This window comes from Muntiacus reevesi, chromosome 17, assembly GCF_963930625.1.
Source record: "Muntiacus reevesi chromosome 17, mMunRee1.1, whole genome shotgun sequence".
NCBI lineage: Eukaryota > Metazoa > Chordata > Mammalia > Artiodactyla > Cervidae > Muntiacus > Muntiacus reevesi.
Window position 1 is genome coordinate 57,071,933 of NC_089265.1, and position 288,358 is coordinate 57,360,290.

A 288,358-nucleotide genomic window follows, 5' to 3' on the forward strand; every position below is an offset into this window, starting at 1 on the left:
GTATAAAAAAGAGCCGAAAGCGCCCCAGTGTAAACTAAGTTCAGCTTCAACTTAGACATGGAAGGGGCTTGCCTAAGTTCACTTAGCTCAAGAGAGAAGGATCTAGAAGCCAGGCGCTCTCAAAGAGGCTTTTCCCTCGCTGGGGTTCCCCGGATCCGTCAGTCAAGCCTCCCGCTGTACCAGCCCTCGTCCAGTACCTGGCTCTCGGCTGCGCTCCCGCGCCACGTGGCACAAGGAGGGAGTCCCCCGAGATCTGGGAGAAGGCGGAGCCTGGGCTAAACCTCGCCCTGGAGCATCATGGGAGATGTAGTGTTTACCTCCAGCACGGAACGCGCTAACGCTCCTCGGGTTGGCTCGGTAAGTAGCATATCACCTGTGCAGGTCATTCAAACATGCTATTCCCCAGCGCAGATTCAGCCTAGATACTTGTGAACGAAGCCGTGGAGAAGGAGAAGCAGAGCAAGAAAGGCAAACAAATAAAAGGCTCTATGCGGGGAAGGCAAAGGGTTAATCGTTGTCACGCACGTCGACTGGAGGCGAGGAGTGGGCGGGGACAGAAGGCGACTTCCAGGCGCTGTTTTCACCGGAAGTGCCTTCCGTCCTCGTGGGTCCGCGCGGACGCCGTTTCCTTACCTCATTTGTCTTCGCCCCTCCCCGTCCCTCTACGCGTTTTGGTTCCTGGTTGGTGCTTCCTGGTCGCAGCCGCGGCAGTGAGTATGTGTGGCGGACCCCAAGGTGTCCACGGCCGGGGTGCCCCCTGCCCGCCCTCCGCCTCCCCGCTAGGCTGTGGAACCAGCGCGTGTCTCTCCGCCGGCCTCCGTGTCCCCGTTTTCCCCTCACTCGTAGCGGGGCTCGTCGCGTGGCCTCTCAGTCGAGCTCTGCCCCACGCGACTCCGCGGACCCGCTGTGGTGTCCGCTGCTCTCTGCCGCTCCGAGGCCTGAGGCCGCGGTTCAGAAATGGCTGAGCGCCCATGGCCTTGGTGGGGAGTGGCGCTTCTGCCTACTTCACCTCCACAACCCCCAGAGATTCCTCTTTTAGGAAAGCCGGTCTGTCAGTTAAACGCGAAGAGAGGTCGGCTTTTGAGAACTGAACAGTCTTGGACCAAGTCCAACCTCAGCTGTCAGAAGCAGCAGCTGCAGCTGTTGGGACAGAAAAATTTCAAGGATTGGGCCCCTTCCCGCGTGTGAGACGAGGAGACCTGCGCTGTGTTCGCTGGTGCCTTCCTTTTATCTTTCACATCCTGGGAGCCGACAGTTAACTTAAACTTTAGGAGCTGCAGGTGTTGTGGGAAAACTGGCTGAGTGAGAGGCAGTAGGCCTGACTTCCAGGGGCGGCTCCACCACCAGCTCGGCGCTGGTGACTCTCAAAATCTTAGAAATCTTTTCTAGCGTGTATTTACCTTTATTTCCGATTACAGGAATGAATTAGGAGATCTTTTAGGCTCAGTGAATATATAAGCTTCTCAGAGCCAGTTTCTCTGTGTATAAAATGAGAGCGTTCAATTTAATGACTTTCAGGTCTCTTCTAAAACTCTTTGTGTTTTAAGTATTTAGGCTGTGTGTATTTCAGACAGTATTGTGCTTTAAGGACAGTTCACTATGGCTGCTTTCAAGAGAATCTGAGAGTGGGGAATTAACCAAGGAAGACATGGAAGTGAGGGTTGTAACATAGCTTCAACGATTAAGATGCTGTGTAGCAAAAGAAAAAAGACTGAGGGTGAAGGAAGTGTTGTGATAAAATTAGCTATCCTATAAAGACTTTATGTCAGGAACAGCTGGACTTGTCTGAATAAATTAAGCATTATTTTCTCCTACCAACATCTTGTATTCTGATTTTTTTGTGACCATTGTTTCCCACATTTGGATTCTTTATCCCAGTTTGATTTACTTCCTAATGAAAGTCTTTTTTGAAGAGTGGAAAGAAAATTTTACACAAAAGTCAGTAGTGTTTCAAATCTGTGACTATCAAGATAGCTCACCAAGAGTAAGTCAGAAATTTTAAGTTGAAATTAAACTATTAATCATGTTCTAATGAAAGCTAGGCTTAAAATCAAGATGTGAATTTCATTTAAATTTCCTTGAGATGGATAACTGTCTCATCAAAAAGAAACATAGGCTAAAAGTTCTTTGAAAAGAAATAACACCGACTGAAGTGACCAGTTAGTAGACTGTAAGAGTAGAAATGTTGGTTTTAAAGATTGTATAGTAAAATCTGGAAGCTTAAATAAGCTTTAAGTTGTCTAGTTTAAAAAATTTCAGTGAATGAATACTGCTCCTACTTTTGAATGGTGAGAGGCTTTGCAGTTATTCTCTTATGTAAGAGCCATCTTTTTTGGTTGTGGCATTGCTCTTTATTGTCTTTGAATACCAACTTGGGATGTTCTTGGATAGTAAACTGACGATGTTTGCTTTTCTTTCCAGTTAAAATGCCTCTTTTGTAGTTTTTAAACTCTACTGGGAAATAAAGTGGATACTTGTGAGATAAATTTAGGTGTTAAAACCAATGCATATATAGCTTTGAAGGAATTTTTTAAAAATCTTTATTTGAAGTTGTTAATTTTTTAATGTTAGTGAACATTTGGTTGAGAATCAGGGAAATGTGTTTCTTAACCAGGTAAATAACTTTGGATAGGCCTCTTTATTTCTCTGGACCTAAGTTTCCTTATATATAAATTGAGAAGATTGTATGAGATACTCTGAAAGGTCTCTTCCAGATTTAAAATTTTGTGACTCTCATAGGGACTTTGTTATCTAGTTAAGTGTGCTTGAGAATTGTGTACAATAATCAAAAAGCCAAGAAGTCCTTCTAAATTAAAACAGAGACATGTATATTTTTTCATATTTGTCCTCTGAGTATACATAAAAAAAGAAAATTAATGCATTTGAGTGTAATTAAGGTAGTAACATAAACCAACACAGCCTCAGGCAAATCTTTACTCTGGCAAATATAAGCTACATAAATAGAAGAGCAGGTTATGCTGAGCACAGTTTTCAGTACAGAAGGTACAAAATCCTCTTAAAGGCCATAGGGGCTAAATTGTTAAATTCATTTTTCTACATTTCAGGGAAAGAGATAAACCCTTAGACCCAAGGAAGTCTGTTTTTATTTTATTTCTGTAGTTTATTTTTGGCATACATTCACAGGTGTGCCTATGGCTCTATTCTTAATCTTTCCTTTGGGATGGCTCCAGAGTAGTACGAATTTGCAACTCTGTAATTTAGCTCTTTAATTTTTTCGGTGCTGCACTGGAATTATGTTTTATCTTAAGTCCACACTGGATCCTCAGGATGGATCCAGTGAGGATTTTGAAGGAAGCATAATTCCTTTGACTTCTTTTAGAATTAATTTACCTATTAAATAAAAAGGAAAGGATTCATCTTTTATTTGAATTCCTCTGAGGCTAACATTTCAATATAAACTGATAAATGCTATGAGCATTATCATTCAGACAGCCACATTCAACTTGTATGACAACAACAGCATAGCAACCTGAAGGACAGTGCAAGAAGGGAACAAATATATTGTATCTTTTAGAAGGAAAAGAAAAAGACGTAAAGAGTTGGGTTCCCCCCAACTTTACTGAGATAAATTGACAAATAACATCATGAATGTTTTAAAGTGTACAACATAGTGATTTAATGTATGTATATATTGTGAAATGATTACTGCATTAAGGTTGGTTAACAAACACATCCATCACCTAACATATTTGCCTTTTTTGTGTGTGATTAGAATGTGTAAGATTTACACTCTGATGAGACTTTAGATAAGCTGTATAGCATTGTTGACTCAGATCTTTTGATCACCTCCCCACCCCCCAGCTTTACTGAGATATAATTGATACACAACATTGTAAAGGTTTAAGGTGTACAGCAAAAGTTTGTTTCTGTAAAACAAGAAACTCCAGCATGGGTATAGTACATTTTTGCCTCTTGTTCATTTGACTCCTGGAATCAGCAGGTTGTATCACCAAAAGTACCCTGACATTTTGGGCAGAGAGCTAAGAAAACAACTAGTCTTTCTAAATACTTTGTAACTAAAAGCAGAGTAGAAAGAATAAATTATCATTGTTAATTGTTCTCTAGACTGTCCATGATTTTTTAACAAAAAGGGTTTTTTCCCAGCACTTTCATTTTGATCAGTGTTCCATTAGTACCTAATCAAAACATCTGTGTAGATTTTTGGTTGATAATACGAGAATCTTTGGAATAGTTGGAAACAACTACAAAATTCATCTCACCATAATGTTCATACTTTAGACACATATTCAGGGCTTCCCAGGTGACTCAGTGGTAAACAATCTGCCTGCCAGTGCAGGAGAACCAGGTTTGATCCCTGGGTTGGGAAGGTCCCCTGCAGGAGGGCATGGCAACCCGCTCCAGTATACTTGCCTGGAAAATCCTGTGGACAGAGGAGCCTGGCGCGCTACAGCCCATGGGGCTGCGGAGAGTCTGACTTGCCTGAGCGAGTGAGCACCAGCACCAGGCACATGCTGGATTTATTAGAGCTTTAAGACAGATTCCTGATAGTATTCATGCGTTCATTCACTCGTCAACAGCCCTTGATAGAAACCTTGATAAATGCCAGTTACCCTGTGTGGCTTTGGGGGTCCGTTATTTAATAAAGTGCATATAGTTCCTGCCCTCCTGGGGGGTGTGCTCTGTGCTCGTGGGAAATTCACCTTGTATTAGTAATTAGAAACGGAGAAGGCAGTGGCACCCCACTCCAGTGCTCTTGCCTGGAGAATCCCATGGACGGAGGAGCCTGGTGGGCTGCAGTCCATGGGGTCGCGAAAGTTGGACATGACTGAGCGACTTCACTTTCTCTTTTCACTTTTATGCATTGAAGAAGGAAATGGCAACCCACTGCAGTGTTCTTGCCTGGAGAATCCCAGGGATGGGGTCGCACAGAGTCGGACACGACTGAAGTGACTTAGCAGTAGCAGTAATTAGAAATGTGAATGTTTTGAAATGATGTGGAAACCTTTAAAACCTTTAAAAGCGAGGCTATTTAGCCTGGTGGGTCAAGGAAAGCTTCTCTGAGGAAGTATTAATAATATTTAAATTGAATTGAGATATGAGCAGGATTTAACATACTTAAAGCTGAGTTTTACCTCAATTTTAGGTCTTTGGTTAGTTTGTATTTCATGCATATCTTTATAGGTAGCACAGAGACAAACTAGGTTTATCATATTTAAAAAATTTTTATTTTTAGCTGCACCGTGTGGCTTGTAGGGGGTCTTAGTTCCCCCACCAGGGATTGAACCTGAGCCTACAGTAGTGAAAGAGCTAAATTCTAACCACTGGATCGCCAGGGAACTCCCTATTAGATATTTTTATGTATTATTTTGGTCAAAGATCAGGAAGTCATAGGATTAATTTTTTAATTGAGAATAAAAATATATACCAAGGCAGTAAATAAAATAATTATGTCCTTTGTAGATTTCAGTTATAATTGAAGTAATATTCCTGTGTGAGAATGTATACCTGAAAAGATGGATACAGAACCAGGGAAAAGATGATGAATGGATGGAATAGTAGTGAGAATGACCTAAAATATTTTTGTGATTTTTGGCATTTTGGAAAAAAAAATGATGGGTGTCTGAAACAGTGGATCTCAGGCTTTTTTTTCTTTCTAACATACTTGTGAAATACAACATTTCCATTAATATTATGTAATTTAACTCAGTTGTTAGTAGTAATTTTCATTTGGGAGGAATGGGCATTATTAGAGTGGGTCATAACAGAATTTAGAAAGCTTTGAAAAATGGTACTACCCTAAGAGAAAAATCTTTTTTAATATGTCATTGAGAAAACTGATGACCTTCACAAAAGTTAGGTCTAAGAGGTGTATCGTTATGCAGTAAACAGGCATGATCTGATCTGTTAAAATATATTCTTTGTGTGACTTTCTTTTTTACAGCATCAAGGTTTACTGACTTTCCATGATGTTTGGTGGTTATGAGACCATAGAAGCGTATGAAGATGAGCTTTATCGTGAAGAGTCATCTAGTGAACTGAGTGTTGATAGTGAGGTGGAATTTCAGCTCTACAGCCAAGTTCATTATGCCCAAGATCTTGATAATGTCATCAGGGAGGAAGAACATGAAGAGAGGAACTCTGGGAATTCTGAATCATTCAGTAGTAAACCAAATCAAAAGAATTTAATTGTCCTTTCAGATAGTGAGGTCATCCAGCTGTCAGATGGGTCAGAGGTCATCACACTGTCTGATGAAGATAGTATTTATAGATGTGAAAGAAAGAATTTTAGAGTCCATGCAAAAGAAAAGACCCAAGGTTCTCCTGCTTCTGTTCATTCTAGTGATTTAGCAGATAAGAAGTGCAAGAGGGATATTGAGAAGTCTAAACCTGGAGAGAGATCAGGTACAATCCAGGAGGTCATGATTATAGAAGTCAGTTCAAGTGAAGAGGAAGAGAGCACCGTCTCAGAAAGTGATAATGTGGAAAGCTGGATGCTGCTGGGATGTGAAGTTGATGATAAAGATGACGATATCCTTCTCAATCTTGTGGGATGTGAAAAGTCTGTTAATGAAGGTTAGTATCATATTGGCCATTTGAAAAGTAGTATCATCTTTAATAAGGAAGACTGCTTTTCCTAGACAAAAGACCATTAGGGTCTGTTCCATTTAATTCCGCACCTTTTTGTCTTGTTTTTGGCTTGTTTCTCATGAGACTTTCTTACCAATGGCTACTTTAATGGTGGTCTGTCTGAACGTCAGAAAGAGTCTGTCAGGATATCAAAGACACTCTGCTTCTGCTGTAAGCAAATTCATAACTGTTTCTTCCTGTTTGGCTAGAGCCAGTTCTGGACGTGCAGTCTTAGTTCCTCTCTCTCTCTGCTTGGTACCGCAGGTGAGTACTCCACCCACCTCTGACATTGGCCCTATGCCCTCATTGGCCAACCCTGGTGGTTCTGCCTTTTCCTAAATGATTTGCTTTCTCAGGAGATAGGCATATAGCAAGCATGTGGAATGCCTGGTACATAGAAGACACAGAATTAGCATTAAGATTTTTAGGAACTCTACAATCAGTAATGTAGGAAACTATGAAGAGCTGTAAGTCTACAGTAGACTGGAAGAGGATGTAGATTCTGAGAGCCGCATCATGGAGGATTGAAGTCTTGGTGTTGGTTTTGTCTCCTCTGTCACATGTAGTAAGCTGGTAGTGATGCTATCCTGTGAAAAAGTCCCTTTCATTTTCTCCCTTTATGTCTAATGCGCAGTCTCTTGCACTGTTTTCTTAAATGACCTTTTACGTCCTCTCGGGACACTGTTAAATCGGTAGTCTTCAAATGCCCTTTGCTCAGTATTAAAGTACTAAGTGTTACCTTTACTGGCACTCACTTGTTCTCAGAGGAAGATGATGGTATTGAATATAACTGATGCTTTGAAGCCCCAGAGATTAACAGACTCTTTTTTCAAAGAGCCAGATGGGAAATATTTTAGGTTTCCAATCCATAGGAAACCTACTCCCTAACTACTTAACTTTGCCATTGTTTAAGAGAGCAGCCATGGTACCTGAAGAAATGAGATGGCTATTTCAACAGAACCTTACAAAACAGGTGTCAAGCTCAGGCTTTAGGAGGCCAGCTTCGAGAATTTGATAGCAAAAGGAAGAAGAGATAGACTAGTAGGTAGAACATAGAGCAGAATCAGGTAAAGTTTTATCAGAAAAAGAGAAGTTTGATAATGTTTTTAGGTAGAAGGGGAAATCTCTTGAAGAAGGAGAGATTAAATCTATTTTGTGGATTGGAATAGGGGAGGTAAGTCAGAGAAGGGATCAGGTATATATGTCTGAATTAGTCTTAGAAAGCTATTGCGAAATTATCAAATATTCATAGAAGTGGAGAAGAAAGAATAAATTCAGATGGATTGAGATGAGGGAATATATGAAGATGTATTTGATTTTCTTGGGAAAGTGAAAGTGAGTTGGGGTACTTAGAGGCTTAGAGTGTGGGAAGGATGTTTAGGTGCAATGGGGAGTACTCTCAGGCAGTGGATCCTAATATTTTGAAGATGACAACTTCAGAACAAATTTGTTGACCCCCCCACATGACTATAGTTATATTTTTAATACTTGTTAATTGAGAAAATGCTGATTAGCAAAAAGCTATTCAGTACACTCATAGATGACTTTGTATTTTATTAACCACAACATTGTCTACACATTTGAAAAATAGTTCATAAGGCCCGTTTCCCACATATGTGGCCTTATATAATGCATGCGTCTGGCTACCTGTTGTGATAACTAATTCTACAGCTCCCCAGGAGTCTAAAGCCCATAGGTTGGAAGTCACTGCACTAACAATTCAGTAAGAGAATAAAAGGATTGCTTAGAAGTAGTATTCAATCAAAATTAAAACAATATGAGCTTGTAATGAACTCATTTTGAAGGATTTCATAACTTTTCCCAATAATATCTAGGGAATGATCCAGGGTTAGGCAAAACTTTGCAGAACATCAGAACAAGCATTTATTTAGCCTATCCTTTCTCTAAATTGCTTTCCCCTAAGGTGACAGCTAGTTTCATCAAATACTAATGTGTTCATGATGATCTGCCACTTTTCTTGAATTCAAGTTCTCTGTGTCCACCACGCTGAATATTTCCATTTGGGTATCTTATTGTTATGTCACGTTTACATACTGAAAAGTTTGATGAATTGGAAAGGGAGTTGGTCTTTCCACGGAAAGAGGAGCAGGGTAGCTGGGTGGTGTTTCGTGCTGGGACTAGAATTTCTCAGGGCAGAATGACGGGGATTGATATGGGTGGTGGGGACAGGGTTAAGAGCAGCTGAACCACAGGGAGACAAGGATTCTAGAGGAAAGGGAATGATGAATTTGTCAGGTTTGGCTTTTAGGAAAGAAGTTGGTAATTAGATATGTAGAGACATCTCTGGAAAACAATTTTAGTATTTTATGTTATAAGTAGACAATAAGAAGCATGTCTGTCTGTATTTTGGAGAGGGGCTATTTGTATTGCATTTGTTTATTTTTATTGAGGTGAAATTAGCATAAAATTAACCATTTTAAAGGTTCAATTTGGAGGCATTTAGTACATTCACAGTGTTGTAGAACCATTACCTGTATCTAGTTCCAAAACATTTTTACCACATCCAAGGGAAACCCCCAAATGTTGTCACCAGATCCAAAGGAAACCCAGCACCCATCGAACAGTCTCACCTTATAGCCTCCTGCCTCAGACCCTGATAAGCACAAACCTGCTTTCTGTCTTTATGGATTTACCTGTTCTGGATATTTCATGTAAATAGAATCATCCAGTATGTGACCTTTTGTGTCTGGCATCTTTCACTTAGCATAATGTTTTGGAGGCTTATGCATATTGTAGTATGTGTCAATACTTCATTTCTCTTTTAAGGCCAAATAATATTCCATTGTATGTATATACCTACATTTTGTTTATCCATTTATCTGTTGATGGACATTTGTGTTTCTCTCTGTTGGCTGTAGTGGATAGTGCCACTGTGAACATTCATGTACAAGTATTTACTTGAATACTTGTTTTGGGTATTCTTTTGGGTATAAACTAGGAATAGAATTACTGATGTTTCTGTTTCAGTTTTTGAGGAACCGCCAAACTTTTCCGCAGTGGCTGCACCATTGTATGTCCTCACCAGTAATATATGAGGGTTCCAATTAACTGCAGTGGTTTTTACAATGACTTGTCACGTTGCACATTTCTGTTTGATTTACTGGCAGACTCTTTATTATTTCTTAGCTTTTTTTCCCTAGTCTTAGTTTTTTATAGTTATTACTTACATTGGCTTATGTTTTTCTAGAATGGTGTTTTTCAAATAAAATTTTCCTTATGTTTTCATCCATTTACAGTTTGTAAAGAAATTGATTCATCTTAAAGGTATCCATTCTTAATGTATGTGTAGTATATAAATTTATGTCACTTTTTTCCTGCAACTTTGGTAAAAATATTTGATTGGAGACCTAAGTAATTCCAAGTAATTCTTGATTCCAGACATTCCGTCTATGTTCCTACCATCCATATTGAAATTTACCCCTACCCTTTGTTCCTAGGATTTTTTTTTTTTTTTTTTGTTCTAATCAAATGGAAACAAATTTTGCTAGTGTATAAGTTAATTTGTTTCACTCTTATATAGATTCTTAATAAAATATTTATATATCCCCTATTTTATTTCCTTGATCTACAAATGCTATAATCCAGTTTTTCCAGTTTATAGGCAATATATTCAGTACTGAGGCCTTTTTGAATGTGCTTTCCTTTCTGATCATTATTAGCCCATTCAAAAATAGAGAAAATATTTTTTTATATTGTTGAAAGTTTTTGGAAATTCTGGCATGCTTTTGAAATGATGATGGTCGTTAAACAACAAGAGTAATGTTGTGTACTATTCCCCGTCTTCCCCAAACTGGCATATTTAAAATATCAATATGGTAGAAGAGATTAACAACTCCTTGAGGATAAGTCTTTGCGTCAGAAGCCTTCTTGTAATATTTAGAATAATTTTTTTGCCATATATATTACTTTGTTTTCCATTAATTGTTCAAATATTGATTGAGTGGTGTTGGTGTTTCATTGAAGAGACAAAATATAATAAGCTTAAGTTATTCACAGAAGTTTCTTCTTAAGCATAGGAGTTAAGTCTTTCCAAATCCTGGGGATAGATATGGTTGAAAACTTGAAAAACTTTTTAAAAAGTAAGATTGGTGAATTTGAGGTAGTCCATGAAGGTCTGAGAATCCATATTTTTCATTAACTATTGCTAGGTTTATGGTAACCAGTGCAGCCCTGCTCTTGCTCTGTGGAAACCTGAGGCTCTTTCCCGGTACTTCAGTTTCATTGAGGTGTGTAAAATGTTTGTTTTGCTTTAAGACACAGTTAGAATACATAAGAAGGCAAGTAATGTACAACCAGGAGACATTTGCTTCCCTTTTATTCTCCCTCTGAATGTTTAGTACTTTTCTGATCTGAAGTTGTTGATCAGCTTCCTTGGGTCCGGGAGCCCTGAGGATGCAGCACTTGGGGCGTGTGCTCCGGCTGGCCCTCCCCTGTGCGTGCAGCTTTATGGTGGGCTCTGCTTATGGTAAACCCATGCCGAAACATACGTGCTCCGTGTGGCTGTCAGCTGTTTCTACTGAGGGATATAGGAGTTTATTTCTAAGGTCTAGAAGTAAACTTCACTTCCTTTACTTTCTTTACTCTTTCCTAGGTTTTCTTTATGTAAATGATACCTGCTCTGTCATTTGTCTTCCTTTTAAAATTCTCACCCTTTACTTTCATTTATTATTCCCAATGGGAGTAACCTGTGATTTACGCCTTTACTAGAAAGACAGGTTTCTTGGTTTAAGAAAAGATGCACCAAAGGAAATAAGCATGTTTTTTAATTTGTGAGGGGAATCTCTATTTTGGGAAGCATTATTGTATAAGACAGCTGAATGATGGTAATAAGTGCTATAGGAGTTATACATGAATAGTCACCAGCTTATTTTCGTTCATAGGAAAGGGACTTTATTAGCTCTAGGAGTGGTTGTTAAATTATTTTTTTTTAACTATAGAAATTTTAAGGTATACAGAAATAGAATGTTGTAATGGCTTCAGTGTTCCATAAACCAGCTTCAACAGTTATCAACTTATGACCAATTTTTTTCATATATATTTCCATGTCCCTATATTACTTTGAAGCAAATCACAGTCATTATATCATATCATTCATTTATGTGCATATCCATCCATACATATATTTTAATTTGTATTTCTGAAAGAAAATTACTCTTTTTAAGAAATAATCATTATTATCAGACATAAACAAATTACCAATAATTCTTTTATCATTAAATAACCATTCAGCCTTCAGATTTCCCTGATGGACTCTCAATTTTTTTCCCTGTGGTTTATTTGAATCAGATCTATTTATTGTAATTGGGTGATAACTTTTGTCCTTTAATCCATAGGTCATCCTTTGTCTCTTTCTTCTATGTGTTTTTTTCCCTTCCTTATAACTTAGTTGTTGTACTGACTGGGTTGTTTATCTCCTAGAATTTCCTGAGTCTGAATTTTGTGACAGTGTTTAACTTGCTCCACTGTCACCTGATTTCCTGTGAATTAGTAGTTATCGACAAGTTTAAATTCAGGTGTCTCCCTGTCACTGTGTCAGCAGCTCGACATATAGATAGGTTCGTTTGTTTCATTTTGCTTTTCATACGTTATTGTTCAGTATTACCTTTTAAAAATTCAATTTGTTGGATAATTATGTACAATAATATAAGGTTCTAAATTCAAATCAACAAGACCAGGTAAAAATTATTCAGAGAAGTCTGCTTTCTGTCCATTCTTCATCCTGTTCCCACTCTTCCTCTTAGGGGTAATTGTTAAGAGGGAATTGATGATTTGTCTTTACATTAAAAAAAATATAAGCAAGTATTCAAATATCTTCATATCCTCCCTACCCCTTATATAAATAAGCGGTAGCATATGATCCACACTTTGATCTACCTTGCTTTTATTCTCTTAACAGTATATTCTGACCATCAGTCCATAATAGTATCTAAAGATATTTTTCATTTCTAGGCTAGGACTGTGGGCTATTTTTGTATCTTCTACACTGATCTGAGCTGGACATGTAGGCATATAATGAATACTTTCTGGAAGTGAATGAGTAGTAACTTTAAATAATTGGTGAATAACATATACTTGTTACAGTTTTTAAATGTATTTTAAATGTATGATAGTCTAAGTCCACTTTCAGAATCATGCTTAACATTTTTACTGTTTCTTTCTCATTTAATAATTTTGAAAAATTTAGTGAAAATTTTAAATAGGTTCAGATTTTAAAAAGAAGATATCTTTTAAAGAATGAAGAATATAGCGTTTTTAAAAGTTGAATAAACCTATTTAGCTCCAGTGTATGTGATTGTTATGGTATAGAATTTTACATTGAGGTAGAACTTCAGTATGTACAGTTTGGCACATAACTCTAGTCCATCAGCATTTGGCACGTAGTGTATATGTGGCACACTGCGGGTGAATTTAGTTACATAGAGTAGTGAATGAATCCAGTTATTACTTATTGAATGTTTACAGTGTTCTTTACATAGTACTACTGAGGTTGAAGTGGAATTACGACTTTAGTAAAAAGTCATGACTTTCGAAATTGAAGTAAAATTATGGCTTTTTAACTTTTTGTGTTAAGTTCCTTTTACCCTTAAAAAATACACATATAAAAGTTGTGGATATAATTTCAGAAGTTGAAGAACTTATCTAGAGGCAATTGCTGGCATTTATTAGGCACTCAACTAAGACTTGATAAGTAATTAAAATATGAGTCTAGGGGTTTACCTACTTGAATTTCAGTTTTTCAAATATGTCACATTTTATTTGATCTGGGTCTTTATATGAGCCTGGATCAGTTTCTACCTTGCCTGGTTGATACCTGTTCATCCCTCAAGTCTTAGTTTAAGGTTTACTTCTGAAATGAGGTGATGGACATAGGCTTTCAGTTGGTGAAGGTTACTAGGTCTGTTACAGCTCCACAGTTGACTAGCTGTGACTTTGGGTAATGGGATTCCTTTATTGGTAAAATAATAAATTTTATTTCGTTAAGGTTGTAAGCTAAAATGCAACAATGGATAGACTAACCATGTAGTAGGAAAATATTTTGATAAAAACTCATGTAACAACAAGATAAGTTCACTATTACCATAGCAAGCGTGGGCATTTAGCTTCCACTTGGTTTTTTTAAATTAAAAGTTCTCAGATTTTTTTGTGAACCCAAATTGCTTTTGAACAACATGTCGCTAGTATAGCACTTTATTTTAATAAATTTTTTTAATTTGGTGACATTTTATTATCTATTAGTTAAAACCTAAATCTGAAGTCTTAAAATGAATCCAGTTGTTACTTATTGAATGTTCACAGTGTACAGGCACTATACTGTTAAGTTCTTGGGATTCAAGAATTGCTGTGTAGTCCCTGCCTTTAGAAACCTTAAACCGCATGACAATACGGGAAGTTCACTGTATTTCCAAAGTTAAATACGTTTCTGCAATACAAGAGATGCCCCAATACACAACCATTTCCAGATGAACGTTGGAGACTTTTTAAAAAAGATAGACTAAGTACAAGACTGAATTGAAAAGTAACCCTTTGAACTCAGTCTTGAAGAATGGATAGGATTTAATGTTCAGGTGAAATGCAAGGAAGAAGAACAAAGCTGAGAGCCCTAAAACTGTATTGATGCCATCCATGTTTAATGAATGGTTTACCATGTGGCCGAGTATGATTAAGTATTTTAATAACATACCCTTTTAGAGGCTGCTTCAATTCTGTGTGTGCTGTTGGAAGATTTCTTGGTTATTATTTTGTTCAAGTATTTTTTTTGTTTCTTGCTTGTGTGTTTTTTTCTTTTCCTTTTAAAAATTGGGTATTTTATGCAATTTAATGGCAGATAGAAAAATTTTCTCAGATGGACCAGATGCCATAGGTTAGTCAAAGGACATGACCAGCTGCTTAAAGTGTGTGTTTCGTGCAGGGCTGTTGAAAGTGGAGCACGTGTTGAAATATAACTTCGGCTCCTCATAGCTTGTGTTCTTCTTTACCATCTTTTAACATGGAAAAGGAACACATTCAGTTAGTTTGGAAATGAAAATAAATTAAACTTTCCTTTCAGTACTCCTCAATTTTTTAAGCTGGTATTTCCCCCCTTTCTGTGTTGGTCAGCTAACCAGTCAGTCATAGTTTCTAGAGAGATCATAGTTTCTAGGCTTAAAGTTCATAAGAGTGGGTTGCTGTTTGACATACTTTTTATTGATGTATAGTTTAATTTCTGCCTTATAATTGGAAATGGCCACATGTTAGAGTTCTGGTGACTGAGAGCGCCACAGAACTCCCTCCCTGATGGTTTCAGCTTTTGTAAGCCTGCGCTACACAATTCCTAAAGCTGCTGTTGAACTGTGTATCTAGTTGTAGCATGTCTCCTTACACTTAACCTTTGTGAGGGCATCTTTTTATTTAATTTCTAATTAGCATAATGACTTAAACTGTGTTATTCACTGTTCCATGGTGAAGTTGTCCTAAGGAGAGAAGAAATAAAAATGTTCAATTTCAACTTTACTTGTGAATGGAATGAAGTTTGAAAGCCTTTTATGGCCATTGTTCAGCAGACTGAAAATCTCATTTGAAATCCCAGAAATGTTAAGGCAGCTTTAGGTTGGATTTTAGTAACATTTTGGAATGTATGTGGCTAATTTCTGTGATTTCATTGTTGATCAGCAACTTAGGTATGCGTTCTTCCAAAGTCAACCTATGACTTAGTCTAAATTCACTTCCAGTAGCTTTTCAACAGTGATAAGTACCTAGGGAGATAATGAAGTTTTACTTTTTTTTTTTTACATTTATGATAGAAACTGATTTGATTTTAATGTAAGACATACTGAATTTGTTGAGAATTACTTAAAAAAAAACAGCATGTTTACTTGCCATAAAATACTAATCATTTACAGGTCTGTGTTTTTTTTGTTGTTGTTTGTTTATTTTGGAATGCAGAAGCATAAAATTAGATGGCAAGATTTTCATTCTTAACTAATTGTCATATGAAATTGAATCCTGATGTCTGGGTAAAGAGTGCTTAAGTATAAAATTCTTAGAGCTGTTTGCTCTAAAACTAATCTATTGCTTATAGAGATGACTTATCTACGAAGATAAGTTTAGTTTATAGATAGTATGGTCAGAAGGTAAAATTTGATATGAACCACATATGATTACTGTCAAACATTTTTCAAAAGAGGTACAGAAATGGAGAATGTTTACTTTTTTCCCCCCTCATAAGAGTGAAGGCTACTCAGATAATTCATATCTCTTAAGTAGATCTTGTTTATAAGACTTTACTAACTTTGTATTTAGTTTCAGGTTAATTTACTAATCTCTTGTTAACTTCCTCTTGGTTATTAACACTTAATGAAGTAAAAATGTTGACTTATTGGAAGCTTTTTAATGAAAAGTTTTAAAATCTTTTAGTCATTGTTTGTTATAAATTAAAGGTATTTTCATGGTTAAGTTTTTAGCATTTTGAGTTACTTGCCAGATTGTTGTTGATTCTGCTGATAAAAAGGAATATTTTAATTGAGCATCAAGCATGTGCAAGGTCACATTTTCTTTTTAAATTATATAGATGTGCTTAAAATATACAAGAATAGATTTGACTTGTTTTGTAGTTTTTCAGTCTTGATCTAATATCAGTAGATCTGGATAGAGATATAAACTCTGGGGGTAAAATTATTTTTGTGATTAATGTTTGGATTCAAATATAAGGGCAGTCTAATAATGGATTATTTAAAATTGAATCTTGTCTGGTAAATGTGTGTACTTTTTATTTCCATGGCAGTTTTACCTTAGAATTTCAACTTTTGTTGTACTTTTGAAAATTAGTACACAGTGGACTTGAGACCATCTGCTCTTATCCCCATCTCTTGCACATACATTTTAAGTGAAGATAGTATAACTCTATAATGAGAAAATAATTTGTGCTCTTTCCTTCTGCTTTTGCCTAAATATATGTCAATTTATAATTATCTCAGATGAAAGAATAGCTGTTTAGAGCTGCTGATTGAGAGCAAATGTTTTATTGGCAGTACCTTGAAGTGCATAGGTCACTTGATTTTGCTTTGTAACTAGCACCTGAATTACCTACTGTAGGGAAAGAAAGCCCTAATTTCTAGAAAGCTTTCCAATACTCTTTCTGTATTTTTAGTTAATGAGAAACTCTAAGGATGTAGAAAACAGGCTGGTTATGATTGATCCATAAGGTTTATAAAGTAATTAAAAAATTAAGCTTTGAAAAAAGTCAGGTGAGAGCAATTCCAGATATAAATTCACAAATTTAGCTGAAGAAAGATTTTATATAAAGAAAAGGTGTACAACCATGTTAATCTTGAAACTTCTTATATTGTACTAACCATTTTTTATTGTTAGTCTGATATTTTAAAACAATGAACTTTATCTGTGGCTTTATTTAGAAATAGCATTACTTTCCACTTTTAAGGAGGATTTTAATCTTCAATAAAATTTCACTTTTGAAAAATCACCTCACTCCCGTATAATTAGTATTTTGGTCTGCACTCAGTACCCTGTATCTACTCTACCTTTTGGTTGACTTTAAAAATTACATATATTTGTGGGAGAATAAATATAACTTAAGTATTTCTATAAGCGTATTCTTATTTGAATCTAGTGTGACTGGCTTTTATGTGTAGGAAATACTTCCCCTAAAAACATTCATAATATTGAACCTAAATGTTCTAGATAGGTGAGTTACTGGTTAAAAAAAAAAATCCATCAGTTCTTAAGTTGTGGAATATTTGTATTGGTTCTTAATACCGTGACTGCTTTGGTTGTTGTAAGTCGATTTATTCTTCTGTTTGAAATGCTCTAGTTTGGGAAATTTCCTTTATTACCTGATTTAGCAGATGAAATGTAATGATTGTACCACAGATCATCTTAATTTTCAAGTTTTTGTTAGTTAAACTATCTTTGGTGTATAATTCTTTATGGGTAGTCCAAGAAGGAGTTGTGTTCATCTATGATTGTGCCACCACTTAAGTTAACATCAGCAGCGAAGGGTCCCCTCTCTAACTTTTCTTCCCTTCATTAGATTTTTAAACTGCTTTAACATTATTTAAGTATAGGAGGAGATGGAGTTGTAAAACAAATTTCTGATTTGCTGATTCTCAATAGTAAGCAGTGGGGATCCTTTTTCTTCCTTTAGCTATATCCCATACATACGTATATTTTGATTTAAGGGGAAAAACTTAATTTTCTTTATGTATAGTGTAGATATGGTTTTTATTATTTTTTTTAATTAATAAAACTAATAAAGTTTGTTTGGAAACCTCAAAAGCTGTTTAGTAGTATACCTGCAACCTTAGCAGTCCCTTTTTATCTATACAGATTTCCCTGCCTATTGTGGTCGTTTGCTCTAATTTAAATTTCCCATGGCTTTGGGTTGCAGACTTGCTTTTCTGCAAGAGTGCCCATGCTTACACGGTCATATATTCTCGGTGACTTTTCCACTTTTTCTTTTTTGTTGTTTTGTTGATTGCTAAAGGGAAAGAGGATTTTTTTTTTTTTAAACTTGTTTCTTTGTTTTGATCTTTCTTCCTTAGCCCATCTATTTGTGCGTTGTTTTGTTGTGTTTTGGAGATTGGGAAGAATTATTGTGTGGACTTAGATCCATGGGGACTAGAAGTGAAAAACTAATTTTGTTCTTGGTTTTGTTTTCTTAATGGCAGTAGCAATTTAATTTTTGCTCAAAAAGATTGAGAAGCTCAAAAGATACGTTAGCTCTCTGCATGAAATTGATAGAAAATTATTAATCCCAAAATTTTCTTTTCATAGTCACCTTACTATTGGAATAAAAATGTTATGTTATAGTTGAACTAAGTAAATTCTAGAAATACTAATTAGCAGTGTACAGTATTGTTATAAATTCTTAATTTAGATATTATTGTGTATTCAGAAGTTATTCACAGGGAATCAGTTGTAATCTGATATGCATTTTTTTTTTTTAGCATTTGTTGTCCATGGTGTGGATATATTCAGATAGACATATGAATATACATTTGACTAGGGACTTACATTTTTAACTTGACCACATTTAACTAGATATAAAAGTTTGCTTATTCCTGCAAAACATGCTTATTTTTCAAATATGAAGAATTTTGTTTTATGAAACAGCTTTATGCTGCTGAAATTTAAATCCTTGGAGAAGTGCTGTGGCAATTTAAATATTGGATAGTTCATTACTATTGTAAGGGAAAAGTAGAGTCCTCTAGCCCTAAGATCTCCCCTAAATACTTTTTCATTAATATCTGAAGACTTTAAAATCAAATTAATATGATCAAAGCTACTTCTATTTTACGTTTGTTTTGTGAGGTGCCATCACACAGCATTATTTAACTGGATTTTATATTTATTATGTTTATATACAATAATAAAAAGATCCTTTTAGCATTTAAAATTGTAATAATTTCCTAATATGCCATAAAATATGATGTACAATTAACTAACAGGCTAAGAAAACTTTCTAATGTTGATAAAAAGGATTAATTTTGATATGGATAATTTTAGGTGTGTTTGTTTAATTGATTATATACCATGACAGTGAAGTATCTGAAATTCTCTTTCTTGCTCTCTGTTAAGTACTTTGGGAATTGGGGTAAGGGCATGTTCTTTGTGTCTGATAATTGTAGTTTTTTGTGAATTTTAGAGCTCCTAGAGTATGAGACTGATTTACGGAATTTACTATTACCAGGAAAAGAGAGCATTATTGAAATTTTATTTTCTTTATTATTTTCTAGTTACTGTATCTTGCGTTTTGATTTCTACCAAATGATTCCTCAAGAGGCAATTTCTTTTAAAGTACAGTGAGTTTCAAACTAAGAAGAAAATGTTTACTGATAGTCTAATTAGTCTTTACTTGATGTACATATGTATGTACTGAGAAACACAAATCACCTCTAAAATGTATTTGTTTCTGGCATTTTCATCAAATCAGGGTATAATCTGTGAGATGAAAAGTGATCCAGTTGTGAAAGTATGCAGTTTTTAAAATAACACAAAATTCTTCTGTTAGCACATTTTACTAGCAAATGTTTATTAGTTCTTAAAGCTCATGCATAGATTTATTGTGTGTGGCTTTCATAGGAGAGCACTAGAAAGCCGAACTTGAAATTTATTAAGGAAAGAACAAACTGGTGAAGTGCTTTCATGCTATTAAAAACTTCACAGACAATCGTCAGACGACTTTTTTTTTTAAAGGTCATGATTGCCTGGTGCCTTTTCCAGTCTTTATTTGAAACTCTCGTTTTGTAGGATTTCTTTTTTGTTCTCCCTCTTTCTTTTTTCTTTTGGCAGTGGGTGGAAGATTCTTTTAAAACTGAATGGCTGAACATGTATAGTAACTACTAAAGTATAATGGAAATACTTTTATTCTTGATATTTTTTTTAGGTCAGAAAATGCTGAGAAGGTAAGCCAATGAGGGTAAAATTACATTGTGCAGTGTGGAACTGTTCAGTTTTCTGTTTAGAAAAGTGGATTCTGACTTAGGGCTTTAAATAAAGGCGGTCTGTGAAATATTTTGCAGTTCTCTTATAGCTTGGTGAGTTTGAGGTTTTAATGTTTTAGTGCTCTAGTTGATAGTTGGTGTTTCCGGAAAAGTAATGTTCTATATATGGGAGAAGATAGGGAGTGAGACCAGAACAAGAACTGGGTGGGGGGAAGAAAACCTCCTTCGCAAAATATTGCCTTCTGACAGGTAGAGATTTATATGCTATTATAGATTTTCAAAACAGTGCTTAAACTCTCTTTTTCTAATAGTTCACTTAAACTTTGACATATTTCACGAAGTTTGATTGTGATAAGTATTAACAGTTTTCACTCTGGTCTTTATCCTAAATTGATTTAAGGCTTACAGGATTAATAAAAAATGCCTTAACGTTCAGTTAAGTTATTGTGTTCAATTAAGTAACAGTTCTTTGACTGTAGTATTTGATTTTATTAATGTGATAAGCTAAGATTATAAAAGGTCTTTAATAAAAGTCCAGAAGCTGAATTAATGAAATTAACCTTTATATTTTGCCATAGAGACAAAATACATCTTGGTGTGTAATAGTTTTTTTCTTAGTACTATATGAACATCTATTGGTTTTCAGCATATAGAAATCCTTATAATACTAAGGAAAAAATTATTACACACCAAGACATATTTTGTTTTAATTTTAAATATTGACACAATCATACTTTTTTTAAATTGCAAAAACTTGAGGCAAATGTGTAAAATATGCTAATGGTTGGTTTATTTAGATTTAAGTGATTAGACATCGTGAAATAGGTATAAAGCCTGGGATCTTATTTCATCTAAGAAAATTAATTTAGCACTAGATAAATCTTTTCAAATATGGTAAATCCATATACATAATTATTTTAAATCCCTAATTAGAGATGCCGATATCTTTTTTGGACGTCATAAACTATTTAAGAGTGTGAAAGGGGAAGAGTAAATTTCTTTTAGGCAGATTTGTATCATTTTAGCACTGGATGTTATTTGTGAATTCATGTCACAAAAATGTACAAAACAGGTATATTTTAATTCAGTAGGCTGCTGAAGACTGTTGTGATAAAGTTAGAAAATTTATAAATTAATTTTTTCTTTTTTAAAATTTAGTAGTTCATCTTGGTACTTTGTCTCAATTTCAGTCTGCTTAATTTAGACATACTGTGATTATTTGTTTAAAAATTTTATTTCCAGTCAAGTGTTATTGCTTGGATACATTTCACTGTTTCTATTAAATTTGATCCATCTATGACACTATCAGCCAACTGTTACTATTTCAGTGTTCTTTTTGTGGTGGTGTTGTAAGGTACAGACTTCAGATCTGAGTAAGAGCTAGTGTATATTACAGTGTATATGACCATTTCTAATTTGACCTGTTACTGTAAAGAAGGCTAACAAGTGTGTATGACTGGCCCACCCCTTTTGGAACTGTTGAAAACAGGCCTCAGAAGACTCAAAGGAATTCTTTTAACTCCTAGCAGGGCCACGGGGTCAATGTCAGATTTAGTCATGCTGTTATTTTAGCCCAGTGGTCCAGAGAGATGGCTGAAAAGTGAGTCTTTGATTTCTTTTTCTGTGTGGTTATTAACAGGATTAAATGTAAGCCATTGTGTACTTAGCACCAATTAGTTTCTCATCTGAGAGGTTCATTATGATTTTTTGTCAGCCTTCGTCTTGTAATATTTGTTTCATTGTTTGACTAGTTAAGGGGCTGAATGGACTAAAGAAAAGTTTTATAGTGGTGCTTTTAAATTCATTGAGACTTTTAATAGGTAGTCAACTTTTCAGATATGTAGACTTTGATTAAAAAATGGACCACTTTGAAAATTGACATGAAAGATGGTGAAGTTAAATAACTTGTTAAAAATTTTTCTTTTCCTGTTGTACTTTAATTTTTAAATGAGGCTCTCTTTATTATATCAAATAATACTTTTGTATTTTTAGAAATTTGCTTTGGTTCTTACACATATGTCTAAAAATAGGTTCAGTTTGCTGTGAATATGTAATTATTGTTTGGGAGGCACACACACTCAAAAAAAAGAGAAAAGCATACCTTCAAATTTAAAAAACCTTTAAAATTTTTAAATGGGAAACATAAACTGACCCATTAAAAACAAAACATAAGAATTCTGAACATAATAAAGATAATTGTCAGATGTAAACAAGCGTTGATTTTAAAGGAAGCAGCCTGGAAATTGATTCTTTATGCTGTTATAAATAAGTAAAAATGCGAAGTTGTAAGAGTTCAGAAAAGAGGAGCATACTTAACTTTTTAAATTGCTTATCAATTGGTGATTTTTTAAAAATCCTTGACTTTAAAAATTCTATTAAGATAAATTTTTCATGGAATAACATCCCTCATTTAAAATATAATATTTCAGTAAAATTTTGGACGAAAATTGTTCTTATAAGTTTGATTGGAGATGCAGATTTCAATTAGAAGCAAGGAATATAACCCAGAATTAACATAGAAGCGTTGTTTTGTTCATAGGTAATTACCTGGGACAGTAGGTTTTGTACCCCATTGTTTAAGTATGTAACACACTTTTTCACATGAATTCACCTTTGAATGGAAATGCTTGGAGTCTGGTTCAGGTTTGACATTGAGTTCGTTTTTCACACGTTAAAAATGATCAATATTTAAATAAGAGCAATTACTATTTTAACTTAACTCTTTATAGATGAGTTGCTTGATTTTTCTCACATTGTTTGATATACTGTATTTAGATATTATACCCTTGTACTGACTTCTTTGCTTATTGCCAAAGTTTTTTGGTACCTAAATTACTTTATTATGATTTTGGTTATTTAAGATTTGATGATCTAGATAATTATGAAGTATATGCATCCTGACATTCAGGGTTTTTTCCTCAGAATGATTTTAGGCACAGTGAGTTTACAACCTTTGCTTTCTAGTACTTGTGTGTCCAGTTTTCTTAGATACAGGCACATTTCTATTAAGTCTATATATGGATGTTATTTTTCTTTTCTCTTTAGTTGTAATTTGGGAAGGATTTAGATTCTACCAATGAAAAACCTTACTTCTGACCATATGACTATATGCCTCTATTACCAAATTACACCTGTTTTATCATTGTGTAGTAGTCTCTCTTAATTCTCCCTACCCTATTTTCAAAACTAAAAATGTGTGATAACTGTATTAAGTTGCCAGAGATTTTTAATTAACAGGAAGTAAATCAGTAGTAACTTCCTCTGGTGATTTGTTGTTCATTATATAGGAAAGTAGTTTCTTTTGAGAGGGAAGTGCAATTTGAGAGGGAAAACAAATGCAAAAAAAAATAATGCATTTTTGCTATTCAACATTCCCACAAGATACTTGGAAAATAAGAGAGAAATCTTTAGTGTAATGGGCTTGTAATATGAAAAGGGCAGATTTTAGAATAAAAGTTAATCTCTTCTTTTTATTACTTTGTATTTGACTTCAGAGGAGGCTAATAAGTTGAAAATCTGACTCAGTAGCAAGTGCTCTAATAGTCATAAAATTTAGATAATTTTAAATTAGTGAAAACTTTTACTGATTGACCTAGTATTTGAAAAACATAGCTAATAACATCAACTAACTTAACGACTCTCTTAGTATCATATACCTAACGTTAGTTGAACTAACCTTAGGTATATGATAGAGTAGGTCCAGAAATTAGCATTCAGATAACTGTAGACAGTACAAGGTAGACAGTCTGTCTTAAAGATGATTTGTTAGGACTTCTATTTCTTTTAGCATCTTTAGTAAATCCACTACAGAATATTATTTTTTTTTTTTTTTTTTTTTTTTTTTAATATTATTTTATTAGTTGGAGGCCAATCACTTTACAACATTTCAGTGGGTTTTGTCATACATTGACATGAATCAGCCATATAGTTACATGTATTCCCCATCCCGATCCCCCCTCCCAGAATATTATTTTGTTATTAAAAAATGTTTTAGAGATAACAGACTTTGTAATGTAATTGAAAAATGTTGTGTCCCATGAAAACTACTTTTAATCATACTTTGTATTTCTACCTAGAGGAAGCCTAGCAAGTATTGAAAACAAAATGAAAAACTTTTTTGACAGTCTGGTGTTGCATAATGTAGAGATTAGTTGTGTGGTCTTATTTATTCCATGAAATTAAAATGCAAAGTTAGAAGGAATAAAAATACAACCTTCCAAGTGTCTAAATCCCAAGATCATAAATGGAAGTTGAGGAGTGAAGAGACTAGAGATCTAATTTTTAAGTCAGCTAGCTAAATTTTATATACAAAGCATTAATCTTTCAGGCTGTTAAATTTTCTACAATGCAAATGACCTTTTTTTTTTTCTGTAAAAGGCATGACAATCATGATAGAATTAAAAGTAATAGCTTATGCAGTGCTTTTTATCAGCAACCAAGGAACCATCCATATTTGACTGTTTTGTAACTTAGAATTACTTTTCAATGGATTTTGAATGTAAAGCAGACATTTGTGACTTTTGAAAGAAAAGAGGCCTTGTTTTCACTTCTTGTATCTGATGAGTTTTATTTCGTTTTGCGCAAAGGGTACTATAGGCTCTTACCCACAAGTGTCGTCTTGTGCACAGTGTTGTTATCAGTTCAGCCAGGCCCATTGACCACTTAAAACATTTAGGTTTTAAAGTTGCTACTATTTGTCACCTAATTTTTGACACATTTTAGCATATGAGAGTTTGATTATAAAGGGATTTCATAAAGGTGCTCTATGAGAACATTGATGGTAATGATATTTGTATCTGTATCTTTTACTGACTTTTACCTGGTATTGTAAACTGTCAGGAATTGTTTCTTCATATGGGCTTACCTGGTGGCTCAGATGATAAAAAATCTGCCTGCAATGCAGGAGGCCTGGGTTTGATCCCTGGGTCAGGAACATCCCCTGGAGAAGGGAATGGCTACCCACTCCAATATTCTTGCCTGGAGAATCCCATGAACAGAGGAGTCTGGAGGGCTACAGTCCATGGAGTTGCAAAGAGTCAGACACGACTGAGCGACTAATGCTTGATCACTTGATTGAGGAAATAAGGCTGCACTTGCATCTGTTGTGACTTGTTTTTTTAATCTTATGAGTATGTTGTAGGAGTTGAAAGCCTGTAAACTTTTGGTTATCTCTGATACTTATTGGTAATAAAGACGTAAGTAATCTGAGATAGCAAATAATAGTCAAAGAAATAGATTTTATATCCGTTCATTCAGCCAACAAATAGGGCGTTTGTGACTGTGTAAGGTGAGCTGATCCATACAGAGATGAATCAGGCACAGACCCTGACCTCAAAGATCCTACAGTTTAAGAGAAGAAACTAAGAGATGAGTTGTTTAAGAGAGCAGTTGGGTTGCAGAAGACGAAAGATATTGTTTTGGTGAGGTGGAGGTATGTGTGGGGAGACAGGATATGTCATGATTAGGTGGGCAGCAGATTCTTATTTCTGTTTTGGCTTTGTTTCTCAGAATGGGTTCCTTCTACTCCTAGAGTTCATTTTGAGGGAATGGATTTTGATCTCTTTAAGAATTGTTGAGATTTGTATTTTTATTTTGATGCTTAAGAAAGGAATTATACAAGTCATAAAGATAACCCTTTTTACTGATAATTCACAATTGAAAGATGTTTTTTTGTAGAATCAGACTTTAGTCTCTTGAATGAGTGTTTCTCAATTTGGAATTTGTGGGCCAATTTGATGTTCAAGAGAACCTTTCTTTTTTAAAGGAGTTCGTATTTCTTAAGTTTGAAAAACAAAGGCTTAGGCTATTATTTTGTACTCTCTGGTCCACATTCAAATTGATAGCAGAAAGTGGCTGGCTTAATGTGAGTAGCCAGGGGAGCCATTTTGGGGTTAATTTTTTTTTTCTTTTTCTGGAGACAAGGCAATTCAGAAAGGTACCTGAGAGTTCACTGTAAGTCCCCAAATTCTCTTGAGTTTTTCTGAGTCACCACCATTTAGGATTTGAATTGAATTCATCAGCACAGCTGATGAATGGGCACAGCTTGTGTGATTTCAAACAATAATGAACTATAAATTTATTAAACAGAGGGTAAAATATTCTGAACATAAATTAGTCCTGTTAAAATGGTGTCTCTTGTAAGGCTTTTACTCTAATTCTAAATAGCATCCTATACAGTAAAGTTTTTGTGTAATTGATTACATTTGGAGTCACATTTTACTTTCTGCTTATAATTTTATAATAAATCAGCAGTTTAATTTCATTAAAGTGAGTTAAACCTAGATTATTTGATAGAGTATGGTATATGATTTTGTTTCATAAATTGGGGTGAACTCATAAGAAATAAACAAGTACTATATAATTTGTTGCCACTAGATATATTTGGGTTTCAAATTGGACAAATAGAACATAGTAAGTTTAAGAGCATCTGTACCAGATATTTCTAACATTATAGAATTTGGGGGGAAAACACTGAAGAAATTCTTTGCTATTTTACTCCTTCTTCCCTTCTTAAATATGTTAGGGGCTAAAAACTACTTCCCCTCTCCACAACAAATAAGCAAAACTGATCAGAGCAAGAATTTTAGGTGATAGCTTTCATTCCCTACTTTTTTTCTGAAATCAGTCTAGGCTTTTATAATAGGATGGGGAATTTCCTAGGAACTACTGCTTTTACCTGGGAAAAAGACTATTTTAATAAGGGAGAGGAAGCTAGGGTGACATTATTTGTTCACATTATTCATAGAATAATTTTGGTTCATCTGTAGCTTATTATTTTCCTATAGTGTTTTGCATGTAATATATGCTACTTTGAGGGTATTTTATTACTGTTGGAGGTTCTTAATAGTTCATGTGTCAGCTTGCCTTTGTGTGAAAGTATATTTAAATTGCTTTGACAGATACTTTAAATAGCAAATGGGAAACACATAAATTCAGCATTGCCATGTTCTCTTTTGTTTCGCCATTCTTATTTTTTTTTTTTTAATTCTCAAGCATTTGTAAGCATTTCTCATAATTTCCTGTGCATAGAAATTCTCCGAAACATTAAGAAGCTGCTAAAAGACTCAAGCTCTGAAAGTCCCAAAGATACATCACTGCTTGACTGCAGACATTTTTAAGAAGTCACTGATTATAATGAACACAGCCTTTCATGGCAGTTTTTCCTCTCCTTTCCGTGAGAATGTGACAGAGTGGCATTAAGGTTTTAGAAATGAGGAAAGGAGGAGAGGAGAAAGGAGAAAGGAGGAAAGGAGGATCGCTACGACTACAGTGATGCCCAGCAGGTGGCCGTGGGACTCTCGGTCGGGCTCTTTTTAGGTTTTTAATCAGGTTGGAGAAGGGGGCTGGAGAGGAAGCCAATGGGAATAGACAGGAGCTTGGGGACACCTGTACACCCGGGCCCTTTACTTTCTCATTGATCCCTGTAAATGTTGAATTTGTAGAGTCTAATGTGGAAAGGTAAGCCAAATTGTGAATGTTTTGATGGCTGATAAACAAAATCAGCCCTGTTACAGTTTGAAGCAGATAATTCTCTTTTTGCATGTAACTTAAACTCTTTGAATATATTAAATCTGAAATTCCATTTAAATTGCAATTCCACTTCTGCTCTGAGGATATTGTTTTAACCCATTGTTCTTTTGTATGGTGACAGTGATTGCCCTGTATGTATTCTGCAGGGCAGTCAGGTTGTATCATGGAAGAGGGCAAATAATAAATGTGTGCATGGAGCAGCTGTGTCTCAGGACTGAAGTAGAAAGGCATATTTTTACATCAGACATTGGCATGACATCCAGAAGGCATCACGTCTTATATGTGTACAGAGGTTTTAGTGGAGTTTAGGGTGGAAAGAGAAGTTATTTTTAAGTATGCAACCATAATTTCTCCCTTTGCGTTTCTTAACACTTGAAACCTTATGTTTAATGCATCCTAACATTTAACATCTGTGAATTTGTGTGATGGTTCTTTAACATTACAGTGTGTGTCCTGGGCTTGAGAAGTTATTTTTCTGTTCAGTAAGTCTTAACATAGTGTTTCAAACAGCTTTTTTTCCTTTCTTGTGAATCAGTGTAGCATTGGAATTTATAAAGACCTGATTATTTATCTATTTCTTTTCAGCTGGAATCAGAAGGAAATTTCTAGAATACTGCAAGTCTATTTTTCAATGAGAATAAGCCTTTTTTTTTTTTTTTTTTTAGCTAAAATGATTCTTCTGTACTTCATTTTACTTGGGATTTTTTGACATTAAAGCTGACATTGGGAAGGTAGCTTTCATTTTACTTTTTTACATAGGTACTTATGTTTTATGAAAAATTATAAAATAACCTTCATATGTTAAAGCTTTAAAAAAATTCCTTTTCCTTTGACTCTAGGGTAATGTTGGGGCTCTTTTCAGCTCTGAATATAAATTTAGCTACTGTGGGTTGTGTCTTGATAGGTTTTCTGGTAGCTCGTTGCTACATCAGCAATTCTTTATTTTGACAGTGTATAGCCCCAAATAAAATACAAACCCTCATGAACTCCCTCATCCCCCTTTTTAAGTGAAGAATAGAGACCAGCAGTTCTAATCTGTCCTTGGAAACCTAGATTTAAATTAGAGTAAACAAACGGTGATGGTAGCATATCTTGGGAAAGGTTGGAAATTTTCCTTCCCTTGAGTCTTAAAGATTTCCAGTTATCTACATAAGATTTAATAGCCTTCATTATTTAATTATGTAGAAAATACATAGGAAAAGAGAGAGACCTGAACTTCCCGCTTTCTCTCTTTTTTGTCCTGTTTGCCTTTACTTAAATAAACTTTTGATTTTAGAATGGTTTTAGGTTTATGGAAAAATTCCAAAGATAGTGCAGAAACTTCTCATGTGTTCTACACCCAGTCTCTCTTATCAGTAACTCCTTACACTAGTGTGATACATTTGTCAAAATTGATGAACAAATATTGGTACCTTGTTATTAACATAAGTCTGTACTTTATTCTAATTTCTTTAGCTTTTGCCTGATTTTTTGTTGCTGTGTGATTCTGTTTAGAATACCATGTTACATTTAGTTATCACGTCCCCTCGGCTCCTCTCTCCTGTGACATTTTCTCACATTTCTGTTTGATGACCTTGTCAACTTGAAGAAATACTCGTTGGGTGTTTCGTAGACTGTTCCCAAATGGGGATTTGTCTGATATTTTTCTTTCAATTAGCCTAGGTTTATGGGTTTTTTTGGAGAAAGATCACAAAGGTGAAGCACTGTTCTCATCACTTCAAGTGTAAATACTGTCCACATGACTTATGATGATGTGAGCCTTGTTTACCTGGTGAGGGTTGTGTTTATCTCATTTCTCCACTGTAAAGTTACTCCTCCCTCGCTTTTTTCATACTTTACTTTTTGGGAGGGAGTCACTATGCACGGCTCATACTTAAGGAGTAGTGAGTTAATGCCCTACCTCCTTGAGGGTGGAGTACATGCATAAACTCTTGGAAATTCTTCTCTCTGGGATATTTGTCTGTTCTTCCTCATTCATTCATTCATTCATTCATCCATATCAGTGTGGACTCGTAGATATTTATTTTGTACTTTGATCCAGTATTGTTTTGTTGTTTCACTTGTTCCAGCTTTGGCCTTTGGGAGCTCTCTCAGAGGTTGGCTCCTGTGTCCCTTTGACGTCATCTTATCATCATCATTAGTATTTGTTAAGTGCGTTCTTACTTTCCAGCGCCATAAGATGCTACAGGCTCATCTTACATGTTTCTTTCGCTAGACCTAGAATCAGCTATTTCTCAAAGAAATGCTTGTTCCTTTTATTAGAGAATGTATTAGAAATCAGGATTTGAGTTCTCAAGTGTTTGTCTTTACATTTAACACAGTTTTAACATAATAGATTGACTGAAATCAGACATATTTGAATATCTGATCCTTGATGATAATACATAAAATTCAGTAACTGATTCAGACTGTAGCCGTGTCCCCAGTGGTTCATAAGACAGACTGGGTTTACTTGGAGGTTGATCTGGATATTTATATCGCCCGTTTAAGACTCAATGTAAGACTTTGTTTATTTTGTTGTCTTGTCTTGGTTCTTCTTAAAAGTCTTTCAAACTTTTTACATTTGCTTCTGAGGAAACATTGTCTAAGTTTATTAAAAAGTCTTTTGTATCTTCATAAAACTCATCCTCATGTTTGACCATAAGCCCTTTTTAAAGTTACCACTTCTCCGAACTTGAGATGTGTGTTTTTCCCCCTTTGAGAATGTTTGGACTCAGGGTGGTTTTTAATTGGACAAGTTACCCAAACCTTTGGTATAGTTCATCCCTTGAGTATGGCAAGGTTTTTAAGCATAGTTTAGGCTATATGCATTGCGTGCTAAGATTATATGCAGCATATTAACGGATTTTATTTAAGTTAGCTTTTTAGAGAAACTGCCATAAAAAGGAAAGTTACTACTTAAACCCTTTTAGGGTATGGTGGTGATTTGTCATAAGAGTCTTTGGAGATCTTGATTACTCCTGAGAGTGCTAGGAGCAGAATGGGAAGCAACCTTCTTTCCTTTAATACTAGTCTCAGTTTTTCCCTTTCCTCTCAGGATTTTTTTTACTATTTTATGACTAAATAGAATTTCTCTTTCTCTTCCCTTCCCCAGCCAATCACAATGGCAGAGCAGTTTGGTAGGCAGTGAATGGGTAGCTGATTAAGAGCATAAGCTTTGAAATTGAGACCTAGGTTTGATTTTGCCACTTACTATCTATCTCATTTTGAGCAAATTCCTTAAATTTTCAAGTCTCCTTTTTCCTCATCTGTAGTGAAGATAATGGTGTCTACCTTTGGGGTTTCTTGTGAAGATTAAGTGCAATAATGCATGTGGAACACTTAACCACAGCCCTTGGAACATTGTAAGAGCTAAATAATCTTAATAACTATAGGGACTAGCTCTAATCCACTTTTAGAGATGAACTGTTTGAAATGTTGGGGTGTTATCATAGGCAAGAATATAGTATAAATAAAATATTGTTTAGAATTATATATCTTTAATTGCATGGTATGTAACAGTTAACTAGAGATTATTAATCTTAGTTTGATGTTTTTAAAAAGTTAAAATGGATGATTATAGCATTTTGCATAATAATCTTAGTAAGTTTTGCATTTTATTTATTCAGATTTATTAAAGTATAGAGAATTTATAATCTATAAGTCAGTATAGTATATTATTTGACTTTTGGGAAAAAATGGAATTTATTTAATTTTAAGATGTAATCAGAGGATATTTAATATTCTATGGATGCACATTTGTGAGCATTCTAACTACACTGAGTATTGGAAGATTATAAAAGATGGCTGTTAAGATGACATTTATATAGTTCACTTATCAGTAACTAAGTCAACCATATTAATTTAATTTTATTAGTATGTAATAGCAATATTTTTATAGTTTTATTGACTTTAGTAGTCATGATTTATTATTAAATGTATTCTAGTAAATTCTCCCTTTAAAATATTTTCTGTGTGAATACTATTATGAACTAAGTTCAGTGATTGAATATCTCATGCTTTCAGTTAAGAGCATTCAGTTCTTTGAATGCTCTTTGGTATACTAAGAAGTTGGATATTAAAGAGTGCCTTAATTTTTTAAAGTCCTCATTCTCAGAGAGCAGCTCAGTAAATTTAACCAGATTTCAGATTCCTATCTATTGATACTTGCCTACTTAAAATATACTGTCTTTGTTCTCTTAAGTTCTTCCAAATATCTTATCAACTGGTAATGGTTAAGGATGTGAGTACAAAGAATATTTCATTTTGGGACTGGTTATCATGCAGTGTAGATACCCCGTCAGCTCACAGATATTTATTAATTGCTTTCTTTGTTAAGCACTAGAGGTACCTATGAGGCTGGGTGAGACTAGAGTTCCTGATCTGTCAGAAACATCACCGTGTGGTCTCCCGTCCCTCCAGAGGGACCCCAGCTTTGTATGAAGGCTCTGTTGGCAGTTGGAACATGTCAGTTCGTGGTATTAGCTGTTGTTTTGTTTTTGTTTTATTTTGATGGGAGATGTGTTAAAATTCTTACGTAGCTAAACGTTGGAATCAGATAGTCTTCATCCTCTTGTCTCTCGATGGATATTTTTGTTTTAAGCTATATGATTTGCTTTTCTTGTTTCTTTTCCAGTTCCATTCTTCCCTCCTTAGTAAAGCTGATTTTTTCTGAATATTTACTTGAATTGAATTTTCTTTTGATTTAAGCCATCTTTCATGAATTTCCTCCAGATACATTAATATTAGATATCTAATTTCTTTTTTTTAAATGGCCATTGTGTGGAGAAGGAAATGGCAGCCCACTCCAGTATTCTTGCCCAGAGAACCCCATGGACAAAAGGGCCTGGGGGTCTATGATCCATGGGGTCACAACTTAGTGACTACACCACAACAACCGTAACAACAAACACGCAATCAGGCAGATTATGATTCAGGGAAATACCTTTTCATGAAAATGTGGCATAAAATGGAGAATGAAGAGACCTAGCAATGTGGAATGTAGAGTTTTGTAAGAAATTAAAATGTGAGTATAGAATAATAGCTATTAGTATTCAAACAATAAAGTCCATGGCTAAAGGAAAAAAAAAAAAAATGGCCATTGTGGTTCAGTATATTTTGGCTATAAAAAGGCTATTTATTTTAGCTTTTCTTGAACTTCTCTCCTAACCTATGTGTTGGTTCCAAAGGGAGAGATCACATTTTATCCCTTCCTGCATACCCTAGAGCATACAACAGAGTACCTTGTATTTGGCAGATCTTTAGTAAATGTTGAATAGATTCTCTGGAGTAAAATTTTTTTGAAATTCTTTTTTTATGGAATGAACAATCCAAATGACCATAAACAGGTTAAAAATACCTTGCATAAATATTTTTGACTTTTGCTTAGGCTATTAAATTCCTTACAAAGTGGGTGGGTCACTGTTAAAAAGATGGCTCTAGTTAGGCTATAAGCTGAGCTGTTACTCTAGGAACTGAAAGTTTATGAGCTTTTTATAGTAAATGGATTTCCTGCCCTAAGGAGTTTTAATGGGAATGTTTAAATAGTTATGCTTTCATTGCCATTTTTTCCCCTCTGCATTTGTTAAAATGGTAATACGGTCACTTTATTCACCCTCCAAATTATCTGGTATTTATTTACTTATGTTACCAATGTTCTTTCATTAATACATTTACTCCTCTCTCCCTCCCTTCCCTCCTCTTTCCCTCCTATTCTTTCCCCTCTTTCCTCTTTCCTTACACATCTACAGCCTTGTTGTGACAAAGGCATTGTGAAAGTTAATGAATTTCCTGGTCCAGGGAGTTTGTAACCTAGCACAGTGTTTCTCAAAATGTGGACTGTTGGACCCTTGTGGTTCTTGCAAGATTAAAACTATTATTTCTGTCATAATAAGATACTATTTTCCTTTTTCATTGTGTTGATGACTTGCTCTGATAGTACAGAAGCGACTGGGTAGGACTGCTGCTGCCTCAGTGCGAATCATGCTGTGGCACCAAACTCTACTAGTAATTATATTCTTCACCACCACAAACTCAGTTAAAAAAAACAACAACAAAGCAGGTTTTGCTCAGTGTCCTCGATGAAGCACAAAAATTTGTTTTATGACATTTCTACCCTTCTTGCTTTCCTCCATTATTCTGTGTTATCAAATGAGTACTATAAAGCCACTTGTGTTGTATCCTGAAGTGTGTTTATTGACTGAAGGAGGAGCATTTGTTCAGTTTTATGAGCTGAACTAGCCTCTCTTTGCGTGAAACATTTTTACTTCAAGAGTAACTGACAAGCTGCCACTATACAGAATTGGGTATTTTATAGATTTTTTTTTCAAAATGAAACAAGTAAGCATGCCACATCATGGAAAGTAAATGCCAACATTTGTTGCCAATGATAAAAATTTGAGCATTCAAGCAAAAATTAGGATTTTGGAAGATAACACTGTGAGTTGGACAAAACTTTCCTGTTTTTAAAGACTTCTGATGAGATCAGTTGTGATGTTAACAAATGTGATATTTTTTTTATTATTATGTAATGAAATGTGTTAACATTTGGGAAATCTTCATAACTTAATGAAGCAGTATATTTTCCACATGACCCATAGATGATGTTACAAAATTGTTGTGTGTGTTAAAAGATCCTTTCAAGGTACAAGACAGACAGACTAAAACATTTTAATGTTAACAGAGTACATAAAAGTTCATTGATACAGTTTTATCTTCTCCTGCAGCTAAGTTTTGTTACTATGTCAAAGAAGGATGGTCACAGTTATTTGAATAGGCTACCCCCTTTTCAACTACATATCTATCAGACTTGATTTTCTTTGTAATATTTCAGCCAGAGTAACAAACCACAACAGATTGAAGTCAGAGGCAACTATGAGAATCCAGCTGCATTTTATTAGGCCAGTCATTAAAGAGTTTGTTAAAACACAGCCACTCTTCCTACTAAACTTTTTTTTGAAAATGAAGTTATTTTTTACAAGAATGTTAAGTATATTCACATGATGAATTTATTATGTTAAGTGAATTGATGCTTGTTTTCAAAGTTGCTCAGCTTTAGTTTCTAACATGGTAAATATTGATAAATGACCCATATTTAAAAAAGACTTTTGGAGTGCTTAGTAATTTTTAAGAGTATGAAAGAGTCTTGAAACCAAAAAGTTTGAAATCCAGTCATCTAGTATAAGCATATAGGACAGATACTTAAAGGATGTTTGAATATAATGATAATTTGAATATGATAACTGTGATAACTGTGAATGATATAAAATTCTTTGTGTTCAGGGAAGAGAGGGAATTTATCTCTTTCTGACCAGGAAACCAAGAACACTTCATTAAGGAGGTAAGTATTAAACTACGTCTTGAAAGAGAATGTGTAGTTTTTTCTGGAGGTAGAGGAGGATGTAAAATGTAGGGAGAATCAAATGAATCCTGTTCTTTAAAAAAAATTTAAATGTATCTATATAGATGACAGATACAGTATTACTTCTTCCTCATCAAGAATTGGTGACTTGATTTGTAGAGATTGACCATTTCTAGAGAGTCAGCTTCTTTGTAATTATTTCTTCTTCATTGCCTGTCATTTCTCCATGCGAATCAGGCTTGGTAAACCTTTGGCTAAATGCAGAGTTAATGTTTCTGTTACATCAAACATCTGTGATGGCAAATATATGATGTGAACAATTGTGTTCATTGGCTGGATCCTAAGGAATCTCACAATGGAGTTTTCTTTTATGGAAATGCTTATATGTTTCTCTACTGTGTACATTTAAGTTCTTCTGTCTCCTTCCCCCCCCTACTTTTTCATTCTGGTTGTATATTTCTTTCTAGTTCGCTTTTGACATGGCTGACTTGTGCCTATAGTTGATTCTCTGATTCCCGCCACTTTTTCTCATTTTTCTTGTTTTCTGTTCTTTCATTATTGAACTAGAATAGATCAGTATACTTACTCTTTATATAGTAAATGGGTTTTCTTTTCCTTTTTCTTGACATAAAAATCAGAGTAGTAATGTATTTTACATTTATATTCCCAGAAAAAAAAATTCTCATCAACAGCAGACCTTGAAATGTATGTATGTGTGTGCATATATATATGCACACTTTTTTCTTTAGAACTAGAAGCTTGAGATTTTTCTCATAACCTACAGTGCTTTTTGAGGGAGTCCATTAAGGTTCCTTAATAATTATTTTCTATATTAAGATCTCCTTTGAGGATTGAGGTACTGAAAATTAAATGTGATACTTGCATTTACTAAGAAAATATGGATACTTCTTTGTTGATTAGAGTAGAAAGCTCTTTGTCTAGTAGTATCAGAATCTGTAGTCATTTACCTGATGAAAATGAAGAATCATGAAAAATTGTACATATGAACATTGTACATACTATTTCAACTTAAAACATGTTTTAAGCTAACGCTCATTTGCCTGTCTTTTGGTAGGTCAGAACCTTTTCTCCTGAGTATCACTGTCACTCTGCTAATTAAAGTTTTTCATCATATTTCTCTCATAAACTAATGTTTTGGAACAGCATACATGCCCAATCCACCCCCACCCTGTATTAGTCTTTTTGTTGGCTTGCTTGCTCCTAGGTTGACATTAACTTTGAGCAACTCATTTAAACCACAACCTTTTCTTTTTAATCATTTCATTTGATTTACATAGCACTTACCTACAATATATATCACAGTGAGAAGTGCAACTGGCAAAATTAGCTTTGGAAGAAATAGAGAATATACTTCAAGTGGTTAAAGCAGAAGTGAGGAGGTGAAATTAAGAGTGAACTACTTACTCATGAGCTAGTATTCTATAGCATCAATATATTTTACAAAATAAATTGAGAGCATTTTAGTTATTGGGTTAAGTAAAGATTTGTTGAGAGCATTTATTGTAATGTTTTGAGTCTAAGCATGTTCCTGGACAGAAACTAAATTAAAATGCTCCAAGGAGTAAAAAAAAAAAAATAATGTGTATTCTATTTCTCCCTTTCTATTTCCCAAATGTTTAGTTGTGCTAGATTCCCAAAGAAGTTGTTTGATTTTAAGCACTTAGGCTCACATCAAACAAGAATATGTAAGCAGGACAAATTTGATGAGTAATGCAAAAGGGAAGAAACAAATACCAAAAAAAATTTTTATTATGAGTGGTGGTGGTCAATGAGAAGAGGATGTAGAAATGTGAGTGTCTAGTGGGACTACAGAACAGAGTAAGTTTGTCTAACAGGTTTATATGTTTATATGACATTTTCCCCTTGAGACTTAGACATTTTATGATGAATTTTATAGTAATGGACATAATAAATGCATATATTTTTAGCTAATATGGAAACAAAGATTTCTCTGGAGTGACTTGACTAATGTGCTGTTTATTACAAAGATAGTTAAATTATAAAGTTACTCTGGTAGCTTTCTCATCTTATAATTCTTCTTAGGCTCTATGATTTGAAGAATGATTTTGTACAGAATGTGTAAAAGATCAAGGAATATGGAGCAGCTTACAGTTTTTTATAACTTGGTTTGCAAGTGGCAACAAAATATATTAGTTTGTGTGCTGAATAAAATTAAGCTTATTTTTCTTCCTGCAGCGTATTAATTGTATTATAGTATGCCACGGCCACTTTGAATGCAATCCTCCTAGTCTTGGAACAGCAGCCAATTCCAGGAATTAAGAGAATTAGGTTACTTTGCCTAGTGGCACAAAACCTACCCGAGGTATTAAATCATTGGCTTGTCTGGGGCACAAACAGAAATAAAGTTTAGAGATAAAAGTTGATTTGCATGCTGTTCACATTTACACAGCTTTAACAGGTATATTTTTCTGTTTCTGTCTGATTCATATAATCTTTTTTGAAACAGATTTTCAGTTGTAGTTATGTCTAGAGGTGTAGAACTTTAATAAAATTTTAGGATAAATACTAAATTTAGAATTCACCTACAGTAACTTGATGCTGTTGTTGACTATGATAATAGTTTAGTCTACCTTTAGAATACTTAAGAAAATATTAAAATATGTGGTTACCTAACATGGCTGTTATTTAAAATTTTTGAATCACCTATTAACCTGTTGTATCACTTAATGTAAGAAATCAGTTTGGTAAAAGGAGAAATGATAGCTTTATTTGAACTTCAGTATTTCCAAAAAATGATGTTATTTTTGTACTGGAAGCAGTAGAATCAGGGATGAGGTGATAATATGAGAACCTTTTGATTTTGTTAATTTTGTTAGGGTAGAATTTAGCCAGCTTTTATAACTGGTATTGTATCTCTATTTAATTTTATAAGATTTGGGGGAAATTGTTTTTAACTTTTCACTCTTCAACTCTGAAGATCTTACAGAAATTTTTGCCTTTCTGTACCTGTAACTGTTGCTATTCCATCTTGAAGCTATAAGCATGTGGGACAATGTCTTTTTGGTTCTCTGAATAAACTCTCTGATCTCCACTCTGCTCTAAAATATCTTGAGAATAAGAAAGAGAGAATTGCTTTGGAATAACTAATCAGTCCTTAGGGGTCTTTGGCAAGTCTGCAAAGGAGTAAAGATAATGCAGTGATTAATTAGAAATAGCCTATTTATAATGTGGATCAGGCTTGACACAGATCCTCAAAAAATTTAAACATTTCTTCCAAATCAGAATTTCGGGGAGTTCCCTTAAACATTAAACATGAAGGCCTTCTGTATTCAGATGCCACTGTTACCCTTAATGGCTGCCAGACCTCCACTCTTACGGCAGTGTTTGAAAATACTGCTCAAAGAATGTTGCAGCTGGAAGGACCTGAAAGGTAAGAATTTCCCAAATCCTGTTTTATGCCAGAATTTAAGAATATGTCCTCAGGTTCTACCCCAAACCTATTGAATTAGAAGCTATGTGGGTGAGACCCAGGATTCTGTATTTTAACAAGTCCCCCAGTGTTGGGCTGGCCGGATTGATTGGTAATCACTGCTTCAAGGCCAGTGCTTTCATTTTCTAGATGAAAAATCTCAGGCTCAGAGGAGATAAGTGACATGTCAATCTATATTCAGTTTGGTCCTCTTCTCTGCATCACAGCCATAAAATACACAATCATTTGAGGTCAAATCATGATAGCTACAGAAATCCTTTAGTTGGTAGACCATACTCAAATGCCTCTTAAGAGCTAGGACTTCTTCATGTGACGCTTCAAGATCCTGTCATGGCAGACAACATTTCTTTTGCCATGGGAAGTGGACATCAAATCTTTGGCAGGAGAATGATCCAAGGATCTCGTCCTTCATATTAGTATACTAGAATGAGCACAGTTAGATACTTCGGAAAGTTGTGGAGATGTTTCAAGAAAAAAAATCTCTTAATAAAAATCCACAAATGAAGTGTCCTTAAGATGACTTAGCAAAGCGATACTTTTGTTTAGAAAAAAACCAAAATTTTGTTAAGGTATAATTGACATACTTCAAACATTTAAAATACACAGTTGAATACATTTTGTTATATGTGTACGCACAAGAAGCCAACATCATTCAAAATAGCAGACATATCCAAAACTTTCAGAAGTTTCATCATGTTCCTTTGTAATTCCTTGTCTCTTGCCTCTCTATGCCTTTCTTCACCCCCAAGGAACTACTGCTTTCTGTAATGGTAGATGAGTTTTGTATTTTCTAAAATTTTATATATGTGGAATTACAGAGTAGGAGCTCATTTTTTGGGAGTGAAAGGGTTGGCTTGTTTTGATCAGCATAATTATTTTGATATTCATCCATAATGCTGCAGTCTTGATACTTATTAGTTATTGCTTTGTGTCTATTATATGGATATACCATAGTTTATCCATTCCTCTGTTGATGGACGTTTGAATTGCTTCTAGACCTGCTTATTACAAAAAAAAAAAAAAAAAAAAAAAACCTGCTAAGAACATTTGTGTGAAAACCTTTATACAGACATGCTGTTATCTTGAGTAAATACCTGAAAGTGGAATGGTTGAATCATGTGGGTAGGTATGTTGATCTTGATTCATTACTAAAAGCTACTTAATAGTTTGAGAAGTTCTGGGCTATTTTCTGTTTGATTTTCTATGTTGTTGAACATGTCATCTGTGAATACAGTTAGACTTTTGTTTCCAGTTTGGATGACTTTTATTTTTCTTGCCTTATTGCTCTGAATTAGGATGTCTAGTACAATGCTGAGTAGAAGTGGTCAGAGTGAACATCATTGTCTTGTTCCTGATTTTGGGGCGAAGTTGTAGTCTTTAACCATTATGTATAATGTTAATTATAGGTTTTTTTGTAGATACCTTTTATTGATTTGAGGAAGCTTGCTTCTGTAGTTTACTGAGCATTTCTATAAGGGATGGATATTGAATTTTATGAAATGCTCTTTATATGTTTTATTGAAATCATGTAGTTTTTGTTAATATGAATTACATTAATTGATTTTTTTGAGTATTAAAGCATCCTGTGTTCCTGGATTAAGCCATACTTAGTCATGATACATTAAATCAATCTGCTGATGTCTAGAATTTTTGCATATATATTAATGAGGGATATTTGTAGTTTTCTTTGGTTTTGGTTTGAGAAATACTGACCTCGTTGAATGAGCTAGGAAATATTCTGTTTTCTGAAAGAGTTTGTGTAGGATTGGTATAATGTCTTCCTTAAATATTTGGTAGAATTAACTAGTGAAACCATCCGGGTCTTGAGTTTTCTCTTTGTGAAGTTTTTAAACTGCAAGTTCTTTAGGAGACCTAGAGCTGCTTGTGCGTAGTCACTCCATCGTGTCTGACTCTTGTGACACCATGACTGTCGCCCACAAGGCTCCTCTGTCCCTGGGATTCTCCTGCCAAGAATACTGGAGTAGGTTGTCATGTCCTCCTCCAGGGGGTCTTCCCAACCCAGGGATCGAACCCAGCTCTCCCGCATTGCAGGCAGATTCTTTACTGCCTGAACCACCAGGGAAGAGCTACTTATACTTAAGTTATTTCTTCAGTAAGTTTTAGAGGTTCATGTTTTTCAAGGATTTAAAAAATTTCATCTGAGCTGTTGAATTTATTGGCCCTGTGTTGATCATAATATTTCCTGATTGTAATATGTTTAGAAGAATGATGCGCTGTAGTGATATCATCTTTCTCTGTTGTTTTTTTCCCCTTGATTTGTCTAGATTGTGATTAGTCAATTTTGTTGATTTTCTCAAAGAAGTTACTTTTGATTTCTAGTTTTTTGCTTTTAACTTTGATTTTTTTTTCTTTACGGTGGATGTTATTTGCTCTTATTTTTGGAGTTTTTTAAGGTGTACACTAAGGTTATTGATGTGAGACCATTTCTTTCGTGCTATACACATTTCCTCCTAAATACTATTTTAGCAGCATTCTACAAATTTTGATATGTTGTGTCTTCATTTTCTCTCTGTTCAAAATATGTTCTGATATCTTTTGTGATTTCTTCTTTGATCCATGGGACTTTTATTCCGAAGTCTGTTATTTAGTTTCCTTATATATTTTTGGATTCTTCAGAGAGTTGGTATTAATTTTTTATTTAGCTTGTATACTAAATAACAGTATACATACTTTGTATGACTTGAATCCTTTTAAGTTTATAAAACTTATATTACAGCCTGGAATATGATCTCTCTTGGTAAATGATCTAAAAAAGAATGCCATTTAGGTCAAAATTGGGAAGATTTCAGCAATTAATCAGTGTTTTTTTCCTGTCTCCCCACTTTGGGTATTTCAGTTATGTGTGTGTTAGCTTACTTGAAATTATCTCATAGCTCACTGCTGCTATTTTCATTATTTTTAAATCTTATTATTTTTTTCTCTGTGTGTTTTGTTTTAGATAGGTCTTATTGCTGTGTCTTAAGGTTCACTAATTTTTTTCTTCTGCAGTGCCTAATCTGCCAGTAATTCCACCCAATCTAGTATTTTTAATCTGAGACAGTATAGCTCTCATCTGTAGAAGTTTGATTTGTATCCTTTTAAAATATCATCCATGTCTATGCTTAATTTTTGTACATGAGGGATGCAGTTATTACAAGTGTTTTAATGTTTTTGTCTCCTAATTTTAACATCTGGGTTAAACCTAGGTTGGTACATTGATTTTTCTCTTCACTGTGAATCATATTTTCCTGCTTTTTTGCATGCCTTCCAATCTTTGATTAGATGCCAGACACTATTTGGTACTGATTACTTTTATATTTCTATAAATATTCTTGACCTTTCTTCTGAGATGCAATTAAATTACTTTGTAATTATTTGATCCTTTTGGGTCTTACTTTTAAGACTATTAGGTGGGAACAGGACAGTATTTAGTCTTGGGCTAATTAATGCCCCACTACTGAGGCAAGACCCTTTTGGGTGCTCTACAGAGCATCCAGTGAACTGTGGGATTTTGCAGCCTCACTGGTGAAAACAGGTACTATTTGCATCCCCCTGTGGGTGTGTGGATCTGTCTTATCTTATACGATTCTTTCCCTAGACGCAGATGGTTGTCATACACACGTGCTGAATACTCAACTAGATGCTCAGTGGGGACCCTGTGGGGACCTGTGTGGTTGTTTCGCTCCCCTTTATTGCTGTCTTTTGAACCTAACCTGCCTTGGTCTTCTAGGTTCTTGGCTTTTCTCTCAAACTCTTAGTATTTGTCAGGGTTTGCCTGGGTTCCCACTCCCTGTCGTGTGGCTTGGAAACTCTCAAGGCAATAAGCTATAGTAAAGGTAGGGTTTACCTACCTGTCTCTCAGTGATTTTATTGTCCTTTATTGCCTGATATCCAGTGTCTTAACATCATTGTTTCATGTGTTTTGTCTGCTTTTAAAATTTGTTTTAGTGGCTTCAGGTGGGCTGGCAAATTAGATCCTTACTACTTTGTCTTAGTTGGAGGCAAAGGTTTGGTACTTACTCTTGATTTGATATAATTTCTTGAGGTTTGACTCTGTGCTATAGAGCATTTCATCTGTTTCCCTAATGGTTTAATATATTTGGATGCCAGAACGCTTAGTTCGAAATCTGCTTATTGGGAGAAAGGCAGTTCACTTTACGTTTGCTATCTCCTTGTATTTTTGGCATATTCTAGCATATTCATTATTCCTAATGCCTGGTAAAATGAATTACATAAAGTACTGAATATGGATTTATGGACTTAATAAATTAACTTTTAAAAGGCCAGGAGGACCCTTCCTGTATTCTGAGACGTCATTCTAATTCTATGTAGTTTGTGTAGCAATTCTTTGAACTGTTGAAAGATTTTCTAACAAGTTCCTGTTATTGTTGCTGTGTTAAGCAATAATTTTGGTCTTGATGGTCAATGAACTGGAAAGCCTAACTGTAAGTTCCGCTCTTTATCAGGAAACAAAATACAAAGGTTATATAGTCAGGACCCTGCCTATAGTAGACTTTAAAATATCTTGTTCTGCTAGTATTATATCATCTTTCTTATCTTTTTCCTGTTTTTTTTTGTTTTTTTTTTTGAGATTTGGTATCAAGTCAGGGGAACCATTCCATTGATGTCAGGAAGGCAGTTATTTGTTGACTAAAATTCTGTTACTCTGGGATAAGTTCTTTCTGAAAAGACACAAATATTTTGTTATGAGAATGGAGCCTATTATTTCACTAGAGACCCACCTACTAGGGGTGAGTTGTCATCCTGAGAAATGCTTGGAAGACTTAAGAGACTCGTAACCTGTTTTGCAAGCCACATGTCTGCCAGTTCCTCTGACCCTAGATTGAGCTCCAGTGGGAATTTCACTTACGGTTGCTTAATCTTGACTCTAATTCCCCTGGTAATCAGCATTGTTGGTTTGTAATTAAAAGTCTTCAGAAATTCTTTAAGATATATTTGCTTTCTTAAAATCACTGTGTAATGGTTTCTGTAATGTGGGGTTATTGTTTCCAAAGAATAAGTTTTTTATTGTATATATGTACTACCATTCCTTTAAATACAAAGTGGACTGTAAAGAAAATTTCTAAATTCTGGATCTCACTTCTCATTAAATTATTGCTGTATTCTTTTTGAAAAAATTTTGAGGCAGTGGAGTATGGAGCAGAAGTCGCTGGGGTCCTGATCCTGTCAGTTGTCTTGCTCTGCCTTCTTGGGGCCCTGTGAAGTTTACCTTTCTTACCGAGTTTAGTGAGCTTATTAATGGTAGCAGCTTCTCCTTTGGTGTTCCTGTGTCAGCCTAGGATGTAAATTTGTAACACTGAGCAGTTGGTAAACTAAGAAATTTAATGTGTCTACTATCCATATGAAAAAGCCCATAAATTAAAAACTTTATTTCAAATTACATTAAATGTGCCAGTGTCTTTGCCAGTTCTGTTCAGTTAGGATTTCTTTTTGCTCAAAGTGAGAAGTTTAATCTGGCCAGTCACTTTTGCAAAGAGCCAGGCATGTGTTTTCCACCAGTTGTCTTATAAATGTGTCTTTGATAGAGGTATTGCTGCTAAGCCTTTAAAAAAATTAACTAAAAAAAATTAATGCTGAGGTACCTACCACATGTTTTTCTAAAGCAAAAATAACATATTTGAGAGGATGAAGGGATACTTAATTCTAAAATTTAGGAATGTAAGTGTTATCCAGTGTGTCTTACAAGTTTGATTTTTTTTAATGGATATGTTTATTAAAAATGAATTTTTGAAATTACAGAATCTCAAGGGTGAAAAAAATTTGGAAATTATCTAATTCTACTTAATGATATTAAAAGTAGATTTGATGTTACTGCTATTGTTATTTAGGAAGCAGTCCTTATTTTTAATGTGCATTTTTGATGGCTCAGCATTAAAGAATCTTCCTACAATGTAGAGACACAGGAGACGTGGGTTTGATCCCTGGGCTGGGAAGATCCCCTGGAGGAGGCAAATGGCAACCCACTCCAATATTCTTGCCTGAAAAATTCCATGGACAGAAGAGCCTAGCAGGCTACAGTCCGTGGGGTCACAGGAAGACACAGCTGAGCGACTAAGCACATGTATGCTAAAATAGTTTGAAATGGAGTTTAGGTACATTTTTGGTACTGGTGAGGATTAGGTGGTAGAATGCCAACTCAGACATTTTATTCCTGCTGAACTGTTAGCATATTTGTAAATACTGCATTTAAGTGTTGTGAATTTCTATAATAGACAAAATTAGTACAGGTTAATTAAAGTCTTTATTTGGCATCTTCTTGAGAGACCTCTTCTTTGGGGACTCTCTTTTGCTGCTGATGTTGCCTCAACCAGAGGATCTTGAGTTCTGCAGAACTAGTCACTAAAAAGTCGTAAATGTATTAACTTATAATGGTTTAAGAGGTTACCTTTTTCAATGTAATTTATATTTGATTCACAGCAATGATTTTTTTCAGGTGGAAAAAATTATTTTTGGTTAGATATATTACTAGTATCTCTTAAATCATACTGATAAATTATCATTTACTCTGTGGATGATGCTGACCTGGTCGATTACCAACTTCATTAAGTAAAAGACATTTGTATATTCAGTTGTTTAATGATGTATGATAGCTGTGTTTTATAAGCCTCATGCCTTTTAAAGTTAAAACATGCCTTTCTATGTCTATCAGATTATCAGTTTAAGAACAAAATGAAGAGTAGAGGCAGTGTATGGGCTTCCCTGGTGACTCAGATGGTAAAGAATCTGCCTGCGATGCGGAAGACCCAGGTTCGATCCCTGGGCCAGGGAAGATCCCCTGGAGAAGGGAATGGCAACCCATTTCGATATTCTTGCCTGGAGAATTCCATAGACAGGAGGAGCCTGGTGGGCTACAGTCCATGGGGTTGCAAAGACTCAGACCTGACTGAGCGACTAACACTTTCCCTTTCACTTCAGATAGTAAACGAGATTGTGTACCTGTTACTTTTACTCATTTGTTTTTTTCCTTCTTTTTAAAGAAATTTTTAATCGAAGGATAATTGCTTTGCAGAATTGTTTTTTTCCTTCTTATTCCCACTCTTGTAGGTATCATCTGCCAATGACTCCAAAGTCTGAGATACACTCATACCCTCCAGTCATTCCTTTACGATCTCCCCATTTGAGTGTCTTAGAATTGTCACAAATTCAGCTTAACTCATCTCTATTTTTAAACTAATCTTATAGTGTCTTAAATGTGTCAGTGGTATCATCATTCCTTAGTCACCCAGGAAAACCATTAACTGTTGTAATACACATTCATGACAATGTTTTAATAGTATTTGTTAATATTTATTAGTTCAGTAAACATTTTTTGAACTCTCACTTACATTCAAGGAACTGGAGCTACACAGATAAAGATTTCTTCTGTTCTCTCTAGCAATTTGTAGTCACATTGGGTAGAGACAAGTGATAAATTGTGCAGCAGATTACTAAGCACTCTGGTTAGGCACAACATGCTTAGGATGCTGTGGGGACAAAGAGGGGGCACACATCATCCTTAGGCACATTCCTAAGGATGCAGCTCAGGGAGGAAGGGAGGGGAGCCTGAGTGACGTTTTGGAAGCCCACATAACAGGAAAACAATACATTTGGGAGAAATGTTGAAAGGCATGACTTTTTAGGAAATACTTTGGCATTATCTGAGGCTTTAAAGAGTGATTGATTCTTTTGATGCATCATCCTAAGGAAATTATCTGAAATAGAAAAAAATTCTTTATATATAAGTGATTTGTTTTTGTAAATATTTTTATTTATGAATAATCAATGGGCAGGTAACCGTTGTTTTGTAATCACTGTGAATGGAGCATGACTCTTGAAAGTTGTGAATTGATATGTTGTACCACCTGGAACTTATATGGTATACATCAGCTGTACTTCAGTTAAAAATAAAGAACACCTGATTCTGTGATTCACTGGATCTAGTTAGAATACCTCATGCAGTCTGTTTTTCTTGTCATCTCACCTTGAGAATACATGTTTCCTTACTCTTTACTGTAACTTATATGGTATACGTCAGCTGTACTTCAATTAAAAATAAAGAGCACCAGATTCTGTGATTCACTGGATCTAGTTAGGATACCTTACCCAGTCTGTTTTTCTTGTCATCTCACCTTGAGAATATGTTTCCTTACTCTTTAAAGTTCTTTTCTTTTCTCCTTAAGTATGTATGTGTGAACCTTGTGTAAACCTTCTCTGACTTGCAGCTGCAACTCTGAACTAAGGACTCTGGTTCATTGTTCTACAGCTCTGGCTTTCATTTCCTGGGATTCCAAACTTCGGCTCTGTCTCTGCTAGTTTGGTCTCACTCCTCAGAGTTCATCTCTCCATTTTATAGCCTGTGTCTCCGTCTCCCAGAAAACTGTTTTGTTCCTTTCATTATGAATAAACAGAATTGTCTGTCTTACAGACCGTATGACCTGGCCAGCCTTTTCGCCAAGTGTTAATATTTAATATTAAATTAAGAAGTAATTTCTTAGTTCTGTTTAAATACTATTGTTGTAATCACTGTTTTTCTGTCTTCTATTGAAAATGTAAAGTATTAGGTTGAATTATGTGAAATTGATATAATGGCTGAATGTGGCAGTTTCACATTCTTCAGATGAACATTTTTTAGCCTTTAGGGTTAAATACACTTTTATTAAGTTAGCCTGAGAACTCTGTCACCCCATAGATTGTTGCTTCAGTACAAAAAGCAGCATCAAGTTTTAAATGATAGTCTATCACTGTGCTTTGGGAAATACAGGTTTTTATGCTGGTGGCTTAGTATATCCACCTTTTGTAGTCTTCACCTTGGAATATGCATCTTTCTCATCAACAGTGCTTCTCAGGTCAGTCACTGCCTTCTGCCTCTGACTGTTTAATCTATCGCCATTTAAACATTATAATGTTCCTGAGTTGTAGAGGTCTTTTGAAGCCAAAGCTATTTACAGGAAGAACTGAAAAGACATAAGAAATGTAAACCTCAAACGGTGGTAGCATAACTGTGAATGCTGTACTTGGGAAGACACATCAGTTTGGGCTGCCACAGTTTATGCAGAGCTGAGGCCTTGGACCAGTGGTTCTCCCTGCTGTTAGGATAATCTGGAGAGTTTAAGAAAAAAAACCTGCTGTTGCCCAGGAGTTCTGATTAACTAGGACCTGGGCAGCAGCATAGAAAAAGCTCCAATATGTTTGAGTCTAATGGTTAGTTCAAATTGAGAACCTCTGTTTTTGACCAACTTTAAAATCAGAGTCAAGTAAGAAATATGTACAGACTTGAACAAATCACTGTAGGATTCAAAGACTAATATTTGTGCAGTATGAGAAGCACTGAGTCTTAGTTGAGACACACAGATCTTCCATCTTTTGTTGTGTCGTGACAGGGTATGGACATGCCAGTCCAAATCCATTACTCATAATGGAAAGATAAAACCAAAAGAAGGAAAGAGGGAAAAAAACAGAAGAGGAAGAAAGGGAAGCGAATGATGGTGGCATGTGAGCCTCTAAACAGCCAGCTGTCCAGTCCACTGTTGGTTGGATATGTGGAAGCCGAATGCATGGATACAGAGGACTGACTACAGTACTGTGTTGTTTTATATACAGGACTTGAGTATTCATGAATACAGAGGGCTGACTGTGCTATGTTATTCTATATATGGGACTTGAGTATCCATGGATTTTGATGTCCTTCAAGGATCCTGGAACCAATCTCCTGTGGATAGGAGGGCCAGCTGTATTTCAAAGGTTATGAGGATGAAACTAAATTATAAGTAAGGTGTAACTTGGTATGTGCTGTTGGAATAATTCACAGTAAATGTTACAAGTTCAGCTGTTGTAGCAACAGTATTTGAATTTACAAATATAAGCATAGAAGTAAATTTTAGGTTTCAGTGGATAGAAACAACTGAGATAGACATTAGATTTTTTTTTGGATGTTAGTATTTCAGTTGTATAGGGAACTGCAACTGCCTAAACTGGACTGGAGGTGGATGAAATTGGAGCCTATTATACAGAGTGAAGTAAGCCAGAAAGAAAAACACCAGTACAGTATACTAACGCATATATATGGAATTTAGAAACATGGTAACAATAACCCTATATGCGAGACAGCAAAAAGAGACACAGATGTATAGAACAGTCTTTTGGACTCTGTGGGAGAGGGCGAGGGTGGGATGATTTGGGAGAATGACATTGAAACATGTATATTATCATATGTGAAACAGATCGCCAGTCCAGGTTCGATGCATGAGGCAGGGTGCTCGGGGCTGGTGCATTGGGATGACCCAGAGGGATGGGATGGGGAGGGAGGTGGGAGGGGGGCTCAGGATGGGGGACACATGTACACCCGTGGCAGATTCATGTCATTGTATGGCAAAACCACTACAATATTGTAAAGTAAGTAGCCTCCAATTAAAATAAAAAAAAATTTATATTAAAAAAAATAAACTGGACTGGGCTTAAATTGACAGTATTTTAAAATGTGGTGTTTTTGTTGTATATAAATTTAATGATCTTTACTAAGTGATGTCATAGTCATTTTACAAAGCAATGTAATGTTGCTTGTTTTATATACTTCTTGATAAAGTGTTTTATTTCCCCTTCTTGTTTGACCACATAATATCAGGGGTATGCCTGTCATTGATTTTTGCCTTTTACTGTAATGTAATGTTTGATTTTTTCCCTTAGCCTGGGATGTATCTTGATTTTCAAAATAACCAGCCATGCTATTTACATGAAACATATGCATACCCATGTAAATCTTCATTGATTTCCTGAGAGGAACTGTGCTTTTTCCTTTTTCTTTTAAAAAACATTTATTTATTTATTTATTTTGTTGACAGCCTTAATAATGTTTTCACAAAATATGATGGATTTATAAGTCTGTTTAACATGCCTTTCCCTTTTTGTCTTAGCGCTTTGCTTCTAAGTTGCAGATGCAGTGGCTGAACAATACGCTGTGTGGTGTGACAGGTAAATTTCCCAATTTACCTGCCGTAATATTGTGCTGTGTAATGCCATTCAATCATCTCTGAATTTTACTTGCCTGATTAGTTGAGTGAAGCAGATTTTCAATTTAAATGTAACTTCATCTGCTTGATTAAAAATGTAACAGAACATTATCTGCTGCAAATAAATTTCAGTGGAAGAGATGATTTTCCCTGTTTAAAAATAACATCTGTTTATATTGGCTGGAAGCAGACGATTAATACTTCTCTAATTTCGAGGTTTACCAGTCCAGCTCACCTGTCTCTTTGCATGGATAGTTGAAATTGATGGCTGTCGAGTATAAACATTTACCTGTTGATGTTCAGTTGATGGATTTCTTTTTTAAGGATAATACAGAATCCCATCATTGGGCATTCATTTATTTGCTGCTCATCAAGATGATTGACAGTTTTGCCAACAACATGGCAAAAGGATCTTCCTTCATGATGCATACGAGAAAAATTTTACCCCTCAGTGATGAGTGCCCTACAGGAAACAGATTCTTGTGAATTCTTCCTCATAGTTAGTATTTATTTGAATTCTGAGTTCAGAGTCCCTGAGAATAATTTAAGTCAAGTGTGTAGTAAATGAGGGTGGGTAGTGCTCTCCTGCTGGCATCTTTCATCAAGTGATTATATGTGTAGGCCAGACAGACAAGGAGGGAGAAAGATAGGAAAAACCAGAATGGTTATTTTTTCTCAGTGCTTAGCATGACGTTAGGCATGTAGTAGACCACTCAGTAAATATCTTTTGGCTTCGAATTAAGTATTAGGCACATGGTATATTTGATATTCTACACATGAAACAAACTGGATCTAATTGGTTTAAATACGTAGTTAAAGTTACAGAAAAAGAAATTGTAGAATGCTAGTTTGTCTCTCGCTCATTTTTTAAATGAAACTTCCCCATGGGCGCTTATTAGAAGTAGATTTTCAAATGCACACTTCTATAAATATACTCTAAAATTTTACCAAGTAAAATTCATTAAAAAAATATTTATTTGGCTCTGTTGGGTCTTAATTTGGGCACATGGGGGTCTTAGTTCCCGGACCAGGGATCAAACTCACATCCTCTGCATTGAAAGATGAACTCCTAACCACTGGACTACCAGGGAAGTCCCAAGTAAAATTCATTTTAAAAAATAGGTATATAAAAAAATTCTAATACCTAGTAAAACAGCAGTACAATTCAATGATTTTTAGTATATTTAGCATAGAGTAAAAACTATTTTTAAGAAACTGATACAGTTCCGTAATCTCAAAAAAGATTTTTTTTTTAATGCTTTGAATTTATTTTGATAGAGTGTTCTGAACCTGTCACTTACTTGTAGAGAACTAATTTTGTGGTGTTTTGATACCATTTTTGTTGTCTTTGTCATAAAGCAAATGAAAATGTTATTGGCGTAAAAGTTACTGAATTGATGTATTGGAAACTCTGGTTACAGCTGTAATATTAGGGGTTCTTGGCCACATTATGTATAATTTAAATAAACATCCTATAGTTTATATTTTCAAGTAGATATTTGAGATTCATATCAAAATATTTTAAATCAGATAATCAAGACAGTTAATCAGTCTTTGCTTCCAAACAAATGGGGTAAATTTTAACCTTCAGTCAGTTTTTCGACATCTTAGATGATTTGGTTGTTTTATTTGCAAAAATAAATATTTGGAGGTCGAATCTTTTCAAATTCATCAGAATAATTCTGGATATTAGTAGAAGTTTTTGCTATAGTGCTTTAGGAGAACATCTCAAAGCATAAAAATGTAGATAGTTAAGCATATATATATTTGGTATATTCTTAAATTTGTAATTCTATCATTGTAACAAATTACTTTAATCTTACTTAAATATATAAGTGAAATGTGAGACATGTAGGTTTCTTTTAAAAAAAAAAGCTAGATAAAGTCAACATAAGAAACTTAGAATATTTTATGTTGTAGATTTCTTTGTACTTTGTATCTATTTGCAAAAGGTAAATGAGGTTTTCTGTATTTCACTTGATTGGATGATATTTATTGAAAAAGAATAAACTCAGAAGAGCAGAGTCTATCTAAAGAGAATATACTGTTACTTGAAATTGTATCAAGGTCTTCAGAGTCTTCAAAGACTTGTGCTAGTATCTCTGTGATTTGTTTTAAACTTCAAAACTTTGTCATGCAGCTGTATCTTAAAATGGGGTGAAGTAACAACATTCATAGCAGCTTTTTTTCATAATAACCAAAACATGGAAATAATGCAAATGTCCATCAGTTGATGAATGGATAAATTGCAGTATATTCTTAGACTGGAATGTTATTCAGCCATAAAAAGGCATGAAGTACTGAGGAATACTGCAGCATGTATAAACCTCTAAAACATGCTGAGTACAAGAAAGTAGATAGAAGGCTATCTGTTCTATGATTTTATTTATGAGATGTCCGAAATAGGCAAATTAATAGAGATAGAAAGCAGGTTAATAGTTGCCAGGGGTTGGGAGGAGATGGGAGTGGGGAGTGACTTTAATGGATGTGATATTTATGGAAGATGTTCTGGAATTAAGTCAAGGTTGAACACCTTGGTGATCATATTAAAACACAAAATTTTATACTCTGAAAGGGTGATTTTTACAGTGTGTGACTTACATCTCAAAAAAGGGTTATGGAAATATATAAATTTCTGGTGTATAGAGAAATTATTACCAGAAGAGTTTGTCATTATTCATTTTTCTTTCATAGGTAAGTTCTTAATCTGATGCTGAGAAGAATGAGAAGTAGAAGTTTAAGGCTGGCCTTTTTCTGAGATTTAAAAAATATTGTAAAATTATAATTATCAGTCTTTTATAAAACCTTAAGCATAATTTTAATTTCTATTAATCATGGAAGTATACTTTAACTCTAAGCTGTACTTTATATTAGTATTATTTTTACTTATATGCTTTTATATATCATTTAAAGATCCATAGTTGCGTTATAGAAATTTAAAAGATGAACAAAGACAGGCATGTGGAAGACAGGCTATCTTGAAGTTGTGCTATCATTTTTTGAGGTTTCAGTGTACTTGTTTCAGTTTGAGGGTGGACAGCCTGTAAGGTGCACTCTGTAGAAAGTGTGTTAAATTGCAGCAACACCCTGTTGGAAATATTTAGGAAGGTAAGAGCAGCTTCCTACTCAGACCGCCGCAGATGTTTGTGAGACACAAGTGTATTCTCACAATACATTCGCTTGATTTGAAATGTCTCCTGGCCATTTTTGCATTAACAATCTTATAAACTAGCATTAGCTTTGTAAAATGTTCATGTTGCCAAAATTAGGGATTTTAAAAATTCATTAAATAATAGCACCACGTGTACCTTTGAAATTGTGAGAGCATTCCTTTTGTGACTCAGAGGAGAGAAACTAGATACTTGAACATAAAATATTAGTTCAGTTTTCGAAATCAATCCACTGTGAAATATAGGTTGTCTTAGAGGTCAGTCATACAGAATTGTCTCCTTTATTATTTGAAACATGGTTTGTTTTCAACATGCTGCAGAAGTCCTTTACCCTCAGTTATATTTTGGAGCTGCTGAGTACACTGCTGGGTTGACTCTAGCTGTTAGCCCTTGGGTCCCATTGGCGTTCTTTCTTTTTAAACTGAAGTATAGTTGATTTATGGTGACGTGCCAATCTCTGCTGTACTGCAGACTGACTCAGTTGTGTACATGTGTACACTCCTTCTTTAACATGTTCTTCTCCGCTGCGATTTACCCCAGGAGACTATGTGGTTCCCTGTGCTAAGAGTCGGGCCTTGTTGTGTACCCCCTCTAGTGTGACAGCTTGCATCTACCCACCCCAGACGCCCCGTCTGTCCCTCTCCCTACCCTGCCCCCATGGTAGCCACAAGTCTCATCTCTGTCTGTGGATCTCTTTCTCTTTTTCGTCCACTGGCATTCTTAGCAACTTAATTTAGTAGCTCGCTCTTTTATATTCAGTTGAATCATTAAAAAATGGTATAAATTCAAAGTGTTTTGATCTACAAAAATAGCTTTATATGGTTCAACTCAGCATCCATTCTTGCTTCAGGTTACTAGGCAAGTATGAGTACAATTTCAGAGTTAATAATAAATATTTATTGTACTTTTCTGAGCACTTTGTATTCATTTCATCCTCACAACCCAGTGAGGGTTTCATTTATAGTTGAGGAAATAGGTATAAAGAGGTAAAGTGATGTCCCTAAGTAAGTGTGAGTCTCAGGATTTCAACCCAAGCAGTCTTGCTCCGAGGCCCACACACTTAACAACAGTGCTGTGTTCCACTCTTAACACTACCCCCACCCTCCTCTTCACCCTTTGGCAGTTTTGTAAACTCAAACCTGGTTTGTTCTCTTGCCTTGAGCCTCTCCTTTCCCTGCCCACTGTTAGTTAGATACTGGACTTTTATTATCTTATTCCAGATGTGTTTTATAACTGCAGGAATAGATATTCAATGGAGTCTTTTAGGAGAATTCATTATAACTGTATTGTGCATGTTATTTTGTAAATTTCTGAAGCCTTCTATCTTCATGTCAGTTCAGCTAACACTTGTTGAGTGCTTTTGTGTCAGATCTTATTATGTAGCAACTTAATGTGTAATAATGTTGTTAACTGAATTGATAAATCTAGGAATCAGTCTGTGACATCTAAAGATTCAGTGTTTTGGATCACTGGTAAGTTGTTTCCTGTTTTATTCAGTAGTTTTCCAGATTCCCATTGTTGACTTCCATCAATGGGTCAAACGTTTAAAAAAAAATAATGCCAGAGCTGGGAGAGCTTCAAGAAGTGTTCCATTTTTTACTGGTAGAGCTTGGCAGGATTTTGTTTCTGCTCTCCTGGTCACGTACTCATCCTGAATCCCCTGACACCTCTTTCTGGAATTCTTTCCTTTTGTAGTTGGGATTAGAAGGGAAATAGTATCAATACTCTTACCAGGGCAGTTCAGTTCATTTCAGTCACTCAGTTGTGTCCGCCTCTTTGCGTCCCCATGGACTGCAGCATGCCAGGCTTCTTTGTCCATCACCAGGTCCTGGAGCTTGCTCAAATTCATGTCCATCGAGTCAGTGATGCCATCCAACCATCTCATCCTCTGTCATCCCCTTCTCCTCCTGCCTTCAATCTTTCCCAGCATCAGGGTCTATTCCAGTGAGTCAGTTCTTTGCATCAGGTGACCAAAATATTGGAGCTTCAGCTTCAGCATCAGTCCATCCAATTCAGGACTGATTTCCTTTAGGATTGACTGGATTGATCTTGCAGTCCAAGGAAGTCTCAAGAGTCTTCTTCAACACCGCAGTTCAAAAGCATCAGTTCTTCAGTGCTCAGCTTTTCTTATGGTCCAACTCTCACATCCGTACATGAATACTGGAAAACCCATCCTATATGGACTTTTGTTGGTAATGTCTCTGCCTTTTAATATGCTGTCTAGGTTTGTTATAGCTTTTCTTCCAAGGAGCAAGCGTCTTTTAATTTCATGGCTGCAGTCACCATCACTGGGGCAGTTAGATTTAACATAATGTTTAAGTCAACATGATATATCCAGACTTATTTAAAATTCTAGTCCATTGCAGTGACTTATGTATCTGATTTGCTAAAGGGGTAGCTTGTAAATACTGCATTTACAAACATCTGATTCTGGGGCTGATAACTCTCTCGGGTTGTTTTGTGGGTTTCTTAAATTAAATGGAATGACCTTGGACAGTAGACCTGTTGGGCCTAGGGAAACTGAAAGTCTACCTTAACGAAATAAGCCTAAGATTCATTTCAAAATAGGAAAAAGTGAGGCCAAGTTGAACAGTTTTTTATGAATGAAATTATTCTTTATTGAATTGCTATTAAAATGACTCATTTGCATGTAGGACTATCAGATCCAGTGTTAGATTATCAGTAGTTACTAATATCATTACAGTAGTAGTAGATGGGGAGGGGAGTTCTCATGCTAATTTTGGTGTTCCAGAGCATAAGGAAGCAGCCGTCTTATATTTAAGTTATTGCTGATTTTAATATTGTTTGCTGTTGCTGTGCGTGTGTGCTAAGTCACCTCAGTCGTGTCCAACTCTTTGCGACCACATGGAGCCTGTCGCGCCTCTGTCCATTGGATGTTAAATAAGTAAATCTTTGACTTAAAAATTGAAGCAGTGATTAATTATGAATAAATTTATTTAGGCAAAAATTTCCATCATGAGTTACTTAAGTAATAGAAGGGGATAAACTTGGTGAAAATTGAGATAAAGTGATCTATACATCAGATGTCTTAAACTGGTTAATTAAATTGGGTATGTTATTTAGGTTAGGCCTGGCAGCCCACTCCAGTACTGTTGCCTGTAATCCCATGGGCAGTGGAACCTGGCGGGATACATTCCATAGGGTCACACAGAGTCGGACACGACTGAAGCAACTTAGCAGACACACGGGCAATTTTTTATAGATACTTTATAAAATTTAAAATAGTATAATAGAGTATCAGTTTATGGTGGCAGTAATATTGTGTTCCCAGTAACTTCTACTTTGTTAGATCCTCTGGTCCATTCTCATTCCTGTTTTTGGATTAATCATCAGAGGTTGACATTTTTCCCTTGGCTTTAAGATTTCCTTCTGTCTTGGTTCCTCTACCCGCCCTGGCCAAACCAAGGATTCAGTATTCGGTTTATCCTTTCTGCAGGACATGTCGTATGGGTAATGCTTACGAGTACTGTGCTGTGCTTAGTCGCTCAGTCGAGTCCGACTCTGCGACCCCATGGACTGCAGCCCACCAGGCTCCTCTGTCCTTGGGGAATCTCCAGCAAGAACACTGGAATGGGTTGCCATGGCCTCCTCCAGGGGGTCTTCCCAACCTCGGGACGGAACCCAGGTCTCCCACACTGCAGGGGGATTCCTTACTGACTGAGCCGCCAGGGAAGCCCGATGCGCAAGAGTAGGGTATAAAATTAATTTGTCTTTATAAATCTTGGTTCTGCTGATTGTGTAGGCCTTAGGCAAGTCACCCCACCCTGTTGTGCTTCAGTTTCCTGCCTTACACAATCGAGGCTTGTTATGAGGATTGAATGACTTTATACATGTACCAGAGCTTTGAGAACAGTACTTGGTGCATAGTGTCATGTGTTAGCTAGTGTTACATGTTTCTGATCTTTAAACTTTGTTGGCCAGAGGACTTGGCCTTCAGGCTTCTCTTCGGTAGTCATTTTCTACAAAATTTCATAAATTTCTGTGACTCTCCTGAGAAATTAGACTATTTGCTCTGGCTTCCCCATTCCACCCCATCTTTACTGAGATGTAATTGACAGTCTTCCATATTTAATAGACGTCCTAAGAAATCAGATCTGAAGTCTGGATTTGGCTTCCCTAGTCTCTCCTCAGTCCCTGTACTTTTTCACCTCAGCAAATAGAAGCTCCATTTTTCCAGTTGCAAAAAACCACTAAAATAATCTCTGACTTCTTTCTCTCACACGCAGTGCATCAGTAAAAACAGTTAGCTTTGGGGTATATCTAGAATCTGATCTCTCATCATTTCTGTAATAGTCCTAGTTGAATATGATTGTTTGATGGATTATTGCATAACCTTTCAACTGTTCTTTCCACTGATATGCTTGCCCTCTTAAATTCTACTCTCCATGAAGCATATTTTCAAATAAGGTCTCATACACAGGTGGTCAGTTAGGTTGCTCAGTCGTGTCCGACTCTTTGTGACCCATGGACTGCTGCATGCCAGGCCTCCCTGTCCATCAACAACTCCAGGAGTCTACTCAGACTCATATCTGTTGAGTTGGTGATGCCATCCAATCATCTCATCCTCTCGTCCCCTGCTCCTCCCACCTTCAATCTTTCCCAGCATCAGGGTCTTTTCAAATGAGTCAGCTCTTCGCATCATGTGGCCAAAAAGTATTGGAGCTTCAGCATCAGTCCTTATTCAGGACTGATTTCCTTTAGGATGGACTGGTTGGATCTCCTTGCAGTCCATGGGACTCTTAAGAGTCTTCTCCAACACCACAGTTCAAAAGCATCAATTTTTCGGCACTCAGATTTCTTTATAGTCCAACTCTCACATCCATACATGAAAAACCATAGCTTTGACTAGACGGACCTTTGTTGGCAAAGTAATGTCTCTGCTTTTTAATATGCTGTCTAGGTTGGTCATAATTTTTCTTCCAAGGAGCAAACATCTTTTAATTTCATGGCTGCAGTGACCATCTGCAGTGATTTTGGAGCCCCCCAAAATAAAGTCTGTCACTGTTTCCCCATCTATTTGTCATAAAGTGATGGAACCAGATGCCATGATCGTATTTTCTGAATGTTGAGCTTTAAACCAACTTTTTTACTCTCCTCTTTCACTTTCATCAAGAGGCTCGTTAATTCTTTGCTTTCTGCCATAAGTGTGGTGCCATCTGTATATCTGAGGTTATTGATATTTCTCACTGCAGTCTTGATTCCAGCTTGTGCTTCATCCAGCCCAGAGTTTCTCATGATGTACCCTGCATATAAGATAAATAAGCAGGGTGAGAATATACAGCCTTGACGTACTCCTTTTCCTATTTGGAACCAGTCTGTTGTTCCATGTCCAGTTCTAACTGTTGCTTCCTAACCTGAACACAGATTTCTCAGGAGGCAGGTCAGGTGGTCTGGTATTCCCATCTCTTGAAGAATATTCCACAGTTTGTGGTGATCCACACAGTCAAAGGCTTTGGCATAGTCAATAAAGCAGAAGTAGATGTTTTTCTGGAACTTTCTGGCTTTTTTGATGATCCAGCGGAAGTTGGCAATTTGATCTCTGGTTCCTCTGCCTTTTCTAAATCCAGCTTGAACATCTGCAAGTTCATGGTTCACGTACTGTTGAAGCCTGGCTTGGAGAAATTTGGGCATAACTTTGCTAATGTGTGAGATGAGTACAGTTGTGCGGTAGTTAGAGCATTCTTTCGCATCGCCTTTCTTTGGGATGAGAATGAAAACTGACCTTTTCCAGTCCTGTGGCCACTGCTGAGTTTTTTGCTGGTGTATTGAGTGCAGCACTTTCACAGCATCATCTTTTAGGATTTGAAATAGCTCAACCGAAATTCCATCACCTCCACTAGTTTTGTTTGTAGTGATGCTTCCTAAGGCCCACTTGACTTCGCATTCCAGGATGTCTGGCTCTAAGTGAGTGATCACACTATTGTGGTTATGTGAGTCTTGAAGATGTTTTTTGTATAAAGTGTATTCTGCTTCCATAGTGGCTCAGAGGGTAAAGCATCTGTCTGCAATGTGGGAGACTTGTGTTCGATCCCTGGGTCAGGAAGATCCTCTGGAGAAGGAAATGGTAACCCACTCCAGTATCCTTGCCTGGAAAAATCCCATGGACTGGCGAGCCCGGTAAGCTACAGTCTATGGGGTCGCAAAGAGTCAGACACGACTGAGCAACTTCACTTTCACTTTTCACCTTTTTGTGTATTCTTGCCACCTCTTCTATTATCTTCTGCTTCTGTTAAGTCCATACCATTTCTGTCCTTTATTGAGCCCATCTTTGCATGAAAGTTTCCTTGGTATCTCTGATTTTCTTGAAGAGATCTCTAGTCTTTCCTAGTCTATTGTTTTCCTCTATTTCCTTGCAGTGATCGCTGAGGGAGGCTTTCTTATCACTCCTTGCTGTTCTTTGGAACTCTGCTTTCAAATGGGTGTAGCTTTACTTTTCTTCTTTGCCTTTGGCTTTTCTTCTTTGCACAGCTATTTGTAAGGCCTCTTCAGACAACCATTTTACCTTTTTGCATTTCTTTTCCTTGGGGATGATCTTGATCCCTGCCTCCTGTACAATGTCACAAACCTCCATCCATAGTTCTTCAGGCACTCTGTCTGTCAGATCTAATCCCTTGAATCTATCTATCACTTCCACTGTATAATCATAAGGGATTTGATTTAGGTCTTACCTGAATGGCCGAGTGGTTTACATACTTGCTTCAATTTAAGTCTGAGTTTGGCAATAAGGAGTTCATGACCTGAGCCACAGTCAGCTCCTGGTCTTGTTTTTGCTGACTGTATAGAGACCTTCTCCATCTTCGGCGGCAAAGAATATAATGAGTCTGATTTTGGTATTGAACGTCTGGTGATGTCATGTGTAGAGTCTCCTCTTGTGTTGTTAGAACAGGGTGTTTGCTACGACCATTGCGTTCTCTTGGCAAAACTCTGTTAGCCTTTGCCCTGGTTCGTTTTGTATTCCAAGGCCAAGTTTACCTGTTGCTCCAGGTATCTCTTGACTTGCAACTTTCGCATTCCAGTCCCCTGTAATGAAAAGGACATCTTTTTTGGGTGTTAGTTCTAGAAAGGCTTGTAGGTCTTCATAGAACCATTCAGCTTCTTCAGCATTGTTGGTTGGGGCGTAGACTTGGATTACTGTGTATTGAATGGAATTTGCCTTGGAAACAAAGATCATTCTGTCATTTTTGAAATTGCATCCAAGTACTGCATTTCTGACTCATCTGAGTTGAATTCACCCATTCCAGTCCATTTTAGTCACTGATTCCTAAAATGTTGATGTTCACTCTTGCCATCTCCTGTTTGAGCACTTCCAGTTTGCCTTGATTCATGTACCTAACATTCCAGGTTCCTATGTAGTATTGCTCTTTACAGCATTGGACTTTACTTCCATCATCTGTCACAGGTACTGGGGGGTTAGGATTTGGACATATCTTTTTTGAGAGGAACACTATTCAATGTACTTCAGAGAATAGGAGTTTGTATTCCTTGTATTTAATTTTCAGAATTTCAATTTGCTTAACATCTTGTATTATGCAGTAAATCTGTTGCATGTTTATTTCTGACATTTGGGAGGTTGTATTATTTCTCATCCTTGTTGCTCAGAAAAATGAGCTCTTGCCCTTTTGTGGTGGAATTTTTGAGTGGGAAGGAATCTTTTTTGTTAACCTTTTACCTTTCATTTTTTTCACGGTATTAAAAGTGTGTTGTAAACATACTGCGAATACATGTTTAGTCTAATATTTTTTATTTTTAGATGTTTCTTTAGTTTTATTTTCTTTGCCACCTCTTATGGATAGTTCATGACTAAATCTTAAATTCGGGGCAGGAGAACCGGGAGATGCTGATCCACTTCCAAGACTGACATCATTTTCAAAGTGACTGATTGCAGAGATAAGCAGAATATATTTTATTTAAAAGCTATGAGAGATGAATTTTGATAAACTTTCATCCAAAGGAACTAGATTCGCACATTCAGTATGAAAGGGTGTCATGAAAATGTAAAGTTCATTAGTATGCAGTATATTTTTATCCCTTTGAATGTAATTTAGAGATTATATGTTATAATAGGATTTATGTATGACATTATACTGTTTAATCTTTAGGGTGTTACATCAAGGACAGTTGGCAGTAACTGAAGTTTGCCTGCATTTTAAGAATGTATTAGTATTATGGAATATCATGAATTTTACTTAAAAGTAAACAAAATTCATACTCTTAGAATATTAACAAAGTCACTTTTTTCTGCAGGCCAAGAATAAAATCTTTAAGAACTAACAAGATGAATTAAAGACGAAATGATTTGTTTCTAAGATTAGGCTTTAATTAATTTATGGGGGATGATTTTGGCATTTCTTCAAAGTGTTTGTTTTTGTGTATCTGAAATTGCACCTCGTCAGTAACCTAGCTGGAATTTATAAAATAGTCTCTCCTCTCCAGTTTCGAACTCAAAAGGAGCTCTGACTTCCAAAAGGTAAGCATATTTTTCTATCAGGAATAGCTTGGCATTCTAAAATAAGACAAACAAAAATAATGGCCCAGGGAATCTTCTTGAGGTTTTTTGTTTTTATGAAATAAATACACTGTTATTTTACTGGCATAAAATGTGTATTTTGTTTGACCTCATTTTAAAGAATTTGTTTTAATCTCATTATATATAGTTTCTTTTATGTTGGGTTTGAATAGTTTGTCAGCTCCTAAAAGGGGAAAGAAACTCTTTCAGCTTATGGTCTTGACAGTATAAGGCACAAATAGATACTTACAAGCTCTTTGATGTCATTGTTTCTACTTCGGGAGAGGAGAGGATCAATGAAAATGAGGAAAATGTGGAAAATGTGCAGTTAAAGATCTATGGAAATCAGATTTTTTTACACAGTTGCTCTTCTTAAAAGATGCAAGCAGCAAAATAGCTGTCTTTTTGCCCTGTTTTGAGTTGAGGTTGTTTGATATAGTTTTTGTGTTCTGTTTGGGTTTCTGTTTTCTAAAATATTTTAAAGATCTCGAGGAGAATGACTATTACCATTTCCATTGCTCATCTCATTCCTAATGTTCCAGTTTCGTTCTGGTGTCCTATTGCTTCTCTCTGAAGAATTTTCCGTAGCTGTTCTTTCAGAGCAGATCTGTTGGTAATGAATTCTCTTAGTTTTTCTTCACCAGAGAACATCTTTTTTTCTCCTGCATTCCTGAAAGCATGTTTTCCCTGAATATAGAGTTTTGGGTTTACAGTTCGTTTCTACCAGCACTTAAAAATGTCATTCGATTTCCTTCTAACCTCTGTAGTTTCTGATGAGAAATTCTCACAGTCATTCCAGTTTTATTCTTCTCTAAGTAATAAAAGTAAAGATGAAAATTTGATTTTTCAGCCATTGTTGTTGTGGTGTCTCTAAGTTGTGTCCGACTCTTTTGTGTCCCTGTGGACTCCTGCCCGCCAGACTGCTCTGTCCGTGGGATTTCCCAGGTAAGAATACAGGAGTGGGTTGTCATTTCCTTCGCTAGGGATCTTCCCGACCCAGGGATAAACTCATGCCTCCCATATTGCAGCAGATTCTTTACTACTGAGCCACCTGGGAAGCCCTTCTCAGGCATTATTTCCTCAAAATTTTAATTTCCAAACATAGATCTCTAGTTCATGCCACATAATTCACTGAAGTTTTTGGCCTTCTAATATTTTGTCTCCCTGTTCTGAATGGATATTCTCTGTTACTCTGTCTTCAGGGTCACTAGCTATTTCCTCTGTCATATTTATTCAGCTCTTAAGCCTATCTGAAGGGATTTTCATATTTGTTATTGTATTTAGTTTTTAAGTTTTCCTTTTGTATCTTTATATCTTTTATTTCTTTGAAAGAGCTTTACCATCTTCCCACTCATTTTAAGAGTGTTTGCTTGTATTTTCATAGTAACTTCTTTTTAAAGTTTTTATAAATTATAAATTTTTTAATAAATTTATAAATTCATTTATATCAGATAAATTTATCATTTGTGTTATGTTGACATCTGTTAGTTATCTTTTCTCAAAATGAGATATTCTTGTCTCTTTATGTGTCATGTTATTTTGGATCATATCCTTGACAATTTAAGTATTACATTATGAGACTGTGGTACATTAAATGGGCAGATTTAGAAAAACATTTCAGACACTGGAATCCTTTGCAATTTTTGCTCTGCAGATAAGTATGATAACTAAATCTTTTCCTGTGTAAAATAATACTACTTATTTTCATGTCTTTCTAATTTGTCATAAGTAGGAGTCCAGTTCAAACATCTAACATGTTTTCCACAAGCTTCTTTTTTGTTTGTTGTACTTACTGGAAGTGCATTAACATAGGTGTGCTTCTATAGGAGTTTAAACTCTGGGAAAATGTCTGTGCCCACGCAGCCGCCGCCCCCGCCCCATGCTGTCTGCCTCTGCTCCATCCTTGGCCAATTAGAATTCCAGAGGGCATTAATAACCATTTAAATTAATCGGATTATACCTGCAGTTGCCAAAGGTAAGGTTCAACCCCCTGTTGATGAACCCTAACACCAATCAAAACTGGATAGGAATTCAACATTTTATTTTCATTTCTGTCCTAAGGAAGAAAACCTGAAAACTCCATGACATAAAGCTTACACAGACTGTTCAACCTATCCACTTGCAGCAGTCTAGTAATGCAAGGAAGTCCTTCCATTAATTCAGCCTTCATTAGAAGACCAGAGCTAAATAGTTTGATCTTGTGAAAATACATTTGAAATAGTGAAAGCCCTTTGGGGCAGAGCTGTGGAAAGCCACCTAATAGTAAATAATCCTTTAGTGTCATAAAGAGCTAAAAATTATCTTAGCAACTGATGTTGCAGCAATAATTTGACAACAGAAATCTCCCAAGAGACATTAAGCAGGTGGAAAAACAGCTATAATTTCACAGCTGTGGATAAAAAGGAGTGGAAACTGAATGACCAGTCTTAAGAGTCAGAAGAAACGCTACCATAAGAGAAGAAACTACAGGTTGTCCAGTCTAAGCTCCCTCATACAGTTATTCTTTCTTCCCCCAGCACGGTGGGCACGGCCACCTAGTCCTGTGCAAACATCTCAGCAGCAACATAATAAAATGGCAGCCCATCCCATTACCAGCTGATTTGTCATTGTCAGAGAATCCTGGTCTGAAATTAATGCCTGTTAATTCATAGAGCATTATTCAAATACAGCTGCATGTTGGACTATCTCCCCCACAGTCCATTCCCTGACTCCACCACTAGATCAGGTGTATGTTTTTGATATTTAAAAATATGTTGGAGAATAAAATGTTCAATAAGCATGACTGTAAGAGAGCACTCTTCATACATGGTTGAAGTTGAAAATTTTTAAACAAGAAAAGGAATCAGATGCAATGTGTGTCTCTTTCCATGTAACAGACTGTTTTCAAAGAATTATTCTTTTTACTGCTAATCTGTGTATCAACAATGGAAAAGCCTTCATTCAGGAACTAAGTAAGAAAAATTAGTTGGTTTGAGAAAAAGACATCTACTGGAATCTGCACAACCCTACTTCAACAAAGATATCTGCTAGTCAATAGATGTCATCCCCTACACCTGTCTAAAATGACTGATTTCTTTTCCTGATTACCACTTATGGATTTTTCTCTTCTTCAAAAAACTTTACACAAAATGTAAACTTCATACATTGGGATTATTCTTTGGTCTGGATCTTTTCTTTGAATGAAATAAGCTTTGGGATGCTTATTTAGGTGTTCAATGGAACAGTGTGGAGAACAGTAATTGTGTTTGGGCTAAAGAATTAATCCATTTAGTCATGGGAAGCATTAGCTTTTCCTTAGCAGCTGAATTGTGGTGAAACTTCGGGGCTGTTTTAGGAGTTTAGTCTCAAATAGAAACTTGGAAATGAAAGTTTATTTGTATAGATGAACATATGCTTTTGAATAATGAGCTATTGAATTGATTTCAATGAAAGTGAAATTGTTTTTCAATTCTCAGTTCTTATTTTATCTTTGACCATGAACTGAAAGCTACATCTTTGTATTGCCCAAATTAAAAAAAAATTTTTTTTAATTTAGAAAATTACATTCTAACAGAGAAAGTGGTTTGACAAGTATTAAGTCGTATGGCTTCAGAAAGCACTTGTAACTTCAAAAATTTCTGATGGTTACTATTACATTTTTGTACTGTGTTAATCATGCATTGTAATAGAACTACTTTTATGAACTAATTAGTCTTTTAAAATAGAAAAGTTTTCTGCATTTTGATACTTCACAGGCAAAAAAGAAAAAAAAAAGAGTATTGGGAAAGTCATATTTTCATCTCAGAAGGATAATTATCCCAGAGTATTCAGATGCTCAGTTGTGTCTGACTCTTTGCAACCTCATAGACTGTAGCTGGCCAGGCTCCTCTGTCCATTGGATTCTCCCAACAAGAATACTGGAGTGGGTTGCCATTTCCTCCTCCAGAGGATCTTCCACACTCAGGGATCAAACCTGAGTCTCTTCCATCTTCTGCATGTCAGGTGAATGTAAAGGTAAATTCTTTACCACTAGTGTCACCTGGAAAGCCCAGTTATTCCATATATTTGATGAAATATTTATTTATTTATTTTTTCTTTCTTTTTTTCTGAAAAAATTTTTTAATAGTAGTTTAAAGGATTCGGTGAGAGGGAACCTCTTGAATGATATGAGCTACCTGCATATAGACACCTCTACTGTAGTCTGCTGAGATATGTATGTTGAGGTTTTTTTTTTAAAAAAACCTTTGTGCTTTATTGTAGCCTCTCTATTCATGCTGTTGGATTTTCCCCTTTGTTTCATATAACATTTTATATGTACTACCATTTATGGAGTATTCACTATGGTAATAGTACAGAGTTGAACTGTACTGAGATGGATGGATAAATACTGAAAAAAACAAACCAGTTCTAGTTTCAGTCCAGACTTTCAGAGCAGTAAGTTAAAGCTGTTTAGTTTACCTCCAAACCTCTTTATAAGCTTCCCTCAAAGAATTAGCCCTATGTGTGTGTATATGTATGTGTGGGGAGTAGTCCTGTACATTTTTACTCTCTCAGTAGAGTTTTTTTAAATAACAGATTTACTGAGATATAATTCATCCATTTATAGTTATAATTCAGTGGTTTTTAGCCTATTCACAGAATTGTGCAACCTTCACCATAATTACTAAATAACAACATAACATAACAGCGTAATAACTAAGCAACAACAAGCCATCTTTGGGGTTTCTGTGGTGGCTCCAGTATGGAATCCGCCTGCCAAGCAGGAGACATAGGTTCAGTCCCTGGATCGGGAAGATCCCCTGGGGAAGGAAATGACAGCACACTCCAGTATTCTTGCCTGAAAAATCCCATGGACAGAGGAGCCTGGCAGGCTGTAGTCGGTGGGGTCCATAAGGAATCAGACATGACTTAGCGACTAAACACCATCACCACACTGTAATTAATATGAAAGCATTTTATCACTCCAAAAAGGAATCCCCATTGGCATCACTCCACCAGTATCCCCAAAACTCTCAGCTCAAGGCAACCACTAATGGACATTTCATATAGATTTATTTGATAGGTGGTTCTTTGTGTCTGGCTTCTTTGACTTACCATGTTTTCAAGGTTCATCCATGTTGCAGTAGCATATTTCAGAACTTAATGCCTTTTTATGACTGAATAATACTTTATTGTATGGGTGTACCACATTTTGTTTAACCATTCATCAGTTGATGGGTATTTGGGTTTTTACTTTTTGGCTACTAGGAATAATCCTGCTTTGAGCATTTGTGTACAAGTTTTCCACCGACTTCTTAGTTCTCTTGAGTATATACCTAGAAATGGAATTACTGGCTCCTACTCATTTTCTCTTTTTTAGAAAGCATAATTTACTGTAAGTTGAGTATCTATTTTTTCCTTCCAATCTCATTGTGTCTCTCCAAATAAGGCCCTGGTTAATTAATTCTCTGACTCTCCCAGGTCTCTGCCTGAGGAAATTGTTTTTATCTTTCAAGGCATGGCTCAAATGTGTCTCCTTTATGAGATCATTTCCAGTCTTACCCACCAAATAATTATTTATTGTATTAGTCTTTAGCACTTGATGAATATTGCTGTTGTATTAAAGTTTTATGATGGTTACATAATGTGGTTATATATATTAGTCTCACTAGACTTTGAATTTTTGAATATAGTGATTGCCATAAATCTTTGTTTCTTTGGTATATGTGTAACAGAATGCCTGGCACACAGCACTTAGTAAGGATTATTGGGTTAACTTTTTAGTCTTCTGGTTCACTTTTTCCATGATATAAATCCGTCTCACAGACTACGGATTTTTCTATTCCTTACGCTTGCATTCAAGACTTATTGTTTCCACCTCATCAACCAAAGTACCCGTTTCCCCAGAATTTCTTGTTTTCCAGCTTCATCGCTTCATCCTGCTTTTACCCCTGTGCAGAATTTTATTTTCTCTTCTGTCTCAACCTTTTAGTAGCCTGCTTACCTTTCAAGCCATTTGTCAGACATATTCCTAAATCACATTTAAGGATGTTCATCTATATTCCTAGGGTTAGCCTAAACTTTAGAATCTACATTATGCATTTATCTTGTTCTCTTAGGTACAGACCAAGGGACAGAATGTGTATTTAGTCAGTCTCTAGTTTTCAAAACCTGTTTTACAAATAACTGGTACCAATAAAAGACCACCAACATCTTCTAGCCACCCAAAATAATTTTTCCTCTCCTTCCTACTGCCCACTTCTGATTTTCTTTCTTACTCTTGTTGTTAAGGTGCCCTTTTTTCCCTTGATAGGTATACTCACAGTTTTTATGATAAAGTAGAAGATAATTACATCATTTTTGCCGAGAATGGGCCTATGAATGAATGAGCTGTTTCATAAGACGCACTCATCTGAGTAACTGTATGTTTGCCAGAGAGGTACCTAGGTAACTCAGTGCCTAAGGATGCCACCACATGTTTCCTATGAATGTTGTATTGGATTTCTCATTTTCTGGAGGGCATTTATTTGTTTATGACAGTTTAAGGATACATTTTGAGGCTCCCAGGTGGCTCAGTAGTAAAGAATCTGCCTGTCAATACAGGAGATACAAGTTCAATCCCTGAGTCAGGAAGATCCTCTGGAGAAGGAAATGGTAACCCACTCTAGTATTCTTGCCAGGATAATCCCATGGATAGAGAGGACGCTGGTGGGCTGTAATCTATGGGGTTGCAGACGGTTGTTCATGACAGAGTGACTGAGCACAAGGGTACATTTTAGTTTGCATTGATAGAAGCAATATTAGCTAGGTAGTCTGATTCAGTAAATGGGTGACAGTGTGATGATAAAGCCAATCAAGATCAAAGAGATGCTGAAGAGTTGTCTTAAAAAAAGAGGTGTAGAAATATACTCTGGCAGAAAGACTGTCGTAGGTAGATAGACTCTGGATTCAGATAGATTGATTAGAGGTTTTTCTTTCGTTTTGGACACTGTTAGCCTCAGTTTCTCTCCTATATAAAGTGGGGATTATAGTACAAAGATTATTAATTAGGAGTGAATGAGAACCTGTGAAATGTACTTAGCACAGTACCTGCACATGGGTACTGCTACATATAGATATTAATTCTTTCTTCCCTAGAATGTTTATTAAGTCAGACTGTTTCCATTGTTTTACTTTTCTCTGCTCTCAGGAATTTCCTTCTCTCCCTTCTTAGTCAGTCCAAATCTATCACCTTACCTGAAATCTCATATTCTCCACTGTAGCTTTTCCTGTGTGACCTTTGTGACCTTATTTTCCTCATCTTCAAATTGAAAGATTGAATTGAAGGCTTAGCTCTTTTCTGCTCTTCATTATGATTCTCAGAGTCCTACTTAGGCATTGATACTACTCTTTGAACTCCTCTGGCACTTTGCTTGCCTATACCACACAATTAAGCACTCTGATTGATCTTGTAGTTAGTGTTACATTTTCATATGAGTATGGATATATTGAGAACATGCTATAAAAATTGGACCAGTGCTACTTTATCAGTATTTATCATTTGCACCATAGTGACATTTGAATATAGAGGAGAATACTGCTCTTGTTGGATCATTATTTTTAATAGAAAATTGAATGATAGTTAGAACCCAGATTGAAATACTAGGTTCTACCTTGATTGAGGAGACAGTACAGAGGTCGATGAGAGGCTTTAAGAGTCTGCCTAGTAAGACAGTAAGGTAGAGTAGAGTTAAACAGAAAGAGCCTTGATAACTCAGGAAGCTTCAGTCATGCAGGCAGAGAAGCGTGCAGGGTGAAAGCTGGGGATTTGGTATAGAGAATTGAACTACTTGGAGTAATGGTATTCCAGAAACACATCTGAAAAAGTAATAGTGTGTGGGGTTAGATTAGTACAGATTCTAGAGGATGGAGAAGATTGGGGTTTGCACAGAGGAACTTGGGTTTGCACAGACATTATGCTTAAAGTTTAAATGATATATTTATTTTCTTCATGTATTCTTTTCAAAGGGAAGATTTATTTTGGATGTTGTCCTGGTTAACTTCAGGAAGGCTTCTATGTGAAATTATGCTGGAATTGGTTTTAAGAATGTAAATCCCATAAATCCACAGCTTCAGTAACGAATTGAATCTCTAAGAAATACAAAGAATTTAAGAGAAAAATCCCACTTAGAATACCTAATATTATATTACAAGCAGTTATTATATATATAGATTCTGTATCCAAAGGATATCTTCATATGTGATTGGATTTTTGTCCCTGCCTACTCTCACTTAGGTATTGCAGAACTAGATCTTGAATTTCTTGGATTCTGGCATATTTAATAAAGGCAAAGCCCTCTTAAAGCACACTGCATTACACCCCTAAGTGTCTGCAAGGCTTTGTTGAAAAATTCAGTGAACAAGTATTTATTATTTTATAAGCCACTATAGGCATTGCAGAAAAACATACAATATAGTTCTTTTGTTTAGTCTCTTCCCACCTTCAGTTCAGTTCAGTTGCTCAGTCATGTCCGACTCTTGGCGACCCCATGAACCTCAGCACTCCAGGCCTCCCTGTCCATTACCAACTCCTGGAGTTCACCCAATCTCATGTCTATTGAGTCAGTGGTGCCATCCAACCATTTCATCCTCTGTCATCCCCTTCTGCCCTCAATCTTTTGCAGCATCAGGGTCTTTTCAAATGAGTCAGCTCTTTGTATCAGGTGGCCAAAATATTGGAGTTTCAGCTTCAGCATCAGTCCTTCCAATGAACACCCAGGACTTATCTCCTTTAGTATGGACTGGTTGGATCTCCTTGCAGTCCATGGGACTCTCAAGAGTGTTCTCCAACACCACAGTTCAAAAGCATCAATTCTTCAGCACTCAGGTTTATTTATAGTCCAACTCTCACATCCGTACATGACTACTGGAAAAACCATAGCCTTGACTAGACGGACCTTTGTTGACAAAGTAATAGCTCTGTTTTTTAATATGCTGTCTAGGTTGGTCATAACTTTCCTTCCAAGGAGTAACCGTCTTTTAATTTCATGGCTGCAGTCACCATCTGCAGTGATTTTGGAGCCCCCCAAAATAAAGTCAGCCACTGTTTCCACTGTTTCCCCATCTTTGTCATGAAGTACATGAAAAATACCACCAAGAATTAATATTTGTGATGTGATCTTGCAAACCAGTGTATTTTGTGCCTAATGTAATAGTTTGGCAAGTGGGAAGATGACTTTGTTATGGGGTAAATATGGAATTTGCATGGAGAAAGATACAGCTGAGTTGAATTCTGGAGAATCTGGTATAGAGAGGCTTTGACTATGTGAAGGAAAAGGAATGGCATTTTAAATAAGGAGAAGTGGCACCGGGCTCTGTGGCGCAATGGATAGCGCATTGGACTTCTATGGGAGGGGGGATCGGGATGGGGAATACGTGTAACTCTATGGCTGATTCATGTCAGTGTATGACAAAACCCACTGAAATGTTGTAAAGTGATTGGCCTCCAACTAATAAAATAATATTTAAAAATAAATAAATAAATAAATAAGGAGAAGTGGTGGTGATGTGTTTGTGAATTAGATAGGAGAGATACTACTTGCAAAAACATTAGTTCAGTCCTAAATGTGAGGGGAAACTTATACTAGGTTGGCGAAAGCAGTACTGAAAATAACAGATTGCCAAAATAGTTTTGAAATAAGAGCCAGTAGGGCTTGATGGCTTGACAGAAGGATTGATGAAGAGAGGACTGAAAGAGAATTTTGAGTTTTTAAGTGTAGGTGATTTTTTAAGATGATTCTGCCACCAGTAGAAATAGAGAATTTGGGAGGAAAAGCCAATTTAGACATAAGGTTGTGAGTTTAGTCTTAGATGTGTTGAATTTGAGTTACTGTTGATTTAAGTGAAGAAATGATCAAGGTACTTCATGAAATAGGACTAGAATGAGCCAGGCTTAGAGATGTAAGAATATGTAGACTTGTGGAAGATATCTCAGAAATCTTGTAATCTACAATTTTATGATTTTGCTTCACTCAAACCTGCCTTTTGTATCCCTGGGTCATGCTGTCCACTATAAAATAGGTTTGTTGTGTATTTTGAATGAACAGTGAAAGAATAATTCTTTTTTACAAAGCTACTTATAAGAGTGGAGTTATATCTACACATGCAGCCACTTTGCCAGATCTCTGCTAGAACTAACAGTAATATTGTCTGTCTAACTTGAGAAATCCTTTGCCAAAGAATCGTCAAATTAACAAATGTAACTTATGATTCTGTAGCAGATAAGAGTATTTGATTGAAAGGGGACTTAATTTTAAGAAATGGGTATATTTTTAGTGGTGCAATGATTTTGAGATTTATGAGAAGAGAACTCTTAGAAAATATGTTGTTTTACATTTCCTATTACGTTTTTGTTTGATGTCTAGCTCTGTTTCATTAAAACCGGCTTTAGCACTATAAAAGTTAAAATATGTTAATCAGTTTTAGTATGTTACTATTTAAAACTGAGTGTTTAAAATTAACTTTTTCCCCTAGTGTGTTCATTTATGAGCTCCTTATTTTATTAATAGATAAATATTTGATTTATATGTATTTAGCTTCTGTGTAGTATAGTATTATGATTATTTTAATGCCATTTAACTACATTAAAAATTGTCCCAAAATAATTTGGGATATTGTTAAATAGTTAAAATCTAAGCTTTTTGTCTTAAGTAGAAATTTAAACATTTATAATATGCACTTTCTTTGAAGGAGTAAGCTCTGGTTAATGATGTTAGGTAATTGTTGGGTAATTATTAAAATGATTGGATAATTATTAAAATTCATGTTAAATAGTGTAACATGTTAAGAAAATTTAAGTGCATGATGTACTTGTCAGTTGAGTATTTAATACTGTTATAAATTGCTTGTATTTTGTTAAGAAGTCACTTTGTTTTGTTTTATTCTTATAAGGGAGGAGAACAACAATTCAGACAAGGGTCAAAGCAGTGTAAAGCAGGTTCTTAAACACCTCAGAATCGCACTTTTTTTTTTGGGTCCCTTCTAGTGTGATACTCTGAAGGCAGCTGGTACAGATAAACTCTAGAGCCCCAGATGGTGGTTGCCTAATCCTCATGAGAATTCATGTCCTGAAAGCAGCTCTTATCGCTCCAGACCTGACATTGTCTGTGAGCTTTCGCTAAGGAGAGAATAATATAAACATACTATGCATGAGTTTCACTTCTTGAATATGTCAAAGACACAGGAAGTTATAGGAAAGTATAACAAGAACAGAGTTCACATTATTGAAAGTGTTATTTAAAGCACTTGATGCTCACTTGTGATGAGTGATGGAATATGGTTTGGGAAGAAAGATACAGTGGATGTTTTCATGAAACAAAAACACTGTCTTCCCAGTGTCATGAATTCAGATGTATAACTGTCGTTAAGTGTGCAGAACCCAAAAGAATACACTGTTACGTGACTTGCTGTAACAATTTAAAACAATTCTTTGCATAAATGAATGGCTCTGTTTCCCACCCAGTAGTCTTCTGTTTGGAAAGTCAGAGTAACAGTCCCACTATTCTGAATTTGCCATTTTGTTCAAAAGATTTCCAGGAATCTTATCTGCATGATCTGGATTCTTGACAAATGGAACTGTTTTTCTCTTTGGCATAGCAGTGAAATCTTTGGAAGTAGGGTTGTGTAGACTTCATCTACTCTAGGCAGTGTCTCATTGAATATGTGAACAGAAATAATTGTTGAATCACCCATCACTTGATTTTATGACTCTGTAGGCAATATGGGGGCTTTTTCTCCCTGAAAATTATAAAATGTGTAATCAAATAAGAAACTATAGTGTCCCTCATAATATAACTTTAGCTTCTCTTTCAAGTCTTTATATCTCTTTTCTATGAATACTCTGTTCTCTCGACACTCTGGACTTCTCATTAGTCCCAGAATCTGTTATGCCTTTTTATGTTATCATACTGTGTCTCATTTAATTTCATGTTCCTGAAGAGCCTTTCCTTGAAGGAGCTTCTACTCATCCTGTGAGACCCAGCTCAGATACCGTTTATTCGGTGAGTCTTCCACAGGCTGAGTCATTCCCTTTCCTTTTCTCTGGTGGTGGTACAGCAAGACTGGTCTGTCTAAGGGCCTCCCTGGTGGCTCAGCGTAAAGATTCTGCCCGCAGAGGGGAGGCACGGGAGACGCAGGTTTGATCCCTGGGTTGGGAAGATCGCCTGGAGGAGGGCTTGGCACCCCACTCCAGTACTCGAGCCTGGAGAATCCCATGGACAGAGGAGCCTGGCGGGCTGTGCTCCATGGGGTCGCAAAGAGTTGGGCATGACTGAAGCGACTGAGCATGAGCTTTCTAAGGGGCAAATTTGAATGTCTCAAGAAAGTTTTAAGTGTGATTGCTTTTTATGTCAAACCCAGCAGTGTATCAGCCTGGTGGCTTCCGCCTTCACTTTCCTGCTCCACACCTCAGCTGGCCTCTGGCTAGTGCCGTCACAGTCCGCTTGCTGTTCCTTTCCCTCAGCCTCATCCGTGTTCCTTTCTCTCCTTCTCCTTCTGCAGTAGCGTGCCTCCGTGTCTGTTCGTTTCAGTCCTTCTCGTCGTTTAAGGTCTTGCCCAGTATCGTCTTCTCCGAGGTCCCCACACTCCAAATTAGAAGTCACAGCGCTATTGAACCGACATTATGTGTAAGACATTGTGTTAGATTTGGTTGAGGACAAAAACTAGTCAGAAAAGAGAAATTCTCCTCCTTAAAGAGTTTATAGTTTAAAAGGGATGGCTGTTGTGCAAGTCAGAGAGAGATAGGAGCCATGAGAGGAGCATTCAGGTGCGGAACAATTCCAGTCGTCCTTGGTATTGGCAGAGAGCGGTTCCAGAGCCCATCTCGAGCACCAAGATCTGTGGATGCTCGAGTTTCATAGTTGGCCCTCCCTGTCTGCAGATGCGGAACCCACAGATATGGGGGGGCCAAGTGTACTTTCAGTTGGGCTGCTCACAGAGTCATATTTTAGTAATTCGTGTTTATCCAACTCCCCTGTTTAATTGGGAGCTCCTGATGCAGATCCATCTCAAACTTGACTGTGTAATGTCTAACACAGTATCTCAGGGGGTAGGGAGAAAGAAAATACATTTGAAAGGTAAGATAGAATTGAGTAAAACCCAAACATGGGTTATTAGATGGGACCAGGTGATTGGGTGAAGCAAGAGGCATCAGAGACCCATGATCAAGGCTTTTTTTTTTTTTAACATTGAATGAATTAATAACTTCCCCTTGGTGGGTTTGCCATGTTCTCCTTGCTTTATGACATTTTTTTTTTTTTTGCCTACCATGTGCTTAGTCTGAAACTTCCTCCTCACCACCTGTATCCTAGAGCTGTCTGCGCACTGGGCTCATTTTCTGTTGCTTCCTGTTGCTGTCACGTTGGCCTCCCTCCCCTCCCCTCCCACATTCTTTCTGGGGGTCTGTTTCCTGCAGTACATTAAGAGGCCGATGAAAACATGCCCCAGATGGTGCTGTTCTTTATCATGATCTCTCGACACTTTGTGTTCCTATTTGAAAGAACAAACAAAAAGCAAAACAAAAAGACCCATGCTGCTGGTTTGTCGCCCAGCTGGCTCTGATTTCTCCTGCTCTTGTCTGTTCTGTTCCCTCTCCTTCTTGGTTTCTGCTCTTTTTCTGTTTCTTCCTTTGCTGTGCTCCCAGTTCTGCTCTCATGTTTGTATGCCACCATTGTAAAATCCTTTATATTCTCTCACTGACTGGATTGTACATTCTCTTATTCTTGCTTCCTGTTCTAAATTCTTTTCCTTTTTTTCTGTTCTGTTTTTTTAAATTCAGTTTCTATCATCTTTTCTCTCTGTTTTCTTCTTCATTTTTGTTTCTGTCTTTTTTATCCTTAACTCTCCTTTTTCCATTCTTCATTGTATATTGTTATAAACAAGTAAAGCAAAAGAAACACCCCCCCCCCCACAAACAGGTAACTTCTCAGCTGTATCAAGGCCTCATTTTCTACTTCATTTCCATATTCCCTGTTGATTTCGTAAGAGCTAACACCTTGCTTCTCCCTTCATTTATTACTTTTCATTCTTTTCCCCATATTCCTTCCCCATAATAAATCTTAAACAGTAATACTGGCTCTTCTCCATCATTTTAATTTACCATTCCATATGCTTCCTCTTTCCATTATTCTTCTGTCTCTGTGTGTGAAGGCCCTAAAATGAGGAAGGTCTAGCTAATGTGCAGCTGCAATACTGAGTCCTGCAATACTGGCTATTTTACCTCTTAGATGGTTTAGTGGTGAAGATAGAAGCAGAAACCACATCAAATGGAAGAACATTAAAAGATTAAAAATTGCAGAGTGTTTATACTTGCTTCTGTTAATTATGCTTTTTGGAAAATGGAAATGTAATCGAGGAACAGCAGAGTAGCATGAGGAGACCAAAAGTGAACCATGGGGTCACTCTCTGTCCAAAGATACTTATTGCCCCCCATGCCCACCCTGACTGTACCATCCACTAGGTTCTGTTCATTAGAAGTGCATGTGGCTTAACTGATCTTTTAAAAAATGCAAGTGTTCTATAATACTAAGTCTCATTTAGACCTTGTGTGAGTTACTTTTAATCAGATTATGAATAAGAATTTTAATTTTATTTGAATATGTGGGAAGGCTGGTGGAGGGAAGGCAGGCTCTAATGGGTATAAAAAGGAGCTGTGGAGAACATGAGTATCGTTGCATTCTTCTGTAACTTTTGTTTTGAATTCATTGCATTTTTTTAACTGAAGGAGGTATTAGTAATATTCTAACTTAATTTCTTTATTTCATAGGTAAAAATAAGAGATGTTGACTTGTTTAGGTCTTCTAGCTTCTTAGTGAAAGAAAAGGGACATTTCTACCCATTGTCCTCCTTACATCGTCATGTTATTTTTATACTACAGTGGATTCCTAACCATTCTCTGACTTTAAATGAGGGGAACAGGATCAAAAAGGGACAGAAGGTAATATGTGTATGTGCCTTACCACCTCCTTCCCCCCTTAATCATTAGCATATTATAACATTCTGGATATGACTGACTGAGGATCTGTTGTATTACCTATTGAATAAAATAAAAATGTTAAACGTCTATTAAAGAGGAAAGCTAATAGATATATTTAAAAGTCTTTATCTGCTCTTTTACTTACATTCATCAGAAACACAACTTCTGAGATATAAGATTGCTTTTTGTCTAGAAATTCTGAATGAGTGGGAGGGAAGCCAAAACTGACTAGAGAATCAAGTGGTCCAGCATTACTTGAAAAGTTGAATGTGTTTAAATCAGCAGGTCCCAATGACATGCATCGCAGGACACTTAAAGATTTGGCAGATATCATTGCAGAGGCGCTAGCAAATTACCATGCGCGGGATGGGAAAGGGGCAGAGTAGTGGTAGTGCTTCTAAGTCACCACTTTTGTTAGTCTAGTGCTCTTCACCGCCTCCCCCCAAAGCTATAGAAACAAAGAAGCTATACAAAACTCACATTATTTGCATTGCATTGCCCCTTGAAAACACCATTTACTCAGCCATACCCCATTTTCATTTGTCATTTTCCCAACTTAAGCATTCTAAATTATAAATCCAGCATGGGCTTTAAGAACTTGTAATGTCTATGGAAAATAGAGGTTAAAAATAGCACTTCAGTTCATTAAGTGTTTGTGGAATTCCAGTTTGCAGAGTACATTTAACAGACTGGTTCATTTTATCTGCCAACCAACTCAGAATGTTTTTGATAAAGATAAAAGATTTACACTCATTGGATTCAATTTGTATTATTAATGCAAATCTCCTTTACTTGTTTATTTATATCTTCTGCCTGCTCCCACGAAAGGATTTGAGATAGATTGAAATAGGATGTGCCTACAATGGGACAGTTAAATATAAAGTCATAGAATAAAAGATTAGATAAATTTCTTCTGAGAACCTGAGGTGAAGTTATTACTTAAGCTTTAACTTTAGCTCTCGCTTTGGGAGCCAAAGAAAAGGAAAATATGAGGTGTGTGTGTATGTATGTATGTATATGTTTGTTTGTTTAATTAAAGAGGAGCATAAAAAAATAAAGAGAAGCATATTAGTCTTTAGCTTATTTCATGGTTATTTATACACAGTGTATTATGTCTGTTAACTTGTTTAGAGTACCAACCACATGGATCACCGTTTCTAGTCATGACAGTAATTATCATGAGTGATCAAGTGATTAAATATGCTTTCTTAAGAAACAGTGATATAAGTTATAGACAACTATTTAAGCCCAGATTTTGTAAAGGCTGCAAAATAGTTCTTTATATAAGCTTTGCTTTTATTGACACCCCTCCCCCTGCCAGAACACAGAGTATAGCTAAGCTAGGGAGGGCAGGTGGTGTTTTGAACAAATCATCCATTTCAGAGTCAGATGAGCCCAGGTCTAGTCCCAGATCTATGTTATTTTGGACCCTTGGACAAGCTGTGTAACCTCACTGAGCTTTAGTTTCCTGATGTGTAAGATAGTGCTATAATATTGATACTTTTCTCAGAGGAGTTTTGGGGTGTCTAAATGAAGTAATCCAAGCAGTTACTCAGCAGTTTCTTTTTAGGGAAAATAGTAAATATCCTGTACTGAGCATGGCTTTGTCAGCTGTATAGTTCTGTTTATTCCTTCCTTCTCATTAGTCCCTTATGCTGTAGTTGTCATATACAGTACATGTGTTTTCACTAAAAACCCACAACAAAACGTTGTGATTTTTCTTTAACCATAGGTATTTTTTAAAACTTAGGAGGAGAAAATTACCTCACCTGTTTACTTGCAGTATCTAGTGTTCTTCATTGCTTCCTGAAAATCTGAAGTAATACCTACTTGGTATTATTTCCCTTCAGCCTAAAGCACTTCTTTTATCTTTCTTGAAGTGCAGATCTGCTGGTGATGAGTTCTCCTAGTTATCATTTATCTGAAAAGGTCTTTTTGGTTTGTTTTTAATTATTTTATTCATTTTAATTGGAGGATAATTACTTCACAATGTTGTGATAGTTTTTGCCTTACATCCACATTGAAAAGGTCTTTATCCTGCCTTTTTATTTTCCCCTTTGGGTGTGTTTGTTGAAGTGCAGTTTAAATACTGTGGAATTCACTTTATAAGTAAGCAGTTCGATGAGTTTTGACAAATGTATGTGGTTTTTATAGCCACCACTAGATTTAAGATGAAGAGAATTTAAAATACCCCAAAACTTGTCCTCATGCCCTTTATAGTCCGTCCCCTCCATACTCCTGTTTCCTGGCAGCTGCTAATCTGATTTCTGCCCTGATAGTTTTGCTTTTTGCAGAATCTCATGTAGAGAACTAGACAGTTTGTAGCCTTTGGTCTGACTTGTTTCACTTAACATAGTGCTTTTGAGATTCAGTCATGTTTCTGGATATTATTCTGGAGTATTCCATTGATTAGTTATACCATAGTTTATCTGCTTACCAGTTGATGGACATTTGAAGTTATTTACAATTCTTGGCTATTATGCATAAAGTTATTTTAAACATTTGTGTACAAGTCTTTAAGTGATAGATATTTTTATATCTCTTGGGTTAATACATAGGACTGCTTTGCTTGCTCATACTTTAAGTATACATCTAACTATTGAAAATAGCTACAATGTTTTCCAAACTAGCTCTATCATTGTACATTTCCAGAACAAGGTAATGAGGATTGCAGTTGCTTCACAGCCTTCTCTGTGCTTGGTATTACCATATTTTAAAATTTTAGCTGTAGTAGTGGTTTGTAGTGCTATCTCATTGTGATTTCAGTTTGGATTTTGCCAGTGATTATTGATGTTGAACTTTTTATTAATGTGTGTGTTTGACATGTGTGTATTTTTGGTGAATTGTCTGTTTAGATCTTTTATCCATTTTTAAATTGGGCTGTTTGTCATCTTATCGAATAGTAGATATCCTTTACAGATCTGGATAAAACCACTCTATCAGATCGTTTGCAGTTCTTTTCTCCCGGCCTGTAGCTTGTCTTTTCCTTCTCTTAACTGTGTCTTTCTCAAGACAAAGGTTTTACATTTTGATAACTACTCAGTTTTTCCCTTTATGACATATCCTTTCTGTGTCCCATTTTAAAAAACAAAAAACCAAAAAACCTAACCTAAGATCATAAAGATTTTCTTCTAGAGTTTTATAGCATTTGATTTTACATTTGGGTTTATAATTCATTTTGCATTAACTTTTGTATGTACTGTAAAGACAAAGAAGTTGATTTATTTGAATATTTTTCTATTTGTCCTAGGACCATTTTTTGAAAAGAGAATCCATCCTCCTTTGAATTACCTTGGCACGTTTGTCAAAATCTGCTGACAGTATAAATTGGGCTCTCTTTCTGTGTTTCTACTGTGTGAAATTGATCTGCATGTCTGTGCATAACACAGTTTCACATTGTCTTGATCATTATAACTATACTGAATCTTGCAATTGTGTAGAATACATCTTCTAATTTGGTCTTTTTATCCTGTTTTGATATGTCTTTCCATTTCTATTTTCAGATAATCTAGTTAATTTTTTAAAACTGCTGGGATTTTTATTTTTTGTCATATATCTGCATTTGGGGAAGAACTAATATCTTAATGATGATCTCCTGATTAGTGCACATGCTACAGCTCTCCATTTAGTGGGATTTTTACTTTTTCTTAAATCATATTTTTTGAAGCTTTCAGTCTATCTTTCTTAAGCATTGAATGGTAAATTTATCTTTTAAGTATTTGTGTTTTGATTGTAAATGGTACTTTTTAATCCAGTTTACAATTTTTAGGTGATAATATAGACTTAAAATGGAATTTTGTCTGTCTTTTATCCTGCAACTTTGCTGAACTCAGCTCAGTTATTTGCATTTCTTTAAGATTTTCTACATAAATTATCATGTCTTATGTACATAAAGACAATTTTACTTTTTTTATGTTTTGCTTTATTATACTGAATCAAGACCTCCCCAAGATATTGAACAGAAGTGGGAGAGCATGTATTCTTGTTTTCTCCCTTGTCTTGGAGTGAGGAGATTCTCTTTTACCAATACTTGTGGGCTTAGCTGTAGAGTTTTCTTAGATGCCCTTTATCAGGTTGAAGTGTAGTTCCTTTCTGTTCTTAGTTTGTTGAAGATTCTTATTAGCAATGGCCATTGGGGTTTTTTACATTCTTTTTTTGTGATCACATAGTGTTCTTTTTAAAGATTTTTGTAAACATCTTTTGGTGGTGGTGGTTTAGTCGCTAAGTCATGTCCAACTCTTGTGACCCCATGGACTATAGCCTGCCAGGCTCCTCTGCCCATGGGATTCTCCAGGAAAGAATACTGGAGTGGGTTTCCAGTTCCTTCTCCAGGGGATCTTCTGGACCCAAGGATTGAACCCGGGTCTCTTACATTGCTGGCAGATTCTTTACCAACTGAGCTATGAGGGAAGACATCATTTAGGTCATGGTTAAAATGATGAAATACATTATTAAACCACTTGTGAATTTCTGTGAGCTAAAGTGTATTTGTTCATGATATACACTTTATATATTTCTGGAATCTATTAAATTTTAAAGAGTTTTTGCATTTGTGTTCATGAAGGATATTGGCTGTAACGTTCTTTTCATCTAACATGTTTGTCTGGATTGCATTAGGAAAGTGCTGACCTGATAAAATGAGTTGGGAATGTTCCTGTCTCTTGAGTTTTCAGAAGCATTTTTGTAGAATTCTGTGTAATTCTTTTTTTTTTTTCTCTCTCTTTTTTTTTTTCCTTTTTCTTTTTTTTTCTTTTTTCTGTGTAATTCTTAAGTAATATGTGTAGAATTTTGTAGAATTCACAAGTGAAGTCATCTGAACCTGGAGTTTGCTTTGTAGGGAAGTTTTAAACCATGAATTCAATTTCTTTAATTGATGTAGGGACAGTTGACTTAATCTCTGTTCTTGATTAAATTTTGGTTGTTTGTCTTTCAACAGATTTGCCCGTTTGGTTCTCAGGTTTTTTGGTCATAAATTTGTTTCTAGCATCCACTTAATGTTAAAATAGCTTTTAATGTATGTAAGGTCTATAGTAATGTCTCCTCTTTCATCACTAACAGTGGTAATTTGCATCTCAGTCTTTTCCAGTTCTTTTTAGCTACTTCTCATTTTATTGAACTTTCTCAGAGAAGCAGCTTTTGATTTAATTTGTCCTTTTCCTAAGACGAAAGTTCCTATCATGATTTGAGGCCTTTTTTTTCTTTCATTGTTAATATTTAATGCTTTAAATTTCCTTCTAAGAACTGTTTTAACTTCACCCTCTTAGTTTTCATAGGTTACCTTTTCATTTTTATTCAATTCAAAATAAATATATTCTAATTTTTCTTGTACTCTTTGTTTCTCTAGATAATGAGTTATATATTCTATATATATATATTATGTATATAGAATATATATATAATAAGTTAGATTTACAGATATTTGGGGATTTCCTTTTACTGTAGTAGAGACAACCTCTGTATGAGTTAAATGCTTTTCAAATGTATTGAGACTTGCTTTGGTCCGGAATAAAGGTCCGTCTTATGGGTTATCATGTCCTCCTCCAGGGGATGTTTCTGACCCAAGGATCAAACCCAAGTCTCCTCAGTCTCTTGCATTGCAGGCAGATTCTTTACCCACTGAGCCATCTAGAAAGCCCCTTGATGACCCATGCACATTCAAGTCCTTACTAAAGGATTCTGCTTTTGGTGACCCTTTAGATTCATACAAGTTAATATATCTAAGTTGCTTGATAGTGTTCAAGTCTTCTGAATCTTTACTGATTTTTTTTTAAGTTTTTTATTAGTTATTAAGAGAGGAGTATTGAAATCTTGCTTTAACTGTTGTTGATTTATTGATTTTTTCCCCCCTTTCAGTCTTCTTAGTTTTCAATTTATGTTTTTAATTCCTATTCTTAGGATTATTACATTTTAGTGAATTGACCCCTTTGTCATTATTAAAGGGAATCTGTCTATTCCTGGCAATGTTCTTTGTTCTGCAGTCTACTTTTTCTAATATTAATATAACCAGCCCCTCCAGCTTTCATTTGATTAATATTTAGAATGCCATCTTGTTTACAGTCTTAATTTTTAGCCAGTATGTGTCTTATATTCAAAGGGTTTTTCTAAAAAATAATAATAAAGTATTTTTCTTGTGAATAGCACATAATTGGGTTTTTTCCCTGGCGTGGATAGTTTTCCCATATATAGTCAAATTAGTGTTTACCTAGAAACTTGATGAAGCCATTCTGCAGAGATGGGGAACTCTCGTTGGGGGCAGCCCCTTCCTCTCTGGTATTTTATTCTGGTTATTCTAGCCAGTTTGACTTGCTGAAACTCTGTGGTCTGTCTTTTCAACTCAGTGGTTCAGATAGGCTTTGGTTTAGCTACCCCTCCCTAAATTTTGACCTAGAAACTCCCAACGCGGTAAGCCTAGCCTACTTTAAGATTTGCCTGGTTTGTTTTCCCTCTCTAGGATCACTGTTCTGCTCTTCCTGTTATTCTGTGTCTGAATGATTTTCATGTGTTGTGTGGGATGGTATATATACATAGTCCTTGTTACTCCATAATAGCTGGAAATACAAGATTGCTTTGATTCTTAAAAGATATATTTGGTGCATATAGTTTCTCATATAGCAGCTTTATTTCTTTTAGTGTTTTATTTCTACTGTGTTTTGTTCTTTTGATGGTAAGTCAGTGGTCATTTATATTGTTTTCTATATGTTGTGTTGCTTTCCTGTAGCTTCTTTCAAGATTTTCTCTTTATTTTTATTTTCTAGGAGTTTGACTCTGTGATGTGCCTAGTTATGGTTTTCTTTGTATTTGTCCTGGTTCAGTTCAGCCAGGTCAGTTGCTCAGTCGTGTCCGACTCTTTGCGACCCCATGAACCACACACAGCATGCCAGGCCTCCCTGTCCATCACCAAATCCCAGAGTTTACTCAGACTCATGTCCATCGAGTTGGTTATGCCATCCAGCATCTCATCCTCTGTCATCCCCTTCTCCTCCTGCCCCCAATCCCTCCCAGCATCAGGGTCTTTTCCAATGAGTCAACTTTTCGTATCAGGTGACCAAAGTACTAGAGTTTCAGCTTCAGCATCAGTCCTTCCAATGAACACCCAGGACTGATCTCCTTTAGGATGGACTGGTTGGAAGTCCTTGCAGTCCAAGGGACTCTCAAGAGTCTTCTCCAACACCACAGTTCAAAAGCATCAATTTTTCGGCGCTCAGCTTTCTTCACGGTTCAACTCTCACATCCATACATGACGACTGGAAAAACCATGGCCTTGATCAGACGGACCTTTGTTGGCAAAGTAATGTCTCTGCTTTTTAATATGATGTCTAGGTTGGTCATAACTTTCCTTCCAAGGAGTAAGCGTCTTTTAATTTCATGGCTGCAGTCACTATCTGCAGTGATTTTGGAGCCCAAAAAAATAAAGTCTGACACTGTTTCCATTGTCTCCCCATCTATTTGCCATGAAGTGATGGGGCCAGATGCCATGATCTTAGTCTTCTGAATGCTGAGCTTGAAGCCAACTTTTTCACTCTTCTTTCACTTTCATCAAGAGACTCTTTAGTTCTTCTTTACTTTCTGCCCTAAGGGTGGTATCATCTGCATATCTGAAGTTATTGATATTTCTCCCGGCAATCTTGATTCCAGCTTGTGCTTCTTCCAGCCCAGCGTTTCTTATCATGTACTCTGCATATAAGTTAAATAAGCAGGGTGACCATATACAGCCTTGACATACTCCTTTTCCTATTTGGAACCAGTCTGTTGTTCCATGTCCAGTTCTAACTGTTATCCTGGTTAGAGGTCACTGAGATTTGTTAAATTTTGAAAGTTTTGCTCATTATCTTTTTTTATGGTTTATTTTATGGCAGGTAGTTTCCAATTACATATATATTAAACCTCTTGCTATGTTCCACAGGTTATGTTGCTCTGTTATCTTAAAATCTTTTTTCTTTTTGTCAGGTTGAATAATTTCTATTGATCTTTCTTCATGGCCACTGACTTTTTTTTCTCATTACCTCCAAATTGCTGTTAAGCCTTTTAGGTGATTTTGTTTAAAAAATCATGTGTCTTTCAGTTCTAAAGTTCCTCTTTTTTCTTTGTGATTTTTGTTTTTGTGCTGTGATTTCCTATTTAATTATTTCAAGTATTTAAAAAAGTAACAAGCTTTATTTTTAAAACAACTTTAGGTTCACAGTACGATTGAGTAGGAAATACTGAATTTATACTCCCCTTGCCTCCCACCCCCTCCACATATTCATACTCGTAACCTCCCATACTTTCAACATCTGATACATTTATCTGGTACATTTATTACCATCAGTGAACTTACACTGATATATTGTTATCATCCACAGAAAACCCCATAGTTGACATTAGGATTTACTCTTGGTATTACTCATTCTGTGTACAAATGTGTAATGATACATATCCACTATTGTGGTATCATACAGAGAAGTTTCACTCCTCTACCAGATTGCTGTGCCGTCTTGCGTTCCCACCAACAGTGAAGGAGAGTTCCTGCTGCTCCACGTTCTCGTCAGCATCTGATGCTGCTAGTGTTCCGGACATTGGCTGTTTCAGGACGTGTGTGGTGGTATCTTTTTGTAATTTCAGATTTCCCCGTGGGTGTGTTGAACATCTTTTCATGTGCTTATTTGCCACCTTTATATCTTCTTTGGTGGTATAGCTGTTAAGACCTTTTTCTCATTTTAAAATTGGGTTATTTGTTTTCATATAGTTGAGTTTCAAGAGTTCTTTGCATATTTTGGATAATATCCTTTATCAGATGTGTCTTTTGTAAATGTTTTTTCTAATCTCTGACTTGTCTTCTCATTCTTTTGACATTGTCTTTTATAGAGCAGGAATTTTTAATTTTAATGAAGTTCAGCTAGTCAGCTGTTTCTTTCATGGATTTTGCCTTTAGTGTTTTATCTAAAATTTCATTGTTATACCCAAGTTCATCTAGGTTTTTTCCCATGTTCTAGGAGTTTTATAGCTTTGCATTTTATATTTAGGTCTGTGATCCATTTTGAGTTATTTATTTTTGTGAAGGGTGTTAAAGAAAAAAAAAAACCACTCAGTGAAAGGTCTGTGTCTTGATTCAGTTTTAGCATGTAGATGTTCAGTATTTCCAGTCACCTTTTTTTGAAAAGACTATCTTTGCTCCATTGTATTAACTTTGCCCCTTTGTCCCAGCCTGTGTATTTTATACCTTATGTAGTTATTCCACAGTTCTTGGACATTTTGTTCTGTTTGACTTTTTTCCCCTCATTTTTATTTCTCTTAGCTTTTCAGTTTTGCAGGTTTATGCTGAGACCTCCTCAAGCTCAGAGGTTCTTTCTTTAGTGTGTCCAGTTTGTTAAGAACTCCCATCAAAGGAATTCTTTGCTTCTTTTACCATATTTCTTATTGTTAGCATTTCTTGTACTTCTTTCTTAGCATTGTCATCTCTCAGCTTATATTATTCATCTTTTTCTTGCCTGTTATCTAATTTTTCCGTTAATGTCCCCTAGCATATTCATCATAGTTTAAAATTTTTTCTAGTCTGATCTGATATTTCCAACATTTGTGCCATGTCTGACTCTGTTTTTTGATGCTTATTCTGTCTGTGTTTTTTTCCTTTTAAAGTGTATTGTTTTGAGGTCTTCATTGACAGTCCAGTGTTTCATACTTGACGCTTTTACTGCCAGGGCCTGGGTTTAATTCCTGGTCGGGGAATTAAGATCCCATGTGATATAGTAAAAAAAAATTTTTTTAATAAAATAAAATTTTAAAACGGTTCTCCCTTCACAGAGGTGATGTACTGGATTAAAGGAACTGTGGTAAGTAGGCCTTGAGAAGCGGTGAAGTATTGTGTAGGCCTCTGGTTAAGTCTCAGTCTGGGTGAGATTGTCTCCCTGGATGGTGAACTTCCCTAGTGCTCCTTTGGGTTTTTTAACCCTCTTAGGTGGAACAGGATGACTAGAGGGGCTTGGAGTTGGCTGTTTCTCTTCCCCCATGTGAAAGACTACAAGAAGCTGAACTTGGTTATTTCCCTCCAGGTAATTTAGGCTAAGAAAACTCCAGTAGGTCCGGCTCTGGTAAAATAGTTTCTCCTGGGGGCAGGTCTTATTAAGAAGAACAGAATGCTCTGGCATATTCCAAAATGGTTCCATTCCATTCCCCATGCCAGAAAGGTAAGGGACTTTTCTTCAATTTTCACTGTGAGGACCTGGTTTTACCTCCTGGAGGTAAAACTCACAAAGGCATGGGAATCTGCTTATGACTTGGTGCCCACGTTTTTAACTCTCAAACTTGTTTAAACTGAGTCTCCAAGAATTTGTCAATTACAATATAGGTTTTTTTGCACTGTTACTGGCTCTCGAGGTTTCTGCACTGGTTACGTTTTGATGCTCTGTATCTGCCTAGCTCTCCAATTTCTGGGGCAGTGATTTGTTTTCTCTGATGGATCTAAGACGAGTTGTTGATTTATTTAGCTTTTTACCTGTTGTTAGGATAGAGTGATGACTTTTAAGCTCCTTATATGATCAACCAAAAACTGGAAGTCTGCAAGCATATTTTGGGTTACTTCAGTATAGTGATAACTACTTTAGGGTTAGGGTTGCTCTTTGGAGTATAGGTTACATTTTCTGTCTAGTAATTTGGGGCTGTTTTGTTAGAGGTTGTGAATGATGCATTGTAGAGACTTTAGATTCTGTTATGTTTCTCTGAAGATGGTTGTTTTCTCTCTCTCTAAATTTCTCAGAACTGACCATTTACTTTGACAGTATTTAAACTTCACACTTGTTTTTCTTACAGTTGACTACAGATGGTATCCTTATCGTTCTGCCTTATCTGCTTTAGCTGGGCTGCTTGGAGTGTGTTCTGTGTGTGCCTAGTTCAGTAGTCAGTTATGTTTGGGCAGACTTTATTTATAGCATTTTGGGCTACCTCTCTCTGACTTTAGTGTCTAGATTTCCCTTCCCACTTTCTAATTACTATAGTAGCCCCAGTCTCTGACCTCTGATTCTTTAACCAGTAAGACTGCAGCTTTCTATTAAAACTTTAATTATTCTCTTCTCCCATTCCCACTGCCAGAACTGTTGATTGAGGGTAGCTTCAGGTGTAGAGCTATAAAAACCGTAAGCTGTTCCTCTCTTTCAAGCATTAACTTAACTCCATTTTATGTATGTTTTTGATTGTTTTCTAGTGCCTTCATGTATAGTCAGTTCTTATTATTTGTGATTTTGTATTTGGTTCTTCACCTACTTGCTGCATTTTATTTGTAACCCCCAAATCAATAGTCACTGTACTTTTGAGACTTGTGTGGGGCAGCAAAAAATTTGCCTGATGCACATGCTCCTGTCTGAGGTCAAACGGACAGTGGTCTGCTTTCTTGTTTCATCTTTCATACGTGCTGATTAGAGGATGGAGATTGTAGGGGGCATTGCAATGTAGTGCAGGATCCTTCAGCTCTTAACCACCTGTGAACCTTATTTTCTCTTTCGGAAAATAAAGAAGAAAGGATGAATTGTTTTTAGGGTATAAGATTATAATCTGTGAGGGGACTGTGTGTGTGTACGCGGTTGACTCCTGAACAACACAGGTTTGAATTGCATGAGTCCTCTTATGTGCAGATTTTTTTTTCAATAGGAAATATTACAGTTCAACACAATCTGCAGTTGGTTGAATCCACTGATGGAGAACTGTAGACAGAGAGGAACACATATATGGAGAGCAGACTATACATTATATGTGGATTTTCAACTGTGTGTACGGTCAGCAGCCCCACCTCCCTGTTCAGAGTCAGTCATGTGTTTCCTCTAGGAGCAGCAGCTTAGTATTTGCTAATTCCATGTTCATGACAACTTTATAGTACATAACATGTATGAATAATAACTCTCAAGTATAATTGTTTTTTGTATTGTGTACAGAATTTATAATTGTTTCTACGAGGTAAGTGGTCTGATATGAGCTTACTCCATCATTATCAAAAGCAGAACTCTACCTCTATTTCATTTGGTAATTGCAGAATGTTCTATAAATATTTTAAAAAGCACAGGAAGGAGAATTATGTATCGCTGTTATTGCCACCACATGGAGATAACCACGGTTAACATTCTGGTGTCTGACATTCTATTCTTTCATCAGTACAGCATGATTCATGTGTGTTTATATGCATACTGTTAATTCCTTATTTTAAGTAAGTTGTATTTAAGGTCTCAGTTTCTTGATCTGTAAAGTAGGGATCATAAAATTATATATCATAGGATTTGGGGGTTTAAAGATTAGTATATGTGAGGCACTTAAAGCTGCATGGAACTTATTAAATGCGATAGAATTATTAGCAATTAGATACTTTTATAATTGATGTTATCCTGTAATTCTGCCATTTTAAATTGAGTATGCTGAGTGTAATTGTATCTGTTATTGAGAACTGAACATCAGTGTTATGAGTGAGACTCTCAGTTGTTACGTTTGAGGTGCAGATTTGAATTTTGAAATCTGTGTTTAATGTTCCTCAGGGAGGAGCTTTTCCTGATTTTTTTTTTTTTTTTCTTCTTCTAATTGAAGTTTTTTTTGTTCCCCTTGATAACTAGTTTCCTTCTTTTTAAAAAAACATCTGTGTTATATTCTTCTATAAGTTTATTTGGTTTCCTTTCTTATTTACAGCTTCTAATTTGCTGTCTACAGAGAAACCCCATAATTAAATCTGTTGACGTAACATCTAAAATAACAGTGTATGTTAAGTATGTGACTTTGTGAGTGCCAGTATCTGCCTTTGTTTTTATTGCTTTTTTGATGGATTTAGGAGCCAGAAATCTTAAAATTTATTTTTATCTTTTTATTTTTCTGGCCACACCAGGCATCATTTGGGTTCCTAGTTCCCTGGCCAGGGATTGAACCCATGCCCCCTGCAGTTTAACCACTGGACTACTAGGGATGCTCCTAGAATTCATGTTTTTTGAAGTTTTATTTTATTAGAAAAATATAGTATGGTAGTTCCTCCTGCCCGCCGCCCCCCCCCCCCCCAACTAAAGTAATTCATTGGAGTAGATTATGCCAGCAGAATGAAAAAAAAATCTCCATGTTAGAATTTTCACTGAGTTGGATAATTTTTTTCCCTTAAAAGATATAAAGCTTAATGTTGTAAGGAATAGGTACTTCAAACAGAAGAAGCAAAAAAAAAATCAGGAAAAGCTCCTCCTTGAGGAACATTAAACGCAGATCTCAAAATAGGTACAATTTGTTTCTAATAAAATATGAACAGCATATCTTGAATATAATTTTATTTTTCAATCACATTTTACTGCTTTTATTTGTCCCTCTTCCTGTTTCTTTGGTTGAATTTCAGTGAGCAGTTTTAAGTTTTGTGATTAAGCTCAGGCCCTGGTACTTCTGACCTGCCTTGCTCTGTCAGTGGTGTTCACATAACTTTTTTTCGTGGATGATTTGGTGTTCCTGCTTTTTCTGTTTCACATTCTTTTCCCACTTCTTAGTGTACCCTCTTTTTAAGTTTCTTAAACGTTGTTTATTAAAGTCCTTCCCCAGCTCTTTCTCACTTCCAGCTTTAAGAGTCGTGTGTGCTCCCTGGGAGAGAAGGGTGAAAGCAAGAACAGAGGTGTCAGTAGGTGCAGAATATGGGACAGAGTGAAGACAGAAATAGGAGAGGGGGAGCATGTGAATGTGTAGTCGGTCATACTGATGGATGAGGAAGGGTTGGGAGTATCCTCCAAGGCTTGGGAGAAGTCATCCCGAGCTTCTCTTATATCCCACATCCACATCATTAGCAAATCTTGTCAGTTTCAGTCTGTGAAGTATATTTAAGAGTCAGAATCTGATCACTTCTTACCCATCCACACCATTGCCATGTAGGTTGAAATCACAGTTAAAACCTGGACTGTTGTAGTAGTTTCAGAGGTGTTCTTTCTTCTCTGCCTTTTGCCACCCAGCAGTTAGTGTGGTCCTTTTAAACTTAAGTCAGACGGTCTCATTCCTTTTTAGAAACTCTGTTTCACGTAGAATGATATCCAGTGTCCAGTCCATGGTATGAAAGGCTGCATATGATCTGGTTTTGTTACCTGTCTCGTCTTCTCTCTTGTCTCTAACTGCTTCAGCCCCACACTGACCGCTGAGTCTTGAAAATGCCAAGTTCATTCCTGCCCCTGGGCTTCCTGCTGCATATGCCCTCTCCTGGCCTCAGTTTTTCCTCAGCAGTTGCTTGGCTGGCTCCCTCAGCTTCTTTCAGATCTCTGCACAAGTGTCATCTTAATCTGAAGGATTTTCTCTGACTATCTTCTTATGGGAAATGCCTCTTCTTCTTAATGCCATCATTCTTAACCAGCTTTTCCCTGTTGCATTTTCTTTGATAGATTGTATTGCCACTTTACATGTTTTGCAAGAATGTGTTTATGAATGTATGTATTTATGTAATGGCTTTACCCTACCTGCTAAAGTAGACAACTTCTGATCCAGGACTTAGAATACTACCTGTCTAGACTCTTAATAAATATTTCTTTGAATGCAGGATAGAATAAATAGGAAAATATAGGCAAGAAACAGTTGTGTTTCTAAGGGAAACCAGTGGCATTTCGAACTGACTCTAGAGATGTGGAGAGTGGTTAAAAAGGAATGTACTTAGTAGATAAGGGATTGAAATGGATATGCTAGTGCTGAGGATTGTTTGGTGGGCTGATTAGTGGGCAGATAGTACTATGTGAAATCAGAAGGCTTTTCTAACAAGGACAAGTTTTTTCTATTTGACCTCATACCGTCTGAGTAGCTCTTTTGTTTGTTGGTTGGTATTGCCTGTTACAATATGAACAAGATTTGTTTCACCCTTTTTGGCGCTCTGTTTTCTTGTTGCGACCAGTTTCCAGTCCTTTCCTGCCAGCTTGATTGTCTTCTCTCTGGTGGCTGGCCCTCATCTCCCTGGCTTCCTTTTTGTCAGGGAGGGCGTTTTATATGTGCACTTTATCCCTGAATGCTGAGAGAATACTTGTCAAACTGACAGATGGGGTGACTACTGGTTGCCATTTGACATGGAGAACGACACCTAGAAGTCTGCCTTTGCAGCTGTGGGCCTTTGAGAGACTCCGTGTAAGACGGTGCGCTTTGTCAAGTAGAAATAACCACGCTGATGAACATCTAGTGTTCTTGATGTTAAAATGCATCCTTTCTGTAAACTCCTACTTCTCCCTCATACTGAACATGTTGGTCTTACATCTTAGCTTTTTCATAGAATAAATAAGAGAATACAGAAAACACCAATTTTTAAAGACTATTGCCTAATAATGAACTAGGTATATTATTTCGTTCATTTGCTCTGTATACCACATCATTTATCTCCCTCCTCTGTTTTGACACCTGCAATGGCTCAGTTATGTCCACTAAATAGAACTCTTGAAGCTAATAATAGCATTTAAGATTATATTAAATTTGTAATGTACTTCCCAGCCTACATTTTTATTTCTCAGCTCCCTCTCGTATCCCCTGTATTTTGGTCCACTAGTTTTCAGGGTTCTTCACAACTTCTCAGGGATTCCTTTGGAGAGAGGGGATTCAGGTTGGTAGAATTCTGTTTCTGTTTTTAGGGTTTCATTTCTTAAGATTTCTTAGGAAACTCTTCCTTAGGGTTTCATTTCTTTTGTACCTTTGACTTTCTTTAAAATAGGGTTCTGTGAGTAAAGAATATTTGAAAAGTGACTCGGTCTGTTTGATCGTGTGGTTGGTCTGTGTCTGAGAGTCGCTTTGTCTTTCACACACACACACTCCCCTCACACTTCTTGTGACTTTCCCGTGGTTCCCTCTTCCTGGAATGTTAATGTCTCTAATTAATCATTTATATAGTGAATTTTGTTGGTCACCTGTAACAGGATGATAGTTTTAAACATTTTAGTTCTAAAGAACTTTAAGGAAACTGGAAATTAGCTACTTAACATGATCAGAATCCTTAAGGTTTAATGTGTGTTTTGTTACCTTACGGCATTGTATGCCTGCTGGACAAAGACAGACTCCTGAGTTTGGGCCACATGTTTTTCCGTGCATGTGTGCTTCTGAAATACTGATGGGGAGCTCCCTGGTGGCCTGCTGGTTAGGCCTCTGTGCTCTCACTGCATGGCCAGGGTTCAGTCCCTGGTTGAGGAATTGAGGTCCTCCACGCCTCGAGGCACGGCCAACCATTTGATTAAGTTTAGGAGGAAGGTGTGATTTTTGCCATGTGTATTACCTGTAGCTTTTGTTGTCATTTTAATAATGTACCTTATATATGAAGCCAAGACAAATTACATTCTGATAGACTTTTTTTTTCTGATATTTTTATTCAAAATTTTACAGAATGAGGTTTTGTTTTTTTGTTCCCAGCCCCTCCGTCAAACACAATCCAAGTTTTTCCTCTTTAGCTCCTTGATGAAATGACAAGTTAAACTTTTGTTTTCTTAACTATTACTGAAAACTTCTGTACACTTTACTATGAAAGCATAGTACAGTTTTTTAAAGTACATAGTGTTTTCCTTCCATCTGAGCCATAAAGTACTGATTTCTCTGAAGCTGCTTGATTCACACTAGTGGTACTTACTTTGCATTCACCTAGCAGATAGGAAGTATCTTTCATAATAAAACTTTTTTCATTTCTACATACTTGTAGAGCTAGAGTTTTTATCTCTTGACATTAATGAGGGGATGTTGTTTTATATTTAACATTTTCTCACTATACATGTTAATATGTAATTGTTACCTAGCAGACTGTAAAGATAGTTGCTACTGGTATAAAACATTAAAAATCATTTCTCTCAGAAAACCTGTAGGTAAAGCAGTGGTTCTCAACTTGGTGCTTGTGCCCCAAGGAGTATTAGGGTATTATCTGGAGGCATTTTTGATTGTCACAGCTGAGCGGAGATACTGTTAGCACCAGGCATGGTGCTGAACATTTCTAAGGACAGCATCCAACACTGAAGGATCTTCTAGCCCCAAATGTCAGAAGTACTGAGACTGAAAAAACCCTAGTCTAAAAGATAACCAGAAAATGTCTATTTTACTTTTAAGAAAAATAGTTTTATTTTTACCTTTCTGTGCATGTGTATAGATTTAGTCAGCTATTATCTTGATAATATTTTAAAAATGATTAGTACATCTTACTTTAGAAAAGATCAGAACTTTAAAAAAATAATTGTTTTTTCCTAAAAGGTATAATTGTGAAATAGCTGATTTTTGTTTCTTGCTCCCCGCCCCCTTTTGAGTTGGATAATGGTTATCATTGGGATGAAATGAAAATTAGAGAATCTTAGTAAGTATTTCTGCCAGCAGTAGAACTCTTAAGACCATTCTGTTAGTTTAAGGCAGCTCAACTTTACTTTAGGGTCCCCATCGAAAACAGTAGATCAGTTCACTTCATTGGAAGAGTTATTTTCCTCCGCAGATCAGTAAAGAAAATATTAGTAATTTCCCCTCTCGCCTCAGCACCTTTCCCCTTAAACACACAGTGTTAGCAGTTTTTATACGTTGATGCTAACACTGTACCAGGCGTAACACATACCTTTCTCCATGCTCATAGAAACAAAATGTCAACAACACAGCAGTAAGGGTCATTGTTTCTACATAATTCTCTGAGACATACTTTCCCCCCCGCTTTTACTATGTAATGTTCCTTGGTAATTAATAGCAAGCTGAACTTTTCTTCTTAATAGCTAGCCAGTTGATAGTCTATAGAACATATAGAATGAATATTTCAGAGTTTTATCAAACCCTTGGATATTTAGTAATCTAGGTTTTTGTTTTACCACTTCAGGCAATAACCCAGGTACATACCTCCATGCTGAATTTTTTTCTAAAAATCAAATTGGTTTAGTAATGCTTAGTGCAGAGAAGAGATAATGAGGATAAATCATAGATTGTTTGACTTTGAACTTTTCTTTTTGAAATTGTATTTGACAATATTTAGTTTCAGACTGTATGATGACTTTAATTAAACCACAAAAGATCTTCCCTTCACACCATTTTGAAGCTGAATGTCGTTATAGCTCAGCTTGACCTGATCTATGCCTTATCCTTGTGTAAGGGAGGTAAGCAACTCTTATTTAAAATAACAAAATACTACAGAAACCTGTAGGTCCAGGGGATATGGAAAGAAATGCTTAGAAGTTATCTGGGTATATACATTATTTTAAGAAGAACTAGTTAAAATTTCAGAAACAGATTGTAGAGAAAAACTTTTTGATAATTGCTTTATTAATGAAAAGATCATAATGCTGTCTGGAAGCTTTTACAGGTGTCAAATTCAGAATGTGCTTTTTATTATTCAAAATATGTTTATTTGATGACTATACGTAACCTAGATACTGAATCAGTATTTTAGATCATTGATCTGTCTGGAAGCAGAGTGGTATAGGAATAGGTTGGATGCATGGATTTTAGTCCCAGCTTTGCTGTTGTTGACCAGTTGTACAAATATGCCAAAGTTCTCATATCCTAGGATCTTCTTTCCTTTCTTTTTTGGAAACTTAATTGTTTCTAAAGTTTTTCAGTTCTAGATGTCTGATTTATTATCTTGCATATTCTTTTAAAGAAATACATGAAAAAAAAAAAAGAAAGAAATGATCATCAGTTCAGTTCAGTTCAGTTGCTTCGTTGTGTCTGACTCTTTGCAACCCCATGAACCGCAGCACGCCAGGCCTCCCTGTCCATCACCAAATCCCGGAGTCCACCCACACCCATGTCCATTGAGTTGGTGATGTCATACAACTATCTCATCCTCTGTCGTCCCCTTCTCCTCCTGCACTCAATCTTTCCCAGCATCAGAGTCTTTTCAAATGAGTCAGCTCTTCGCATCAGCTGACCAAAGTATTGGAATTTCAGCTTCAATATCAGTCCTTCCATTGAACACTCAGGACTGATTTCCTTTAGGATGGACTGGTTGGATGTCCTTGCAGCCCAAGGGACTCTTTAAGAGCCTCCTCCAACACCACAGCCCAAAAGCATCAATTCTTCTGCGCTTAGCTTTCTTTATAGACCAACTCTCACATCCATACGTGACCACTGGAAAAACCATAGCATTGACTAGACAGACCTTTGTTGGCAAAGTAATGTCTCTGCTTTTTAATATGTTGTCTAGGTTGGTCATAACTTTCCTTCCAAGGAGTAAGCGTCTTTTAATTTCATGGCTGCAGTCACCATCTACAGTCATTTTGGAGCCCAGAAAAATAAAGTCTGACACTGTTTCCACTGTCTCCCCATCTCTTTCCCATGAGGTGATGGGACCAGATGCCATGATCTTAGTTTTCTGAATGTTGAGCTTTAAATCAACTTTTTCACTCTCCTCTTTCACTTTCATCTAGAAGCCCTTTAGGTCGTCTTCAGTTTCTGACATAAGGGTGGTGTCATCTGCATATCTGAGGTTATTGATATTTCTCCCGGCAATCTTGATTCCAGTTTGTGCTTCCTCCAGCCCAGCATTTCTCATGATGTGCTCTTCATATAAGTTAAATAAGTAGGGTGACAATATACAGCCTTGATGTACTCCTTTTCCTATTTGGAACCAGTCTGTTGTTCTATGTCCAGTTCTAACTGTTGCTTCCTGACGTGCATACAGATTTCTCAAGAGGCAGGTCAGGTGGTCTGGTATTCCCATCTCTTGAAGCATTTTCCACAGTTTATTGTGATTCACACAGTCAAAGGCTTTGACATAGTCAATAAAGCAGAAATAGATGCTTTTCTGGAACTCTCTTGCTTTTTCAATGATCCAGCGGATGTTGGCAATTTGATCTCTGGTTCCTCTGCCTTTTCTAAAACCAGCTTGAACATCTGGAAGTTCACGGTTCACGTATTGCTGAAGCCTGGCTTGGAGAATTTTAAGCATCACTTTACTAGTGTGTGAGATGAGTGCAATTGTGTGGTAGTTTGAGCATTCTTTGGCATTGCCTTTCTTTCTTTGGGATGGGAATGAAAACTTACCTTTTCCAGTGTGTTCCACTGGAGAAGGGAATGGCAGGCAAACCACTTCAGTATTCTTGCCTTGAGAACCCCTTGAACAGTATGAAGAGGCAAAAAGATAGGACACTGAAAGGTGAACTCCCCAGGTTGGTAGGTGCCCAATATGCTACTGGAGATCAGTGGAGAAATAACTGCAGCCAAAACAACACCCAGTTGTGGATGGAACTGGTGATGGAAGCAAGGTCCGATACATGATCATGCATTTATTCAATAACATTCTGTTTTCAGGCCAACATTTCTCTGACAGTGCAGAGTATATTAGCAGCATTGAAAAGACAGGCGGGAATTGGAAATGATAAACACTTTTACATGATGAACGTACTGCTGAAGTTTTTAGGTCCTTAACCAATATTTGGTATGTGATTTGTTCACTAGTATTTGTGTGTGTGTATGTGTTAGAATTCGTCAACAAAGCAATTATATCATAGTTTGTAAAGAATCATTTTGCCCCTCCAAAAGACATTTGAAACCCTCATTTGCATATCTAAGTGGCAAAGCACTAAACTTGAATTATCCAGTGGTTTAACAAAGAATCATACTGAAGCAGTCATTAGCACACTGGAGTATCTGAGTTCAGAATATGAATTACCTGGTGGTGAGCAGTGCTGCATTAAGGTAATCTGTATGTTGTTGGATTGTTCTTGTGTTAAGAACACATTTTCAAACAAGATATTGTTTCCAGATATACAGAAAGGGAAACAGTGAATGGTTCATTATGTTGAATGAACTGAGCATTTTGAAACTGCTCTACACTTTTATGACCATGTAACCTGATTTCATTATGCTGTATGTTTCCTAAGTGTATTCGCAGTACTTTTAAGGTCTTCACTAAGAGCATATAATTTTTCAGCTCTATTTCTAAATCTTGTGCTATTTCCCTAACCACTACTATATGAATTAGTTACTCGGCTACAGAGTGCCTCTGTGCCCCCTTACCACCCCAAGATTTTTATTTTATGACCTCTGCTGTTAGCTTATCAAGCCCACTTTTATTTTCATAATTATATCTGATAATTCTAAATAGTGATTGCTGGAGGGATGTAGTTAGTGAAAACAAATTTAAGGTGGTGAAGATATTCTTCTCCAACGTTAGCAATAATGAAGTTGAATTTCATGTCATCCACTCTCTTGTACTTATTTAGAGGTTTGAATCATCAGTTTTTGTGGAGCTAATACTACAACCTAGGCAGTTGAAGAAAGTTTATTTCTGATGTAATTTCAGAAATTAGAGTTCAGGAAAATAAAAACTTTATTTTGTAGATTGACTCTCCCTATGTTATATTAAATTTTAATAACATTGGTTTTCTGCTTGTTTTATGAAACCTTTTATTACAAACAGTTATGAATATGAACATCTCATTTGACTACTGATGAACAGAGGGAAAAATCTAAATTAAAACTTTAAATACCACTATTTAATTACCCAAATGGCTTTGACTGTGTTAAAGAGTGCCTGGGATTATTCTGTTTTTCAATTTGTTTTAATGCTTCCTTGGTAAAAGCTGATGGATTCCCAGGCCCATTGCTGTCACTGATGAACTATATAAAGATAAATGACATTATGGTAAATTCCACTTAATGACACATTTTTAATTTTCAGAACACAGACATTTTCAGGCTAGTGAATGAAGGCTAATTACCTCAAGATCAGAACAAAATAACTCCTCATTTCGAAAGATAATAGAAAAGAAATGTTGCAGATTAATGATGCTATTTATCTTTAAAGGAAAAAAATTTTATCTTTATCCAGATAGCATAGTTCCCTGAGGAGCATGGTTATAAAATGAATCTGAAGTCGCAACTTAATAGGTTATTAAAATTGTTTGAGTGCAGGCCCTCCTGCTTTAGTCTTTCCATAAATTTAAATTGAAGGTTTGCTGTATGCAAAAAGGAGCAGCTTGTTTATGAGGCCAGAGGGAGCGACAGACGTCACTAACAAAAGATGCGCTTAACCTCATTCTAGCACCTCGCTTTTGTATTTCTCTGAATGAGACGCAGCTATTTGAGAAAGTGTTTTGAAATTTACTACCATTCTTAATTGATCCTAAGTAGAAAGACCGTACTTGGACTTATTTAATTTAAGATTAAAATAAAAATGGAAGCTGTAACTGTTCAAAGCCTTTACTGAATATATAAAATCAGTTCATAATCTGATTTAATTGCATGTGTGTGTGTTTATATATACACATATGTATATTTTAAAACATTTTAGTTTTGTTATCTAAGTGAGGAAAATATCTTAGCCTGTGAAGGTGTGATTTTGTGGTCACAGTTAGAATTTATGTAGGAATTGTTCAATAAATCATTGTTCACAGTTACAGGATTAGCATTAATCCTTTTGCTACACTCCCACACAGGTCACAAAGTAGTGACTCAGAGAATATTACTTGATCATAAAGGCTTTAAACTCTTCCTGACATCATAAACTCTTTAACTCTAGGTAGTATAACTTTTTTTTTAAGCTAACTAGGCCATATAGCATTTTCTGTAATTTTCATTCTCCTCTCTTTGGTAATACATGATTTGTCTATATATTGATCATGTTTCTGAGCCATATAAAAATGTTTGTGCTCATGAGAGGAAGTAAAGTGTTTCTGACACCTCAGAGAAATTTCAGTGTATTATTGTGAGATATCATTTTACCTCTCTCCAATTTTATTTGCTCTAGTTAAAAGCCATGTTTTATCTCAGAAGTGCAACAGTGTACTGATTGTCCACAGCATCATTTTAACATGAAATTTTCTGTTAAGACATTTCTTACAAAAGTTAAGAAAGGGATTCTTTGTAATTATAATTTCAGTAGACATTTGATTTTATGTTAATTGTTAGGAAAAATATTATTTTTAAAATGTTCTTATTTAAGTAGTTTTGACTGTAGGTTAGGGGTAATTTCTAACAAAATAAATTAAAATTATTGAATGGGAAATCAATTAGTCATATTGACTAAAAACTGAGAGAAAGTACTAAAAAATACACTGAGTCAAGTACTCTATTTCACTCTCCCTAGTATTAGTACTTTGTTATTACTATTTATTTAAAATTACCAACCACAGCCTTACCAGGCTTTCTTTATTATTTATAAGCTATAGGTATATCCTTCATACATTGACTTAGGGAGAGAAACTGGTAAGACTGCTGAAAGTTATTTTTTATAGACAGATAGTTCCTCTGTGTAAACAAAAATAAATGATACTTTTCTTAGTATCAAAATCATTTCCTTATAAGTAATGATCTTAAAGAAGCAAGGATGTTTCTTGCATATGAGAGAAATTTTAGTTCATTTGTATTCTTCGAAACCATCATCAGTGTGCCAAGCAATGTGTGCAGTAAGCCTATTCAGTCTTTAATTAAGCATATAACTTACAGTTATAATATGATGCATATAACTGTACATCACAGTAATATGAAGATAGGAACTACAGTATTTTGGCAGTTTATTTATTTTTTCTTTTTTTACAAAATTTATTAAAATGTAAGTTCTTAGAGTGTTTGTGGTGCATGTTCTGTATGTGGTCCTTACCCTTAAATCAAAACATGATCTTGTAATTAGTCTTAATAATATTGAGTCCATGCCCTTATCTCATTTTTCTCAATTACTGTTATTTTAAAAAAGTTTCCACCGTTGTCTCCCACCTAACCTTCTTCAGTGAAGATGAATTCATTCTAAAGATGGAACTTAGGCAAAGAAATGCAAGAAATTGTTAGGGTTGTATTTTAGAGTCAGCACTAATCCTACTATGGATATGAAAATGTCATTTTTCTTAACATGCAGATTTTCACTTTCAATAATGATCTTGAATGGATGTTTTGTTTGGAAAATCCCTGCTTATAGACTATCTAGTTATTTCTTTTGGCGCATACTTTGAAAATTTTGTTTTAAGGCAAAAACATTGATCCTTCAGACCTCTTCAGAGTTTTTTCTAACAGATTATGATATTACAGTTTAGCAGTGACCTGTAAAAATAATATGTAAAAGGGACAAATTTAGGGTCATTGAATTACTAATCATGGTTTTGTAGCAAGGTTTACAAGCTAGGTACTATCATACCACCTTCAAAATTCTTTGAAAATTGTTTGAATTTTTGTGTGATAACTTCTTGACAGGTTGAAAAAGAAATCACGGTAGATTTTAACCTCAAGTCCAATCAGAATAATATGGCCCTATCGGATGTCTGAAAGCTTTAACTTTAAAGTACATTAACTTCCCATTTTATTTCTGACTCCAAGTTAACTCTCATGTTTTAAAGGTTAGGTCATACCATCGAGAGTTAAGGTCTAGATTTTAATTGTAGCACTCAGTTCAGGTCAGTCGCCCAGTCACGTCCGACTTTTTGCGACCCCTTGGACTGCAGCACGCCAGGCTTCCCTGTCCATCACCAACTCCTGGAGCTTGTTCAAACTCATGTCCATCAAGTTGGTGATGCCATCTAACCATCTCATCTTCTGTTGTCCCCTTTTCCTCCTGCCTTCAGTCTTTCCCAGCATCAGGGTCATTTCCAGTGAGTCATTTCTTGGCATCAGGTGGCCAAAATATTGGAATTTCAGCTTCAGCAGCATCAGTCCTTCCAGTGAATATTCAGAGTTTATTTAATTGATAATCTGAATTTAGTTCTCTCCTGTGGGGCCCACATTACAAGTTCCATCTGGGTCCATTACAACTCTAACCAAAAAGAAAGAAAAAAGAAGCTTATAAGAGTTTATTTAATTGATATCTGCCAGTGAATTTTCAGGACTGGTTTCTTTTAGGATTGACTGGTTTGACCTCACTCGCAGTCTGGAAGACTCACTCTCGAGTCTTCTCCAACACCACAGTGCAAAAGCATCAGTTCTTCAGGGCTCAGCTTTCTTTATAGTCCAACTCTCACATCCATATGTGACTACTGGAAAAACCATAGCTTTGACTAGACAGACCTTTGTTGGTAAAGTGATGTCTCTGCTTTTTAATATGCTGCCTAGGTTGATCATAACTTTTCTTCCAGGGAGCAAGCATCTTTTAATTTCATGGCTGCAGTCACCATCCTCAGTGATTTTGGAGCCCAAGAAAATAAAGTCTGTCACTGTTTCCGTTGTTTCCCCATCTAGGGAAATTTTAGCCACTAGCTCTGGTTTTTTGTGATCATTCCTGCATTGTTTCCCACTCTGAGTCTGTATTCTTACAGGAGTATAGATGCGTAAATGAGGGATTTAAACACAGTCAGATGGTGCTGCGCAGCCCTTTAGAGGAGGGAATGGTGGGTCCTAGGAAAGGGAAGGTCTGGCAGGCGGCTCTGGATTCTGCGTGTCCCTCCCCCACTTCCGGCTAGCCAGACCAACTCGGTAGATTGAGAAGTTACTTGTTAAAAAACAAACTGGAAAGAAAGTTTTCAAACCACTTCTGGAGTGGCTAGATCTAGAGTGGCTCACCATGGTCCATAGTCCAAATCTGGCTGAACACTTTTTTGTGTGAAAAAATGTTTTATTGAAACAAAGTCACATTGTTTGTTTACGTATTGTTTATGGCTGCTTTTGTGGCATAGTTGATTAGTTATAGACATTGTGATGTGTGGCACGCAAAGCTCAAAATGTCTGGCATTTTAGGAAAAAATGAACTTAGGTATTCATCAATCTTATATCTGTGAATTCCTAGACATGGCTTGACTTCTGTTGTATGCAGTTCTCCTTCCCAGACCACAGACTAATCCTTGACTAATTCCTCTTGTTTTAAAGCATTTTTAAGGACCAGTCTTTATGAAACTGTGTGTAACTATTTAGCCTCTATTCTGTTGCATTCTTTAAGGTCAGTTAGTTATTTTGTGCTTATTATTTGTCCTCAAGGATATAAAAGGAAATATTGTATGGGAAGCTGCTTCATAGCCCCCCAGGTAATGGGGCAGACAATATTAATACATCTAAAATGATTGATTATAAGACATTTGAGACTTAATTTGGTAAAATTTCAAATTATACAAATCTCAAATTTGGTAGGAGTTTTGTAAAGGTCAACATGGCAAAAATAGTCTATTAAGATTTTTTATTTGTTTTGCTATATATATAGCAAAGAAATATTAAGAAATATCACTTGAAGTGGTCTCTGAAGGCTAGACAGAATTCAAATAGATACTAGGGAAGTCAAGGACATCCTTTGGGTAAGGAAGATATAAGAAGGTAATGAACCTATGGTGAAAGTCATTTGGCTCATTAGAGCAGTAGAAATGAGGCTCTGTTAATAAGGAAGGAAAGGATAAATTACTGATTTACAGAGTTTGATGTGGTAGACACTTGTTATGGTCCTCGGTAAGTGAAGAAATCATATTCTCGTAATCAGTGAGTAACCACTTAGCCAACTACTGATCAGTTATATGCTGAGTGCTCCAGAAACTATGTAGGATTTACAATATGATCACATGTTTTCAAGGAACTTATATCCTGGATGGTGGTGGAGTTGCTCAGTCGTGTCTGACTCTTTGCGACCCCTTGGACTGTAGCCCACCAGGCTGCTCTATCCATGGAATTTTCCAGGCAAGAGTACTGGAGTGGGCTGCCATTTCCTTCTGCAGGGGATCTTCCCAACCCAGGGATTGAACCCAGGTCTCCCGCATTGTAGACAGACGCTTTACCGTTTGAGCCACCAGAGAAGCCCATATGTCCTGGGTAGATTGTTTAAAAAGATAATCATTAAATGAAAGGGCATCACATGGTACTGTCCAGTGTGAGTTATTGATCCCCAGAATCAAGTATGTGAATAAAGGATGGCTAAGGACAGTCATTTTGGATACTGCAAGAAGAGAAAACAGTGAAGGTTTATACACAAAGGCAAAGATAAAGAGATGAAGTGTGGATCATTCTAAGGCAAGGGTAGTCAGTACCGGATGCCATAGAGAAGGCGGAGCCTCGTTATGATGTCAGCCATTGGCTGGCAAGCGCACAGTTCCTGCAAGTGTGAAATGAGGTCTCCATGGCTGGAGAACATGATGTTGAATAATTAGATTCAGGTGAGTGGGAGTTGAAGAACGTAAACACAAGAAGTCAAAAAAATGATAGCATCTGTTGATTAATTGAATGTAGAGAATGGGAGGAGAGTGAAACATGACTCCTAAAAATGATCTTAGTGGGTTTTTAAAAAAATTTGGTTTATTAGGAACTAAATGTTTGGAAACTCAGATAATATGTAAGTATAAAATCAATAGTAAGTCATTCATTTATTGATTAAATGTGCTGAGTTTGTTCTGGGTAAGGTATTGTATAGAGTTCAGTGAAGGATTCAAAAATGAATTGATTGTAAATATCTCCCTTAAAAATGTTATCATCTTCAATAGCAAAGCAAATTAACAGAACCTCAGAATAAAGTTAACAGGAAACATATAGAGTCCATGAAGAATACTGTAAAAATTAACTGAGTTAATTGTCGTGTGTGTGTGTGTGTGTGTGTGTGTGTGTGTGTATGTCTGTTCACGTTAGTTTCTAATGTTATTCAAGTCTTCTGTATCTTTGTTGATCTTGTGTCTAGTTATTCTGCCCATTATTAGAAGTGGAGTCAAGAAGTGTATCCATGGTTAACTGACGTACCCTTCATTACAGTCTTGTGTAGTTTCAGGTGTGCAGATGGGTGTATGTATGTCTGTTCTTTTTCACGTTATTTTCCCTGTGGGTTATTACAAAATACTGAGCAAAGGTCTCTGTGCTATACAGTAGGTCCTTGTTGCTTATCTATTTTCTATAGAGTAGTGTGTTTATGTTAATGCCAAACTCCTAACCTATCCTTACCCCCACCTTCCCCTTTCACCTTCGGTAACCATAAGCTTTTCTATGTCTGTGATTCTGTTTCTGTTATGTATATAATTTCTTGTATCAATTTTTTAATATTCCACATATAAGTGATATCATGATATTTGTCTGGCTTATTATAATCTCTAGGTCCATCTATTTTGCTGCAAATGGCATTATTTCATTCTTTTTTATGACTGAGTAAAATTCTGCTGTATATATATGCCACATCTTCTTTCTCCATTCCTCTGTCAGTGGAAATTAGGTTGTCCCCATGTCTTGGCTATTGTAAATAGTGTTACAGTGATCACTGGAGTGCATGTATATTTGAATTACAGTTTTTGCTGGATATATGCCCAGGAGTGGGATTGTAGGATCAGTTATTATTACTAAGTAGTCTGGTTCTGCTTCTCTTAATTTCTATATCCTGCATATAGATCTTATGTTCTTATTTCTTTGTATGCCTCATAATTTTTTATTAAAAGCTGGACATTTTGGATGTAATATTGTGGAAGTTCAAGAAATCTGATTCTTCCTCCTTTCTAGTGTTTATTGTTGCTGCTGCTTGTCATTTTTGTTGCTTATTTGTTTAGTGACTTTTCTGAACAAATTTTTTGAAGTCTTTATCATTGTCATTTGTGGCTGCTAAAGTTTCTGTTCTCTTAATTATTAGTGATTTGATAGCTGTCTCTCTGAACACCAGGAAACCTTCCCCTACCTCTGTCACCACCAAACCCTCACTTTTCCCGGTCGTTGAAGATGGTCTCTATATGTGTGCCAGAAATACCTCAGTGTTGAGCCAGGCAGTTTGTAGCTCTACTTTAGCCTTTACTTCCTGCTTGTGTGGAACTTGAACTTCAGCCAGAGGTGAGAACATAGGGCCTTCTCATATCTTTTGGGGCATGTGCTTGGTACTGGGCATGTGTGTTCTGTTCTAAATTCCCCGGAATATGCTGGAATTTTCAAAGCTCTTACTGCTCAAAGCATCTCCTTCTCTAGCCTTTCCTTACAGGCTTATTCGTTCCAACTGTTAACTCTTGCCCAACATGACAGCAGCTAATACATGTTCAGCAGATGCTGCTACCACCACCCGCATCTCCACCCCTCTATACACACACCACCACTTCAGACATGACAAAGTTCTTAGGTGATAGAAAAGTAAGCAACCAGACAAGTCAGCACAAAAAGCTACAGTTCTGGTACTTGTAACTTTATTATGTCAAGAATGTACTGTCATCTTGCAGGGCTGTCACTGAGCTAGGGATTGGTATCTCTAAGTTAAAATGAAGAAAAGCTCTCTTACCAAAATTCAGCTGCTTTTGTTTTTCATTAAGCATTCCCTTTGTCACTGTAAGCTTTTGATTTGATTCCATAATTTGAAATACTTGATTCTGACGGTTGCCTCAACTCCCTTGTTGCTTTTATAAAGTGATGGACTTCTGGAGTTTCTTCCTCCACCATTTCCTGACATCTTAGGAGGGAAATTTATAACATTATTGTATACTAATTTTAGAAAGAAAGATAAGTCAGTGATCTAATCTTCTACCTTAGAAAAGAAAAGAGAACAAGAGAAAGAAAAGTAAATTAAACCTTGAATATAAATAACCTGAAAAAGGATATTTGCTATGACTGGTGCATTCTCTTGGCAGAATTCAGTTAACCTTTGCCCTGCTTCATTTTGTTCTCCAAGGCTAAACTTTGCCTATTACTCCAGGTATATCTTGACTTCCTACTTTTGCATTCCAGTCCTGGTGATGAACAGAACATCTTTTTTAGGTTTTAGTTCTAGGAGGTCTTCTGGGTCTTCACAGAACTGATCGGCTTCTTTGGCTTTGGTGGTCGGGGCGTAGACTTGGATTACTGTGATGTTGAATGGCTTGCCTTCAAGCCATTCAAAATGAACCGAGATCATTCTGTCATTTTTTAGTACTGTATTTCAGTACCCAAGTACTGTATTTTGGACTTTTGTTGATTGTGAGAGCTACTCAGTTTTTTCTATGAGATTTTTGTCCGCAGTAGTAGATATAATAATCATCTGAATTAAGTTCACCCATTCCCGTCCATTTTAGTTAGCTGATTCCTAGGATGTCGATGTTTATTCTTAACATCTTCTGCTTGACCACATCAATTTTCCTTGATTCATGGACCTAACATTCCAGGTTCCTATACAATACTGTTCTTTGTAGTATTGGTTTTACTTTCATTACCAGACACATCCACAACTGAGTGTCATATCTGCTTTGGCCCAGCTGCTTCATTCATTCTGGGGCTGTTGGTAATTCTCCTCTGCTCTTCCCCAGTAGCATATTGGACACCTTTCAGACCTGGAGAACTCATCTTTTGGTGTCATATCTCTTTGGCCTTTTATACAATTCATGAGGTTCTCATGGAAAGCAAAGAGGAACTAGAGAGCTTCTTGATGAGAGTGAAGAGCTAACTTAAGACTAAATATTAAAAAAACTAGGATCATGGCATCCACCCCCGTTACTGCATGGAAAATAGAAGGGGAAAAGGTGGAAGTAGTGACAGATTCCCTCTTCTTGGGCTTCAAAATTGCTGCAGACAGTGACTGCAGCCATGAAATCAGAAGATGATTGCTTCTTGGCAGGAAAGCAATGGCAAATGTAGACAGTGTGTTGAAAAGCAGAGATATCACTCTGCCAACAAAGGTTTGTACAGTCAAGACTATGGTCTTCCCAGTGGTCACGTACGGTTGTGAGAGCTGGACCGTAAAGAAGGCAGAACACCAAAGAATTGATACTTTCAAACTGTGGTGTTGGAGAAGACTCTTGAAAGTCCCTTGGACAGCAAGGAGATCAAACCAGTCCATCTTAAGGGAGATAACCCTGAATTTTCCCTGGAAGGACTGATGACTGATGCTGAAGCTGAAGCTCCAGTATTTTGGTCATCTTACGTGAACAGATGACTCATTGGAGAAGTCCCTGCTGCTGGGAAAGCCTGAGGGTAGGAGCAGAAGAGGGCTTAGAGGATGAGATGGCTGGGCAGCACCACCGATGCAACGAACATGAACTTGGGCACGCTCTGGGAGATGCTGAGGCACAGGGAGGCCTGGCGTGCCGCAGTCCATGCGGTCACAGAGTTGGACGTGACTGGGCGACTGAGCAGCAACAGATAACCTCAAGGAAATAAGAAAGATCAAAAGTCAATAAACTAGGGAACAGAAAAACCATAAAAAAATTAGTGAAATAAAAAACTAACCCTTTGCAAAAATGTTAATAAAACAGTCTAGATAGACTTATCAGGAAAAAAACAAGATAAGACATAAGCTACCATTATTAGCAAAGTAACAAGGGATATCACACAGACACTATAGATACTGTACGTGCTGAGTCGCTTTAGTCGTGTCTGACCCTTTGTGATCCTATGAACTGTAGCCCGCTAGGCTCCTCTGATCCATGAGATTCTCCAGGTAAGAATATTGGAGTGGGTTGCCATGCCCTCCTCTAAGGGACCTTCCCGACCCAGGAATCAAACCCGTGTCTCTTATGACTCCTAAATTGGCAGGCTGGTTCTTTATCACTAACACCACCAGGGAATATAATATCCTGTAGGTATTAAGGATAACAGATGTTATGGAGACTCTTAAATCAGCAAGTTTTAATCAATAAGTACTGTAAGTTTGATGAAAAAGACAAATTTCTTGAAAGACACAATGTTTAGTTAAGAAGAAATAGACCACCTGGATAGCCCTGTTACAGAAGTTGAATTTTTAACTGTTAAAAACCTTCCAAGAAAAGCCTCCAGGTTCAGATGGCTGTCAGATGGTAGATTATACTGAAGTTTAAGGATGAGAAAATGTTAATTCTATACAAATTCTTTAAGAATATAGAAGGTGAGGTAATGCTTTTCAACTTATAAGCCTTGTATTACCATGACACAGAAACTAGATAAGACAAATAAGTTCATCTTCATGAATATAGACACAAAATTTTTAACAGAAACATTAGGAAATGAATCCTGTATAACATAAAAACCTTAATAAGTCATGACCAAGTGACTTATTCCAGGAGCTAAGATTGATTTAACATGTGAAAATTATTTAATGTTACTCAGTATGTTAACAGACTAACAGAGAAAACCCATATGATCATCTCGGTAAATGCAAATAAAGCATTTTACAAAATTTAACACCCATTCACGACAGATTAGAAAACAAAACTTGGCGAACTAGAAATGAAGGGGAGCTTTCTCAGCCCCATAGAAGGCCTCTGTAAAAACCTACAACTAAAGGCTGAAAGCATTTATTCTACAATTGAGAGTAAAACAAGACAGTCCCTTCTCAGCAGTTCTCTCAGCATTATACTAGAAGTTGTGCCTTAAGGCAAGAAGACAAACACATACCAGATTGTAAAGAAAGATACAATTGTCTTTTATTGTAACTGATGTGAAAATTTCCTTGGAAAATTGTAAGAGATCTATAAAATAATTGCTGGAACTAATAAGCTTAGCAAAGATGTAGGAAATAATTCTGTATATATTACCAACAAACAAGTGGAACTTGAATATTGTAAAAATTCCATTGGAACAGTATTAAAAATGTGAAATACATAGTGATAATTTTAACAGAGTAAGACCTGTACACTGAAAACTAAGGCAATGTAGAGAATAATAAAGAGTCAGATAAATGGAGAACTACGCTGTGTTCATGGGTCAGAGCATTTGGTTTTTTTGTGTGTCAGTTCTTCCCAGATTTATTTGTAGATTCAGTGCAAAATCAACCAGAATCCCAACAAGCTTTTTCTTTTAGGTGACAGTTTCTAAATTGATTATAAAGTGTATTTAGAAATGCAAAGAATCTAGAATCCAGTAATTAAAACACTGTGATATCTATCATTGTAAAGTAGGCATAGATATATAGGACAAAGGAAAAGAGAGTCTAGAGATAGACCCACGACAATGACAGACATTTCACTAGGAGACGTGGATAGGCATTTTAAAATATTGATGTTAGACCAGTTGGATTATCATATGCCCAAAATGAGGCATAATTCTTATATCACTTGACATATAATAGTTAACTTTCAAAATCAATAAACAACGCTTTATTGAGACCAAAGCCTCATGGTAAATTTTTGTTGATGTGTCAAGAAGTAATTATTTAGAGATTTCTACTTCTTCATAGGTATATTTTAAATCTTGTTTTCTAATGTAACTGCATTTTCTAGCAAACAAAAGAACGTAAACTTAAGATAAAGAGAAATAAAAATCTGTGAACTTAATCACCTCTTATTTCAGATCATTTCTTCCTTTTCCATCTTTTCTTTTGATAAGAGTATAAGTGCATGTTTCTTTATTGCTTTAGCTTTAGAGATTGGAGAGGTGAGTTGCTTGGTCGGATTCACTGATCACTTGTTACTAGTGAGGTGCTGCTGACGTGTGCTTTGTGTTTTGTACTGACCAGTGTGTGTTCACGTAAGACAGTATTCAACTTGATGATGTTGATTTAGGGATTTAAAGTACATCTCTGTTCCTCTTCCATTTCCAGATTAAATTTACTATAGATAAGCTATAGATAAATTCTCAAGAAAACACCTGTCTTCAAAGTAATGTCATCTCAGATAGTAGAGTACCTTTGTATGCAAACTATTTTAAAATTGAAGGGTGTTTTTATATTTGTCATTTCATGAAACATTATTCATGGTAGAAGAGTTTGAGGGAGGAATCTTATTCAAGGGAGAAGCCTTTTGTCGCCTGGCTTGCTATCTGACTATTTAGTGAGTTAAGCAATGAAGTTCTGTGTTCACAGGATTTCTCCAGACATAGTGCAAGATATAAAACCAGCCCACAAAGCCTTCCACTTTTTGAGAGCCTTATGGTTTGTTTATGGTGCCATGTTGTCTATCCTGTAAGGTTCCCTTGAGTACGTTTTATTTTGTTATTCTTGATTATAAGATCTGGACAGACTTGGACTGACCAGGAAGTATATCTTGATTCAGCCCAAATAGTCTTGAGAGATCACATTGACCTCTTGGTACTTGAGAAGGAATTGATTTAGGTGTCTAGGCAACTATATTGTTCAAAGTTTTATAATATTTTGTAGAAATGATAAATCACAATTGCAAGTATTCAGCATTTTTAATAGATAGCATATTAAAAAGCAGAGACATTACTTTGCCAACAGAGGTCCATCTAGTCAAGGCTGTGGTTTTTCCAGTGGTCATGTATGGACATGAGAGTTGAACTATAAAGAAAGCTGAGCACTGAAGAATTGATGCTTTTGAACTGTGGTGTTGGAGAAGACTCTTGAGAGTCCCATGGACTGCAAGGAGATCCAGCCAGTCCATCCTAAAGGAGATCAGTCCTGAGTGTTCATTGGAGGGACTGATACTGAAGCTGAAACTCCAGTACTTTGGCCACCTGATGTGAAGAGCTGATTTATTGGAAAAGACCCTGATACTGGGAAAGATTGAGGGCAGGAGAAGGGGATGACAGAGGATGAAATGGTTGGATGGTATCACTGATTTGATGGACATGCGTTTGAGTAAACTCCAGGAGTTGGTGATGGACAGGGAGGCCTGGCGTGCCGTGGTCCATGGGGTCGCAAAGAGTCAGACACAACTGAGTGACTGAACGGAGTAGGGAGACAGAGACAAGGAAGTCAAGTGTTTTTTTCATCAGTTAAGTGAAATCTATCTTTTAAAAATATTTATTTTATTATGTTGTAAAATATGTAAAGGTACATTCTTTTGTCATTTGATCCTGATGTTTAGAATATGTATGTGTTTAGAATATTTGAGTTTATATAATTTTGGGGTATGTTTAGACTATTACATATTTGGAAAATTCTTTTTACTCAAAAAAATTTTTTTGCAGTCCTTTTATTTCATTTTGCTACTTTTGTCTTGTTCTGTTGTATAATAAAGTAAGAACAAGCCACTTGAGAGTAATGTGTTTACCCATTCCGGGTAAATATTTAGTTCTATGAAAGAATTCAGTCCAGGTTATTAAGTTTGATATTAGTCTGTATTCAAATTTATGTTGTAGAAAAACAGTAAGATTTTTAAAGTATATCAAATTGATATTTTTATATTATATAATTATATTAATATTTTATATTGAATTTTAAGTTAGATTACTTATTTGATCAAGTTTATTATTTTCTTTGACATATATAATTAATACATTCATATTTTTAGAAATAACATTTTAAAATGAGTATTTTTACTAAAAATGCTAATATGTTCCTTATGTTGTCAACTAAATTGCAAAAGAGCATATAAAAAATTATATCTTTACTATCACAAATATTCTAAGCAGTACTTAGAAATGGCATTTTCTCACATTGGTAGTTTTTTTTGTGTTTAACCATTACTGAGTATATAGTATTAATGGCATACAATACATACTTCCTTTTTATCTGAAAGCATATCAAATGTTCAAGCCACCAAATTTTTTTTTTTGATGTTTTGTTTTTAAATATTTTAAACGCGTAGAAACTTATAGGAATAATACAATGAACCCCATTATACCTTTCACTTAGATATTGAATACTGTTAACATTTTTGCTATAATTGCTTTGTTGCTTAACCTTCCTTCCCCTCCTTATCTACACACAGACACACACATTTTATTACTGGTTTTGTTTTGTTTTGTTTTTTTGATTAATTAGTTGAGAATAACTTGCAGACATCAGGCTCTTTTACCCCTAAATATTTCAGAATACATGTCCTTTAAGTATCCTACACTCTCTTACATAACTGCAATATAGTTAACAAACTCAAGAAACTTAACGTTTATAAAATTCTTTTATCTAATGTAGTTTCTGTTTTTCAGTCGCTCAGTTGTGTCCGTCCGACCCCATGGACTGCAACATGCCAAGCTTTGCTGTCATTCACCATCTCCCAGAGCTTGCTCAAAGTTGTCCATTGAGTTGGTGATGCCATCCAACCGTTTTATCTTCTGTCGTCCTCTTCTCCTCCTGCCTTTAGTCTTTCCCAGCATCAGGGTCTTTGCTAATGAGTCAGATCTTCACATCAGGTGGCCAGAGTATTGGAATTTCAGCTTCAGCATCAGTCCTTCCACTAAACATTTAGGATTGATTTCCTTTAGGAAATCAGACATTTAGGATTGATCTCATTGTAGTCCAAGGGACTCCAAGAGTCTTCTCCAACACCACAATTCAAAAGCATCAATTCTTTGGCACTCAGCATTCTTTATGGTCCAACTCTCACATCCATAAATGACTTCTGGAAAAACCATAGCTTTGACTAGATGCACCTCTATATTTATCTAATGTAGAGTCCAAATTAAAATTTTCCAATCATGTTCCAGTCCTTATGATCTAATCCAGGATCAAGTATGGCATTTAGTTGTCTTTTGAGTCTCCTCAGTCTTCAGCAGTGTTTCAGTTTTTCTCTGTTTTTCATGTTATTGACACTTTAAAAGAGTATCAGTGAGTTTTGTAGAATGTACTATAATTTGGGTTTGCATGATAAGATTCAGGTTATATATTTTTGGCAGCGGTACTAAGTGATAATATGTTTAATTTTGTTACATCAGGAGGTTCATTTTCAATTTGTCACTTTATTGGTATTAACTTCTATCATTTGATTAGGATGGTTTCACCATATTTCTCTTTGTAAGAATTTTTCCCTTTGTAAGCAGTCTGTGGGGAGATACTTTGAAATAGTGTGATAGCCAGTTTTCCAACTAACTCTAACCCTGTGTTTTTAATATCCATTGATGATTCTTACCTGAATCAGTTAAGCTTGTTGTGGTTTAATTCACCAAATTTTGCACACACAGTTCTTAAGAACTGCTATTAAAAAATACTGTATGCATGTGTAAATGTAACATAATCAAATATTTTTAAAGTTAGAATATCTATAACATAGTTTTTGTAATTAGTTTGCTGGTAGCTGCTCTAAAAAAAATGTTCACAAATTTGATTGCTTAAAAAAACAGAAATTTATTCTGTTATATAAAGTTCTGGGGACCAGAAGTCCAAAATCAGTATCACTGGGCAAAGATCAAGGCTCCAGGAGGGCTCTTTATGGAGACTCTAAGGTAGAATCTCTCTCATGCGTCTCCCAGCTCTGTTGTCTGCCAGTGTTCCTTGGCTTTTGGCGGTATCACTTCAGTCTTCAAATGCGCGTTGTCAGATTTCTTTTTGTTCCTTCTTACTGCCTGCTCTTCAATGTCTCAGACCTCCCTCTTGAAAGGATATTCTTGATTGCACTTGTGTCATTTATTCCAGGGGGGAATGCTGGATCCCCCTAAATGCAGCCCAGAAGGCTCTTTCTGTTTTTGTTTAGATTGTGTCATTTTTCTTTAACCTCTATGGATAGAAATTAATGTAATTCTGAATGCTATCATTTTTCTCAGCAAATTTTAAGCAAATGGTCTGGGATGACTGCAGACTCTGCAGTACCGGTAGTCCTTTGTATCCACAGGTTCCTCATCCACGGATTCAGCCAATCACTGATGGAAAGTACTTATGGGGAGAAAGTCCCCTCAGGTTCCAGAAGGCAGTATTTGAATTTGTTCATATGCAAGCAGCTGTTTATATGGCATTTACATTGTGTTTACAGCTATTTACTTAGCATTTACATTGTATTAGATACTATAAATAATCTACAGATGATTTAAAATACAAAGGAGGATGTGCTTAGGTTATAGGCAAATACTATGCCACTTACATAAGGGACTTGAGCATTCTAGGTTTTAGTATCTGCAGGGCTTCTGGGACCAATCCCATCAGGATATTGAGAGATGACTATACTTTCTCTTTTTTAGCTTTTGGACTTACTGTTGAATTTAATGGTATAATATGCTTATAAAGATTGCTTTTTATTAATTATGATTGGACTTCTTACTGAGAGACTTTCTAAATGTTGTTTTTCTTAATTGTAGACAAGTGTTAAGTGTGAAATAACAACTTTGAATTTTTAGAGATTATTGTTTCTTTAAGGACTGATTCTATAGTCTTTGTCCATAACTCCTGCAACACTTAACCTTGTTTAGTGGCTAGGTCAAGTAACAGTAGACAGAAGTATCCCCAGGTAAGTGTTCCATCCACCATCTTTTACTGTTGAAGTGGAGGCAGGGAATTACTTGGAGGAGCAGAGAGACACTGTGTAAAGGAATGACAGGAAACTGACAGGATCAAGAGTGGGTTGTAGAGGCTTTTAATAATCTGAGCTCTTAGTTGCAATAACTAAAATCCAACCCTGAGGAAACAGGGTGAGAGGGGAAGGATGGTGAGTGGAAAGGAGGAAGAAAGGGAGCCAGGTTAATAAACCTAGGTGTTTATCTGACCTCAGCATAGTTCAGTCATTCTAGGTCTATTCTAGAGATTCAGGAATTAACACTCTCTCCCCACTTCTCAATTGTCCTTTCCTCAGTGCTGGCTTCCTTCCTAGGCAGGCTATATAGTTGGAGGAAAATGACCGTAGGCAACTTGAGATTTACCTGGTTTTTAATTGAGACAGTGCCTCTTTTCTAATAGTTCTTTAAAAGTTCGGGGGTGGGATCAGGGATTCACCCCTTATATGGGAGTGAGATGGGGAGGAGTGATTGTCACTCATCACTTCCCAGACCATAGGCTTAGAATGATTTTCCAATAAGAGAGTGAAAGGAATGAAAGCTAAAGAGGTAGAATAGTTACCAAAACCTAGCATCTGATTCAGGACCCCATATGTATTGTATGTGCAATAATTTTTAAAGTTAAATGTGCTGAATTAGTCTTCTTAAAAACTTCAGAGTATCTTTCAGGGCTCTTTGTCATTTGTCTCACGGTAACTAGATGGAAATGTTTCAGCCATTCTTTCAACAATTATTTATTGAATGTCTGCTACACTGTTTTACTGCAAGTATAATTTAATCTTTTCAAAAGTTATATATAATTTTAAGAATAACTTTTATGTATAGAAACTAGATTTCAAGACAATTTTAAAGTGATTTTTCTTTCATGTTTTATCACAGTATGTCAACTAACCAGGCTAAAGGATTTATGTAAGCCAAGGAACACCAAGTTATATTTTAAAACATATTTTAACCAAGGCTTACAGGCTATCTCTTTACCTTTTATTTATCTAAAGTGCTGTGGGATTTTTAATGCCTACGCGAAGCATGCAGTAAGCCTCTTCTGGAGGACCCATGCATAAGCACAGTGCAGCTACTCAATTTATCTGCCTTGGAAGGATGAAGGGCTAAGTTGAAAAATCATTTATCAGTTCCACTTCAGTTGTTACATTTTTACTTCAGAAACATCCTTCATCTCCTGAGTCTCATAATCTCTTGCCTTTGAGGTTGTTTCATAGACATGCTTTCACTCAAACGCCTTCAATTTGAACTTCTTCGAGAGGGGTGCCTATCTCCTAGAAGTTGCCTCCTGGGACTATTTTACTGCTGTTATTTCAGCTCCTCCCACCTAGCTTGTTGAAGAAAGTTCTCTCACTAAAGGCATTTCTAATCAGAAACCTGTGCTAGGCAGCAGTATAGCAGCTTTTTGGAAACTGAGCACCCAACCTGGAGTTCCTTAAAAAGAAGACATGACAAAACCTACTAAGAAGGCCCAAGACACCCTTTTGCCCTTCAGAGTGAACTTAAGATACCCTTGCTTTTATGCTTTCAATGAATGTGTCCCGCTGGAACATGATTATACTTTCGGCTTTAAATGATAATAATTCTCTGAGAAATGTATGATAAAGCCATACTTCTTTCAAATTCATAAGCCCTAATTGGAATTACTCCTTGTGCTGTTTTTCTAGCAAGACTTAATTTTCATGAATAGGTAGTGATTCTATCTACAAGTTCAGGGTTCTGTTTTCTGTCTATATTCTTCCTTTCCCGAAACTGCCTTCCCTTTGACTGTATTACTTAAAAAGCTGTTGTTTAAAATTATTGTTGTATTGCTTCTTATTTAGATGTTCTATCCTTAAACATCCTGTACATTTCTCAGAGTACTCAGACACGAGCTCTGTGTGTGTCCTGTATTTGTTTTTTATGTTCATACAGAGGTCAAGTTAGTATTGTTTGGTAACGTGGTACTTAGTAAAACAATCCGTAATTTTTTAGTGTCTAGGTATTCAATATCATGGCAGACACAAAGAATTTAAATAAGACACTGTTCCTGCTTTCAAGGAAATTTTAACCTTATAGATGCCATGAGGTATACATACAGGTTTAATATAACAAGATCATTAAGGAGTGAGCAGTCAGTTTTTCCTTAGGAAATCAAGGGAGACTTCATGAAGGAGCTGGTATTTGAGTCAGCATTAGATTATTGGGATATTTTGATTGAATCTTTAATTTCCTGGATTACAACATTATATAGATGAGACATTTAAAGGGAAACAGGAGTGTCCCTCATGCATATAATTCTCGGTGGTTGTCAAAGCTTTTTTGTATTTATTTCTCATTTGTGCTTCCTAACCCTATGAATCTAGAGGTTATATTAATATAATATAATCTAGAGATTATATATTATATATTTATATATATTATATTAATATATATATTTATATAATATAAATCTATTATATAATCTAGAGATTATATTTTTTACTGAAGTGTAAACACCTTACCTATTTAGCTTTCAGAGTTTACTTTGTTTTCTGATTGCCTTGATGATAAGAAAACAGAATTATTAATCTTGACTCTTTCTGCCATGGTCTTTTGTCCTTCAAATTAGGTAGGACTCTAGAAGGAAAAAGAGATTTCTTGTTCCTGGTTTCTTCCCTGAAAAGTCAATATTGATCCTATCCTGCTTGACCAGATTTGTCAGTGACCTCTTATAATGTAATACTATTCCAACATGACTTTTGGCTCAAAAATTTTAAAAAGGTGGCAGGGGATGGAGTAGGAACTTTTTGCCAATGAATTTGAAGTATTCTTGAATTTTCTGTGTTCTCATTTCTGTTTATATGTCTCTGTGATGTATTTCTGGATAATGTACCAGCTCCAATAGTAGAAAATGTTAGGGTTGTGCTATATCTTGCTACATAATTTTTGTAGCAGAACTGCACTTTTTCTTTGTGTTTAAATCCTCTTTGAGGAGAAGAGAAAATGGAAGAAACCTTAGCTTTAGCGTAGTAGTATTTTTGTGTGTTACTGGAAAACTGCTTAATAATAAAATTCTCCCTGTCTACTTGATATTCACCTTTTATAAAATGGCCTTTATTAAAGGAAAATTTGGTTTTGATTCTGCCAAAATAAAATTTCATTCCTTAAGCTATTATTCAGAAGCCTGTGTCTCACCTGATTGATCATTCCAACTATTTCTCTCTGTGCTTCAAATCATCAAAATCCCATTTGCCCCACTGCAGGGTTGGCATAAGAATGACTGTGATGGTAGCAATTAACATTATGATCGCAATGAAGACTTTAAAAGGAAATAGAGCTTCGTTAATATCTAGCAATTTTTTTGCCCACAGCTATGTAATTAATAAGAAATGATAGTTGGGGAAACAAAAGCAGGGAAAGCTGCTTTTTGTAAATAGTTTTGAAAATATTTTCATCTTTCCCTCATAGGATTGAAAAGCAAATTCTATTGTTATTTTCTATGTTGATCGTTTCTACTATGTAGCTTATAGTTGTGGTTAATTTTGCTTTTAACCTTTAGAAATAACACATCAAATTGGAGAAGTTGGTGTTCTACATGGAGTAATAGAAATTCATTGTTAATTTTAATAAGGCAAAGGACTTTTAGCATACCCTCTCTCACACAAAGATTTAGGCATAATGTTTCCTTAGTTAATACAACATTGTGTAGTGCGTTCACTGCAGGACTTATTTCACTTGAATTTGCAAATAATTATTTAATGTCCTGGGTTGCAATTCTTACTTTAAAAGAACATGTAAGTACTTATATAAAGCAAAGCAGCCGTTCTTGGCAATCTCCAGTGTTTACTCTTTTTCATAATTACGACTTTTATGTAGACTTTTCTTTTTGTTGTAATTAGATTCTTATTGTAATGCTTTTGCTCTTTGCCCTGTAATGTTGCTTTGTTGGTTTGTTCATCTACCTTGTAGACCTTGATGACCTTCATGTTCTAGTCCTCTGGCTTTTTACTAGGCTGAACCAAAAGAAAGCACTTGGTTGCTAGCAAAAGAGCTGAACAAAGGCAGAAAGGGAGGGTTTTAAGCCTGGGATACTGCCATAGAAAAAAGCAAATATATTTCAGCTCGGTCTATAAGAACCACATTCTGTAAGTCTAGGTACTGCTGTTATTTCATTTTTATTATTGATCATCCCTTAACCTCTGTACATTGTTAAAAAGTTGTGTTTTATCACAGCAAGATTTGACAAAATTGCCCAATTTGAACCTTTTAAAGTTGAGGGAAGTTGGTTTTCTACATGATATAACTCTAATGGGGTGGGAAGGGGGGATGAAGCCTGCCTGGTGCTTTATCTGTACATTTAGCTCAGGGTGAGATTTATTTATAAATCTTTTAAACAGATTTTTAATTTTTACTGCCTTTTCTTTTAATATCAATATTGAAGGAAAATGTATGGGAACCATTAAGAGATAGTCAGTAGACATTAAAATAAAGAGGAAAATGTTTGACAGTTTCCTTGGGTATCAAAGTAGAAAGAGGCATACATCATATTTAACTATGTTACCAGCACTACTGAATGACAATAGTGAATTTTCCAGTTCTAAGATGGCAGGAATAGCAGGTTTAAACTAACAACTGCTTAAAAATATAAGCTGTCCAGATACTGATAGAGTAAAATGATCACATTACAAGGCAATTATTAGAATAATGGTCAACATTAGCCCTTGGTTTTAATTTCCACATCATTTGAAGATAGCATTTGCTGGTGAGGTTTTGGGACCTAAAGATCATTAATGTCTTGTAGTATATATGTGAGTCTGCAAATGTTACTTGTGTGTAAGTAACTCATTATGTGGAAAGAATATAGGAAAAACTTTAAAAGCTCATCTTACCTGCCTTTTCTTTGGTTGGGGTTTATATTTTGAAGGCTAGTTTAGGTTCCATTTCCATAGTAATCAGTATATTTTTTGCTTTAGCTTGTTATAAATTTAATTCAGTTTCTAAGAATATTAAATTTATATTTATCAAGGCCTACGTGTCAGTTAAATATTGCTAGATAATTTGTTTTATACAGGTTAAAGGTAGGCGAATTACCCAGAATCTAACTTTGTTGACCTGATTTTTATGTTAGTTGTGTTAGAAAGCAAATAAAATCTAATTATGGTGAAAGGCAAAATTCTTGTAAAGTATTATATAAAGGCCAGACAAAGTATTGATGTTTTAAAAGTTTATGAATAAGAAATCTTTTACTTTCATATCACTTAAGAATAAACCAAAGAATTAATTTTTTTACATTCAACAAATAAATTCATTGAAAACAGTCCTCACATGGGGGGGGTGGAAACACATTCATACTTTGTAACTCCTAAAATAAAGGAAAATAAGCTGTAGGAATAGCCAAAGTAAGGATTAAAATAGGCAGACGACATAATTTCTTTCAAAATAGATGGAATTGAACAAAATTTGTTCCTCTTGTTAAAAAGCCATGATTTTTTGTTTATTATTTTTAAGAAGAAACAATCCAAGTAGGCTTAAACATATTTAATGTAAAATAAAATGTTGATGTAAAGAAAATAACCAAGAGATATGTATTTGTCAACAATTTATATATATTTTCAGATTTTAATATTAGTGCAGTTAATAGAAATACAGAGTTATAAAGCATTGGATAAAGTTTACATTTTAAAAACCAATTTATTTAACAAGATAATTTCCAAAATTTATCAGTGCTTCTTAACACATTTGGACTTCTCATTCATTTTCTTAAAGAATGCACACACTTAATACTTGTATATGCATGACAGTAAGGTATCTGGATTAAAAATGCTTTTCTTGCTTTTTATATAAGTCTTATGTATTTAGGAATTTTGCTTCTAATATGCCAAATCGTAGCTATTTAGATAGGTCTCGATGATAGCTAAAAGTTTTGCTTTATAGATGGATGTTTGGCTTGGCTAATGAGTATTAACAAAATGCTGTAAATGGAAAGCTATTTCTGACTTAAACTCTTGATTCTTGTACATTAGTGCTAGTAAAATTGATGTATTCTTAGTTCCAAGTAGTGGTATTTTATAATGTCATAGCAAAAGCATGGTTGGAAATGAGAAGTGCTGTCTCTTAGAAGTTCTCTCATATTTCAGCTAAAACATACTCAGCAAAAAAGATATGTAAATTAAAAGAAAATCTCCAATTTCCTATTCTGAGTAAAGCTTTGATTTTTGCTGATTCAGGAAGTAAGGTTGACATTGGAGCTTCTCATTTCATCTGGAATAATCACTTTTGGCTTTTGAAAAGTCTTTCATTTTAGCAGCAATATCTTCTAAAACAGTCCATTTTGCATGGATGAACCTGTTTTTCTCTAGATAACACAGAAAATACAACTATCAAAAACGGTAACCTGCTTTCTATAGTATTGCTTTCCTGAGTGCCCAGTGAGATACTAAAGTGCCAGGCTGTTCATGCTGGAGATTTCACTGATTTTCTTAGCTGCTTTCCTACCCCACCCCCCAAGTAACAACCCCAAACAGAAGAATTTTATAACTTCCAAATTGACTACCGCATTAAAATGTTTAACACCAGGGTTAGATAACTAAGTTGCTGACTACCTAACGAAGGTGGTTAATATCAGTAGAGCTTTCTCCTAAACCAGCTTAGGCTCATTCAGAATATACAATTCCAGTTCTTGAAACATAGAACTCCTTTTTTTCTCTGTTAAAATAGGTGTTGGATTGTTACCTTACTAACTCTGATATTTTCTCAGAGTTTTCCATTAGTATTTTTTTCTTCCATATATCAAGATATACTTGCCATCTGAATAAATCATAGTGAACTTGCTTTTGTTATGGGGTCAATACATAGGGTATCCAACTGAATTCCAAATATTTGTCAAAATAAGGAAAGCATAAACTACTTATTTGTTTATTATTAACAAAATGATTAGCATTTTAAATACATTTTCTGGTGTAATCTATATACAGTCCCTTAAAATTTCCAAATAGAGGTCAAAATTCTCTATTGGTTGGATTTCTGCCAGATGATACTAAAATCAAATTTGAGTTTTTCTTTCACCTCTGTGGTAAATGGAAATGTATATTCAGTGTTTTCTTTGCCTAGAGATTTATAAATGGACCCATTGTGTTTCAGGTATATAATTCCCTTGCTATATATATGGAGGTACTTCCTTGCTTCCCACGGTACTTGACAGTGTTCTCAAAGGATAAAATGTGTGTGAATGCAGTCCTGGACACACTATGTATTTCTCTTGCTATGTGGATTGTTAATGCTGTATGATAAACATACTTATATCAGGTTTTGTATTCTGTGTAGATAGTGCTTTTAAACTTCTTCCTGATAGCACATTCTGTTGTGTTAATGCAGTAAAGCCAAGATGACAGGATGACACAATGGAACTCTTATTAAAAACATGTTCTAATTGTTGCAGAGATATTAATGGAAATCTAGAGCTTGCTGCCTTGAGTTATTTTAAACTGTATATTTTATGTTTACAGTTTACATTTGCATATTAATTTTATTAAGAATTGCTTTCAAATTAAAAGATTTACATATACTTAAACAAAAGCATGAAATTAGATTTTAACTCCAGAAACCAGTTCATTGTATCAGCACGCTAGGTGGTTTTGCATTAAGGAAAGCCAGATTCAGTGACAAGTTTGACCCTCACACTTGAAAACACCATGAAGGAAAAGCAATCATGGAAGTCATGTATATATATTTATTATGTAAAAGACATGTCTTTTATTTTAAATAATGAAAATGCTCAAATTATGATTAATGTTTAAACTTAAGCCTAGCTAAAAATAGGAAAGAATTATGGCAGGAAATTTAGAATTATTTCTGAGTGAAGTTTCTTACATAAAAATTATACAGCTTTTAAAGGAAGTGATGAATTGTCCAGTTGAAATCTGTATATGTTTGTTTTCATCTTGATGTCATAAAGTAGATATCTTTTAAAATTTAAGAATAGTATAAAAACAGATTTTAAGATTTTAATAAGACCTTCCTTGGAAAATTCTAAACCTGTATGTAAAATTGGCAGACCATCTGACCATTCTCACCCTATTGTGATTATTTCAGCACTATATTGCTGACTCTAAGTACTTTGGAAACTCTTTAATTCAGCTGTTTTTCTTTGGCAAAATATTACTTGCTTTTTTTAAACCAGCTTATGTTGGAGGGGACATCAACATTGCTTCCTCCTTTATTATTCAGTCTTTATAACCATTTGGAGTTATAAAATCATTTTGGAGTTCATTAGTAAATTTTAAGTATTGCCGAAAGCACTGTGCAGTGTTCAAGATTTATGTTCTGGGATTAAAACTGAATTCATATACACACGTACTACATACTTCTAAAGCCGCGGGACGGTTATTCAAACCGCACTGTGAGCTATGCTAGAGGAGTTAGCCCGCTTTGTTTGTAGACATGGTTGATTGGAAAACAGCAACAACAGAAAAATGGTCCAGATTGCCTACTGAAATGCTTTAAGTCTTCACTGTACAACTGTATCAGGAAAGCGTTGATCAAAGTTCAGATGAAAACATTAACAAGTCTAGCTAGGCTTCAAGTGTTTTCATTAGTTAACGTTCACAAAGAGAATGGCACAATAGACTGGATTTTTGCATAGTATGAACAGTTTGCATAAAATTGTGTGATACAAGGACATGAGGATAGAGTTTGTCTTCTGTGTCTCCAAACTTACTGTCTTGCACATCTTGCTTCTCATTGTATTCATTTTAGAATCCGTTAACCAATAAGGATTTACCTTAAAACCCCGCAGTTTTGGGTATGCTTATTGTCTGGCAGTTGTTCTTTGAAGTGCCGTATGGTTGCTGCTCAGCTTGACTTACAGCCTTAGTCCTTTGGCTGCTTCTTCTCGCCATTTTGCGAAGATAGCCTGAGCTGCTTTGTGGTACAGGTCAAGTACTTGTGAAGTGAACTCTAAGGAAATGAACTTGCATTGTGCTAGAGTATCTTCTTGAAAAAATAAAGGCTACCCTAAACCATAGTTTTTCAATACATAAATTTCCTATTTAGAGCAACCTGGATTTTCTACAGAATATACCATGATGTAAAAACAGTTATGTTTTATTTTAGGCACAGTCTTAAAAAAAAAAAAGGCTCAATTTATAAATGAGTATTTATTTATGAAATGCTTACTTTTATTTCTTTTTTAAACTGGTTAAATCTTTTTTATAACTGCAGTATAATTGCTTTACAATGTTTTAATTTCTGAAAAAGGTTACTTTTAAAATAGCTTATTCATATAAGTTCTTTAGAAGACAATTCTTAATGTATTTAAACATGATTTCATTTATAATAACTTTTTGAAAAGAGAGAGAATTTTAATCTTCATGTTTTAAGTGGCATGAATGATAGTCAATTCTTTTTGCCAAGATTGTTTTCCATCCTAAAACCTAACTAGTCTTACAGTTTTCACTTTTTCTTTTCTCTGGTAAAAGGGATGGTGGATGTTTTACTCTGCTTGTTAGCTGTGGTAACTGTGCCATGAGTGTTCTGCCATGATTGATCAGTGAGGACCACTTTGTTTTTTTCATATATATTCACTGTGGAATAGAATCCAGTGTTGAATGTTTCTTTTTTTTCAGTGAGTAGTGAAGGAAGGGGATGGTGGTGGAGGGGGGAGCATTTGTTCCATTGAATAATTTATAATAGCTGATTTCTCTGTAAGAATTCACCAAAACATGATAGATATATCTCACTTAGGAAAAAAAGTCTTCTGTAAGATGAATCGAATCCCATTTGATACATCAAATAGGTATATAAATTCTTGGCATATCAAACCATTTTTTCTCAATTATTTTATAGTATAAAATTAGAGATGAGTTACTCTAACAAACAAATTGATGTTTTAGACCCCCCCCCCCAAATCAAATTTAAGATGACTTTTTAGAAGAATCACTTTCAGACACACAATACTGAGTCAGATTATGAATGCCATGTAGAGAAGTTTGTTTTATGTTTGGCATAGTGACTTAAATATAAATGTAAGCAGCACAATTAAATAAGGCAGTGGTTTTCAGATTTTCATCCTCGCCTTGAAATACTCTAATGGAATGCATAGCTCTTCTTCGTTGTTCAGTATTTTGCCTTCTAGTATTTTGGAGAAGTAGTTATTTCAGTCACCTTCACAATTTATGCTGCAGCCACATCTAATTATACGTAAGAGTTTGAGCAAACTAGTAACAATTGGGCTGTATGCCCTCTCTCTCCACTCCATGCTCACATCCATTCAGCTTGTTTTTTACTTATCCTTCCGGTCTTGCTTTAGTTTTCCTCCAAGAAGTCTTATTTCATCCCCCAAAACTGAGTTGGGAATAAATGCTATGCGCCCCTGTGACATCCTATATTTACATCTATCCAGGCAGTTTTCCGTTTGTATTATTAGTACCCATTTGTGTGTTTTGCTCCCGCCAGGTTCTGAACTTAGCCACTTGAAGGCGGTAACCATGTCAGCCACACTGGTAGGTGCTCGATGATTTGTTGGCTTTGGTTCACCATTAGATGTCTTCCAAGGAGTTATTTTCTTATTTAATAATTTACGACTATATTTTAAATTACAGTTTCAACTGTTTAATGTCAAATCTCCTCTTTTTGTTTATTCCAACCTGCTAAGTGAAAGAGTGGGTTTTGACATGTAACTTATTAAATGAGTAAATAATTCCTTGGAAGACATCTAATGGTGAACCAGAACTCAGCAAATTATTATTGAGCACCTCCCAGTGTAGCTTCAGAGCTTGGCAGGGAGTGAAACACATAAATGGGTACTCAGGATACAAAAAGGCAAGTGCCTGGGTAGGTGTAAACACAGGACGCCACGGCGGCACATAGTAGTGATTCCTGATTCAGTTTTCGGAAATGAAGTAAGACTTCTTGAACGAAAACTAGAAGGACAAATAAAAATAAGCTGAACGGATGTGAGCATGGAGTGGGGAGAGAAGGTTGCAAGTTCTGGGAGCAGCAAGTATGTAACCCAACTGCTACTGGTTTGCTCAGAAATGTGTGTATAACTAGATGTGACTGGAGAACACACGGTAAAGAGGGCTGAAAATGAGAGATGAGTCTAGAGTGGTAAATTAGGGTCACAGTAGGAAGAGCCTTACACTTGTGATCAGAGAATTTAAGGAGTGCTAGAAGGGGTTTTGCTTGAAATAGCGAGTGACGTGATCGTTTTTGCAATTTAGGAAAGCCGCTCTGGCAAAAGACTGGAGAGGAACAGAGTTGGGCAGCAAGAGCAGTGTCAGGTGCAAAGAGTACTGGCTGCTCTTTAGAACAGGTCAGGGGTAGTGATTCCGTCCTTCTAGATAATGAATGCTAGAGGAGGGTCGGTTTGAGAAAGGAAAGAATAAAAGTGCTGTGGTGGAGGCTGTGCTTTCATGTAGAATGAAAGGGAGTCAGTGAAGTCGCTGAGTCGTCTCCAACTTTGCGATGCCGTGGACTGTATGTAGCCCACCAGGCTCCTCTGTCCATGGGATTCTCCAGGCAAGAATACTGGAGTGGGTTGCCATTTCCTTCTCCAGGGGATCTTCCCAACCCAGGGATTGAACCCAGGTCTCCTGCATTGCAGGCAGACGCTTTAACCTCTGAGCGTTAAATGTTATCTTGGCTCTGTCACTGATGAGGCCCATGATAACCTTAAACAAATCATTTACTCCCCATTATCTTCTTCTTTGGCATCAATATATAGTAATGCTTTGATGTCCAGTTCTTGTGTTTCTGTGGGCATGCAGAAGACAGTTGTAAATATATTATGAAATATTTACTGTATGATAGCAAAATATAGGATATTATTTAGTGTAATGGAGAGTATGTTTCCTAAATACATTGCCATGGTACCATAGAACTGGTGTACTGAACTGTGGACCAGTGTCCACCCTCATTTGGGGTAGGAAAATAATTTGTTATGGTGAACTTTTGGCTGTAATGGTTTTTTTTTTTAACTTAATTCCTTTGCTAGTGATTTAGTAAGGAAGGAAAGAGATCCACCTATTCTGTGCTAGGCACTGTATTTTACATATATTTTGTGTATTTTAAAAGTACTTTGCTTATAATAGTGTTCTCTAGATCATTTAATCCTTCACACCTTCACACCTCACTTCACAACCTTATGAATGTAGGTAGATATTATTATTGCTGTCTTCCAATTAAGAAAACAAGTGATATCAAGTAAGTTTCCCAGAGTCTCATTGCTCACTAGGAATGTTAAATTGCAGTGTTGAAAAGGGACCAAGGTAGATAGCGATGGGCAAAAACAAGCAGTGAAGTATGGGTGACATTTCTTCATTTAAGTATACTTAGGAATTAAACATTTTTTTGTATTTATTCAATTGATCAGAATTTTGTACGCCTGTTATGTGCCTGTCCCTATTCTAGGTGCAGTAATATCTGTACCATTGTGTTGTTTGTTTCTGAAAATGGTTTCCAAGGTAGCAGTTAAGGACATTAAAACTTCAAAGCCATTGGCCCAATACTAATAAAAAATAAATTTCGGAACAAAAGATATTTTATATTTTCTTCATCATTTTGCTTGGCAATAAGTCATAAGCCTCTGAAGTATTGCAGAAAATAAAAGCTTTTTTCTCAACTTTTCTCTTGATATGAATCTACTAAAAACCAGTTTTTAGTGTTATGTACATAGGCCAGCATAAATAGTAGTAGGGTATGTCTGTAGTGCTTTAAGATTTAAGTGCTTTCACATATTTTCTCATATAATTCTCAAGGGTCTCAGAGGAGGTAGTTAAAAACCAGTTACTAACCCAGCTTTGCGTTTGAGGAAATAGGTTCTAAAAGGTTCTAAAAGGTGAAGTTTCGGATCTTCCTGCTATACCATACTGCCTCTAGATGTGTGGTCTACTTACAAATTTAAATAATTTAAATTTTAACTGATGTCATTGTGACTTTCTTATTTTCCTACCCAGAGTGTCTCAGTAGAGATTCCTGTATTGTTTGGGAAGTTAAACCAAATGTTCTTTTGTAGTCTTTCGGATTTTACAATGGCAGTTAATCCATATTTTTTAATAGCAGTGTTGAGGAGCCAGGGATCTTTGGTTCCTAGATCCCTTCTAAGTGCTTAGAAGCTGCTTGGAGAGAATACTCAGTGAAAGGAAGGAAACAGCCCTTTATTGAATACCTTTATTGGATAGCTAGATACTGGCAGGTACCTTTATCCGATTCCTCTAAGATAGTAATACCACAGTGGAATCAGCAAGCATATAATAATTCAAGTAAAAGCTTGCTACTACGAATGCTAGATTATAGCCACATACTGAATACTTTTCCACTTTTACTGCTTTGGCTATTGTTCACTGTTCTCTACCTGGAATGCTTTGTCTCATCTCAGTCTGCCAGAATTCAGTTCAACCAGTCTTCAGAACCAGTTCAGCTGATGCTTCCTTTGTAAAGCTTTCTCTACTTCAGCTAGTGATGATCCACATTTTTATAGCAAATGTCACATGTAACTGTTATTTCAGTCATTTGTGTGTATCTCTTTTTTGTTTTCTTTATTATAGAACATTGTCTACCCATATCCTTGAATATTATCCTTTCCCTTAGGTGTCTTTGTCAATTCCTTCCACCAAAGTTCCTGCCCTCAACCTATTATGCATCTGCTTTCTGCTCAGTTGGGGGGCAGGTTGGGGGTGGGGGCATGACAGGGAGATTGTTATACCAACAAAATTTTGGGGTTTTTTAATAGTAGTTTTCCATGATACAACCTCTATTTTTTCTTTTTTTGTCTACCTTATTTTGGAATTTTGTTAAGGCTTTTACTATTTGAGTTTAAACAAACTATTTTCTGAACTTTGGATCACCTAGCTAATAAATAGTGGAGCCATTTTACCTTCATTGTTTACCTGGAGTAATTTTCTATGTGATGGTGGTTTAGTCGTTAAGTTGTGTCTGACTCTTGCGACCCCATGGACTCTAGCCCTGCGGGCTCCTCTGTCCATGGGATTCTCCAGGCAAGAATGCTGGAGTGGGTTGCCATTTCCTTGTCCGGGAATCTTCCCAACCCAGAAGTTGAACAGGGGTCTCCTGGATTGCAAGCAGGTTCTTTACTGACTGAACTACAAAGGGAAGTTGCCAATTTCGTATGTGTTTAGGACAGAATATAAAATCAGGTATTCAAAAAGAAATCAATACTAAAGATTTTTGAGAAATAAGTTTGTGAGAATATAGCCCGTTACCTATACTATGACTCTGTTTCTGTATTCATGATACCCAGCTTCATCTTTTAAAACATTGCCTGAAGAGATTTTCTTCTCCTTTAAAAAACCTTCATGGCTAACAGTTGCCTAAGAAGTAAATCTTAGCTCTGTTTTGCTTAATCCCTCAGTACTTCCTTGTACTCTAGTTGGACTGCTCCACCAATCTGGATTGTTCTCCCATTCCTTCTGTGGTTAGCTGAGTTCTGTTCTTTTCTCAAGTTCTGTTGGGCCCCCTCCCTCCCCGATCTTCCCGTTCATTGAGGCTTGCGTAACTCCTGATAGGTTACAGCACGTGCTTTTCTTCATTGTTTCTGAGACCTACTGTTCCCCCTGTAGTACAAAGCTTCAGAGAGAGTCCCATGGTTTCCAGGGACTAGTACATGGCACATAGAAAGCATGTGTTCATTAATAACTAGGAGCAGTAATGAGAGAGAGAATTGTTGATTGCTTTCTTTTGCTTATCCAAACACTTGTAATTTGACCCAGATATTATCTGAGTAGATTGGGTCACTTTTACTTGTTACCAGAAGACTCCCCTAACATATTTGATTGATAAGGTGGCCTCTTGGAGAGAAGAGTGACCTATAGACCTTCAGCCATGTTGATACTAAGATCCCATTGATTGTAGTGACAGTGTGTTGAGTACCTTGGTAGTGGGAACTGTGGGAGACATTAAAGAACCTTAGAAAGGGAAAATCGTACGCTCCTTCCAGTTTTATGTCTGAATCCTTCTTTGGAGCACATTTCTAAAAAGTCTCTACCCCTGACTCTTCCCTCTGTACTACATACACAGTTTACCTTGTTCTCTTAGAAATCAGTTCCAAGCCTCAGTAAATCAGAAAGTCTAGCAATAAGAAATTATTCCCAGCAGAGTAGAAATGTTTGTCTACAGTTTTTCCGAAGTGTTCAGGTATCAACACAAATGCCACAGTTTTAATTCATATGATTAATCAAACATTGCTTTGTTTTTCTGTAGCTCTCTTGGACTGCAATACAGTAAGAGATGTGAAGAATTTAAGCCTCCTGAGTTTGACAAGTCCTGTGCTTTCTGAAGTAAAATGATAGCTGCATCCCCTATCTCCCTTCTCCTTAACTCCTGAGGAAACTCCTGAGGAGATGGTGTGGGGGAATTATGGCTTTGGAGACAAGCAGACAGATTCAGATTTCTGTTCTTCTAACAATGTAGCCTTGTTGAGATTGTTACTGTTCATTCACTAAGTTGTGTCTGACTCTCGATGAGACCCCATAAACTGTAGCACACCAGGCTTCCCTGACCTTCTATCTCTCTCTGAGTTTGCTCACACTCAAGTCCATTGAATCAGTGATGCCATCCGACCATCTTATCCTCTGTCACTCTCTTCTCTTGCCCTCCGTCTTCTTCAGCATCACTTCAGTTCAGTTGCTCAGTCATGTCCGACTCTTTGCGACCCCATGCACTGCAGCAAGCCAGGCCTCTGTCCATCACCAACTCCTGGGGTTTACCAAGACTCCTCCTGTCCGTTGAGTCGGTGATGCCATCCAGCCATCTCATCCTCTGTCGTCCCCTTTTCCTCCTGCCCTCAATCTTTCCCAGCATCAGGGTCCTCTCCAATGAATCGGCTCTTCGCATCAGGTGGCCAAAGCATTGGGAGTTTCAGCTTCAGCATCAGTCCTTCCAGTGAATATTCAGGGTTGATCTCCTTTAGGATGGACTGGTTTGATCTCCTTGTAGTCCAAGGAACTCTCAAAAGTCTTCTCCAGCACCACTACTTCGAAAGCATCAATTCTTCAGTGCTCAGCCTTCTTTATGGTCCAATTCTCATGTCTGTACACGACTACTGGAAAAACCATAACTTTGACTATACAGACCTTTGTCAGCAAAAGTGATTAGTTATCTTCATAGTTAGCTAGACTTCTTCACTTAAATTCTTTCCTTACAGTTTTCTAATGACAGTTAGGTTCTGTGAAAAGAATTGGGCACAGTGTTTATTACTGCATAATAGTTTCTCAGTACATGTGATGTCCTTCGCTAGGGTGACCAACTTGTCCTGGTTTGTCCAGGACTTTCCCAGTTTGAGCTCTGAGCCCCACGTGTCCTGGAAACCTCTCCCCCACTCCTCCCTCCCTCCTTCTCTTTCTTTCTCCTACACCATTTGACTTTTCTGGGTGTGTTGACCATTCTTTGAATAAGTATGGTCAAGTTCTACTTTATAGATTATACTTTTAGGTTGTATGTATGTATATGCATGTGTGTGTGTGTGTGTGTGTGTGTGTGTGTGTTTCAAGGCATGTATGAGGTTGCATTATTCAGTTAGTTTGTTAAATGCTTATTGGTTGGCCTGATTTGGAGTCTAGGAGGTTTGTGAGTTACTTGGTAAAATGGTGATATAGTTAAAAGTGGTGACTTGGATCTTTTACCCTATTGGTGGGTACCGACTTCCTTAAGGAAATGTAGATCATATGCACAGGCTTCCATGAGCCTAGAAAGTTCTTTGTGTTAAAGCATCTCATCCTGTTAGACAGTTCTTATAAATTGAAGTTCTCTTGGTCTAGATATATTAGGTTACAAAATGTTTATTTGTAGAATGTTGCAATTTTCCGCCTTTATTTAAATATTTACTTAAATATTTGAATAACTAACGTGAACTCAATGCATTTAATGTTTTCTAATGAGACAGTAAATCGCAATTATGATTTTGCACTTTTTTTGCATTTTCTATGTTTCTTATTTTGCCTTCCTCTTTCCTGTCTTCAACTCTAAGATTTCTTTTTAATTAAAAAAAATCAAATAGAAAACAAATATCTGGTGTTTTTGTCAGTGTCATGGCCTTATGTCAAGATGGTGAAAGGTATCTCTCCAAATTATTCTGCTATAGTTATTTCTTTCAAAGAAGGCCTCTTGTATAGCTATTTGTTGAATTGTGTACTTACTGAATTAGGCAAAGCTCTAGCTAAAACCATTTTTTTATCTTTACCTCTCCCCTCCCCCCAAACTTGCTTTTGTTATGTATTGGCTTGCTAATCCTTGTGTTGAGCAGTATCAGACATCACCTTTCTTGGGGGCAGTTAGTCCACTCTTCCGCTTTCTTTGTCAAAGGGCTCCCTTAATAGGAGAAGTCAACAGGGAGGACAAAAAGGATTGAAAGTTGTATTTAATCAGGGTCAGAGAGGTGGTGTTCAGAGTGACGGGCCCACAGGCAGGCTGGCCTTTTATGCTTGCCGACGCAGATGGTCCCAGAGCATTCAGCTAAGTGAAGAGAAAGCTGCCCAGTGAAAGCTATTGTAGGGTAGCATCGTTACAGTCGAGAAGGGTTGCCAGGGGTAACTGGAGAGTATCACCAGCATCGTGTGATCACCAGTCTGTGCCATGGAAAATGTTAGACTGGGGATTGTACTGGGTCCCTTGGCATCTTGATGTTCCTATGTAAGCAGTATTAGCTTACATTAGTGTTTTTAATTTAATTTTTCTGTTTTCCTCCCTTGTTCTTGCCTTTTTTAGTACATAAAGCATAGATTTATTTATATTTGTAATTTAAAAAATCTGCTTCTACAAGCATGTAGTTTTTTGATAATATGTCTATTATAGTTTAGTATAGACTATACCAAATAGTTTAAATTTTTGCAAATACATTGGATATATGGAAATCTAATATTTCTCATTTGAAGAACTTATAGTTAATTTTCCATTCCTCTGAAAGTATCCCAGTATATCCATTATGGATAAGTTTTTTTTCTCTTCATGATTTTAAGTAACTTATAAAAGAATTTGTTGAAATATTTATCTGAAAACAGTAGATATAACCTTGAGTGAAAAAATGTGACGAAGAGCTTCCAAATGTGTATGAAATCTATCTTTAATTTTTTGCCAAAGGCAAAAATAAAAATATGCATCCCAAATGAGCCAGAACCAAGTAGCGTAACGATCATTGGTCTTAATTTAATATATACTCTGAATATGATTTTAATAGCCAATTTTGAATTTCTTTAATTTCAGCCTTTCTTGTCATCTGGATATTTTTAAAAATTGCTTATTGTCACATACAAAATGTAAACACAATAGTCTCCTGCACTCACTAGAGGAAAATGCATAGAGATTTCTATTTAGGGTAAATGTGAAACCTGAACTGCAAGTAAAATTCAGTGTGAAATAACAATAGCCTTGCAAATAAAATTTTTAAACTCAGATTACTAGTCAACCCAATTTAAGTTAGCTTTATGCTAGCTAGAGCTGATTTTGGTGTAATACCTTTTGCCCACCTGTTGATGTAAAATTGAGTGAAGACACATCTAAGACCATATAGGAATACACACTGATGTTTGAGAGCTAGATCATTTTTGTCTCAGCCAACCATGTTCCCTTCCATAAATAAAACCATTTGTCACCAAAAACTGAGGGAATCTAGTGAAATTTACAACAAGCATGCTGTCTTCCATAGTTATAAGACACAGGAGAACTCCAGAAGGTCTACAGATAAGGTAACAAAACACTTCACTGCAAAATTCAACTTTTATGTCATTAAAAGTTAACAGAGAATGTGATTTCTCCTTATTTCCTAAAAAACAAAATGAAGAATAGTAACCAGATTGTGCTATCCTTTTAGTATCATAGTTCTTTTTTTTTTTTTTTTTAAAGAATCATAGTATGATTATTTATAAGTCCAGTGAAAAAATGTTAGCTTCTATCATTTATGGTGAAGTTTGGCTTTTAAGATTTATGAATAAAGATGTCAGTGTCCAAGTAAATTTTAATTACGTGCTTCTTTAATGAACCTTGATGGGTCAAAGATGTTAATGTTACTGCAATTTATAGCCCTTCATCATTTTTATTCTAGTGATCCAGTTTTTCTTCATCTCTGTACATAATACAGGTTTGTCTGAACACATGGTAAACTGAAAGAACTTGAAGAATTTTTTAAAATGAATTTAAAATTTATGTTCCATGTATTTTCATTTAAATTGACCATGTGATGTGAGCATCTATATAGTAGGACCAGGGGAATTGACATCAATGATTTACATTAAACTCCAACAGGAATTTCTTATCACTTTGGGCTTTGAATCACTACAGGTGACATGAATATGAAAGGAAATATAGCTCGCTATTGGTAATCATCTCAACAAAGATTAAAAACAAAATTTCTTTTAAGATTAATAGATACCGGTATACATATCTTCCTTGATACAGCTTAAAGTAGACTTTTTAAAGGCAGACTGTGAAGTTAAATACCTTGTCAGCATATGTTTTTAAAAAGTAACAATTGAGGTATTGAATGTTCACTTATATTTTTAGAGTGGATATCGGGAGCCAGAAAACTAATTTAGATTTTGCTCATTTTTAAAATTTTGCTTAAATGTTAATCACAGTCTCTCTTCTTTGATTCCTTTATTAGTAATAGTAATATGTGAGTATTATTGGAATGTTAATGTTTGGAACGTTTCAGTTTAGTTCAGTTGCTCAGTCCTGTCCAACTCTTTGCAACCCCATGGACTGCAGCAAGATAGGCTTCCCTGTCCATCATCAACTCCCAGAACTTGGTTAAACTCATGTCCATTGAGTTGGTGATGCGCTCCAACCATCTTGTCCTCTGTCGTCCCCTTCTCCTCCTGCCTTCAATCTTTCCAAGCATCAGGTTCCAGTGAGTCAGTTCGTGGCATCAGGTGGCCAAAGTATTGGAGTTTCAGCTTCAGCATCAGTCCTTTCAATGAATATTCAGAACTGATTTCTTTAGGATTGACTGATTTGATCTCCTTGCAGTCCGAGGGACTCTCAAGAGTCTTCTGCAACACAATAGTTCAAAAGCATCAGTTCATCAGCCCTCAATTTCTTTATGGTCCAACTCTCACATCCATACATGACTACTGGAAAAACCATGGCTTTGACTACATGGACCTTTGTTGGCAAAGTAATGTCTCTGCTTTTTAATATGCTGTCTAGGTTGGTTGTAGCTTTTCTTGCAAGGAGCAAGCGTCTTTTAATTTCATGACTCAGTCACCGTCTGCAGTGATCTTGAAGCCCAAGAAAATAAAGTCTGTCACTGTTTCCACTGTTTTTCCCATCTATTTGTCATGAAGTGATGGGACTGGATGCCATGATCTTTGTTTTTTGAATGTTGAGTTTTTTGGAATGTATAATAAAATTCATTAATAATGGTGGGTCAGTAGAAGGTCTGTCCGTGTGTTTTAGATATATGGGAGTTATGAAGCCAAGTAGAATCAGAAAAATCATGGCTAATTGCAGTGAATGCCATTGTTTTAAAAATTGGCACATTCTTCAGTTTGAAGAATATTCATACCAACTGTGTGTAGTATGTACTCAAATCCTTGGTGAGTAAATGTATTTAGTTTAAGACAGTAATTTTTAAAGTTTGCTGACAGTTAAGTAAAAGGGCTGTCTTTAATAGAAAATTATTGCTTTTGTTGTTAAGTTGCAAATAATTGTGAAATTTTAGAATGCTATTAACCTTTTGTCTTTCATTTTAGTATTTTCTGGGAAGATTCAGAAGGTTCATTAAAATTTTGAGGATCCCAGGTTCATTATTTTGAATATCAATTTTTTTTTTCTTTTTTCAAAAAAAGTGGAGAGGGAAAGGGGAACCGTCATGACCAGAGTTTCAAGTGATGGAGTCAAAGAAAGAGTCCAAAATGGAGTCAGAGAGTTAAGTCTGCTAATAGGTGCTGCTGCTGCTGCTGCTAAGTCACTTCAGTCGTGTCTGACTCTCACTTATCCGTAAAAAGCTGGTAATAACCTCTACCTACTTCAGGAATTATTATATACTTGAAATTAGATAAAGAAGTTGCAAGTGCTTCTAAAACTGAAGAGTGGTATGCAAAGGAATGATGGTTCTGATAATCACCAGTACTGCTCATTGCTTCTGCTGTTCTATGGTGTCAGATCAGCTTGCTGGTATGTTTATATTTTGATATTTGCCAACATTGGGCATTTGTATTCAGCTACTTCAGGAAAACAACATTATAAATAATTGAATAGGTATTAATAGATGAGCAGCATGGCAGTACTTTATTCTCTGGAATCCATATTGGTTTACATATTATGCAGATTTATCTGTCTTCATTCATTTCATCAAAATGGAACTAGATGACTCATGGTGGGTTCTGTAGTGGAGCCTGAATAAAGGAAGCCTGAGTGAGTGTGCTTTTTTGCCTAGCCAAATACTGTTGATAGTGATAAGGGAAAGATCCTGAGATCTTTGTAAAATCTTAAGTTAATCAATACCACTGTGACATATATTTTCTTATAAATGTTATTTCCTTATTTTCTTCCATGTAACACATAGTTCCTTTCAAAAAATATTTTTCATTGACCTGTTCAGATCAACTGTAGCCAGGTGGCTTTTAAATACAGGCTGATTTTCACAAATAGAACCACGGTGAGATGCCAGTACTGACTGTGTTTGTGGAACACGCTACTGAGATCTGTGAGTCCACAGCATTTCCACATCATCATAGGCCGTAGATCTCTGCGTTTCTTCCCAGAGTCCCAAAAGCACCACAGGCTTGTCAGCTTTATAGACTCTTTCTGCAGTCGTTCCCAAGGTGTGGTCTGCAGACCTCTGGAGTCCCTGGGTGTGCTTCAGAGGCGCTTCAGGGTCAAATCTGTTTTCGTAATAATACTAAGAAGTCATTTGCCTTTTTCACTGTGTTGACATTGGCACTGATGGTGCAAGAGCAGTGATGAGTAAAACCACTTGGCCCCTTTGACAAAACAAGGCGGTTGCACCAAGTCATAACGTTATTATATACATTCTTCACTGCAGTACACTGGCAATTAAAAATAAAAAGGTTAATTTCACTTAAGAATCCTTCTAATGGATCAATAAAAAGAATTAATTTTATCAAATCTGAATGCGTCAGTTCATGTCTTTAAACATTCTGTATGATGAAATGGGAAGTGCACTCAAAGTGTAACTTGGTGAGCGAGTGTTTCCACGTGACTCATATCTGATGTTACAGAGTCAGCACAGATGAAAAATTTTTCAAAGGGCAAACAAGACCAGTGTTAGATTTTTACATAGTAACCAACCTTTGAGAAACTACCGCTTGTCGGTACTATACCGCTTGGTACAGTATTAAATAACAATATCCCCAGTTATCTTAAGAGACTGTTGAAATATAGTCTTTATTTCCCTTTTCAAACTGCATATCTGTATGATGCCAGATCATCTTAATTTACTTCAACCAAAACAACATATCACAACAGATTGGGTATTCAACTAGATATGAGAATCCAGCTATTTTCTATTAAGCCAGGCATTTAAAAGCATTTCCAATACAAAACAATTCCACTCTTATTTCTTTCTGCTTTGAAAAATACAGTTGTTTTCATGAGTGTTATTTATATTAACATGTGATGGGTTTACTTATTTTTAAATGAGCTGTAAACTATTTAAATTTTTTTGGTTTTAGCATATAATGTAGTAAATATTTATAGATATAACCCACATAAACAAAAGCTCTTTAGAGGTTCTTCGCAATTTTATGAGTTTGTAGGGGTCCTGACACTAAAAAATTTGAGAACTGTGAATCTATAGTAATGTTGTTTAATCAACTATTCACAGCAAAATACAAATGAAAATCCTGAATACCTTTCTATTTCTTGCCAGTTAGCTAGAATCTGTAATCAGTGCTTACTGTTTGCAAATTTTAATATAGAGATTTTGAGATCAATGAAAATTATTTTAATATTTCAGAAATTGCATAAACTTTTTTTTTTAGAGAGAAATACAAAACTGAAATGACTGGAACATTGGCAAAGTGCAAGCAGTGGCAGGTAAAATGATCTGGGCCCAAACCTGTTAGCAGAGCTGATTATACAGACCGGTTTTGTAGTTGGAAGCAATTGAAAACAATTCTGACTAATTTTAGCAGAAAGAGGTATTGGATCACTCATAGAATTTCTGATAGGGTTGGATACACAAGCTTGAAGATTGTTTCTCCAGGAGTAATGTGTACCGCCCTGTAGAGCTGGTCCGGGGCAGTCGCTGCTGTGGCTTAGCCCATAGGAGTGACTGGCGCTGTTGACGTGACCAGCATCTCTGAAGCTGGAGAGCTGAGGCTGCTGTGAGAACCTAAACGTGGATGTGGCTCCTGGCCCCACCACCGCAAGGGACCTCACATGGCCCTGCTGGGTCTTCCTGCCAGCTTCCAGTTCAGGAGTGTGGCTGCCATATCCTGATGGTGGAGGTGTGCAAGGGAAGAAGCAAATATCTGACTTTTTTACCTTCTCAAACAGGAAGGTAGCTATGCTACATAAGAGGAGGGCTTTCCCAAGCATAGAAGGGAGGTTCAATTTCTGGGCAGTTTAAACACAAACAAAAAGCTCCTCAAGCTTAATTTTACTTATAAAGGAGAGGCCATCTCTGTATTGTTGATTTAAGGAATATTTATTAAATGACAACTGTGTATAAATTGCCAAGATCTGTCAAAGGTGAATGAGACAGGGTAAATGTCCCTGTCATTCATTACTCAGCAGGGAAAAGAATGATCTGTACATAGACGGTCGGAATACAAGGCAGACTGTAATAAGTACTACTATAGACACACAAATTACTGTCATAGCACTTAGCAATCTGTGTTATAATTATCAGTTTATATGTGTGTCTCTCCCAGTAGAGTGTAAGCCATATAGAGCTTAATTTTTAAGTTTTTTATCAAGTTATATTGCACATAACTTTGAGAGTCAGTAGTTTCCAGTTTTGAAATGAAAAACAGCAGTCTGTCATTAGTCCTCACAACAACCACCACTATTTCACCCTTCCTCAAAATCAGTATGATCAGTTATTTCAGCTGATTCTTTTCATGTTTAGCTCTGTTGCTCTTAGTTACATTCTTGCACTGTTACCTCTTGGTTTTTCAGTTTTAGAATTTTCAATACACTTCTCATCACAGAAGAAAAGATTTATCTTTCTTGCTCACCTCTGTTCTCAGTGCTCCACAGTCACTGTTACCGTCCTCTGTGTATAATTGTATTGTCCTTTTGGTTAGATCAAATGGTGGTTAGTTTATTATGATTATAAAAATGTTATTGAATAGCTAAATAATGAAGATAAGATCATGAATTTTCTTTCTTCTACTGTTCCTACCTTCCCACTACCCCACATCATTGTTTCAGGTTTTGCTGTTCTTGTTATTTACTTAGTTTTCCCAGTGCTTATCACTGAATCAGCTTAGAATTCTTTTTAAAATATCTAAGTTTCCTCCCAGCGTGCTCAGAGCTCGTCTCTCGCACTGGCTTTCGTGTTTGGAGGAATTCTGGCTGCTCCATCCTGGTCTTGTTGCTCTGTTCACTGACTGGTATGCAGTGTCGCTCTGGGATCTCCTTTCGCTCTCATCCTAGGAGTTCCTTTTGCTCTTCTCCTGTGGTGGAGCTTCTGGTTTTTTTACATCCCATTTCGTCATCTTCCTTGGTTTCCTTACTCATTTTGAAGGAGTTCACCTCCAGTAATGTCCTGAGAAAGAATACAGAGGTAGAACTCTTTAAGTTGAAAATGCTTTTCCTTGAGAATTTTGATGGCATTGCTTCATTGCCTGCTAATTTCCAGTATTTTTGTTGTTGTTGAGATGTCTAAGGCTACTCTGTTTTCTGATCCTTTGAATGGTCTTTCTTAATCTCTGGAATTACGTAAGATTTTCTTTGTGCCTTGGCTCGAGATTTTTTTCATCTACCATATAGTGCTCAGTAGACCGTCTCAGTAGGCACTCTAAGAAATTCATGTCCTTCCTCTGTTACAAATGGTTGTTTCTTTGATGATTTCTTAACCTCGATTTTCTAGAACACCTATTTTTCGTATATCGGACCTTTGGAATTTGTGCTTTGATTTTCTTACCTTTTTGGGGGGGGGGTAGGGCATCTTATCCATCTCTTCATGTTCTACTTCGTTGGAGATTTCCTCAACTTTATTTTCCTACACCTCAACTGAATTTCTTATTTTTTTCTATTAAAAATTTTTTTTCTAAGAGTGAGTGGTTATGTTTGTCTCTCTATTATCTGAATGCTCTTTAAAGTGTGTGTGTGGAAAATTTAGATAATGGAAACGATTTCGGTTTGATTTAGTGATAGGTATATAGGAAACTAAACCAAAAACAAAAACCAGTTTGGGGGACTTGTACCTTGTTATGGATATAATATTTTATGTCTTGGAGAATATTCAAGATAATTTTAGTTTAATTTTTCTTATTTCTGAATAGTGTGTTTCCTCCAAGTTGCCTTTTCTGGTCTTTCTTTCTTTTGGTCTCTAGCTTTCATTCTATGTATTCATAAGATACTTGATAATCCTTAGTTATTTGGTCATGATAAAAAGTGTGATATTTAACAACTGGCTGGGTACCGAGAGCTTGTCAGCATAACCATCTAGGGAAATTTAGCTGAATTATTTTCCTGGGGATCTTTAAGGCTTCCTTCTAGGCAGTTAGAGTTCTTGGAGGAGAAAAAAAAAGAGCATTTGGATCATCTGTCTGGAGAGCAAAAGCCTGGTTGACAGTGTTCTGGGAGGCAAGTGGGAGAAGAGGGCTAGAGATCTCAGAATCCATTATGTATATTTCCACTTAGTCTTTCAGTTTATATCCTTGTCCCCATCCCAGAGAACTTCCTTTTTACTTACTCTCTCCAAAAAATAAATTTCCCGTCATTTGCTGTAGTAGAGAAAAGATGGTCACCCAGTTGTATGTTTTGTGAAGAGTAATTGGGAGACTTCTGACTCTTTAAACTCCTTTATTGTTATTTTAGTAGGATATGAGGAAGGAGGGATGTATGCATATGTTAATCCTACATCTTTATCTGAAGCATCTGGACTTTATATTTGTGCCTCCACAGCACTTAGTATTATACACACACAGTTCAGTCAGTTCAGTCACTCAGTCGTGTCTGACTCTTTGCAACCCCGTGGATTGCAGTATGCCAGCCTTCCCTGTCCATCACCAACTCCCAGAGCTTGCTCAAACTCATGTCCATCGAGTCAGTGATGCCATCCAACCATCTCATCCTCTGTCACCCTCTTCTCCTCTTTGCTTCAATCTTTCCCAACATCAGGCTCTTTTCCAGTGAGTCAGTTCTTCACATCAGGTGGCCAAAGTATTGGAGTTTCAGCTTCAGCATCAGTCCTTCCAATGAATATTCAGGACTGATCTCCTTTAGGATTGACTGACTTGATCTCCTTGTAGTCCAAGGGACTCTCAATGGTCTTCTCCAACACCGTAGTTCAAAAGCATCAATTCTTCGGTGTTCAGCTTTCTTTATAGTCCAACTCTCACATCCTTACATGACTACTGGAAAAACCATAGCTATGACTAGACAGAACTTTGTCAGCAAAGTAAAAATTGAATGGATGATTGGGAAGACAGTGTCCTGAATGAGGACAGTGAGATATCGATTCCTTGCTAAGTTATAGGAATTCCTTGCTAAGTTATGATGTTATAGGAAAGGGTCTTTTTGGAGCCCCCCTTGAAGATAAGGATATGGCATATGCTATGGGAACATTCATATCAATCTGTAGAAATTCAGAGGAATGAAGGTCTGTTCCTTGATGGGAAAAGTCAAGGAAGGGATCCTGAAGGAGGAGGTATCATTTCAGCAGGTATCATTTGAGTTCTAGCAGTAGTTAGGTATATAAAAGGCCTCGGATGAGAAATTGATTTGACCAAAGTTGTCTTGCAAATTGGAAGACTCGAGCCCCTGGTAACATGCCATAATGGAGGATTCTGATTAGACTCCCTCCATAGCTCTAAGCAGTTAGCTTTCATCATGACTTGGAGTAGAATGCTTTACTTCTCTGTTGCTCAACTTCAATTTTAAAATAGGATGATTTTTACATCAGAGTGTGTTTACCTGTCTTGCAGGGGTTTTAGGAGGATTAGATGAGATGATGTTAAAGGTATGTATAAGGAAGATCTCTCTTCCCAGTAAAGGGTTATGAGGACTTTGTCTGGGATAATCAGAATGAGCATGAGGTTAAGTCACAGATTCGAGAGGTGTATTGAAAGAGATCCAGTGAGATTTAATCATTGAATTTAGGGAATAAAGTGAAATTAGTTCAAGGTTATTGTGAAGGTAACAAATTGGAGAATTTGCAGGGAGGAAGTATCACATGGGCGCTTAAACATCTGGGCCTTTGAGGTCAGGCTCAGCAGTCACAGCACAGAAGTTAGAATAGAGGAAGGCGACCAGAGATACGTATGGTTAGGACCAAACAGGAAGAGAGAACATGAATCAGTGCTTAAGGCTGGCCCTTGAGAAGCAGAGGAGTTTGCAAGACAACAACCAAGGCTAGAGAAGACTTGGCTTATTATTGGATTAGCCTTCCAGGATCATACATAGTCTGTGGGACTCAGTACAAAATTAAAATGAGAGACCCTTGTTCAAAAAAGCAGGAAAAAGTACAGTTACAGATACTAACATTTAACACTTTTTCCTTTAAACAGAAGTAATAGCAATGCCTGAGTAACAATATAAAGTTACAAATTACAAAAAAAAAAATTAGGAGCTTATGATTTTAATACTATAATAATACTTCATCATTGTGATATCTTGATCAATCATGTGATTTTTCTGCCTTTTTCTCAAATTCATTTTTCAGGTCATCAAAACTTGATACTTTTAGTAACTTCATTTTTAATTGATAAAACTGAAAGTGATGTCAGTCAGTCAATTACAAATAATTTTTGATAACTTTTAATTTTGAGAAGGATCTTTTTCTGATGTAATTGTTACTGGAGCATTTTATAGGTTTTGACAATATTGGCATACATTTCTGATAATTATTTCAAGATATAAACTTTGAACATCTAGAGCCTATGATATTTACAGAGCAATTTTTCTTGAAACATCTAAGTTTGTATAATCAACTTTTGTGAATTTAGTTTTAAATGTAAATCTATATATTGGCATTTAAATACTTTCTCTGCTATTTACTTTTTTAGCTCCTAATTTTATATTGAAATATAGTTGATTAATGACGTTGTGGTAGTCTCGGGTGCACACCAAAGTGGTTCAGTTACACAGAGACATGTTCAGCCTCTGCTGTTTCTTATGATCTGTGGGGGCTGTCCGGGCAACCAAAAATGGTTTCACAAGTTGTATAGAATTCACCATGTCTGGTTATGTATTCTATCACTATATCTCCAATAATAAGGAAAAATTAATTTTTAAGTTGTCTTCTGTGTTAATAATTGGTTCATCCAGAGCGTCATATGGAAATAATATTCTTTTCCATCAAATGCAACAACCTTTAATTTCTGTTTTTAAGCCTGTGTGTTGCAGCGTTGCAACGGTTTTCCAAAACTAAATTCTTTGAAGTCTGATAACTCCCAGACATGCTAATAACCATGTATTATGATTTTACTTTGCAGTAATTTACTGAAAAAAGTTTACTAATAAGCGTTGGCGCATCCTGTCCTGGGCACTCACACTGAGAAGTTAATATTTGTGCATACACCACTGGGACAGGTTTCAAGGACAGATGGGTAAGCAGGCTTTCCACCGCATGGTCTCGTGAAGAGCCCCTCCTCTTTCCTGGGGACACCGCCACTGTTCTGGCTGACGCAGAGTGCCTTGCGGTGCCCACGGCTGCCTCAGGCATGCACATTTGGGCTGGTAGGCCATGGCCAACTGCTCGGTGGATATGCTTAAACTTGGCATGCTTCCTCTTCTAGTGTTCCACTGTTCCATTGATCTTCAGTTATAAACCATAAGTTCAAAGGTAAAATGAGTAAGAATTTCAGGATGGCAACACAGAGCATCCAGCCAAGCACAGGCTCCTTCTGAGAGCAGGCTCCTGTGCAACTGTGAAGTTGCGCACCCAGTATACTGTCCCTATCCAGTTTTACTAAAGAGTTTGCTGCCAAACTGCCTTTAGACTGATTAGTCTATATGACTTTAATAGAGTCCCTACCCTCATTAGGGGCCGAAACTGGGTTGTTTTCATGCAGGTGTTGGCTGAGTTTCCTTTAAAAACTTGTGTACTTAGTAAAGACTTGCTGCTCCCCTGGGGGCCTTTGGAAGCTGAACTCCCTAGCATCCAGAACTGTAACAATTTAATCATTTGGGGGTTCTCAGAGGCAGGTCTTTGCAGTGGAATTCAGATGAATTACTTTATTGATTTACTTTATTATTTATCTTTCTTTTAGTTACCATTTGAATTTTAAAAATTTTGATCTCTCTTTTTTGATTAAAGAGAGAGACTATGGATTATTATTTAGCTCTGACCCTGGTGACTTGATTAATTTATATATTTATACATCACCTATAGGTCCTCAATGCTAGAAACTAGAGGTTTGGCAGTTGCTGATACCATGGATTTCCTCTGTAAATCTTGTACCCACGTGAGAGATTTTTAAAAAAGACAATCAAGAAAAATATCTTTAATAACTTTATTATTTTCTTCTTCTTTAAAACTACAGCAGTATTTTTAGAGGAAATTTCTCTAACTAAATGCCTTTTGTCTTTGTTAAAATGAACAGGGCTTTTCAAAAAAGGTAGGAGAGACTTCCCTGGTGGTCCAATGGGTAAGATTTCACCTTCCAGTGTTGGGGGTGTGGATTCCATCCCTGGTCAGGGAGTTGGGATCCAACATGCCTTGTGGCCAAAAAACCAAAATATAAAACAGAAGCAATAATTGCAACAGATTTTAATAAAGACCTTAAGAAAATGGTCCAGAAGAAAAATAGACCTTACACACAGGCGTGGAAACTGTCAGTGTGTTTGAACCCACAGACCCCGTTTACACTCAGTGCTGCTCCGCTTCCCCCAGCACTCCTTCTGTATCGTAAGACAACGTCTTCGGTGAGCTAGATTTGCAGCTACTCCATTATTCTCTGCCCAGCTCCTTACATTTGGTCAAAGATACTTACATAAGAACTCCCTGACTGGCTGTGACTGAAGTAAGTTACAGGTGAGCAAGATACCAGCTCTCTCTGTCCCCAGAGTGGCCTGTTAGGACCTGGGGCATCTGGAGCTTCTGGGCCAGTGTTCTCACTGAAAATTCCCTCCTTCATTTGACCTAACGTGCTGTGTAAACATCATTTTCTTTGGACACTATGACATAAAAAGGGCTCGGAAGTACTGCCTTTAAACTTCAAATCAAGAAATTCACCAAGGAAATGAAATTCCATGTTTAAATAGTTTTTAACCGTTTATGTAATCAGTATTGCCTTTGTTCTTTTTCAGTATTTCTTCTCACTTGATCTAAACAACAGGTAATACACTGATGAAATAAATATTAAGAGACTTATAGTCTAATTACTTTGCTTCCAGTTATTGTGTTCATAGGAACCAGAATTTTTTAGTAAATGAAGGAATGTGACTCTTAAAAGATAAATTACTCATGATGCTCAGAGTGTTTCACTCCCATACTCCTTGAGTGGATTTCAGCCCCAAAAGAGGAAATTATGCCAGTCTATACAGTCTCCTAACAATTAGAAAAGTTTCAATCCTTTGTCATTCTTTTGATGAAAACCAGACAGCAATCCATTTTTTGATAACAGCAATCCATTTTCTTTCTTTTTTTTTTTTTGACAATACAAATCTTCAAATTTATGCTTGCAACACAGATTATAAACAGAACATATTTCAAAGATATGTATAATTCAAGAGGAAGTACTGGGTTTTGTAATAGGTTAATGTAAGGTGGTGATTTTTTTTCCCCCAAATCCTTTGATGTATGAGAGAGTATATTTAATTGCATCATTGTGTTTTTATGAATTTATTTTGGTAAAAAGTTTGGATACCTGAAAACTTGTTTACAAAAAGTACATTGGATTATAAAAAGGTAGTAAATCTACACTATCATAATGAGTGTAATTGCCAGTGCTGTTTATTCTGTTTATCTGAGAGGGTCAGGAACTTTAGGTTCATCTTATTTTATTAGTTCCAGCTTGCTTATCAGAAATTTTTCTTACTAGCTCTTCATTGTAACGACTTGTGCTATTATATTTTATCTGTTTAGAGTTTTTAATAGCAGTATCTTTACTTCTTCATTATTTGTATATGGAAAGTGTAAGTAAGGTAGAGTATCCCCTTGATGCCAAATTCACATCTTTACTCACAGCTGCAGTGGTGAGCTGCCCTCTCCTGGTCATCTGTGCCATCTAGAACTCCCAGTGGGTCCTAGGAAAATCATTTTTTTGCCAAATCAATATTCTAATTGTGTCTTTGATACTAACATTATCTTGTTTTGTGACTCTGCAGCTTTGTAAAACTCTGCTGTAATTTCTTTTCATCTCTTAGAAAAAAAACATTATTGACAGAAAAGATGGGGCCATCTCTCGTCCACATGTTCTTATGGACTTTCTTCCTACCATAGGTTTTTGCCTGTTCAGTCTTAATGGGCACACCCTATGCTGTTTCTTTCTTAACTAAATTCTTAAGATTTACCTTGAATATGTTCTTTAGTATGTTCATCCCTCCTTAGGAAAAAAGATTTTCAAAAGTACTTAAATACCTGGATTAACCAAGATGATCTTTTCATGGAATATATTTTCTTAAAGATTGGCATCAAAATTTCCTTAATCCATTTAATAATTTCATGTTGGAAATGATTTTACAAAAGATTCTTATTAAAACCAGTGCCTCTGTTCTTAACTTCTCATTCTAGATTTTTTGTGACTTATTTCTTATAAGCCCATCCATAGTTATTTTACTCTCCAGGCTTGTAAATCTATGGGATTAGCATCAACTTTGGTGCTCACCTAACTATAATACCAGACTAGTGAACAGAACATATTTTAGCATTTCAGTCTCATCTTGAAAAATAGCTGTTTATTCCTGCCTTAGTTTTTGATTTACCAGATCTTTCTATATACTCTTTTATTTCATATTTTCAAAAGAAAAAGTAAAAAATGTTCTGACTTTTATTATATTTCTCAGTTAAATTTATAGCTTGTTACTAGTGAATATTTTTGTGTAAGACTTTTTATGACATATGTTATTTCTAAAATTCATATATACTTTAATAACTCAGTATATATTAATCTTTACTAAGGAAACATATATCCTTCTAAAAATCCTACAGTTAAGATCAAAAGATTAGAGATGAAAGTCTTCAAACCTTTTCATTTACTAATTACTTTATCTTTCAGATCATTTTATGCCATCTTTTTTGCTTGGCCAATTCCATTGTGTATTATAAATACGCATTTGGAGAAGACTATAGGTACAAAGATTAATCGGGATATTTGAAGATTCCTTCAGGAGTTAGCTAGAATGTATCTCCATTTTCAAGTAAGAACAAAAAAGTTTAGCCAGTTAGTTCAGATCTGAGAGATTTTAAGACCCTAATCCATACTTTAAAATAATTTTTGAAAGATTATCTGAAAGAGTAACTTATATATTTAGAAAATTTGAAAATCTAGTCAAAATTGTAGGAAGTAGTTATTCACAGTTAGGAACAGATCATATACCATCTCATCTCCCAACTAGTCTGTGTTGTCTTAGTAAAGATTTATACATAGTTAGGGCCTCCCTGGTGACTCAGATGATAAAGAATATGCCTGCAATGCGTTAGCCCTGGGTTCAATCCCTGGGTTGGGAAGATCCCCTGGAGAAGGAAAAGGCTACCCACTCCAGTACTCTGGCCTGGAGAATTCCATGGACTGTATAGGCCATGGAGTGGCAGAGTCAGATACAACTGAGTGACTTTCACTTTATACATAGTTAAGACCTGACATGAGCTTGGTGACCATGGAGAAATGTGAGCCCAGGATTCTTTAGTTGATATAAAAAATCTCAAACTTTATAAAATTTCTGTTTGTCTTCAATGGTGAAATCATTTAAATGTTTCAATACCTGATTTTGAGCCCCTGCTGTGTCACTTACTAGTTTTGTAACAAACTTGTTCAGTTTCTTCTGTAAAACAGAAAAAATAGGAAATACTGCTCTCCTTGATGGATGCTTGTGAAAGTTGGAGTATTATGGAAACATTTTGTGAACTGTGAAATGACACACAAATGTAAAATGGTATTACTTGTAAAAATAAAAATGTACTTAAATTTTTTTTTTAATCTATGCTTGCTGATGCTTAGGATCCCTTAGGAAAACCTGCTGTTTTCTTTAGACCTCTCCATGATAGTTAGTCTTGAACTCTCATCAGAGAAGAAGAAATTGCTTGTGAAAAAGGGTGTTAAAAGACATGTTTGAGGTACAAAACCAGGCTCTTCTAATGTTTGTTAAGTTGTAAGAAAATAAGCTTTGATTTGTGTATTCCCACATTTGAGTTTGTGTTTCTGAATTGTGTATGGCAGTGTAGGGTATAGGAATAGGATAAATTCGGTAGCCTAGGAAACCTGTATCCCATCAGGAGAGAAAACAGATGTTCTTCCTCCTGGTGAAGAACTGCAGCTATCCATTTAGCAATTATGAATCTTTTCCCTAGGTGATACCCTTGAAAAAGGAGCCTTTCAGCAGACAGAATTAAGAAACGTATGACACTACTTTTTTTTTTTTAATCTATATGAGACTAAATCTTCTTTTATTTGCCTTCTGCTTTTCATGCCCTCAGTTTTAAAAAGGTAGGTAAAGTGTTCAGTTTGAATCATGTGACTGCTTTACAGGACTAAATTCTTTACTTCTTAAGATCAGAGTTGAAGACATTGCCAAAGATCCCGAAAGAATGTTCCCCATTCCCCTGACCCCCCAATTCAATTCACCTTAGTTGTTTCTAGGTATGTTTTTACTTACTGTTTTCTAATTTTGAGTTATTTTTAATGAAATGATGTTATTCAAGTCTTGTATATGTTTCTCTGGAAAAGGCCAAATCCTACCAATTCTACTTAGATAATGCCCTGCATCTTCTACCTTCCCCACGCTACTGCTGTGGCAGACTATTACAATGATAATCTGTCACTTTGCTACTTTTAAGTTCTTTCCGCATTGCTATTGGACTGACCTTCCTATGGTAGAGATATCATCATGACTTTTATGTTTCAAAGACTTCCAGTGGCTCCCCGTTGCCTAGAAATTAAATACAACCTGTTCAGCCTAGAATTTAAGCCTGTCAGTGATGTGGCTGTAGTCTGGTTTTCCAGTCTGTATGCCAGCGCACTCTTCCATGAGCCAAACCGTTTCTTCCATAGATCTCTACCTCCTTGCTTATCTTAAAGTCAGTCTCTCTCTCTGGGGCGCCTGTCTTTCTCTCACTCCCTCCCAAATCGCATGCCGCTTTGGTATCTAGAAAGTGAGACTTCAGAAGAGTAGAAACTGTTGCTTTCTACAGCAATATGATAAATAATAATACCTTAATTCCTTCTTTAAACTGAAAAGATTTAACCTATCTCATTTATATAGTTCACCCAAGAAAATAGGAATGATCTTCCCAAATGCTTAATATGTGAAGTTTCTTTACATTTAAGAAGATTTTTTGAGGGGGCAGGAGTTACATGTCAGAATGTACCTTTATTATAATGAGGGGAAATCAGAGTGTTTTTGTAAGTTTAATTATAGACTGATAGAAAAAATACAAAACCACAGATGAACAATTCTTAGGTATAGCATATATTAGAAACTATATTCCCCAAATTATGATTAACATTGAGCAACTTAAATTCACCATCTTAAAAAAAAGAATTTGTAGATTCCAAATAATAGAATTAGAAAACTTTGAGTATGATATGGGTAGATTATCTTTCCTATTACATGAAATGAAATAAAACTGCTAACCAATGTATGCATTTTCTAAAGGCGGATTTTGCCCTCTGTGCTGCTTAAGTATCATAATAGAAATGATTGGTGCCATTAGCTTGCATCCAAAGCAAAATTCATAGCCCACCAAGGCTCTAGGAGGTGCCTTGTAGTTTATATAAATATTTGTAGAGCAGCATATACCTTGTTGAGACAGGAAGATCTTTCAGCTTATATTAGGATGTGTGAACTAATAAGAATCTATGTATTCTTACATTTGGGAAACCTTTCTTTGGGAAGAAAGATAGTTCTAAACCTTAGCACATCTACATACATTTTCAGTGACACCATTAGCCAAAGGAACCATTGAATTTTCCTACATGGCCACCAAATCTCAAACTGGTATAAAAAAGAATAACTAGCCAAACACATATTCTGCAGATGTTTACAATTCTCACTAAAGAGAGGAGAAAATCCTCTTTTGAAAACCTGAGAACAGTAATCTGGCATTGGGAAATTGGGAGTCCATGACCATCTTCTTTCTCTCGTGTGCTTACATTTCATTTCTACATCCAGCCCAACACCCTCACATTTTGGTGGGCTGCTGTGTGTATGTGTATTTTATATATATACAATGTAACTTTTAAACTTTTTGTTTTTTAATACATTGGACTTAAACCAAAAATTCCTATATACCTTTCACCCAGCTTCCCAATTTGCTGATGTCTTATTTACCTCCATAGTACTCAGTTACATAATCAGAAAATTAACAGTGATATTATACTGTATACTCAGATAATAATATCAGATTTTATTCAAATGTCATTAATTCTATAACTGCCATTCTTTTTCTAAGCCTGGATGAATCCAGAATCCAGGGTTATATTTAGTTATTGTAACTTCATGGTCTTCTTTAGTCTGACACAGTTTTATTTGTTGTTTAATAATATTGCCACTTTTAAGAGTACCAGCCAGTTATTTTGTAAAATGTCTTAGGTTTAGGTTCATCTTACGTTTCCTCATGTTGTAATTTCAGCTGTGGTTCTTTGGCAGGAATGCTATGGGACACAGTAATGTCCTTCTTGGAAACGTACAAATAAGATATTTATACCCTTATTTCACACACAAAAATGTTTACTATCAAGAAACTGAAATCTTAAAAATTAGTAAGTATTTTTAAAAGGTATCTTGAGAACTCTAGGAATATGTAATTGTGTTTCTGAAAAATCAAATTATGATACAGGAAGTGTATTTGATTTTACTGCTTTCTGATCATGAAAGAGTTATCTATCATTTTGTTTTTTATAACAAAGGTAGTGGAAATTTTCCCATTTGTTTCTCAGAAGATATGATAGGAATATATTGGTAAATAACATTTGTAATTAATAAAAGGTAAGATCTTGGTTGGAGAGGGACATCATCTCCTTTTTAAAAATGGTTTCATTGACTTTGTTCTTGAAGATGAAGATTTCCTCTCTGATCACTATTAACCCATGTCTTTCCTTCTTTCAGCCTTGTTCACCTTTCCTGTAGGGTAGTATCATTCAGTTAGCTTTCTTCGTGTATTGGTTTTGTCATTATCATTTCACGTGTTCTATTTGTGCCCCAACTTGACTGTAAGTTCCTCAGAGCAGAAATGGTGTTTTAGACTTTTTGTTCCCCACAGGGCTTAGCACAGCACACTCTTTGTGAATATTTAAAAAAAAAACTCCTAGCATCTCTAAAGTGCTCTCAGAACTAACAGGCTACTATTACAAAATAATGAGAGCTTACTGATAAACCGTATTTCTCTACATGGTCAATAATGTTAGGTATACATAGGTTCCAGATCTATCATGTTTTTGTTTGCAGAGAAACAAAGTAGTAAACTTCAAAAATCATAAATGTCCTCTTGAGCCCTGTCCTCCTCCCATTATAAAATAAGCAGAATTTCTGCCCCTACAAAGGATTAACCCTGTTCTCATGAAACTCCATAGTTCTCAACTTCAGCATCACTGTCAGTACCCTATTTATTTGGTTTTTACGCAGATGTGTTGTGTACTAACTATGTGCTAGATTGGGCATACAAAATGGCCAAACTGCTCTAGAAGAAAGAGAAAACAGTGCTGAGAATGTGCAGTGAAGATCCTAACCAAGTGTGGGGTCCAAGGAACTGTTTCGTGGATTTTTAAGCTGAAATCCAAAAGATGAGTAAGAATCAGTTATTTGAAATAGTACGAAAATTGTTTTGAGCGAAGGAAATAGCATGTGCAAAGGCTCTCTCATGAATAATGGTTTGTTTGCTGTTCTGAAGAAAGGCTGTTGTGGCTCGAGGACAAAGTGTGAGATGAGACTGGAAAAGTAAGATCAGAAATTGCAGACATTGTAGGCCATGTTAAGGTCCTTGGTCTTTATTTTTAAAGCATTTGGAAACTGTTGAAGTGTGTAAATCAGAGGTTACGGGATCAGATTTGCATTTTGAAAAGATCTCTAAGCTGCAGGATGGAAATTTGGTCAGAAGACCTTGAGTAGATACAGAAAGACCAATCAAGAAGCTATTACAGCATTCCAGGAATGAAATGTTGCTAACTTTGGTTAGTGAGGTGGCACTGGAGAGAAAGAATTCAATTTGATACAGTTTTAGAAATGAAAATTATCAGAACTTGGCGGGAGGGGGGATCGGGATGGGAACACATGTAAATCCATGACTGATTCATGTCAATGTATGGCAAAAACCATTACAATATTGTAAAGTAATTAGCCTCCAACTAATAAAAATAAATGAAAAAAAAAGAAAAAAAAAAAAAGAAAATTATCAGAACTTGGTGAAGAATTCTGTATGGAAGCTGAGGGAGAGGAAGACAAGGAAAACAGCACCCGGGTTTCTGATTTGTACACTGCATATATGGGCGCACCATGTACTAAGAAACACCGAGAAGGAATGTTTTAGGAAGAAGAGTTTGGCTAGGAACCTGTTGAGTCTGAGGTACCTAGGCAGTTGGATTTACAGTAGTGGTCAGATGAAGAGAGGTTTATCTCTGAATCATAAGCATAGCTAGTTAGTCTCATTTAGACTTTTAGCTATTGAAAGAGCATATAGAGCAGTGTTATGTAATATGGTAGCCACTAGCTACATGTGGTCATTCTGAATCGAAATATGCTATAGTCTAAAGACAGCATGAGAAAAGATTGTGAAGTATGTCATTGGTAGTTTTTCTATATCACGTACATGTTGAAATGATCTTTTAGATAATTAGGCTAAATAAATTATTAAAATTAAAGTGGATATTGTGTTACAGTTAGGTTTTAAAGGAACCTTATCTTTTAGAGATAGTATGCTGTAATTTTTACAGATGAAATGATATATCTGGGATTTGCTTAACAATAATTCATTAGGGAAGCAGGGGAACTGGTTAGGGTAATAGATAAAATAAGATTGGCCATGACTTAATAGATCATTGAAACCACATCCATGGAGCTTCTTTATACTGTTTCTCAACATTTGTATGCTGGAAAATGTCCAAAATAGTGAATGAGTAAGAAAGAGCACATACAAGCATTATTATTGTATTCAGTAGGGGGGGGGGGAATCTTTAATGAGGACTTTAATGTAACTCATGTGTCAGAAGTTCTAAGGGAGAAGCAGAAATTTAAAAGTTTGTTCCCATCATTTATCCTTTACTTTCTTAAGTTCCTGCTAGGTTTGGTGATTTGACCTAGTAAAGAATTTATATTTTCAGATAGCCAACAAGTTGACTTTTTAATCCTGTCTCAATCATTTGCTCTTACTGTGCAAATTATGTTGAATTCAGTTTCAGCATTCCTGTTAGTTTGGAGGTGGGGAAGAAAACCTTTCTAAAAGTTATGAAGTACATACATAAAACATGAAAGGAAAAGTATGAAGTGAACATTTATGTAGCCATCACTCAGGTCAAGAAATAGGACTTTAACAGTACCTCTGAAGCATGTCCCTTCTGTATCATACCGTTACGTCTTCCCTCCCCCATACATATATTCATTTCTTTTACGTTTCTAGTAATCACTTCCTTGCTTTTTGTTTTTTAAACCTTTTTTAATGATATAGTTTATCTTTGTTCCTTGCATTCTTCATACTTTTACTATATATTTGTGTGTGTTAGTTGCTCAGTTGTATCCAACTCTTTGCAACCCCATAGACTGCAGCCCTCCAGGCTCCTCTGTCCATGGGATTCTCCAAGCAAGAGTACTGGAGTGGGTTGCCATTTTCTTCTCCAGGGGATCTTCCCGACCCAGGGATCGAACCTGAGTCTCCTGCACTGCAGGCAGATTCTTTACCATCTGAGCAACCTGTAATTACTTTGCATGTTTTCTAACTTATTGGCACTGTCCTATAAGTATACTTCTGAACTACTCCTTAGTCAGCATTATAATCGTAAGATGCATTCATGTTGATATATGTGGCCCTAGTTCATTTTTAACTGCTGTGTAATATTCTGTTATATGAGTGTACCAGTAATACATCCATTTTGTTATTGATGAACAGTTAGATTGTTGGAAGTTTTTGCAGTTACCAGTAAAGCTGTTATGGATATTCTTATACCTATCTCTTGGTACACATATATGAGAGTTTCTCCCTGAACTCCTAAGTGTGTAGCTAGGAGTAGAATTACTGAGTCATGGGGTGGTCTTCAGCTTTACTAGATTTTGCAAAGAATCCCTACAGGCATGATTGTAGGAGTCCTTCTTCACCTCTGTCCTGGTCATATTTAGGATGTCAAAATTTTCTGTTTTGCGGTTGTATCTCATAGTTTAGATTGCTGATTCTCTGATTATTAGTGAGGCTGAGCATCATTTCGTATGTTTATTGGATCTTGCATCGTTCTTCCATGTTTCTTCTGTTAATTGCCTGTTCCTGTCTTTTGCCAAGTTTTTTCCTATATGTTATCTTTTCCCCTTGGTGATTTATAGAAATTTTTATATTTTCTGGATATGAACCCTTTGTTAGCTATTTGCGTTACTAACACTTCCTCCCGCTCTATGGCTTCTTTCCATTTTTCTTGATGATGTCTTTAAAAAAAAAAAAAAGCATCACTTTTTCTTTGGAAGTAATTTCTAATTTATAAAAAGTTGCAAAAATAAAAATAGTATAATACAAAGAATACCTCTATACCCATTATCCAGATTCAATTATTTATATTTTCCTCCAATTGTTTTATTAATCACACTGTCTTATATGTTTATGAATCTATATATCTGACTGTGTGTATATGTATATTCTGAACCTTTCTTAAGTTAAATACATCATGTCTGTTCTTTTACCCCTGAATGGTTCAGTGTATATTTCCTAAGAATGGAGATCTTCTCTTATGTAACCATAGTGTAGCTGTCAACTTCATGAGTTTGTATTGATACAATTTTATCTAAACTACCAACTATACATCATTTGTTAGTGATGTATGTCTTTTGGTATGTAAAAGTTTTAAATTTTAATGTAGTTATTTTATCTGTCTTTTCCTTAATAGTCTGTTCTTTAAATATCCTTGCCATTTCTGAGGCTTTAAAATATATTTTTTATTCTTACACAATTAAAAAATTTTGCTTTCCATATTTGGGGTTTTAATCCACTTGGAATTCTTTTTGAATATGCCAAGAGATGAATTTCGTATATGGTGAGAGATAGCTTTCAGTTTTCTTTTTCCCCATTATCTCAGCACCACTTATGGAATAACCTTGGCTCCCCCTGCAGTGACACTAGAGTCATATATCAGGTTTACGAATGCAAGTCTTTCCGTGAACTATCTATCCATTCATGTACCTGAAACCCACTGTCTTAAGTATTAGAACGTTATACTAATAATAACTAGGGAAGCAGGTCTCTCCAGCATGTTCTTCTCAAATTTAACATCTACTTTGATGAATGGTTATACAGCAAACAACCCATGTCATCATGACTTCAACAAAATATAGGCTATTACTAACACAGTGAAGCCCTTAGTATCCCCCTCCCTGATCATAACCTCTGCTTTCTTCCAAAGGATTGCCTGACTTTACAGGTAACGTTTTCCTTGATTTTCTTTACAGTTTTATCACTGCTGTAGTCCCTGAACTGTTACCTGGATGTGCGTGCTTTGGAGGTCTGTGTCCAGGACCTGGAGGGTGTGCATGTTGCACGTTCCCGCCCTCCTTCATATGGCATCTGCGGCTAGGCTCGCTGTGCCGGCGGCAGGCAGTGCAGGACGCGGCACTTTACGGCCGCGCCGGGGCGTTACCCGCCTGCCGTAAATGGGCGTTTTGTCTGCTGCTAACAGTTCTGCCTAATGTGCGTGTCTTGCGTTTCTTTCAGGAATATACCTAGGACTAGAATTGTTTCATTCTATGGTATGCATATCCTCCGCTTGAATAGATGACAGACATTTTTCCCAAAGTGGTTGTACCTGTTTACACTCTAACCAAGAGATTATGAGAGTTCCCATAGTCTGTAATCTTGCCAACACTAAAGATTGTTAGTCTTCTTAATTCTATTTTTGTAGGTGAATAGTATTTTATTGTGGCTTTAATATGTATTTACCTAACAGCAGAATGAAGTCAAGTAACCTTCATGTTTGTTGGTATTTAGATACCCTCATTTGTGGAAGGGCTTTTTTTTTTTTTTTTAAGTCTTGATCAGTTCAGTTCAGTTCAGTTGCTCAGTTGTGTCTGACTTTTTGCGACCCCATGGACTGAAGCACGCCAGGCCTCCCTATCCATTACCAACTCCCAGAGTTTACTCTAATTCATGTCCATTGAGTTGGTGATGCAATCCAGCCATCTCATCCTCTGTCGTCCCCATCTCCTCCCGCCTTCAATCTTCCCTGGCATCAGGGTCTTTTCAAATGAGTCAGCTCTCCGTATCAGGTGGCCAGAGTATTGGAGTTTCAGCTTCAACATCAGTCCTTCCAATGAACACCCAGGACTGATCTCCTTTAGGATGGACTGGTTGGATCTCCTTGCAGTCCAAGGGACTCTTCAAGAGTCTTCTCCAACACCACAGTTCAAAAGCATCAATTCTTCGGCGCTCAGCTTTCTTTATAACTCTCACAACCATACATGACTACTGGAAAAACCATAGCCTTGACTAGATGGACCTTTGTTGGCAAAGTAATATCTGCTTTTTAATATGGTCTAGGTTGGTCATAGATTTTCTTCCAAGGAGTAAGCGTCTTTTAATTTTATGGCTGCAGTCACCATTTGCACTGATTTTGGAGCCTAAAAAAGTAAAGTCTGCCACTATTTCCACTATTTCCCTATCTATCTACCATGAAGTGATGGGACCAGATGCCATGATCTTAGTTTTCTGAATGTTGAGCTTAAAGCCAACTTTTTCACTCTCCTCTGTCACTTTCATCAAGTCTTTTGTTAGTTTTCCTATTTATTTGTCTGGACTTGTAGGGGTTTATTATATATTCTGGATGTGAATTCTTTATATGTTGGACAGATGTCTCCTCCCAGTTTGTGGCTTGCCTTTTTACTCTCTTAATAGAATGTTTTGTTTTTTGATGAACAGAAGTGCTTGATTTCAGTATAGTCAAAACTTATCAAATTTTAATTTGTGCTCTGTTCTGTACCTACTGTGTGACCTTGGCCAGCTTTGAGCTTTAGTTTACATATCTGTAAATAGTTGGTAATAATATCCATGTCATAGGGTAATTGAGAAGATTAAATGAGATAAAACACTTATTATAGAGCTTTTCACCTAGCAGTGCCTCAATAGATGGTAATTGCCTTCCCCATCATTTAGGGTGTTCATTTTCATACTGTCTTTTGGGAAATTGGGTAGTATTCATGAGCTATTTGCAAATGAATGTTTTGAAAATTAGAATCTCATATAATTATCCCAGGAATTTAGAAGGTGGCCTAAAAGAGTAAATCATAATTAATTTGCCCAGAGAACTAAAATGTAACATTTTCTCTGATGAAAAAGATTTATATTCAGTGTGGGACTCCTGAATAATAAAACTCATGACTGGAGTTATCCAGAAAACAAGAAGCTATGGTTTAAAACAATCTAAATCCTATAAATAATGCATCATATTTGGAAACTAGTGGTAGATTTCTTTGCCTCTAAGAAGAAAGCCAGGTCTCTTAAATGATGAGAAATTGCTAATCACACCAACCCAAAGTACCTTCCTCCTCCTTGGAATTTTCTGATGCTTACTGATAATTTTCACTTTGACCTATTTCCTCATCCATTCATTCAACAAATATTTACAGAACACTCCTTATTATGTGACAAGCCCTTTGCTAGGGGAAAGGGACAGAGCAGTAAAGAATATAAACTCAATCCTTACCTGAATAAAGCTAAGAAAAAAAAGATTAAAAAGAATATTATAACACTATGCTGAAAAAGCAATACCATAGTTCTGCTTCTAGTAATGGCAGAACTCTTCATGATGGGTGAACCTTCCCATGCATAATTATACTCTGGACAAAATACTGTAATATAAATGTTTGTATATATAATACAGTCTTTACACACATTCATCCCTTTTAAAGCATACCTTAATACTTAAAAACATAAAATATCTAAAGGTACTGGAGACCAAACAAAAGCAGGTAGAAACTGGCAGGGAGTCACCTTTTGAGGTAAAGGACCAGAATTGGGTGAGTTTCCTGTTTTTGTGGATTTTTGCCTGAGGGCAGTCACTAATTGGTATAGCATGGGAGTGGCTAGAACTCTGAAAGAAATTCAGTCTTACTGATGTTGGGAATCAGAAGAGAGGCTTCTAGAGCAGCTGGACCATGAAGGGGAATTCACAGAGGGGAAAGCCCAAACTGTGCATATAAATATTTGCCAAATTTTTGATCCTTGAACAGACAACAGCTCTCTTCAAGGGAACCTAACAGAATCCATAGTCTACAAAGTGTCATTCACAAGGCTCAGGATACCATCCAAAATTACCAGATAAATGGAGAAACTGAAAAATTTCATGCATACTTCAGTTCACTTCAGTTCAGTCACTCAGTTGTGTCCGACTGTTTGCGACTCCATGAACCATAGCACACCAGGCCTCCCTGTCCATCACCAACTCCGGGAGTCCATCCAAACCCATGTCCATTGAGTCGGTGATGCCATCCAACCGTCTCATCTTCTGTCTTCCCCTTCTCCTCCTGCCCTCAATCTTTCCCAGCATCAGGGTCTTTTCAGATGAGTCAGCTCTTCGCATCAGGTGGCCAAAGTATTGGAGTTTCAGCTTCAACATCAGTCCTTCCAATAAACACCCAGGATTGATCTCCTTTAGGATGGACTGGTTGGATGTCCTTGCAGTCCAAGGGACTCTCAAGAGTCTTCTCCAACATCACAGTTCAAAATCATCAGTTCTTTGGTGCTCAGCTTTCTTTATAGTCCAACTCTCACATCCATATATGACTACTGGAAAAACCATAGCCTTGACTAGACCTTTGTTGGCAAACTAATGTCTCTGCTTTTTAATATGCTGTCTAGGTTGGTCATAACTTTCCTTCTAAGGAGTAAGCGTCTTTTAATTTCATGGCTGCAGTCACCATCTGCAGTGAGCCCAGAAAAATAAAGTCGGCCACTGTTTCCCCATCCATTTGCCATGAAGTGACAGGACTGGATGCCATGATCTTAGTTTTCTGAATGTTGAGCTTTAAGCCAACTTTTTCACTCTCCTCTGTCACTTTCATCAAGAGGCCCTTTAGTTCTTCTTCGCTTTCTGCCATAAGGGTGGTGTCATCTGCATATCTGAGGTTTTTGATATTTCTCCCAGCCATCTTGATTCCAGCTTGTGCTTCATCCAGCCCAGCATTTCTCATGATGTACTCTGCATATAAGTTAAATAAGCAGGGTGACCATATACAGCCTTGACATACTCCTTTTCCTTTTGGAACCAGTCTGTTGTTCCATGCATACTTAAGTAAAGGCAATTAATGAATGCTGACTCTGGGATGACCCAGGTGTTGAAATTAGCAGATAGGGATTTTAAAGAAGTCATATTGACTCTGTTCAAGGATGTAAGATACATTATCTGGCATACAGAAGTCAACCGGATGAGCTTAACAACAGATTGAAAATGTCAGTGAACTTGAAGACCAAAATTATCCAGTCTGTAAAACAGAGAAAAAATATTACGAAAATAAATTTTAAAAAATAGAACCTGAGGGAACTATGAAACAATAAAAGATTAGAAAACAATATAAAAGGTGTCATTGCTGTCTCAGAAGGAAAGAAGAATGAAAGTGGGCAGAAAACATATATAATAGGAAAGAACTCCCTAAATTGGTGAAAAATAAAATTGAATATGTTCAAGAGACTCAGTCAAATTGTTAAGAACCAAACATGAGAAATTTTTATAAATACAGGGACGATAGATGCAACATGCTTTTAAAGTAAGCACATGAAAACTGCAGTGGTCATATTATCAGATACGTAGACTTCTGAAACAAAGAGTAGTATTAGAGAAAAACAAAGGCATTTCAGGAAAATTAAAGGATCAAGTCATCAGGAAAGGCACAAAAACAAATCTTCAAAATAGATAAAGCAAAATTTGACAGGATTAAAGGGAGTAAGAGAAGTCCACCATCATAATCAGATATATCAATACATATCCCATTTCTCAGTAATTGATCACAATGCTAGATTAAGGGTATAACGCAACATTATAAATCAGCTGTACTCCAACAAAAAAGGATAAGAACATAATTCAGAATGATACCATCACACACCTTGATCTAATGGACACATATCAACCACAAAAGCCAGTAGCAGAATATGCATTCTTTTCCAGAGTTGATAGAATATTCTAAGAAGTTCTTTAAGTGCTTGCTTTTGCTGCTGTTATTTCTCTATGCCACCATTGCCAGGAGCTGCTTCCATCTCATCCACCTTTAATCCCATCCCACCCCTGGCTCGGAAATCTTACTTGAGTCTCTTGAATTTTTATCACCTGTTTGTTTGGACTTTATGACCCAGCCTGCCAAAGTATTGTTACTTTTATATCAGTCTGTTATTTGTTCAGTTTAATGTATGGAATTTTGGAATCTTCTTTCCCATGCAAAGTTATCTCCCATGGATTCCTGCCATTTTAACATACTTTTTAACCTTGGTGTTTCTTAAAATAACTTTTATATTATTTTATCTTTGTTCTTAGTGTTTCTGATGGGTTCATTTTGGAGCATTTACCATTAGAATGCTGTCGTGAAACCAAAGAACAGAGCCGACTTATATTTTTGTTTTTCTGTGTGTTAGTTGCTCAGTCATGTCTGACTCTTTGTGACCCCAATTGGCAAAATCCAAATAAATGTAGATTTGATGACACTGCTGTGTAACTGTTTTTCTCCTGATTTTTTACATTTGTATTACAGTTATGTAAGAGAATGTGTATTTTCAGTCATGTCCGACTCTTTATGACCCCATGGACTGTAGCCCGCAAGGCTCCTCTGTCCGTGGGGATTCTCCAGGCAAGAATACTGGAGTGGGTTGCCATTTCCTTCTCCAGGGGTCCTGAGACGGATCAAATCTGGTCTCCTGCATTGCAGACAGGTTCTTTACCACTGAGCCACCAGGGTTCATTTCAGAGCACTGCCCATTAGAAATGCTGTGAACACAAAGAGCAGACTTGTATTTCTGTTTCTGTAGAGAACAGTAACTACAGACTGCTACATAGAGTACAGAGGAATTTATTTATATATGATGTCAAGCTGGTAGGTAAAGAGTCTGCCTGCAGTACTAGAGACCTGGGTTCAATCCCTGGGTTGGGAAGTTCTCCTGGAGAAGAAAAGGCTACCAACTCCAGTATTCTGACACGGAGAATTCCATGGACTGTATAGTCCATGGGGTCGCAAAGAGTCAGACACGACTGAGTGACTTTCACTTTCATGTTTTCTGGTACAGAGAACAGATTTTCAGAAAAACCTGGTAAAATATCCTCTCGGTGTTTACTGACTTACTTATTCATTGATTCAGTCGCGCTGGGCTGGGTCTTTGCTGCAGCACATGGCCTTCTCTAGTTGCCCCACAGCATGTGACTTCGTAGTTGGCCAACCAGAGATTGAACCTGTGTCCCCTGCATTGGCAGATTCTTACCCTCTGGACCACCAGAGAAGTCCTTCTCTAGGCCTTTAAATATATCTTTTACCACATGTGATTGTACTTAATCTCACATAGACATTTAGTAATGATTTCCCCTCAGTTCCCAGTAACCGATCTTCTTATCTAGCTGGTTCTGTTTCCTAGGCTAAGAATGCTGAGAGAACTCTTTGACAAAAGAGATGAATTCTGACTTCTTTTGATTATTAAAATGTGCAGATATAAGTAAATGTTCTTTAATATTCTGTATTTAAAGTCTTGCTTTGTAATAAAGATGTCCACTTTGTCCTTGATCCAGTGTGTATTTCTTAAGGTCACAGGGTTCCACTTTCCTTCCACCTTTTAAGTCTGTCTCTTCTGTCTTAACCCTTTTGAGCAAGATGTGTGATAACCATCTTATTTCCAGTCTCTTCTGAATGAATTGTGATATTATGAGCATCAGCTGCACTTTCAGGAGCAGAGAACTTGTCAGTAGAACAAGAACATATTTTCCAATTTCTCCATCAAATATTGGTAAAACATTGTTTGATGGATATAGAGTTTCACTTTTGCAAGATTAAAAATGTTCTGAAAATGGGTAGTGGTGGTGGTTGCACAGTAATATGTACTTAATGTCTACTGTACACTTAGAAATGGTTAAGATGGTAAATATTACATTGTGTGTATTTTATCACCCCCAAAATGTTTTCATAAAAGATGGTAAGAAAATTTAAGCAAGAAGGCCTTGAGTCATGATGTTAGTCCAGAGGCAAAATGTATCCTGCTATTGTTTTTAAGAGCTGCGCTGTCTGTTTATAGTTAATGTATAGGAGTTATGTATGATAATATGTATAAAAAGTATTGATAGAACAATGCATTTTCTGTTCCATGAGGTTCAGAAATCATTTGCAAGAAATAAAACCTAGGTAGCCAGTGTATATCCTCCCTATCCTAAAATTTATATTTTTTAAAAGTGTTTTTATAATTTTATGTATATCTTATTATCTTAATTTCAGGGGAAACAAATTTTATGTTGTTTTCTTTGCTTTTATTCCTCACCACAAGATTTCACATCTAAATCTTACTGTAGCTTTTCCAAAAACTCCCATTGTTTAAAAACAGAGAACTTTATAATGGAAAAATGGTCTCCTTTTTTTGCCCTTACCCACTTTAATTTTTATTTTAAAACAAATAACAGAATTTAATAAGAAGCTGATTTATTCTATCCCTACTTTCCCCTTCTCCCCATTATACTACTTTATTCTTGAGTTACTTTTTGTTGTTTTAAGAAAATTGAAGATGCAGACTTTATTATAGGCACCTCAGTGAAATTGTAGGGTAATGGTGATATGAAAAAATAACTGATTCATAAAATTATGAGAAGGGGAATTTTTCAACTTTATTAAACAGAAAAAGGACAGTTGGTTTGGTTTAGTCATCAAAATAAATTGGGACCTGCTGATCTCCAGGTCCTATATTGTGCTCAGATTTTCCATTGGGAATGAAGCATTCCGCTGTCCCTTTTTACTGTTTAACTTAAGCTGCAGTGAACACTAGGAGAATGGCCCTGTGGCTGAGCTGCTTATTTTTTTTTTTTTAATCTATTCATTTTATACTTTCAGACAGATTTTTCCCTGGGGTGAAACAAAGGTTAACTGAAATTTCCTCTGTTGTGTACCTGAACGAATCAGCAGTTTGAGAAGGAAATCCCATTGATGGGCCAAGAGAGTGACAGGCTCTATTTAAAAAATTCCCCCGACTGTGTGGTAGACCAGCCATGCCATGAATTTAACTGTTCCTGTGGTCCCCTTACTTGTACCCACCAAAAAAGAGAGAGAGAGAGAAAGCGACTTTGTTCTGCAAACGTAGCCCTAAGCTTTGAAAACCACGAGCCATTGAGTTTTGTGAATTCAAGTTAGAAAGCAACAGAGGCCAAGACTCTAGGGGAACAATATCTGAAAGCGAGTACACAAAAACAGGTAGAAACTGTTTAACTGTTTTCTCTGTGTGTATACAGATTTATGTGTGTTTATCCACACACTCCAAAAAATCTATATCTTCTCATTTTATGTAGGCAGTCCTAATTATATTTAAGCAATGATGTTTGTTAAGTTTTGAAATCTGCTAGGTTTCTTTTTTTTTTTTTTTTAATATATATATATAGCTTTTTTACTTCATTAAAGTATTTTGGTTTTAACAGGACATATGTGTTTTGGAAATGAAAGTAAACACAGTATATGTCCAAATGGTTTAAAAAAACTGGACCTTTACATTACCTCTGCAGGAGCTTTGCTGTCAGAGCCAGCTCATGTATTTTGTATTTTTCCTGTTTAAGGGAAGCTGCTTTAAATATGAAAAGATGGTATCTTTAGTTGGATTAAACATCCTTAATTCATGTGTATTTAACCTCAGGACTTGTGAGCCTTGTTGAAAATCCCACTTTAACCCTGCCTAGTAGGCCTCAACAGTGCATACTGCAGAGAGATTATGTATAAATAGTCATGGTCTTTCTGAGGTGGAGAGTAGTGTGTATTCCCAGGGGGCATGAACTGTGGACGTTTCTAACAAATATTTCACATATGTTGCTAATTCGTATTTCTATTTACAAGTTTAGGATTTAGTTTTAAAGATTTTATTATCAAAACTTTCTTAAGTATATCCATCTGTCTAGTGTGGATGGGAATTTATGGATATTTTGTAAAACACTAGAATTCATAGAGAAAATAATCCAGAGGGATTGGTTTCTGACAAGGACTTTGAACAAGCAGGTACCATTTGAGTTGGTTCTTGAGAGAAAAAAGTAAGAATTTATTTTAAAAGGTCATTCAGGGGCTAGGTTCATGCTCACAAATGAGAAAATGAAGTTGAGAATTAAAATGATTAATACAAAATTATTCAGTATGTTTTGGAAGAACCTAGATTTCAATTCATATCTGATGTTTACATGCACAATAAACTGCTTCTGTTTTATTCTAAGACGGGTATTTTTAAAAGATCATTTTTTTCTTGTCAATTGTACCTCAGTAAATCTGGGGAAAGAATGATTTCTTTCTTTCCCTTTTTTTTTTTTTTTTTTAAATTTTCTAACTTTTTCTTCTCTCACTGTTTCCTATTCCTTGTCTCTTCTTTCTCTCTTTATTTTTCAGTAATGATCCTACTGCAAGTAGATTGTGGCATTATAAGTTTAGAGCAGATTCTGGGGGAGGATCTGTTCAGATATTCCATTTGGCCTATAAAAGGCAACATTGTTCTTTTTGGCTGTAATTTTTAAAAAATCAAAATCATTCATAGCTAGTTGAGCAAGCTGTGAATCAATCAGATGCTCATTAGTTGATGCTTACATGTAAGTAGAAGAGCTAACCAATGCCATGGATAGATCTCAGTTAATTTTTAAAGATCAATAAAGCAGTTGACATCTTTTTTTAGGGATCACTTGGTCTTTCCAATTTTATTCATTAAAAATTATTTATTGACTTTCTACTATGTGCCAGACACCGTTAGGGCTGTAGAGGTGCAAGTGGTACTGTGATTAGAGAATGGTTCCTGCCCCGTTACAGACCACAACTGGGAAGTGGGGACATTATTTTTATCAAATTTCATGAAGAACCAGCATTGTTCTTCAGATAATACCATTATTCCTCTCAGAATACAGTCCTATATTAAAAAGTGGAAGAGTGCAAGTTGTTTTCACATTGATTGCTATGTGCTACATGATAAAATGATAATATTGTGGGAATTTTGGTAACAATTTTATTACTAAATAAACCAGATACTCATCATAAAAATAACTTAGGGGATGAGAAGAGCATGTTGGTTAAAAGTATGGTTTAGAAGTGAGCCTCTGGTCTGCCACTTACAAGTTTTGTGACACTAGACAGCTTATTTAAAAACTCACATAAACCTCACCTTTTTTCATCTGTGTAGTGAAAATAATAATAGCTGCCTCTGTAAGATTGTTGTGAGGGTTAAATTAAAAAAAAAATGTGTAAAAATGCCTTCTATAGTACCTAGCATAGAATAAGCTCTCTATGTATTAGCTGTTCTTGTGTTCTGTATTTTTATTGGGATATAGTTTCTCTACAGTGTTGTGTTAGTTTCTCCTATGCAGTGTCGTGAATCAGCTATATGTGTACATATATTCCTTTCTCTCTTGAGCCTCCTTCCCACACCACTGTTCCACCCCTCCAGGTCATCACAGAGCCCTGAGCTTTTCTGTATTTTTTAAAAAAGATCTGGATTTTCTTTCTCTGGAAGGGTCTGTTAGTGGGAATTTGGAAAGGAACATTTTTTATATATTGTGCGTGTTTTCGTTGTTGGAGATAATGCACATTAGCATTTCCTCAAAACTCAAGATGAACATTTGTTTTTAAGTTTTATCTATCCTGAAAAAAATGGGGAATAAAAACGTTAACAACTAAAATGGGTTTTTTAATTTTGTTTTCTTTTGAATTCAAAGTTTTGTGTAATAATATATACACAATAATATCTCCATAACTTCTTCCTGTTCTCCAGCCAGCTCTGCTTTGAGTAATAGTTATTGTAGGTCCATTGGTGAATACTTGTGTTTTGGATTTAAAGACAATTCTGTCAGTAATCTTTCTGAAGCTAAATCAAAACTTGGGTAGCTTATTGGGCTTGTCTTCCACACAATACCCAAATCCCCCCCCACATCCTGAGTCACCTGGTGTCACTAGACGGTGAAAGTTTTAAAGTAATAAGCTATCCTGTTTAGATGAGTGTTTCACAGTCAGGCTGCTCAGGCAGTTTCTGTTTACTGCTTCGAATCCCTCTCCTCCGCTTCTCTTCAGTTCAGTAGAGTTTTTGCCACAGTGCTTCATTCACACTTCTCTTATCAAGATGAACAGTAATTTGCTAATAATTACAAGAATCAGCTCTCAACCTTTATCTTACCCTGTTCTATCATGGCATTTCCCATAATTGACAGCACCTCTTCTCGGATACATTTTCTTTAGCTGGCTTACAGGGCATTTACCCTTCCTCCCAACAGGTTTCCTCCCACCTCACTGATTACTGCTTCTGAATCCTTCCTCCTTTTTTCTTCTTTTCCTATACTTATTCCCTTGGTGCAGTCACCCAGTCCTGTCTTCATGCCACAATCAACAAGTTTTTATTTCCAGTTCAGGTCTATCTCTTAAACTTAAGGCTGGTATATCCAGTAGCCTATTCAATATTTTAATTTGGATGTTTAATCAGTATCACAAATCCAATCGATTCAAAATGAAATTCATCTTTCCCCCTAAGCATCTTCATCTTTAGGTTTTAGTTGCATCAGCTGTACCCTTTTAGTTGCTTGGAGTAGGAGTTGTCCTTGACCCTGGTCTTTTCTTACATTGGCATACAGTTCACTAGGAAATCTCATTGACTCTACCTTCAGAATATATTAAGAATTCCTTCACTTCTCACCACATCTTATGCTGCCATCCTGGTCAGAGGTATCATCATTAATTGACTAAATTATTGCAGTCGCCACCTAATTGGTCTCCCTACTTCTTTACTTGCCTTCATTTTTTAATCTTAACAGAATGATTCTTTAAATTGTCAGTCAAATCATTATCATTCCTCTGCTCAAAATCATCCATTGACTTCCCATGTCACTTAGAATAAAAGCAAGTATCTATATAAAGCCTGCAAGACCCTTCATAAACTGGCAACCCTGTACTTCTTTGACCTCACCTCCCCCTCCTTAACTGGTCTAACCACACTGGCCCCCCTGCTGTTCATCAACCACAACCAAGAATATACTTGCTTTAAGGACTTCTTTGTCTGTTCCTACTGCCTGGGATATCCCAGAATTGCATGGCTAATTCCCTGGTCTCCTCTAAGTTTTTGCTTAAATATCAATCAGGTCTATCCTGTCCACCTTATGTAAAATTATAATTTATATCCAATACTACCAATTCCCATTACCATGCTCTACTCTTTCTTTTTTCAAAAGTATTTATTACTAACATACATCATTTACTTATTTGTTATGTTTGTTGTTTATTGTCTCTCTATCCTAGAGAGACACTAGAATTTATGTTTTATGGAGGCAGCAATCTCTATTTTGTTTGTTTAGCTCAAGGACCAGAATGGTGCCTCAATATGGCAGTAATTCAGTATTTATTGAATGAATAATGTTTATTATTGTAAGAGTTGAGAATAATGTTTAGTTTAACCCTCAGTATACCATCAGGTTCATTAGACCTGGTTTTAGTTTGTTTCTTTTGTGAGCATTTTTAACTATTTCTAAGAATGTATATTTCATGACTTTTATTATTTCTTAGAGACCTTCCAGAGAACAGAGAAAAAATTTATTTTTCTTAATAGACTAAAACTCATTCTATCTCAGAATTACTAAATAGGTCCATTGGTTCTTTTTGTAAATCTAAGATACATCATAGAATCCTAGTGATCTTATTTTTGCCATATCTGAAAGCATTTTACTATTTCATCATTCTAAGAATAATTTTAACATACTCATCAATTATGCCAACTATGCATTTAAGAAAAAAAGTTAAACTAATTGAAAAGAGCAGAATGAGGGAATTGCCTAGAATGATTATGTAATAGTGAGGTAAATCTTCACTGTTTGATCATCCTTCAGTTTCCTTATTTTGAAGCCCAGAGTACTGCATTATCTTTCATGAATGTATAAAAGAAGTCTGAAGTCACCTTTTTTTTTTTAAAGCTTTCATTCAACAAAGTTAAAAAATCCAGAATTTTACATTTTCTGCCCAGACTGGCAAATAAAAGAAAATTAACAGAGAAAGACATTTCACAGTTATTAGATGAATCAGAACATGAACGCAGAGAGACAGGTTGTAGTATCTGGCCCTTAATGATGGGATGAACTTGACCTTTTAAGTGCAGAAAGGAGATAGGGTACTCGCATCCAGTCATTCAAACAACGGGAAGTTCTTTGCTACACAGTATTTTATGACAAGAATCTGTCCCATCCAGCTTTGATAAGGGGATGTGTGGCAGTATTATTTCACATTTTATGATACCTGTGTACCAAAATTCACTTGATATGGTTTGTTTCAAATGGACAGATGCTAAAGGCATATGTGTATGCAGGGGTGATTAGAAGGAAATAGATTAATATGGAAGATTAATATGGAAAAAAATTAACTGGATTGGTCATTCTAATTAATCAAAAAGTAAAAATATTTTGTAATTATGGAGCAAAGAAGAGACATATTTGAAATTTGGTGTTAATTATTTACAAAATGGTTGTGCTCCAAGTTCATATACGATAACTGACTAGCAGTTAGTTGTATTCCAGGATGTTATACATTTCAGGTACATTTAACTTCAAAAATAGGAATATATAAAATAATAATTTGGATTTGCTATGTTTAAATTCTTCTTAAGATTTCTGATCATATTGTTTTTTCATTATCACTTTTTATTTGTGAAGTGACTTCAATTATTAAAGGGTCTGTTGGACCCAGATGATTAATGTTAATGACTGTTTTTCTTGTGCGTGCGTGCTAAGTTGCTTCACTCATGTCTGACTCTTTGCAACCCTGTGGGCTGTAGCCTGCCAGGCTCCTCTGTCCATGGAATTCTCCAGGCAAGAATATTGGAGTGGGTTGCCATGCCCTCTTCCATAGAGTCTTCCCAACCCAGGGATCGAACCCGTGTCTCCTATGTCTCCTATATTAGCAGATTGTTTTGTTTTGTTTTGTTTTGTTTTTACCACTAGTGACACTCTGAGCCACCAGGGAAAGCATAACCCTGGAGATATTGAAGATAACGAACTGCCCTAATACTGGAGATATGAAGATAGCTAAATATTAGCCTAATAGAGAGATGAGGTGCTAGTGGCTGTCATGGTAGTAAGTAGACTTTTCAGACTATGTAAATGAAACAACTAGAAGAGTATTAAACAGGAAAATTAAATAAGAATTGTATAAGAGGAGAAACAATGTTATCACTGGTGGTGGTGGTGGTGGTGTTTAGTCACTAAGTCATGTCCAACTCTTTTCTGACCCCATGGACTGTGGTCTGCCAGGCTCCTCTGTCCATGGGATTTCCCAAGCCAAGAATACTGGAGTGGGTTGCCGTTCCTTCTCCACGGAATCTTCCCGACCCAGGGATTAAACCCACATTTCCTGCGCTGGCAGGTGGGTTCCTTACCACTGAGCCACCAGGGAAGCCCGGTGTACTATTATATAGCCGTAAACCGAATATTGACCTGAGAGGGGAGATGGAGGAAAAAGAAATTCAGATAGATTGTTACTAGAAAGCTGAATCCTCTTTTACTTTATTAGGAATTTAGATATTAATGCATGAAATAGATAAATGCATAAATATCAGGATGAACATTATTTAGAAGTATACAGGTAAATATCAAAAGAAATAGAACTGAATCTGCCTCTGATGAGTGGGCTTAGCACAAGAATGGGCTCAACACTTTCCTCTCAGCACAGGAGAGAACTGCTGTTTTTTTCTTTTACACTTTTTTTAATATTATTGGAGTTTTTAAAACCATGTGCATGTATTTCTTGATAAAACTTAGCAACAAAATGGGAAATTACATATTTAAAGAGAAAACTTAGCTGGTATGTATCATCTGAAGTGGAAGGCACAGGGACAGTACAGCAATCCTCGATCTGAGTGGTGAACGTACAGTGATAACTAGAAGGAAACTGGAATATTGGAAAGACATGGAAAAGGAATAATGCTGTAGAATTTAAGACCTGGCCTAATTGGATAACGGGATGAAACATTGGCTTAAGATGAAAATAAACGTACATTTTGAGTCATTAATAACAGCAGAGAGGCATTTTGAGCCAGTTTCAAGTGGGGTTGTAAAAATGAGTTTTGCTTTGGATATGTTTTATTTGCACTGACTGTAATATAAATGTGATATAGCCTGTAAACAATTATAAGCCTGGACATATTTGATCTTAAGGTCTGGAGAGAGATTTGAAGAATATAACAGCCCCCAAAATAATAAAAATGAATTGTTTTGAAGTGACTTAACTTCACCAAGGAGAAAGTGAAGAGAGAATCAGATACTGAAAACCATACATGTGCTCACATACAAAGTTAATGATAGGTAAAGAAAAAGGATTTGGGAGGTAGACAAAGAAGTGTTGAATAGAAGGATGGCTGAAAGAATATAGCTTCCAGATTGGTATTAAAATTTTACCAGCAGGTTGATAACAAATTTATATAGCCTTTAAATCTTCTCTAGAAACCTATAATATATTTTAAAAAGTAGCCTCTTCATTAAATTTGAATGTTGTGTGCTTGTCATTTTATAAATGTTTCAAGTGTCCATATTGTATATTTTGCCTTTTGGACAGAAAAGGGTGAAAGTTAGGAATAGGCACCATAGTAGATACTATTAAAAGAACAAAAGAACAACTTGCATATTCTGACTGTGTTTACTGTTTCTGTTGATAGTTTTTCGTTTTCTGTTCTTGTTAGTGTGATTTGAGGCATCTTTTATTTCTAAACAAATATTTCTTAAACAGGTGGTTTATTTTCTAAATCCTTGGGAGTACCAAGAATGGGGGTGAGAGAGAACTCTGTGTGTGTGTCTGTGTATCTGTCTGTCTGTATCTTTGGGGTTACGCAAAAGCCTTTATATGACTTTATATGACTGATATGCTTTGCAAGAGCTCTGTGCCCATAAGCACCTGTATTTATTTCCTCTTTCTTCTTCCTCCTCTACCTCTAAAAAAAGAAAAGCTAAATCCCCATTTATCACTGACACACACTTAAAAATATAAAATTTCTGGTAAATTTAATTTGATTTAAAATAAGATGAACAATTTGATGCCTAACTTGCAAATTCTTCTACTAAAATTTGTTTTATTTAAATGATTGCCGGTTATACAATGCAAAAATTTAATGACGAAATGGTTTTGTGACCAGTGTTAAATGGAAAAGTATAAATAAGAGAAAACTAAGACAGAAATAAAGAGCAGTTTGAGAAGAATGCTTGTGAATAAGGTGGCTCAGCCCTCAGGGGATTTGCATGTGGCATTGTGTGTATTTCAAAAGTTTCCGTTGAAATAACAGATGCTACTGATGAAGTTGGGAATAGTAACTTCATTTGTGGCTGGTTCAGTTGCTTATTAAAAGTGAGAAGATCCCAGGGGGAAATCTGGCATAGTGGAGTTAGACTCGAGAAAGGATATAACATAAATATCTTGCAGCTTTATCTCTGTGATCTTTAATCCATGAATACTGGTTGGGTGCAGGCAAGATTATCAATAAATGTCCGATTATCTTATATTACATGTGGATCCTGTGTTTGCCAAGTAATTTTGATAGCAGTGATTTTTTAAATTTCTTTTTTAGTTTCTAGAGTTGCTTGCTACAGAAATTGCAGGTGTTTTCCTTAGTCATCGATGATCTATCCTGTCGAGCTTTTCTGTGTGCACAGTGAGAGTCTGTGTGATTGTCTATTGACTTATGTGCTCCAGAACAGGATTTAGTGACATAAGTGTACCTGTGAATGTTTCCTTTCTCTTTCAAATTTTTTCCTAATGTAATTCAAAGTATGCAAGATGTTGTGCTAATAACTGGATAGATAAATACAATTTATGACTTTGTGAGGGAAATAAAATATTTTTTAATGCAAAATGTTCTCAGTAGCCTAAGAGATACAAATAACCTGCTTTAGACTATGAGAGAGAGAGAAAATAATTCTACAGAATGAATTCAAAAGAAGAAATATTAAGTTAGGTAATTCATTCAGTAAACTTGAGTACCTATGATAAACACACAATCATGGTTTGATCTGTGGAAGATATAAAGGTAGAATGCTAAGGTTAAATCCAGGATGTTATAAATTTGAGAGTGATCATTTCTGCGTTTGAGGGGTTATCAGGGCAACATCAGTGGATGAGGTAACACGTGATTCGAGACTTGAAGACCAAGTCCCCCAGTTCAGGTGGTTGAGATTGGAGTTGGCGTGTGTTTCAAGGAATACATGCATAAGCAAAGTTGCAGAGGACACAAAGACACTTCAGGGAAATTACTAGGCACAGATGGAGCACAGGAGTCGAGAAGGTGAAGCCGGAGAAATAGATGAGGACCAGATCTTAGCAGGCACTGTGGGGCACACAGAGGAGTTTTATTTACATTGATTCTGCAAGCATTGAGGGATCATTCAGGGCATAATGTTTCACATTTATGGTTTAGAAACATTATTTCATTCACAGTATATACAGATAGCAAATTATTATATTTCTGAAACTAATGTAATTCAGTTATACCTGGGGTGGGGGTGGGGGGGGACTCCCTAAAAAAGGAAACATTTTTCTGGTAAAAAGGGAAGGCAGAATGGGTTGTGGTACTAGGGATAGAAATTCTAGGTGAGAAATTAGGTGTCTCTGGATCAATCTAATGGCACTGAAGTTATTATGAATAGATTTGGTGGGCAACTATTTGAAAGGTGAGAGAGAAGAGCTGAGGTTTTGATTTGGAAAATAAACTAAGTTATTGAGAACTTACAAGGAGGAAAAATAGGGTTATTTGTTTTTAACAGAGAAACTCAAGGAATGGGGAAAAGGTAGAGAATTTATTTTTAGTGTGATTATGATTTTGAGTTGCCTATAAGAGCTCTAATCCAAATATCCCATAGATCAGGAGCTCAAGAAAAGATTCGGTCTAGAAATACAAATTTGGTGGTTCTGTCAGTGGGCATGTGTGACATAATCTGGGACAAAGAATGTAATATACTAAGTGGCCAGTGAAGGAAGAAGAAGCTGTCAAGGGGAAGAACTAGGGAAGTAGTTTGTGCTGTAAGCCAAAAAATTGTTAACTGCTCACGGAGTTCAAATGAGAAAAGTACTGAATAAAGAACTGAGCTGTCATATTCAGAGGTTATAATCACAGGAGTTCCCTGGCAGTCCAGTGGTCAGGACTCAGCTCTTACTGCCAAGGGCCCAAGTTCGACCCTTGGTTGGGGAAATTAGATCTCACAAGAAGGTAAGAAGGGAAGAGAGAGAGAGAGAGGTTGTGCTGGCTTTGAAGTGGCAGGCAGCCCATGAAAGCTGGTGAAGGCCAGGAGATGGTTTTTCCCCAGCCTCTGGAAGGAAAGCCCTGCAGGAAAAAAGAATTTATAGTCATGGAAATGGGGCTGTGTTAGGGGGAAAACTGGGCGAAGAGCGAGATGGTGCTGAAGACCAAGGGAATAAAATGACCGAAAGTACAGAGAAGGGAAAGCACTGGGAGTGTTAAATTACAAAAAGTAAGACCTTTTAGTTTAAAATATTAGGTATGTAAAAAGGTAGTGTGGGCAATACATTAGAAATGTAATGTTGTTTTGTCTTTTGTGCTAGAACTACCAAATTACTTAACCTCAATTTTAGCTTCTTTATGTTTTGTGGTTTATTTGTTTGTTTTAAACATTTCAGTGTGTAAGATTTGTTAAAGTAGGAGTTAATAAAATGTTTTTCCAGAGATCACCAAATATTATAGAAGATTTCAGTTCAGCGTAACCAGTTGAATAATGCCATGTCATATGAGTCATAGTTTGGGCTGTGTACTTCAAGGGAGAAAAGGTGTTGAGAAGGCCCCAAATCTTCGTTCCTTAGGGATTGCAGATATAGCGCAGCCGTTGTTTATTTTTTCCCAGCCCCATCTGTGAGCCTGTCTGTAGACTCAGAGATATTTGGAGAAAAAGCAGCTGCTAGAGACCTTACATACTTAGTATTGGATGAAGACTATTTTGATGATGCGGTCATCATAAGGTAACTGATTGATAATTGGTGGAATTAAGTATTTCTTGTTAAATAACACATACCCCAAATATAGAGGACTTTCAGTCTATGGGGGCTTCCCTGGCGGTTCAGATGGTAAAGAGTCTGCCTGCCAATGCAGGAGCCTCAGGTTCGCTCCCTCGGTCAGAAAAATCCCCCAGAGAAGCGAATGGCGACCCACTCCAGCCTGAAGAATTCCATGCAGGGGAACCCGGAGGGCTACAGTTCTCGGGGTCGACAAAGAGTCTGACACGACTGAGTGATTTCCACGTCAATCTTTTTAAAGACTTGATGTTAACTAAATCATCCTATATTTTAAAAAATGAGATGATGTGGTTATTTACTGAACACAGTAATGCTTTTTGGATTCTTTACCCCAGAGATACATAAGTTCCTTGAAGGCGAGCACCGTGTGTTAGTCATCTTCTGTCTCCTACATTGTCATTTACGTGAGGAATTTTCAGTGAATATACATTCAGAATTAATTTGACACTACATTAAATGAAAGCATTTTATAGTTTGAGGAAAGTTGCATTTTACATTCTTAAATGATTAGTACTCGCAGAGTCAGTTTTTATATCTTCTTTGCTGAATATTAAATTCAGGTCCACTGTTTGCAGAGAAAATCATAAACATATACCTTTTCACTGAAATGTAATGAGACTTAAAATTTTAGATGTTAGAAATTAGGATTTCTAGAACTTTTTATGTAAGGCACCTTGGGCTTCCATATAAGAAGGGACTATAGGGTATTAGACTCAAGGAGAGATTTTTCTTAGTGCCTGGCTCCTGCACTAGAATAACCAACTGGATATGCTGAACTGAAATCTTTAGTAATCTTTAGTGATCTTTGGAAAACCATTTTACTAACTCCTACTTTAACAAATCTTAACCTTTGTTAAAAAAAAAAAAAAAAAAGAACCAGCTCTATAATTGTGACTGCTTTCTAAGCACAGAAATGATCTTTACCTATTCCTGCCCATCAGAATTTAGGCAGGCTAGATATAGTTGAAGTGAAGCATGAATTGGCTTTACTCCTCAGAAATTTAGCTCAAACTTTTCCTTAGATCCTTTGAAAACTTGAGACAAGTGCTCGGACCTGGTGCACTGGGAGGACCCAGAGGAGTCAGGTGGAGAGGGAGGTGGGAGGGGGGATCGGGATGGGGAATATGTGTAACTCTATGGCTGATTCATGTCAATGTATGACAAAATCCACTGAAATGTTGTGAAGTAATTAGCCTCCAACTAATAAAAAAAAAAAAAAAACTTGAGTATAGTCTTATGGGTAAAAAGAGCTGCATTAGCACTACTTATCACAAAAGCAGCAATTGCTGTTTTTTGTAGCAAGCACACCTTTAAAAAGTGAATATTTATGTGACCATACTTACAGGATTGTTCTGAAGGTATAATATATATTTAAAACAATTTACAGACAGTGAGTCACCATCCCCATATAAATAGGAAAGATGTTTATCTTTATGCATGAGAGAAAAAGAGAGAAGGAAGGAGAGAAAGGAGGGAGGGAAGAATAAAGATAGCAGAAGAGTTCCAGAAATAGAAAGTGTGTAAAATGTGTAAGGTTATGGGTTCACTTTTCTTTGGGGTTTGCCTTTTTGTTTTGAAGGTTATTTCAGAAGAGAGGAAATATAAAGGCACCCTGTAATGCTGTTGGACTATCTCTGCTTTCAAGAGTACTACCCTGGCAGAAAGAGACCTGTTGTATTGTTTCTCGGAGTGCTCCACACAGTAGGAAGTGAAGACTTTTAAAGTTAAACTAAAGAAGGAAGGACATAGGAAATTTCTTAGTTGGAAAAATAGATTTAACATTCATAAGTCCTCATGTGTTAAAGGTGAAAATGAAATAAAAAGTTTACTGTAAGTAATAATATTTTAATGCTCAATATTTGTATGTATAAAAAGGTGAAAATTCTTAGTAAAGGAATTATCGCACCCTTTGTTCCAGGCTTCCCAGGTGATTCTGGGAAGTGGTAAAGTGTCTGCCTGCAATGCGGGAGACCCGGGTTCGATCCCTGGGTCAGGAAGATCCCCTGGAGAAGGAAATGGCAACCCACTCCAGTACTCTTGCCTGGAAAAGTCCAGGTCTGAGGATCCTGGTGGGCTACAGTCCGTGGGGTCGCAGAGTTGGACACGACTGAGCAACTTCACTGCCCTTTGCTCCATCACACTGTATTGTTTGCTGTATCCTTTTACCTCTTTCATTATGTTGCTTGTGCCTTTCCTTTTTACTCCTGTCCTTCATCACCTGTTAAAATCCTACTTGAGATGTTTACTTCCAGCCATATTTTGTTAACTTACACCAGACTTGCCCTCCTGACAAGAGATGATGAAATTAGCAGACAAGGACTTTAAAACAGACATTATAAATATGCAGAAGTTTAAAGGGAAAGAGGCATATAAGAGAAATGGAAGATATAAAAATGAAACAAAGGAAAATTACAGAGCTGAAATATATAACAGTTTGAAACAAAAAAATGAAATGAAAATTTTTAGTGGTTGGACTTAACTGCTGCTGCCAAGTCGCTTCAGTCGTGTCCGACTCTGTGCGACCCCTTAGACGGCAGCCCACCAGGCTCCGCCGTCCCTGGGATTCTCCAGGCAAGAACACTGGAGTGGGCTGCCATTTCCTTCTCCAATGCATGAAAGTGAAAAGTGAAAGTGAAGTTGCTCAGTCGTGTCTGACTCTTCGCAACCCCATGAACTGCAGCCCACCAGGCTCCTCTGCCCATGGGATTTTCCAGGCAAGAGTACTGGAGTGGGTTGCCATTGCCTTCTTAATTAACACATTTTCAGACATTGAACAACAGGCAGTACAGGACCATGATTCTTGAGAATGTGGAAATGAGTGAGATATGCCTTACAATCAACCTGCATTGTGATACTTAGAAAGGGAACCCAGGTATAGTGACCATCTCATTAAGAGGAGAAGACAGAAATCAGAGTTCAGAGAGACTAAAGAAGCTGGAATTTGTGGAGCAGAGGACTGGAGACTGGAATTCCTAGAACTTACCAAACAATTCCCAGAGCTTACCTGAGTTCTTACTTGCCAGATTGGACAGTATTGAACACCCAAGACATTCAATAGAGACCCCAGAAGATATATCTTAGTAGTAGGGCTTCAGTTCAGTTCAGTTCAGTTCAGTCGCTCAGTCGTGTCTGACTCTGTGACTCCATGGACTTCAGCACGCCAGGCTTCCATGTCCATCACCAACTCCCAGAGCTTACTCAAACTCTAACCCTAAGTCAAGGCTACTCTGGACCACCCTAGCAAAGCTTTAAAAGTCTCAAAAGGATCACCTGATCTGGAGGTTGTTTAACTGCTTGTCAGAACAGAGTCTCACACTTTTTAAAGTAAGAAAACAAAATCAAGACACTCAACAGTGTACCTTACCAGCACCCATGGGGGGAGGGGAATTACCAGGCATTAAGAAAGCAGGAAAATGTCACTCATAACCAGGAGAAAAATCAGTCAAGTGATACAAACCTAGAAGTGACAGAGAATATGAAATTAGCAGCAGGGACTTTAAAACAGCTGTTAAAAAGTGTACTCTGAAATTTAAAGGAAGAGAGAAATGTAATAAGAGAAATGAAAGGTATAAAAAAAAAGAAATGGAACTTCTGGAACTGAAATATATATTTGAGATTAAAAATTTACTGGATGGGCATAAGTACAAATTAATTATTCAAAGTAAAAGAGCAAGAGACTATTACGGACAACTTAAAGCCAATAATTTCAGCAATTTAGAAGTAATTGACAAGTTTTTCAAAAGTCACAAATTATCAAAACTGGCCCAAGAAGAAACTGAAAATGTGAGTGGCTCCATATCTACTAAAAAAAAAAAAAAGTAGAATTACCCTTTTAAAACCTTCTACAAGTAAAATTCTTGACTCACAAACAAGGAAAACTCCAACCTAGATGACTTCAGTGGTGAATTCTATCAGATATTTAAGGAAAAAATAATACCAACTCTTCCCAACACTTCTGAACTCTTGTGAGGCTAGTTTTATACCAATGTCAAAACCAGACATTTTAAGAAAAGTATAAATCAATATCCTTCACAAACAGATGTAAAAATTCTTAATAAAATAATAGCAAGTTGAATTCTGCAATACATTATAAAGAGTAAAATCATCCTAACCAAGTGGAGTTAACCCCAGAATACAAGATTGGTTTAATATTTGAAAATGAAATCATTGTAGTTTACCGTATTAAGAGAAAGAGAGGAAAAGCCGTGGGCTATCTCAGTTGATGCAGATAAGGTATTGATTTCAGCACACATTGATATTAAAAACTCAGGAAACTAGGAATAGAAAGGAATTTCTTAAACCTGTTACGAAAGATCTACAGCAAAACAGAATGCTTGATTATGAAAAAATATATTTTTCCCTGTAGTTGGGAACAAAGCAGAGATTATTTCCTATCACCACTGATACTGAGTATAATAATGGAGGTCCTGTATAATACAGTGAGGTTAAAAAAAAGAAAAGGGCGTGCAGGTCGGAAAAGAGGCAACAAAACTGTTTTTATTCACAGTATTCATCAGTGTAATGACCGTTAAAGTCATAATGAATAGTGCTTCACACCCATTCTAAGGTTAAAATTTAAAAGACTGACAGTTTCAAAACTGGTACAACCACTATGGAGAACATGATGCAGAGTCCTAATAGAAGCTAAAAATAGAACTACCAGCAATCCTACTGCTGGGCGTACATCCAGGAAAAGACAATTTGAAAGGTTACATGCACCTCAGATGTTAATTGGAACACTGTTTACAATAGCCAAGACATGAAAGCAAGCAAAACGTCCATCGACAGATGAATGGGTAAAGAAGATACGGTACATACATACAATGGAATATTACTCAACAATAAAAATGAAGAAAACGATGCCATTTGCAGTGACGTGGATGGACCTATAGATTATCATACTAAGTGAAGCAAGTCAAAGACAAATAAATATCATAGGCTGTCACTTACTTGTGAAATCTTAAAACATGGTACAAATGAACTTATATACAAAAACAGTAGTCACAGCTGTAGAAAACAAATGTTGGTTACCAAGGGGAACAGTGGAGGGAGGGATAATTTGGGAGATTGGTATTGAGATATACAGACACTATATAAAATAGATAACTAGTAAGGACTTACTGGATAGCACAGGGAACTCTACTGAGTACTATGTGACCTATATAAGAGAAGGATCTAAAAAGGAGAGGAGATAAATACACACACATATAAGTTATTATTCACTTTACTGTGCAGCAGAAGTCAACACTGCATTGTACATCAGTTCAGTTCAGTCGCTCAGTCGTGTCCAACTCTTTGTGACCCCATGGACTGCAGCATGCCAGGCTGTCTATCACCAGCTCCCAGAGTTTGCTCAAACTCATGGCCATTGAGACCAAGAGGTCTGATTTCATTTGTAACTTAAGCCTATTTTGTGTACTTGTTGGCAAATTTTCTACAGTAAGAATATTCTGTAGCTTGTTGAGGAGGAGTATAGTTAGTATATAACCTGGATATTGTTGAATTCCATGGGTATGTTAAAACAATCTAAATGGAGCTGATCTCTCTCATAAACCTTCCCTTTTTTCGATATTCTCTCTTCATGTGTAAATTTATTGGGGTTTGGGGCTGCTATTTTGCATTTCGTTGGTTTAGGAGTTCATTTTTTTAAGGACAGTATTAAGTCAATTCTGTAATTAGTGATTTTTAATGGTCATTTTGAGTTTTAATGATGAAGGACATTGAGGTACAAAGGGCAGCTTTGAAAGTTAGAACAGAGCATGCTCCTTAGATGAATCCTTTGAATGAAAGAATAACAGCATGGTTGGTGATGAATGAATAGAAACTGCGGCTATTTAATGTATTCTCCACTCTCAATATATGGATGCAGCCTCCAAATTTTATAAAGGAAATAATCATCAGCACAGCATCTCTGCTTTCCTATGGATTGGTCTTTTTGTAAAGCAGCCTCTTGGTTTTCTTAGTAAAAGTATTTTATTTTAAAATATATCTCTAGACACTTACTCCTGTTTCAGTTCAGTTCAGCCGCTCAGTCGTGTCCGATTCTCTGCGACCCCATGAACCGCAGCACCCCAGGCCTCCCTGTCCATCACCAACTCCCGGAGTCTACCCAAACCCACATCCATTGAGTCAGTGATGCCTTCCAACCATCTCATCCTCTGTCGTCCCCTTCTCCTCCTGCCCTCAGTCTTTCCCAGCATCAGGGTCTTTTCAAATGAGTCGGCTGTCCACATCAGGTGGCCAAAGTATTGGAGTTTCAGCTTCAACATCAGTCCTTCCAATGAACACCCAGGACTGATCTCCTTTAGGATGGACTGGTTGGATCACCTTCCAGTCCAAGGGACTCTTCAAGAGTCTTCTCCAACATCACAGTTCAAAAGCATCAATTCTTTGGCACTCAGCTTTCTTTATAGTCCAACTCTCACATCCATACATGACCACTGGAAAAACCATAGCCTTGACTAGACAGACCTTTGTTGGCAAATTAATGGCTCTGCTTTTCAATATGTTGTCTAGGTTGGTCGTAACTTTCCTTCCAAGGAGCAAACATCTTTTAATTTCATGGCTGCAGTCACCATCTGCAGTGATTTTGGACCCCAGAAAAATAAAGTCAGCCACTGTTTCCACTGTTTCCCCATCTAATTACCATGAAGTGATGGGACTGGATGCCATGATCTTAGTCTTCTGAATGTTGGGCTTTAAGCCAACTTTTTCACTCTCCTCTTTCACTTTCATCAAGAGCCTTTTTAGTTCTTCACTTTCTGCCATAAGGGTGGTCCTGGGGAAAAATATGGACTTCCCTGGTGGCTCAGAGGGTAAAGTGTCTGCCTACAATGCGGGAGACCCAGGTTCAATCCCTGGATTGGGAAGATCCTTTGGAGAAGGAAATGGCAACCCACTCCAGTATTCTTGCCTGGAAAATCCCATGGACGGAGAAGCCTGGTAGACTACAGTTTCCATAGGGTCGCAAAGAGCCAGACATGACTGAGTGACTTCACTTTCTTTCTGGGAGAATGTAGATTACTTCATGTCTCTTCAGAATTCCTTTCAAAGAATAGTCAAGATCAATTTGTGTGTTTGTTTGTTTTGAGACAGAGAAGAAGTGTAGATAGGAGAAAGGAGGAAATCTTAACTTTGCTTTAGGTGAAGAAAAAAATCTTTCATCCTTTGTTGACACCTTAGCTTCTGCATTAGTCGTATGTCCCTTCCTCCTTGGCCATGGGTGGACTAAGGGAATAGCAGCCATTTGCAAGTTTGTAAAGGGGCAGTGCATGGAGAAGAAAACAGCTGATAAAGGAAAAGGTAGAGCTCCCCACCCCGCTAGGTTTTTACAGTTGTATTTTTAAACCAATCACCGGCTGCTAGATATTTGACTTCTCTTATTTCACTATTTTTGATGTTGTAAAATACAGTGCTAAATTCCTAGCTCTAATCATGAGATAATATTCAGAGTCCAACTTTTTAAAATATTACAATGAAAGTCAACTACAGTAAGAAGGTGGTGGACACAGTTAATACTGATATTGGAAGGAAAAACCTTTCTTCTGCCTACTTGGGTCTGAATGGTGGGGAGGCCTGCGAATGAACTGACAGTAGAGAGAGTAACAGGAGAAAATACCAAAGGTGGGAGCACTCAGTATTGAGTAACTTGCTGAAGGGTAAAAGTTTGTATACCAGCTTAACAGAAGGGAGAATTTAGAGCTTCCAAAGATAGAAGGTTGTGATGTGCTTCTTTACACAGTTTTGGAGGAATGTCCTGGTACCACGGTCAGTGACTCCTGACCTCCTGACCTCTGAGTTGGGGAAGGGGGCTGTGGCAGCTAGCTCATGAAACAGGCTTTAGTCAGATAAGGGAAGTTCAGATGAGATTTCTTTTTTGCACCTGCTGTTGGGTTTTTGGTCCCTTCAGAGATATACAGTTTGATGATGTTCAAAGCATTTTCACATATCTCATCTGATTCGCACATCTCATCTGATTTTTTAGGTACACTATACAGGGAAAATACCATTACTCCCATTTCATAGGTAAGGAAACTGAGATTAAGAGAGGTTAAGTATTTTCAGAGCCACAGAAGTAGTAACAGAGTCAAGATGTTAAGGGATTTACATTTCTCATTACATCTACATCTTTGTAGTTCAATATCAGTACTAACAAACTGAATAATTATTGTCAATCAAGTGCTTTAAAGGTGTAAAGATTGAGTAACATATTTTATTTGTTTTGTAGGAGAAGATGATGTGAACTGGTTCATCAGTGACAAAGACATTGAGGTAAAATCAGAGTTGTGAATAATAGGTTAATAATTTCCTTTGATTCGTAGTTTCCTTTCACTTCATTATGATGACTTAATAAGCTTTTTAAATGTAGCAGCAGTCCAAGTATCTTGTAAGAAAAAGTTTAATTTTAGTTTATGGGTGGTTGAATTTTTCAGAAGCATGGTTAAGCCTTGATTTTCTCTAGTCAGTTAATTGCCATAATGATTTAGTCCTTTCCCTTTTGCTTCTTCTCTGCTATGATGAGTCCTCTCAGCCCATTTTGCCTGGTACCACTAAAGATCAACACCGGAAATAACTGCCTCTTCAGTGTAAGGAAATGGTTAGTCTATATTTAGGATGTGGCAGGTGTTTGTCTTTCTCAATTATTAGCCTTAATTGTGACAGATGGCTAGAAAAGAGAATAATTGTACAATTTGGTAGAAGGAAAGTTTTAAGAGATAATTACATTGTGTCTCCTTTTGAAACCTACTTGGCTAATTCAGTGGGATAATAAATAAAACATGAACTTTTTTTCAAAAATTAAACCAAACAAGATAAAAGCATGGTTGACATTTAGTTTTTCCTCTTTAGATAGTCCATATGATATGTTTTGCTATTACTCTCTTGCATGATATTGGATTTTGGCTAGAATATGGGACATCTAGAATTGGATCAGTGTAGGAAGAATAGATCTTAAAAGGACTCTAGGGGGAGGACATTATCTTTTTCTCTCTTAGAAGTTAAAATCCAGTTTGTAGGGATTAACCCTGGGCTGTTCAAAAGAAGAATGTATTTGGTGACTCTGTGGTTTTATAACTTTGTAAGGGCAAAATCATTAAAAACACCAACCCCTAACTAAAAATTTAGGCAAGCTTCTCATTCAGAAAAATGTGGTATACATTCAGATATATGTCAGCAATATCTTTGACTCTGAATGCCACTGTAATGTCTAAATGATGCATCAGCGCCCTAGACCTGAACTGCAAGCAGAGAAAGATAAAAAAGAAATGGAATCACATGGAGAAGTGTAAAAGAATACAAGAGATGGGCAAACAAAAAGTAGAGTTGTCTTCATGGTACCCTTTTCAATTTTTCTAACTTTCTAACTTTCTAACTTCTAACTTCTAACTTCTTTAAGAACATAAAGTTCCCTGTTGCTAGCTTCTAAATTGAACAGATTATGATTGTTAATTCTGTTGAACAGAGTGAAATAATTTTAATCCTTGATCTTTTTTTCCCTTAGGCACAGATAGGTAATAGAAGATCATCTGGAAGGTGGACCCATCGATACTATACAGCCAACAAAAATGTTACCTGTAGAAATTGTGACAAATGTGGCCATTTGTCAAAAAACTGCCCCCTCCCACAAGTATGTGAAATAAATGTTTCTTTCCATATTGTTAAAGTAGTAGAGTTGGAGCCCTTAATACCTTCGAATTCAAATGTTATGTAATATATGGGTTACATTTCATGTTAAATGTTCGTGTAGGTCACAGCCTCGAGTAGTGGTAAAGGATAATAAGTCTACAGCCAGAATCAATTTCAGTATCCCATTAATAGTTGTACAACCTTAGGCAAATCATTTCACCTTTTGTGCTTCTCTTTTCTTTCCTATAAAATGAGGAGGTTGAATCAGATTGATTCTTGAGACTCATTTTTAGTTCTAAGTCTTCTACTTTATGACACAGCTTGTTTCATTGTGGGATAATTTTCATTGCTAGAAAATTATAATTTTAGGCATTTATAAATGTTTATCGATGTAAATTATGTTCAACAGATACATTAACCTTTGAAATAACACACAACTTTTAGACATTTCTTGACTTAGTGAGCCCTTAACAAATACTTCATCCCTTACCTACTCCCTCTTCCAAATGACCGTCTTTCAGGTATTTGAGGTGGCTCTCTTGTTTCCTCTTATATCTTTGTTTCTTCAGGCAAAGCAAGCTCTTTCTGTATCTTTCTCCTATGACTTAGCTTCCAGATCTTCATCATGCTACTTTCTATCTTAGATACATTTGACTTTGTCAATGTTCTACAAAACCAGCCATAAGAATAGACGCCAGCTAATAGTACACATGCAAACTCAGCCTTTGTGGCAACCACAGAATACAGGTGGCTTTTGTTAAGACTCTGACTTAAGATATTTTGTTCGATTTTACAATTATGTTTGATTTGACCTTCATTGGGTTCCCAAATGGAAATAACTTTTTAAGCAGTTATACTGAAAAAGAAGTATTCTATCTGAGACTGAAGTATTTTGCTAAAGAGGTTTTTCTGTTTGTCTGCCACGTAGAAAGTCCGCCCCTGCTGCCTCTGTTCCGAGAGAGGGCACCTCCAGTATGCCTGTCCGGCCCGCTTTTGCTTAGGCTGTTCGTTGCCTATGTCTTCCACTCACAGATGTCTTGAAAGAGCTTCCTGGAGAAAACGCTGTGACCGATGTGATATGATAGGCCACTATGCTGATGTGAGTATCTAGCAAATGACTAATTTGTCAGGTTTTTGGGGTGTCATGCCAATTTGTAACCATCTGCCAGCCTACTTAAAAGAATGTTTGCTCTGTGTATAATAATAGTCAATGTCCCTTTGGCCACAGATCATGTAAATCAGTACTATAATATCTCAGGATAGGGATCCTACTGAATGGTTCATCTGGAAGCAGCATCAACAAAAACTGTAAACCTGTGCTAGCCTCTTTGGCATAATGTGTTTGCCAAAGTAAAGGTTCAAATTAAAGAGGTATGTAATAAAAAAACATGTAAAATTGATGCATCTGTTCATAGTTAGATGAAATACATATATATAAATACTTAACAGTTGTATACAAAGGTCCGTGTGAAGCCTGCTTATTGATGGCTCTTGGTGGTACAATAGTCTAATGCAAGAAAGGCAAGCCACCAACACTTTAAATCTGCTTATCTTAGATCTTTCATTAGATTTAAAAAGTAACTTAGAAGATATTTCAATTACTTTTGCACATTGTTATTTGAGATGTCATTTTGTGTCATGTTATAAATGTCTGTGGGGTTTTAGTCACAATTTCAGCCAGAAGGGCTATAGAATTAAGTATGCCCTCACAAAAAGTAGGAACCTTTTCCTTTAATTTTTTCTTCCCAAAGACATGATACAAAGCATGAATATTTTTAAAATTTTGCATATATTGAATTATGCTTAGAGCCTTTTGCTTAAAACATTAATATGTCTATTGGAATAAATGTTTGGTATATGTGTTTCTTATGTAAATAATATAACAGTTATTGATTGTAGTTTCTAAAGGGCTTTATAAACAAAAATAGGGTCACTGTCTGGTAAGTTAATTTTTTTCCAGTTAGTTCTTTATGATGAGGCTATCTTTCTCATGGGTAACCTTTATTCTGTTTTTACCAGTTACCCAGCTGTTTCTCTACCAGTACATTTAGATTGTTTTAAGCAACAGCACTGCTGTAAACATCTTTTTACCATCTTTTTATATCTCTTCATTCATGTAAGAGTATTTCAGTAAGTCATATTCTAAATGCAGTTATATTATAAAGAATATATACATTTGTTGTCGTTCAGTCACTAAGTCGTGTCCGACTCTTTGCGACCCCGCGGACAGTAGTAGCATGCTCGTCTGTGCTCCCCTATCTCCCGGAGTTTGCTCAAATTCATGTCCATTGAGTTGGTGATGCTATCTCGCCATCTCATCCTCTGTCAGTCACTTTTCCTCTTACCTTCATCCTTCCCAGCATCAGGGTCTTTTCCAATAAATCAACTCTTCACATCAGGTGACCAAAGTATTGGAGCTTTAGCAACAGTCCATCCAATGAATATTCAGGATTGATTTCCTTTAGGATTTACTGGTTTGATCTCCTTGCTGTCCAAGGGATCCTCAAGAGTCTTCTCTAGCACCACAATTTGAAAGGATCAGTTCTTCAGTGCTCAGCCTTCTCTATGGTCTGACTGTCACATCTGTACATGACTACTGGAAAAACCATAACTTTGACTATATGGACCCTTGTCAGCAAAGTGATGTGTCTAATTTTTAATATGCTGTCTAGGTTTGTCATAATTTTCCTTCTAAGAAGCAAACAACTTATAATTTCATGGCTGCAGTCACTGTCTGCAGTGATTTTGGAACCCAAGAAAATAAAAGCTATCATTGCTTCCACATTTTCCCCTTCTATTTGCCACAAATGGATGGAACCAGATGCCATGAATTTTTTTTTCTTTTTTTTTTTTTTTTTAAGTTTAAAGCCAGCTTTTCACTCTCCTGTTTCACCCTCATCAAGAGGCTCTTTAGTTCCTCTTCACTTTTGGTCATCAGAGTATATCTGCATAAATATTGCCAGATTACTCTTCTAAAAAATTGAACCAGTGTATCCATCTGCTAGCAGTGACCAAAAGTACTCTCAACCCTAGTTGTAATCAATCTTTAAATTTTTTTCAGATAAGGAGAAAATGATATCTTATTGTTTAAATTTTTATTTCTTAGGCCCTAGTGAGGTTGAATATGAGTCTCAAGACAAAATATAGAGATGGATGTTGTCATTTCACTCCAAAGTAGTTTTAAACTTATTTTTCAATATTTACTAACTTTTAAAAATAGTCAATTTTAAGTTGTCTTAGATTTATTCTGTTGTTCTCTGCATTAAGTTGTCAATTATAATTTCTTAGCAAGATTTTCTAGTTTGGCAGTTAGGTTTAACTTCTTTCTTCCAAAGAGCTCTTAGAAACATGGTCTAATTTGTCTGTGATAACAGAAGAGGCTCAGACATTGTCATGAGCAGTTTTTTTTTAAATAGGAAAGCACAGTGCAGAACAGTTAAGAATGGTTTGATAAAGGTTATGTAATTAGCTGTGATTAAATCTGTAGCTCATTCTGCTTAACTTCTTAATTTTGGCCTCTAATGTATGTTAAACTCCTTATCTAAAATGGCCTTGAGGATTAATAACCCCAGTTGTTATACATTTTTAAGATAGGGTTAGACTGTGGCTGGCTTCAGAGAAGGCATCATCTTTTACCCTAAATCTGCAAAGATCTGCCATTGTGTTTTGTTTTGTTTTTTAAATGACATGGTGAAAGTTCTGGACGTGAATTGGTCTCTTCTCAGCCTGCCCATCTGGTAGAGGATTCCTGTGGAGCCCCATCAGACCTGAGCTTTACTGACCTTTCATTTTTGTCTGCACTAGGTCTTCGTTTGCTGCAAGCAGGCTTTCTCTAGTTGTGAAGTGGGGGCAACTCTCCAGTTACAGCACTTAGGCTTCTCTTTGCAGTGTCTTCTCTTATTGAGGAACATAGGCTGTAGGCACACAAGCTTCAGTAGTTGCAGCACCTTCGGCTCAGTAGTTGCGACTCATGGATTCTAGACCTCAGGCTCCGTAGTTGTGGCTCATGGGCATAGTTGCTCTACGGCATATGGTATCTTTCTGGACCAAGAATTGAACTCATGTGCCCTACATTGGCAGGCAAATTCCGACCCACATTACCACCACAGAGGTCCTCCACTGACTTTTTTGAAGAAACTTAAAAGTCCTTCCACTCTCCCAGAAGGTCTTCATGAGGATTCACTTGGGAGCAGTTTCTTTCTGGCCCCAGATTGCTGGAACTGTTCAGCTAATCCCACACTTGCTTTAAATCTGTCTTGAAACCTGGCCCTCCACAGAAAATATTGTTTCCCCTGCAGCCTTCTCAAATTCTTGCTGCTTGTTCTTTCTTGACCGACATACCTCTGAATTAAGCTGATTAAGATCAAGCTCTTTCTCACTGGCCGCTGTTGTTGTTTGGTCACTAAGTCATGTCCGACTCTTTGTGACCCATGAGCTGCAGCATGCTGGGCTTCCCTGTCCTTCACCATCTCCCGGAGTCTGCGCAAACTCACGCCCATTGAGTCAGTGATGTTCTTGATGCATCTCGTCCTCTGCCACCCCCTTCTCTTGCCCTCAGTTCCAAGTTTCAAGGGCTTTTCCAATGAGTCACTGGCTGCTGCTATTTCTAAATCATTTCTCCTCCCTCTTTGTGTATATATCTTTGATTTATTTAAGGCTGAGATCCTCTGACCATGATGTTCTCCAGCCTTCTCTGTCATTTTCACCTTCCCACCTACTGGGATTTATGAGGCCCTGGGTAATTGTAGATGCCCTAACCTCTTATAAATTAAGGAGAGCAAGAAACGTCCATCTTTACTTTTTACACCCCTGTTGCCATTCCAGGATCTGTGTAATACCAGAGTACCAGTTAAATGTATAAAGATAATTATTAATGAAAACTCATGAGTCATATTCATATTCTTGCTATAACTCCTGAATTCTGCTCAGAAAGCTCTTCAGTTCAGTCGCCCAGTCGTATCCAACTCTTTGCGACGCCATGAACTGCAGCACCCCAGGCCTCGCTGTTCATCACCAAATCCCGGGGTTTACTCAAACTCATGTCCATTGAGTCGGTGATGCCATCCAACCATCTCATCCTCTGTTGTCCCCTTCTCCTCCTCCCTCAATCTTTCCCAGCATCATGGTCTCTTCAAATGAGTCAGCTCTTCACATCAGGTGGCCATAGTATTGGAGTTTCAACATCAGTCCTTCCAATGAACACTCAGGGCTGATCTCCTTTAGGATGGACTTGTTGGACCTCATTGCAGTTCAAGAAACTCTCAAGAGTCTTCTCCAACATCACAGTTCAAAAGCATCAATTCTGGGCTCAGCTTTCTTTATAGTCCAACTCTCACATCCATATGTGACTACTGGAAAAACCACAGCCTTGACTAGACAGACCTTTGTTGGCAAAGTAATGTCTCTGCTTTTTAATATGCTGTCTGAAAGTGAAAGTGAAGTCAGTCAGTCGTGTCTGACTCTTTGTGACCCCAGGGACCCACCAGGCTCCTCTGTCCATGGGATTCTTCTAGGTTGGTCATAACTTTCCTTCCAAAGAATAAACATCTTTAATTTCATGGCTGCAATCACCATCTGCAGTGATTTTGGAAAAGCTCTTCACTTGTTAACTATTGTATAAAAGTATTGGTGTGAACTTCCAGAGTTTTACAATGTAAAGGGTAGAAAAATGGCTCAAGGCCTTCAGAAGTCAACCTACATTATTGGTACCTTCCAAAGGAAGAGAATCTGAAGTGTAGAAAGAATCTAAATTTTGAATCTACCAGATTCTCTCTTCTTGCTGATAATTTGTACATAAAAAGAGAATTTAAAACTGTCTATATACATTGTAAAGTTAGGCTTTGCTGAAGGTCTGAAAATTAAAATAATGCCGTACTTCATGAAAGTATATGGAGAAGATTCACTTAATGACAGTCTACACGTTGTCAGTTTAACTCCTTTTCAGAATATCCTCTCAAGTTTCTGTCTTAAAAGTGCAGATATTGTGGATATAATAAACACCTTTAATAATAAACTTATTTAAAATATCATTGACTCAGACAGTAAAGAATCCGCTGCTGTGCGGGAGATCCGGTTCGATCCCTGTTTTGGGAAGATCCCCTGGAGAAGAGAATGGCTACCCACTCCAGTATTCTTACCTAGAGAATTCTGTATATAGAGGAACCTGATGGTGCTGTATATACTCCATGGGGTTACAAAGAGTCAGACACGACTAAGCAACTAACATTATAAAATAGATGAAAATATTATCCAGATGAGAATCAGTTCAGTTCAGTTGCTCAGTCGTGTCTGACTCTTTGCATCCCCATGGACTGCAGCATGCCAGACCTCCCTGTCCATCACCAGCTTCCTGAGCTTACTCAAACCCATGTCCATCGACTCGGTGATACCATCCAACCATCTCATCCTCTGTCTTCCCCTTCTCTTCCCACCTTCAGTCTTTCCCAGCATCAGGGTCTTTTCAAATGAGCCAGTTCTTCGCATCAAGTGGCCAGAGTATTGGAGTTTCAGCTTCAGCATCCATCCTTCCAATGAATATTCAGGACTGATTTCCTTTTAATAGTTTGATATATGCATTCTATTGAATATGTGGTTCTGCTGACACCTGACTATTGAACTGACTTTATTGAGAATAAGGAAAATCAGGTTAGATATATTTGTTATTCTCACTTTTCACAGCATTTCAATATTTAAGCATAATGTTGAAGGAAGGATGGCTGGGATTGATTGTTTTACTTAATTTAAAAAAAGGTTGAATAAGCTTATAAAATGCTTATTTACTTGGGAGAGAACACTTTGCCTAGGAAGTTAAGTAGATTTCGGTGCTTAGAGGTCTCTTATTCTCTTGATAGGTATTTGTAAAACTCATGATAATGTGAGTGAAAATTCATGTGTGTTCATTGTTCAAGGAGTAAATCCCAGAATTAGTCATTAATAATTCGTTGGAACTGTTCCCAAACCACCTAATAAATGAATATGTAAACATTTTGTGGTTAAAATTATGTTTAACCTTATGGAAATAACCTTGACAGGGAAAAAGTTCCACATTTTTAACTGAAGGAGTGTAATTTAGCACAAAGTCTGAAGAAGAGACCAATCCTTATTTTGAATTTCAACTGAATGGTATCCTTTCTAGTCATATCTGACTAACCCGATGAATTCCCCCGGCCTCCCCAAGTCTTCCTATAGCGCATGCCTCATGGCTTAGTATTAGTCACTTACTGGTGTTAGTCTCTTACAGTAGAACTAGCAGACTGAGAGCAGGTTTATGTATTTTTCATGAAAGATTTAAAAATAAGTTTGTAGAGGGTAGAAATGGTTCCCTTTCCAGACGCCCCCAGCTTCCACCCAAGGAAGAGAAAGATTGTCCCTGTGCAGGCTCTAAAGCAAACAGCTCTAAAAATGAAAGATAAATAAACTTCAGTGTTTTATTGAGACTTTTGTGGGACTTAGGAATAAACTTAATCTTTAGTGCAGTCAGTCACCTTGAGAAGACATGAGTCTTTGATAAATAGAGTCAGCAGGCCGCTGGGAATTTTGTTAAATATCTAACTCATTCTAGTTCTCACTTTGCAGTTAAATTTAACTTTTAAATCCAATAATAAGGACAAATTCTGGAGCTTAGTTATCTAAGCTATGAGTTTGGAAAATGAAATTAAGGAAGTCAGATCCTCATTAACACTTGGAAGCTAGAAGTTTTATTTATTAAGCATTACAGGCTAGGGTCAACTCCCCTGAGCTTGATAAATCCCATACAACTTTTTGATTGGGTTCTGGTCATCTCCCTTAAATAGTACACAGTGAAAGAAAATACAGCAACTGGAAAAGATTTTCAACCTCTGAAAGTATTCAAAGTGTTAATTATGGACATCATCTTTGTTAGTTTACTCATCTTTGAAAAAAACGCACTCTTCTGATCCATAAGCATGGATGTCTTTCCATTTGTTTGGGTCCTCTTATATTTTTCAGAAAAATTCGTTTTCACTGTACAGATTTTTCACTTCCTTGGCTCAATTTATTACTATTTTATTATTTTGGAAGCTGTTATGAATGGGATAGCTTTCTTCGCTTCTCTTTTTGATACTTCATTGTTAGTATGAAGGAATTCCAGTGATTTCCATAAGTTGATTTTGTAACCTGCCACTTGATTAGTTGCCACTAACCAACTAATCATTGATTAGTTCCAAGAATTTTTTACTAATTCTTTGAGATTTTCTTTATATAAGATCATATTGTCAGCAAATATTGACAATTTTGCTCCTTTCTTTCCAATTTGAATGCCTGTTATTTTTTTGTCTTGCCTAATTGCTCTAGCTAGGACTTCCAGTACAGTCAGCTCTCCATATCCATAGGTTTCACATCCAGGGATACTAAGGGCCAACTGTATTTATTGAACTATACCATTTTGTACAAGGACTTGAGCTTCCAAGGATTTTAGTATCCAGGAGCTCCTGGAACCAGTCCCCTGCAGATAACTGACAACTATCTGTGAAAGCTGAATAGGGGTGGTGAGAGAGGGCAACTTTGTCTGGTAGCTGATCTTAGAAGAAACCCTTTCAGCTTTTCTTCAATGATTATAATGTTAACAGTGGGTTTATCATATATGATCTTTATTTTGAGGTATGTAGTGAATCATACTTACTGATTTGCATATGTTGAAACATTCTTGCATCCAGGTATATATATATATATTGCACTTGGCCATGATGTATAATCCTTTTAATGTGTTCTTGAATTTGGTTTGCTCATATTATCTGATACACCTTACAACTGTTAGAATGGCCACCAAGAAGGCAAGTGCTTGGGAAGATGTGGTGAAAAGGCAGCGCCTTACATACTGTTGGTGAGAATGTAAATTAGTTCAGCCTCTATGGAAAACAATACAGAAATTACTCGAAAAATTAAAAATAAAGCTACCATATGATCCAGCAGTTCCACTTCTGAGTATATGCCCAAAAGAAATGGAACCAGGGTTTTGACAAGATAGCATGTTCACATTTTCTGCAGAATCATTCACAATAGCCAGGGTATGGAAACAGCCCAAATGTTCATCAGTGGATGAGTAGATAAAAAAGATATAATACGTACATGCAATGGGATATTATTCAGCCCCATGAGAAAGAAAGCTATCTTGCCATTTGTGACAACATGAATATACCTTGAGCATTATGCTAAGCAAGATAAGTCAGACAAAAAAAAAGTATTACATAATATCACTTAAATGTGGAATCTGAAAAAAAAAAAAAGTAAAACCTATAAAAAGAAAAAAGAACAGTAAAATGGTATTTACCAGGGGATAAAGGTGGGGGTATAACATAGATGGTATTTAAGGGTAGAAACTTGAAACTAGCAGTAAATAAGCACAGTATAATAAGCACAGAATATAATCTGTGCTATAGTAATGATGTAGCATGATAAATATTACTTCCTTGACAGTCATATTACAGTATATAAAAGTATCAAAGTAACATGGCCATGCACCTTAGATTTACAAGTTGTAATGTGTCAGTTCAGTTCAGTTTGGTTCACTTGCTCAGTTGTGTCTTACTCTTTGCGACCCCATGAACCACAGCACACCAGGCCTCCCTGTCCATCACCAACTCCTGGAGTTTACCCAAATTCATGTCCGTTGACTCGGTGATGCCATCCAACCATCTCATCCTCTGTCGTCCCCTTCTCCTTCCTCCCTCAATCTTTCCCAGCATCAGGGTCTTTTCAAATGAGTCAGCTCTTCGCATCAGGTGGCCAAAGTATTGGAATTTCAGCTTCAGCATCCATCCTTCCAATGAACACTCAGAACTGATCTCCTTTAGGATGGACTGGTTGGATCTCCTTGCAGTCCAAGAAACTCTCAAGAGTCTTCTCCAACACCACAGTTTAAAGCATCGATTCTTCTGCACTCAGCTTCCTTTATAGTCCAACTCTCACATCCATACATGACTGCTGGAAAAACCATAGCCTTGACTAGACAGACCTTTGTTGGCAAAGTAATGTCTCTGCTTTTCTCTGCTTTTTAATATGCTGTCTAGGTTGGTCATAACTTTCTTTCCAAGGAATAAGCGTCTTTTAATTTCATGGCTGCAGTCACCATCTGCAGTGATTTTGGAGCACAAAAAAGTAAAGTCTGCCACTATTTCCACTATTTCCCTATCTATTTGCCATGAAGTGATGGGACCAGATGCCATGATCTTAGTTTTCTGAATCTTTAGCTTTAAGACAACTTTTTCACTCTTCTCTTTCACTTTCATCTAGAGGCTCTTTAGTTTTTCTTCACTTTCTGCCATAAGGGTGGTGTCATCTGCATATCTGAGGTTATTGATATTTCTCACAGCAATCTTGATTCCAGCTTGTGCTTCATCCAGCCCAGCGTTTCTCATGATGTACTCTGCACATAAGTTAAATAAGCAGGGTGACAATATACAACCTTGACATACTCCTTTCCCGATTTGGAACCACTCTTGTTCCATGTCTAGTTCTAACTGTTGCTTCCTAACCTGCATACAGATGTCTCAAATGGCAGGTCAGATGGTCTGGTATTCCCGTCTCTTTCAGAATATTCCACAGTTTATTGTGATCAACATAGTGAAAGACTTTGGCATAGGCAATAAAGCAGAAATAGATGTTTTTCTGGAACTCTCTTGCTTTTTTGATGATCCAGCGGATGTTGGCAATTTGATCTCTGGTTCCTCTGCCTTTTCTAAAACCAGCTTGAGCATCTGGAACTTCACGGTTCATGTATTGCTGAAGCCTGGCTTGGAAAATTTTGAGCATTACTTTACTAGCATATGAAATGAGTGTAGCTGTGTGATAGTTTGAGCATTCTTTGGCATTGCCTTTCTTTGGGATAAATTTGGAATGAAAGCTGACCTTTTCCAGTCTTGTGGCCACTGCCGAGTTTTCAAATTTGCTGGCATATTGAGTGCAGCACTGTTTCACAGCATCATCTTTCAGGATTTGAAGTAGCTCAACCGAAATTCCATCACTTTCACTAGCTTTGTTCGTAGTGATGCTTCCTAAGGCCCACTTGACTTTACATTCCAGGATGTCTGACTCTAGGTGAGTGATCACACCATTGTGATTATCTGGGTCGTGAAGATCTTTTTTGTACAGTTCTTCTGTGTATTCTTGCCACCTCTTCTTAATATCTTCTGCTTCTGTTAGGTCCATACCATTTCTGTCCTTTATTGAGCCCATCTTTGCATGAAATGTTCCCTTGGTATCTCTAATTTTCTTGAAGAGATCTCTAGTCTTTCCCATTTCCTCTATTTCTTTGCATTGATCACTGAGAAAGGCTTTCTTCTCTCTCCTTACTATTCTTTGGAACTCTGCATTCAAATGGGAATATCTTTCCTTTTCTCCTTTGCTTTTCGCTTCTCTTCTTTTCACAGCTGTTTGTAAGCCCTCCTCAGACAGCCATTTTGCTTTTTTGCATTTATTTTTCTTGGGGAAGATCTTGATCCCTGTCTCCTGTACAATGTCACGAACCTCCGTCCATAGTTCATAGTCCCTTAAATCTATTTCTCACTTCCACTGTATAGTCATAAGGGATTTGATTTAGGTCATACCTGAATGGTCTAGTGGTTTTCTCCACTTTCTTCAATTTAAGTCTGAATTTGGCAATAAGGAGTTCATGATCCGAGCCACAGGCAGCTCCTGGTCTTGTTTTTGCTGACTGTGTAGAGCTTCTCCATCTTTGGCTGCAAAGAATATAATCAGTCTGATTTCGGTGTTGACCATCTGGTGATGTCCATGTGTAGAGTCTTGTGTTGTTGGAAGAGGGTGTTTGCTATGACCAGTGCATTCTCTTGGCAGAACTCTATTAGCCTTTGCCCTGCTTCATTCCGTACTCCAAGGCCAAATTTGCCTGTTGCTTCAGGTGTTTCTTGACTTCCTACTTTTGCATTCCAGTCCCCTATAATTAAAAGAACATCTTTTTGGGGTGTTATTTCTAGAAGGTCTTGTAGGTCTTCATAGAACTATTCAACCTCAGCTTCTTTGGTGTTACTGATTGGGCATAGACTTGAATTACCGTGATATTGAATGGTTTGCTTTGGAAACGAGCAGAGATCATTTGTTGTTTTTGAGATTGCATCCGAGTACTGCATTTTGGACTCTTGTTGACTCTGATGGCTACTGAATTTCTTCTAAGGGATTCCTGCCCACAGTAGTAGATATAATGGTCATCTAGTTAAGTTCACCCAGTCCAGTCCATTTTAATTCACTGCTTCCTAGAATATCAACGTTCACTCTTGCCATCTCCTGTTTGACCACTTCCAATTTGCCTTGATTCATGGGTCCTTGATTCATAGGAATATTCCGGGTTCCTTTGCACTATTGCTTTTTACAGCTTCGAACCTTGCTTCTATCACCAGTCCCATCCACAACTGGATGGTGTTTTGGCTTTGCCTCCATCCCTTCATTCTTTCTGCAGTTATTTCCCCACTGATCTCCAATAGCATATTGGGCACCTGCTGACCTGGGGAGTTCATCTTTCAGTGTCCTATCTTTTTGCCTTTTCATACTGTTCATGGGGTTCTCAAGACAAGAATACTGAAGTGGTTTACCATTCCCTTCTGCAGTGGACCGCATTCTGTCAGACCTCTTCACCATGACCCATCCGTCTTGGGTGGCCCCACACGGCATGGGTTAGTTTCACTGAGTTAGACAAGGCTGTGGCCCCTGTGATCAGATTGGCCTGCTTCTGTGATTGTGGTTTCAGTCTGTCTGTCCTCTGAGGCCCTCTCTCAGTGCCTACTGTCTTAGCGGGCTTTCTCTTACCTTGGACGTGGGCTGTCTCTTCACGGCTGCTCCAGCAAAGCGCAGCCGCTGCTCCTCACCTTGGACATGGGGTTGCTCCTCTCAGCCACCGCCGCCCCAAGCCGCAGGCCTGGGGTAATCAGCCAATCTAATGATCATTTCCTTGATTAAAACATAATACAAAAGGAAGCTATTTAAGAAGTTCAAGAAATAAGTAAATTATACAATAAAATATGATGAGCTAATCAAGCTTTCAGTTATATAATACAAAGTAATTCTGTCTGTGGTTTCAGATATTCAGGGAAAAGTACATAGTCTAAGAATACTAATCACTCTAGGGTGGCTAATACTAGTCATAGTAGGGGAATTTCAAACAAACCTGACTCAATTTTCAAATAAATTATTGTCGTTGGATATTATTCTACACTTTTATTATTTTTGCCTTTAGCCAGTGATCTTTTAGGCAGGAATCAATAATGAAGTAAATGATAGTGTCTTAATATTAAATCTTTTTCTCTTACCCACCTCATCACCCCTTCTACCTCCATTGACTTATGTGGTTTAGGGATGCTTATACAGAATGCTTAATATAGTTATAAGAATCTAGGACAATAGGAATAGTCTTTTAATGGAGTAGATAAAGATTTTCAGTGTAATGAAACACCCCTACTTTGCAGATGCATGTAATTATAACTCCTTCCCTCTTGCTCACAAACTGAACATCTGATTGAGAAAATTAAAACTTGATCAGATCTAAACTTTTCCATAAATAAATTGATCAGAGACCTGTGCAGTACTTGGCAGATACTACCTCAGTTCCCACCATTGGCAAGATTCACATAAACCTTTTTTTTTTTAAGTTGAAGCAATAGAAAATAATTACAGGCATATATGAAGAATTGGTAAATTAAAAATGGAATCAGAAATAAACTCACTAAACAAAGTAATAGGAAACTGAGAGAATCCTAACTCATTCTTTACAGTGTGGACACAGAAGACAGAGGAAGAGCATCCGAAGCAAAATGATCAAGGACGTTCTGATCAAAAGAGGACACATTCAATATGTGGGAGAAAAAAGACCCACACCTAGACGTATCCTAGTGAGATTTCTGAATGTCAAACAAGAATCATACAAACAAAAAAACACATTAGACAAACACACATACAATCAAGTTTGCATCAGACTTCTCCCGTGCAATACTCAACACCAGGAAGCAGTAGAGAAATCTCTGGAGGCTAGAGCATTCTGAGAAAAACAGATGATACAGCCAAGCTGTTGTGCATTTGTCAACTTATTGGAAAAGTCAGAGAATAAAATTAGCAGCAAAGAACAGTGAAATCAGGAAAGTATACAGTATATGTCTGAATACTTCCTCTTAATCTGCTTTTAAACTTAATACTAATTTTAGAAAAAAAACTTAAAATTTAAAATCCATAATAATATGGATCATAGCAATTCCAGTAAAATTAAAGTTTAGCTAAAAGAAGAAAAAATAGGCCATATAACTTTTAGATTACTAATTTTAAAATAAGGCAAAGGAAACTTAATATAGCAAATGATAGGGGGAAATGGAAATGATAAGAATGTATAAAAAAGTTTGAGAATCAAAATAGGACCAAATATATCGATTATCACAATAAATGAATGTGTTAAATGCTCTTACTAGAAACAAAGACACCAATATCAGAAGTCATGAATGAAATAAAGAATAGATTTAACTTTAAAAAACACTTTATCCAAAGAGACCATTAATGAAGCTGAATAACAAACCAAACTTGAAAAAGATTATTATAAAATATGTGATGGGATAATTACCTGTAATATAAAAAACTCTTACAGATTAGTAGGAAAAAAATGACTCAATAATGGTACTCAGTGTTCAGTTGTGCTAGAAAAGTACATTTACATAACTTTTTTGAAGTTAAGTGATAGATGTTTGCAAAGATATAGCTACAAGAATGTTCATCTCAGCATGCTAAGTTGCTTTAGTCATGTTCGACTCCGTGCAACCCTGTGGACTGCAGACTGCTAGGCTCCTCTGTCCATGAGATTCTCCAGGCAAGAATACCAAATTGGGTTGCCATGCCCTTCTCCAAGGGATCTTCCCGACCCAGGGATAGAACCCACATTTCTTCTGTCTACCTGCATTGGCAGGTGGGTTCTTTACCACTAGAGCCTGGGTTGTTTGTAATAATGAAAATTAGAAACAACTCAAATATTTAAGTTTGAATTGAAGTATTCCAAACTGCTTACTGTAGTTACATCAAGAATTATAGGTGAAGGTTTTAAAAATTTCCATTGATCTTTATTTTCTGTTTTTATAATGAGCATATATTCATTTTATAATTTTCTTGTTAAGTCGCTGAGGCATTCCCGACTCTTTGTGACCACATGGACTGCAGCACACCAGGCTTCCTTGTCCTTCACTATCTCCCAGAGTTTACTCAGATTCATGTCTGATGCTATCTAACAATTCATCCTCTGATGCTCCCTTCTTGTTTTGCCTTCTGTCTTTTCCAGCATCAGGGTCTTTTCCAGTGAGTCAGCTCTTTCATATCAGGTGGCCAAAGTATTAGAGCTTCAGCATCAGTCCTTCCAATGAATATTCAGGGTTGATTTCCTTTAGGATTGACTGATTTGATCTCCTTGCAGTCCAAGGGACTCTCAAAAGAGTCTTCTCCAACACCGTAGTTCAACAGCACGATTCTTTGGCACTCAGCTTTCTTTATAGTCCAACTCTCATATCCATACATGACTACTGGAAAAACCATACCTTTGACCAGACAGACCTTTGTTGTCAAAGTGATGTCTCTGCTTTTTAATATGCTGTCTAGGTCTTCATAGCTTTCCTTCCAAGGAGCAAGCATCTTTTTTTTTTTTTTTAATTTCATGGCTGCAGTCACTTTCTGCAGTGATTTTGGAACCCAGGAAAATAAAATCCATCACTGCTGTCACTTTTCCCCCTTCCATTTGCCATGAAGTGATAGGATTGGATGCCATGAGCCTAGTTTTTTTAATGTTGTGTTCCAAGCCAGCTTTTTCACTCTCCTCTTTCACCCTTCTCAAGAGGATCTTTAGTTCCTCTTCACTGTCTGTTATTAGAGTAGTATCTTCTACATAACTGAGGTTGTTTATATTTCTCCCAGCAATCTTGATTCCAACTTTTGATTCATCCAGTCCAGCATTTCACATCATGTACTCTGCATATAACTTAAATAAGCAGGGTGACAATATACAGCCTTGTCATACTCCTTTCCCAATTTTGAACCAGTTGCTCCATGTCCATTTCTAACTGTTGCCTCTTGACCCACATACAGGTTTCTACCTTGAAGTTTAGTGTGCACTATTTTATTGCCTCTTAAAAACATTTTAGGAATAGTATGGCAAGTAATCTTAAGTGCGGTAAGTAAGCCAATCTAGTCATCCTTTTTTTTTCTTTACTAATAATTGATTTTTCTTTTGATGTTCAGTTTATGAATATGTATAGATTTATGTAAACACCACCACAACTAGGATACAAAACAGTTTTACCACCCTGTAAAACTTCCTCATACTTTACAGCCACACCTTCCCCTCATCCTTAAATTCTGGCAACTGTTAGTCTATTCTCTATTACTATAGTTTTATGTTTTTGAGAATTTCATGTAAATGGAATTATACCATTGTAAACTTTGGAGACCACCTTCTTTCACATAATATTTGAAGACTCATATGAGTTCTTGCATGTATCAGTAGTTTGTTCCTCTGTAATGTTCCATTTTATGGATGTATTGTAGTTTGCTTATCCACTGAGGAACATTTGGATTATTTATAGCTATTGATTATCACATATAAAGCTGCAGGGAGCATTTGTGTACAGTCTTTGTGTGAACATGGTTTTCGGTTCTCTGGAGTCAATTTCCAGATGGAGATTGCAGATCATATGATAAGTGTGTACTTTATAGGAAACAGCTGTATTATTTTCCAGAGTGTCTGTACAATTTTGCATTCCCACCAGAAAAATGAGGCTCTCAGCAAAATGAGAGTTCTAATTGCTCTCTGTCCTCACCAGCATCTGTTGTTGTCAGTATTTTTTATTTTGGCACTTTAATGGTTGGATAGTATCTGTCTCACTGTGGTTTCAGTTTGCATTTGCTTAATGGCTAACAGTATTGCATATCCTTTCATATGTTTGTTTGTCATCCTTATATCATCTTTGATGAAGTGTCCAGATCCTTTCTCGACTTTTAACTAGAATTTCGAGGTTTTTTCCCAATATTTAGCTGCGTCTTTCACGGGAAATGTGACTTCTGTAAGGTTTCCCTCGTTTATGGCTTGCTTTTAATTCTCTCGACAGTCTTTGGTTTTTTGCTTTTGTTTCTTTTGTTTGTTTGTTTGTTTTTGTTTTTGTTTCTTGTTGTTTTGGCAGAGAAGAAGTTTTTAAATCTGGTGAGATCCAATTTATAAGTCTTTTCTTTTGTGGGTCAGGCTTTTGGCACCATTTTCAAGAACTTGTTACCCAACTGCAGTTAAAAAAGTATTCTCTCGTGTGTTCTTCCAGACATCTTGTAGTTTCATGTTCTGTATTCCAGTCTATGATGCATTCTGAGTTCATGTTTGCATAGTGTGAGGTTTAGATCAAGGTTAATGTTTTTACATATGGGTAACCACTTGTTCCCTATTTTTTGAATAGACTATCTCTTCTCCATTGAATTACTATTGTATGTTTTTCAAAGATTCAGTGATCACATTTGTGTGAATTGGTTTCTGTACTCTGAACTCTGTTGCGTTGCACTTACTTAGATATCTGTCCCATCACCAATACCACACCGTCCTGATTTCTCTATCTTTATAGTAAGTGTTAAAGTCACATAATTTGATTCTTTAAGCTTTGTTCTTTTATGAATTTGCTGTAGCTATTTGAGTTCTTTTCCCTTTCCATTTAATTGTACAATGAGTTGTCTATACTTACAAAAAAATCTTGATGGAACTTTGGTCGATATTGTGTTCAATCTGTAAATCATTGTGGGGAGAATTGTGTCCACTATTTTGAGTCTTTCAATCCATGAACATGGTATATATACCTCACCATTTATTTAGATCTTCTACAGTTTCTCTTGTCAGAGTTTTGTAGTTTTCCATATACACAAATCCCCTCATATTTAGGTTTACCCCTAAATATTTCATCTTCTTGTAAATGGCATTGTTTTTTTACTTTAGTTTTAATTGTTATTGTTTGTATATAGAAAAAAGCTTGGAGTGAAATATTCTGAAATGTTTGTGGTTATCTCAGGTGGTAATATTATAGGTGGTTTTTATTTTTGTTGATCTGTATTTTCTATTCTTGTAGTGAATATGCATTACTTTTATAATGTTTAATATTCTTTTATTTTAAAAAAAAATTTCTAAGACATAAAGCTAGTAGAGCTTCAGAAAACACTTTTGAACCTAAAGGGGATTACTTGTATACTTGACATGTCCTGGATGCTGTAAGATTCTTGGAAGAAGATGAAAAGGAAATTTTCCTAGGAAATTTCTGTGAGAATCAGAGAACTAGAACTGAATGACAGGGCATAATTATAAATCAAAAGAGTATAATGTGGTTGACTAAAGGTGAATTAGGATTACTTCAGTAGTTTTAAACAATTAAACAGGTATTTCTTTGTAGCTGTTATCTGTGATAGACTTTGTGCAGTTGGTTTATAAGGAAAATTCTAAATTTTCATTGTAAAATCATTTTACCTTTAGTTTATCTCTTATTAATCTATTTTAAAACTTTTGGTGTCTACTAGTGAGCTTAAGGAAACAGGGTGGAATAGCACCTTTGAGAACTAGTTTACAGTTATTCAGAACACAAGCCCCAATACCAAAGGGTTAAGGAAATCAGCTTCTAGCAGTTACAATTAAAGAATGTCATCAACGTAGAGTTTAATTGTTTTTCAGGGGATGTTGTGTTCATTTGCTTAAAAATGGAAGATCTCAGTTTGCTGAAAGTTAAAGACAGAGTTAAGGTGCTAGAGAGCAAGAAATAAAACTTCTGTCTTATCTTGTGTACGTGGATTATAGGCTGGACAGGTTACCAAAATAGTAAGGATCTAGCCCTCTAAAGTTTCTCCTTCCTGATACCCACTTTCCTAGCCTTCAGGTGATAGGTCTCTGGTTACTATAAGAAAGAAAGGCAAGAGGGAAAGACTAGTGAGGAAGCTGGGATTGTTATTATTGTTTAAACATTGTTGAAGAAGGGAATCAAGCAAGCTTGAGTAACCTGAAGAAAGTATGTCAGCTTTGAGACTGGTGTAAAGGAGTACTTTTGTTTTTTACACTGATCAAAATGTTTTACGGTTTTTTAGTTCCATATCTTAACTATAAAATACAAGATCAGCTTTATCTGATCAAATAGTCTTTTCTGTGTATTTTCAAACAACTAAAAAATTACTGAGGAGACCTCAGTTGACTATAAAAATAAGTACTTGCTCATAATAAATGGTCATTGATGTTTCTGGATTATTTTTTTTCCTATAAAGGCCACAAGCAGCTAAATCCTAACAAAATATGCATTTTTAATTTATCCTTTTGAAGTTTTTTTCTGTCTTTATCAACAGCTCAGTTAAGCTGAGTTTCTGCTTTCTCTCGGATCTAGTCACATCCAAGAGTTGACCATTACACAATAGATTTCACTTACTTCAGGTACCTAATTGATGCTCATTTCCTCATGACCAATTATTGCATCAACAGTATGGAGAGTGCCAATTGACGTCATTATAGGAATAATTAATACAGCAGAGTGCTTGCTCTGTGTCAGGCGTTGTCCTAAAGGCTTTATGCTTATCTTCTCTTTAACCGTTAGAGCAGCCCTCTGAAGAAGTACTGTCATCCCCATTTTGTCAATGAGAAGACTGAGATACAGAAATGTTGTAACTTGCCTGCAATAGTAAATAACAGAGCCAGGATTTGAATTCTGTTTGGCCATGGAGTCACTGATAACTAGCCACTACATTATCATGGTTCATTTTACTGGCTCTCATATTGTTTTCTTTTAGCTAAAACCTAGCAAGTATATATTATAAACATTATCAATTATTTGTAAAATTAAGTTATATTAGTAGACTAGAATCATAATCAAGAAGTCTCCAGAAAGATTTGTGATTCTCTGAGGTGAAATTTTTTTAATGAAAATATACATGCATAAGGTAACGCAATGCAACACATGTATTATTTATTTTTTGGCTGATTATTTTGATGTAACTCTATAAAATATAAATGTTATAATTTAAAATAAAGCTGAAATGTAATCTACTACTGACAGACCTGATGTCCTATAACTGCACTTAAGTTAGGAGGAAAACATGAAAGAGAAATGTCTTTGAGCAAAAAGTTAAGCTTGTCAGTTTCCCTGATGACAAAGGATTAAGAGTATAGGGATTGATTAAAATTTGACCTTGTATGGAAAGATGATTTTATGAAGTCTGGTTCCTTTTGGAGGTAGCTTAGAGACAGAGACCAATGCATGGCTTTCCATATTGACTGGTAAATTAAAAAAAAAGAATTGTATGGACTCTTTACACACTGCTACATATATCTGTTGTATGGTTGTGACTCTTTATCATGAATGACAAATCTTTATATAATAATAATATAAAACTATTAAAATATATAAATATAATATAAAGCTATTAAAATTTATCTTGAATTTTAATTGTATATTTCTATGATTTCAGACCTTGTAGCAATCTTTATGGAATTGTAATGACAGGCTAATGCCCAAGATATTCTCTTTAAAATATTCCACATAGAAAAAATTCTTTTTCACATATATTCAGAGTATATATACAACAGGCTATATAAGTATTTTATGTTTCTGAGACATAGTGTATACACACAGTGACTGCCAAAGTATGCAGACAGTCAGATGACTTGATAGCTGTAATTATATGAAAAGCCTGCTGACAGAGCTCCAGAGTAGAAGCTTTTTTTTTTTTTTTAATGTAGGCACCTAAAATTACATTAATGTGCCTGTGGGAAAGTTAAGATAGTGGTTGAGTTCAGAGGCTGGCGTGCTTTTCTTCTCATATCTTCTCATTCAGCAAATGTTAAAACTAAATTATTCTCTTTTGTTTATGTTATTTACCATCACTGAATATTGCTTGTTTGATTAAATCTTTTGTTTTGCTGCAGTGACTTGAGGGAGCCAGCCCCTAACAACAGAAGCTTTGACAAAGCACCAGAGGATTCTGTTAAAAAGTTGTGTTTCGTAATTGTAGTTGTCGTGTCAGAGCCTAGCTGACTTGGAGCTGAAGGATTTTTGTGAGATGAGTAGCTGTGCCAGCAGGGACCCAAGTCTCCTGGGCTGGCCGCGCTCTCATTAAGATTTGCCGCTAGCGGTGGCGGTGTTCAGCATGTATGTGACGTGCATTCTGTTATTGTATGCTTGGCTTGTCAGCCTGCAGCTTTCTGACACTCACTTATGTCACTCTTTATTCAGAGAGGAAGAAGCTTTTGATAATTTGACAAGACAAGCTCTTAAACGATCTAGGTCATGGCCTTCACTGTCTGTGATTGTGAACATATTTCCTGAAAGCCCTGTCACTCATCACAGCTACATTTTCTCCCGGGGAGCCACAGGGCTGTCCTGGGCTCTTGTCAGCTCACACATTTTGGTTATTCATATACCAAATACAGTACTGGGGTTTTTTTCTTCCCTTTTGCAAATGCTAGCATGTTAGTAAGGCTAATCCTTTCTCCTGCGCTGTGTTCCCAGCAGGGCTGCGTTCAAGGGCTCTCTCTAGTACAAGGCAGACAACTGGCCAAGGGAGCTGAGGAGGAGGAGAGGCCGCTTAGAGCTGTTTTTGTGTTTGTTCATTGTTGTGGAAATATGAGAACTGGTGGCAAGGGCCTTGTCTATTGAGCACTTGAGTCTTGGTCTGCTGTCAGGGGCTGTTTAAGATTGAGTGTTTTATTTTCTTTGATGTTCGCATTTGAGAATAGGGAAGTGGGAATTAAACAACAGATGCACTAAGCCGTTGTTCTAGTAAAACAATAATTAGCACCTGATAAAATTCAGTGTGGCTCGAAATGCACAATATGAACTCTCAGCTCATCTGGTGTGGCAAACTGTGTTGATTCATCTTTGAATTTTATGAATAATAACACGCAGTTATTCATGTATGGTTTATTATACAAAATACAATAGAGGGGAAGACTAGTTGGGTAAAGTTGGCAAACAGTGTAGCACATGGCTAAAACAGATGTACAAGCGCACCGTGTGTCTTCAGTTGTGGGGCTTGAGGCGGCCCTTCGGGTTGCCCTCCGTCTAAGTGCCAGTAAGGTGAGATCACCAGGACAGCCAGCGAATAAACTGTGCTTTAATAGTTTGTTACATTTTCATCTTAGGTAAGCGCCACAGCAGACCAGTCATTCATTTTCTTTATTTTTTCTGGACTTTCTAGTTCATTCCATTAGCCTTTATATCTCTATACTTCATTGTAAATATTTTTAAATAAACATCTTAAAATGCTCCAGTTGTAATAGTAATCCTCTTGCCATGGAATTTACTTCATTTTATCTTAAATTTCCCATGCAATATATTGGGTTGGCCAAAAAGTTCATTTGGCTTTTTCCATATGCTGTTTTATGTGTATGCAGTATATGAATATGCATCCTATGGCATTATAAAAAGAAAAATACATACAGTAGCTTAGGAATGGTAAAAGAAGTTGAAGCTACAGCAAGCAAAAAACATTTACATTTTAAGAGTTCATTAATGATACATAGTTAAATGTCATATATCTAGAATTAAAGATACTTACTTTATAATGGCACCCGTTTTTAGGTAAAATATTTTTTACTTCTTTTACCCTTACCTGAAAATATATAGAAAATGTAAAATGGAACCATGTAAGGGAATGTTGAGTAAAAGTACTTGTGAGATAGTCAAGTAGGGTTTATAAAACTGTAACAGCATTGTCTAATGAAAGAAAAGAAGTTTCGTGTCTCTTAGTACTAATTTTCTATATTAGGCATCATCTTCATATACAGTGCAATCAGATGATTGTTCAAAAACTCAGTAATTCTTTTATTACCAAATCGCTGCAACACAAGAAAAGGTCACATGGTAGAGTGGCATTCTGCCAGAGTATGACAACTCAGTGATTGCGATTTTTCAACCGTATTATTCTGAGGACATTGTGGTAATCAAGAACTATCCATAACTAATGTATAAATAACTGCTTGCTTATCTCTACAGTAATCCAACTCAAATTATATATACATAGCAAAAAACTTATGATAGAAAGTAGGAAATGAATATTTAAGGGTATCTTTTACATTAGATCTTTGTGTGTAAATATGTTTATAAAAAATACGTGTGTACATAAACACACAGATCTGTAAGAACTTTTGTATCCTACAAGTTTGCATCTGTTGTTTGGTACCTAACAGAATCTTTGCCTTCTGAAGCTACTTTTTACTTTCTAATAATAGTTTCCTTTTGATCAGTGTTGTTCATCCAGAGATTGCTGTATATAAGTGGCTTTTTTTAGTCAGACACCTTAGTTTACATGAATATGACATTTAAATTGGAAAGCTGACCAGTAAGTAGTCTAATTTGCACACCTTTCTTTAGAAAATTCCTTTGGATAGATAAGCTTAAGATAGATAATGGGTAAAATTTTCAGCATGTTTGGAACATACCTACTTTTATCAGTAATGGTATCATCAGTAGAGATTTTGCCATTCAAAAGTTATTTTCTGAATTATTGCCATGTCCATAATATTTTAGATTGTTTGAATCGTCTTTGTTACTTTTATCACTACCCTGAAAAATAAAGAGGAATGACAAATTAAATAAAGAATTGTTTCAAAGATTATAAAGGTTTAAAAAAGATATAAGTCACTCTTAATTTGATGTATGCATATGTGTATGTGTGTATATATGTTTGTGTATATATGCTTTTTTAAACAAAAGCTATAAATTCACATCCACTTTAAGGATTGCCATTTACTTAGCTTGGTAGTTTAATTTGATAAAATCATTGCTATATTATAGTTATTACTGAAAATATTTTTTGTCTTCAACAGTTCTTTTTCTGAGACAATAGTAAACTGATCAACTATTCATGAAGAACTTAGAAGATGTGTCTCTCTCACAGAGTCGTAATTTAAGCATAAGGAAAGACTTGTATGTGTGTCCATAAGGAAGTATCTCCTGACTGGTTCTTGTTGCTGTTGCTTTGTTTGTTTTGTTGTTACCTATTCTGGTTTCAGTAAATCACTCTTTTACAAAATTATTGTGGTTTTATTGGATTTTTTAAGTTCTATCTCTATAAATGTAACAGTGGAGAAGACTTGACTTTTATGGGCAAAGGTATAGAGTATAGATTCTTAAAGCTGTCTTTTGTTTTGCCTTTTTAGTTCTTTTTTATGTATTGCATAGAATGTAGCAAGGGGTTAGGTAAAACATCAGAAATGTGTGACTACAGTGAAGTCTTCTTAAAAGTAGTTGTTATTAAATTGTTTTCTATCATACTGCCAGGGTTCAAAATGTTCTTTTAAAAGGTGTACTTGGTGAGTCTTATTGATTTTGAACACTGCTGTTCATTTATCACTTTAACTGAGTTATGGCTCTTAATCACATCTTAGTGCCCAAAACTTCTAACCTAAAAAGAAAAAAAGAGAGAGAAAACTTTGTTACTGGCTTTCTGACAATGGCAGGGAGTGTGTTAAACCAGTGTAAAATTCAATTAAACTGTCTAGCCAGGTTTTTGAAGCTGAAATGCAGACCCTTTCTGTTAAGCTTCTTATTTTCCTGTGACCGACACCGGTGGATGCTGGGTTATGCCAAAACCAACAGGCTGTAAAGTACCTTGTTTCATGCTCGCAGCTGATCAATATTTTTATTTTCCAGGCTTGCCCAGAAATCTGGAGGCAGTATCACCTAACGGTGAGTAGAAACACCTTTTTTATTTTCCCCAAGACCTAGCCTATTTACCCTTCTCTGAACTGCTGACCATAAAATATAGACAAGCATCTTCTACTGGAAGATAATAAACATCTGAAGCATTTTTGCACTGAGAAAGCAATAATATACTTTTTCTCTTCTCCCCTGCCCACTACTCTGTCCTTTTATCTTCCAGTTCTTGAAAGATTTTGATTGTTTTTTATTACTCACATCATTTAATGATTACATCATGGTGCTTCTCAGTTTTCCTAGATGACATTCATTAAAGGGGAAAAGTATGCTAGGAGCAAAAAAGAACAGTAGTAATCCAGCAATCCAGTGTCTTTAAAATGTTGTATTATCTACAGTCCACAAGCATACTATCCACACTATGTTCCATTATAATTTTTCTGGCTTTACTGAAAGCTTTACACGTATGTCTTAGTGAAGCTAGAAAAAACTTAGTGTATCTTTCACATAGAACAATTCAGCTGTCATATCCTTAAGCCCTTCTTGACTTATTCAAAATGTACAAATATCTTTTTCATACCATTCAAGTTATTTAATTCTTTCGTTTCCTTTTACTATGATTTTAGGCCAAGTAGAAGCAGAAAGTAAATTCTACTGTGGAATCAAATTGACTAAGGCTCAATATTATGAAGTTAGTTTATTTTTAATATTTAGCTTAAATAATTTCAGTAATTCACCATGGACCTGCTAGTCATTTCTTTTAATATATTAAATATGTTGTGCTGAGCAAGAGACAACAATAAAAATTACTCTTGTACTTACACAGTTATGCAGTATATTTAAAAGCAGTTCTTTAAAGTTTAACTTACTAAGAAAAGTTTTTTGTTTGTAGGAGGACATAGTAAAATAGGAACGGCGCAGTTTTTGCAAAGCATGTCTTCTTTCTGCTCTCCTCTTAGGAAGTAAAAACAAACCAATGAGTCGACTAGACTCTCCGTGTGCCTGTTACAGGCCCCAGAAGTCACCAGGTGGTTTGCGTTCACACTCCGTTATCACTGTTTACTTTGTTCAAAGGTTCTTGGTAGAAAGCTGTAATTCCTCTACTATCCTCATTCCCAAATTGGGTTTTGTTAAAATTCTTTAGTGTTATCCCTACTCAAAAATAAATAAATACACACACATGTGAGTGAGCACGGGCACACACACATATACACATGTTACACATATATGTTACAGATATAATGCATATAAATACATTATGTTTGTGTATAGGTAGCAGTTTTTTTATCCTAACACATTATGGTGAAATTCTTAACCTAAACTTAATTGGAATCGAGTCATGTATTATACTTTTCACTCTTTGGAACTGTATAGCAAGTTTTTCATCAGCATTTTATTAAGTAATAGCCAAATGTATATGACATTGCATTAATTTTCTGTTTTCCTGTAAGTTAGAGAATTCCAGTCTTGAAAACTTGAAGTGTAGGAAATACTATTTTAAAATTATTCTTTTCATTATTTGCACCTGTATTTTTTTTTTAATATAACTATCATGGATAGAAAACAGTGTTTGGTATAACAGATATTTTAAGGTTTGTTTAACATTGTAACTTTTGAGAAACATAAATTGTAAAAGGAATAGTTAGAAAAAAGTAAAAACAAAATGAATTTGCCTTTGGAAAAATCACAGTATATTCTATCTGTAGGTTTAACAAAATCATTTTGAAAACTGTCTTAAATCTGGAATCATGATTAATTTTTCAAAATAATATTGAAATAACTATCACAATTCTTAATTATCAAACTTCAATTAATAAGTAATTAAGTGTTAGTTTCCTGTGCAAGTATAAATGCAAAACAAGTATATTTATAATCACGTACATCAATCCAGCTAAAATAAAATAGCTAAAATAATTAGGCATATAGGCAATATCCTAATGCGTGCAATTAAGCAATATTTAATCTTGAATAAAACGCAAGATGCATGATGAGTTTAGTCATCTTCAACTCTTTTACTAGGCGATGGACTGCCATCTATTGACTCATAGTAGCCCTCACACATGAATGTGGCATCAGTCAGGGCAGTGACCAACTAATGAAGCCCAGGTTAGAACTGCTATTATGACTATTATATAGTCATTTAAGCTAATCTTCTTAAAATTGGATATTTCTACACATAATCATTAACTAATTCCTTTTTCTAACCAAAACATGCCCATTTCTTATTCAGAATGAACGATGCTTTCTCTTTTGAAGGAAGAAGTGGATTTGTATATCTAGTTTAGAAATGTTTATGTTTGAGAAGTTTTTGATTGCTTTTATCTGACTGCCAATCAGTGAGGATAGAAGGATATTTACAAACCTAAAGTTTAACTACTACAATTTAAGATCTATCCAGGAATCACTTTCTTTAAAAAAAAAAAACAACTGTAGGTTAAACATAGTTTTATTTCTCAAACACATAGGAAAGATGGTAGAGTTGACTGGTTTAAATAAGCCTGTGAAATCACATCAGAAATTCCTTAAAACACGTTGTGAAATAAGAAAATTAAAGAAATATTCACTATTTTCAGTAATTTCATGAGAGGTCAAATAAAGTCTCCTTTACAACTTATATCTGAATAATAGCTTTTTAACCAGACTTGACTAGACTCTCTATATTAATAAAGAAACAAGAAAAAGACCACCATCCTAAAGGGTGCATCCTAATAAAACTCTGGCACTACATATATTTATGTATATATATCCATATTATGACAAATATTTGGCCATGTCATTTTTCTTTATATATTTATTTAGTGACTATGAAATTATATCATAATTTAATGACTTTAGATTATCAATTTGTAGATCTGCATGGGAAAAAGAAAAATATATTATTTTTATTTAGCAGTTAAATAATTTTTCTGAATAGTTTATGTATTTACCTCATTCAAAAAATGTTTGTAAAGTTTTTTAAATCTTCAATAATATAGCACTGTTCTTCTGTTTTAATTTCTGTAATATTTTCAGATTTTGGTAAAGCCTAACTTTGAATATTCTTTTTCATCTTTCAGATAACTCATTCTAGATTTTAAAAATTTCCCTCTTTAACTATTCAAGAAGGAAAGTCCCTTCCCCCACCCCCTGTCATTTCTAGTCTCATTTATATTAAAAATCCCAGGCCAAAATGGCCACCAACAGAGTTTTACAACCAACAGAATTTTTAACTAGTAGAGGCTACAGTTTGACATGTTTTGGACATTTTGTTAATCTTGTTTTTAATCTCCTTACTTTAAAAAGTAACCAGGAGTTTGCTATTTGGGGGGCAGATGTATTAAGAACCAAAAAGGACAATACATCTTTTATGTTTAATTTTGTGCTTGGATTTCTTTGTGTGCATTGTTAAAATGGGTTACAACCTACTACCTTTTATTATAACTAAAAGTTTAAACAGGAAGCAAATGTGACCTTTTTGAAAGAATTAAGTTTTGAGTGTTTCTTTATATATAATGTTTGGAATACCTAGAATTCAAAAAGCAAAATACTTGCTTTCAGGGACATGAACAGAAAGGAGTAGCTTCCCTGTCTTTCTTTCTAGTCTAGGAAAGGCTTGTGACCTGTGTTTACTAGTAATTAATAGTAGTCTTACCTGAACTAATTAAATGCCAGAGTGTATCTTATGGACCATCACTAACAATATCATTTCATCTTACCACTTAGTTTTCTCTCCTGACTTGAAAACATCAATTTAGAAATGCATTCTTTGGATTTTCACAACATGGAAATGGGGGTTTGAATGTTACTCTCTAAAACATTCTCTGCCATACATTTAATAGGCAACCCTAAATGCCAACAGATTTAAATTTAACTTTAGAACTTTGTTTTATAGTCCAGAAGGAAGGACCAAGAAAGTGGAATTTCATTATGAGGCAACAACTATACAAAGGCATTTATCCTGGAATTGTGATATCAGTTAGGGTGGGTGACAATTTTCTACCTGGCTAATATTAAAATGGAATATATTTTAATTAACTTAAAATGTGAAAAATGAAGAGTTAAAAGAGTTTCAAAAAGTCAACCTCAAGCCAAAACCTTTTCTTTTCATGGACGAAAATCTCTCTCCCTTTTTTTCTTTTTCTCTCTCTTCATTGACTATATATTGGGAATCCTAAATCTCCTAATGAGAGCTTCTTGGCTACATAAATGGAACTGTAAAACCCACAAGAACCCCATCCACACAGCGGATATCAAGTGCTAGGACTTTGATTTTTCTTCTGTGTGTGTCTAAGGAAATAGAACTGGTTACATACTGTGTTTTAAAATGTCAGATACCTCCAAACAGAGTGAGAACTAAGCCTCACTCTATTTTAGAATTATTTAAGTCACCTTTTTCTTTATACTTTTTTTTTAAGCCTGGCATACAAATTATCACAAACTAAGACTTCATAAATTCATTTTGGAGGCCCTTATTTTGGTCGTTCAGTTCACTCTGCCAGCTTCCTCAAGAACTGGGAATACTCTTCTTTAAATTGTAGGGCTTTTTCCTCTATGTCTTGAATTACTATGGTTAAGTGTTGTTATTAAGATACTACATCTCTGTAAAGTCTTTCGGAGTTTCCGTTTTTATTAAAATGCCTTTAATACTAGAACACTACCATAAATGCTCTGAGGATTCAGATATACATGACTGTTTTGTAGTCCCTCAGGGCCATCCCTCCTTTGTAGTACTAGAAAATAAATCATGCTGATTTCTGTTTCAGGTTACTTTGGTGTCTGAATTAAAAGAGTATTCTGAATAAGCATTGATGACTTGTTTTCTAATATTCCATTTTGATAGCAGAGATAGAAAATACATTAGTACAGTGACCAAAATTTTTAAAGATTTTTTTCAAATGGAAAATTTATGTGAGTACTTTAATATATACTGAAACACTCACCTGTTCTTAAAGAATTTAGTGTCACCATTTTGCTAATAATTTTTTAGTTCAATCTAACCATGTTTTGAATTTACTATAAAAGATAATTACTACATTTACAGAATAGGTCAACTGATTTTTTTCACTAGCATGTTGGACCACATTTGCTAAAACTTATCATTGGAAGCAATTGGAAAATGCAATTTCAAAGCAAATGAAACCTGGAATTATCAATCTCAATAAATGAGATTCATTTAAAAATAAATACAATTTGCCAAATCATCAAAAAGCAATTTTCGAAAGCCTCTGTAATAGGAAGGGGGAAAAGGTGAGTGTTGTGAATTATAAATGCATATGTTATTTTTCCTCTCACAGTGTTTCCTCAGACCTTTAGACATTGTATATATACAAACTTATTTTTGAATTTGAGTAGAATAAATTATTTAGATTTGAATATAGTTTATTTCTATTTCCTGAAGCACATGAGAGAGCCTTCATATTTTTATTTTGTCAAAGGAATATTGAGGTGTCATCTCCTTCAGTGAGAATGCCCAACTTACTTGATTTCCAGTATTTTAATACAAAAATTAATTTGTTTTAAATGGGGACTCAATATGGCATATTTTGAGTAGTTTTAGTATGTTTAAATAATATCAAGTACTTTATGAAAATAATTCTAATGTAGATTTAAATGTTTCAGAAGAAATGAGAAGTATTCAGCATTCACACAATTTAGAAAAGATTCTTGATAAATATTTTGTCCAGGAAACAGCTGTGTTTTGGTCATTTTCTAAATATCTTTAATGTCCTAATAACCCATTATTGTGATTTCTGGGTTTTTTTTAGGTAGTGCATGTTGCTAATAATAAGCTAATTGAATCTTAAGCTCTATTATAAACTTCCTGTCTTCAACTGACAAAAAAAATCCCTGTGCTGTTTGTATGCCCCTTAGTGGCTGGGAGCAAAGTCTATTACATTTAAGCATACATTTACTATATGGGCTTCAAGTTGTACTTCCATTTTAGAATTTTAAAGAAATACCTGTTGTGGTTTATATTTTCTTACCTGTTAATAAATGTTTCTCCTAAAGATGACAGAAACATGGAAAATTACATTTGGGCATTTTGTTGCTCTTTTTTTCTTTTCCTTAGTGTGTTCACCTTTATACTTACAAAGGAATTATAGTTAGTCGTTATAGGGACAATTTCTTCTTGATACTTAAATTTTGTTGCAATTAAATCTCAATTTCTAAGTATTTATAATTTTAGCATGTATAACATTTTTAAAATATTTTCTTTCTTCTCCTTTAAAAACATACATCATTTGTATAATCCCAAAGAAAACTACATTGTGTTTTCCTTTGAAGCTCTACACTTTGAAATACTGTTCCAAATATGACAAAAGTCAATGTAAGCTGAAATCCTGGGAATTTTAAGATTCATGAAGTTTAATACTGCACAATAATACCTAGCTGTATAATAAATTAGAATTTAAAAATCTGAAATGTTGATTGCCTATTCTTTGTCATGTTAAATACACATAAAGAGTATAGAATTATTAGGTAGGACAATTTTAGCATATTCAAGTGATTATTATTCATATGTGCTTTGAACGGGTGGTTCATGCATTCCTTAAATATATTCCAGGTGATTGAGCTTGTCGTGATCTCTGAACATTTCAATGCAAGAATAAAAGTATACTGGACCAGTTGATATTTGTAGTAAGCATTCCTTTTAGTAGTCATGCATATGAATGACATGGTAGATTACAATAATTCCTAACAGGTCTTAAGTATTTAGGAATCGATTATTCACAATCATGATCAACTATAACCTTTAAATGTTTTGTTCAGTCATTTGACTAATCTTCAGGAGAAGGCTCCTGAAAGAACCCCTTGACTTGTTGATATGAATAATCTCTCTCAATTAGTGTTATAGTTTCTGTTACGATATAAAATACAGTTGTAAACTTAGGTTGAATTAAGTTTAAGATTCTAAAAGCAAACTCTCTTAAATTACTATAAGTTAATGGATTGTTGATAAACCCAGATTTTAGACTTTGAATTCATTTGCCATTTGATCCCCACATACCAGAAAGTCATGAGAGTTACATTTTTGTACATTTGCAGATATTTTCTTCTAGTTGTTTTGAGTTCAGCAGTGGTCCTCCAAGACCAACAACTCTGGTTTTTTAGAAATATCTAAACTATTACATGAAGAAAAATGCTACATGTTTATAGGACAGTTGAGCAAAAATATTTTTTTAATATCTTTGGAATTAAAATAGATCTCCCCCTTAATTATACCAATATACTAGTAGATCACATTTGAAAAACAAGAATTATTCACTAAGAATGTTCAGAAATCCACATTAGCTTGTAAAAAGGCTTCAGTGTGTAAATCAATTGTTAATAAAGCTATCCCAGTATTTTAATTCCTCTTTTTGAAAATTCATACAGAATTAACTGTTAAATAGATTTTAAGGTCACCTTTATAATTTTGTAGCATATTGATGTCTATAAATACCAGTTTTACATAAGTATTGTTCCTTTACATGTATTTGTGGATTATCCCACATTTCTTTTCAGTTAAGAGAACTAAATTTTGGATTGTTCCTTTACTGTGTTTATACAATAAAAACTTAATTCCCTCATTCTTAAATCACTCACATTTCATTTATTTTTATACCATACTCCTTCTCACATATTAAAGTCTTTAGGAAAATGTGCTGTAAAATTGGGTTGAAAGGGCAGGCTTTATTTCTGAGGAAATTACTAGGAAATGTTTTAATTGTAGTATAGGGGAAAGAATGCCAGCTTTGGGATCAGACTTTGGTTTAAATTATGACTCTTTCATTTACTAGCTGTGCAAACCTAGTTAAAATATTTCCCTTTTGAGATCCTTAGTTTCTTCTTCTGAAAAATGGGTATAAAGCCTTCTAGGGTTGTTATAAGTATGCTGTGAAATAATAAATGTAAAGTACTTAGCACAGTACCTAACACACAGCCTGTGTTCAGCACTCTGTGAGCTCCAATACAGCCATCCCACAGATGACTCACTCCTGTAGAGACAGAACGCTGGACTAGTATTCCAAACTCAGGTTAAGTATTTTAAAGTCTTTTATTTGCCTAAGATGAGATCCATAATGATGCTTTTCATGTCTGTCCCCTAAAAATGTTTCCTCCTTAGAGCTGTTGAAATGAAATCCCCATAAGCAGTTTCTTTTCTTAAAATTATTTACTCAGTTTTCATTTTCTAGTTATTTATGCTCATTTTCTTTCTAGAAATATAGGTGAGTAACTTTTAATTAAATATAGCAAACAAATTATTTTCTTAATTTGATTTGCCTAAAAATCATTATAAAGACTTGAGTAGATCACAAACATATTTACTCCCTCTCTTAGTGAAAATGATGATATAGAATGTGTACCATTATAAAGATAAAATGATATCATTTTGAAAAAAACACATTGTTAATAAATGTATAATTCTTAAGTGGTAACTTCATTGTCATCTGAATATAGTTATCTCTCATAAGTAATTATAATACTTTCTACCAAAGCTAGAGAGTTTATGTTAATCAGATAAAAAATGAAGTGAAATAGCATATCAGTTTTTTGCCCTTCAGGTAAAATTGCTTCCTGTGCCTTCATATGACTGATAGCAGAAACCAGCCTGATTTCACAGCAAAATGTTGAGTTGTAAGAGCTTGGTCAGTTGTTTTGAAGACTCCCACCCATATTCTCATATGGGTCCAGCAGAAAAGACAACAAAAAATTAAACACTTCTCAATGGATGTGATTGATAGTCTTTCAAAAAGCGTTCCTATTCCATATTCTTTACTTTAGGAAAAGCAGGAGCTAAGATGGAGCATGTTGTAAAAGCCTTACTTCCCCCTTTAAGCAGGTACTTACTGCTGTGGAATTCTCTACCTTTGTGGCTGGTGGCTCAGAGTATTTCAGTAGGATAAGCATGGGTGGGCTCTCAGCAGGGGGAGAAGTATGTGTTGTAAGTCATGTGAAGTTATGACAAAAATGAGAATCTCGGGGCTTATTTGGATCCCCTGTGTATTAGCTAATAAATATAATAAAGCTATGGTTCTGTTATTCTACAGTTTTTCAGTGGGATAGTTTATGTGCAATTATATGCAAAATATATAGGCAGATTTGAATATGTTAAGCACTGCATGTGGTTGGAAGATGTATATTAATGTGGTTTCTGTGTTTTATAGTCTACCCCAGTAAACATCCACATAAAATATCAGTAGATTCACACATGTATGTGTTGTTCTCTTTCCCTTCCCCCCACATCCTGTCTCCACGCCCTCCTCACCCCTCCACCCTTCATCAAAGCTTGTGGTCCTTTTCCATCCGTTTACTAAAAGGTTCTTTGTAAACCAGGCCATTTGTCCATCATTGTTTGGGGTCCAAACAGTGGTAAGATACCCTGTCACCGATCCCACGTACTATGAATGGCAGCTCCTCTCCGGACAATTGGCGGAGGGGCCAAGAAATATTCCTGAGAGGATTATTTAACCTTTCAATTTAGAGGGCACAAAGCCTTGCTGATTAATGAACTTTCTGATGGGCGCCGATAAGCGGATCTATTTCTTTATTTCCCCTAAAAGTGATTCCTTCTCCTGTCCATATTACTATAATCTTAAACATAAAATGTGGCAAATAGATTAAAAAACAGCACTAAAGAGTTTATCTGGCTGGCAAACTGAAGGAGCTAAATTAAAATTGGTAATGACAGCAGTGGCTCAGCCTCATATATGATTTTTAAATGCACTGTGTATTTTGAAGAGACTTATTCTCCAGCACGACTGGTAATGACTGCTTTTGGTGCACAGTCTGGGGCTGGCTTCTGTTATCCCCACCCCCTCCCACCCCCCCCCACCCCCCAAAAAAATGAGTTGTGTTATCTGGATGGCTGCAGACACATACGCATCCCCCTTTCTCACTGCATGGGCAGACAAGGTCGATAGCATTACAAGGTATTTGTGGCAGTGCTTGTTTCAGTTTTCAGAGCTGCCAGTTTCCAGGCGGATTTGAATTACAAAAGAAGAAGCTGGCATGAAAATTGAAAGGTTTTATCGGCTGGTCTGAAGCCTCATAGCACATTGCTTATTTATGCAGTCCATTTGCACCAGGAAATATAAAAAGGAAATACATTTTTAAAATAAGGCCATAAAGACCCAGATATGTTTAAGATGGCAAATAAAATATAGATACCTATAATATCTTTCCGGGAAACGATTTTCACTTAATGTTGCACATTACTTCAGAAGAGCATTTATGTTGCTGTCATAAATTTGTGCGTTTGTGTCACTATGTAGGTAGTCTCTGGGGATTAAGAAGGAAGCCTTTGCTAACTTACTTTAAAATTAAAATAGACGGAGGGATAGCTCTGCAGTTTGAGAGCTACATTGGAAATATTTAAATAGGGTGGTAAATTAAACTTAAACTAACATTTTTGCATTCCATGTAAAATTAGCTATGGCCCAGTGAATAAATGCCACTACTTTTGGAGAAAATTGGGATGCTTTTTAAGCCATGAAGATTTGGAGCATTCAGAGGGTAAATTACTGTGATCCTTACTGTCTTGCATATGTTCATTGTTCTCTGCTTACTGAGGTTTTCTTTTTTGTTGTTGGTTTTTTTGTGGGGAGGTCAAGTAGGGTAGAATGTCATTTACAAAAGGAAGAACCACAAATTAATGAATTTAATAGCTCCTTATAAAACTTACGCTTCGTTCATTTTAGTCTTCAAATATATTGTCTTAGATTTTGCCTAACATTGTGAATATATTATCTGGTTGGGAGTTATACCAACTGTTTACCTCTATCCTTATTACTGTAGCGTAGTTTTGACTTGAAAAAGATACAGCCATGTAATCCCTTACACTGTAGGGTACATAAAATGAAGATATAAGTATACAAACATACAGTACTTCAAGGACTTGAATACTTAATGGTCTTGCCACACTGGTTATTTGCAGCCTTCAAGCCATTGGCTTATAAAACTTAAGAGTATCCAAAAGAGCGGTAGGGAAGAAGTTATGTGTACATAGGAAATTTCAAATCAAATTTCAAATCAGAATAAAGCAACACACTTTATTTGCTGCAGTTCAAATGAACCCTGTTTTAGAATTCATCTTCCAATAAAGCAAATTGCTCTTATTATTCTCCGCTTAACCATGAGAGATGCAATTTTTTTTTTTTTTTTTTTGCAATTTTCATTTTCACCAGTGTCTGGTACCTTTCTCATGTTTTCATGACCTGGACTAATTACTTCATGTAGTTTTTTTTTAACAGAGAAAATATCAAAAGCATACACGTCTGCTGCATGCTAATGATGTGCTGTACATTTTTTCATGAATTTTCATAAGGATTTTTTCTACGTAGCATGTGTGGCTTAATGATGTAATCACCCGATAGACTAGAAAATGCTCCAAAGGAGACGTTACGGTCTGTTGTGTACATAATACATGTTTCAAAAATCTGCCTAATTAAGGAATTACTCGATGGATTGGGAGTCTGTTGGGTACATGACATAGTTTTTTTTAACACACAGAAAATACAGGTATGTCATTATATATGGTGCTTTTAATGGAATTTTTAGGCTATAAGGGAAATTAATGGCAATGTCTGCTGGAATGCAATTGAATTCTTTTTTTTCACTGAGGAAAAATAAAGCTTAAACATCTTCATGAAGGAAGCTTTGTTTTAAAATAATTTCAAAGCCTTTAGCTTGAGAAGAGACTTTCTTCCCAAATCTCTCACAGGGAAGTAATACTGTGAATATTTGTCAGAACAGCATGCAAATGGAAGGTTTGTTCAAACCGTGAGTGGAGGTTGCTAGGTGTGAGGGCCCACTCCAGAAAATCACTGAAAATGGAGAACAAGATACTAGCCTTTATGGGATAAGCATTTTTGCCTTTTCACAGATTCAGCTTTGGTTCAGTTCACTGCAAAACTATTTGCCCAACTTTAAAGTTTCTTTCTTTGATTGTTTTAGGCACCAGCTGTGATTTTCCTTGAATGTGTACCAGCTACTTTTCTGTTGGCATTTATTTTGTGAACAACACCAAAGGAAAGGGAAGGCATCCATTCTTTCCCTGACGACTTTTCATAAAACTAAATAAAATACTTAGAATACTATATCTGATTCTAGAGTTGGTAGTAAAAATAATGTCTTTAAATTGGGGGAGAAGTATGTTTTAAATTCAAACTTTTGTTCTGTCCAAATGTGAAATTCATGCCATTAGGTCACTTCAACTAGTGGACTTTGACTATGTGGCCAAGCTTTTGGATTGTTGGAACATTTTCTTGACAAATCATATTTGATTACTTGGGTTGGATATTTTAAAATACATGAATATTGAAAGGAGGCCTGAGCTGTTAGTGAGTTTATTAAAAAAAATAAATTGGAAATATTTTTGAAAGAATAAGGTAGTTCTCAAGCATGAAAAGCATAATTGATTTGAGAGGTGTGTATACAGATGTTCAGGAGGACTGAAGCTAAGCTCAGCGCTTTACTTGGTGTTACATTTGGTCATGAATATATTAACTTCAAACACTTGATGTATTTGCTTTTTAATCTATATTCATATAACAAATTAGATTAATAAAAAACATAGTCTAATCTTTAAGCATATGTATGATTATAAAAATAAGTCTATTTTGCATTCACAGGAGTAGAAAATTCCCTTTAATTAATGAAATTGATTGCAGATCCTGTATAGTAATGAGCTTCAACTAGATACAAGCCCTCATTGGATCAAAGTCAGTCTAGATAAGGGCAGCCCAAGGTCACAGAGGGAGATCCCCAGCAGGTTCATTTGCATAAAAAATTACCGTTAGAAATAGGACACTGAGGCAGCTCTGGCGTTTTGATCTCTTGGCCTTTGTCATGGAGATTCCTGGTAGTGAAGGGAGTGAGGCCAGTGTCCCAGATAATGATTAACTGTTTTAATGGCATTCATTCATTCATTCCGCACTAACTACTCATGCAGAAAAAAGGGTTATGTAAAATGACATTAGAAGAAAATCATTTGTAATCGTTGCATCGGGCTGCACTTTGAGGAGACATTAGGAGTAAATCCGTGGCGTGGTAGGCTTACGCTTTATCTTCTGATATTTACTGAGTTTACTGGTGCATGAAAAGCTTTTAGCAAGAATAGCAGATGGGATGGACCTTTCGTAGGTAATGCTATCTACCAGGTTATTACTTCTATATATTGATGGTAAAGTAATCTCCAAGATATCACCCTACAAATACAGATTATTTAAATGTCTGTAACCAAACGACAAACAAACAAAACTGCTTTCATAAATAGTTCATTTGGTTACCCATTGGGTCAGTCTTTAGATAAATCTTTTAACTTTAAAAAAAGTTCTAAAAAACTACATTCATTCCCTTGCATTTAACTTTTTGTCTGCAGTACAGACATGTATGATGGAACTTTGAACTTAGAGCTAATCAGTTGACACATTTTGCTTTAAATTGGACCTTTACCATTAATTAAAAATAAAGACATGCTCCAAGGCAGATGTATTGAGTCACAAATTTCTATTTCTAACACTTTAAAGAGCTGTAAGATTTTTGTTAGGTCATAATATGAAAACTTATCCACTGGAAATCATTATTGAGTTTTCAGTACTGTATTTTCTAATACAGAAATGTTCTCTAATTAGGTAAGATCTAGGCTGATTTCATTCCTATTAAGTCCTAGTACATGATAGCAGCAGATAGCATTTGTCATGTCATTTACTAATTAAATATTGTGAAAGTTTGAATTTCCATAGCACAATATAAATACTGTGGCTATTTTTATTATAATAATGGAAGCTTTTAACTAGTGGTATTATTCAGATGAATGAACATTCAGATGTTTGCACTTCATCCAGGGGCATAAATGAACAGTGGGACTAAATATGAAGCTTTTTGAATGAGATTTCTTTCAAAATAAAGTAAGTGTCAACATTAAACATGGTTTCAAAATCTTGGTTAGAAGGATCTCTCTGTTCCTGGTACTATAAGACTGATTCCTATTCTCTTTTTATTACTAATTCCTTCCTGGTTCTGCCAGAGTACATCACTCACCCTCAAGGTGAAGTATGAGAGCTTATGAAGCTGTATTAATTTTTTCAGCCTTTTTAATATATCAAAGCTTAATTTTATGAGTTCTCCCTTAATGACACAAAAAAAATTAATATTATTTCCCAAAGTATCAGACTGTTAAAAATAACTAAAATGTATTGGATGCTTACATGGTCCTTGCACTTTATATATGCATTATCTGATTATTAATTTATTAATATGTAACTGAACTCCTACTATACACCTAGGCCTGTTCCAGGAGCGAGGGTACAACGCTGAACATAAAAGCAGACAACATCCCTTCAAGTTAGGGGACAGGCAAACCAAATAAGTAAACAGTACAGGTGTCAGATATAGTGAGTGCCTTGGAGTTTTAAAAAAAAAAAATGTAGTGAAACAGGATAGGGAACACCAGTTGGAGGGAGCTAGCAGTGTTAAATAGGGCAGTCAGGAGGGCCTTACTAAGAAAATGACATGTGAGCCAAGACTTGAAGGAGGCAAGGAGCTTAACCATGTTTGTCTGGGGGAAGAGCGCTGCAGACAGACAGAGCAGCGTTGGTACTCTTTGCAGTTTCCTCAAACTTAAGCAATAAAGTAAACTCGGAGGAATTCCATTAAGCTTTTCCTGTGTATCAGTAGCTCAATCAGTAGCAGAGTTTCAATATTCATGTCTACTTTAAATACTTCTATTGGCTGCATAATTCATTGTCACTTTCTAAAATTTTGGAGGCTGTAACATCTACTCATTCACTAGGTATTTATTGAGCATGTGCTGTGTTCTAGGTGAGATGTTGGGAGACTTTTTTTTTTTTTGTCAAGAGCCAGATAGTAAATATTTTAGCTTTGTAGGCCAGTCACAACAGGCAGTGGGCCGGATTTGGCCTGCCAGCCATGGTTTGCCAACACTTACTCTAGAATCTTGGCATAGGGATGCAGAGTGGACTAGATGAAGATCTCTGTCCTTAGCATCTCACATTCTAGGAATGGGGAGGCAGATAATAATGAATAACCAGTTTAGTATATTAAAGGGTGACATAGGAAAAGGGGATCCAGAGCACTGTGGCCTCTACTCTGAGGGAAAGTGACAGGAATGAACCACTGAAGAGTTGTGTTGTAATGTGACTTTCTCTGTGTTCTGTACTCCCAGGGAGAAGCCAGAAGTATTGTACGGGGTATAGGTGCCCCTGTATATGAGGAAGTCCCTGCTTGTATCCATACCAGTCAAGTCAAGTTCCAATGTCTGGATATACTTGCTAATTTGGTTCTCATCAACTCCCCTCATAATTACTTCCTTATCCTTTTGCATAGGATTTGAACCAATGGAACCTTTAGTCAGTGAAATAAATATAAGTGAGAGTATTTTCCTTCTCATGAATGAATCTAGAAATCTTGGCTCAGAGATAAATTGCCATGTATCTACACAGACATAGAGAAACTTTTAAATATAGATAAGTTTTCCAGAGAACATTTATTGTTTGGGGGATGGATTATACTGTCATTGGTTATAGTCTGTGCTAACAGTCACCAGTTAGTTGATGAGTACCTACCATTAGCTTCACACTAGCTTCCTGTGCCAGTTAAATACAATGCTTTTTACACTCAGTTATGATCTGGTCCCTTTTCACCTCTAGAACCTCCTTTTCTCCCAATTTTCCTTCACCTACCACACTTCCAAGTTACAAGATATTTTTCAGATACTCAAATATAGCAAGCTTATGCTCACCTCAGGACTTTGCACTCCCTGTTCCCATGCCTTAAGCCTAAAATGCTGTTTCCCAGTCATCACGTACTTGGTGGGGTTATTATGAGAAATGTCCTTTGCAGTGAGAGTTCCCCCATACTCAGTCTGAGTCACCACCAGTGACCCATGTACATAACATTTTAATTGCCTGTATACCATTTATTACTGTCTGATACTGTCCGTGAATGTGTATTCTTGGTTTTATCTGTCTTTCACCACTGGAGATGTGAGTAGCAATTTTTGTCTTGCTCACTGTTCCATTAGCTACTCTTTTTAAAAACAATTTATTTCTTTATTTTAATTGGAGGCTAATTACTTTACAATATTGTGTTGGTTTTTGCCATACATTGACATGAGTCAGCCTGGGTGTACATGTGTCCCCCACTCAGAACCCCCCTCCCACCTCCCTGCCCATCCCATCCCTCTGGGTTGTCCCAATGCACCAGCTTTGAGTGCCCTGTTTCATGCATCAAACTTGGACTGGTGATCTATTTCACATATGGTCATATATATGTTTCAAGTCTATTCTCTCAAATCATCCCACCCTTGCCTTCTCCCACAGAGTCCAAAAGTCTGTTCTTTATATCTGTGTCTCTTTTGCTGTCTCGCACATAGGATTGTCATTACCATCTTTCTAAATTCCATATATATGCATTAATATACTGTATTGGTATTTTTCTTTCTGACTTACTTCACTCTGTATAATAGGCTCCAATTTCATCCACCTCACTGGAACTGATTCAAATGTGTTCTTTTTAATAGCTGAGTAATATTCCTTTGTGTGTATGTACCACAACTTTCTTATCCATTCATCTGCCGAATGACATCTAGGTTGCTTCCATGGCCTAGCTAATGTGAACAGTGCTGCGATGAACATTGGGGCACACATGTCTCTTTCAGTTCTGATTTCCTCAGTGTGTATGCCCAACAGTGGGATTGCTGGGTCATATTGGCAGTTCTATTTCCAGTTTTTTAAGGAATCTCCACACTCTTCTCCATAGTGGCTGTACTAGTTTGGATTCCCACCAACAAGTGTAAGAGGGTTCCCTTTTCTCCACACTCTCTCCAGCATTTTTGTTTGTAGACTTTCTGATAGCAGCCATTCTGACCGGCATGAGATGGTACATCATTGTGGTTTTGATTTGCATTTCTCTGATAACGAGTGATGTGGAGCATTTTTTCATGTGTTTGTTAACCATCTGTATGTCTTCTTTGGAGAAATGTCTGTTTAGTTCTTTGACCCATTTTTTGATTGGGTCGTTTATTTTTCTAGTATTGAGCTACATGAGCTGTTTGTATATTTTTGAGATTAATCCTTGTCAGTTGCTTCATTTGCTGTTATTTTCTCCCACTCTAAAGGCTGTCTTTTCACCTTGCTTGTAGTTTCCTTCATTGTGCAAAAGTCTTTAAGTTTAATTAGGTCCCATTTGTTTATTTTTGTTTTTATTTCCGTTATTCTGGGAGGTGGGTCATAGAGGATCTTGCTTGTGATTTATGTCAGAGAGTGTTTTGCCTACATTTTCCTCTAGGAGTTTTATAGTTTCTGGTCTTACATTTAGATCTTTAATAGATTTTGGGTTTATTTTTGTGTATGGTTTTAGAAAGTGTTCTAGTTTAATTCAGATTGTCTTTTTTCCATTGTATATTTTTGCCTCCTTTGTCAAAGATAAGATGTCTATAGGTGTGTGGGTTTATCTCTGGGCTTTCTATTTTGTTCCATTGATCTAGATATCTGTCTTTGTGCCGGTACCATACTGTCTTGATGACTGTGGCTTTGTAGTAGAGTCTGAAGTCAGGCAGGTTGATTCCTCCAGTTCCATTCTTCTTTCTCAAGATTGCTTTGGCTATTTGAGGGTTTTTGTATTTCCATACAAATTGTGAAATCATTTGTTCTAGTTCTGTGAAAAGTAGCGTTGGTAACTTGATAGGGATTGCATTGAATCTATAGATTGCTTTGGGTAGTATACTTATTTTCACTATATTGATTCTTCCAATCCATGAACATGGTATATTTCTCCATCTGTTTGTGTCCTCTTTGATTTCTTTCATCAGTATTTTGTAGTTTTCTATATATAGGTTTTTTGTTTCTTTAGATAGATTTATTCCTAAGTATTTTATTCTTTTCGTCACAATGATGAATGGGATTGTTTCCTTAATTTCTCTGTTTTCTCATTGTTAGTGTATAGGAATGCAAGGAATTTCTGTGTATTAATTTTATATCCTGCAACTTTACTATATTCATTGATTAGCTCTCTTTTCTGGTGCTGTCTTTAGGGTTTTCTATGTAGAGGATCTTGTCATCTACAAACAGAGCTTTACTTCTTTCCAATCTGGATTCCTTTTATTTCTTTTTCTTCTCTGATTGCTGTGGCTAAAACTTCCAAAGCTATGTTAAATAGTAGTAGTGAGAGTGAGCCCTCTTGTCTTATTTCTGACTTTTAGGGGAAATGCTTTCAATATTTCACCATTGAGGATAATGTTTGCCATGGGTTTATCACTTATGGCTTTTATTATGTTATGTTCCTTCTATGCCTGCTTTCTGGAGATTTTTTTATCATAAATGGGTGTTGAATTTTGTCAAAGGCTTTCTCTGCATCTATTGAGATAATCCTGTGGTTTTTAATCTTTCAACTTGGTAATGTGGTATATCACATTGACTGATTTGCGAATATTGAAGAATCCTTGCATCCCTGGGATAAAGCCCACTTGGTCATAATGTATGATCTTTTTAATATGTTGTTGGATTCTGTTTGCTAGAATTTTGTTGAGGCTTTTTGCATCTATTTTCATCAGTGATATTGGCATGTAGTTTTCTTTTTTTTGATGCATCTTTGTCTGGTTTTGGTATCAGGGTGACGGTGGCCTCATAGAATGAGTTTGGGATTTTACCTTCCTCTGCAATTTTCTGGAAGAGTGAGTAGGATAGGTGTTAGCTCTTCTCTGAATTTTTGGTAGAATTCACCTGTGAAGCCATCTGGTCCTGGGCTTTTGTTTGTTGGAACATTTTTTATTACAGTTTTGATTTCCATGCTTGTGATGGGTCTGTTAAGATTTTCTATTTCTTCCTGGTTCAGTTTTGGGACGTTATACTTTTCTAAGAATTCGTCCATTTCTTCCAAGTTGTCCATTTTATTGTCATATAGTTGCTGATAGTAGTCTCTTATGATCCTTTTTATTTCTGTGTTGTCTGTTGTGATTTCTCCACTTTCATTTCTAATTTTGTTGGTTTGATTTTTCTCCCTTTTTTTCTTCGTGAGTCTGGTTAATGGTTTGTCTATTTTATTTATCTTCTCAAAGAACCGGTTTTTAGTTTTGTTGATTTTTGCTGTAGTCTCCTTTGTTTCTTTTTCACTTATTTCTGCCCTAATTTTTATGATTTCTTTCCTTCTACTATACTAACCCTGGGATTTTTCATTTCTTCTTTTTCTTGTTGCTTTAGGTGTAAAGTTAGGTTATTTATTTGAATTTTCTCTTGTCCATTAGCTAATCTTAGAGCAATATCTGGCATGTATTAGGCACTCAGTAATTGTCTTTTGGGTGGTTTAAGGAAAGTATATGCAGATGCTCATGCCATGTGCCTCGCACTCTGATAATTGTCACTGATGGAGGCATCCTTGGACTTAGATTTTGCTCTGCTTGTCCCCTTCTTTTCTCTCATACACAACGTGGTTTCTTGAAAACGTCATTTATATTCTGTTCTTCAGCATCTTCCTACTTGTAATAAACCCCTTACAGTCTGGCTGGTGCCTCTGCCTCTCAAATGAAACTGCTCACACCAGTTGCCAACAACTTCCTGGCTGCCAGGTCCAATGGATTTTGTAGTCTTTGTCGTATTTGATTCATCAGTAGCGTTTGACAGCTTCTCCATTCTGCCTTCACATCCATGGTGCCATCTCTTTGGGTTTTATTTCTTTCTCTTAAACCGCCATGTCCTTATGGTTGCAAATTTTATGTCACATCAGATAATATCTTTTAGATGGAAAAATTATTTCTCCTTACTAACTTCATGTCTTCACAGCACTCTGCTACCTAAACAAAATGTACCACTGATCATGAGTGGTCCATGCTTCCATGCAGACCTGTTTAAATGGTATTTAATGGCTTTTTGCTAGTCTTAATTCATGACCCCCATTTTTATTGAAGGGTGTATTTGTTGGTTGTGTTCTTGATTATATCCCAGTTTATAATACCTGGAGTTGTAAATTCCGTTTTGTATTTTCAATAGAAAGCATCTTTCAGGTTACTGTCATCCTCCAGTTTTTCATTTTAGGATACAGGAGCTCAAAGTAAAGTTGTTTGAAGAAGGTTACTTTTATAACCTATAGTTTGTTTTCATATATCGAGAAAATAAAACATCCATAATCTACCTATTTGACACATTAAATAACAAAATTAGTTGGCAGGCCAATTAGTTGGCCCTCTTACTGGCATCCAATAAAGAATACAAGAAATAAACTTATTCAAGTTTATTCTCTTCCATCCAATCTCCAAAATTATGGGGAGAATTAGTTTTTTCTCCTATTTAAAGCCCCTGACTTTTCAGGAGTTTTGCTCTCTCCATCTATTCTCTGTGTCTTCAACTTCTCCATCTCTACTAGATTTCTCACAAGTTCAGATCTCTTCCATTCTAGTAACAAACTCTGTCAAATCCTCTCCCTTGGTCCTGACTGATCTTATTTTGCCCCTTCTTATATATGCTTCTTAAAGCAATATACACCTACTCTCTGGGCTTCCCTTGTGACTCAGCTGGTTAAAGAATCCACCTCCAATGTGGGAGACCTGAGTTGGATCCCTGGGTTGGGAAGATCTCCTGGAGAAGGGAAGGGCTACTCACTTCAGTATTCTGGCCTGGAGAATTCCATGGAGTCCATGGGGTCGCAAAGAGTAGGACACAACTGAGCAACTTTCACTTTCACCTACTCTCCACTTTTCTTCAACTTCCATTCACTTTTTAGGCTTTTTTTATTATGAAATGTAATATACGTCCTGAAAAGTGCATCAAACATATGTGTACAGTTTAATAAATTAGTTATATAACTTCCATTCAAGTTATATGACACCAATGTGTTCAAAAATATAAAATTACCACTACCCTGAAACCCTCTGTGCTCTATTCTCTCCCCACAGGAAGTAATCACCGTCCTTGCTTTTGTGGGTTATCATTTCCTTGCTCTTCTTTGTAGTTCTGCCACCTTTGAGTGCATCTTCACTCTTCAGTCCATTGCCTTCTATTCTCTCTACCGTCCCACAGATTCCAAAATTCTCACAATGAGGTTATCCATGAACAATGACAAATCTCATGGGTGTCTCTCAGTTCTAGTCTCACTAGGCCTCTCTGCTGTGTTTGACATCATAGATCAGTTCATCCATCTTGGAGCTGCTCTAAGGTGTATGACTGTACCCTCTGTGGCTCTGCGTCCTTTAACCTCTCCTCCTCTGTCTCTTTCATGAGGTTTCCTGCCTGCCCCTCTCGGGTTGCTGTGCTCAGGGCTCCCATCTTTAGCTCACTGCTGTTCCCCTGGCTGTGGTGATTCTGAACACTGGTCATTTCAGCCTCAGCTCTTGTGTAGCTTACTTTCAGATCTAATCTTTAGCTCAGACATGTTTCCTAAACCTTATCTTAAAACAGATAACTTCCTGGTGGACATCTGTCTCAACTTAGATGCTCAACATCCAAAACAGACTCCATCATCTTTCCCTCTAAATTGACTGCCCTCTTTTCCTATCTTTTCCGAATCAGTTGTTGACACTACTACTCACTAGTTCCCCCAAGTTAGAAACCTAAAAAGTTAGAAACCTAATTTCTCCTTACCCTCTACCTAAAATTTTCCTTTTGATACATGCCTAATTCTTTAAGAGTAAATTTAAATTTTATATTTCAAGGGAAGCTTTACCTGAGTTCCTCATCCCATCCAATAATGGATCCCTTTTGTCAGTCCATTAATACTTTGTGTATGCTTCTATTACTGTGTTTACATTGTTTGCCATTCTCTATTTATATTCCTGGGTCAGGAAGATCCCCTGGAGAAGGAAATGCAACCCCCTCCAGTATTCTTGCCTGGAGAATCCCATGGACAGAGGTGCCTGGCAGACTGAAGTCCATGGGGTCACAAAGAGTCGGACGTGACTTAGCGACTAAACCCATCTGTTTATATGTCTGTCACATAAAAAGCTTTTATCCTCCTTTATCTGAGATACCTAATACATAACACAGTCACAGTATTGGGCACAGCACCAAATGGAATGAGGAGTGAGGAGGTTGAGGGAAGCACATGTTGATGTTAAGAGTAAAAGAATTGCTATCATGTTACACACTTTAATCACCCAGAGCCGGTCTGAATATGGATTCTCCACACTAAACTGTAGGAGGCAGTGTTCTAAGGAATCTTTTATCTAAAAAAATTTCTTTTGGAAAGTATGAGGTTTTACTTTCCTTCTGACATTCGCTAAATCTTTACAAATATTCATTTTGCAGACCAAACCTGGACCACCCAAAAAGCCAAAGACCCCTTCTGGACAATCAGCCTTAGTGTATTGCTACAACTGTGGGCAAGAAGGCCATTATGGACATGTAAGTTTAAGTGGTAATTTGGACATAAAGCATTCTGTTGCTCAGGAGTGGTTGCTTAAAGGTGAACTTGAATAATTCTAAACACTTACTTTTTTTTTATAAACTAATATCTTGAATATATTTTCAACTGATTTACTTCTTCCATCCCTACCAGAGTAATATATCTGACAGAGCACATTCCTATATTTGTTTTAAATATACATGCAGGTTAGTCTAAAACAAATACAGCTCATAGAATTATTCAGACAAATCATAGTAGTTAATAGAATGGTTTACAATTCTCAGGAATTTCAAGGATTGATAATGCTTTGACCCAGCCAAACTGTGATTTTAGATTTTCTACATAGTTCTCCAGTATCTCTGGTTTTCCCTGGTACTGTGTTCAGTTAAATCTTTACCACTCACATGCGAACCCCAGCACGTGCTGGTGGAAGGAGAGAGGGGTGCTGCCTGTCAACCAGCCTGCCCACTCCACACATGCCCAGATCCCTGTCCACACCTGCATGTTTCCTAACCCTGACTGAAAGGGCCAAACCTGTGAGGCGGAAGTGAGACTCCTGGCCAGTTACTTCATTAAGTGTGAATGAGCAGCAGCTCATTGCAGAGATGGGATGTAGTAAGAATCGATTCACAGTCCATACATTCTGGGAATCTTGAGGAAGAGGAGGAAAGGCAGTGGCACAAGACATAGAAAATCTGTACAGAGAAATACACTCCCAGTCTCCAGATAGGCTTCAGTTCAGTTCAGTCGCTCAGTCGTGTCCGACTCTTTGCGACCCCATGAATAGCAACACGCCAGGCCTCCCTGTCCATCACCAACTCCCAGAGTTTACTCAAACTCCTAGAAACCAAAATGAACTGATATCAAATCAGGTCTGATGACAGGAAGTAGAAAGCATACAGAAGTAGGGAGCCCTCAAAATGGCTAGAGGTATGAGCAGTAGGATGGAGTGGTATTGCAGATCACATCTTGAGTTTTGACCATGGCACTTCACCACTGCAGACCTTGGGGGTAGAGCTCTATGATATGGAGAGAGATTAAAGAGTCTGGAGAAGAAAAAGCATGGGACAGAGTCCATCAAGAGAAGAAACTTTCCTTCCTCATTGGGACAGTGGGGCTACGGGGTGAGCGACATGGAATATGAAAGCTAGGATGGAGTTCTGACCCCTAGTTGTAATGCTTGCTGTACTGCTGACAGCCGTGTGACTGACATTGTAGGTGCTGGGGAAGGGGCGGGGGAGTGAGGCGTCAGTGTTCAATGAGGACAGACCTGCAGTTTCGGAAGGTGACGGTCTCAGGAGGTGGATGGCGGTGAGAGCTGCGCAGCAGTGTGAGCGTACTTGTGTCACTGATAGAGCTTCGCGTTTATAGAGCTCACACTGAAAGCCTAGTTAGAGAATTTTCAGTTTTTTTGCAAGGCTATCATCTCCAGGTCTTTTTCTGCTCTGTGTTCCTTGTTGCCAAAACTCAGACGTTGCTAATACTGTTCAGTGAACATTTTCACATAAGCAATCCACTGCCACACAAATCACATAGATGTACCATTTATGCTTGCTTACCTCTTTAAAGCAGCAGGGTATAATTTTAGCATTTATATTTGTTCAATTAAGGAAAAACAATTATAGTTGAACACATACTGCTTACTAGTCACTCCTGTTAATGGAGATAGGAAATATATTAAAATCATTTGGAATTTATCCCTGAAATCTAGATTTAGATGATTTTTAATTTACAATAAAGCAAATTTGGCAGCCTTATCACTGCCATAGATGAAGAATTCTAGATTATCCACACTAATGAAGAAGATCAGTGGTGTGGCTAATCCAGAATAGTAGATAAATTATATAGCCAACTATCAATTGTCTGTGCTAATGGAGGGGACCAGCGATGTGGATAATCAAACTATAATTTACATGTAGCTCTGGAACATGTTTGTAGTACTGTATAGCTCTCTGTAGCCACATCAGTCCAGACCGTACAGGATCCAAACAGGAGACTCTGTAGGTAGGTAGCTAACATGTCTGAGGATGCCTCCCCTTCAGTTTCAGAAATTCAGCTCTACAGATGTTAATAAATAGCTTCTTCATGTGAAAGATGCTCCAAGGTAAATGTGATTGCCCCCTTCTTTAATTCCATGTGCTCTCTAATTGGGGAGGGAGGGATGATCATGAGCAGCTCGGTATGAGACAAACTGATAGGAAATGGTGGTCACTGTTTAAGGAGACCACTGCAGGATCAGTGGGGTGCTGGGAGTAGAAGAGCACTAATACCTTTCTGTAATTCTGATTTGCTCTTAGGCTTCCAGGATGGGCTGTGGGTAAAGAATCCGCCGGCAGTATAGGAGACATTTGAGATGCAGGCTCAGTCCCTGGGTCGGGAAGATCCCCTGGAGGAGGAAATGGCAACCCTCTGCAGTACTCTTGCCTGGGAATCCCACGGATGGAGGACTCCGGCAGGCTTCTCATTTGCTCTTTATATTTTACAGTTAGAATCTGTCTTAGTTCATTCAGACTGCTATAATCAAGCTACCATAGACTGAGGAGGCTTATAAACCACCAGAATTTATTTTTTACCAAGATCATGGCGCAGAATCAGTGTCTGGTGAGGGCCACTTCCTCACTTTCTTGGGATAGAAAGTGATAGAGGATAGAGGGCTCTGTGGGAATCTCGTTTATCAGAGTTCCACCCTCATGATCTAATCACAGTCCCAAAGGTTGCACCTCCTAATGCCATTACCTTGGGGCTTAGATTTCAACACATGAATTCGGTTGAGGGGACACACAGATGTTCCAACTATAGCAGAATCTTAGACCTAAATCTTTTATGGATATCCTTTATTCTGGAAACTTGGTGCCACCGTGGATAGAGATTTATGAAAGCAATTCTTTATGTTACCATGTAGGTTTGCCTTATAACTTTCAATACCCAAAAACAGTCAGAAACTCAACAGCAGGTTAAATCTAAAGATAGTTGGAAGAAGGAAATTATAATGAACCAAATTACTGAAATAGAAAACAAGATTAAATAGCATCATCAAAACCAAAAGCTGGTTCTTTGGAAATATTTTCTTTTCAAAAGAAAAGAGACAGACTTCTGGAAAACCTTCTCAAAGAAAAGGAAAAGATACAAATAACATGAAATTCAGCATTAGGTACTTCCCTAGCCATCGCATGGTTAAGACTCTGCTTCTACCGCAGTGGGCATAGGTTCAGTCCATAGTCAGGGAACTAAGATCCCACTTGCCACATGGCCAAAATAAAGTTCAATGTTAAATCTGAAAATACAAATAAATAACTCTATGGAAAAATATGAACTAATCAAAATGACTGAAGAAGAACAAACCTACGTGAGCCAATACCACTAAAAAGATTGAATTAATAATCAAAATTCTCCCCACCAAAATATACCAGAACCAGGTAGGTTTGTAGTCAAGTTTTACCAAACATTTATTCAGATAGATAATCCAAAAGAACACTGCTCAACTTATTTTTTGAAGCTATTATAACCTAAAGCTACTTCAAAATATTTACAGAATGTTACCATTTTTATGAAATCTGAGCACTTCAAACTTATAATGTTGTTTATTGGCATATTATTAATAGTAAATTAATAGTAAAAGTATTAAAGCATGAGAATGGCAGACACCAACTTTAAGACCATGGTGGCTTCTGGAAAGGGAAGATAAATGGGAAGATAATAATATAGATAATAATAAGATAAAAAATAAAGGTAGATAAATGGGAAGTGGGAAGGACAGTTACACAGAAGATCGCAATTCTATCATTAATGCCTAATGTGAAGAGAACTGAATTAACGGTAAATGTTGATTTGATAAAGCTACATGGTTAGGTATAGATTTCCATTACTTTATTTTCTGTACTTTAGTATGTATCTAGAATGATTCCTAGTTCTTCAAATTACAGATTGTGTCTCTATGTGTATGGCTGCCAGCTTGATTAAGTATCTTAGAATTACAACTTGAGTGTATAATGACAGAGTTAGGATAAATCAGCCAAATTCTATGCAGGTAATTCACGTATTTTCTTGCTAAGAGATACAGATAGTCTCCATTATCTTAAAGTAGAGTGTTCCTGTGAAACCTTACCTAAACCGAAGTAGCTGTAACCAAAGAAGCAGTTACCTTATAACACACCTTTCCAGTGAGTGCAAGAAATAAGTGGGGATAGAACACAGATGCTCACAGACACAGTTCAGAGCTATGACAGCTTGACGCTGAGATGCTGAGTGTAGTTATGAGGAGGGGGCTTGATGGCGCCACTCTTGCTACTCCCAGTCAGTTCAGTTCAGTTCAGTAGTTGTGTCCAACTCTTTGCAACCCCATGTCTATCACCAGCTCCCAGAGCTTGCTCAAAGTCATGCCCATCGAGTTGGTGACACCATCCAACCATCTGTTCCTCTGTTATCCCCTTCTCCTCCTGCCTTCAATCTTTCCCAGCATCGGGTCTTTTCCAGTGAATCAGTTCTTCAGATCAGGTGGCCAAAGTATTGGAGTTTTAGCTTCAGCATCAATCCTTCCAATGAATATTCAGGACTGATTTCTTTTAGGATGGACTGGTTTGATCTCCTTGCAGTATGAACAGTATGAAAAAGCTACTCCGGTTACTCACTGTATAATGGTTGCTGCAAAAGATGCTAAAGGCTATTTTCACTTTTCACCTTTTCTTATAAAGGTGAAAATCGACTTCATAGTTCTTTCTGTTAGTGAAAACAAGTCTTTCATAAAAGTGAAACAGTGTAAAGCGAACTTTTAAAAAGCAGGGGCTACTTGTACTTTAACTTTTCTTTAGTACCTAACTAAGAAGTACTGACAACCTAGACAGCATATTAAAAAGCAGAGACACACACACACACAAAAAGCAGAGACATTGCTTTGCCAACAAAAGTCCATCTAGTCAAGGCTGTGGTTTTTCCAGTAGTCATGTATGGATGTGAGAGTTGGACTATAAAGAAAGCTGAGCACCAAAGAACTGATGATTTTGAACTGTGGTGTTGGAGAAGACTCTTGAGAGTCCCTTGGACTGCAGGGAGATCCAATCAGTCCATCCTAAAGGAGATCAGTCCTGGGAGTTCATTGGAAGGACTGATGTTGAAGCTGAAACTCCAATACTTTGGCCACCTCATGTGAAGAACTGACTCATTTGAAAAGACCCTGATGCTGAGAAAGATTGAAAGCGGAAAGAGAAGGGGACAACAGAGGATGAGATGGTTGGATGGCATCAGCGGCTGAATGGACGTGAGTTTGAGTAAACTCCAGGAGTAGGTGATGGACAAGGAGGCCTGGCGTGCTGCAGTCTGTGGGGTCTGGAAGAGTACGACACAACTAAGCACCTGAACTGAAGAAATACTGAATGTTTATGGTAAATTTTAGGCAAGATCGCAGAAGACAGAAGTGAAAGGTTCCACAGAGCAGCCTTTTTCAAACGAAAGACATTTGGTTTGCAACAAGTTGAATATATCTTTGTCACAGATCAGGATAAACAAAGCCTACTAAATGGGACATGGCTCAGGCCAAGGATGTGGATTTGGGAACTGGCAACCACCAGAAGACCAGAGTAAGGAGAATGGGGCAAGTAAGAGGAGTGATCTTTTCATGAGTAGGGGCAGCAAAGAAGAGAAGGGTTTCCTTCAGAATCATGTAGGAGCACTTTCAAGCTTGGCAAACCCACCACCACCCTCAGTTCAGTTCAGTTAAGTTGCTCAGTCGTGTCTGACTCTTTGCGACCCCATGGACTGCAGCACGCCGGGCCTCCCTGTCCATTTGCCTATTCCCAGAGTTTACTCAAACTCATGTCCATTGAGTTGGTGATGCCATCCAACCATCTCATCCTCTGTCGTCCCCTTCTCTTTCCGCTTTCAGTCTTTCCCAGCATCAGGGTCTTTTCCAATGTGTCAGTTCTTCGCATGAGGTGGCCAAAGTATTGGAGTTTCAGCTTCAACATCAGTCCTTCCAATGAACACCCAGGACTGACCTCCTTTAGGATGGACTGGTTGGATCTCCTTGCAGTCCAAGGGACTCTCAAGAGTCTTCTCCAACACCACAGTTCAAAAGCATCAGTTCTTCAGTGCTCAGCTTTCTTTATAGTCCAACTCTCACATCTGTACATGACTGCTGGAAAAACCATAGCTCTGACTAGATAGAACTTTGCTGGCAAAATAATGTCTCTACTTTTTAACGTGCTGTCTAGGTTGGTCGTAAGTTTTTTTCCAAGGAGCAAGTGTCTTTTAATTTTATGGCTGCAGTCACCATCTGCATGATTTTGGAGCCTAAGAAAATAAAGTTTGTCACTTTTTCCTCTGTTTCCCCATCTATTTGCCATGAAGTGATGGGACCAGATGCCATGATCTTAGTTTTCTGAATTTTGAGGTTTAAGCAAACTTTTTCACTCTCCTCTTTCACTTTCATCAAGAGAGTCTTTAGTTCTTCTTCGCTTTCTGCCATAAGGATGGTGTCATCTGCATATCTGAGGTTATAGATATTTCTCCCAGCAGTCTTGAATCCAACTTGTGCTTCATCCAGCCCAGCGTTTCTCACCACCCTGCTCCCCACTATAAGAATCACTGCCCTTGTGAGCAGTGGTGTTGACTTAAAATAAGCTTGCAAAAACCACTTGTGTGAAGGAAAAAGAGCAAAAGTCTAAGAATGTAGCCTCACATCAGAGTGTAAATGTGATGAGAAGAAGAAAAGGAGAAGCACTGGAAGGAAGGCTGTTGGAAGAGAGAGAGATGCAAAGGACTGATAAAACATAATTTCAAATGAAACAAGCCCTCTAACAGAGGAACAGGGCCCTGCTGGGGGAGAATGTTGGCAGGAAAAGCTTTAAAAAGATTGGAAGGGTTTCACAGGTAAAGAAGTAAAGGAAGAAAACCCAAGCCTGAAAGGCTAGCAAGTAAGCACAGCTGAGTGTTTGATCCTCCCAGGGTCTCCGCAGACCGCACCCTGCGACCATAGTGCATGTGAGTGGCGCCTCAGTGGCCCACCATCTTACCAAACGGTTATCTGCACGGTGTGACCTTATGTCATCATAGTTTCAAATACAATTTGCAGGAATGTACAGAAAGACGGATGTTTAACCAGACCTTTCCAACATCTCCATTCATCTATTACTATGATGACAAATACGAAATCCGGGAGAGAGATAAGAGAATAAAACGAAAAGTGAAAGGTATGTTACTAGACTTTTTCCTAAATCGCCTTTGCAATAGTTCCTAAATTTCTTTCTTTCTTTTCTTTCTTTTTTTTTTTTTTTTGTGCTGTCTTTGCAAACTGCTTTGTGGGCCTTTGGTTAGCACAGAAAATGTTTTTAATAATTACTGTAGAAACTGGAACTTTCTTGATCTCCAGAAGTCAAGGACCCACTTCAAAAATCCTGCATTATAATCTGTTCACAATGAACATTTTTCTCACACTGTGATTATTTTAGAAAATGTCCAGAAAAACACTTCTGTCCGTTTATGCATGCAGAATTTTTAAAGGCTCCTTTGAGATTTTTCTTTTCAACAAGTAATTATGTTTTCCCTCTAGTATTTTTCAAGCAAAGAAAAAGCTTTCTCTGCTTGGTGATTTCTGGAGTTTCCCCAAAGAAGTCATTTTTTATTGGCCGCCATTATGAGCAGAGCTCCAGATCCACAGTCACCCTCCATTTCTTTATTTGCCATTGCTAACATAATGCTCTTTCTCACCAAACTGTTTTATAATTTACATCTATTCTCTCTACCTCTCTTCTTTCTTGTTATATACTTGAAGATGGTTTACAAAGTTACTGTTTTTGCCTTCAGGACCAAATAGTTCTGTATTTTTCTCCTTTGAGCATACATTGTTGACCCTTGACCTTTTCATTATTCTTTTCCTGACTGTCTCTGAGTTCAAGTCCTTTCAAAATGAAGACACTTAATTCTGGAGAAAAGTAGATGAATCACTTCAACTCCTGCATATTTTGCGTTTTATTTTATATAAAGTTTATCTCAACTATATGTAGAGAAATTACAGTATTAGAAGATAATGATTAGCGGCTGAATTTTTAAAAGATTACAAAGAAATGCACCAAAATGCCACCTCTGGATTAAAGGGTTGTGTGTGCTTTCTCTCTTATTTTCTCTATACTTTTCTGTATTTCCCGTTTTTTAATTATTGACGACTCTCTGGTACTTTGAGGCTTGCTATTGTGGACTTTGTGTTTTATACTGAAGTCTATAAGTAATTACTTATTTTTGCTTTGTATTCTAGAATTCATTTTTGTTCCCTAAATATACTACTTCCTACTCCACCTCGTTTTTTTAATTGGTGATTTCTGTAATCTTTCAAGGTTCTGTAGATGTAACTTTTCATCCCTCACTGTACCCTCACCTCCCGCTTACGCCTTCAGAATCACTGCATCAGATATTTGCAGTAAGAGTGCCACGTCCTGACAAAATACAACGTCAGATCTGGCACTTAAACCTCTTGGATATACAAGTGCTCGCACATGTGCACACTCAGTCTCCAAGCTAGCCATCTTAACTCTGAGCAATAATCTGCTGTCCAGCATGGCATTCACCTGTAAGTACTGTGGCCAGACTCTATCTTCAGAGGATAGTTGAAATGTCATATGAAATTGTCAGGCCATTTTCTACATCTTGCTTCATCTTATCATCAGGCACTCTTTCTTTACCACTGCAGGAACTTGAGTTGGTCAGACATGACTTTTCTTCACAAAGCTAAAATGATCATTTCTCTCACTGATCTCTGTCTCCATTGTTTAACCTAGTTAAACTGTGTTGAGCAAAATAAATATCATTGGATATCTGGATGTTTTTCATGTTTGGGAATATAGAACTACAACCACTGAGTTTTTAGTGAGTGATTTTAACCTTAGTAAGGGCTCTTTAGAATGTCATATCATTAATGCATTTAAGTATCTGGCTTTCCTCTCTGCTGAGTTATTTACAGACTAGTGAAAGCTCTGAATATGCTATGCCAGTCTAACTGCTGAATATGCAGAAATACATTTATGTTTTTCAGAACTCCAGAAAAATGGGGACTTGCCAAGGAAGTTCAAGAGGCCTCATATGGAAGCAGCAGATAAGAGGCCCCGTGACATGAGAACAAGCCATGCCTCATGGAAAAGCAACAGGTGGCCTCAAGAAAAGAAAGAAACCCAAAAAGAAACCATGAGCAGGAACATGAGAGAGCGTGAGAAGCACAGAAAGGCTGCCAGGTGTCACGAAGACGATGAGGACTTCCCCAGGGGCCCGAAAGTCCACTCTGCTCCTGGCACTTCCAGAACCCAGAAGCCTCACAAGCCCTTTCACCACTCATCACATCACCTCAAGCCGAGAGAAGACAGGCTGCCCAAGGAGGGCAGGCGGGGCAAGCATAAGAAAAAGGAGAGCTGTTTGGAGGAGGATAGCAATGATAATTTGTTTCTCATTAAGCAGAGGAAAAAAAAATCTAAGCTATGAGTCAGCTTCTGATTGGGCTTCCCAGTGTTTGTCTGTTCTTCATGTCTGCAACATCCTGTCCGTATTTTTATTATCTGTGATTAAATAAAATGAGATTTTTGGTTTTGTTTCTGTAATCTCAGCCACATCTAGAGCTATTGAACAAAGTCCTTGAAGATCTCAGTTCTCTATGTTCAACAGGTTCCTAGGTAAGAAAACAGATAAACTTCGACTTCCCCTTTTCTCAGATGTCATTTTTATTCACTCAGTATCCTCAGTTCAGTTCAGCTCAGTCGCGCAGTCTTGTCCGACTCTTTGCGACCCCATGAATCGCAGCACGCCGGACCTCCCTGTCCATCACCAGCTCCCGGAGTCTACTCAAACCCATGTCCATCAAGTCGGTGATGCCATCCAACCATCTCATCCTCTGTCATCCCCTTCTCCTCCTGCCCCCAACCCCTCCCAGCATCAGAGTCTTTTCCAATGAGTCAGCTCTTCACATCAGGTGGCCAAAGTACTGGAGTTTCAGCTTCAGCATCAGTCTTTCCAATGAACACCCAGGACTGATCTCCTTTAGGATGGACTGATTGGATCTCCTTGCAGTCCAAGGGACTCTCAAGAGTCTTCTCCAACACCACAGTTCAAAAGCATCAATTCTTCAACGCTCAGCTTTCTTCACAGTCCAACTCTCACATCCATACATGACCACTGGAAAAACCATAGCCTTGACCAGACAGACCTTTGTTGGCAAAGTAACGTATCTGCCTTTCAACATGCTATCTAGGCTGGTCATAACTTTCCTCCCAAGGAGTAAATGTCTTTTAATTTCTTGACTGCAATCACCCTCTGCAGTGATTTTGGAGCCCAAAAAAATAAAGTCAGCCACTGTTTCCACTGTCTCCCCATCTATTTCCCATGAGGTGATGGGACCAGATGCCATGATCTTAGTTTTCTGAATGTTAAGCTTTAAGCCAACTTTTTCATTCCTCTTTCACTTTCATCAAGAGGCTTTTTAGTTCATCTTCACTTTCTGCCATAAGGGTTAGTATCCTAGGGATAGGAAAACTTAATCTTTTTACAAAAAAGTTTTTGAAATATTTTGAAAAAATAAAAGCTCATTAAATATAATTCATCTGCAGTGTGAATATGAAAATTAAGTCCTTATAAGGAGAAATCAGCACTAATATGGAAAATCCATCCCTCTTTTTTAGCATTCCTTTTAGTATTAGAAAGGATAATAACTATATATCTAAACCTGACTTTTCTTGCTTCTGAAGCTGGCATCAGAATCTTACTTCGATCAGACCATCACAGGCTGAAAATGAAGGTGTCCTCCTTGAAAGCACTGAAGAGATGGGGAATTGGATTTTATAACAGAAGTAAGGAATCCATCCAGAGGAAATGTTAAGGGACAGATTTCCTGGACCAAGTGAAAAGAGTCATCAAAAATTTTGACTTAATTGCAGTGAAATCATTTTTTACTATTTTTATAGCCATACCTGAGGAATACTGTCCCTCAGATATTTAAGATGAATGTTACCCAACTTAAAAAATTGTTTCCTTCTCCTGGGTTTTTTTAACTACCACAGAGTTATACAGAAATTTTTGTATTTGTGACCTTTTGTACTTACCAGAGCCTAATGTTAGAAAAATAAAATGTCTGAAGTGTACATTTGTCTGTGTAAAAAGACAGAGTTTGAGTGACAAAGGGGATACTTGGGTTGGACAAGTGACTGAAGTTATAGAATCTCTATAAACTGGGGTCAAATGCCAAGCACTCGGTCTATGCCAGAATAAAATGAGATGGAGAAACACGTTCCTCCATGGTCTCCAACAACTGGAGTCTTAAATTTGTGGTTCACTCTTGGAAACCATGTGTCTGGTAGCATCAGCTCTCTTTTGAGGGGAAGGAGGAGTCTCTGCTCTGGAATCAGACCTAAGTCTTTAGCCCATCACCTCCCCTCTGGTGCCCAGCTCTCAGCCAAGTGTCAGCATCCATTATGTATTGGTGCTTGGCTTCCTAACATCTGCTGGGATTGTTTTACTTGTTTTGACCCTAAGGTAAGTGGACAGAGTCTTTTTAATAACCCTGCTAAAAGTGGCAACCATGAAAAATTACTTCATAGAATGCTGAGCCTTGAAATAATTGGCATTGTTTCTCAGTAGGATTTGGGGCAAGCGTGGCTTATTATTGACATGATGTGACTAGCATTCCTATGTATCTGAGGACCTGTAATTTCAGGGCAGAAATGGGATTGCCTTTCATACTCAGAAAACTGGAGGCAGGAAAAAAGGAAGCACTTTTCTGTTTGTTTCTGAACATTATTTTATTTTTCCTGCGCAATTTTTTTTTTTTAACATTTTGTTCAGGCATTTAATTTGCCCTTCAGGTCCATGTATTTAGAAGAAGTTAGGAAACACAGCTGCATTTCTTCACTTTGGGGCAGTAGGGAGTGGTAAGGAGAGAGCAGAAATGTAAGAAGAGCTTTTGCTCATTTCTTCTTTGTTACCCTTGGCACCTGACTCTTACACCAAGTGTTCGGTTAAAGTCAGTAAGTCTACTAATACAATAACTTCCCATACAAGAATAAAGAGTTTACCAGTCTGACAATGAAATAAGATTTTAAATGGATAAATGTGATTAAGAGAAAAGCAGATGTCCCAAACAGTAAGGATCCCCATAGTTGCTAAGATTGTGTGTGTGTGTGTGTGTGTGCGCACATACGTACACACGCACGCACGCACGTACATGCAGTTCTCAGTCGTGTCCAACTCTTCACAGCCCCATGGACTTTAACCTGCCAGGGTTGTCTGTCCCTGAAAGTTTCCAGGCTAGAATACTGGAGCAGCTTGCCATCTCCTACTCCAGGGGATCTTCCCGACCCACGAGTTAAACCCTGGTCTCTTAAGTCTCCTGCATTGGCAAGCAGATTCTTTACCACTGCATCACCTGGGCTTCCTAGTATGTAGTTATACCATACTTTATTTGATCATTCCTCTGTTGTTGAAGTTTTTGGTTGCTTCTGATTTTCATTTGTTGTTTTTTTTTTTTTTTAATTCCTCTATGCACATTGTATCTTCTCCAGTTCCATATAAAACCAAATTTATGGGTCAAAAAACATGCATATATTTCATGCAGGTTTTAGTACATATTGGAAATTATATTCCTAGTAGTATATGAGAATGTTTATCTCCTCATTCCCACAATAACATGGAATATTTTCATTCCTTTTTCTCTTTGCCACTCTGATGGGCAAAGAAACATTATCTGTTAGTGCTGCGGTGAAAATATTGATGTGAGCTGTGTTTATGTAAGGAGAGACAGGGTTAACAGTGTATCTACAACCTGTTGATAAAAGATACAGAAGCAGCTCCTGATAGGAAACAACTGAAAATTCTTCTGACAGCAAAAGATTGCTTATGAGGGAATAGAACCGCTCATCCCTTCGTTGCTGTCTTGATCCCTTGATCTTACTATTTTTGGTTTTCACGGTTTAGAGGGTGCTGCTGGTATCTAGTGAGCAGAGGCCAGGAATGTGGCTAAAGCGCTGCAGTGCGCAGGACAGTCTCCTGCAACAGAAAGTTGAGCAGAGCCCAAAACGTCTGCAGTGCTGAGGCTGAGAAACCCTCGTTAAAACCCCAGCCCATTGCGCAAAAGGAATTCTCACCAGGAGTCGGTGCAGGTTGCCTTCCACATCTTATAAAGCTTATATTAATATTAGTACTTTCATCAGACTGGTGTCTGAGAGTCTGATGGGACATGCCCCACTCATCTGAAATAAGGGCCACTAGTTTCATGGCATGAGTATCCATAGACCACGTGGACCCCTTTGTGGAAGGACAAGGCCACTGGCAACTCAGCCAGCCTATCCAGAAAACATGGATACAAATTTCAGAGCACCAGGCTAGGGTGTTAGCTCTGTCAAGGGAATAGTGGTGTGAGAACAAGGGGAGTCAGCTGAGTCAGGGGGCAGTGCAGTGAGGACGGTTGGAGACTAGTGGGACATTGGATTGGTTAGGAATGTCAGTAGGTTGTAGATGCCGTCACCAGGACCCCAGTCCAGCACAGGCAGTTAGGGTTTGGGCTTATCAGCATGGCAAAGAAGTACCAACCTTTGGAAGATATTTGGTGCATGCCATGCAAAGAATCCCTTCACATGATGAAACCATTTCAGAGTTGCTCTATCCAGAGGGAAGTTTCTGGTGCATTTAATGTATATTTAACTTATATGATGGACATTCTACTATCATCCTAACAGTTGTGAAATCAGTTTTTCAAGTGATTTACTAGGAAGTATTTCCAATAAGACCCAGTGAGGGAGTGGGGACGTGGGACAGAGAAGAGAATGTATCCAAACTGGGTGCCTTATCAAGTCAGGGTCCCACAGAGGGCAGCTCGCAGACTCCCAGAGGCGCACTAGAGACAGCAGGGGCCCCCTCAGAGGCTCCCTGATCAGGGCTAAAGGAGTTCCTGTATCATTTTTTGTTTTGTGTTAAGTAAATCAGTCATTGTTTAAGAGCTGCTTCAGGAGCATTTTTCAGTCAACTCTGGCTTTCTGTGCACCCAGGCAAAGTAGGTTCGGGCAGTGAGAAGGCAGCCCCCTGCCAGTGACACGGGGATATGAATGAAACACATCACCTGCTACAACCATAAACTCAGAAGTCCTCCCCACTAGATACTTGGCAGTCATACACTAAAATGTGGGTTTGTGTTTTTTTTTAATGCAAAAAAAACACAAAAAACCTTTTTGATGAACTGTATGTAATCATTTTTTCAGACTTTTATCAGCTTATGGTATTTGTATATAACAGTGTAACATGAAAGAGTCCAAAATACCAAATTTATTGCAGCACATATCAGCCATTATCAAAAGTTTCAGGGAGTTCTACTTCCAACCAAGACTGGGGTAACAGGGACCAGATTTACCATCCATCTTGACACTGTAAAATAAGTGAAGCAGTTTTCAAGACATTAAACATAGACAAAGAAGGACAGTGAACATTTGAGAGATGACCCCTGACTGCCCCCAGCAGACTGCTAAAAGGGTTTTCCAATTGTGGAGCAAGGAGAACCTGGGAAGGGCCTCATTAGGGAAACAGAGCTGGGGTCCTAGGAAAGCCAAAGTGTCTAGTTTGCAGATTGGATTACCAGAAAGAGAGCCGAATGGAGAGCCCGGAGATCTCCCTGCAGAGGGTCCCCAGCCAAGTACTGGTTGGTGCACATGTGCGAGGAAGCCTCCAGAAAGGATTAGAGGGAACTGGAGCTCACAGAGGGCCAAGAATCGTTTCTGTTCTCACCAGAGTGGGAGACTTCAGAGTCCATGCAGCATTGACTACAATACTCGGAAGAGTTTTTGCCTTGGTAATTGGGGGTAGAGGGGGGCGGTCAGTCCTGGTCTAAACCTCTCTGGTTCTGCCCAACTAGCTTAAAACCAAGACATGAAAGAGCCAAAGTGTTTCCAAATAGCCAGTTCCAAGAGCAAAGCTCAAGATCATTTATAGAATACAAAAATATGCAGCACCCAATAAGGGCAAGTTGATAATGGAATGCTACCAAAAATGCAAATTAATCTATGGTAGCGGAAGATGCGTGGTTGCTGGCAGGTGGGGACGGTTGGGCAGGGTGGGAAGATTAGGAAGGGGCAGGCACAGGAGACCTGGGGATGGGGAATACCTTCATTGTATTGATTGTAGGGATGGTTTCACAGGTTGTGTGTGTGTGTGTGTGTGTGTGTGTGTGTGTGTGTGTAAAAAGTCCTAATTTCATTCATATTTTACTGGAAACATTTTAATGTTTTTTTCACTGAGTTGGGAATATTCTGGAAAAAAGAGCAAGACCAAGGATCGGTAGTCCGCAGGCCATCTGCAATGTTTTTTTGTTTTTTAATTATTTATTTACTTGGCTGTGCTGGGTCTTAGGTGCAGCACATAGGATCTTCACTGCTGCAGGCAGTCTCTCTAGTTGCAGCATGCAGACTCAGTTGTGGCACGTGGGATCTAGTTCCTTAACCAGGCATTGAACCCAGGCCACCTGCATTGGCAGTGCGGAGTCTTAGCCCCTGGATCACCAGGGAAGACACCATCCTCAGTTTTGTTACCTGCTTTGCCCATGGCAGGCCAAGAAGGAGACTTATCTCGAAACAAGTGTCTAACTTTGGGGGCCTGGGGTGGGGGTGGGGGTGGGGGCGCAGTAACTGACCTCTCAGGCCCAAGTGGTAGGAAATGTGTCTAAGAGGCATGCTGGTGAAAATCTGCACCAGCATCGGGGGACCACGGCCCACAGGTTGGTGTTTGACTTTGTGGCCTAACATTCAAAGCTTTCCCAGTTTGTCTTCTGCCTCCTTCACCCTTCCAAACCCACTGGATAAATGACTAGTCCCTGAACAAGTCATGCTTTACCTATGCTGTTGCCGTCTTCCGGAATATCCTATTCCACTTTTATCAACACCGCAGACAACATTAATCCTTCTCTCTTTGGTACTCCTGTGTGAGTTTAGTCAACAGATCTTTACCATGGATCCTTTTGTGCCAGGCAGTAGTATTGCTTAAGGTTGACTTTACTAAGAAATCAAGGCTCAGAGACTAAGAAGCAATTAAAAAGCAAACACAGAAATGACTGTCATACATGTGAGGAGTACAAGGACAGATATGGGTCACTCTGTCAAAAGCAGTGAAGGAGATGGCAGGACCTCTCTTGCCCAAGACTTCCACTGGGTCTTCATAACAGAATGTAAAATTACCAGAATAACAATACAAAAGAGCCCTTCAGGAAAAAGGAATCTTAGCAGTAAAGGCATACAGATATGAAATAGCAAGGCTATTTGCCCATCCTCATTTCCTGGGGCCCAAACTAGATGACTTGAAGCTGTAGAATTTGTTCTTTCACAGTTCTGGAGGTCAGAAGTCCAACATCAAGATGTCAACATAATTTCCTTTTTAAATTTTTTGAAAATTGAAGCATAATTGATTTATAATACTATATTAGTTTCCAGCATACAACATAGTGATTCAAAATTTTTATAGATTGTACTCCATTTAAAGTTACAAAGGAAAGGAAAGATTATGTGCTCAGTTGTGTCCAACTCTTTGCAGCCTCGTGATCGGTAGCCTACCAAGCTCCTCTGTCTATGAAGTTTTCCAGTCAAGAATACTGGAGTGGTTTGCCATTTCCTACTCCAGGGGATCTTCCTGACCCAGGGATAGAACTCATGACTCTTGCATCTTCTGCATTGGCAGGCAGATTCTTTACCACTGGTGCTACCTGGGAAGCCCACACAAATTTATTATAAGGCATTGGCTATATTCTCTGTGCTGTACAATATATCCTTGTAACTACTTATTTTATACATAGTAGTTTATACCTCTTAAGTCCTCTACCTCTGTCTTGCCCCTCCCCCTTCCCTCTCCCCACTGGCAGCCCCAGTTTGTTCTCTCTGTGAGTCTGCTGTTTTTTTGTTACATCCTCTAGTTTGTTGTATTTTTTAGATTTCACATATAAGTGATAGCATTTAGTATTTGTCTTTCTCTGACTTATTTCACTTAGTGCACTCCAGGTTCATCCTTGATGCTACAAATGGCAGAATTTCATTCTTTTTAAATGACTGAGTACTGTACCACATCTTCATCCATTCACCTGTTGATGGACACCTAGGTTACTTTCAAATCTTGGCTATTGTGAATAATGCTGCTATGAACTTCGAAGTGCATGTATCTTTTTGAGCTAGCATTTTTGTTTTCCTGGAGTAGAATTGCTGGATCATGTGGTAATTCTTTTTTTTTTTTTTATAGGAACTTCCATAGTGTTTTCCATCATGACTGCCCAAATTTACATTCCCACCAACAGCATACAAAGGCTCCCTTTTCTCCACATCCTTGCCAACATTTTTTATTTGTAATCTTTTTAATGATAGCCATTCTGACAGGTGTGAGGTGATATCTCATTGTGGTTTTTAAATTTGTACTTCTCTGATGACCAATAATGTTGAGCATCTTTTACTGTGTGTGTTAACTACCTGTAGGTCTTCTTTGGAAAACTACCTGTTGAGGTCTTCTGCCCATTTTTTAACTGGGTTGGTTTTTTTAATATTGGTTTGTATGAGCTGTTTATATATTTTGGATATTAACCCCTTACTGGTCATGCCACTATGTAAGTGCCATGATAGTTGGTTAAACACCACATTCGTAGTTCTTTTTAGGAAAAGTTGGGTCTCAATCCCTTGATAATGAGTGTCAGCCCTGCGGTTTCAGCGTGGGTTGTGTTCCCTCACAGCACCTTTTTGAGCATACAGCTAGCATTAAGTGCTTATAACTGACTGTCCCACGGCAGTGTCATGGAGACGGGCTGTATTTTTAGCTTCCACACAACAGTTCATTACCCAAATCCACACGTAAGGAGCAGAAGTCACAAAAGAAAGTAAGACCACAGTTCCCATAGCAAGGCTGATGGGGACCCATGAAGAACCCAGAATTCACAGCCCACCCCATGCCCTGGTCAGGCGTGGCCCACACTGGGTCACCCAGCCGACTCAGTCAACACGTCCTGAGTATCTCACCTGGGCCAGGTTCTGTGCTGACATCAAGGGCTACCCTACCCTTGAGGAGCTCTCATTTTCTCTAGTGGGTGAGACAGGTTCAAACTCCATTCAGGTATTGATAGAATACTTACTCTGAAGGCATGGCACAGTGATGAGCCAGATGAATAAGATCCATGCCCTCACGGGGCTCAGAGCTCACAGGGAAGATAGACTCCGTACGAGGGAGTTGTGTAGAGTAGGGGCTCAAACATCTGTTGATAGAATAAAGGGATAAGGACTGTGTCTTCTTTCTCCTCTCTCAGGACCCCCTGAGAGAGGAGAACATGGGTTTCAGTGAATGAATGTACCTCACTGCTCCCCAATACCATCCTGTGCCTGAGAGTACCAGAACAGGGACAACTAAAACCGTAGTCCACTGGACTGGGATGTTGACCTTCCAGATGGAAAGGTCCACAGTGGCTCCTTTGGGAAGGTGGCCCAAGGCTAGAGAGGGTGAATGTGGGGCTCCCGCTGTAGGGTTTGGGGTTACTGAGTTGGCTGGTGTTGCTCTGTCAAGCCTCAGGCAGACCAAACAGGACAAAGCCTTCTAAAACTATCAATGTGAGGTCTGTTGTTCAAATGGAAGAACAAAGAAAATTCAAGTCCACTGACAATGCTGGAGCAGAAATAGCCCTGCTCTTTCGGAAACAACCACACAGACAGGTACTAAGAGAAGTATCTCAAAGTTCCCGGTTTCCAGAAAGAAATCCCCTGGGTTTTAGGACTGTCCTCAGTTGTAATTCATCAGACTTGATTTCCTGCCTTCAGAGAGCTTTCGTTTTGATTGGAGGAGAGAGAAACCCTGAAGCAGACAGCAGTAACAGGTTGGAGAGAAGCCCAGAGGTGAGGCTGTGCAGGAAGGGGTCACTTCCAGGATCCGTGCCGGTCGGGGCCCAGGAAGACTTCACAGAGGAAGTGACCTGAGAACTGGCCCTTGGAGCAGAGAGAAGACTTTGGCATGTAGGATAAAAGCAAATAACGTTTCAGAAGGATTCCGGGTATAGGCAATAGCTGGGATGTAGGAAAATCCAGAGCACACTTCAGAGGGTCTCGTTCATTTGCCCTGACCATGGACGACATGAAAGGGAGTTGAGGGAGGTAACTGGATCAAGATCACTAAAGGGGCCAGGTTTCAGGCCAAGTAGTGTGGTCCTCTGTGTTTCATGTTCCTCACCCATAAAAATGGAGAGAATACCCTTTCTATTGTAAGAGTTAAAGTATCCAATGGATGGCACCCTCAGACATGGATTTAGATTAACACAGCACCACACAAGTGAGCATTTTTATAATGTTAGTCCTTTCAGGCATTGCTCTTCTATAGAATTAAGTATTCTTTATCTGCCTTTACACAAAAAGGTAGTGGGTGGTTGCATCAGTCAGGGTTCTCCAGAGAAATAAAACCGATTTTTTTTACATAAGACTGCCCAGTTGTTAGGACCAGCAAGTATAAAATCTATAGGGCAGGCCAGCAGGCTGGAAACTCAGGCAGGATTTCTGTCTTAGAGTTTTGTTTTTTTGCTTTATGTCTTAGAGTTTTGAAGCAGAATTCCTTCTTCAGGAAACCTCGATTTTTGCCCTTAAGATCTTCAGCTAATTAGATGAGTCCTTCCCACATTGTGGAGGGTAGTCTCCTTTACTGAAAGTCCATGTGTTGTAGATGTTAATTACATCTATAGATCACCTTCCCAGCAACATGTAGACTGATATTTGATCAAATAACTGGGTGCCCATCGCCTGGCTAAGTGGACATACAGAATTAACCAGCTCAGTGGTCTTGTAAGACCTTAGTCCCTAGAACATGGTACCAGACCTGCCAGATGACTTCTGTACCTTGGTAATAATTTTACATTATTTACTCCTGCTTCCTGCATAAAACTTTCCACATACCAGAACCAAGCTGCATGTCTATGGCATATATTGTGCCAAATGCTGATGCAGCCAGATATACAGACTTCGACTTGGTGCCAAGAAACCCTTCCTGACTGGAGTTTCCAACAGTGAGACAGACTGCCTAGGATGAAGTGGGCTTGTGAGGTCAGCAACCAAAGGAGATTTAAGCATCTTCTGAGAGTGGGCCCGGATGCTGGGAGAAAGCCCCCGTGGAGGGTCAACAGATTCTGATAACTCTAGATTCTAAAAATGTTGCTCAGAAAAGTCCCTGCTTCTTCCTCCTCTCTATACCCCTCCCCTACCCCAAAGTGAGGCATCAGAGGCTGGTGCAGAACATGGAACCTCCCCTAAATGGAAACCATCTGCATGTCTTTCTCACCCTTCCTCCACCAGCCCCCTCTCCCCAGCCAGCTTCGCCTGGTTGATCTTTCTGGGAGGGGAGCTTGTCAGATTCGCCTCTGCCTCAGCCTCCTTTCACACCCCACCTTATACTCCACACCTATCCCCCATGGAGCCTGAGGGGGCCCAGGGGATCCACCTTCGTCCTGGACAAGTCACGGGTCACCAGCCACCTCTCTCCTGCGCCTACACCCAGTTCATCATCTCTTCCTGGTGATTTGCATGGCAACCCTCTGTGCTTAGCTGCTCAGGGGAGTTTTCTGGTTTCATTGCCTCAATTAGCACTGGCCTCCCAGGTCACTGTGGATTCCCCTGCCAACCCACCACAGACCTGGCCTCTGCAGCCTGCCTGTCTGTGCTCCAGAAGGTCCTGTGTTCTCAGGAGGCTTTCCTTACTATCACCAAGCCAGGCTGTGTGTGCAGCGCCATCTCCAAGGGATGGGGAGGTCTTAGACAGGGCTGGATTCTTGAAGTTCTGCTCAGAGCTTCAAAGGCCCAAAGATTGTCTAGTCCACCCTGGCGCACTCGATTTCACCCCCACTTTACAGATGGGGATTCCGAGACCAGACAGGGCAGAAGTTTGTCCGTGGTCTTACCTCAAGTCAGAGGTGGAGCTGAGCCTAGGCTTGGGACCCTTTCCCTCAGCCCTCCCTGTCTCTCTGTACCACACCTTGTCAACAGAAAACAGAAAGCATCTGAAGACATCAGCATATTAGGCGTGAGCGAAAAACATGCTTAGTGTTTACATTTTGAGACTCAACAACCTCCAGGCATCCTCTGCTCAGACGGCGGCAGTTTGCAGGATGCTCTGGGAATGGCCATGGGCTGGGCTGCGGCATGGAGCCAGAGGGTGGGTGGGAGAAAAGAGCTTCCTCCCGGGCAGGAACTCTTTCAGCACAGTAATCCAGGCATCTCCTGAGTAACCCCTCCCCGCAGAGTCATCACGAGCCATGAAACAAATGAAGATGAGGATACAGGAACCAGACCACAGGACAGGGAGAAAATTAGAAAGGAGGGGGAAGTAGCAGCAGATCCAGGGAATACAAGGGAGACACCAGAAAGACCTCAAGTTCCCAGGCCATCTTGGGCCAGCAGAGGTCCAGACACTTGCTATAAAAGATCATCTCAGGGTTTCTGTGACAAGGATACTGTCAAGATCAAAAAGGCACCATTCTACAAGGTGGATGACCTTCAGAAGTTATTAAGTCTGGAACCCTCTGCAGTACATACGGGGAAACCCATAGAGCGCTTCCTGTCCTGCGCTGAGTTAGGGGCAGGGCCAGGACTGGGGTCCATTCCCTGCCTCCCCGTGTGGGACTGTCTCCATGAGCCAGGATGGGCCACAGGGCCGGGGTTTGGAGAAGGCTTAGAGCAGGGGACCTCAAAGACAAGGTTGAGCTTTCTGGAGCCCTGGAGCCTGGCGAGGCAAAAACACCACACAGAAAAGCTGGGGTACCTCTGTGACAATAGACTCCTGAGGTGCTGAGGAGAAACCAGTGCGGTTGTCATGAGGAAAGAAGGGCTGTGAAAGTGAAATTTACAATTTGTGAGAGAGGGAAACTGCAAGTGTGCTCTCTATCCCATGCAAATTGGCTGTGGCTTTTTGTCCCACACCTGCAGCAGCTCATGGCGCATGCAACAGCAGGATCCATGGGTTTGGTTCCCACGGTCCTGTTCCAGGACAGTGGGAGCAGAGATGGCCCCGGTTGTCCAGGGAGGGGTGTGCTGGCGTGCCCGGGCTCCACGCTGAGAGCCAGTCTCCTGTGTGCCTGACTGAGGCAGACCTCGCGGGGCTGAGAGCCAGTCTCCTGTGTGCCTGACTGAGGCAGACCTGGCAGAGCTGAGAGCCAGTCTCCTGTGTGCCTGACTGAGGCACGCCTGGCAGGGCTGAGAGCCAGTCTCCTGTGTGCCTGACTGAGGCACGCCTGGCAGGGACGAGCTCCGAGGGGCAGCACCCCCAGGCGCCCCACCTCGCCTGCCCTCAGCTCCGGCCTCCCCGCCCTGCTCACCTCCTGTCACTCCCCCGTATGTTCTGCCCCCAGAGACCCCCACGTTTTCCTTCTTGTGAGAATTCGCTCATGCTCCATGTCCTGCTGGAAATGCCCTCCTTCCTTTCCTTCTCCAACCCTGCCAGCCCGGCCAGAGATCCCACGAGGAAACCTCCCATTTGGTCCGAGGCGCTGGCAGTGTCTCTCCCAACCGCGCCCCTCAACCTCCTGCAGCCCGTGTCTGCTCTCAGTCGTCTGTCTCTTCTTTCAGGCTCGCTCAGGAGACTGGGAGCGCCACGGGACAGGCACTGTGTCGGGCTCATCTTTGTATTCCAAAGCCAAGCCTTCGCTTGGCGCCATTGGAGGCCAGCGGACAGGCCGCCACCATCCCAGTCAGGGTCACCTTCGCCTGGCGTCTCAAGAGGCTTCAGTCTTCCGCATAGGGTTCCAAAACGTGGTCCACTCGAGAAGGGAGTGCCCGACCACTTCAGCATTCTTGCCTTGAGAACCGCACGAATAGTATGAAAATGGCAGTGAAAGATGAACTCCCCAGGAGGGTAGGTGCCCAATATGCTACTGGAGAAGAGCAGAGAAATAGCTCCGGAAGGAATGAAGGGGCTGACCCAAAGTGGAAACGCCAGTTGTGGGTGTGTCTAGAGGTGAAAGTATTGTCTGATGCTGCTAAGAACAATGTTGTGTAGGAACCTGGAATGTTAGGTGCATGAATCAAGGTAAATTGGAAGTGGTCAAACAGGAGTTGGCAAGAGTGAACATCAACATTTTAGGAATCAGTTCAGTTCAGTCATTCAGTCATAGCCCACTTTTTGTGGTCCCATGGACTACAGCACACCAGGCCTCCCTGTCCATCACCAACTCCCAGAGTTTACTCAAACTCATGTCCATTGGAGCTGATGACACCATCCAGCCATCTCATCCTCTGTCGTCCCCTTCTCCTCCTGCCCCCAACCCCTCAAGCATCAGGGTCTTTTCCAATGAGTCAACTGTTCACATCAGGTGGCCAAAGTATTGGAGTTGCAGCTTCAGCATGAGTCCTTCCAATGAACACCCAGGACTGATCTCCTTTAGGATGGACTGATTGGGTCTCCTTGCAGTCCAACGGACTCTCAAGAGCCTTCTCTAACACCACAGTTCAAAAGCATCAATTTTTCGGCGCTCAGCTTTCTTCACAGTCCAACTCTCACATCCATACATGACCACTGGAAAAACCATAGCCTTGACTAGACAGACCTTTGTTGGCAAAATAATGTCTCTGCTTTTTAATATGCTGTCTAGGTTGGTCATAATTTTTCTTCCAAGGAGCAAGCGTCTTTTAATTTCATGGCTGCAGACACCATCTGCAGTGATATTGGAGCCCAAGAAAATAAAGTCGGTCACTGTTTCCATTGTTTCCCCATCTATTTGCCATGAAGTGATGGGACCAGATGCCATGATCTTAGTTTTCTGGATCTTGAGTTTTAAGCCAATTTTTCACTCTCTTTCATTTTCATCAAGAGGTTCTTTAGTTCTTCTTTGTTTTCTGCCATAAGGGTGGTGTCATCTGCATATCTGAGGTTATTGATATTTCTTCTGACAATCTTGATTCCAGCTTGTGCTTCTTCCAGCCCAGCATTTTTCTCATGATGTACTCTGCATATAGGTTAAATAAGCAGGGTGAAAATATACAGCCTTGACGTACTCCTTTCCCGATCTGGAACCAATCTGTTGTTCCATGTCCAGTTCTAACTGTTGCTTCTTGTCCTACACACAGATTTCTTAAGAGGCAGGTCAGGTGGGCTGGTAGCCCCATCTCTTGAAGAATTTTCCACAGTTTGTTGTGATCCACACAGTCAAAGGCTTTGGTGTAGTCAATAAAGCAGAAGTAGATGTTTTTCTGGAACTCTCTTGCTTTTTTGAAGATCCAGCATATATTGGCAATTTGATCTCTGGTTCCTCTGCCTTTTCTAAATCCAGCTTGAACATCTGGAAGTTCACAATTCACATACTATTGAAGCCTGGCTTAGAGAATTTTGAGCACCACTTTGCTAGCATGTGAGATAAGTGCAATTGTGTGGTAGTTTGAGCATTCTTTATCTTTGCCTTTCTTTGGGATTGCAATGAAAACTGACCTTTTCCAGTCCTGTGGCCACTGCTGAGTTTTCCAAATTTGCTGGCATATGGAGTACAGAACTTTAACAGCATCATCTTTCAGGATTTGAAATAGCTCAACTGGAATTCCATCACCTCCACTAGCTTTGTTTTGTAGTGATGCTTCCTAAGGACCACTTGACTTTACATTCCAGGATGCCTGGCTTTAGGTGAATGATCACACCATCATGATTATTTGGGTCATTAAGATCTCTTTTGTAGGGGAATACGTGTAATTCTATGGCTGATTCATGTCAATGTATGACAAAATCAAAAAAATAATAATTATTATTATTATTATTTAAAAAAAAGATCTCTTTTGTATAGTTCTTCTGTGTATTCTTGCCACCTCTTTGAAATATTTTCTGGTTCTGTTAGGTCCATACCATTTCTGTCCTTTATTGAGCCCATCTTTGCATGAAACGTTCCCTTGGTATCTCTAATTTTTTTAAATCTCTAGCCTTTCCCATTCTATTGTTTTCCTCTATTTCTTTGCATTGATCACTGAGGAAGGCTTTCTTATCTCTCCTTGCTGTTCTTTGGAACTCTGGATTCAAATGGATATATATTTCCTTTTCTCCTTTGCTTTTTTCTTTTTTTCTTTTTCTCAGTTATTTGTAAGGCCACCTCAGACAGGCATTTTGCCTTTGGCATTTCTTTTTCTTGGGGATGGTTTTCATCACTGCCTCTTCTACAATGTTATGAACCTCTGTCCATAATTCTTCAGGTACTCTATCAGATCTAATCCCTTGAAATCTATTTGTCACTTCCATTGTATAATCATAAGAGATTTGATTTAGGTCATATCTGAATGGCCTAGTGGTTTTCCCTACTTTCTTCAATTTAAGTCTGAATTTGGAAATAAGGAGTTCATGATCTGAGCCACAGTCAGCTCCCAGTCTTGATTTTGCTGACTGTATAGAGCTTCTCCATCTTTGGCTGCAAAGAATATAATCAATCAGATTTTGGTATTGACCATGTGGTGATGGTTCATGTGTAGAGTCTTCTCTTGTGTTATTGGAAGAAGGTGTTTGCTCTGACCAATGCATTCTCTTGGCAAAACTATTAGCCTTTGCTCTGCTTCATTCTGTATTCCCTGGCCAAATTTGCCTGTTACTCCAGGTGTTTCTTGACTTCCTACTTTTGCATTCCAGTCCCCTATAATGCAAGGGACACCTTTTTTTGGTGTTAGTTCTAGAAAGTCTTATAGGTCTTCATAGAACCATTCAACTTCAGCTTCTTTAGCATTACCGGTGGGGCATAGACTTGGATTACTGTGATATTGAATGGTTTGCCTTGGAAATGAACAGAGATCATTCTGTCATTTTTGAGATTGCACCCAAGTACTGTATTTTAGACTCTTTTGTTAACTATGATGGCTACTTCATTTCTTCTTAGGGAATCAGTGAACTAAAATGGACCAGAATGGGTGAATTTAATTCAGATGACCATTATATCTACTACTGTGGGCAAGAATCCCTTAGAAGAAATGGAGTAGCCTTCCTAGTCAGCTAAAGAGTCCATAATACTTGGGTGCAGTCTCAAAAATGACAGACTGATCTGTTTATTTCCAAGGCAAGTCATTCAGTATCACAGTAATCCAAGTCTGGGCCCCAACCACTAATGCCAAAGAAGCTGAAGTTGAACAGTTCTATGAAGACCTACATGATGTTATAGAACTAACACCCAAAAAAAAGATGCCCTTTTCATTATAGAGGACTGGAATGCAAAAGTAGGAAGTCAAGAGATACCTAGATTAACAGGCAGATTTGGCCAAGGAATACAGAATGAGGCAGAGCAAAGGCTAATAGAGTTTTGCCAAGAGAACACACTGGTCATGGCAAACACCCTCTTCCAACAACAAGAGAAGACTCTAACATGAACATCACCAGATGACCAATACAAAATCCGATTGATTATATTCTTTGCAGCCAAAGATGCAGAAGCTCTATACAGTCAGCAAAAACAAGACCGGGAGCTGGCTTGACTCAGATCATGAACTCCTTATTGCTAAATTCAGTTCAGTCATTCTGTCCATGTACGACTCTTTGCAACCCCATGGACTGCAGCATGCCAGGCCTCCCTGTCCATCATCAACTCCCAGAGTTTACTCAAACTCATGTCCATTGAGTCAGTGATGCCATCCAACCATCTCATCCTCTGTTGTCCCCTTCTCCTCCCACCTTCAATCTTTCCCAGCATCAGGGTCTTTTCAAATGAGTCAGTTCTTCACATCAGGTGGCCAAAGTATTGGAGCTTCAGCTTCAGCATCAGTCCTTCCAGTGAATTTTCAGGACTGATTTCCTTTAGGATGGGCTGTTTGGATCTCCTTGCTGTTCAAAGGACTCTCAAGGGTCTTCTCCAACACCACAGTTCAAAAGCATCAATTCTTCAGCACTCAGCTTTCTTTATAGCCAAACCCTCACATTCATACATGATTACTGGAAAAACCATAGCCTTGACTTAGATGCACCTTTGTTGGCAAAGTAATGTCTCTGCTTTTTAACATGCTGTCTAGGTTGGTCATAATTTTTTTTTTCAAGGAGCAAATGTCTTTTAATTTCATGGTTGCAGTCACTGTCTGCAGTGGTTTTGGAGCCCAAGAAAATAAAATCTGTCACTGTTTCCATTGTTTCTCCTTCTGTTTGCCATGAAGTGATGGGACCAGATGCCATTGTTTTTGTTTTTTGAATGTTGAGTTTTAAACCAGCTTTTTCACTCTCCTTATTGCCAAATTCAGACTTAAATTGAAGAAAGTAGGGAAAACCACTAGGCCATTCAGATATGACCTAAATCAAATCCCTTATGATTATACAGTGGAAGTGACAAATAGATTCAAGGGATTAGATCTGATAGACAGAGTGCCTGAAACACACAAGAATGGAGGTTCATAACATTGTACAAGAGGCAGTGATGAAAACCACCCCCAAGAAAAAGAAATGCCAAAGGCAAAATGCCTGTCTGAGGTGGCCTTACAAATAGCTGAGATAAAGAAGCAAAAGGCAAAGGAGAAAAGGAAAGATATCCCCATTTGAATCCAGAGATCCAAAGAATAGCAAGGAGAGATAAGAAAGCCTTCCTCAGTGATCAATGCAAAGAAATAGAGGAAAACAATAGAATGGGAAAGACTAGAGATTTCTTTTAAAAAATTAGGGCTACCAAGGGAACATTTCATGCAAAGACGGGCTCAATAAAGGACAGAAATGGTATGGACCTAACAGAAGCAGAAGATATTTCAAAGAGGTGGCAAGAATACACAGAAGAACTATACAAAAGAGATCTTAATGACCCAAATAATCATGATGGTGTGATCATTCACCTAGAGCCAGGCATCCTAGAGTGCAAAGTCAAGTGGGCCTTAGGAAGCATCTCTATGAACAAAGCCAGCGGAGGTGATGGAATTCCAGTTGAGCTATTTCAAATCCTGAAAGATGATGCTGTTAAAGTTCTGTACTCAATATGCCAGCAAATTTAGAAAACTCAGCACTGCCTACATGACTGGAATTGGTCAATTTTCATTCTAGTACACAAGAAAAGCAATGCCAAAAATGTTCAAACTACCACACAATTGCACTCATCTCACATGCTAGCAAAGTAATGCTCAAAATTCTCCAAACTAGGCTTCAACAGCATGTGATCTGAGAACTTCCACATGTTCAAGCTGGATTTAGAAAAAGCAGAGGAACCAGAGATCAAATTGCCAACATCTGTTAGATCATAGTAAAAGCAAGAGAATTCCAGTAAAACATCTACTTCTGCTTCATTGACTATGCTAAATAAAGCCTTTGACTGTGTAGATCACAACAAACTGTGGAAAATTCTTCAAGAGATGGGAATACCAAACCACCTTAACTGCCTCCTAAGAAACCTGTGTGTAGGACAAGAAACAACAGTTAGAACCCGACATGGAACAATGGGCTCATTCCAAATTGGGAAAGGAGTACGTCAAGACTGCATATTGTCACCCTGATTATTTAGCTTATATGCAGAGTACATCATGAGACATGCCGGGCTGGATGAAGCACAAGTTGGAATCAAGATGCCGGGAGAAATATCAATAACTTCAGGTATGCAGATGACACCACCCTTATGGCAGAAAGCAAAGAAAAACTAAAGAGCCTCTTGATGAGGATGAAAGAGGAGAGTGAAAAAGCTGGCGTAAGCTCAACATTCTAAAACCTAAGATCATGGCCTCTGGCCCCATTATTTCATGACAAATAGTTGGGGAAACAATGCAAATGAAATTAAAAGACGCTCCTTAGAAGAAAAGCTATGACCAACCTAAACAGCATGTTAAAAAGCAGAGACATTATTTTGCAAACAAAGGTCTGTCTAGTCAAAGCTATGGCTTTTCCAGTAGTCATGTATGGATGTGAGAGTTGCACTATAAAGAAGGCTGAGTGCCGAAGAATTGATGCTTTTGAACTGTGGTGTTGGAGAAGACTCTTGAGAGTCCCTTGGACTGCAAGGAGATCCAACCAGTCAATGCAAAAGGAAATCAACCCTGAATATTCATTGAAAGGACTGATGCTGAAGCTCCAGTACTTTGGCCACCTGATGCGAAAAGCCGACTCATTAGAAAAGCCCCTGATACTGGGAAAGATTGAAGGTAGGAGGAGAAGGAGATGACAGAGGACGGGATGGTTGGATCGCATCACTGATTCAATGGACATGAGTTTGAGCAAGCTCCAGGAGATGGTGAAGGCCAGGGGAGCCCGTCATGCTGCAGTCATAGGGTTGCAAAGAGTCAGCCAGACCGAGTGACTGAACAACAACCGCCCAGGAACCAGGATTAGCTTTCTTGACGGCAACTAGTGACTCATTAAATCCTCAACTCAGATCTCTCAGCTGGGGGCTGCTGGCCCCTCAGATACTTGGCTCCAGGGCCATGCTCTGCACTTACCATGACTGCTGAGAGATGCAGAGTGGACGTCCTCATGTTGCCTCAGCCTCACTCTGAAGAAATCCCGGCAGGAAACCCACAGCGCTTCTCAGCACATGTACACAGTCCCACATTTTCTCTCTTGTACACTTACACACGTATTCCCCCTCATGCATGCACACACCCACCCATGCGCAGATATGCATGCCCCCCACATGCGAGCTGACGCACACATGCTCTCACACATATATACATATTCACATGCTCACATATGCACACACTTGTGTCACATGCACACATTCCCACACTCACAAATACACTTCTATTAAGCATTTTGTTAGTTTGCTTACGAACCCGTAGTGAGGGTTTCAGGGCAGCAGGGAGGTGTCACTTGACAGAGGGCATAGTTCCCACTGTCTTGCAGTTCCTTCTCCCCACTTTCACCATCTTTCCCCACCTCTTCCCTGCATTTCTCCAGCAGCGCCCCACCCCAGCGTCAAATCCTTGTCTCTCTGTTTTGCAGAAGCTTTCTGTCATGTACCCTGGAGCTGGGGGCAGCCCATACCTCTGTCTCTGGATCTCCAGGCCCAGACTTTCCCAGAGTTATCTGAATCATGTTTCTCTACCTGGTTTCAAATATTGTTATGACTAGATGGGTATAACAAAGTCTTTTAACAAAAGACTTTTGTCTAAAACTCCATGCTGCTTCTTTTAAACTAGCACAGTTCAGTGACAAACACTGTTTAAAGCCTCTCCTAGTGCCTGGCACCATGCCCAGCGTTGCCAACAGAGGCAGCACTGCCCCTGAAGGAGCACCCAGTCTAATGGCAAAAACAATCAGCGGCAAGTCAAGGGTGCGATTAATGCCATCCGTGGAGGCGGAGGAATGACTTCCCTGTTGTGTGATGACCAAATTCCAGGTGAACAGAATCGGGAGGGTCATCTTGGGCAGGAAGGACACGTGCACAAAAGTGGTGGAGGGAAGGAGCCCAGCTGATGACCTGTGAGGGTGGAGCTGAGGGTGCAGGAGCAGAGTGAGCAAGCAGGAGCCAGACTCACCGGGGTGGGCCTGTCGGCTGCGACTCTGCCCTGCCAACGATGGGCCCCGATCCACTTGTGAAAGCCATGATTCGAAAGGGAGCCGGTATCTCTGATGTCTTCCCCAAAACTGTCTGAGCCATATGCCCTTCTGTCCATCACCAAGGCCTTGGAACAGTGTTCAGTGTCCGACTGTCCTCCAAGAAACACACACATCAGAGGCAACCCATGTCTGATTCCTGTCACTGTCATCGGTTTCGCCTGTACTTGAACCTCATCTAAATGGAATCATCCAATAGGGACTCTCTTATCTCTGGCTTCTTTAGCTCACTGTGTCTGTGAGATTCACCCCTGGGTAGAATCTTTTTAAAAACTTTTGTTTCCAACACTGAGGATTGGGGTGTGAAACTTGAAGGAGCCCAGACTTAACACAAGAGTTTTCTAATCACCCCATGACAGAAGCAGGGCTCTCATGAAAATTAGCTTTTATCCTCTTCCTTTAAAAGCTTACACAGAACATAAGCCTCAAGGACCAGGATGTATAGCGAGCCATGCCGAGCAGCCAGAGTCTCACTGCAGCCCACGACCTGAGAGAGTCTATTAAGTTCAGGGTGGATTTTCTATGCCCAGTGGTTTTCCATTTTTGTCTTTTAATTTTGGCTCTAAGGACTTAATTTTAACAAAAGAGCCAAATTACCACCATGCTTTAAAATGAACTTGTTTAGGGAAGTTAAAAGCAGGCTTTGGAATGCAGAGCTTTGATTAACTCTGGAAGGTGGTAATTAAACAGCCCCTGTGCCCTGTCGCATGCTTTGCAAAAGCAGAGGGACCAACAACGGGAGGTTCTCATTTGGGCGAAACACGAGCCGCCTAGAGAGCCCTGAAACGTCTGGTATCTCGGCTGTGCCCTCAGCCCAGCGCGTGGGGGTCTGGTGGTTGGGGCCGAGACCCCAGGATGGTTTTTCGGCTCTCAGATTCCCATGTGCCGCAGAAGCTGAGACTCTACTTCAGGTTGGTTGACAGCTGTGGACAGTGACGGGGTGAGAGACGGAAAAGGGGAACGGGCGAGGCCGAGAGCCGAGGAGAGGGCGTCACACAGAAGCACCTCTCAGCTTGGGAAGGACCCGAGGGAGCCTCAACCAGGCCACGAGTCAGCAGAGGACATTTGAGCCTCTCAGGAGGAATTCTGTTATGGGGTGAGCGGTGCTCCCCCAGACGTTGAAGCCCTACTCCTAGTACTTCAGAATGTGACTCTAACTGCCTTTAAAAAGGTAATAAGGTTAAAATGAGGCCACGAGAATGGTTCTTATAAAAAGGGGAAATTAGGACAGGCAAAATAGCAGAGCCACATGCGTGGAGGGATGACCCTGTGAAGAGGCAGCGAGAGAGCCACCATCTGTAAGCCAAGGAAAGAAGCCTCAAAAGAATCCAACCCTGCCAGCACCCTGATCTTGGACTTCCGTCCTCCAGAACTGTGAGAAAATGAATTTCTGTTGTTTTAAGCCACCCAGTCTGTGGCATTTTGTTATGGCAGCTCAAACAGACTAACACACTCCACGTCAGCTCTTTGGCCATAGTGTGAAGAGTCTTACAAGGTTATTCTCTGGCCCAGTATCTCCGCTTCTAGGACTCTACCCTATGCATTAATCAGGAATGACCTTAAAAAATTCTCGGCTAAGATGGCCATAGAATATTCTTCATAGTTGTAGTTATTGGCAATGTTTGACAGTGGGTAAATGAAGGAATAAATGATAGCAATCAGTTCAACTGAGCAAGATGTTATTAAGTTACCAAGATTTTTAAAGTTGTATATTCAGCATGATCTCTCACCTATGTGAAAACTAATTGATCTTAATCTTGATCAAGGATCTCATCCTGAGATCTCTTAACCCCATCCCAGCATGTTGGCTGTGTGTCTACTTCCTTTGGCCTCCAGCGCCTAAGTTACCTACAGGTAGCACCCCTCCTCACCGCACATGGATCCCCAGGGAGTCTTCTAGCTTTCAAGCTTGGACCTCTCTGTGCCAAACCCATGCACAGGTGTGTACATAGGAGAAAGGCATTGAGCTGTAACTGCACTTTACTGCATATAAATTAGGCATCAGTTTTTAAAAGTGTTTTGAAATGCAAATGGAAAAATGCTGGAAGTTAATGGATACATACAGGTGACTGACACAGAGTCTGTGGATCTGGGAAAGGCGGGGACAGGAGGCTCAGTTCCTCTTAAGTTGGAAGTGTGGAATCAGGGAAGGCCCTGCTGAGAGGTGGCTCCTGTGCTGAGACTTACAGGCTCAAAGAATGAATGGTGGAGATTGAGTGTCGCAGAGATTCTCGTTCACAGGCTCAGAGGCCAGTGGGGGTGCGTTCGGGTGGGGAGGTGGGGGTGGGAAAGGATGGGGGATGTGACAGGTCACCAGAGGGAGGGGTCTGTTGTGCTGATTCCAGGAAGGCTGCTAGCATGGCAGGTCAAGTGATCTGCTTTGTCAGTGATCTCGGCCGGGGTGGGGGGTGCTGGGCAGCTGTACCAGCTGTGGGGTGCCGGAGAGAGTGGGGGGATGTGGAGGTGGAGGAAGGGGTCTAGATGATGTGGCTGAGCCCCCAAGTCACTGTAATTTGGGATACAAATGAGTGGGCCAGGCCCAGGCTGGAGGGCCAGGCTTTGTAGGTCTGTGAGTGGGGAGGGGAGGAGGGAACTGATTGGGAACTTAAACTCTGGGAACCAAAGAAGATAAACAGGGGAATGCAGCGAGAAGATCTCAGGAAAAGGTCTTGGGTTGTGGCCTTGAACCCAGACTGGGTCAGTTTCTTGGCTGATCTGTTTTCTCCTTGTTTGGCTGTTGTTGTTTTTTTTTAAATATTTATTTATTTTTGGCTGCACCGGGTCTTTCTTGCTACACATAGGCTTTTCCTTGTTGCAGCAAGCAGGGCCTACTCTTTGTCGCAGTGCATGGGCTTCTCACTGTGGTGGCTCCTCTCGTTGCAGAGCGCGGGCTCCAGGCTCAGGTTTCAGTAGTTGCGACTTGTGGGCTCGGTAGTTAAGGCACACAGGCTGGCCACCCCACGGCATGTAGCATGTTCCTGGACAGGGATCAAACCCATGACCCCTGCATTGCCAGGCAGATCCCTCACCACTGGATCACCAAGCAGTCCCTCCTCCTCGTTTTATTTTGTAATGACCTTTTTGTCCCCTCAACCCTTACCTCAATCTACAGAGGACAACACTAAGGCCCAGGAAAGGCTAGAGTTGGCAAGCAGGGGGCATGCGGGTGGGTTAGGCAGTGTGAGCCAAGCATGTAAGTGACCTGCCGGGGTCCTGCCCTTGGCCTGGGGCCAGCAAGCCCACTCAAGCTCACTTCAGAGCAGCCTGGCCCAGGAGGACCTCAGAAGAAACCCTGCCCCTGTCACCTAGGGAGGCCCCCAGCCAGTCATTTCAGGAACATGAACCAAATAAGATGCAGAAATGTGCCTGGCCTATCTGTACAAGTTAGCAGCAGTTCCTTCTGAATTTCTGTTGGGTATTTTGCTTGAGTTTTTTGTTTTTGTATTTGTTTTAATTATCCAGATTAGCATTAGGTGAATTCCCATGATAAAAGGGTCCCCATTTTGTAAGACCAGGTGTCAAAGTGGAAGTAAGCACATGCTGGGTTTGCCCACCAGCCCGTGTTTAGTGGACAGAGGACAGTGAGACCCCACCAAACCCCACTCTCCATCTTGCCGTGAATTAATATCTCCTCACCATGTAAACAACACGGACTTTGTAAATGCAACTCTTTCCTTAATGTTTTAGTACATTTGCTCTTGTAGTGAGTTGAGACACCAGTATCACTATTCCAATGCAAACTATCCCTCTTTTCCCAACAAGGCCACTCCCCAGTTTCTGGTGCTGGAGGGACTGGAGGGGCAAGTTCGGGATTGCTGGGCTGGGAGCTCTGGAAGGAAGACAGAAAAGAGAGAGTGCCGTAAGTGAAGACCTACCTGGGTCTGGACGTATGCTCACAATTGTTGGATGAGGGTCTGCAGCGCAGAGGGGCTACCTCATCTCCCTCTAGGCCTGTGCTTCTCCCAGTCCTTCCTCCCAGCACCCCTTCCTCCCACCTCTCTGTCCAGCAAAATCCTACCACATCCTGGGCGGGCTCAGTGAAGCCTGGCTGGACCAGCAGGCTGCAGAGAGCTCAGGCTTCAGGGCAGGAAGCCCTCTCAGGATGACTGTGAAGATCTCACGCTCACAGCCACCGTCAGGGCCCCCTTGCTCTGGCATCAGTAACTTGTCCTCTGTGATCTCCCAGCACTTGCACATTTGTACGCTTTGTTTCTGCCAATGAAGGAGACGTGGGTTCAGTCCCTGGGTCGGGAAGATCCCCTGGAGGAGAAAATGACAACCCACTCCAGTATTCTTGCCTGGGAAATCTCACGGACAGAGGAGCTTGGCAGGCTGCAAGCCAGGAGGTCACAAAGAGTCAGTCACGACTCAGCAACTAAATGACAACAATGCTTTGTTTCAGAAAAATATGCACTGAAGTTGCAGGACTGAACACATTCTAATATCCATTTTTTGAAAAAAATGAAAATAAAACTACTGTTTATGTAGATATGAATGTAGAACATTTGGGAATGTATGCACATATATAAAGAGATATGTCTTTTTTAATACACTTTTTATTTTACTTATTTATTTTTATTATTTTATTTATTTATTTTTTATTTATTTATCTTTGGCTGTGCTGGGTCTTGCTGTGCATGAGTTTTCTCTAGTTGCAGCGATCGGAGGCTACTCTGTAGTTTTGGGACACGGGCTTCTCATTGCAGTGGCTTGTCTTGTTGTGGAGCACGAGCTCTAGAGTATGCAGGCTTCAGTAGTTGTAGCACGGGGGCTTAGTTGCCCTGAGGCATGTGCGATCTTCCCCAACTAGGGATCAAACCCAATGCGGGAGACCTGCATTGGCAGGTGAATTCTTAACCACTGGGCCACCAGGGAAGTCCAGAAATATGTCTTTATATATTCATAGGAAGAAATCTGAAGGATGTATATTTCTAAACTATTTATCCTGCTTATTTCTAGGAAGTGGGTTTGGTTTCATATGAAGTGTTATTTGAATTTATTATGAGCATGTATTAGGTCTTTAAGCCTTTAACCGATGTTTCTGAAGAAGAGACGTTTCCTGGGTTTGATGCAAGCCTTTTCCCCTGGCTGAACTTGCCTCTGTCCCCGACATGCCAGCGCAGGCCAGGGCACAGTGCAAAGTGGGCACGTGTTTGTTAAGCGCATCGCGCAGAGCGCAAGGGGAGAGTGCCGCGCCCTTGAGACAGGGCGTGACGTCATTGCGTCACAGTGCCGGAAGGGCACTCAGGAGTCCTCAGGAAGTGTTTGTTGAGTGAGTGGACGAATGAACAAGAGTCCAGTCTGAGTGATCATAAATTCCGAGTTTCTATTTCTGAATCAAGGGAGTTTTTCAGTATTTTTATTTACTCATTTGGCTGTGCTGCGTCTTAGCGGCGGCATCGGGACCTTTAGTTGTGGCGTGTAAACTCTCAGCTGTGGCATGTGGAATCTCGCTCCCTGACCAGGAACCCAACCAGGCCTCCTGCGCTGGGACCTTGGGGTCTTGGCCGCTAGACCGCTAAGGAAGACACCGGGCCACTATGGAAAACAGTGTGGAGATTTCTTTAAAAACTGGAAATAGAACTGCCATATGACCCAGCAATCCCACTCCTGGGCATACACACCGAGGAAACCAGATCTGAAAGAGACACGTGCACCCCAGTGTTCATCGCAGCACTGTTTATAATAGCCAGGACATGGAAGCAACCCAGATGCCCATCAACAGACGAATGGATAAGGAAGCTGTGGTACATATACACCATGGAATATTACTCAGCCATTAAAAAGAATTCATTTGAATCAGTTCTAATGAGATGGACGAAACTGGAGCCCATTATACAGAGTGAAGTAAGCCAGAAAGATAAAGACCATTACTGTATACTAACACATATATACGGAATTTAGAAAGATGGTAACGATAACCCTATATGCAAAACAGAAAAAGAGACACAGAAGTACAGAACAGACTTTTGGACTCTGTGGGAGAAGGTGAGGGTGGAATGTTTCGCGAAAACAGCATCGAAACATGTATATTATCTATGGTGAAACAGATCACCAGCCCAGGTGGGATGCATGAGTCAAGTGCTCGGGCCTGGTGCGCTGGGAAGACCCAGAAGAATCGGGTGGAGAGGGAGGTGGGAGGGGGGATCAGGATGGAATACGTGTAACTCCATGACTGATTCATGTCAATGTACGACAAAACCCACTGAAATGTTGTGAAGTAATTAGCCTCCAACTAATAAAAAAAAAAATTAATACAGTGCTGTAGTGAAAAAGGGAATCTACTTCAGTGTAACTACAGATGGCTGCTTAAATGAATTATATATGCTCCCTTAATGAAGTCAACTGCATTCATAATAGTTTGAGGGATTTCTAACAGGATGAAAAAGGCTGAGAATCTAACAGTAAGGCTTTTCAAAAGCATGACACAAAATGGGGTGACTGGGCCACCAAGGAAGGAATTAATGGTTTTGTAAAAATGTGTTAATATTAGAAACCAAAGAGACAGTGAAGAAGGGACCGACTGAAGAGGCCTTAGAAATGCGTTCTCAACAGGTGCACAATTTTTTCCATTATAAAGTAACAGAATTATACTTCAGAAATGTGAGAAAGAAAGAAGAAAAGGGTATCCTCACACCACACTAACATATCCAGTCTGTTTTCATGCACTTCCTTCCGGCTATGTGAATGTACACACATTTACCAAACCTACATGTTACCTACGGGACTGCTCACACCATTTCGTGTCATGCTTTTAAAAAAACTACTGTTATATCCTCAGCCTTTTTCATCCTCTTAGAAATTCCCCAAACTATTATGAGTGCTGTTGACTTCATTAAGGGAGCATATATAATTTATTTAGGCAACCATCTGTTGTTATATTAGAGTCCCTTTTTTACTACAGCACTGTATTAATTTTTTAATTACTAGCTTTTGCCCAGTGTCTTATCGTTTTACTCTGGGGTGCCATTCAAAGATGTTTCAGCACCTCAGATCCATGTCTCTGGAAGCCAAGGAGAGCTGGGCCATCTCAAAGTGAATGTGAAAGTGAAAGTCGCTCAGTCGTGTCCTACTCTTTGCGACCCCATGGACTGTACAGTCCATGGAATTCTTCAGGCCAGAATACTAGAGTGGGTAGCCTTTCCCTTCTCTAGGGGATCTTCCCAACCCAGGGATCAAACCCAGGTCTCCCACATTATAGGCAGATTCTTTACCAGCTGAGCCACAAAGGAAGCCCAAGAATCTCCAGTGGATCTTCTTGACCCAGGAATTGAACCAGGGTCTCCTGCATTACAAATGGATTCTTTACAACTAAGTTATCAGGTCTCAAAGTGACCAGGCCACAAATTATTAGTTTACCAGTCCACGCTAGATAAGGAGCTTCCACCAGAGAGTCAATCACTGCTTCCTTCCTGGAGAAAGTCTTGCGTGAAGAAAAGTCAGCGGAACTAAACAGTGAGCCTGGTGTCACAGTGGCGCACATTCCGGTGCAGACTCCTTACTCCTTCTTGGACGTTTAACCAAGAATTCAGACCAGTGTGGTCTGAGGTCACGTCTTGAATAGTACTTGTCTAGACAGTTTCATTGAGCACGAGTGGAGTCTATGGGAAATCCACTTGGCTGGATTCGTGCTTGGGTTTGGAAGGAGAGTAATAACCTCCCTGCCCCCCAGCCGGAGTTGTGTCGCGGCCCTCCTGGGGAGGCACACACGAGGGCACCCCGTCCCGCCGCTGCTGCCCCCACGCTCGTGGGAGTCCGCGTCGTGCCCCTGCGGGGTGCGCTGGCACACACAGGTCACCGCGCACGGCCGCACACACGCGTGCACGGCCGGGGCTGCCCCGGGAGAGAGAACCCAGGGAAGCGTGGTCTGAAGGGCCCCCGTGGCAGCTGTGCCCGTGACACATTTCACAGGGCCCTTAGGATAGCCTTCAGGACGGAGCTTTCCCAGCTGAATTTTGATTATTCTCAGAAAAAAAAAAAGAAAGGATTTTTAGGATTTGAAGCTGAAGAGTGATACAGTCAGGTTTGCGTTGTAGAAGGAGCAACTGTTCTGTGGAGAACAGACTAGAGGGGGTGAGAGCAAAGTGGGGATTCCAGCGGGAAGGTGAAAACCAGACTGGTAGGCTCCCCTCCTTCTCCCAGGGTCCGGCCGCAGCTTCTTCACGGCAGGGGTGTACCCCAAGAGTCCTGGGCTGTGGGCTTGGTCTGGTCCGCAGGTGGAATGGGGCAGGAGTGACTGGATACCAGTTCTGACACTTGAGCTTAATTAGGAGACTTCACATGTTCCTACCTGCTCGTCCCCAGGAGAAGGATGTGCCCAGTTAGCCTGTGATCCTGAAGGATGAGACGCATGCAGCACACCCTCCCCTCCTACTCGTGCATTCACGGGTCAGTCCCTCTGAGGTCCGTGGAGGTGCAGAGCCATGAGAAAGGACTCCCCGTTACTGCTGGCCACAGAGGTCCCGGCTATTCGTCAGGCAGCAGGGCTGCAGCAGCAATACCTGACACAGCGAGGGCGGGAGGATGTGAACCAAGCCAGGGAGTGCCGAGGCAAGCAGATGGCACTGGTGGTCCACAGGGTGTGTGGGTGAGACTGATGGAGCAGCTCTGAGCGCTTGGAGACTGGCTGAGGCTTCCGGGCGGCTGGAGGTGCAGCCCCTGTGCTGGAGGGCATGGGGAAGAAGGACAGAAGTGAGCTCCTGCATTAGACCTAGGTCAGCAGCTCTCTCTCCTCGCCCTGACTCTGTTTCTTTGTTTCTGAAGGAGTCCGGGGCCCGTCTGTGAGGAAAACCCCTTGGGGGCTAAACCCCTGAGTGGGATCACCTGCATCCCTGCCACCACACTCAGTGATACTCTGCCTCTGTCAGAACCCCTCCTCCACTACAGACTCGGAACAAGCCCTGACTTGGACAGGGGGTGAATTAGTCTTCCAGCCATGGGAGCCACTCAAGGGAGGCCCTGCGATTTCCCAAGGCTTCCTGCTGAGAATGCAGTCTGTTCTCACTACTTTCATTTTCTTAAAATACCTGCCTTTACATCAGTGAAACTGCCCAAAATGTCCACTTCTTTATTTCCAGCGAAACAAGTGGAGCTCAATTTTCATTGGATAATCATTTTCAATTACGTGATAACAATCCTGTTTTGTGCAAAAATAATCTTGTCCAAAGACCAAATGGTTTATCCCACCCAAGAAGCAAGGAGGCAGTGGCAGGGAGACCCGTCAGCCCGTTTTCCATGCAGTGCAGGGGTGTCCCTTGCGGGGCACCTCTCACCTCGTGGGCCACGGGGCACCCGTGGTCTGGTCTGCCTGCTGGTTCCCTGCACCGCAGCGGCCTTTTTCTGCCTTGAACTGAGAAGGAAGTACGTCCTGACAACTGCCAGGTAGTGGAAAAGCAACGGGTGCTGAGAAGGCCCTGAACAGAGGCCGGAGACCTGAGTTCCAGACCAGCTATGTGTCCCCGTGCGGGCCTGCCTCCCCCTGAGGACACGTGCGCCTTGGAGCACTCCTGAGTGGTCTGGTCACCCCGCTGGCCTCAGCCGCTGCCCCGTCAGGCCTTGATTCCAGGTCTGAAGCAGCCCTGATGCGGTTCACTTGGCTGCAAAGGCAGCACACCCAGCCAGGCCCATCCCTTGCCACACCTTCTGATACCCGATGTTGTGTGTGCAAGATATTTCGAGTCGCTTTTCTTGCTCTCCACTCTTTGGTCCATCTCACAGAGGTCTTCACTGAGTCACGTAGGCCTGCAAGCCTCATTACTTTATGGTGACGTGATACTCCCGCTTCTGACTAGAACTCTTTACTTCTGCTTTCAGTTCTCTACTGTTGCGATTCTGGGTAAAACCCCTCTCTACCGATTCAGCTGCCGAGAACATCTCCCAAACATCTCCCACCGATGTCTTCCTTCTTCCTAATGCTGTATTTTCATTATGAATTCAAAAATAGATGCAGTTATAATTGTGCACCGAGAGAGACTCTTAAGTTCATATGTTCCTTATTGAACTCGAACATGATCAGATTCATCAAGAACAGCAAAATGCACAGTCCAGAAACCTTTTCCCCTCACCGAGGCAGATCAGCTGAGCTCCAGCTCTGGGGAGGTGGTGGTGGAGCCCTGTGGCCGCTATTGGCCTCCTGACCTCCACTCCCCACCCCACATCCTCCCTCGGGGACCTCAGGGAGGCCTGAGGAACAATTTGGGAGAAATATGAGGAAGCCACGACAACACGTGCAAGCCTGTTTTTAAACAACCAACTATGCCCTTGAGGAAAGAGATCAGTGTTTGTGTGGGATGGGGTAGGGGGTGGATAATGTGGTTGATATATTAAGTAATGTGAATTATTTGTTCTATATTTATTTATGTGGAAAGATGTTTATAAATATTGTATGAAAAGAGTACATATTGTTAAGTGAAAATGAAATGAAAATGAAAATCTGACAATACATATGATCCCATTATTGGGGGAAGAAAGAAAAACTGTCTTTCTGCCTCTCTTCCTGTTGTTACTTACATAGAGAGAAATGAGGATTAAGGTGATCCAAACAAAAAGCTGATGTGAATTTTTCTGTCCAGTATTTCCAATATTTGGTGCTTCAGGAAAGGATGATACAAGAAACCAAGGAGAAAAAAAAAACCCTCGAAAGCTCTTGTTGTTCAGTCGCTCAGTTCTGTCCGACTCTTTGCAACCCCATGGGCTGCAGCATTCCAGGCTTCCCTGTCCTTCACTGTCTCCTGGAGCTTGCTCAAACTCATGTCCATCGAGTTAGTGATGCTATCCAACCATCTTGTCCTCTGTCACCCCTTCCCCTCTTGCCGTCAATCTTTCTCAGCATCAGAATCTTTTCCAGTGAAAAGATTCACATCAGGCTCTTCACATCAGGTGGCCGAAGTATTGGCGCTCTAGGTCTATGACATTCACCACCCACCCCAAAAGCCTGAAACTCAGGCGGCCTTTGGACATCAACTTCATGCCATCAGCAGTAGATCGAAGGAATGCTGATCAGAAAAGCCAGCTTCTCCCTCCTCCATCCTCCCCCAAGACTAGCTAAAGTTCCCCCAGGCTGGTGGAGGAAGATGAATGGAGGGTAAGCATGACAATGTAATGCTGGAGGCTCTGCTGAGAAGGGGCCAAGTCCCCGATCCCTCACTCATAGACATGGACGGAGGTGGGGGTGATAATAGCCCTCATGAGCCAAGGATCTGCGAGCAGAGAGGACTGCAGCCTGGCCACGCTGCTGGGTTTGGACACCTGCCTAGGATGGGCATGCCCACTGGGACAGAGGGAGAGGCCGACGGGAGAGCCAAAGGCCTCCAGTGTGCCTCGGTGGGTACCAGGCTCTTTGCCAGGCCCCACAGCGGGCACTGCTGTCCCTCTGCTTTTCCGGGCCTGGCCGGCGCTCCCCAGAGCTCAGACAGTCCTGCCAGTGGGGGGCCAGGTTGGGAACGGCAGTAGGGCTCCATCCTGGAGTCCCCTGTATATTCACTGGTGTACAGTTCTCCTACCGCCCTGCTCGCTGACAGATGAGAAGACAGAGGCTCAGAGTGGTTACATGGTTTGTCCAGGTCACAGAGTGGAATTCAGACCATGGTCTGACTTCTTGTCCGTATCAACTGACTTCAGCCCCACATTCTCTTCTCAACTAGGTGGAGACAAACAGATCCTAACTGGCGGTGCCAGGGCCCCCAGACCAGACTGGACAGGGATTGGGAGAGAAGAATCCGTGGAGCCACCGTATCTCTTAGGCACAGTTTGCTGTATTCAAATTAGATGGTGCAATTTCCGTGAATAAAATTACCATTCCCAAATGGATCACGCCCAATTTGAATATATAAGAGAACATTAATGGGCCAGGCTGTCTATTAGAATTTTGCATCAGCGTCATTTGTGGTGTGGTTTTGCTGGTACACAAGGGGCACTGTGGATATCATAAGCATGAGGCACCCTTGGCCTCGGGCTGGCTGGGTGCTGAGGGTCAGAGTCATCCAAGGAGCTCCGACCCACTCTCCTGAGGGTTGGAGAGCTTTCCTCTGTCCGAGAACATCAGATACCCTTCCCTGGCCCCAGCCACCCTCCCCACTACCCAGCTAAGTGACCTTGACAGGCACTGCTGATGGGATTTCCCTGAGAGAACGCTCTGGTCACAGCAGACACCCTCTTCCAACAACTCAAGAGAAGACTCTACACATGGACATTACCAGATGGCCAACACCGAAATCAGACTGATTATATTCTTTGCAGCCAAAGATGGAGAAGCTCTATACAGTCAGCAAAAACAAGACCAGGAGCTGACTGTGGCTCAGATCATGAACTCCTTATTGCCAAATTCAGACTTAAACTGAAGAAAGTAGGGAAAACCACTAGACCATTCAGGTATGACCTAAATCAAATCCCTTATGACTGTACAATGGAAGTGAGAACTAGATTTAAGGGACTAGATCTAATAGAGAGCCTGATGAACTATGGACGGAGGTTCATGACATTGTACAGGAGACAGGAATCAAGACCATCCCCATGGAAAAGAAATGCAAAAAGGCAAAATAGTTGTCTGAGGAGGCCTTATAAATAGCTGTGAAAAGAAGAGAAGTGAAAAGCAAAGGAGAAAAGGAAAGATATTCCCATTTGAATGCAGAGTTCCAAAGAATAGCCAGGAGAGATAAGAAAGCATTCCTCAGCAATCAATGCAAAGAAATAGAGGAAAACAACAGAATGGGAAAGACTAGAGATCTCTTCAAGAAAATTAGAGATATCAAGGGAACATTTCAGGCAAAGAAGGGTTCGATAAAGGACAGAAATGGTATGGACCTAACAGAAGCAGAAGATATTAAGAAGAGGTGGCAAGAATACACAGAAGAACTGTACAAAAAAGATCTTCATGAGCCAGATAATCACAATGGTGTGGTCACTCACCTAGAGCCAGACATCCTGGAATGTGAAGTCAAGTGGGTCTTAGAAAGCATCACTATGAACAAAGCTAGTGGAGGTGATGGAATTCCAGTGGAGCTATTTCAAATCCTGAAAGATGATCCTGTGAAAGTACTGCACTCAATATGTCAGCAAATTTGGAAAACTCAGCAGTGGCCACAGGACTGGAAAAGGTCAGTGTTCATTCCAATCCCTAAGAAAGGCAATCCCAAAGCATGCTCAAACTACCGCACAATTGCACTCATCTCACACACTAGTAAAGTAAGGCTCAAAATTCTCCAAGCCAGGCTTCAGTAATACCTGAACTGAGAACTTCCAGATGTTCAAGCTGGTTTTAGAAAAGGCAGAGGAACCAGAGATCAAATTACCAATATCTGCTGGATCATTGAAAAAGCAAGAGAGTTCCAGAAAAACATCTATTTCTGCTTTATTGACTAGGCCAAAGCCTTCAACTGTGTGGATCACAATAAACTGTGGAAAATTCTGAAAGAGATGAGAGTACCAGACCACCTGACCTGCCTCTTGAGAAACCTGTATGCAGGTCAGGAAGCAACAGTTAGAACTGGACATGGAACAACAGACTTGGTCACGTAGGAAAAGGAGTACGTCAAGGCTGTATATTGTCACCCTGCTTATTTAACTTATATGCAGAGTACATCATGAGAAATGCTGGGCTGGAAGAAGCACAAGCTGGAATCAAGATTGCCGGGAGAAATATCAATAACCTCAGATATGCAGATGACACCACCCTTATGGCAGAGAGTGAAGAGGAACTGAAAAGCCTCTTGATGAAAGTGAAAGAGGAGAGTGAAAAAGTTGGCTTAAAGCTTAACATTCAGAAAACTAAGATCATGGCATCTGGTCCCATCACCTCGTGGGAAAGAGATGGGGAGACAGTGGAAACAGTGTCAGACTTTATTTTTTTGGGCTCCAAAATCACTGAGGATGGTGATTGCAGCCATGAAATTAAAAGATGCTTACTCCTTGGAAGGAAAGTTTTGACCAACCTAGATAGCATATTAAAAGGCAGAGACATTACTTTGCCTAGAAAGGCCTGTCTGGTCAAGGCTATGGGTTTTCCAGTGGATGTAAGAGTTGGACTGTGAAGAAAGCTAGTGCCAAAAAATTGATGCTTTTGAACTGTGGTGTTGGAGAAGACTCTGGAGAGTCCCTTGGACTGCAAGGAGATCCAGCCAGTCCATCCTGAAGGAGATAAGTTCTGGGTGTTCATTGGAAGGACTGATGCTGAAGCTGAAAACTCCAATACTTTGGCCACCTCATGCAAAGAGTTAACTCATTGGAAAAGACCCTGATGCTGGGAGGGATTGGGGGCAGGAGGAGAAGGGGACGACAGAGGATGAGATGGCTGAATGGCATCACTGACTCGATGGGCATGAGTTTGGGTAAACTCCGGGAGTTGGTGATGGACAGGGAGGCCTGGTGTGCTGCGATTCATGGGGTCGCAAAGAGTTGGACACGACTGAGCGACTGAACTGAACTGAACTGAACCCTGAGAGTTCAGCAAGCAGGAAGTTCATGGAGGAGGTTCCCAGAGAAACACCTGAGGAAGGACAGGGAGGAAGCAGCTGTGGGCAAAGAGAAGATTCTAGCTGCTAGACAGGCTCAGTAGGGAGGGGAGACCCCTGAAGCGGAATGTCCGTGGTGTTCGGAGTTACACAGAGCAAGCTGGCCAGGCCTCGGTGGCCCCACATCGGTCAGTCATAGATAATGGGCTGCCTGGGAAGGGAAGTGACCTTGGGCAGTCACTTGGAAGTCACTCGGAAGTGACCTGAGACCAGGCAGCTGGGCCTCCGTGGAAGAGGGTCTTGACAGGCAGCTGTGCCTGACGCTCTCTGGTGCTCATCCCGTCTGGCCAGTGAGGGCAATCCTGACTCTGCCTCGTGGCCCCGGGCAGAAAGAGAGAATGTGAGTGAACCGAAGCTCAGGCCCGCATGCACTTCGGCTCGCATGTCTCTGTCCTGACTCAAAGTCCAGGATGACCTGCGCTCCGCCCCTTGGCCTCATACTCCTTCCCCAGCATCCAGAAAACGTCCAGCCTCTCTTGCACACCTCTTCTGACAGACAGATCACTGCTTCCCAAGTCAGCCCAAGTCACTGTGAACACCTTTTTTTATCGTGTGTTGTGGTATATATACGTAACATAAAATATACCATTTTAACCCATTTTTAAGTGCACAGGTTAGTGCCATTGAGTATCAATATATCCATAATGTTGAGTCACCATCACCACCATCCATCTCCAGAACTTTTTAATCTTCCCAAACTGACTCTCTAGACCCATGAACACTAACTCCCAACCTCCCCTCCCCCAGCCCCCGGCAGCCATCCTTCTACTTTCTCAGTTAATGTGACCACTCTGGATATAGTATATAAGCTGAATCACACCTGCAGTGTTTGTTCTTTTGTGCCTGGCTTATTTCACTCAGCATGTCTTCAAGGTTCATCCTGTTGTAACCTGTGTCAGCACTGCGTTCCTTTTTGTGAATGAATAAGATCCCATGGCGTGTATATACTGCATTTTATTTACCCGTTTATCTGTTGATGGCCACTAGGGTTGTGTGCACGTGTTGGCTATTGTGAATAATGCTGCAGCAAACATGAGTGTGCAAATACCTCTACAAGTCCTCACCTTCCATTCTTTGGAGGATATACCTAGAAGGGGGATTGCTGTGGTGATTCTCTGCTGAAGTGTTTGAGGACGCGCCATGCTGTTTCCCACAGCGCCCGCACCTGTTGAGTGGCTCTGACCGAGAAAACCGCCTTGCATACACTGGACTCCACATCCCCATGGCTTCCCTCACTGGCTTTGCCCTCGAGGCCGTATCCCTCAGCTGCCTGCTGGGCTCTCTCTGCTCTGGGCAGGTCTCCCCGGGGCCCCATGCCCCCCGAAGTTGGCTCCCTGGGTATACATGCCTCCCAGGGCTCCTCTCCAACCACTCTTTGTACAGAGCACATTCTCTAGAGAAATTCCCCCAGCCTGGGAACGCCCAGGCCGCCCTGTTGTGGGGAGAGGGGGCCTCAGAGTTGGGAATGCGCTGGCGTGTGGAATGCGATCCAGTCCCGTCCCTCAGCCTCCCCCACCCACCAGCTGGTTCTCTGCCCCTCACCCGCTCCTTTCCCTCACTCCCCTCCAGCCGCATTAGCCTTTCCTCCTTCCGCCCTCTTCCCGGCTCAGAGCTCCCCTCATTCTCACCACACAGATTTCAACTCAGAAGTCAGCTTCTGAGGGAGACCCTCACTGGCTGCGTGGCATCAAGTCCCCACTTGCACCCTTTCTGTCCCCTTTCTGGCTTGGCTTCCTTCACTGCACTCACTGCTGTCTACCAGCAGCTGAGCCCCTGGCTCTGGAGCTCCTCTGGTCCCTGGCTCTGTCCTGATGCCCAGAAGGTGCCCGGCATCGAGCAGACACTCAGTGGCCAAGTATGAAGGCCCAGAACCGCTGTCCCCCCACTCTCCCCTCCTGGCTGGGGAGGCGGGGGCCTGAGGCAAGGACCCTGCCCCGGGGCCTCCCTCTCATCAGCAGCGACCTGGGTACCTGGCCTCAACCATCCCTACAGCCTCCACCTGCTTTTCTGAGTCTCCTAAGTTCATTAACCCCACTAACAAAACAAAAATCTCTAAACAGAAGTATAAATGGAACCTGGGAAATTCTGAAGGCATTTTATACATTTAAAGAGGTAACATAGATTTAAAATTGAAATTGTACTTTGTTTCCCAGGTAAGACTGAAAGTTCTTTGATAGTCATAAGGCTTTAAAATATCTAACCTCAATTTCTGAAGGAATGAAGACTGTCTCTTCACCCCCCATTCCTGAAGACTCCTGATTTCCCTGTCCTGAGACATGTTTCCATTTCTGCGTGCTGGACCTATATGAAGTCCACCCAGTGGGAGATGGTGCTTTTGTTGCGTGTGTGGAGAGAGGCGTTATGTCATCACCACCAACAGGACTTCCCTGGTGGTCCAAGGGTTAAGACTGCACACTCCCAGTGCAGTGGGCGTGGGTTCAACCCCTAGATGGGGAAGATCCTGAATGCCCCATGGTACAACCAAAACACAATAAGACAACGGCAACAAATAAACCCGATCCCCCTTCAGTGGGGAAATGGGTGGTGGCCGCAGCTCCTCCGTTTGAACTGAAAGCTCTCTAGGCAGCTGCTGTAGACATGAACTGCGTGAGTTTTTGCTCAGGGCCCTTTCAATGTCTGTGGGGAGGTGTCATGGTGGCGCTTCTACTGCCGAGGGGTGAAGCCAGCCCAGATCCAGGGCAGCGCCGCATCACAGGACACTTGCAGAGGAACCTGCAGCAGGCCAGGCCCGCAGGGCGGGGCGGCGGCGGGCGAGCGCAGGCCCTTACGCCGCTGGCCGGGAAGTGCAGACAGCCCGGAGGGGAATCTTCACACGGGCCTGCCTCCCCCTGGCCCAGCCCGATCCCCAGCCTTGCCGGAGGCTGGGTGAGTGGTGGGGAGAACACTGGATACAGCTCACGACCTACGAGTCCCCGCTCTGTCTCTGCCCCCAAATATGGGGCAGGCACACGGTGACTCTTCCCGTTTATGAACCAAAAGGATGAGAATGCATCGTTGCCAAACCTCTCTCTGTGTGATTTCTCCTTTGTTCCTGCCCTTGTTGCAGTCCCTGAGGTGGGGCTGGATGAAGCCAGGATGCCCAGGGTGACTGTCCTCACTGAGCCCAAAGTGTGGACACAGAACTGAAACACGAGCGTGAGCTCAGCTCGGTGGGAAGGAGACTTGAGTGTGGTCCAGGGAGGTGTTCTAGAAGCTCCTCCAAGTGCAGAGTCTGCAGTGGGGAGACCAGAGCTGCTTCCTGGAGGAGCAGGACTGGAGCTGCACCTACAGTATTTGGGGATGTGCATACGCAGAGGTGGACGCGGGGCGGGTAAGGGGGGAAGCATCACAGAGGAGGATGGGTGGGGGACTCGGCCAGGCCGGCAGGTGGTCCAGAAGGAGGGCACATGAGAAAATTTCTTGGTGTCCCAGTACTGTGGAGCAGGGAAAACAGGGTTTGGAAGTTTGCTCATTTGTGGGGTCAAAGTCTGAACAAAGGATATTGTTTTGCCTGTGACAGTAGCTTGTCTCTGGCCACAAGAAGGTCTTGTTCTGGTGACAGCACGAATGATTAGGACTCCTCCAAAGAAGTTCTTGGGTCTGTTGCCACCTCCAGCAGAAAAGTCCCAAGTGAGACCAACCTGCACTTTATTTCATAAAAAGGCCTTTTTGTAAATGTTACATAAGACCATCAGAGAAAATTTGGAAAAGGGGAAAAGCAAAATTACCCTGGGCATCCATTAATATCATCCCTGAGATGTTGGGTGTGTTTCCATCCAGTATTTTCCATAAGCATGGGTGTGCACGGGCTACTGCTATACATCTTATCTCCACATCACATGTATTTTTATTTTTTTAATTAAAAAAATTTGAATCAGTTCTAATGAGATGGATGAAACTGGAGCCCATTATACAGAGTGAAGTAAGCCAGAAAGATAAAGAACATTACAGCATACTAACACATATATATGGAATTTAGAAAGATGGTAACGACAACCCTATGTGCAAAACAGAAAAAGAGACACAGATGTACAGAACAGACTTTTGGACTCTGTGGGAGCAGGCAAGGGTGGGATGTTTCGAAAGAACAGCATGTATATTATCTATGGTGAAACAGATCACCAGCCCAGGTGGGATGCATGAGTCAAGTGCTCGGGCCTGGTGCGCTGGCAAGACCCAGAGGAGTCGGGTGGAGAGGGAGGTGGGAGGGGGGATCAGGATGGGGAATATGTGTAACTCTATGGCTGATTCATGTCAATGTATGGCAAAACCCACTGAAATGTTGTGAAGTAATTAGCCTCCAACTAAAAAAAAAAAATAGACGATTTGCAAAATGCAAGAGCCTCTGAAAAAGAGGACTAAATCTTGCAAATCTAATACTATAAAGACACAATGATGTTGTCAAAAAAAAAAAATTTGGCCATGCCACTCAGCATGTGGGATCTTCGTTCCCCAGCCAGGGACTGAACCCATGAACCCTATAGTGGAAGTATAGAATTTTAACCACTGGATCACCAGGGAATTTCCCTTGCATGTATTTTTAAATACATAAGAAATGCACAAGGCTCATGGGTGTCATGCTTCCTGCCCTGCAGTGACTCACCTTTAAGAAACAATGCTGCTTTTAAAGCAGAGGAGGCGTTGAGCGAGATGCCGACTGGCACGCGCCAGGGTGATGTGAGATGTGTGTCTCCAGGCCAGGCAGCCTTCACAGGGCTGCCTGTGATTGCTGGCTTCTGCTCAGTGTCCTGTCTTGTAATCTCAGCATGTATTTCTGACCTTGCTCAGTGTCCATTGTCTATTAAATGCACTACAAAATTTAATTCCCGTGGTTGGTGGCTGAGTGAAAGAGCTTTTAACAGAAAGGTGTGTCCTTTTAACTCAGGAACTCTTGTTATCAATTTTTTTAAGACTTAATCTTTTTAGAGTAGTTCCAGATTCACAGCACAAGTGAAAGGGAGGTACGGAGACTTCTCGTACACGCTCTCTGGCACACAGCCACGGCTTCGCTCACGATCATCGTCATGTAGCAGAGTGGTAACTTTCAGCCAAGGCTGAACCTCCACTGGGGACTTCCCTGGTGGCGGCGGTCAAGAGTCTACGTGCAATGCAGGAGACCCAGGTTCGATCCCTGAGTCAGGACGATCCCCTGGAGGAAGGCATGGCAACCCACTCAAGTACTCTTGCCTGGAGAATCCCACGGACAGAGGAGCCTGGAGGGCTGCAGTCCTTAGGGTCTCACAGAGTCAGACATGACTGAAGTGACTCCGCAGCAGCGGCCGCAAACCTACACTGACCTACCAGGACCACTCAGAGTCCGTAGTTAACCTCAGAGTTCACTCTTGGTGCTCTGTCTTCTGTGCTAAGTGACATGTACCCACCACTTTAGGATCACACAGATTATCTTCACAGCCTTAAAAATCCTCCGTGCTCTGCCCGTGCATTCCTCCTGCCCACCTCCACCCCCACGGCCACTCATCTTTTACTGTTCCCTAGTTTTGACTTTTCCGGAATGTCTTCTAGCTGCAATCATACAGTACGTAGCTTTTTCAGATTGTATTCTTTCACTTAGTAACTTACCGTTAAGATTCCTCCTAGTCTTATCGCTTTAGAGCTCGTTTCTTTCAGTTCTGAATAGTACCCCACGGCCTGGAAGTACCACTGTTTGTTGATTCATTCACCTACTCAAGGACATCTTGGCTGTTTCTAAGTTTTGGCAGTTATGAATAAGGCTTTTATGAATATCCCTGTGCAGGTTTTCACGTGGGCAGAAGTTTCAGTTCCTTTGGGTCAATGCCAAGGAGCGCGATTGCTGGATCCTCAGTAACAGCTCGTTTGACTTTGCAAGAAACGGACAAACTGCCTTCCAAAGTGACGGGTATGATGGAGGGTTTCTGTGGCTCCCTCTCCTCCGCAGCATTTGATGTCGTCAGTGTTTGGGATTTCGGTCATTCTAACTGGCATGTAGTTGTAGCTTCTTGTTGCTTTTTCAGATTAAATATTTATTTGTAAAAAAAATTTAAAAAAAAAAAAAATAAATAAATAAATATTTATTTGTTTTTGGCTGCAGTGGGTCTTAGATGGGGCATCTTTCACCGTGGTGTTCAGGCCTCTCTCCAGTTGAGGCCTGCAGGCTCAGGAGTTGCTCTGCGGCCTGTGGGGTGTTAGTTTCCTGACCAGGGATTGAGTCCACGTCCCCGGCATTGGGAGGTGGATTCTTAACCACCGGACCACCAGGGAAGACCCGTGCTGTTTAACTTGCATTTCCCTGATGGAGTGTGATGTGGAGCATCACTTAATATGCTTATTAGTCTTCTGTTTGTCTTCAATAGATGAGGTTTCTATTGAGGTCTTTGGCCCATTTTTAAACCGGGTAGTTTGTTTTCTTGTTGTTGAGTTTTAAGAGTTCTTTGTGGGACTTCCCTGGCGGTCCCGTGGTTAAGACTGCACTTCCACTGCATTGGGTACAAATTTGGTCCCGTGAGGGCACCTAAGACCCCGCGTGCTATGTAGTGCAGCCAAAAACAACAAGAACAAAAGAGTTCTCTGTATATTTTGGATAGCAGTCCTTTACCAGATACATCTTGGGTAAATACTGTCTCCCAATCAGTGGGCGATCTTGTTATTTTAAAGAGCTCCACAGATCGAATAAGTGAATTCCAGCCATGCTCTGAGCTTTGACAGCCTCAAGAAGAGGTGGGGAGGGGGATGCTTGCTTTTCCTTCCCCAGCTGGGTTCAGAGGTCAGCAGTCCTCACAGACAGGAATGGGCAGGGCTGCCCAGTGGTACTTCTTTTTTTTTCATTAATTAATTTATTCTAATTGGAGGATAATTACTTTACAATATTGTGACAGCTTTTGCCATATATTGACTTGAATTGGCCACAGGTATACATGTGTCCCCCCCATCCTGAACCCCATCCCACCTCCCTTCCCACCCTCTCTCTCTGGGTTGTCCCAGAGCACCAGCTTTGGGTGGCCTGCTTCATGCATCGAACTTGCACAGGTCATTTATTTTCCAGTGGTACTTCTTAAGGGTCACTACTCATGATGGCTTTAGGCATGATGGAGACTCAGGATAGAACTGGCAATGTTCTGTTTATAGACTTTTTCTGCCTAGTCTGCCGGAAGGGGTCTTTCTGACTCTTTGTGGTGGATCTGCTTTTTTTACTATTTTATTTTTATTTATCTACTTGGCTGTGCTGGGTCTTAGTTGCAGCTTGTGGGATCTAATTCCCTGACCAGGGATCAAACCCTGGGCCCCCTGCATTGGGAGCTCAGAGTCCTAACCACTGGACCACCAGGGATATATGATTTTGTTTGCAAGTTCCCTTGGGGAAACCAGTCCTCAACTTCATGAGGCTATCAATTATGATGGCTTCACCCTCCAACCCTGACTCTCTGAAGCAGATAATCTTAAGGACCACTTCACCCTGCCCGTCATTACAGTGGTTGATTCAGAAATGGGCATCTGACTCAAACAGGCAATCAGAATCCTTTTCAGGTATTGTTGTGTGATCCTTGGGAAAAAGAGAGCCTTCTCTAGATAGCCTTGTTTTGCTGGGAGGTTCTGTACCTGGGCTGCCCACCACCATCCTTCCTAACTCATGGAAAGAGGAAAGCCAAACAGAGCCAAGAGATGGGCAGAGAGAGCCTGAGCTCCCACATAAACCATGCCTGGGTGCCCAGAATTCCTTTCAGGAACCGATGAATTCCTTCATTGTCTAGGTTCTAGTGAGTTAGGTACCTCTCACTTGTAACCAAGAGCCCTTCCAGGTCCCTTCAATACGGCTGCCCTGTACAATTGTGCCGGTATGCACTGTGGAGCCACAGGTGGCATCCTGGACGTATACAACATAATGCACATTCTGCTCAGCTGAAAGTGGTATGGTCCTCAGGCATCACCCCCTCTCAGAAGCCCTCTTTGATTTCCCCAGGCAGTCAGCCCTCCTCAATGCTTCCAGGAGTTCTGTGAAAAAATGCACTGTGGAGCTAACCCCTCTATATTGCAATTTACATACACACACACCTGCCTGTCTCCCACAGACTGGCACCTCCCTTGTATGGACTAGATCTGATTTATCTCTTTTTCCTCAGTGACCCACCTGAGAACTTGCTTAGGTGTTTATTAAACGAATTATCGTCCCATCTCATGACAACAAACAACTGGAATGTCCCATCTAGTATGCTGTAAAGAAAATTCCCCTTGTCATTGCCACAGGTAGATCGGGAATCAACAGACTTTTTTTCTGTAAAGAACCAGATAGCAAATATTTCAGGGTTTTGGCAGAGTCCACATCGTCTGTGTCATGACTTTCATTCCTCCTGTCATAGCATAAAGGCACTGCGATAAGCCTGGCGGCACTCCAATAAAACATCAGTTACAGACACTGTAATTTCACATAATTTCCATGTCACACGATATTATTCTTCTTTTGAGTTTTCCAAACTACATCACAGTGTAAAAGTCATTCTTGGCTCTCAGGTCGTACAACAGTAGGAACCTGGCAGGATCTGGCCCACAGGCCTCAGTTTGCTGACTCCCGGTGTAGGCGGTTCCCGGCGCCTCCATCCACAGGGGGCTCCGGAAGGAAGCTGCATCTCCCCCGACCCTGGGTCTTGGAGCTGGAACGGCAGCCTTGGCCCTCGCCTGCCCTCACTGCGTGAATCAGAGGCTGGGCCAGCTTCCGGTGAGCCGGGGCTCGCGGCGTGTCAGAACAAGACTCGGCTGTACCTACTGCAGACCCGGGAGCTGAGAGCGCTTAGGCCTCCGGGCGGGCCGGCTCTCACACCTTGGTGAGTCTGGGTCCCCGGGGACCAGGTGCGCTGTGGCCCGAGAGCTGTCCCCACGCCGCCCCGCAGTGGCCGGAGGGCTCGCTCCCGCAGCCGCAGCCCCGGCTGCTGCTTTCGTCTGCACACGCCCTCGCGCCCTTGGCTCCGGGCTGCACCCGCCTCGCCTCGCCCCAGGTGCCGCCAGGCAGCGGCGGGCTGGCGGAGACCTGCCCCTGCCACCCGCGACGCCTGCTCTCTGCCGCGTGCTCTGGGCCTCTCGTACCGGCTCCCCCAGCCCCGAGAGCCCAGCCATACAGCCCAGAAGGCGCCTTTGTGGAAAGGTCTCTTTCGGATGCCCAGGCGGCCCCAGACCCGTCTTCTCCATCTGCAGGAGATAATGGACGTGCGTCTTTAAAAAGGAATAAATATATACATAATGATTTAGTTTAAGAAACTGAACAAATATTCATTTTTTTAAACTGTTAATACGTAATTAACTGATGATAAAATTAATTGGGTAAAACAGCCTAAAAATAATGGAGTACTCATTACCTGAGGGACTATAACTGCATTGCAAAGAAGCCTAACTGTTCCGGAGACCGAAAAAGTCCCCAGAAGCAGCGAAGGGAAGAGGCTTTGTCCAGACACTGGATAAGGGTTCCCGTGTGGGGCTCCCCGACGCCCCTCCTGGAGGGCGTGGAGGTAAAGACTGCCTCTTACAACTCAGCAGCTTGACAGTGGATTTCAAGAGCAGGCCAATGCCCACCCCAGCCTTGACAGCACGCTTTCATCACCACCGATTGCAAGGGAGAAAAGACAAAACCAAACCTCTGTTCACATCCTTTTGTTCGATTATAAAGGAGAAAACTTGCAGAGGCCTTAGGATCTCATCCCTTCCATAGTCGGTGCCAATCCCCAGGGAGGCTGCCTGACGGATCCTGGGTCTGGGGTGTTAGGTAGGGGAAGAGGATGCAAATGCAAAGTTCCCAGGAGAGCTGCAGACAGAGGACGTGCAGTCAGAGGAGCGGAGGGTGCCGGGGTCCACTCAGAACAGCTGGGTGGGCTTCGACAGCCCAGGAGCGAGGAACAGGAGCGGCAGCCCCAGGCAGGGAGGCACAGGGGTCCCCTGGAAACAGCTTGGATTTGGGCTGAAACAGGACCCAGGAACGGCTCGGATATAGGGTCTCAGTTGTGCGAGGGAAGCGCTGGCTCCGACCACCTCGCCTGGCACAGCCTGGCAAGCTCTGGGTCCCACCGTAGACCTGCCTTTTATTATTCATCTCTTTTGTGAATTCAGGTGGGGAAAGGTCTGCTGAGAGTCATGCCAGAATTCACAGGAGAAAGACTCTGTAATTTCTTTTAGCTCTGTGACTCTGGACAAAGTATTCAGTATTAATGCAGTTGACCATGACGTCTTCTGTCTGTGCGACTGACAGACCAAATTACCTTTCCTTATCTCCTGGGGAGAAAAAAGGACCATTTATTTGACATATTTCATAATCATTTCACCTGCTTGCCCCCTACGAAGAACACGGGTGACCCGGCTCCCTCCCTCCCGCACGAAGCAGGACGCATACCCTCTAATAAAGCCCAGTTTCTAAAGAATGCTTTTAATCTTGGAATAACTGAGCGGGATTTTCAATTGTATTTTTAATTCTCTATCTTCTTTTAAAAGCCCAGGTTTCCATCCTCTCCAATTCTCAGCTCATCAGAAGCGGGAGGGACATCACGGGCTCCCATCTGCCATGTGGAGAAGGCAGTGGGCAAAGTCTGCTGATGATTGGGGGTGAGGGCTGGGTGCCACCCCTGGGCACTGTTCTCTAGGTGGGGCCTTGCACATCCCCAGGCTGGGCCACTGCAGAACCCCAAAACATGTTTTAAATTGTAGTAAAAGACGCATAGCATAACATTTACCATCTTAACCATTTTTAACTGCGGTTCGGTGGCATGAAGCACATTCACCATCCATGTTGTCACACAACCATCACCACCATCCATCTCAGAACTCTTTTCATCTGGCAAAACTAAAACTGTTCAGCTAAACAATAACTCCCCACCGCCCCCTCTGCCCAGGCCCTGGAAACCGCCCCTCTACTTTCTTTCTCTATGAATCTGACTATTCAAGGTTCTTCAGGTAAATGGAAGCATATAGTATTTGCCTTTTTGTGTCTGGCTTATTTCACTTGAAATAATGTCCTCAAGGGTCCTCCATGTTATATTAATAGTATGTGTCAGGATTTCCTTTCGTTTTAAAGTTAAATAATATTCTCTTGTACGTATTAATATAGACCAGATTTTGTTTATCCATCCACCCCCTGAGGGATATTTTTAATTAGTAAATTTATTTGTTTATTTTTGGCTGTGCTGGATCTTCCTTGCTGCACGTGGCCTTTCTCTGGCTGTGGCAAGCGGGGGCTACCTCCTCGTTGCGGTGCGTGGGCTTCTTGTGACGGCTTCTCGTCTCAGAGCACAGTTGTCCTGTGGCATGGGGAATCTTCCCGGACCAGGAATCAAACCCGCATCTGCTGCATCAGCAGGCAGATTCTTTACCACTGGACCACCAGGGAGGTCTGGCTGAGGGATGTTTGGATTGCTTCCACATTTTGGCTATTGTAAATACTGCCGATGAACAGAAATATCTCAAGTCTCTGCTTTCAACTCTTTTGGGTATACATTCAGGAAATAGGATTGCTGGGTCAGATAGTGATTCTATTTTTAATTTTTTGAGCAGAAGCCACTTTCACTTATCCCTGTTCTGGCTTTCTTCCACTCCTCAGGCTGGAGGCCAAGCCAGGCAACACACGAGTGTGAGAAAGCAGCCTAGGGCTTCTCCAGAGAAGGGGAATTTGCACGGAACCTAGCAGGTGGCCTCTCAGGGCTTCCTCTCGGGATTTCGAGTCAACGTTTCTTAGGATTTCCAAGACCCTCACTCTAGAGTCTGCCCTTGGGAGCTGGCAGGGGACACATTCACATATCAAATAGGATAGTAGGCACCTGGGATCTAGGAGGTATGATCTCCCAGGTATGACCATTATCCCATTTTACAGATGAGACTACTGATGCTCAGAGAGGTTAAATGAGGGTAAGGGGGTCCAAGGTCCCAGCTAGGAAGTGCTAAGGCTCAGACTCAAGCCTAGCTCTGTCTACATTCTACTACCTTGTACGGCCTCTACTGGCATTTAAATGCAATGTGGAGAGGAACAAACCACCTGCTACAGAGAGTGTGTGGGGTCAGAGAGAGGGGAAACCAATTTTTTTTTTTTTTTTTTTTGGCTGCTCTGAGTCTTTGTTGCTCTACGTGGGCTTTCTCTAGCTACAGCGAGCGGGGGCTCCTCTGGTTTCTGTGTGGCTTCTTCTGCTGCAGATCAGGGGCTCCGGGGCTGCGGGCTCAGTAGCCATGGCACACAGGCTTCAGTAGCTGCTGAGCATGGGTTTAGTACCCTGAGGCATGTGGAATTTTCCCAGACCAGGGATCAAACCTGTGTCCCCTGATTGGCAGGCAGATTCCTAACCACTGAACCACCAGGGAAGTCTAGGGCAAAATTGATTCTGACTTAAGAAGCTGGAAGTTTCCTTGGAGGAGCTGCATTTTAGCAGGACCTTGAAAAACAGGCAGATGGTGGAAGGAACTGGATAAAAAACCCCTTGAGTGGTTCTGTCTGGTGAAAGGTAATCGATCTTAAATGTGGAGGAGAGAGACTGACCTAAGAAAATATTGGTGCAGTTTATGTCAGAGGATGTTTTGCCTGTGTTCACTACTAAGAATTTTATGGTGTCAAGGACATGAAAGAATCAAGAATCTTAAATGCATATTACTAGGGGAAAGAAGCCAATCTGAAAAGTCTATATACTATATGATTCCAGTGATAAGACATTCTAGGAAAGGCAAAACTATGATGACAGTAAAAAGATCAGCGGTTTTCAGTGGTTGGTGGGAGAGAGTGACAGAAAGATAAGGTGGGACACTGAGTATTTTTAGGATGTGTGTTATTATAACAATGGATAAATATAATTGTATATTTGTCCAAACCCGTGTAATATATAATACTAAGATGAACCCTAAGGTTAACTATGGACTTTGGGTGATAAAAATATGTTAATATAGGTTTCATCCTTGGTTAAAACTGTACCATACTAGAGTGCAGATGTTGCTAATGGATGTGTAGGGGCAGGGGGTATGTGGGAAATCTCTATACCTTCCTCCCAATTCTGTTGTAAATCTAAAACTGCTTTTAAAAAATATTTTTAAAAAGTTATTTTGAAAAAGAAAAAGAAAGAAAGTAAATCATATTCAAGTTCTGCTCTTGCTACAGGCAGTTCTCAGGATGAATCTTGTCAAAGTTTCACATAATAATTAACTCCTATGCTATTTAACTTTTTCCAGAGTTTAAGAATGTTTAAAAATTTCCAATTAATTTTATATACTTAGAGTAACTCCAATACCAAGAGCTGATATATTTTTTTGAAAGCATCAGATAAAGTACATTTATCTAAAATCAGGAGCCAACATCATACTCAATGATAAAACACTCAACTCTAATCTAGAGGGATTCACATTTGAGTCAGAATTAAGACAAGGATATCAGTTGGGTATCAACAATGTTA

The 288,358-nt window shown here is 38.1% G+C and overlaps 1 protein-coding gene and 1 non-coding gene across 3 annotated transcripts; both read left to right on the plus strand.

Annotated features, from left to right (window-relative positions):
• The first annotated feature begins 570 nt into the window (after nt 1-570).
• ZCCHC7 (zinc finger CCHC-type containing 7) lies at nt 571-241,130 on the plus strand. 2 transcript variants are annotated; one of them, XM_065908286.1, is made up of 9 exons: nt 571-710; nt 5,924-6,555; nt 181,671-181,714; nt 182,943-183,068; nt 183,996-184,166; nt 207,706-207,741; nt 229,926-230,021; nt 237,089-237,206; nt 239,042-241,130. In XM_065908286.1, exons 2-9 carry the CDS (start codon nt 5,946-5,948, stop codon nt 239,479-239,481), a joined length of 1,641 nt encoding a protein of 546 aa, XP_065764358.1. In that variant the 5' UTR covers nt 571-710; nt 5,924-5,945; the 3' UTR covers nt 239,482-241,130. The 2 variants fall into 2 exon arrangements, with proteins under 2 accessions (XP_065764358.1, XP_065764359.1); XM_065908287.1 differs by having other exon boundaries at nt 606-714.
• TRNAR-GCG (transfer RNA arginine (anticodon GCG)) lies at nt 45,128-45,200 on the plus strand. Its single transcript has one exon. It is a non-coding gene; the product is annotated as a tRNA-Arg (tRNA).
• Nucleotides 241,131-288,358: the final 47,228 nt, after the last annotated feature.

Bases quoted from the DNA above. Each gene is read 5' to 3' on its own strand.
- ZCCHC7 (XM_065908286.1), top strand. From the start codon at position 5,946: ATGATGTTTGGTGGTTATGAGACCATAGAAGCGTATGAAGATGAGCTT. The intron at 181,715-182,942 runs GTAAAATCAGAG...TTTTTCCCTTAG, and splicing joins TCAGTGACAAAGACATTGAG to GCACAGATAGGTAATAGAAG. The intron at 207,742-229,925 runs GTGAGTAGAAAC...TTCATTTTGCAG, and splicing joins GGAGGCAGTATCACCTAACG to ACCAAACCTGGACCACCCAA.